The sequence below is a fragment of the Rhamphochromis sp. 'chilingali' genome, assembly GCF_963969265.1.
Source record: "Rhamphochromis sp. 'chilingali' genome assembly, chromosome: 7".
NCBI classification, from domain to species: domain Eukaryota; kingdom Metazoa; phylum Chordata; class Actinopteri; order Cichliformes; family Cichlidae; genus Rhamphochromis; species Rhamphochromis sp. 'chilingali'.
The window spans coordinates 1,429,481-1,688,536 of record NC_137934.1 but is presented as its reverse complement, the minus strand read 5'-3'; the positions used below and the strand labels follow the sequence as shown (position 1 = coordinate 1,688,536).

Here is a 259,056-nt window from a genome sequence, read left to right as displayed (position 1 = left end):
CCGTAATTTAGGAACGTGTTGGGTACCCGAAAGCATAAAATGTTGACAATTTGTCACCTAGCGAAAATTATTACGCTTTGGGAGTGAGAACGTGTCTGACCACTACCGGCACACTTTTGCACCGGAGGTTTTCGGAAAGCTTTTATTTTGGTATTTCCGCTGATCCGTGCAATAAATTTGCATGTTAGCCTAAACATTTAGATTTAACATTTAGATTTAGATTTAAATATAATATTTAGATTTAACATTTAACATTTAGATTTAACATTTAACATTTAGATTTAACATTTAGATTTAACATTTAACATTTAGATTTAACATTTAGATTTAACATTTAGATTTAACATTTAGATTTAACATTTAGATTTAACATTTAGATTTAACATTTAACATTTAGATTTAGATTTAACATTTAGATTTAACATTTAGATTTAACATTTAGATTTAACATTTAACATTTAGATTTAACATTTAACATTTAGATTTAACATTTAGATTTAACATTTAGATTTAACATTTAACATTTAGATTTAACATTTAGATTTAACATTTAACATTTAGATTTAACATTTAACATTTAGATTTAACATTTAGATTTAACATTTAGATTTAACATTTAGATTTAACATTTAACATTTAGATTTAACATTTAGATTTAACATTTAGATTTAACATTTAGATTTAACATTTAACATTTAGATTTAACATTTAACATTTAGATTTAACATTTAGATTTAACATTTAGATTTAAGATTTAGATTTAACATTTAGATTTAAGATTTAGATTTAGATTTAACATTTAACATTTAGATTTAACATTTAACATTTAGATTTAAATCTAAATATTTAGATTTAACATTTAGCATTTAGATTTAACATTTAGATTTAAATATAATATTTATATTTAACATTTAAAATTCTGTTTTAAATATGAAAAGTTACAAATATTTTACTAAATGTTGTAAAAAATGACTTGTTTTGAGCTAAATGTGGAAAAATGTTGCCGTTAATTTCAGCATGTTTCACTTTACAAACGGCGCCCCATACTTTTTAAGCTGTGCTTAAAAGTCACTTTATTATCGGTTATATCACTTCGAAGCATTTATGACTCCGATGATAAAAACAACTTTAGGTTTCCTTCCTGCTATAGCGGCTTTCTCTCCTGTTAAATACGGATATAAATGTCGGTTTACATAAATACATCTTAAGAATTTCCCCCCAAAAAAACATTCATCAGTGTGAAGTTTAAAATCAGTCCCTTTCAAAACGTCCTGTGAGCCAGTTTAGTAAAAGGTGGTGACTCAGGTAATGTTATATATGGGACTAATAAATCATTAGAAACACGATTTTTCATAAGCAGTTTTATATTTAAAGTGCTCAAATAAATGTATTTGCCAAACTACTGAACTAAACTGATGTTGTTGAGTTATCTCTGACTGTGGTCTTGGTATTTTTGGTATTTTTTTCCACTTGAATCTGAAAACATGATGAGGTCAGCTCTAGTCAGATTCCTTCCATGCCTCCCCTTTTCCTTCTGTGCTTCCTGAGTCTCCTCCTTAGCTTTAAAGAAATATCAGGCCTGTGCAAAAACACAAAACATATGGAAAAGTGTTCGCTGCAGGTTGCCAAATATCAAACGCACCCAGAACAGAGCAAATGGAGCTGCATATCTCAGTGGATGCTGGGGCCTGGACTTCCAGGCTGTGCACAATGTGGATCCCCTCCATCACAGACCTCTCTTTGTTCAAGGCAAGAAAGGAAATACCCGAGAGGTTTCAACACCTCTGGCAAAATCAGAAATTTCATCTGAGCTGTCTCTTTCACAGAAACTGGTTCTCATAATAGGTGCCGGGGTATTGTTCTCTTCGATCTTCCACATGGGCACAAAACAGGCTGGCTCAGCCGCACAGGGACGATCACCTGATCTTGACTGCACCGTCACAGGAAGCTGTAGTTCACTCTTGGTTCACTGAGCCACCCTTTTACCAGGTGGAGCTTGATTCTGTGCTTTTGGCTCATTCAGAAAGTTTCTAATAGGAAAATCTCTTGTGATGCCACAACACAGGTGTACACTGACACTGCCAAAGGTGCTGGGTTCAAATGTCTTGACTGTCTTTCTGTGTGGCATCAATTGGTGATAATAAATTGACACTAGGTGTGTATGTGAAATCTGAAATCTCTAATTGTTAGGTTTGTGATGAGCTGGCAGCCTGTCCAAGGCTCGCTCAGCTTGCTGCCCTGTGTTTGATGCTGTGGATGAGTCGGGTCAGCCTCTGAATTCTCACCACCTTCAAATAAAATAGTAGTTCAGTAAATTTAACTTCTAAGTTTAACACACTTGTATAAAAACACCAATGCACCACAGTTTGCGCTGGATGCTATCTCGGAGCATCTACGCCACCAGAGAAAGGTTCAAGGTTCAACTTGAATGCACACAGAAATTAACGCTTTCACATTCAGGCTCATTTCTTCTGTCTGTCGTGTAAGACTCCATGATATTGAGCTCAGGTCCCCACCATCTACTGCAGGGACTCCTTATTCTGGGATAACCAGGTGCGCCTGACCAATAGTGAACTTTTCTCACAGCTGTATCTCAGTTTACCTCACAAGTTCACTCATATTACCAAAACTATGGCCACACAATGAGTTATGTGGGTTTGTTCAGTGTTTTGTGGCAGCTGAGTAATAACTTTTCCTTTTCCGTTCTTAATCTAAAGTTTTGTTGCCATCATAACTTTGCTGATGTGGCTTTGTGTTCTCTTTGGCTTTGAAACCAGTCAGCCAGCTCGCCGGCATCAGTGCCAGCGTTTTCCATTTTCACTCTGAGCTGTATAATAATATTTATTATAATAGCAGAGCCGCCCAGTGTGTACACCACCTCTCTGGGACAGCTGGGGTGGGGCTCCAGCCACCTTTACAAAGATTCACCTGTGCTGTGTTTGACAGTGGGAGGTTCTGTCATTGGAGACAAAGTTACTCAGTGTAACTTTGTTCCAGTTTAACATACTGTCAGTAATATAAATCAAATATCATTGAAAATGGGCAGGAATATGGCAGCTGTATAAAATGTCAAATCAAATCAAATCAAATCACTTTTATTGTCACATCACATGTGCAGGCACACTGGCACAGCACATGCGAGTGAAATTCTTGTGTGCGAGCCCCACAAGCAACAGAGATGTGCAAACACAACAACACAAACGAGCAAAATACAAGAATGGCCAACCTGAAACTAATAAATATATGTACAATATATAATAGTGTATGCATTTCTGGATGTGTATACTAAATATTTTCCTACGTGTGTGTGTGTGTGTGTGTGTGTGTGTGTGTGTGTGTGTGTATACACATTTTTACAAATTAAATAGTAAAAAATAAAAATAATAATAATAATAAAATATATAAAATATACAGAGTTGAATATGTGCAAAACAAGTGGCATTTATATACAGTGTGGAGTGCATAATGTTGAAGTTCCAGTAGTGAAGCTGAGGTGTCTATGACGTGTTCAGCAGTCTGATGGCCTGGTGGAAGAAGCTGTCTCTCAGTCTGCTGGTATGGGACCGGATGCTGCAGAACCTCCTTCCTGATGGAAGCAGTCTGAACAGTTGATGGCTGGGGTGACTGGAGTCCTTGATGATCCTCCCCGCTTTCCTCAGGCAGCGCTTCCTGTAGATGTCTTGGAGGGAGGGAAGCTCACCTCCAATTATCCGTTCAGAGCACCGCACTACTCGCTGGAGAGCTTTGCAGTTGTAGGCGGTGCTGTTGCCGTACCAGGTGGTGATGCATCCAGTGCTCTCAATGGCACAGCGATAGAAGGTCCTGAGGATGCGGGGGCTCATGCCGAATCTTTTCAGTCTCCTGAGAAAGAAGAGGCGCTGCTGCGCCTTCTTCACTGTTTTGTTTGTGTGTACTGACCACGTAAGATCCTCAGCCAGGTGTACACCAAGGAACCGGAAGCTGCTCACTCTCTCCACAGCAGCGCCGTTGATGGTGATGGGGGTGTGTACTTCTCTGCACCTCCAGAAGTCCACTATCAACTCCTTTGTCTTTGCGACGTTGAGGGTGGGATGGTTGTCTTGACACCAGTGGGTCAGGGCGCTGACCTCCTCCCTGTAAGCCGTCTCATCACCGTTGGTGATAAGACCCACCACTGTAGTGTCGTCCACAAACTTCACAATGATGTTGGAGCTGTTAGTGGCTGTGCAGTCGTAGGTGTAGAGTGAGTACAGGAGAGGGCTCAGTACACACCCCTGTGGAGCACCAGTGTTCAGTGTGATGGGGGATGAGGTGATGCTGCCCAGTCTGACCACCTGGCGTCTGTCAGACAGGAAGCTAAGGATCCAGCTGCAGAGGGAGCTGCTCAGTCCTAGATCCTGCAGTTTCCTGTCCAGCTTCGAGGGAACGATGTATTTCTAATAGAGTGATGAAAACACATTCGTTTTGTCACTGTTGCGGCTACTCCAACCAATGGCCGCGGCAGGCTAAACATGAGGACACCTGATGACGCGCAACAATTAACGCACAAACACTTCTGTATCATTTGCTTCTTTATTTCCACATGCAACTGTCCAAACTATAAATCAGCACATGGGATCAACCGTCAAACAAACGCACAGACTGCACAAGCAAATAACTGCAACTTACAAATAAATGCACCAGCTACTATGTCAAAACTCCAAACTGGTCTATGGCAGCAATTAGTGCATAAATATACAAACACCATCAAGTTACAGTCAAATATATCAAATCATTCAAATTGTGCTCAAGTTGCGGTATGTTGCGACATGTTGCGGTCAACAGAAAGTTTTGCCTCGTGCTCACCCTACCTTCTGCTCATCACATCAGGTGCTGTGTACAAGTGAGTGCAACCACATTTATTATCTACCACACCCATGAGACACGCCCAACACCCATACACCAATATAGTGAGTCCATTTAAACCAACCCACTTCAGACGGGAACCACTCATATGGCTCCTACAGTCACATTTAGATTACTGTTCGACAACTTGGTCAAATAACTGGAATAAATTCGTATAAGTTGCAAATTTCTTGTTTAGTTCTACACTTTCCTTTTAGTACAAGTGTTGGCCAAACCAGCCTTGTGTTCATTTCTCTGAGTGTAAAAGGGAAATGATTCCACAGTTAGTTTTATTAGAAAAATCATCCTAGCAAAAGCGCCAAAAATTCTTTACAGCAAACTGTTGTTTTTTTTGTGACATCAATATACTCCACGCGTCAGTCGACAGACGGGCAGCTTTTTTTGTTACCTGCCTTTGAACTAACCCAGTGCAGAGGAGAGCACAGTATAGAGCAATGATGGTGCATGGAATTCACTTCCACAGTTTTTGGTATCAAGAATGAACACAACAACTTGTAAAAAAAATTGCAACAGTATATATTTACACAGGAATAATCCTTAGAATTGGTTATTTGCTGTTAGGTTTTCGACATTTTATGTGATGAGCATGTCGGTCCCTGGGATGGAGTTAATCATTTAAAAAAGGAAATGAGATACTCTGAATCCTATAGATGCTTATTTGTAACAATTAATGTCTGTTTCATGTTGAGCTGTTGGTTTTAATTGTGTTGTTTTGTTGTTTCCGAGCCTGTTTTGTCTTTCATATGTTTTATGTATGAAAAAAGCTTTTTTGTTAAAAAGTTCGTCAGAGCCCTGGAACAGTAGCTCCTGCTATAGCATGAGCTAATGGGGATCCTAATAAACTTAAACTGAACCTCCATAACCCTGAACTGGATAAGCTGTGAAGAAAATGAACAAGTGGATGGATGTGGGTTATTATACCGAGCTGTTCTTGGAGGTTGTGGGTTTTCCAATAGCTGCATTTTGTTTTATCCTGCCCTATATATAATAGGTTTATATACTATATTCCCACATGGGATCACAAATCCATCCACAGTCAGTATATGAAGGCAGTTATATCAGCTGGAGCTGTGGCCTTGTGTCAAATGATTGATTTGAAAGAAAAATTGGCTTGAAATGAAATTGACTTTTTTGTTTGGTTTGTGCCACTTTGGTGTTTATGGACAGTAAGGTGTTTAGGTAAAAGGATTGCTTTGTGGTTTTCCCAAAGGTTGATTCTGTTCACCTGGACGTAGCGTTTTCAGTGGGAGAAACGTTTGGTGACCTCTTCGGTCTTAGTCGAGACTGAGTGAGAGTTTCTGAGCTGTTTTTTAGTAAGTAAGTAAAAAGTAAGTAAAATGTATTTATTAAGCGCTTTTCACAGACAAACAGTCACAAAGCGCTGTACACAAATATTAAAATAAATACAATCAATAGACATTATACACAATGTAAAAGATCAAATGTAAATAATGTAAACAACAGAGGTGGGACCAAGTCATTGTTTTGCAAGTCTCAAGTAAGTCTCAAGTCTTTATCCTCAAGTCTCAAGTCAAGTCTCAAGTCTTTATCCTCAAGTCTCAAGTAATGTCAGGCAAGTCAGAGTCGAGTCTCAAGTCACTGGTGTAAAAGTCCGAGTCAAGTCACAAGTCTGAAACTTTGAATTTCAAGTCCTTTCGAGTCTTTAAAAAAAAAAACGAAAAAATAATGTTGCAGTTATGCTAAATGTAAATATTAGACCATGTAATTTTAAAATCTGTGTTTTTCTCAACACATGACAAAATTGTGAAATTGCACCTCTTTAAAATGCAGCTCAATTAAACCTAGCTCCTAGAATAATTTTCACCGACAGTTCTGAGATAAGCTGCATGTTATTCTTGGATGCGGTTGTAGGACCAGCTTTAAAATCGCATGACAAAAATATCATACACATTAAAAAAAACTGCATCACCAACGTAGCCTGGACAACATTTGCTAGTTGGATGAAGTCAGCTATCTCATCTTAGCATATTTATATGCATATTTATAATTATACGGTTCTTGGAGTGAGTGCATACACTCATGAAGTTTAGTAACTTCCGGTCACTGCAACAAGCCCAGGTACAGTTTACCGACGGATGGGTACAGGACCTTGAAATGCACCGTGTAGAAAGTAAAGACCATCGTACGTATCATAAGTTTACCAGTCTCACAAATCGTCGTCATAAATACACATTCGTTAACCGTTTATTAATAGGACCTTTGAGCTCAACGGTAATTAATTAGTAGTGGAAATAATTTCTGGTACCCATCACAGAAATGTAGCAGTGACAACAATATTGTATGCTGTAATCATACTGGACAATTAGTGATACAAAAAACCTGTTTTATCCTGTGAATAAAAGTATATGTTTTTGTCAATGTACCATAATAACAGAAGCGAAACGCAATATTGTGTCAGGACAATTCACTATTTATGCACAATAAACAAAGGAGCATAGCGCGACCATTTCTGTTCAGCGCCAGACTTGTAACCTATATCACCAATTATGTTAAGAAAAATGACGCATTAACTACAACAGCAGACTGACCTTCGTGTAAATGCTTGGAGCAGACTAACCTGTGAGCTGGAGTGTTCTAGGACGTTATATTTGATCTTTGAATGGCTGCAATCCAGTCGCCTCTTTGTTACTTCGGAAACATGGCTTGAACAATTTCTCTTCAACGACGTAATCCGATAACAACCGATCTCTTTACCCGTCGGCTTCCCGTGGCTGTCATGCGACCGGCTATTGCAGTTAATGATACAACAGCTTCTTGACATTTTTGTGTTTCTTTTTATCGCTGTATAACTGATTTTAATTGAAAGCCTGCGTGCGCTAGTACCGCTTGCCACGAGTTCCCAGAATCCTTTGCGGTTCTACCCGTGAATGACGTCACATTTTCAATCTCTATATAATATGCATGTTAAATTTTATATTTGGGGTAAAATATCAAGTCTTTTCAAGTAAACCGGTTCAAGTCCAATTCAAGTCCCAAGTCATTGGTGTAAAAGTCCAAGTCAAGTCACAAGTCTTAGAACATTTTTTCAAGTCAAGTCTAAAGTCATAAAATTAATGACTCGAGTCTGACTCGAGTCCACACCTCTGGTAAACAATATAAAATATGTAGATCAACAAAAGGCTTGTTTGAACAGAAAGGTTTTTAACTGCTTTTTAAAAGAATCCACAGAGTCAAGCAAACGTAATTGTGGTGTAAACTGTTCCACAGCTTTGGTGCAACAGACAGAAAGGCTCCGCCCCCTTTTGTCTTCAGTCTGTACGGGAACCAACAGACTCTGAGTCTGAGCGGAGACGACGAGCAGCAATGTATTTTATAAGAAGCTTGGATAAATAATCTGGGGCCGTTTAGTGCTCTGTATGTTAAAACAAGATTTTTAAAGCAAATTCTAAACTCTATTGGGAGCCAATGTAAAGAATATAAGACCTGAGTAATGTGAACACGCTTGGTAGGACGAGTTAGTATTTTGTATCGCCTGAAGGCGAGAGAGAGATGATTTATCCAAGCTAGTAAACAGGGAATTACAGTTCAGCTGAACTGGAAAAACTTCAGTGTCTTGCTGTTTCTAAAGGGACTGTAGTAATACTGGCAGCAAAGTGGAGCTTTTGTTTATGGATCAGTGGGTCTAACAGACAAGGTGTCTAATGGTGTTGGGGTCATACTGGTCCAGAGTGTCCCATCTTGCAGATGAGTCCCTCTGTGACTGACACCCAGTGGTTATCTGTGTTTTAAAGTCTTTAATGGACGCTGTCGAGAAAGAAAATATCAACCAGAAAAATACGTCTGATTTCAGGACACACACACACACACACACACACACACACACACACACACACACACACACACACACACACACACACACACACACACACACACACACACACTCTCTCTCTGCTTTTACAGAGTAATTATTTAGTGTCTGTGGCTGAAGCTCAGACTGGGACAGGGGTCCCTTGGACTGCTTTGAGGATGCGAGTACTTGTCAGAAGCAAACTCTTGATATGTTTGTATTTTGGGGAATGAGGTCTTTTTCTTGTTCTCAACATGTGAACATTCCCTACAGTAACAGGTGTGTGCAGGTCTGGCTCCCTGCAGGACTGCTTTGCTTAAACAGACTGGGATGTGTTGGGTTCAAACTCTACAAAACAGTCAGACGTGCTACCTCACACACAGAAAAACACAATTACTGTACAGGGACTAAATAACCTCTGATATGATGGCAGGTTTACATATATGTTGGATTTATGCTGATTTCTCTCAGATTTTCTCTCAGATTTTCTCTCAGATTTGATGAATCTCGCTGATATATGAGTATATTTAGACATAATTTACTGATTGAGATTTAAAAGTAAAATCTGTACAGATAAAGCCAGGTAAGCCAGGCTACCATCAAGCTTATGAATATGTAATGCAATGCCTTACTGGAGGAGTTTAGGCTGCTGAATTCTATAATTATATTAAAATGTAGCTGCGTGACTGAGGATTAAAGTTACAGCTCTATTTACAAATGAAGCAGCCGATTGCAGCTACATGTCGTGGAGGATTTGGACGTGACTTGTGCTGTGCGGCACTAGAAGGGGAAATGTTTAAAAAAGACTGCAATGAAGAGTTTTTATTCCTGATTTAAAAGGAATGAAGTAAAACATTCCTCTCCACGTCTCCATTGTACTCTTAGCTGACCTGGCACTAGCAGTGTTTGTGGCACCGATCCAAGGAGGTGAACCTCTTGAACTTCACTCTTTTTGTGCACGTAAACACGAAAGGTGACACCTTCCCGACTATTACAGTTTGCACCGCTTTGATCTTGTACGCTCTAGGAAACGAATAACCAAAAATCGATTGGTTGTGAGATGAAGTGAAGTAAAAACTGCACGAGACAAAGCGTGATGTGATCTTATTCTTTTAAAAGCAAGTGTTTGCCCCCCCCTCCCCCCAGAAGAAACAGGACATTTTGAATTATGCCATGAATCACAAAGCATTACACTAACATGAATCATGTCTATCACAGTGTTTTTCCCGGAGTGAAATACCAAAGGTTTATTTACAAGAACTCCTTCTTTAATCCTTGTTTATTAAGGTTCGTTGAGGATAACAGTGTAACAGAGCAGCATTAAAGTAAAAATACAGGGAATAAATGAGCAGTATTTGTTTATATGGCACTATCATCTCTATACTACTATCACTATTTTACTCTATCAGCTCGACTTATTAAAAACACCAGTTTTTTTCTCCATTTATTAATTTTATCAAACGGTATTAGAACTGCTGTGAAGTATCAGTGTTATTTAATATGAGTGTTTATGTGACAGTACACTGAACACATGTGTTGGCCCCCAACTGCAAACTTTTATTCTAATTTTATATCTGACTTACTGTATAAACCTGTAAAAACTCCTCCAGCCAAATGAATGAATAAATACATAATTAAAGAGCACGTGCCAAAAATACAGCTTTTATTGAAAACAAATCCTAGCAAAAGTTTTAATTTGTATTTTTTCCCCTCTCGGTGTTATTTTCTAACTAGTGTAAACTTTTTACGGTCCCTCTTAAGCATCTACGCTGAAGCCGGTTTGTTGATGAGCTTTAAGAACTATATCGTCTAGCGGAAGACTATGCCTGCTTCCGTTTTTTTGAGCCCTTTTGTTGCTAAATGTTATTACTATGTGTCTGCTGCGAAAACATTGCTTTCTAATAATGCGTGCGTCTGGTGTGTCGCCGTGCTAAGGCAGAAAGCGCGACCTCTTGCGGTTGAAAGGCGGCGGTGTAGCGCGGCGGGCCTCATCATCGCGGCGGACCAGCGGGACAAAGCACTTGTTCAGAGACCGCTCACTGCGCCTCTGTGCCGGGGACAGACGGCTGCTACAGACGGAGAAACCACTCCAGCGCTGCTTTCAGATAGAGGTTTACTTTAAACGGAGAAACGCATTTTTCTACGGGCGCTTTAGTTTCCCAAACAGCTTCACACTTTTAAAGGAAGGAGAGTTTTGACAGGAAATAAGGGCGGCCACTGGTCAAGTTTCTATCCCCCCCCCCTTCGGCGACCTCAGGTAAGATAACCGTGAGGTGGATAGAGGTAATGCAGACTGTGACTTTTTTGCCTCTAAGAAGTGAGGTAACTTTCTTTAATGTCTCATAAAGTTGTTCATACTTGCCGCTGTTACAGCGAGTGTCGGGTTTACATTCGTTACTTCGACAGGTGGGCTAACGACCCCCGAGTCCTGCTAGCTAGCTTACGCTCGGTACATAAATCTGTTTAAAACTACCAGAATCCCTCTTGTTCGAAAGAGCGCAAAACCCCGCCTGTATTGATATCACGACGAGTATTTAGTTTGACGTAAAATAAATCACGGTTAAATCCAAAGTACTTGAAGCATGTAATCAGTTAGACCGCTGTGTTACCTCAGTGATGTATGTACCCAGGTTAGCGCTTATGAATATAAATACATGCGTGTGTGAAGTTGTGCTTTGGCCATGCAAAATACTGCACACCTTACAGCGCCTTGATCTTATCATCCTTCATATTTAAAGCAGAGCTACTCTAATGGCTGATCCGACTCTTAATGCAACCTTTATTAAGACCGTGTAAGCGTTGTAGACACCGGGGGTCTGTTGCTTACCTCCTGCTTCAGTTTGCCTACTTTTTCCTCAATCAGCTGGTTATTCTGTAAAGTCATTGTTGGAGGTCCGTGTGCCTGTCTTTGTGTCTCGGTCTGGCACGGGGAGGGTTTTAAAACCACCAGGTGAAACGCGTCCCTCAAGCTTTTTTCGTGTTAGAGCATTAAAAGAAAGCTGTGATTATTCCCCACAGATTTTATGGTGCAGCTTTGTCAGTGGGTGTTTTTGAGCAGGAAGTCTTGGCTGACTCCCGTGTGAGTGTGCCAGTGGGTCGCAGCCTACATCGGGCAGGGGTCTAATAGTTTTTGACAGATGTACGGCATGTGACTGTATAACTGGAATTCCTTCATGAGCGACGGATGATAGAGACTCTGTGTTGTAGTGGTGCTCAGACTGTGGCTGGTGGGCGTCTGACGTGACCTGTGACTTCGGTCCAAGCACTGCGCTCTCTGCCCAGCCTCAAAACGAGCCAGGCAACCCAGTGTTAGACAAACACGTACTGATACTGCTGTCGGTGTTGTACTACTCCTGCTACAGTAGTTACACTGTATCCAGGCCAGTACTGGGAGAAAAGGTCCCCAATAAGTAATCCCCATGTTTTTGTGGGCTATAACAATCATTGTGCTGCAGCTACAAACATCTTTCTTGTTCATGTACAAGCTCTCAATCTGAAGTAGTAATAGTAGTAGTAGTTTTATTATTTATTTAAAACAGAGTATTTTAAGTGTGTAGTGGCTTGTTGGCTGATTTCTTCCTGAGATGACCTGAGGTGCTCAGCTTTTGCTTGTGCAATCAAGTGGAAATTTTAGGGAGAAGCAATTAAATGTGAGGTAGAAGTCACGCAGTCAGAGCTGAGTGGTGTGGACATACAGAAATTATTTTACTGCTACAATATAACCTGCATTATTACCATTGCATTAATAATATCCTACAGCACTGATATTGCATTAAAGATGTTTATTAAAGCTATTGCCACCATATTAACCTTTTTATTACATATAGTTATTTTATACACATTGCATGTTTGTGCTCATTCAGAGTTGATGCTCAGTCTATTAAAGAAGGTTTTAAGCTTTGTGAAGCGCTGTGTCTTCACAATCTATTGTGTAGGTGACTTGGAGCACAGAAGGATAAACAGCGTACACGCTTACAAACACATAATCCTGTCAGGCCAAAGGCCCCAAATTCATTTAGCTTCTAACTGCATTTCAGTTTGCTTGGTAACAGATGACAGAAGACCAGTCAAGAAAGGACAAGCCCTCTAGACCATCTAGGCTTTAAATTTATTGCCATGTATGGAAGGTGTTATAGGAAGAGGAACTTCGGTGTCTGTTTTAGCCATCTAACATGTACCATTTACTGTAATCAATGTATTTGATCTGTAATCGACGTGAGAAGGGGCGTTAACCCCGATGTTATAAAAGCATTTTCAAGTGCATTCTTAGGAGGAGACGTGTGCTGATGTGATGCTGCAGACTTCTTCTCCTGTGTTCATTCAAACTCATTGTTTGATTGCATCTTCTGGGCCTCTGTTGGTTTGTTTCATTGCTCAACATTTATTGAGTTGGGGACAGTGGGCTGCTGTAAAAAGCTAAATTACCGATATAAACAAACGCAGTAGCAGGAACTAAACGAGCACCCAGCTGAGAATAAAGGACATGCTCATCCACCTGTACCCCCCTCTTTCTGTTTTTCTGTTTTCTGCCTCCGTCCGTGCAGGAGCAGCACAGAGGAGCCCTTGTTTGATCGTCCCCGGACACTGCCCCAATTTCTTTCTCTCTCTCTCTCTAACTTTGGTTTCATAGCAACACTGCTCCCGTGACGGGCAGCCTTGACTTCTTGCCCTCCTGCTCCTGAAACAAAGACAAGAAGTTATGGAGGGCAGGAGAGAAGCGGGGGAGAGAGTTAAGAGACAGGGCAATTGTATGGGGGTTGAAGGACACGGAGGACCGAGGGAGGGTATAATGGGAAGGTGTCTGAGATGGAGGCTCTGAGGCGAGACCTCTTCTTCCATTGTGTTCACCCGAGTCCCATAAAAGAGAGCAAGAGTTATGACACTGTGGGCAGTGCCAGGGACTGTGTCTCTCTCTGTGTGTCTAAACTTCTGAATGACTCGGCATCTTAGGCTTTTCCTTCTTTTTTTTTTTTTAATTACCAATAACCCCCCCGAAACATCTCAGCACAGAAACTGAGTAAGAAAAATGTCAAACATGCTCTTCCACCGGCTCTGTACGTGTGTCTACATGCTGTTTTAAATGAAACTTGAGATCCGGTTACACTTTATTTGTTGAATGACAATGCTAACTAATGAGTTGCAGGTGTAACGCTTTGTTATACTCGTATTTACACCACACACAGAGAGAGCACAGTTTTCAGTAACATAAAGGTAACGGAGGCCTCGAGGTCTTCTGCAGGAAAGCTGTTTACGTGCCTTTCAGTGAAACGTGTTGGCCTCCCACTCCCTGTACAGCTCGGCGTTAGAAGAATGGGGATTGTTATGTCGTAAACTGCGGCCTTGCAAATCTCTGTGTAGCAGAAAAATGTTTAGCTGGATACTGAGATGTGAAATATTCAAATTGTGGACATCGTGAGGCTAGAGACACTTCCACAGCCTGTAAAGAGGCAGAAAGGAAAGTATTGTTGTTTGGATGCGCTCCCTGTCCTGGTACTGACGTCTCCGTACTGATTCTGACTCGGCTGCTTCACAGACCTCATAACTGCGGCTATTCCTCTCATTTTTTTCTCTGTGTGTCTTTTTCTATGTGATCTGTCCAAGACGTGATTTTCTCAGCCAAACAGGAGAAAACTGGATAAACAAAGCTTAGTTGTGCCATCATAAAACGCACTCCCTTGTAAATGGTAAAACATTTACACTGTCCTCGTTTGCTAGTCACACCTAGTTTTCCCGTATCTGCTCATGTAGCGTTGCTCATATCAGTTCAGCTGAAACGCAGCTCAGGACGGCTCCTCCCGCCTGTGCGCCGTACATGTTGATCTCTCGGTTGCTGACGGACTTTTTGTGTGTTTCTCTTTACACTTTCAGACGTCTTTGAGCGATGTTTGACAAACAGCATTACGAGAGTCCGCCGGTCTACAGTCCCCCTTTCACCCCTCCACCCAACAATGGCTTTGGGCCTGCGGCGAGCTTCCATGGCCCTCAGAGCGACTACAACGTGTACCCACCTCCACCAGGATCCTACTACATGGAGGACAAGCCGCAGCACTTCTACAAATGGCTGTCACCTCCTGGGATCGTCAAAGCCATGATGGTCACAGTCATAGTGCTGTGTTTGGCGATATTCGCCTGTGTGGCTTCCACGCTCATGTGGGATATCCAGTACGGGTACGGCTCGGGAATGGGTTACTACGGTTCTGGGATGGGCTACGGCAGCGGCTACATTGGAGGCAGCTACGGCTCGGGCTACGGTGGTTACGGCGGATACGGAAACTACTACGGCTCCGGCTCCTACATTTCTCCTTACTCGGCCAAAGCTGCTATGATTGCCATGGCAGCCATTAACTTCGTAGGAGCACTGGCCTTCTTCATTGCCAGCTTCTCTAAAACCAACGCAGTCCGCAGCAGAAAGTACTTCCTGGCTGTCTTGATATCCAGCGTTTTGATGGCTGCCCTGCAGGTAAAACTGCTTTTAATTTCCCATGTGCTCTTTTTTTATTAACACACACAGAGAGGAGTGCAAGTACTTTGGTGAGTGATCTTCTGAAAGCATAATATTCATGTGAAAATTATGTTTCTCAACACTTTATTTGTCTCCTCAGTGTTTGCCAGGTTGTGCTATCATAACACTGTAAAATATGGGAGTGGCAAATAATCAGTAAAGCAAAGAAGTCTCGACAAATTCAAACTAGACAAGGTACAAAACTAAATAAAAACACCTTTGCTGGACAGTTTTAAAGCTGTAAATATATTTTTACTAATTTTCTGGAGATAATAGAAGAGAACCTTCATCTGATGGAGCGAACTCTGACTCTGTGCTTCTGCATCACTGAGGAGACTGAAACACAGGAGCCCTGTACTTTAAATAAGTCAATTATTTACAAAAGCTAGCATAACACGGTGAATAATGTACCTGAGCACTCAAAGTGCTTTACACAGCATGCCTCATTCACACAGGTGCTTTCTGTGTAGCGTTCACACACATTTACACTCCGATGGATGCAGAGAGCAACTTGAGGTCAGTATCAAGGATATTTGGCATGCAGACTGCAGCAGCCAGGGATCAAACCACCAACCTTCCAGTTATTCGATGACCCGCTCTGCCTCCTGAGCTACAGCCACCCCAACGTGACCCGAGCTCCCTCATAAACCTCCCATTTAGGACAAAACCTTTTGTAGTCGTTCTCATCAGCTGTTTGACAAAAATCCCCAACTCCCCTGCCGAAAGAGCTCAACTTTATCATCATGCAGCTAAAATAATTTTAGCTCAAGACATATACTTAAACTGTTGTTGCACAGACAGTAAAGCTTAAAGGGAGATTAATTTACAGTCATCACTGAATCTCTCACACACACACACACACACACACACACACACACACACACACACACACACACACACACACACACACACACACACACACACCATGTTTTCATATCTTTGTGGGGACATGTCATTAACACAATGCTTTCCCTAGCCCCTGACCCTGACCCTGACCCTAACCCTGACCCTGACCCTGAGCCTGACCCTGAGCCTGAGCCTAACCTAACTGTAACCCTGACTCGAAAACCACATTTTGAGCCTCAAAAATGTCTTCAGACTCGTGGGGATTTTGGTCCCCACAAAAATATGAATAGAGGGAAACACAAACAGATTGTTTAGCTTCTGAGTTTAAGTTTGTAATATTGGGCCTGTAGACGGTGTCGTTGTCCACTGCAAACAGCTGATAGTCGTTGTGGTACCGAGTTCAGTGATGTAATGATATAATAAGTCACATGCACAGATACGTACATGGACAGCAAGCATGTCTGTGAGAGCTCTGCTCTTTCAGGTTAATTCAGGTGGATAGTAAACTGGAACTCCATTAGGATAATAAAGTGTATTTTTAACATAATCATATCATCATCAGTATTTTCCTGCAAGCTTCCCATCTCACACCTACGCCGACAGTCAAAACTGGGAACGCCTTTCTTTGTTATGAATAGTATTTAAATTTGGATGTTTTCTAAAACCCGAAATACCAGAAACATAATTTGAAGCCGAATACTTCTACTCTTCGCTCTGTTGGACCGCTGCATACAGATGTTAATCCAGCACACCATTACGTTTATTGAGCTCAGTGTACAGAGCACGACTCTGGAGCCAGTGTGAAAAGAGAGAGTCTGACTTTCTGTGCTGACCTGGAAGCTTTCACTGTGATGATTCATTCATTTACTGTTAACATAAATGTTTGTTTTTTAAAAATGATTCCACTTGATTTGACTATTAAATACATACTTATGAAAGCCAGAGAGCCAGTGAACATTTGTTAGTCCAACGTGGAAGGTGTCTGTCTCCTCCTTGTACTGTGGCCTTTGGACTCACAATGTGTTCTCCACACATGTGATAAGATTGCTGCTGACTGTTTGCCATCATGTAATCTGATGCTGCTGCCTCTGAAACGCCTCTTTCACTAATCAGCCCTCAGATGTCACATGTGTCTTTACTCTTACACTAAATATGTCGGTGCACTGTTTCTGTGTCTTTCAGGGCATCATAAACATCGTCTACATCGTGGGGGTAAACCCCATGGCCCAGAGCTCCTCCAGTATGATGTACAATCCAATGCTCATGATGTGCCAGAATCTTTACCAGACCAGTTACTCGCAGATGGGAGGAGTGGGAGGCTTCCCCATGTACAACCAGTACCTGTACCATTACTGCTTTGTGGACCCACAGGAGGTCTGTAGCTATATTAAATGAAGGATTTGTTTCCAGGATTATTTAATGATGACGCTGCCCGATGAACCTGTTTATTCTGAAATGGTAAAAAGTCTGCGAGAGGTTTTCTTGATTGATTTGTTTTTTGATTATTTCTGTGTTTATCAGCCGTTTATTAAAAGTGAAAATGGTAACGACTTCAGTTGTTTTCTGTTATCTGCTTGTTAAAACCTGTTCAAACTGTGGTGTAAGTGAGATTTCCTTCTCACATTAGTTCTGTGCAGCACTGTGACTCGTAATGTTGCCACACATTTGTACTTTTTGTACCGGGATAAACCAACTTTATCTCGGCGCTTATCTCTTTCGTGATGTACTCAGACTCATATTCTTGTCGTTACCAGGGAATTGCAATGGCATGTGGATTCCTGGTTGTCATCGCCTTGAGTGTTGCTGCTTTCTTCGCTCAGAGGACAAGAGGGAAGATCTGGCGCTACGGCAAACCGAATATTTACTGGGAAGAGCCTCTTGTTGGTGGGAAGGCCTCAGAGGGCAGAGATGTAGAGGACTGGGTAAGAGACAACAGGATGGCGGACACAGTTTAATAAGGTTTAAATGGAGGATTTAAAAAACTAAATCACATTTCCTTCCTGCATTCCTGCATTTCCTTTGCCCCAAACTAGCCTAGAGTCTATGCATGCAGAGCTTGGAGTCAAGTGAGCAGGATCACGCAGAGTTTAAATCCAGCCTCAGGTGGAGCACAGTAATCACGACAGATTTGATAAGATGATGAAATGCTCAACCACAGCGGGGTTTGTTTTGTGTCTTTTGCATAAACGATTAAGCCGACTTGCTTTACCTCTCTGTCACAAATAATGTGATTTGTTGCTAAATGGCAGCGAAGTAGGTGAGCAGGCAGCTGCCAGTGAGGTAATCTTCTTGTGTAGATAGTCATCAGTGATAATGACAGGTAGGCGATTGTGGTGACCTGTAAATAGCCAAGCAGAGACTTGCACATACCCTATTTTAGTCTGTTGATTACCCCTGCTGTTTGTAACATATAACTTGCGTCAAGAGACAGTTGATTGGTGTTGATCGCCAGTTTACTTCTCTCATATGCTTTTATTGCCTGGCTTTATGAGTTCACAGTCCGAGAGGAGTTTCATGTGTGATGTTGTGAAAGGTTCAGCAGGGAAACAGTAACGCTAACGCTAACGTTTCCTCTGACCGAGTCACTTTGTTCAGGGTCAGGATGATAGCAATCGGTGATTGTTTGCAAATGGCCTACAACCTGGTTTCAGTCTGAATAATCATTAACCACCCGAGGAGATGGTAAGCAGGCAGGTGGTTTGCCTCTGTGTTTTTCTAAAAGTCAATAGCCTTTCAGTCATGTAGGACCAGGAACTGAAATGTGGGAGCGCTGTGTAAGAGATTTAATTATAGTTCGTAACCAGCCGTAACAGGATAGTCTGATGAATCAAGGATGCAGAGAAACGTGCACTTTTATCTAAGAAATGTTTTCAGTCACGTAATGTACTGCAGGTTTCCGGCACAGCACCTCATCACACTAATGGTCTTTATTTCCTGTTCCCATCTAGTGTTTGTTCAAACATCATCCACTCGAATGTCAGAAACACAGATAAATATACAAACATGGCACATAGCAGATACGTGCCAGCTACAAAAGAAAGAAACCCAGATTAATTATGATTAAACAGGGCACAGTGGTTCACACTGTTGCCTCATAGCGAGAAGGTCCTGGGTTCAATTCCACCATCAGGCCTTTCTGTGTGGCGTTTGCATGTTCTCCGCTGCATCCTCCCTCTCGCCCTAAGACAGCCGACGCAGGCCGCACAACCAAAACTAAGACTGCTACATTCTCGCCTAATATCATTTGATTACACCGGTGTGTCGAAGGACGCTGGGAGTCACAGTGTAGCTCTTGCAAAGATACCTGAAGTTCCACCAAACAGACGTGTTGTACTGGTGAATGATATAGAGCCGTTTGTTGTTGAGAGAGCTCGTCCTTCCCGAGAGTGTAACATAGCGCGCAGAGGTGTACAGGCAGGGCGGAGTGAATGAGAAGAGCCCACAGTGACTAGCACTGCTGCCTAATAATGGAGCACAGTGAAGTCATCAAGCTCGTTGCAGGAGCAGTAATGAAGTCTCTTCACTAGAACAAATTTCTCTGAGAAGTCAAAACACCAAAGTATATTTTTAGTCACAGAAGAGTTTGTACAGTCAGAAAGATGAATCTTAGAGGATTTAATGATCAGTGGGAGCAGATAATTATACGTTTACAACATATATGATCTGTAGTCTGTGCGTCAAACTTCCTGCATGAAGACTGCGCTCTACATGAAGCACATCGGCCAGCGTGTGCCAGTGGCTTTCTCCTGTCCTTACGTTCCTTATATTACTATCATTATGATGATCACAGCCAGTCACATTCACACTGCAGGCTTTTTTTATTACTTTGTTGACACACTACCTGCGTCGCTGCCACAGAATGAGTCATCGGCCTCGTTTGGCTCCTTTAAGCACCAGGCGAGTGACAGTCTAAGGCTGTGGTCGGTCTGAGATTGGACCCGTCTCTGTTGTTGAGCTCAGGGAGGCCTGGCTCGCTCTGATGACCTCACACACAAGCTGCATTCAGCTGGCCCGAGGTGGTGCGCTGCATTGTGTGTGCTGCATGAGGTCATCAGAGTCGGTTCCTGCAGGGCTGTCTGCAGCATCCTGAGCTGCTTCACAGTTAGAAAATGTTCTGTCAGGACATTAAGCAGCGTGAACTCAACATTATAATGAGAAAATATTGGTGAGTTGGAGAGCAAAGAATCGGTTACTCTTCCACATTTTCACCTCGTGTCTGAGTAGTTAAATCTCTGATTAGTCACTGCTCTAACAAGTTTCTGTAAAGACCATCATCTCTACTTAATTACCTCAAATAAAAGGTTTATAAAGTTATGCAAGCCGACCTTTCCCGGCTGACACAGACACATCTCCTGATTTTCTGCTTTTAAACCTTAAGAGTCTCCATCAAGACTCTGTTTCTTTGTCTATGCCCCCTAATTCCTTCCTTTGTTGACATGCACTTATGCCTCATTTATACTGCTGCTCCATGGGTCAGCGCCTCCTCATCAACATCCAACATTGCCTGCGAGCCATTTTTTTAATCTTCCTGTCAATCTTTGCCTCCTGGCTTTGCTTCAGCAGGCCCAGCACTCTCAGACATTCTTACTGTGCTTGCGCTCACAGCCGCTGTGCTTCTCACTGAGAGGACATTGTTGAGATTCTTCCAACAGGATTCTCCTGCAGCTGCACGAAGCCCTGCTCGCCCCCACCCAAGCGCTCCACCCAGTGTGATTATTGTTTTTTAGGGGCAAGGCTGATGTTTAGCTCTCAGGAATTTAGCGATGTACCACCTAGAGAGCGGAAAACCTGGTCGATGTTATCACAGGAGTAGAGCTGTGTACGGTGGTTGGTTAGTAAACCCTCGGTGCGAGGTAGTAGAGATAGTAGAGCGCGTTTCAAGGCCTTTGTTCGCAGGTCTAATCATTGATACACTTAGTGGCTTAAACACTGACCGACCCTGAGGCCTTCACTGTGAGGAAAGCCGTCATGCTGTCACCTGACCTCACAGGAAGGACTTGGAAATACAGGGAAACGTTTCGACTCCTTTTGTTTAACGACAGACAGGAAGGGCAGATCCGTTCCAGGTGTCCGTGAAGACGTGAGAGAGTAGAAAGAAGTGAAGCATTGCTGTGTATGTCATTCACTGCTTTAGGTTTTAAGGATCAGAAACAGGCGTCAGTAAAACAAACAGTATTTTATTGCAGTCTGAAAGAATTGGTTTATTTTTGGTTAGGCTTAGTTTTGATTTATAATTCACCTCCTGTAGCTCTCCTTTGTTTTTGCTCTCCTGAGCTTTTCGTGCACTGCGAGCCGAGCTGCTCAGTGTGGAGTTGGATTGCAAAGTGCAATTTTATGCCTGACTGCTCACTCAGACTTAAAGTACTAATTACTAAACTTTTTCCTTCATCTCGTTCTCTGTGTCTTTAAAAGCCATCATTGAAGCCAACGCTTTCCTTTATCACTTTCTACTTTAGTATATTTCACTGCTTCAAAGCTTTTGCTAAGTAGAACTAGTAAATATTACGAATGGCACAAAACAAATTCCCAGTAGATGGTTTTGGTGCATCCGATGTGTCAGAGGAGAAACGAGGCCGTGTGCTGGTCTGGTCTTTGAGTGCGTCAGCTGTTTGTTTGCATCTGCTGAACCTGCTCTCTCTGCTTTTTCCGTCCTGCTGAAGGTGAACAATGTGGAGGAAAGCCGGAGTGTTCAGGATGCCCCGACCCTGCTGGTGTCAGAGAAGGGAGGCGGGCCGCTTAACGCCTCAGTTAACAGCGTCGTCTCCTACCCCCCACCCAAGGTGGAGAGCAGCTCCTACAATGACGATGCGTACGACAACAATGAGTAGGTGGTTCACTTTTCTTTGAATACTTATCTCAACACCGTGAGCTTGCAGATATTTGTCTGGCGTGTATAGTATATACTCTGTATTATTATTATTGTAGATTGTTATTCTTTTCACACAGTCCCAGAACCACAGAACTGTTTCGTGCTTCCTGATTTGTGTCACTTCAGTCAGCTGTGTGAGATCACTAATAAGAACACACACTTTACCCTGAGCTCAGGACTTATCATTGAACATATTTATTGTATCAGAGGAAGAGAAAAGAAATAGATTGTTACAAAATATCTTTGCCACAGATTCTTTGGCTCAATGATGCAGAATTAATCTGTTTATATTTTCCTCTTCACATACATATATATGTGTATATATATATGTATATGTATGTGTATATATATATGACTGTGCTGTTAACAGCACAAAATACACACACTTTACGCTGAGTCGATGTGGTTCAAAGTGCAGATTTTCCTCACAAGGCAAACAGAACCTGTGTTTGATAAGCAGCAGAGATGCAGTGTGCACAGTTGTTTTTTAGGAGCTTGTAATATCTGTGCCATTGGATTTGGATTCCTCCACAAATCCCCACAAACCCATAAAATTGAATGTGTCTCTCGTTCTCATTATTAAAGAGCTGTAGCTGCTTCCTGGTCACTGAGAGCCTCCATACGGCACAGAGTCAGATTGTAGATATGAGCAGCAATAATCATAAATGGGTTAGTAAAGGTCTACCTTTGCCTTCCTCCATATGGCGTCTGCCCGGGGCATTTAGGAGCACTCTTTTAGTATTGTGATTATAATGTCGTTAGAGCTTTTTAATCTTTGGTTAAATATTTTTAAAATGTTCGACTACACCTTTCTGCACTGTGAAAACTAAAAAAGCTAAAGGAAGCTGAGGGAAAAGGAAACAGGGTGGCAGCACACGCGATCGTCTTTTTTGCAGTAACTCTGGGTCATATTGCACGATGAACAGTCTGCTTTTTTAAATCTTAGCCTCATAATGCAAAGTTCCCTCCCCAAATCTCTTTTACATGTAATTCCAGTCTAGCTGCATAATGTAAGAAAGTAGTATCGATCATTAAATCAGAGATCAACATGGAAAAACTCTGCTGACGTTATCGATTGGTTTTGTCTGTTTCATGTGCTCCTATCTGCAGCGTCAAGCACGTTATGGTTTAAACGCTGCTGATCTTTTCCATGTGTGGGATGATGTTTGCCATTACTGTTTCCCAAACTGATGAAAAACACAAATGCAAAAATCTCCTTGGTGAAAAACAAAAAGCTCCGAGCTCTAAGCTCTTCTAAACTTATAATCATTACCCCCTCGGGGGGGTAAGCCCGTGAAAGAAGAAGCCGCGTTCTCATGTCTTTTTTCTGCAGGTACTCTGAACGGACAAACAGCCGACCATTGGTCACAGCACACCTCACTCAACAGAGCCATGATGTGGACATTTTCTTCCACAGCGGGGGGACCAGCTCGAGCCCCTCAGAAGAGACGGGCGGAGGCCGCAAACCCTCCGCAAACAGGGGCAAGAGGCGCAGACGTAACCCAGAACTGGACGAGTCTCAGTATGACACGGAGTACACCACGGGAGGAGAGACGGGCAATGAACTGGATGCAGAAGAATTGGAGAGGTGAGAAATAATCTTCCACTTTATCTGTGAGCTGCTCACTCACAGTCTGGATTAGAGAAGAAAATGTCATTAGGCAAAAAACTCAGGATGGGGATTGCAGCCGAATGCTGTTGTGCCCTCGGGACCTGACCTATATTCTCTGACACGACTTAATTCCTAAGCTCAGAAGACCATGCACAGTACCTTCATTTAGGGAAAGTGCAGGGAGAACATCTCTTGATTTGAAACATGTACGTTTAAAATGGTAAAGTTACAGACACTCAAAGGACGAGAGGCCACGGCGTTTCCCTCGCTCTGTCCAGGAGAGCAGTTAATCCTCTAAAGCATGCCGCCTCACATGAGCTGTACTCGGCCATAATTAGAGAAGTGGGACAAAGGTACAAGGTCCATTATAGAGACAGGAAATTTACACTGTGCATGGTTACATTTATTCACACTTTCAGTATCCCAGAGGGAGACATTTAAAGTTGAACTCGCCACAGCTGAACTTTCAGTGTTTCTGTGCTGAAGGAATATCAGTCATTCTTTTATGCTGGCTTTGATCACTTGGCCTGGACGCTGAGCAGCAGCTCACCTTTTGCATGAAAGAAAGGGCGTGAGCGCTTTACACCTTTAATGGCCTTAGGGCTGCCACAAACGATTATTTTGATAGTCGACTAGTCACCGATTATTTTTTGCGATTACTCGATTAATCAGATCATCATCCACTGGACATAAAATGTACAGCTTATTGCACCAGCAGCATCTGCTCTTATATAACTATCATTAGCTTACAGCTTTAAGTGTTTAAGGTCTGTGCTAACTAAAAATAAAGACAAGATGATAGTTTATTAAATTTTAATGAAATTTGCAGATTGTTTCGGTGAAGTTTAATAAACTCCTTGCTATCTAAACTATAACAGGACACCGGAGTATATTCTGGAGCATCTCACACTTCTGATAATCAGCTGTCTGCTTGATGTTTATTCAGCTGTGTAAAAACTATACCTTTAATCTCAGCCAAACCGATTTACTCAGGAACAAATAAAATACTGAAAAAAGCCAAACAATAACATTTTGAAGTTATCTAAGTGACTCATATATCATGTTTAACCTGAGTAGCGAAAGACGGCGGTGGGTTTGAAAACGATTTGCCGGGAGTCCGGTGTTCTCACGGCTCTAGTGAGCCTAGCCCCCGGCTAGCTATCGAGCTAGTGGGTAACAGATGTCTCTGAAAACGTCGGAGTGCTTTTGAAAATATGCGGTGTCCTGATAAACTGAGCAGATATTTGAGGTTTACACAGCTACATTCTCGCCTGAAAATATGTTAAACGTTTATTTTGTGACCCAGAAAGAACAATAAGAGTAATATTAAAACTAAGTAGCTGCCGCCATTGTTGGAAACTGAACTGGGCCGCGCTATGAATTCTGGGACACAGCTTCTTCTTCTTCGGGGTTTAACGGCAGCTGGTATCCTTGTACATGCAGTGCTGCCATCTTCTGTTTCAGTCCGTTATTACACTCTTAAATCCTGCTACTGATTCCTGCGTCTTTCAGGATCTTACAAAGCTTCAAACGACGCGTCGACTATTAAATCAGTCGTGGACGATTTTGATAGTCGACTAATCGTGGCAGCCCTAATTGGTCTCCTGATGCTGGCTCTGTTTCAGGATCCAGTTTAAAATGTCAGCACTTGTCTTAATGGTTTGGCGGCACCTTATTAAACTATCACGACACTGAGGTCTGTGAGCCAGCTGCTCTTGGATATTCCTAGATCCAGATTCAGTTCTAGTTGAGCTGGATTTTATTATAGAAAAAGCATTGTTTTACTTAGTTTTATTTAATGATTTTTAGCGTATATTTGCAGTTGATTTAGTGACTGTTATTATGGTGCATATGCTTATAAGCTGGTTGTTTTAAATGTGCTGTAGAAGTAAACGTTTACTTGACTGATGGAGTTGATAACTCTGCATTTTGATTGGTCGAGATTTATTTGCAATGCTGATGTTTGTCTTTCTTTCCTTTGCTGTCTCTCCATCACTCATTCCTCTGCACCACCTGCCTCCCTTCATTCTTTTCCTCCAGCATGTACCCAGAGATAACATCGGATGATCAGCGACACGATTATAAGAGAGAGTTTGACGCCGACCTTCGGGAGTACAAGCGGCTGTGTGCTGAGATGGACGACATTAACGACCAGTTGAACAAGCTCAGCCGGCAGCTGGACACGCTGGACGACACCTCAGCCAAATACCAGGTGAGATGAAACCTCTCCTCAGAAAGTCACGACACGGCTGAGCTGCACGAGCCTGGACACGGAAAGGACACTAAAGCAGGATCATAGAGAAGCTCCCTCTCAGTGGAACTCATTTCACATAATAAATCATCGAATTTCCCAGAGGAACCCACCCGAGGGATTAATAAAGTTCTATCTTATCTTAAATACGATCCTGGATCTGCAAAGACGACAAAACAAACATTTACATTTGTTCTATATTTGACGTATTTATTGTGTTTGTCACTTAAAAAACTGCGATGATAAAGTCCGCCTTGGTACCTACTCAGATCGACTCGCCAAAGTTTTCAGGGTTTTCCATCAGGTCATCGTACCTGCGATCCGAGCAGGTACTAAAATGTGATGTCGTCAGACTGCACGCCACTGATTGGCTGGTCAGTGGCGTTATTTGCAGAGTCACGAGTTGCGTTCCCCGAGCGTGACGAGGAGCCACACAGACTAACCCGGAGTTTATATCGTCGCCTCAACGTTCGTGACGCATACTAATTACGCAGTCGGATGCGTTGCTATAACAACGATCATGCACATTAGCTGGTTTTCAGTTGTAATGGAAAACCAGTCGATCCGAGTAGATACTAATGGAAAAGCGTCTATATTAAGCTCCGAGAGTCACACGCAGGAGCTTTTTCCATCATTGCTCGTTGGCTTTTAGAAGCTGATCGGTCCCCCGCTGTTATAAATATACTAACCTTTCTGAGAATTGTTACAGGGAGTTATGCTAATATCAGAGTTTTCCATTAACTGTCAGTTTTTGTACAGTTCATTTCTCGGATCACAACTCCAACCTGTCTGACTTTGTAGAGTCTCTCGACTTGGCCTTTATCGAGGGTGAAGAGTGACTCAGAGCCACTGTGTTAAAAAAGTCATTGCTTATTAAGCTCTCTGTGCATAAAAGACACAAAATTTGAGCTTTAATGTTTCCTTTGTGTATGACGATCACACCAAACCTTATAACCTCTGTGTTATTCCCCAGATTGTAGCTGAGGAATATAACCAGCTGAAGGACCTGAAGCAGGTGAGGAGACATATCAGGCATTTTTTATTAACTCACCTAAAACAAACATTATTTATTATTATTAAAGACCTTTGACCCAAACCTGTGTGGAGTTTCTGTTTTAACGGGCTTTTCTGTGCTGCGTCTGCAGACGTCCGACTACCAGGCTAAGAAGACAGAGTGCCGCCGGCTGAGACACAAACTGTTCCACATCAAACGCATGGTGAAGGACTATGACAAGAACCACTGAGCACCCACTCTCCCCACAGCACACGATACACTCCAACATGCCACAAAGACTCTGTGACCTGCTGAGACCAAAGTTAAAGGACACACTCACGCTCACACACACTCGGGGAACACGCTGCAAGTTTAATGATCTACTGTAAACAAATAATCGCTGATTTTGGGAGAGAATGAGGGGAGGAGCCTCCGGCCTGTTTGGCCTCAGTGCTTGCAGGGTACGGCTACTCCTGAGGATCAAAGGCTGCGGTTGGAGAGAGGCGGTTTGAAGGTCACCTAATAATTAGTCGCCCGAGGTAACGCTTTGCTCGCTTTTCTGCGTTTGCTCTCCGATAGGCGACTTTTCTTTGTTTTTTCCTCCACAGATAAGAGTCGGTGATGTTGTAGGTGAGCAAACACGCAGCCTCTGTGTGGCCGACGAACATTAGCTGAGGGTTTCTCACGTCGGCGTTCGTAACGACCTTAAATGTGGCTGAACTTAACAGCTTTCTTTTACCGTTTTTTTGCTTTTGTCGACACTGAGATTTTTATATTTTTTTACAGATGTTGTGACACCAAAACTGGCCAACAGGCTGTGTGTGGCAGTGTTGTATTGTGCGTTCTTTTAACGAGTCGTGCTCTTCGTATATATCAGAACAAATTTACAGTTGGTCTCTAAAACCTGGAGATTCATTCGTGCTTGTACATACTGTAGGCTCATAGTTGTGTGTTTAAACTATGCAAATTAGTCAAATTAACCACAGTGTCTGTATGTTTTCATCACACTCCTGAAAAACCCGCCTCGCTGTTTCTGTCGATAAGCTGAACTCATTTGATTCTTTGCCAATGAAAACGAGCTTTAATCCTCAGCGTTTGTGAAAATCTACTGTACACCTTAAATTCATGTAGACTCGCTTGTGATTCGTCTTGCATTTGTATTTTTATGAAGAACATTGTTGTCATTTTAAAAACCATTTGCGAGCCATTTATTTTTGTAAGAATTTATTTTCTTTGACGCTATTATAAAAAGACCATTTTTGTAACTGTGTACCTCCATAAATGATGTTGTCTAAAAAGTATTGAATTTAGTGAATAATAAACATTTCTAATTCTCTATTTGCTCTGGAGTGCATGTGCAGCGAGTTGCCAGCAGGGGGAGCAGGAGCGCTGCTGATGCAGCAGTCAGTGAGACTAATGTGAGCTAATACTGCCCTCTGGTGGTGCGTTTCTGTACTTCCCTGCTTCAGGTTTTAGTCAGATTTTTATTTGTTTCAAACTTTTCTCCACTTCTCTGCCGCCTGCTGGAAATCAGCTTCTGGCCCAATTGATCCTAATCCGTTCCTATCATAAAGATTGGCTGTTGATCCATCAACAATCCTTCAGTTTCAATATTTTTACCTTGTGACACGGCGCTCCAGCATGCTGGAAATTGCTTAGGCTACGTTCACACTGCAGGTCTTAATGCTCAATTCTGATTTTTTTGATCAAATCTGATTTTTTTTGTCTGCTCGTTCACACGATAAATAAAATGCGACAGCAAACGCGCTCTATTGTGAACGCTCAAAGCGCCCGCATGCAGAAAAGAAGACGTCACACACAACGCGCTCTGTTTAGACCCAGACCAAACAGTATTGTGTGACTGATGGCCCTTAATATAAAGACTTGTTTCGGACTTTACGTTTCCCAATTTTGCTTTAAGTTATAAAGTTATTGTGTTATCTACATTTGGCCTAATAATGATCCTTATTGCTGTTTTAGAGGAGCGCTGCTTCAAAGGATAGCTGCAGATTTCTGTCAGAATCTGCAGGTTATACAAAACAAGGAAAATGTTCATGTTTCTCCAACGTTTTCTTCCCAACAGTTTCACTGACATCTACACGGGATGGCCAGGCAGCATTCGCGATGTCGGGCGCTGATAATCAGCGTCTGTCTTGTGTCGGTGATGTAAAAGACGGATTTAATGCGACATGACCATCAAACAGCAGCCGCTTTCTAAAACATCAGATATGTATCGGCTTCAGGACCACATACGAAAGTGACCCAGGTCGGATTTGAAAATATCGGATTTGTGCCGTTCACGTTGTCACACCATGATCGGATAGATGGTCGCACAGGGTCAGAAAAGTCGGATTTGATGCGCTTTCACCTGCAGTGTGAACGTAGCCTTAGACTGTCACCGTTCTAAAGGAGGATGTTTTTAGTCCCTAATAAGCAACTGGCTTGGAGGACTGATAAGACTGGAATAGATCACTTATCACTCGGGCTTTGGCCCACGAGCTGATAAATACCGACTCTTGTCCTGTGACTATGCACACGATCGCAGGAAGATGTAAGACTGAAGCGACAACGGACACAAAGTCTGGTCACGGCTGCACGTTGTAACTTTTGTCACCAGAGCAACTATGTACTCGTCACCAACACTACTAAGGTTTGTGTTGCCACTTCCACTCACATAATTCTGTTTGTGTAGCAGTCAAGTGTGAAACGAGTTAGTCTAAGGGGCTCTTATGAGGTCACCGACACAACCTCTTCAGCTGCATTAGCCCATGCAAATCTGCACATACTCTGCCGCATTCAGGCTGCAGGTATCAGTTATTTCCATCACACATCTGTCTTCAGCAGTTCATTTAAACCTGTCATGAGCAGCTGAATGAGTTTTATTGCTTCCAACAACCAGTCACGACGCACTCGCGACCCACGTCTGACCAGAATCGACTTTTGACCTTTTTGACTGTATTGTTTCACCTTTCTACACGTTGGTGTGAAATGTGGTCCTAATTAGTGCACAAACCAGAGACCGAATGAGGAGTCGCCAAGAATGAGGGACGATCTCATCACTTAGTCCACGTTTGTGCCAAATTTTGAGAAATTCTCATGTTTTCTGAGAGAAACCCCACCTCCTCCACCTCCTCCACCCCTGCATGTAAACGTGCCTGATACACTAGTTCCCGGTGGTCTCTTCAAACATGTTACACATGAAGTTATTCGTCACGTCTGAAAGAAAATGCACCACTCAAAATAACGTATATGTTTATTTCCAATGCAAAAATAACGCGCGGGCGTCTTTTGCATGTTTCAGTTTTGCCGCAGTCACACAAAGATGATTCTTTTAAACGTAAAGCTACACAATCAAATCACTGGAGTTCACATCAAAGCGGAGAAGTCGTCTGACAGCGCGAGGGCTCGTGGCCTCGCTCGCCTTCTTTTAAACGACATAACTGGAAATATAAAAAGAACAGAAATGATCACCTGCTCGTCGTCTTACTTCAGTCAGTTTGGCAAAACAAACATCACAATTCATCGCAATGAGCTGCAGGTCGTCGCGCTAACACACCAATGACAAAGTTCCTCTCACGTCAGAGCGGCGCTCACAATCATCTCGAAGAGGCCGCTGACACAAAATAACAACTCAAACCACACCTAGCCTCACAAAAGCACAGGACACAGAATAATCAGCAAAGCGGGCGTCACCTGATTCAGTGTAGCTTCCACTAAATGATCTCAAACGATTCAAGTCCTCTCACATGACATTTAACATTTTAATCTCTATTTCTGGCTAAGACCTGCCCGCTGGGTCTTGCTGTTTGCTTACAGTGATAGCAGTGCCTTGATCCCTTTGTAAATATCTTTAACACACATAGTTCTCTATACAATCTCCATCTGTCAGCGACGTATAAAACATGAGGTAATGATGTCCGACTGGGATGCGACCGTCCCGAGGAGCCCGGCTGTGTTTAAGTACATTCGCTTGATTTCTAACGGCAGCTTCTGCAGCGCTGTGTAACGTGCTAAAAAGAAACAGTTCAAATGGTCGAGGAGGTCGGCGCCGCTCTCGTGCCCGTTTGAGGCTTCAGCTGCCGGCTTTAAGCTCAGAATATAGACGAGAAAAGAAGATCGTTGTAACCTTCCAGCACCTCGTGAAGGGGCTAAAAAAAGCTTTTTGTGCTGTCTGCTGGATTTGGTACCGTTGCACAGAGCGAGCTGAAGCTGGCACAGCTTCATGTTTCTCATACAGTCCTGAGTGATTTACTTTGATCTGTGTTGAACACGGCGTACAAAACAGGTGTCGTATATACATCTGCAGCCTCCTCTGTGGTGAAGCGCTGCATGAGGCGACGCGTCGCCGTCTTCACAAATGCTTCGTCTGGCAGCAAAGTCTCTTACTTCAGCACAAAGCGTCGCACAGCTTGCGTGCGACCTGCACGCCGCGTCCCGGCCACGGCAGCGTACAGCAAGTGGCGCTGCTATGGCTTCGTTCAGAGCGCACTCTGGTTTCAAGTCACACTGGGGGCGATGGGGGAGGAGGTAGTGCCGGCACGTGGCCTCGCGGTAAGGAGTTTTACCGAAAGCCGAGTTCATCCGGAATGAGGGCGAGAGAGGTCTGCTGCAAACGTTAGAGACGATCAAACTTTCTTTCCCTGAAAGCAGCTTTGGTGTCATATCGGGCAAACTTTGCAGAGCTAACGAGAGGAAAAAGTGACCTCCGCAGCTCTGAGTCATCTCAGTGTGATCTCACTCCGGAGCTGGCTTTACTGTCCTGGTGCGTAGGGCCAGCTGATGGAGCTCCCCGATAGCTGCATGTCTCGGATCAGCGTCTCGATCGGCGTCTTGCCCACCAGCCGCATGAAGAAGAGCTGGGAGATGAGGTTAGCCGGCACGGCGCGCAGCGCAGGGAGGCGCAGCAGCAGGCGGCCGAAGCGCTGAGGCTGGTTGGGGTACTGCAACCTCTCGTACTCCGTCAGGGCGACCTGAGCCTTTTCCTGCAGGGACTCCACGTGAGCCGGGTCTGTCAGACCACAAGCGTCTAAAGGCAGAAAAACAGAGGCTGTGTCATCACCTGATGACCAGTGCAAAAGGTTTTTCTTGCTTTTTGTCTGAAAGTGTGTGCACCAACTTTAAAAATAGACATTTCTGCTGCAGATTGTGAAAAATGATAACATTCACTTCTGTGTTACTTGTTTACATTTTCCAAAGCTTCCGACTGGGCCAGATTGGAATCTTTTGGTGGGCCGATCGTGGTCCCTGGACCTTATGTTTGGCACCCCTGTTTTAAACTCAGAGATCTGAACTTTATTTTGGCCCGTTTGACATTTGTTTGTGTTTATTTATAATTCTTACACTTTACTACTGAGTAACAGGATGTCTGTGGTTTGGGCTACTTGATGATGTCAGAGGTCAAAGAGGCCAAATCAAAGCGCCTCCCTGAGACAGCGGTGATTTTATTTCTGAGAAACGTGTGTGATGCCTCCGACAGCTTTGTTTTGGTTCTCTGTGACCAAACCGTGGGCTCAGTTTACAGTAAAGAGATCGCGCCGCAGTGAGTTACTCACATAACCTCGAAAGAAGAAGATCAGACTTACCAGGAGAAAACAGCGCGATGGCTTTGAGGCAGCTGTACTCGGCCGAGTCCACCTGAAGCCTGTTCAGCTTTTCCACCTGGTCCTGGAAAACCCTGACCTGATCCATGAAGGACACGACGCGCTCGGCGGACATGGGAGACGAGTGAAAGCCGGCTGCCGCCAGCAGAGGAGCCATGTGCAACGGGAGAGCCGACTGAGCTGCGTTAAGGATGAACAGCTCGCTCCAGCTCAGTCTCAGCAGCGCCACCTGTGGAGCGAAAGGGTCACTTTGAGCCACGAGTGTCTGTTGTTCAGTTTGGCGACTGCAAGTCACCGCGCTTTAGACCTGACCTGCTCTGAAACCGGGAGCTCCGGGAAGTACGGGATGTTTCTGGCCCACTCGATGGTGCTGAAGAGGAGACGGGCTGCCAGCTCGCAGATGCTGTCGATGCCCATGACGGAGGCGCCGCTCGCAGATGCCTGCATCTGTGCCTGGCCGTACGGCGCCCCGTAGCGGCTCGGGGGATACGGCTCGGCCCGGAGGAGCTGGGAGATGAGCTCGGACACCGGCTGGCCGTTGAAGTAGTCCGCCCCAATGTGACCTGGACCCACACCCGCGATCCCACCCGCCAGGGAGTTGGGACTGATACCTGAGTGCGATGGAGGGATGCGACCCCGCTGGACGGCTGCAGAGAGAGAAAACCGCTGAAAACCACTCGCTTCAGTCCAGAGAGCGAGTAAATGAATGACACGCTGCATGTATGCAACCTTTATGTTCTTGCCCATAAAGACGCCTCGGTACAGGTCAATAAAAATGTGCTTTGATGACGGTTTGAACAGTTTACAGATGTTTCCGAGGGCAGGCGCAGAACACCAGCTTCTGAGAAAAACCCCACCCTGAACTTCTAGCAGCTGAAACATGACACAAACCAGTTCACAGAAGAGCTTCGAGGGGTCGAGAGTTTACGGAGTATACTTTTATTAAATCAGGTGTTTTGGCTCGACAGTGTCCACGAGTAGAACATGACTAACATAATTAGCTCGGTCCAAAAATCTGTTCTAGTGAAATCTGAAACTCCCGTGGGTCAGGTGGTGCAGCGGGTTATTCAAGACTCCTCCTGTCTGCATGCCAAAATATTGTTTGCCATGATACTCAACCCGCTGTTGCACTTGATTCATCCACTGGAGTGTGTGCAAATGTTAGGAAGCCCTTAGCTATAGCTCGGGAGAATCAAAGATAAGGCCCGGGGCCCAGAATCGGCCCAGCAAAGGCTCCAAATTTGGCCCACTGGACAGATTTAGGAAGGTGAAGCAGGGCAGCAACGTCCCCACAGTCATGCATACGACACCAGAGTTTCTTTCTACTTTATCTCCTACAGAATCTGTTTAAAGCAGATCCACAGTGAGAGAAAAAGCACATTTTCTGTGAACGAGCACAAAGTTTCAGTTTTACTGTTTTGCAGTTTGAGCAACGAGCTACCAGAAGTCCTTCAAAGAGTCACACTGACAGATTTCTTTAATTCGCACAGCAGCTTCTCTTTATTATGTAGAAAAACTAATGTTGCACTTCTCCTAAAATATCTCAGGGATTAAATGTGTAGTTTAATCTTAAACGGCCTAAAGAAGTTTAAAGGCGGCTGTATGTGGCCGACGATGTAAAATGAGTTTGCTGTCCTCGGTGCAGATGAGACTTCTGAGACTGGATAACACAGACTAGCAGCAGAAAGGGCTTTAAATGCTCAGGTGAGTAGAAAGGTGCGATACAACTACACTGCTTTAAAAGAAGGACCATTACAACAATGATCACCTTTTGGTCCTTAGTCTCAGTCACATGGACGTTACGCTCTCTCAGCTCAGGATTAAATGTTTGCTGGGTATATATTTGCTCACCTGGAGGTCACCTCTTACCTATACGTGAAACATTGACTTCTCAGGTGCAGGGAGATTAGCTCTTTACGAGTTATCCATCAGGTCAGTGCCAGACAAAGGCCATCGTTTGCTGTGCTGCTTCTCAGTAAGTGACCTCTGCACTTGTTTGGTTTATTAAGTTGCAAATGAAAACAGAGTGAACCTGTTACAACAGCTCAGTTTCTTTGCAGGTGTTTAAAAACAAACAGAAAAAGTCATCATTAGATAAAAAGTTAGTTATGCTGTCGATCTGTAGGCAGCAGATTAGATTCATCCTCACCGCGGCCGCACCGAGCACCGTTGGTGTTTACTTTGGACCCGTCGTGACCTCTTAATAAACGCTCCCACGCACAGTGTGTGTGACTGCAGCGATCGCCCGTTTGTCAGCACATAACTGCTAAATACAGATTCGCACCGGCACAGGATGAAAGAGCCGGTGTCTGTGCGTCGCCGCCGCTCCGTAACAAGTAAATCAGTAGTGAGATGCTTTTGTAGCTTTTATACATCTGAAATCCTTCGCTCTGCGTGCACCAGATTTCCGTTTTAAATTACACCGAATCAAACGTAGCGCTGGTGTCAAAGTCTCGCTAAAGGCAACCTGAACGGCCGCTTCCCTCACTGGGTCAGAGGTGAGACGCACATTTCCAGGTAATGTGGAAACAGCGCAGCCTGCGTCACGGCCACGCTCGGCATGGTTCACTAATAACCGCAGGCCAAATGTAACCCCTGGCACGCTGCACCGTGCGCACTATGTATGGCACAGCGTCTGGTGTCCACTGACACAGACCGAAATACAAGTGGGGTAAGGTTACAGCCGAGCACAATTACAGCTGAGGTTTCTGTCAAGTCAACTCGACGCCAGCGAGTTGAGGGTGGAAACGCTGAAATGCTCGCACCCACCCAAGACAAAGGTAATGAACCGTTTTCAGCACATGAAGCAGAGTCGGGCTGTCAGTCGGTGGTTTTCCTCGTGTGACATTTAAGCATTGTTGCTTTCTGCTGTTTCCTGAAGCTCAGCTGCTGCATCTGAGTGAAAACAGGCTTCAGCTGACAGATAACTGGATACCTGGACAATGTCCCAGTAGGTGCTTCAGAGCTGTTAAGCAGCAGCAACCAGCATCCTCTCTCGGTGCGAATCAGAGTTCCCAGTTTAAATGTAGCTTTGTCATCATCAAGCCCAACAAAGGCGCCCGCGTGCCTCCACCTCAGTTATCTACAACACTAAAAGCAGCTTACATATTAATGCATCGGTAATAATAATGCAGCGGTAGTTTGCAAGTGGCAAAGCAAGTTGTTCACCTGCTAATGCTTTCAAACGTTTTCCACTCGCTGCTTATCCTGAAACCTGAATTCCTTGTTGCTGAAGGCAACAGAGCAACAAGTTGTAAACACGGCATTTGTGACCTTTCGAGCCGATACGACCGGCTCGTCTGTAAATATTTGTGAAATTTCAGCAGATAAGGAGCCGACGTGAGCGTTTCTGAATAAGGGGTAATTATTACGTGGCTCCCCTCGCTGCGGCGCAGGAGTGTTTCGGTTTTTGTCGTAATCAGACTGTGGATGCAAACATGGTGATGGGTGCACCTTTCAGTGGGATCTTCCACCACGGCAGCAACTCCACCCGTTTATTATTATTAATGACCTTTAGCAGGAGTAGGTTTGACCTTTTGATACCTTCTTTGCGCATCCCGACCCGGAAGCACTTCTTCAGACGGCAGTACTGACACTGGTTCCTGTGGTGCTGGTCGATCTGGCACTCTCGGTTTGATCTGCACAAACAAAGTGCAACACAAACATTTAAAGATGAAAGCCGGAACTGAACTTAAACAAACTTCCTGTATGGGATTGAAATCTCCCTCCTTTCTCTCCCTCTGTCCCCACGGACACCCTCCCTCCCGCCCAGAGTCATGATAAGTGAGCTGGAGTGGCTGAAAGCTATCGAGGCTCGTGACCTTTGTAAATCAGCAGCTCTACACGCCCTTGCGTTGCCTCTTGCAGCAGGTTGAGGTCTGCAAATATTTCACTGGGAGCTCTTTCAGCCCCAGATGTGACAAACCAACAACACAAAGGAAAAAAGGACGTGTTGCACTCAGAGGTCACACTGCAGGAGAAATAAGTTTACTGGGCGGCTGAGAGAGGTCTCAGTAACAGAACTGAGTTGCAACATAATGTTCCTGCGGTGAAGAATAATGGGAATGCTGACCTTCTGAAGCAATCCATCCTCACATGACTGACCTTCAGTGCTTTCATTTCTGGTTTTTTTTCTCTTTTTTTGGCTGTTTGTGAGGCTGGATCGCAAACTTCAGGAGTGAGAAATGGACTAATCTGCCTATCAGAAAGTCATACACTAATGTAATCAGATTACAGAGTGTGCACGGTGTCTTTAGAGATATAAGGGCATATATTGCTGCAGCTGTGCCCGTACACCTGCCTACAGGAGGAGTCACAGATTCTAACAAACACTCGGGTTTGTTTTTAACTGTATCAAAGTGGTTAAAAATATTCTCCACGTGCAAAGCAATGCGTGTTGTGTCCCTACCTGCAGGAGTAGCTGAGGTTTCTCCTGATGCTCCTCTTGAAGAAGCTCTTGCAGCCCTCGCAGGTGAACACGCCGTAGTGCTTCCCGCTGGACTTGTCCCCGCACACCACGCAGTCCACCACGCAGGCCTTGTCGTCGTCGCCGACGTCCACGTCGCTGCTCCCGGCCCGGGGCGACCCCTCCTCGTCCTCCCCCCTCCTCAGGTAAGCCTTTTCCCCGAGTCCGTTAGCGCCCCCGTTGGGATTACCCCATCCTCCGCTCACCATGGCCATATTCTCTGAGACGTGCAGCCCCGTGAGTGGATCATACACACAGACCTCCCGTCCCACCGCCTTCCAACGGGCTCTCAGAGTCTAAAGAGCCGAGTCCGCCTCCAACGGCAGCGATCCGAGGAGAGTCAAAGTGACGGGGGGAAATTCCGCCTCTTGACCTTTCTCGTCTTTGCCGTCCGGTCGAGCTGACCTGTGGGTCTTTCCACGTTCTGTCGTCCCTCTCTTCTTTAATCCCCGGCTCTCTCTGTCCTGTTTTCCGCCCTGACCTCTGATCACGCTGGCTTCCCGAGGTCCGACAAAACTTCAGACGCGCACACGCAAACACGGTGTGCGGTTCAGAGTTCAGGCAGTCGAAAAGGGTGCAGCCTCGCTCTTTTCACAGGAAACAATAAATTACACTTTGACTCCCTCCCTCTCACTTTCTTTCTCCGTCTTCGCCCTTTGAAAGAAAAACTCTCACCTATCCCTAAGCATAGTATGTGTCTGTGTGTGGGTGTGGGGGGGGGGCAAACAGCCTCTGCTGCCCCTCTCTGTTCAGCGCACGACTTTCTCTGGGAAGGACGAGCAGGCGGGAGGCGAGTCGTACACAGCCCTCCTTCATGCAGGGTTAAACTGCCCTGCCCTCTGCTCTGACTTATAAACTCGTCCAACCAGTTCCTGTCGTGCTGAGGTTTTTATCTGTTCATCAGAGCCAGTTCTAGCCTAGACTCACTCTTGACGTGTCGAGGCTGATAGTGATGGAGAGCAGGAAAAGATTTGCCCCGAAAAATAACCCGAGGAGTTTGGGAAACTCTGGTGAATAGACTGCCTATTAATCTAAAAGTATATTTAAGGCTATCTGCACTCGAGTCCAGGCTTGATGTGAAAATAAGTAAAGAATTAGACGCCTTTCACTCTCAGGAGCAGCAAAGTTCACCTCCTGTTTCTGTCGTCCGGGCTGAAGTTGAGTTTCTCTCGTGATCCCTTTCAACTGTTTTAAAGTCAGCGGGGGATCAGATGTCACAGAAGGAAAAAAAAGCAACAACAAGCTGAAACAAAAGCAGAGTTGAGAAATCTCTTCAGCCGCAGCTGCCTCTCCTCTCAGAGCTTTACAAAGTGCTGCCTCTCTCTTCCTCCTCTTGTTTTGTCAGTACTTGTCCATCCAGCAGTAACAACCAGAGGCCAGAATTTCTCTCTGCATTCCCTGTCGGCGAGTCACGGTGTACTGTTGCACTCTTTGCTACTCTGCCTGTCCTTTTCCCCCCTCTCAGCCTTTCCTTCTTTCTGCCGGCCCCAGCAGGAATAAATTAGGCAAACAACAAGCGCAGGAAAAAACACGGTCACAGACCTTTCAGCGAAAGCCCGGCGCTGCTGCTGCTGCAGTGGAGAGCAGCCCGGAGATGGCCTCGTCTCTCTCTCTCTGAATCCCCGCTCTGTGTCTCTGCCTCGCTCCCTCCTTTAGGGAGAGTGAGCGTGTGTCTGTGTGCTGAGGGATTTGACACTGCTATTCAAGCCCTGCTGTTGCCATGGCGCTGCTCGCCTTATAAGGGCAGCGGAGTCAAAGAGCACAGAGTGGGCTGCAGCCACACACAAACACACACATGTACACAGAAAGAATGCCTGACTGGCTGCCGGTTTCTGCCCTGACCCCGGGCCCGCCTGGGAGCAAAGGGGTGGTAGGGGCGGCGGCGGCGGTGGTGGCGGTGGGGGGAGTTAACCTCTATGCTGAAAGAGAACGAAGATGAGGGGGGGGGGCTCAACGAGCACACGGCATTCACACTCGTGCGCTCCACTCCGCTCTAATCCCAAAGACTTCCTCCGACTTTGTTGACCCAATAATAACAGGGAGCGCCTGTTGTTGTTGAGCAACTTGTCAAAAGGTTATATGATACGCCGCCGGCTCCTTTTCACACCTGCTGCGCACACTCACAGGCCTGCGCGAGGCACGGCCGACAATCGGTGCCGCGACCTTTCTTTTCCACATCGAGACGGAGGATTTCGTTTATTTGGATGAGCAAGAGGAGGAAGATGATGTGATTTTATGCAGACATGGTGGTCAGGAAGATGATCAGTGCAGGGACAGGAAGTGATGTGGGAAATAAGGAAGTGGGGCCATGCAGTCAACAGTAAACACGTGTTTTAGTTGTCTAACCTTAATCTTAATGTTATTTGTCCTAAAGGGATTTGCTGGTCGCCCATCTCCAGATGCGAGTTGGTCTCCTGTACACACTCCAGTCTGGTCATGAACATAAATAATCTCTGCCTTCATTCATTTTTGCTTCGGTCATTTTAATTTAAACTCTTCCTCTCTGAAATAACTGGTCTCTAGTCGCCACACTGCTGCCGCTGTATAGCCAAAAGTATTCAGTTGACCATCCAAATCACTGGAATCAGGTGTTCCAGTCACTTCCATGACCACAGGTGTATGAAATCATTCACCTGGGCATGCAGACTGCTTCTACAAACATTTGAGAAAGAACGGGTCGCTCTCAGGAGCTCAGTGATAGGATGCCACCAATTTCCTCACTACTAAATATTCCACAGTCAGCTGTTAGCGGTATCATAACAAAGCAGAAACAACTGGGAATGACAGCAACTCAGCCACAAAGCGCTAGGATGTAAAGTCACAGAGCGGGTAGAGCGCATGCTGAGGCAGGCGGTGTGCCGAGGTCGCCAACTTTCTGCAGAGTCAGTCGCTACAGGCCTCCGAGCTTCATGTGGCCTTCAGATCAGCTCGAGAAGCGTGTTCAGAGAGCTTCGTGTGATGGGTTTACGTGGCCGAGCAGCAGCTTCCGAGCCTTACGTCACCAATCGCGATGAAAAGCACGCTGGACTCTAGAGCAGTACACACGTGTTCTCTGACGTAACAAATCACGATTCCCCAACTGACAATCCGATGGACAAGTTTGGCGGTTGCCAGGGGAACGGTAAGCGTCTGACTGCATTGTGCCAACTATAAAGTTTAGTGGTGTGGGGTCGGGCTCGGCTCCTTAGTTCCAGTGAAAGGAACCCTTCAGCTTCAGCCTACCATGATATTTTGAACAATTTGATGTTCCCAACTTTGTGGATCAGCTTGGGGACGGTCCTGTTCCAACATGACTGTGCACCAGGGCACCAACCAGGTCCGCAAAGACATGGATGAGCGAGCTTTTTGGTGTGGAAGAACTTGACTGGCCTGCACAGAGTCCTAATCTTAACCCAACAGAACATCTGGACCTGAACAGAACATCTGGACCTGAACAGAACATCTGGAAGAACGGCCAAAACTTCCCATAAACTCGTGGAAAGCATTCCCACGAGAGCTGAAGCTGTTATAGCTGCAAAAGGTGGGTCAACATCGTATTAAACCCTGTGGATTAAGACTAGGACGTCACTCACAGTCACATGCGTGTGGAGGCAGATGAGCAAATACAGCGCACTTTTACCTCATTCTTAACCACAGCGCAGGTTACTGGCACAACTGGTCAGCACAGTTAAGGCCATCAGTTTAGTTTCACTGCAGTAAAAAAGCTCATTAAAACATTTTTTAATGATTCAGGTGACTTTCTGTTGGACCGCACCTCATTGCACGTGCACTGAATGAAACCCTGCAGAAATATTCACAACGACACTTTCCTTTACTTGGTGATAAGGCTCTTCAAACCTGACAGGTTTGAAGAGCAAAATAAATAAATAAAAATCAATGTCCTAACTACGATAACCCCGATGCTTATTTCCTTACACTTGAAAGCAGCAGGATGCACTACAGCTTATCTCTAACTCGTCCTCCAAGAAGTTTTGTTTATATATGACTAGTCAGTTTTCCAAACATTGTTTTCATGGAAATCATAACTGCTTCCTGCATTGCGAATGTTGGCCGTATGTCACAAGACTCTGACACCAGAAACCGGGGTACATCCTGAGTCAAGCGTGCAGTCGGAGCAGTGGAAGTTTACAGTTTTGGTAAGATGTTAATCAAGGTTACGTGACACTTTTAGTCATTCTTAAAGTGGACTTTCCCGTATGAAAACAAGTGCGCAAACTTCTAATGTTCACTTTTTCCTTGACATTGCGCAAACCCAACCACAAAAATGTTTTCGTAGATAACAAGAGCACGGTCATTTTAGATAATGCTGGATGATTGGTGCTTTAATTTGGCAGCTAAAAGTACGGCAACGTGTACTTAAGGCTTCTGTCTTACAGCTCTAAATCTAATCCATCCATCGTCTTGGCGGTGGGCAGGACTCCTGTGGAATTCCTGGCCTGCTTTCCCTGCCACACCGGCAGTATTGTCATGTGAGGGTCTCCGTGAAAAGGGGAGGACAGAATAAACAATCGGAGCCTCCAACCACAGTTTCCAATAACAGCCTCCAAATAGAGAGCGAGAGAGAGAAAAAGCAGTGAGGTATTCACTGTTGCTTCCAAGCAGGCACAGCTTAAAGAACCTCTATGTACCAAAAAGCGTTTGCTCATCACATGGTTTTACAGGAATTCCCCCTGAATGACAAAACACGCTGTCCCTGTGGTCTCTGAAAGAACACAATATATAGGTATTTGTTGTGCCTGAAAATGAATAAATAAATGAAATGAAATGAAATGAACACGTTGTCTCTGAAGATTTACCGAAGTCAAAAGAGTTAAAAGCTGATACAAAAAAATTGGCAGCAAAGATTTATTTGTTTTCCAGCTTTGTACATGTGAGCATTTGGTAACTTTAACCTACATCCAGCGCATGGATCAGCCTTTTGTCTGGTTAAGAGGTTATCAGGGTTTAAGCTGCTGGAAGTTGAATTAGTGCTTTCCTGTAAGCCTGAGCGTGTTTGTGTGTTAGCAGAGGTCAGACCTCCATTATATGGAGCTGATTGAGGAGCATGCTTAAAGCTCAGCTCCTAAATATATTAAATCTGTTTGTCATACACAGTGAACACTTTTCTAAGAAGTGTTTGTGCTTAATATTATATAAAATGTGATAAGTGACATGAACAAAGCCAACGTGAGAAAAAAGCAGATCATTAGATCAGTTAGATCTTGTAAATTAAGCCTTTATCAAATAAAGACTAAAGATAAAGTCGACTCGTTTGGGCAGCTCAGAGCTCGTGTGACCAAAAGAGCCCAAATCTTGCACTTTTGCTTATAAACACCTGACAGCTTTGGATGAAAACATTATTCTGTCCTGAAAGCATATAAAATATATATATTCACTAATTAAAGCAGAAAAATATTTGCCACTGACAAAAGTCACATGCTTTACATTAAACTGTGGTGCAACATTTATAAAGAGGAGGTCACGTCGTTGACCTTTCTCTCGTGCTGTGCTCAGACTGTGAGTTTAGCATAGCTCCCCGTGCCCTGCAGCTGCATCTGTTTGGGTGCTGCAGCAGTTCGACAAGCACGGCCGAGTCTTTGAAAGTCGGAGGCAGCGCGCGCACATACCCTTGTGCATAAGTACCGTACATGTGCCTTACTTAACCAGAGGTTAGTGGATGTGTGCGTGTGTTTGTTCTTTGCTCTTTGACCTGCAGGTCAGGAATGCAGCTGCTCTCAGCGTGAAGTCGGCTGTGGCGCATTCTCAACGCTCTCTGGAGCCCAGAGCGATCCGGGACCCACTTTTAGTACGCTCACCTGAACACCACATTACATGGCACACGAGCGTGCACCGACGATGGGTCCAATACCTCCATACCTCCTTGCAGCTGTTTCTTAGATGTACAGTGTACGTATTTTCCCCGCTCTCGTTCATATTATCAGTCTTACTCTGTTCTCCTAAACCTCATTTTTATTTCTTAATCCTTGTTGCACATTTATAGTTTTGTACCATCTGACAGAATAAGGCCCTCACCAGTGCCCTGTCAGCTATGTCGTTTATTTTGCACACTGTTAACTTGTCGGATCAACAAAGTATCTATCTGTAATAATATTTATGCTTTTCAGTTCAAATCAGTTTTATTTCTACAGCGCCAAATCACAACAAGTCGCCTCAAGGCGCTTTATATTGTAAGGTAGACCCTACAATAATACATACAGAGAAAACCCAACAGTCATATGACCCCCTATGAGCAGCACTTTGGCGACAGTGGGAAGGAAAAACTCCCTTTTAACAGGAAGAAACCTCCAGCAGAACCAGGCTCAGGGAGGGGCGGGGCCATCTGCTGTGAGAGAAGGAAGACAGGATGAAGACATGCTGTGGAAGAGAGACGGCGCTTGTACTGACATAAAATATGTTTTATTTTTTTAACATCTGTGTGAAATGACTCGTGTACGTATCAAAGGCTCGTGTGCTAACATGGCTAATGTTACCGGTGATAGTAAAAAGTCCAAAGGAGCACAAGTGAGCGAACATTTACGTGAGCGCCGTCTTTGAATATGTGAAATGCATTAAAAATAACCCACATGACAACCATCAAGCTGCTGACCAGGTCTGTTTAAGTCGTCAGGAAATTAAACGAAAGCGCACATTTTGGCCAATAAAAAGGACCCCTGCATACATGTGGTGCATCATATACTGTTTCCCAGTGAAACAGATGTGCATGCCAGTGTTATGTACATTCAGGATTAGCCAGTTGAACTCTAATCATGTGTTTAGCAAAGGTTCACATTTCTCCCATAACCTTCTTGGCTGAACACAATAGTCTCGTGTCAGAAAGCGTCAGATGACGTTCAAAGTACACCGAAATATTTCCCTGCCTGAACGTCACTGCCGCCCGAGTTCATTTTTAATACGTCGTGTTTAATAACATGAAAACCTTGAAACTAGGGGACGTTTCCACAGCTGCCTGCATGCAGTGCTTATCTTGTACACAGACTGAGGTTGACCCCAGCTTCAGACGGCTCAGGCTTACCTCTGTGAGCGTTGCTCTAATTATTAGTGTGGCAGCGTGTTAACAGCATTGGTTTCAGTGCACAGGAATTTGAAGGCAGGGGTTAAACTTTAACTCTGGAGTAACTCTGAGCGTGCACAGACACATGACTCTCTGCTCCTTCCTTATTAGCCCCAGTGCCCTTTGGCCCAGAGGCCTGAGAAACAAAAAAACACCGTCTCTCTCTCCCCTTCACAACACTCTGTACAACCTCAGGCCTTTGACCTCGAGGGAATGACGAGCAATTTAAAATAAACACAGCAGCACAACCTGCCAAAGAAAAACATCTGCTGCGGTGAATCCAGAGCAACACACGGTGTCTAATCAATATTGGCCCTACTGCCCGCCCGGGACCTGCTGGAAACGGTGGGAAACTTCCCATTTGGTGTGTTTCGTTGTCATTCAAATCAGCCATTTCGTCTTCGGTGCGAACGACGACCTATTGTTTGAAGAAGAGTCGATTGAGCTGTTTGCCACAGCAGCTTTTTCTTTGTCTACTGTAAAAGGTAAGATACAATATTGAATGTAGCCGATGATAAAGACAAATAAGCCTCGGCTTTGGTCTGCTCTGTCCGCTTCAACCCCGACACCAAGAATTTCCCCCACAGTGTTATTAAGTACGATTCACATGTTTATGTCATTTTTAGATGCTCTAATTAATTCCTTCTATGTTATTTTAGCAATAAGAACAACAAATTCTTGCTTTCTTGTGCAGAGCTACATGGGAACATTGTTACCAATCACATGTTTGTGCACGTTAGAGGGAATGAATTCATGATTGCATCTCCTCAGTCTGAACATAAACAGAACAGGACACGATGATGAATCAGTGGGAGTCCACTCTGCTAAGCTTGCATTCGCCAAGAAACAGCTCAAGCAGATGCATTCACATAAATCACAGACATTTGTACCGATTTGTTTATATACGAAGGAAACCGTTGAGCTACACCCTGATAATTCGTCAGCTTCATGGAGAAGTTATGGCTCAGCGATGATGGCGCATTGGCAGTCTGTGGGTAGCTTTGGCCTGCTCGTCTACCTCCAGATGGTGGCAGTGTCAATAATACGTGGCACAAACGGTGTGTGAGCTACTCGGCCAGCCATGGAGAAGAGCACCTTTTTCTGGTGAACTCCATTGTCGCTCCCATCCCTGTCCACTTATCAACCAATCCACATCGAGCAATATGAAGTTGGGATCTTGGAGGACTTGGGAGCAGTGGTTGAAAATCTCTCTCTGAATTAAGCACTGGTTTTGGTGGTGGAAGTATTTTCAAACTTTGGGCAACCCCGAGCCAACCAAATAGCTGAAGTTCAGACTTTAATTCAAGGGGTAGATTGAAGTTTACATGTCATTCTCAGTATCCAAAGCTATCCAGATACAGCCACTCATAAACAATAAATGTGGGCTGATGCCTCGAAAAGTAGGAAAGCTGGATACCAACAGCACAACAGCAGTTCCTGACTTCACAACAAGACTGCAAACGCAGCGAAACTCAACTTTCTTTTGTGTCGTCTACAGAGGAAAATACCATTTCCTCTTTTCTGCATAGAGTTGTTTTCTGTAGCACAAAACTCAACAAAGAACTGCTTCCCAGCCTTTTATTAGCATGAAATTTGGTTGAATGTTAGGTGGTTAACATTTATTTTTTTATCACACAATGGAGCAGAAATGATCAAATCTGTATCACAGCCAACTTCCAAACACGAGATAGTAGCCCTTTCTTACAGTTTAACGTCTCTCCTGGGAGACGCTACGAGACCAGCAGTGATTTATGTTTGTGTAGGCTCTCGGGTTATGGTAGTCTTTAGAAAAAAAGGCAAAGAAGACGGCAAAACTTTAGGATTGTGAAGATGTTTTGTTTTTCATTCAAGAGCATCTTCAGTCCAAAAAACAACTGGCACAGAGTCCCAGGTAATAAACCCCCTTTGGTGGCAGTCCAGAGCGTTGTTAACGCACTATTGATCATGTTTTAGAGCTGAATAAGCATCTTGGATAAGAGGTAAGACGTCTTTGCAAACCTAAAAAAGTCCAGTTTTAGCCTCCAATCCTCCTCATATACATGTTGTTGTCACTGATGGTTTGAATTGTGGTTCTGCAGCCAATAAAAGTTTGTAATGAACAATTTGTCAGGTCAAAGGACGCTGATGTAAACTTTAAAACCCACTTTAAAACTGGTGAGATACCACAGCAAAAACTGGACTGTAGACGGACTGATGTCGTTGTCGTTTCCACATAGAGTTCGGATCAAACAGTCAAGGCCGTCCTCTTAAAAAGTCAGAAATACAGACCAGAATATTTCGAAGAAGGAAGTAAATACTAGTGTCTTTTGTTTTTTAAAGTATAGTTGTGACAGACTTCTCCACATACCTTTCATTTTTAATAAACACTTTTAAGCTATTTATATATTAACACCTCGGATTCTTACGATCATCTCCTTGGACAGGAGCCCAAGATGCTGACATCACAGACTTAGGAATGCTCCGGTCTAACGTTAAGCCAATTAGCGTATTAGGATAAATGGTGGATTTGAAAGTAAGAGGTTACAGGTCTGGGTCACCCTCCAAGCAATGTTTTGTTTTCTTCGATGTCTTGTTTCATTCGCACAGTAGAAAATAATTCCTGAACAAAAACTAAAAGGTCGTTTAGGCCACCTTGGAGACGCAAGCTGAACAGACTTGGTGGTAATGTTTGTAACACTGGCTTGTCAGGTTGACAAGCTGTCGACAAACAGCCCATTTAAAATATTGATAAAAGTTCTGAGCCGCAGAAACCCATGCCATTAAGCTGCCGGTGCACAGTTTTTGTGCCGATTTTAATGACGGGAGGTTTGACATTCATAAAATCTCTAAGAGGGAAATTTCTCAAACTGACTTGTTGCAGTGGTTGCAACCTGTTACTGTACAGTACTTTAGAACGACCTATACTCTTACACGCTCACGGCAATCAGACTGAAAACACCTGAATTCAAAGATGAAGAAGAACAGGCCAAAAGTTTTGACCATGCAGCCTTTGAAGCTGTTTGCTTTTTACCATCAAAAATGTAATTAATCCTAAAGCTCGGCATTGAAAATAAACGGATCACCTTATCAATCGCCAACTTAAATCTCTTGAAAAACTCCATCCAATCTACTGCTCCCCGTGTGTGCAGTCTGATATCAAACAAACATGCCTCCAGGTCAACTAAGGTGCTTAGGATGACAGAAAAGTGAGCTAATCAGCTCACTAGAGAGGGGTCAAATGCTTTAACGGGATTAGGTCGAGGCCCCACCCCTCGCCACCTTTCCCCTTTAATCACCTTAATAATGTAGTTTACCCCCCCCCCCCCCCCCCACACACACACACACACACACACACACACACACACGTTGACGAGCCAATCGACCTCTTTAGCTCTTTGAAAGGTTTTTTCTGCCATTCTGACCTGTTGTGGTTGCACCTCTTCAAGTTGACTTTATTGTCAAAAACCATCACAGGAAGGTGCTCAGCTCCACTAAAGGTGTGCATTCAGTGTTAATGGAGTAAACCAAAGTGTGTGAAGTTTTCAATACTAGTTCAGAAGGGAGGCAAATATTATAACTAGGCTAAAGCTTTATGGTAAAGCAGAAGCAGATGACCGCAGGCTCTTCAGAGCTTGTTTTTAGGAGGAGACTAGCTCTGAGAGCCAGCGGAAAAATGCTAAAGACACACTGACATGTATGGACGTTGTCTGCTACAGGAAACTTCAACAAAAACTGCTGAAACAAAGAGATGAAAGGAGCAAGCAGTGGCTAAAGTCAGGAAGGATGTCGCGGCGGACGAGCATGAAAAGAGGAGGAAACAGGGAAAACATGAAGAAGAACCCCGAGAACGATGTCAGGCCAGTGCAGCAAGCCACTGACACCAAATTAAAGAAGGTTAATGCATTTAAGAAGACACCCTATCCTGGGTGGGGTGTCCTATTAGGAGGGGGCCCCAGGGCAGACCCAGGACACGCTAAAGAGATTATATCTGTCAGCTGGCCTGGGAACGCCTCAGTGTTCCCCCGGACAAGCTGGAGGAGATGACCATGAGAGGAAGGTCTGGGCTTCGCTGCTTAGGGTGTTGCCCCACGATCTGGCCCCGGATAAGTGGAAGAAAATGGAAGAATGGATGGACGCTAACTCAGCAAACTGAAGAAGTTCACTGATCCCATCAGCAAAAGCCCAGATGGGTCAAAGTCCAACATGGAGGAAAGAAAGGCTTCATAGAAAGTAAAATAACCATCAACCCAACAAGGATGCATGGTAAAATAATAAAGGCAGACTTGGATATCACTGAAGCTTCCTGACTGAAAAAATAGCTTATATAGCAAGTTCCCTCAGAAAGAAGACTGAGACAACGGTTCCAACCACAGAAGGGTCCTCCTACCCTCTGATCCAAGCAAAGTGTTCAGCAGAGTATTCGTGAACATAACAAGCAATGCTGTTAACCAACAGCTGAGGTCCAGACTCTGATAAGGTGCTGACCAGGGTTTTAATAGTTTTGCAATTTTCATTAGTTTTTATTTTTATTTAGTTTTGACTTCAGATTTTCAATTTTATATTAGTTTTAATTAGTTTTTACCAGTTGTTTGCTAGTTTAGTTTAGTTTTTATTTTTTTGAAAATCCTTAGTTTCAGTTTAGTTTTGATTAGTTTCAGTTATAGTTTTAGTTGTGTTTGCAATAATTAAGTGTAACAAAATCCCAGTTTCATCATATCAGTCATGCTCTTCTGCTTATCCTCGGGTATGTTGCTATTCCAGCTACCATACCCTGCACAGGTCGCCTGTCTGTCGCAGGGCTAACACGCAGAGACAGACAACTCACATTCCCACCTATGGGTTCTTTAAATAAATAAATAAATAATTAAATAAATAAATAAATAAATAAATAAATTAGGGCAGATGAACAACCATTGATACCAGGCAACTTTAAATTTTATATATTGGCCCCAATGAGACTATTAACTCTTGCAGCACCGGGTGTTCGTAATTTTGGTTCAAGTGATAAACTTTTTGAAGGCAATTGACTCACACAGTTATGTAGATGTCCCCGTCCTGTTGTCTCGGGATGCATCACGCTGCCTTGTCTGGGGTTAGCGTCTGTTTCTGGGGATGAGGGTTGAGTGTGCTCCCTTCTCAAGGTAAGCTAGGTTAGCCTTCTTGTGTGAGCTTTTCAAGTGCACTTTAAGGTTTGTGGGATTTTTTCCCTTTAGAAATGTCCCTCATAATTTGTCTCTTTCCACTACAAGACACTTGCTTTATCCAAAACACAGTCATATTCAAAGTAATCCCAAATTGGACTCTGGCGCTTTCTTCTGACTTTTCCTGACATGATTCTGCGCGAGGACGAAGCAGCAACACAGACGACTCGACTAACGTGCTGCCACCTGCTGGCATAATGAGACACAGCAAGAAAAATCTGGAAACTAAACTTCATTTTCACCCTCGACTATTGTATGACACGCACACATCAATGAAACTAAACACATTTTTGCTATAAATTCAGTTAATTTTAGTTAGTTTTGTGAGCACACATTACAGTTTTAGTTAGTTTTCCTTTTTTTGTTTTTATTTTTATTTCCGTTAACGAAAATGTTTTTTAACTTCTAGTTTTCGTTATTTCGTTAGTTTTCGTTAACGATAATAACCTTGGTGCTGACATCACATCTGACTCAAATATTTGGACAATGACACATTTCCTTCCCTCTGTGCACAGTGGACTTTAAATCAAGTGCATACTTTCAGCTTTAATTCAGGGGATTTAAACCAAATTCATCTTTATACACAGTCAGCCATTGACTGACGAGCAGTTTGACTGTGAAGTGTGGTCTGTTCTCTGGTTATTACAGGGCAAGTTAAGATCTGTGGTTAATTCCAGGTGTTGAACTTCATTTGGTAGCTGTCCACAGGAACTCTCAATATGAAGTCCAAAGAGATGTAGATACAAGTGAGGGAGTGCATCAATAGAAAAAAAAATAAAAATAAAACCTATCAGAAAGACTGAAAGCTCAGCAGAATGAGGGAACCGGCCAGCTAAGCAACACAGAAGGACCTGAAAGACCACAGAAGAAAACTAAGTGTGCTCTGACAGAATTACTTCCATGAGAAAGAAAAACTTCTAAATATCTACTCAAGTCAGAAACGCTTTGAGGAAGCGTTCAAGATACGCCGTCATAAACGTAAATACAACAACAAAGTGCAGCCCGGTGGTTAGACTCAGGAACAAGAACATGAGATTAGACTTTGGAGGAAAACATCTAAAAGAGTCGAAGGCAAAGCAAACAAACAAACTACGGACTCATGAAATCAAGATGGACTTGCACCCGACAGGAAGTGGAAAGACTCATGAACAGAAGCGTACCACACCATCTGTTAGACATGGTGGAGGTAATGTTATGGCATTGGCATTTGTGGCTGCCGGTGAAACCAGGTCATGTGACTGCTGATAGACGTTAAAGCAGCGGTCCCCAACCCCCGGGCCTCGGACCGGTACCGGTCGGTGAGTCGTTTGGTACCGGGCCGCGAGAGTTGAGGCTCAGGTGTGATATGTGTGGTTTTCAGGGTTTTTATCGGTTTTCAGCGTTATTTTGTTATCGTTTTTATCGTTAACTCGGTTTTCCTGGGTCTTTTCACGTGTGTCATGAATAAATCTTCTTTTTTTCGGTACTGGTACTAGTTTTATTTTGTTGTATTTATCCGCGACACCTTAAAGGCCGGTCCATGAAAATATTGTCGGGCATAAACCGGTCCGTGGCGCAAAAAAGGTTGGGGACCGCTGTGTTAAAGGATGAACTGTGACGTGTACACGTCTGCACTCTCTGCTCAAACTCAGTCAAACGCTGCAGAATGACCAGACAACGCTTTGCAGTGCAAACGCTTAATGACGCAACCCAAGAATTTGTGACGGCAAAGAAACAGGATATTATTTGATCCCCAGTCAGTCACTTGTTCATCCAGATATTCAGAACAATCGTTATATTTGAAATTCTGTTGGTTTTTGCTCTGAAACTGAAGGACTGTGTATTAAAATGAGTACTCCTAAACACTTAATACAATACCTGTGTTAAGCCTTGAGTTGCATAAAGATGAGGTTCTTTATTTAAATCACCCAAATAGTTGTGGACTGTCGTTGGGAGTGGGCCTGCTTTAGATTTAGGAGTCTAGGAAGTATGCACTTTGGTTTGAGCGTCCTTTCCTAATCTTTAACATCACCAAGCCTTTCACAGTACATCTATGGATTTCTCACAGCTTCATCATGCCTTCCAATATTCCCACATTAACCCATCAAATGAATCAACCATTTCAGCCATGTCAAGAAAGCTCTTTAGCAATGAATGAACACCCGTGTGCCTGGAGCATGGAAAATTGTCCCTTCCTGTGGAAAGCTGTGCTTCCCTGTTAGTTTAAGAGCATGTCTTTGAACTGCAGCGTCGATGCAAATTTAACTGAGGATTTTCATTGGATGCAATTTCCCAATTCTGTCTCTCAGCTGTTAAAGCATAAAATCTGATTTAAAAAATTTGCAGAAGTCCATAAAAGTGCCAAAACCCAGTTTGTCCATCAAATCACATTTCATCCTGATATCATTACTCAGATGAGTAACAGTTTGCACAAAATGAGTCCTTCAAGTTTTCAGTGCCGCTCTTACTTCACAGTTTCATTGACTTAAGATCGGAAAATGTTGCTTTGGCAAAAGCAAGATTTTCCAAAAGTTATTCCCTTATTTGCTTTTGATGCACTGTTCAACACATCAGTCCACACCCTAAAAGTTCAGCTGCGTCTGCATCTTCTGAAGGTTACAGTTTATGATTCACATCAGCTTGTTTCCATAACATTACATCTGTAAGCTGCAACGCTCAAACACCTTTTAACGAAAAATATTTGGTGGATTTTCCATGTCTTTGTGGAAAATTGTCCCCGCCGTTCAGTGGATCCGTTTAGATCACAAAGAATCTGTTTGTGACTGAAAGAGTGAATAAAAGTCATTAACAATCACATCACTGACTGGGAGGCAGTGATATCTGGGAAAACAGCGCGATAAAGGGGACAGCAACACCGACATTAACAGAAAGCATCAGCAGCATCCGAGTGAACCCAAGCCCATGTTGTGATCCGATTACAGCGGCAGCATTATAATAAGATGCTGACTTCCTGACCCGTCAGTGCTTAAGCCCTTACTTGTGGTGATTACCGAGCCTGAGTGCGGTGTACTCCGGCTCAGTAACAATGGGGCTACACCCACCTTCAACCGACCTTCAGCTGTCTTGACAGTTGTGCTGAAATTGTGAAAGATTGCATGTTACACGGTTATGACATGAACATGTTGACAAAATCAACAGACAGACACACGCGCAAGCACGACAATTTTTCCTTAAGCACTTCAAACTGTCGTTGTGGTACCCTGTGCTGCAATCAGCATCTCCAGAAACGCAATTTTCCATAGTGAGACACACACCTGCGTCGACACTGACAGCAGCTGTGACAGGGCCCACATCACGTGCAGCTGGAGCTTTGTTTCAGGACACCGGCGTGGTGTTCGTGATCATCTGCGTTACTGCGTGTTTCATTTGCGATATCTTTGCCAACGTTGTTCGTCGGCTGTAGACAACAGGCTTTATGACGGGGTTGTGTCTGACTGATTGTACCTATAATCAATCCAGTCCTTTTTGGCCATTTAAAAGATCTTCATAGAACTGTTATGTTCATTTTTAATTTCTCTTTGCTGTTTGGGCTGATTGGGACCTGATGACTGTAAAAACAAAGAATTACTGGATTTTTTTACACTATAATGTCCTCGTAAGTGTATATCAGGCCTTTGTAGAGCAAAATTTTGTATTTTGATCTAGACGAACCAAAATGTGATGTCCACATATGTGGACGCCAGGTCCTAGGAGGTTAATGCTGATCTAGAAGGAAGCCTCCTGTCCCTCTGATACTGAGGAAGTAAAAGCTCCGATGAGCTGACCTGCAGCCCGGCGCTGAGCTCATTAAGCATGTGTGGCTCTCTCACCAGGACTTCAGACTTTTACCTTTGTGGTAAAAGTAAAATACTCCAGAATAATGCAATAATTGTATTGTGTAGGGTCTTCACCTTGTGATATGAATCACTTTGAAATCACTGTTGTTGTGATTCGGTGCCATTTAAATAAAACTAGATTACTTGGTGTGTTTCTTGTCCTGCTTTGTCCAGTCATTCAAAACAGAAAATCCCAGCACTGCTCAGAAGTGGAGACGTGTTAGAACATGCAGGCTTGTGCGCAGTAGTAACTAATTACATTTACTTATTTACAATTACTTGAGTAACTTTTTGGAAAAAAATACTTTTAGGAGTAGTTTTACTACACTGTACTTTTTACTTTCACTTGAGTAATATGAGGAAAATGTGAAAACATTTTGGCTGCTGAGTGTGAGTGACGTCACTGAATGAACAATAAACAGGAGACACAAACCTACAGTTTCTGTCAAAGTGAGACGTTTTGTTTGTGCATGAAGTTTGTTGTTGTGTCATTTGGAGAGCAAAGAAATGAAACTCCAGATATTATTAATATGAACTCTTTTTTTTGCTTTTCAGTGTTTTAAATACCAAAATTTGCTCTAAACTTTATATTTTTGTTTGTCTGATTGTCTCATTTTTAAACATTAAATCAGGTGTGATGATCAGTTACTCAGTACTCAAGTAGCCTTGTTTACTAAATACTTTTTTACTCTTGCTTGAGTAATTTCTTGGACAGCTACTTTTTACTTTTACTTGAGTAAAAGTAGTGCTACTATTACTTGAGTACAATTTCTGGCTACTCTACCCACCTCTGCGTGCGCTACATTTCACTGACCATATCAAGATTTGTTGTTTTTTCCTGGAAATGATCGAATTCCGATATTTTTTCCAGGATTTTCCTGCTATAAAGTCATGGTTCCTGCTACTCTGTGGACAAACGCACAGACAGCAGCTGCAGACATAACAGACTTGAGCTGTAGTCTGCTTAGAGCAGTGGTGTCAACCTCAAATACACAGTGGGCCAAAATTCAAAACTGGAACAAGGTCGCGGGCTAACGCTAATATTTATTGAAAAAAAATCTTCCTCCAGATTTAAGAATGAATCTTTTCTTATGGACTCAAACAAGTTTTGCTGAAAAACTGAATATGGAACAAGCAAAGCTTAATACAAAACATTATATATATTAGCTGTATAATAACAGTAGGCCAGCTCTGATAGTCATTTGGTATGGCTTCGCTGTCAAACTCTGGCCCGCGGGCCAAATTTGGCCCGCAGCCTAATTACATTTGGCCCGCGGGCCAGAGTTTGACAGCTATGGCTTAGAGGTTGTGTGTAGCTAATACTTTGGTGGTTTCTTGTATTCACGCTCTGATGATGCCACTTGTGTCACTCTGACACAATCGGTCGCTCGGTTCGGTCACAGCGACACCATCTGTGTTACATTTGTGAATGAGTAACTTTAGCTTAGACTGAGAAAAGCAACACGAGGCCAAAGTATTAAAAAAGTCCTAAACATCAACAGAAGATGTTGGAAAACTGTGTTATTGGTCTTTTGGAACTTCCATCATCAGCTGTGTGCTGTCGGAAACTGGAGGCACCTTCACTTCCTGCCGGAGTCCTTTCACTGATGTCGCCACAGAGCTGCTGTGGTTTGTTGGTTCCTGTCTCAGTTGCTGTTTGATAAATAACAAAAAAACTTACTTTAGTGGTATTAATATGTATGTAAACAGGTCTGTATGTAGCCCATCTCCTTAACAGTGGGGTGAATCTAAACATTACTCTGCATGAACATCAGATTATTAACATCTTTATGCTTTTCCAAAAACATTTCACCACTAAATACTAAAGACTTAGAAGAGTTTTGTTATTTGAAAGCCCACCGTGCTTTTTCACAATTATTATCATCATTATACCACCGTACAATCGTTACAGATGTCTAACACGTCAAATACAAATCCGTGTGTACTTCAAGGGTACATACATCTACAGATTTTATGCAGTTGTTTCCAGTACAGTTTAAAATTGACTAAAATGCACAAGGTGTGATCAGCTGCACCTAAAAGCTTCTATAAGTGGGTTTCTGATTAGGTCGCTGACCTCTTCCACAGACCAAACAGCAGTCTCGAGCCTGAAGAAAGCAGATGCATGACCAGAAGCATTTCCATCTCTTTTTTTAATCCAACATTGGCAGGTTGTCCACCATTCATCCACTCCCCACAGTCAGTCTGATGTCTGTGGACTTCAGACATGAACTGGAGCACTTGCCGTCTTATAGGCAGGATAAGCATAAAAATAGCAACTTTGCTCTTTTTTCATAGTAAAATATGAGGCAATGGGTCACCAGTTTGAGATGCAGTGTGCTCAGACATGCCCACCATCAAGTCATCAGAGCCGGACCACCTGAGAAAGATCCAAATCTTTCAGGTGGCCTATGAGCCGTGGCTACACAGGTAGATTATCTTTAATGAGATGGGGGCTCAGTTTAAATCAAGTATTTCAGCTTTTACAGGCACAGTCAGAACAAATGTGATATTGGTGACATCGAACATCTGCTGGTGACGTTTCGTTATGAAGCCTTGAGTTGAGTTTGGAGTTTTCTTGATCATCATCTCAGTGTTTTCAGACTGAGCTTGAGGAAGACGAGCAGATCTAACGAAACCTTGGACACATCCTGCTTTCTGACTCTAAAAATGACTCGTTTAGAAAATGAACTAACTCATAAATTCAGTTCCACAGAAGTCGTTTTGAAAACAGGGGCCAATGAAGAGAATGGAGGTTCAAGGCGATTCTGCATTAGCTTCACTTTTCAAACCTGGAAGCTCAATTTTTTATACTGACCTGTAACTTTTTAATTCCACCTTCAAACTAAGCAAGTACAGGCAAACACACACTGATAACACCACAGTTTATAAAATCCCAGCAGCATGAAACAGCAAAGGTACAGACTAAGCTTACCCATCAGGCTTCCACAGCTGGAATAACCAGAGTCTGAAATATGTCATCAAACAGGGACAGTTTAAGCCTTCGGACTGTTCACTGGAGGATAATGAGAAGAACCAGAGAACAAATCATTGTTAATGCTGTAGATGCCCACAGCGTGTTTGCTGAACAATAACTCCAGATAGCTAGCTGTTAGCATATTTCCATGTGGTCCGACACTTACAGGAGATGAAGGTTTGTGAGGTTTGGACTTGCAGGAGGCCTGAAGCAATGACGGCTTGCTGTCATAAATCCCCATTCATATTCATACGTCAGGTAATGAGAAAAGCCTGCAACCTATTCTGGGATACAGCCAAACAGGCTGAAGCTTTGTGCGGTGAACTTAGGCGATGTTGTCAACCACAGGTGATTGGTAACCTACTGTTAGCTCGCTAGTCGTTATTTTAATATAAGTTAAATTATATTTGCATTGTTATGTAAAACATCGTATTTAGGTGTTTGTAAGTTCTTTGTGACTGCTCTGCCTGTTTACACGTTTCAAAAACAATCAAAACGGTTAGCTTGTTTTAAAAAAGCATCAGCAGCTGGTTTATTTTCTTTCTTTCCAGCACAATAGGCTGTGATAATGGTTGTGTTAAATGTATAAAGCAGAAATGATCAAGCATGAACAATATATAGTTAATATTTTCCAGAGGAGGGTTGGGAACGCTTTTAGCTGAGGTCGGCCCCAAAGTTAAATTCTGCTCTGATATCAAGAGCACCAAACCACCTGTCGGTGTGGTGTGTGGACGAGCAGGTGAAAGTGTGAAGGTTATTAAAGTAAGTGAATTTATAATGTGTCCTTCACAGGCAAATAAAGCAGTTAAAAAAGAAATAAAACGGATAAAGGTGAGACAAATATTCCTTAAACTGAGTGTGAAAGCTCTGGGATTTACTGCAGTGGTTATAACAAGATTTTAAAAATGTGTCTATAAAGTTAAAAAACATTTTTTAAAACTGAAGAGATCTCGTTCCCGAATTAGTTAAAAGACGTGCCACTCCGTTTTAAAGAGATGATTTGTTAAGACGGGTAAATAGAGAGTTGCATTGATCCCAACGAGGAAAGATAAAAGTATGAACAATTTCCAGCAGTTCCACTTCAGAATTAAAACGTCTTAACTCAGCAATGTTCCTCTGATGAATGAGGGCTGAGTCAGCTTCCTGCCAGTCTAAAGACAAAAACTGTTCAGGATAACCTCAAAGTCACATAAGCTAGATGTAGCCAACCGATTTAACCAAGACCTGATGGCAGCTTGTTAGGTTGGAAAGAACAGGAGAGATGGATGCATACAAAATTTGGTAAAAAAAAAAAAAGTTAATTAAATGACCGAATTATACAATATACAAGCTAAACAGTATAGATCCCAAAACTGATCCCTTTGGAAAGTAGCCTTTTCCAAAAGACGGAGATTAATGGTGATAAAACAGAAAATTCTGTTTGGTAAAATTGAAACCAGTCTAATGCTGATTTAAACACAATCGTCACCTGATGGCTTTAAGATTGTTGCAGGACATGAAATCAGCACAAGTAGGTGAAGATATGGTGCTGAGGTAGCTGGGATAGGTTCTAGCACCTTACCCTTCTGCTCCCTGATAAGGATACGCAAAAATGGATGGAAATGGTACTGTTAGAGAATATGGGGGATGCCAGAAAAAGATAGAGACACCAGCCTGTTTATTGCATCAAAAAGGACTGAAGGATTTCTCTTCCTGCGTGATATAAGATTAGCAAGAATTTGTAGTTCTGGCTTCCTTTATACCAACATTATAAAAACAGTTGTGCACTCTCTCAGATGAAGTCTGTGCATTTCTAATTTTTACCACATGTACTTGATATACAGTATGTGTTCCATTACAATAAATCACATACTGGTGTTGAATATTGCATTGTACAGAGAAGCACATTAGAATAGGAGCACGCTGTAAAAATGACCTTAAAATCTTGTTTTTGTTCATTTTTCTGATGTGGAAGCTGTTTCCATGAAAGCTTTAGCTCTGATCGAAGCACAATGAAACACTGATCTTAACTGAATTTGTAAATCTAAACAGCTTTCTCAACCTGCTGACAGGCAAGCATGCAATCCTATAAAAGCATGAAAATCCCCTAAGTGGACTTATAATGTGCAACAAGATTGTAGTCTTTATCTGTCGGCCTGTGGTGCGATGGGCTGCTGGCCTGAGCTGTTTGATCTCATTATCTGAGTGTGTGTGAGCACAAAAGCAGATGTGATAGGCCGTTTGATTGAGGTCAAATCTCTTTTGCGCTCCGCCGTGCCAAAAGCCCCCTCCATCATGCTCCCGACCCCTCTGATGGGCCGGCTGGTGTCAGAGAGCTCAGGAGTGACATGTCAGGTCAGCGAGGCAGTGCCCTATGGCACCAAGCAGAGAAGAGAGGCGTAAAGAGAGCAGGAGATGGAGTGGTTGTGGTAGGTGAGCTAATGGCTTTGAGAAAGAAGAGGTACAGGCCTGAAGGTGCAGACTGTGATGTCTTTATACAGCGTACGAAGGGACAAATTATTAAAATGCAGGAACGGATGCAGAGAGTAAATGACTTGACCTGAAACCCATGGGTCAGGACCCCCACCCCTCCACCCCCATCTCCGTATGTGCATGTGTGATTGTGTCCACCCCCACACTGATTGACAGCCGCTGTCTTTGTCTAATAATGCTTTGGGTATTTTTCCCAGGCACTAAAAGAAACGCTGCTGTCCAAAGGCTCGAGTGGAGGCTGCTACACGTGGGGGTAGAAGTGTGTCCAGAAATATGGAGCCTAAATGTTAACAGATGAGACTGTTGGGGCTAATCGCTCGGTTCTCATGCTCTTTGTTTGACTTTCCAATCTCACATCCTTTGGGAGTGCACTGTTGCAAAACTGTATTTCAGCGCATGCTTCAGCACACACGTATCAGCTAGATTAGATTAGACCTTTCTCACTTTCTCACTTTTTAATGGTGGAAAACTACATTAGATCACAGGCGTTTAACATTACATTGAACTATTTTATTTTTGTAATTATGTTGCAAATGAATTCAGTTGAATTAGGATTTTACATGCACACAAAAACGGCCAGAAGAGACAGCTGTAGTCATTATATATCTGTATGTTTGTGGACTGTTAATGAGTCGGAAACAAGTCAGTCTTTTTTATTATTTTATTAAAAATGTTTCAAATGGTCGGCTCCAGTTGTGTTTAAAGAACAAAAACATTTCATGTGGGCTAACGTACTACACACATCTTTAAATAACAAACATGGAATATTAGCAGGGAGCCGGACAACAGCAAATATATATGCATTTATTGAAATCAGACATTTTTTGTTGTATCTACTCGATCTGGAACTTTGTGTGTGCATTTCTCAAAACAGGCAGTAATAATGTATCAAAGTATATTTAATGATTACTGCACTTACACTATGTTAGTATATTTTAAATGAAAATATACATTTTACTCCAGTTTTCCATGGTGGCGAGATATCTGAAAAATAATACGCTGTTTAAAATGAATAAACTGTCACTACTTTTATTTTGATAATTGAAAGACGACTTTTAATAGAGTGCTTTTAGGTACCGAAATAAAACATCTGAACACTTTTTCACCCCTCGAGGATAAACAAAAGAACAAAAATCCATTTCTTTCCAAGAGACATTTTGCTTTATTGCGTTGCCTTTGACACAAGAGTCACACAGAGGTTACAACAATCGTGTCATCGAAAAAACCTTTGATGAACTCAGAAGCTTAACGCAGATCTTAGAGAGCGGCAACACAAAATGGAAAGATAATTGTATCATCTGCTCTAATGGCAGCTATTACAACAATGGCGATGGTGACCTGGAGGCGTGGGGGGAGCGGGAGGACGGGCCCTCTCCGGTGACCTCTGCTCGGGAAAGGGCGAGCTCAGGCAGGAGTCGGAGCGTCAGGGGCTCGCCACCTCGTCTGGCACTGTGAACTCTCCATTCACAGCCTAACACAACAGGCAGGCATCGCTGTGACCCTGTGGGTGTGACACTCAACCTTTGCCTTAACCTCCTGACCGGCAGTCACAGCTGCAGCTAACCGGCTCGGGCAGGTCAGGGCGAGGGGTGAGAGATGAGAGCAGGGAAGATGGAGGGGGAGGAAATAAAGAGTAAAGGCAGAGCGACTGAAATATGAACGAGTGGGTGACAAAGAAGGTGAGAAGCTCAATAAGCCGGGTCTTAAAGGGTCAATCCACTGAATTTAGAAATAATAATTTAAAAAAGCCCAGTGCATCTGGAAGTATGCACATTACCAACAAATAAATAGGTACACTAGAATAAAGAGGTAACAAATAAGGTTTTTACAGGATATAAAGAAATAATTATACTGTAAGTAAATTTAAAGACTGTGTCATTTCCTGGTGATTTAGCAGAAAAACAAACAACATGGGTACTTTTCAGGGTGCAGACTGCATTATGGAAACCTTATGTTTAACCTTGCATAAAATGTTCCTCAGTATAACGGGATTACAGCATAAATGTACAAGGCAGATATTTCCAGACACGATAACTATACACAAGGTAAGTTTAGACATACGAGAGTGAGGCGAGGCTTAGAAAACGAGTAGTTACGCTACTATGTCGACTACTAACCCCGCTGTCACAAAAGGAAGGATGCCTGGCAGCAGCTTCGTGCAGTTGGTGTTTGCAGGAAAATGGACGCGTGCACTGTTGAGGTCAGTCCCGAGGCCTTTAGTGGGCTCAGTCTTTGAGTCCCAGCTGTTTGTCTGATGTGGATCCTTTTAGAGACGCCAAGCTTTAGAGTCCAATTCAGTTTATTGATAAATCTTACACAACCGTTCAGGTAGAAATCACAGTGTTATGTTTTATTTTTTACCCCCCCAAGAGCCAAAGAAAGTGCTGGATGTCATTAATGATTGCTAGATAAATAGATATTCTTTACAGGCCCAGAAAAAGGCTAAAAATATAAGCATGTAATATAAACTAGATAAAAGCAGAAAGCTATACTCGTCATATTTACACATGTAGCTGATGTGATTAAGATACGGATGTCGAGATGGCTTTCAGCGAAGACTTGATGTCTTATAAAACAGTCTCTTCCCTCCTCCACTCCAAGGCTTCCTCTGCAGCTTTTGCAGCTCCGCCCTGGCCGTGTCGACTCTCCATCGAGGCCGCCAATTTCTGCTCCAGCCGCCACACCTGCTCCCGATACTTCCTCCGTATCTGACGGTATGAACTCAAGGCTTTGCTGCGACGAAAAGATCCACATGACTTTTTAACTTTGACTCAAGCTGAGCACAAAGGGCCTGATGAACAGACACCAAAGAAGTATATTCAGCAGCTTTCTTTTTCCATTCACCTGTGAGCTTGTGTGAGGCGAGCTATCTGCTCCGCATTGTCCCTCCTGTGGGAGGAACTGTCTGAGACGGCTGCGTTCAGTGACTCATGGACCAAAGCCAGCCGCTTCTTCAAGGCTTGCTCCCTGGAAAAAGAAATAGTGAGGTCAGTGGGTAAACATGCTGTGAGGTTATTCATTTTGCTGCAAGCACAAAAGATGTTTACTCACAGACTCATATTTAACATGCGTCCTTGGCCTTAGGGCCGCTGTGACGCATTGTGTTAACAGGAGTGCTTTATTTAAAAGTATTCAGCACTCTAGGTCAGAAGAGAAAAGGTGCTCTCTGAAGCACATCGTGGAGAGAAACAGAAATTCTTTATGTGCAAAGTCTGCAGCGTTCCTAAGCAACAGTTCAAAGCGGCCAAGAGATGTCTGACACATTTTCAAACCTGATTATATTCAAGTACGTCCACATATTCAACATCCAGATAATTACTATCATAATTATTATCAGATTTTATTGTTAAAACATGAAACTAGAAGTTGTCAAGAGCTAAAGTGCTTCTATATAGAGGCCATATGACACCGACAGGTATGGAAAAGACAGAATCCAACCCTCACCTCTGCAGGACCGCCTGCAGCTCTTTCAGGATGGGTCTTGTCCTATAACCAGCGATGTCCCCTTCACAACCGAGCTTCGCTGCGTTCTCACAGAGCCTCTGAAACACAACGTTCAGTTAAGATACCGCCCAAAGTCCCAAAGGTGTCTTCACTTCTCCTCTGGCGTATGTGCACTTTAATCTAAAGCTGTGGCTCCAGGCTGTCATCATGCAATGTCTCGTGTTTTTAGCTCTGAAGTGCTTTTACACTTTAAGGCTGATGGGACACTGTTGGCCGTGGACACCGAAGTTTGTGAGTATGATAGCTTGAAAATGAGGTGGATTTGATATCCCAATATTGACCTCAAGGTCAAGGTCAGAGGTCAAGTTTTCTCAAAACCTTGTGAATGTAATTAATTGAGATTTTCTAATTCATACCATACGAGCTACTATGAGGCTGGGGCTGGTGGTCGCCAGTATTTCTTACAGTTCAGTGTCCAACAGACCGAATAAAGGGATCTGCGAGGCCAGTAGTGTTGTGGGGATGGAGCTGGACTCTCAAAGGGGTGTCAGAGAGGTGGACGTTGTCCAGGACAAGGACGACGCTGGACGATACCTCCCATCCACTACATGACGTGTTGGCCAGTGACAGGAGCACGCTCAGTGAGAGACAGAGGAACCATCCCTGCCTGTGATCAGTTACTGCTCTTACTGTCTCAGAGCGATGTGACCACATAATTTCCTCAAACGTATTCTGATTCTAACATCATTTGTTTTTATCATTGACCGTATCAGGAACATAATACTTGGGTCTAATTTCTCCAGCTGAGCAAAATCAGCTGGTTCAGACGCCTGCATGTACACGCAGCATTTATTACACGGCCTGGGCGCTGACTGAGATTTTAGGTGAAGTAGCCAAACAGGACACAGTCTGCAGAAACCAGGCAGCGTGCAGCACAGGAAGTTTGAAAGCTATTCACATTTGTAATCTGGAGGCAAAGAGCCAGTGCAAATTAACATCACGGGGGGAAGGAAAGCTAAAGGAGCTGTTCCACTCTTTGTCATTTGACAATGACAGAGATGCGCAGCATGAATCTGTGCTGCAGTGACAGGACAGCTCAGCAGAAGACCTTGTGGAACCAAAATATCCTTCCTGGCCTGGAGGGATTCTGCTTTTGTAGATGTGTGATTTCCCACGTGGGGCACCCATATTTGAATCGGGTCTGTCACAGTAGACCAGCGTCCTGCTCCCTCTTGCTCGTTTCACCTTGACTTTGTATTATTTTCCAATTTGAAAAAAAGAAAGGATAAAAACCCCGTCTGGATTGCTGCTGCAGGAGTGTATCCTACCTGTTGTTCAGTCCTACGATCCTCCACCTCCTCTTGGAGACTTTCTGGGATGAAGACCCCAGCTGCTCCCTGAGCCTTCTGGCCCATTAAACTCCACTCCAGACACCTCAGCTCTTTCTCCTTGAGGCGGATTAAAGCTCGCAGATCTGACATCTCCTCCTGAACAAAAGCGGTTATTTAAAGAGTGGCAGCTACATGATTGGATAGAGGCACCAAAGCCCAGCTTTGGTGCCTCTATTGATTTGATAAATATTACCTCAGATTGTCAATGCATGAAGATTTCTTTAGAATATCCTGATGTTGTGTCCCCTGATTTTTCTTTTTTGTTTGCATGTAAATTCATGAAACTCTGTCTCGTTTAGCTGGTTTGCACTTTTGTTTGAGTTATTATGAATTTATTATAATCTGTATATTCATGGCGTCTCATCCACTATATCCTGTATATGTATTTAGAGTACTATGCAAACAGTGTTTTAGGAAATTGTGCAAATATTTTACTCCTTTCATAGAATAAATCTGTTTCACTCATAATCTCTTTGCATCCATAGTTTTGCATGCTTTTATTTTTTTTTCCTGGCCATGGTGTGATTGTAATGTACGTCATACCCTGACTGAGATCAGTTCATAAAACAGGGAAGGCTTCTCCTTCTTGTTATCAGGCTTGTCTTTAGTCATGTGACCCCCTCTTTGTCCAGGTGGGCTCAGTTTGGCCTCTGCTCCTGGACCTGGCTTAGGGAGGCAAATGGCTGCCCGGTCCCTCTTCAGGCGCTCAATTTGCTGCCGGAGAGCCGCCTCCCGATCCTCGGGCTCGGGCGTCCTGTGGGGTTACTTGCAGTGAACAAGCTGACAAAAGCGCAGCCCAAGAAATTTGCATATTTGAAGTTCCTACACGGTGATCTCGAACTCTTTCGTCAGCTTTGTTGTGTGTAAGCGTTTTAAAACATCACCTCTGCCCGGTGTGACTCGCTGTTTCCGTCTCCTCTGTGACCCCTGCTGTCGAGAAGGAGGTGGACAGCTCTTCAGTGCCCATTTTCCTCAGCTGAGCTAATGGACTGTCTGGGTCCCGAATGTCACCGACCGGCTCTGATGATGGGAAAAAGAGAGAACACAACTGTGTCTAATGCTTGAAAGCCGTATATTGTACATGTGAGTGTCTGAGTGCTCTTTGGTGCGAGCAGTATTAAAACTCGGTATTCCATCACCTGCTGAGACACTCTGCTGAGGACTGCTTTGCTGCTTCCTGGCGTCATAAAGCGACAGCAGCTCGCCGTAGGCCTCTTCACACTCCTCACTGTCAGTCGCAAAACACAAAACGTGACCTTGCTAATACTGTTAAACCGACCTGTGCGTGCTGATGGTTTCTGACAGGTGATAACGAACTCGTCCAGCGTTGACACAGACAGAAATATTTATTGGTACCAGTATCTGAGAGCCATCTGCAGGGCCGAGCAGTCGGACTCAAGCCTGTTCAGCGTGAGATTGATCTGCTCCGACTCTCCTTTCCTTCGCTCCAGAGCTGCAGTGAGACGTTCGTTTCTGGCCTTCAGCCTCTCGATGCATCTGCGGTAAAGTGAGTGAGGATGAGGGGATTAATTCAATTCAATTTTATTTATATAGCGCCAAATCACAACAAAAGTCGCCTCAAGGCGCTTCAGAGAGAAAAACCCAACAATCATATGACCCCCTATGAGCAGCACTTTGGCGACAGTGGGAAGGAAAAACTCCCTTTTAACAGGAAGAAACCTCCAGCAGAACCAGGCTCAGGGAGGGGCGGGGCCATCTGCTGTGATTGGTTGGGGTTAAGAGTGAAATGGCTTTAATGATCAAAATAACACATGAAGAAGCTGCTTTACTTGATTGGTTGAGTTAAACTTCAGCAATTACATCATCAATCAGACCAGTGAGATTTGAGATTTGACCCTTATAAGCACTTTGAGGCGGTCTTCAGGAGGCAGAGCAGGTCATCTACTAATGGCAAGGTTGGTGGTTCGATCCCTGGCTCCTCCAGCCTGTATGCTAATTATCCTTGGGCATAAAAAACTAATCCCAAGTCGGAGTGTGAATGTTAAATAGAAAGCACTGGTGAATGTGGCCTGTTGTATAAAATGCTTTGAGTACTCTGTTAAAGCAGAAAGGTGATAAGAACCAGTGTTACAGATATCTACCTGAATCTTTAAATGAGCTGTGGGAGGTTATAAGAACATGTAGTCATAAGTCTAGTAAGTGAAACTGTATCTGTGTCTTTCTTTACATACATGTAAATACAGGGACAGCGTGTGTCAACAATGTGGTAGTCGAGTTTTTATTTTTATTTATAACTCCTAAACCTTCTAAGCTGCTAATCACTCCCACCTGTTGAGCCGCTCTGTCTCAGACTCCAGGCTAAGGGAGCTGGGACAGAGACTGCCCGAGTTAACTGATCCCAGTGGAGATCCATCCCCACCCACAGTCAGAGGCGTCACAGCTCTGTTGGCTCTCCTGTGGAGTAAAGGTGAACCGGGATAGGGGGGCGAGGCCCAGTCTGGACTTAGGGCCCCAGCAGTGGGCCGGTAGGAAGGAATGTGGCCGCCAGACCTCCAGGCTTTATGGAGACCAACCAGCTGAAACACAGGAGAAAGGCAGCTGCACTGATTCTTGTCAGTCTTTTGTAGTGTTTATTGGATCTTTGTCCACTGAACGAGATTCATTCTGGCTAATAAAGTACGAGACATCTTCTCCCACCTTGTTCTTCTCCTCTTCCACCTGGCTGATGCTGCTCTGTGGGGGGCTTCTGAGAGCAGACTCCTGTTTGTCCCCATCCAGCATGTCTTCCTGGTACTGGTCTCTTGGGAAGCTCGACCGGCACGAAATCCCAAACTCTCTTTCCATCTCTTCCAATATCTGTTGGAAATGAAGCAGGATCATGAAAGGGACTGATGGGAGTCTAAAGACAGTCTGAACAATGACATTTTTTTCTCATAAACTGATCCTTGCTGAATTTTCTTTTTTTATGAAAGAAGAAGAGCCAGTATATGGACCTGAAGCTCTTTTTCTTGGGCTTTGCAGCTTTAAATTACTTAATAGATGTTTTAATTGTGATTATTCTTATTTGTTTTTAACATATACCTGGCTGGCTTTAACCCAGTTCTCTTGAGCTGCTCTCAGATGCTCTCTGTGCTTTTCCTGGTCAGAAGCTGTGATGGGGGCCGCCCAGGTCCTTCTGAAGCTGATGGAGTCCTCCACTGATGATAAAACCTCCTGCAGTTTGCTCCAGACAACACCACTGCCTCCTAGTGGATAGAAAGCAAAGGTGCAGGGATATATGCAGTATATGATGCTCAAACAAACATAAAATATGCAATAAAGGACATAAACATAAAATATTAATCGGTGGAAGCTTCTGGATTGGATGAAAGTGCATGGCATCCAAACTGATAAGCTCTGCTGATGAACGAGTGATGCTATGGTAACGCCAACCTTGCTCATTCAGTGGAGGTTTAGATGTTGGGCTGTTTCTTTCTGGGCTGCTTCTAACGAGCCGGTGAGACAGAAGATCTGGAACCAGAGGCCTGGATGGAGCCGGCGGTCTCGTGTCATCTGGTTCACTGCAAGAGTAGTGCGTTTACACGAGCTATAGGTTGAATATCAAACTCCCTATTAATGTGAAAATATGTGTGGTATTGCCCACAAGGATGAATACAAATCCACAGATTTCAGGTGTCTTGTAAGGATGGCATTAGTATTCAAGTCAAAGTGGAGCCAAAGGTGATGCTGCAGTAAATCCAGCCGTCGCGCCGGGCGCCTCGCTTACCTTGGAGCTTTTAGTGACCCCATCTTCTTGTTCAGTTCAGCAATGATGTTGAGCAGCGTGCCCACTTCAGCCTCACACTGAGCCAGCTCTGCTGGTGTAGGCTCGAGGATGACTGCAGGGTCACAGCCCTCGTGGTAGAGGGAGATATAGTCACTCGGGCTCATCGCCTCCTTGTCACACCTTGACCCTGCATCCAGACTGTCACATCTGCCTCGCCTGAAATCCTACAGAAACATGGAGTCGTGTTTGGACTGAAAGAAAAAATAACTTGGAGGACCCATTCATTTAGTTTTTTGCTGTATTTTTTTTTATATTTCTGCAATCTGTCACGTCTGCGTGCACCAATAATAACACACATCACACCCGATGTATGCAGCCTTCTTCCGTCCTGTGAACAAGCACCTTTCAGTGAGTACAGCAAAATAATTTAATTATATAATGTATCAGCATTAAAAATCTGTTACGCTATTGAGCCAAACATGTTTGGCAGCTATTGTTCTGAGCAACGGAAAAGGAGGAAACTAAAACATCCTGACATCCAACTTCCTGCCAAGCAAATATTTGTGAACCGAACCATCTATTGTTTTCATGAAGAACGCTGAACAAATCTCTCAGACACAAAATGTTGAATCAGAACAAAATGTTACTCTTTAATTATGGAATTAACTACAGTCAGATGTAGAATGAAAATGTACTTTTTAAACAATTAAACACATACATCTTTTTAATAACACACGTATATATGGTGCAGGCCAGAGTTGGCAACATACTTGAAATTCCTTATCCTCATTACCAAACTATTCCCAGTCAGTGTCAGAGAAAAGTCATTTAGGCATGAAAAGGGGGAATAAAGACTTTACGCATGCTGTCAGACCAACTCTCTGATTTCAGATTTGTGGATTTTATTACTTATGTGCAAAGTGCATGTTTTCAAACAGTAAAAAGTCTTACCCTGCCTTATCGATGGGGCAGATTAAATCATTTAAAAGTCTCTATTATGAGGCGGCAGCAGTTCTGCAAACAACAGTTCTTCTCTTATGGGGAATATTGGAGCAACATGCGACATCTGCATTAGGCATTTACCAGTGACAGCTTTGAACTGCATTACAAACTCATATACTGTGTCACATATCATAAGCTCAACTGGATTTATGTTGCTCCCAATCTCACTAAACCTTCAAAACAATCCCTCAAACATTTCATCATAACTTACCTCCATGCTCGCTGATCTGTGTGACTGCAGAAGTGACTCAGTTTACCACGTGTGTAAAAAAAAAACAACAAATTGACAAAATGAGGGTCTGTTTTCTTCCGTCCTACTATTTTGTGTAATTATATTTTCCAAGAGTCAGTCAGTCTCTGTAATAAGTCTGCTCTCTCCATGTCTGCCTAACACTGTTTTGTGTGATGGGTGAAGTAAGTGGAAAAGTCATCCCCACCCATTCCCTTTCACTCTGAGTCCTTTCCTGTTTTGTCCGTAGTGTGCTTCTATGTCTGATTATGACCAAAGGGGGTGTGAATTATCCTATCTGGTTAAAATGTGATATATACGCAGGAAAATGCTACCTGTTTATTTTTTGGATACAATCTGCAGACCGGTGTTGGCAAAAAATATAGTAAAAGACTCACTTTGGTAGAATAAATTCAATACATCAATAAATCAATCGATTACTTATGCATGACAGTATCTGTGGACTCAAACAAAGCTTTTTATGATACTACTACTACTGCTACTGCAGTAAAAACTATATTATTAGGTCAGCAAAACTGTTTTTGAGCACCACAATCCATAAACTTCATTACCCACAATTCCATTGTACCCGTTCCAGTTTCTGGTTATATCATTTCCGTTCAGGAAGTGTCCGTTCAAAACAAATGTTAGCTCGCTGTTGGAATATTTCTCAGTCCTCAATGAGTTGTTACCGTATATAAATACAAGACCTGTCGTAATAATTAAGTAAGTGTCTGTTCTTCTTCTTCCAAATGTAAAAGTTATACTTCAGTTCACAGAGTGACTGATTTGACGTATTTGTTTTAGTTAAAGCTAACTAATGCTAACGGCTAATGTTGCTACAGCCGTGGAGCATCAGCTGCTCTGTCTGCTGTGGTTTTTAGCACTTTGTCAGGTTTTCTGGTCGCATTGACTCAAGCTTTTGCCAATTAATAATATTTCCTGTAAATATACAGCACTGCGTTTATCTACACATAACACTCGAGCTAACACGTGGAGAAGCAGTCCTTGTGTGTAAAATGAACTTTACACTGGACTGAGTTTGTACTGAAAGTAGAAATATGATTTTAAAGTTGATGAGAATGGTTGTGTGGTGGTCTGGTGTAAATGTGCCCTCTGTAAGATAGGGACAAGCGGTGTCGTTTATGAGAAGCCCGTGTTTAGGATTTTAGGTGGATTTGCACTTGTTGGTCTTTGTGAAGGATGGACAGCAAGCAAAGTTACAAATATTATACCAGCCTTTTAATGTCAAGTGAGTCCATCACCTGTTAAATGCTAGAAATCTTTGAGAGCCAGAATAACTAACTTCACCTCACCACCTCCACTTCTGTAGCTTCCTCCTTTATCAATGGACACACCAGAGCCCGGCCAGGCAGATGGAGAGGAGCGTCTTGTAGAGCTCCGACCTCGAACGCGCTCCAACCCAGAGGGTGCTGAGGACCGACGCAGCAGCACTGGCAGCCTCGGAGGCAATGGGAACCCCAGCATATCTCAGCCTGCCGTGGGAAGTCGTGTGGAGGGAGAAGGTGAGGCCTCGACCAGCGACAGCCCTCCAAGTTCCACCACCGCAACCATCTCAGTGTCTACGGCTCAGGCTGTGGCTCCTACTGCCGTCACAGGTGCGACTGCTGCGGCCAGTGCTGCGGTACCACTGTCCACTACGGCCGTGTCAACCAAAGACTGGCCAAAGTCCACACAGCAGCACCCCACACTCACCACGTCCGTCCCTTCACCGGCAGAGTATCAGCTCAGAGTGCCCCGTGTAAACTGCCCAGAGAAAGTGGTGGGTCCACTTAGCATTTCTGATTTTTGAAGAGTCACAAGAAAAAAAAAAGTCATTTTCACTGTCAGTTCTTCTCTTTTATGACAGATTATCTGCTTAGATCTTTCTGAAGAGATGTCTTTGCCAAAGCTGGAGTCCTTTAACGGGTAGGCGGCTGCATGTTAAACTTCATTGTGTGTCGTCAAAGTTTCACCGCCTAATTTGACTGTTTTTCAACCTAGGTCTAAAACTAATGCTCTGAATATATCCCAGAAGATGATTGAGATGTTTGTCAGAACAAAACACAAGATTGACAAACGGCACGAGTTTGCTCTGGTGGTCGTCAACGATGACGCCCTGTGGGTGAGTACGAGAGCTGTTAGGATGCTTTTTCTTATGTGTGACTTCTAAAAAATGTAGAAGACTCAACACACTCTTAGCCGTTTGTTTGGGCATGATCATGTAGTTCCTTTTTGTTGTTGTTGTCTATGGCGGTTGAATGCACTTCCCTAATGTAACGTCATTTAATCCATCTGTGGACATATCTCAGCTGTCAGGCTTTACCTCTGATCCCAGGGAGCTGTGTAGCTGCTTGTATGACCTGGAGACCAACGTGTGCGAGTCCTTCAGTATCCTTAAACTGAAACTGACAAAAAAATGCTAGTAACTTCTAGATGTTTGGTTTTGACCCTTAACTCCCCTTTTATAGACCTGGAAGATCTCCTTAATGTCATGTAAGTAACAGATCTGCTGTAAATTTGATTAAAAATGCGATTTTTTTAGCTTCTAAACACATAAGTGTTTCAACTGTTTGCTCATTTTTTGCCTTTGCAGACATCAGAAAATCGAGCTGCCGTTGATGGAGAATATTCAGACTATCCCGCCTCCGTATGTGGTGCGGACTGTGCTTATCTACAGCCGTCATGCTGGGCAGCTGCAGTTCAACCCATCTGAGGCTGTTAGTGTAAGTACAGCACAGTCTCTCTTTGTGTCTGTATTTTAGTTTTTACACGTGGGACCTGTTCCTGACTGTGCACTTTGTGTTTCTCTGTCCTGTCACAGAAAATGCTGCAGTCGCCATATTTTTTCTTCGACGTGGTCTATTTGCACAACGGGGTGGAAGAGCAGGGGGATGAGACCAGCTGGAGGGTGAGTGCAGAAGCTGGTGATGGAGGGTTATTGGTTCAAACTGTGTGCAGCAGCTCCATGTACCAGGTTTGACGCCCTTTTACCTTCAGAAGTGCCTTAAATCTGTATGGCACAGGTTCAACAAGGTGCTGGAAACATTCATCAGAGGTCTCGGTCCATAAACCATCGCATCAAATAGTATCCAGTCTCAAACTGACCGCAGCCTTAGACTGTCACTGACCGGGTGGTTAAAGGAGTCAAACAAGCTTCATGCTGTGCCACAGCGATGCAGTTACTGTCCTACCAAAGGGGGGGACGTGTGGATGATTATTAACATGAGGAATAAGAAAACAGAGGAACATAAAATACCTCGTGATCAAGATCAAATCTGTTAAAATAAGTTAGTTCAGTGGATAAGACGACACAATAATGGCACACAGTGCGTGAGTGCTTTACTGACAACAAATTTTTCAGCTAGCAAGTATTACACAAACCACACTATACACTCATTGGTTACTTTCTTAGGTGCACGCGATCAGTTGCTTGTTAATGCAAATATCCAATCGGCCAATCACATGTCAGCATAGCAGGTGATTTAAGTCACTTTAAACGTGACGTGTTTTGGTGCCTTAATGTTGAAGCAGACGGGCTACAACAGCAGGAGAGCGCCCTGGCTGCCACTCCTGTCAGTTACAAACAGGAAACTGAGGCTACGCTCTGCACAGGTTCAACAAAATTAGAAGATTGGAGTGTGGCAAATATTTCCTTGGCACACTTTGGTCCTTTTAGTACCAGCTGAGAATCGTTTAAAGCAGGGGTGTCCAACTCCAGGCCTCGAGGGTGTCCTGCAGGTTTTAGATCTCACCCTGGGACATCACGCCTGAATCAAACGATGAGTTCATTGCCAGGCCTCTGGAGAACTTCAAGATATTTAAACCAGCTGTGTTGGATCAAGGACACATTTGAAACCTGCAGGACACCTTGAGGCCTGGAGTTGGACACCCCTGAGTATTGTTGCTGACCACAGTGATGCGATCTCCTGATGGCTGCTCCCAGCAGCGTGACGCACCATCTCATAAAGCTTAAATCATCTCAAGCTGGTTTCTTGAATGTGACGATGAGATCACTGCACTTAGATGACCTCTGCCGTTAGAGCGCGTTGGCCTTTCGGATGTGGTGGAACGGGAGATTTCCACGATGACTGTGCAGCAACTGCGTGATGCTATCACGTCAAGAAGAACCAAAAACTCTGAGAAATGTTTCCAGCGTTCTGTTGAATCAGTGACCCAAAGGATTGAGACAGCTGAGACAAGCGGTACCAACAAGGTCCAGTGAGTGCATGTTGTAACCTTTGAATAAATCCAAACCTTTACTTGTCTAAACATAAAGTACGTCCTTGTTTCTCGTCAGTGTTCAGCATGTTTGAAAAGCCTCTGTGGCATGTTAAATGTGAACCAGGGCACCGCTGTAGTTACTGGTTTGAGCGTTAAAGCTCTGCTCTGAGGCAATTCGCTGCATGTCGTCCCCTGCATCGTCTCCCAGCTTTCATGTCTTCTCTCCACTGTCCCATCTCATTAAAGGCTAAAACCCCCCCAAAATATATATTTGAAAAAATGAACCATCTATGCCTCCAAGCTTATCTTTTAAGATATTTTCTGCACATTGTAAGACAGCGATGCCAAACTCTGGGCTGTGGAGCTTTTGCACGCCCGACTCACCTTCAAAGCCTTTGCTGCTCTCGTGTTCACACCCAGTGATGATAAAACTGCAGTACTGACACTAAAAACCAGCACCGGCCTTTTGATTCTGTATGTAAAAAGCTGTTTTACACTGTCTCACCTGATATTCTCTTGCATACTCTTAAACTGAGTATTTGCTTTTTCTCCAGGACAACTACACCTCTTTCAGTAACCTGGACTCTAAGGGCATGTGTTACCGCTTTGAGGTTTCCTTAGGCGGACCCGCCATTGAGCTGCACAATTGCATGGCCAAACTTCTGGCTCACCCTTTACAAAGGCCTTTCCAGAGTCATGCATCTTACAGCCTGCTGGAGGGGGACGACCCCCAGGACATTGAGGCAACAGTTTAAAATGGGACACTGGCTTCTCTGTGAAATCCACACGCACGCGTTTCGGTTTTTCCTCCACATTATGACCATTTTTTCTCTTAGCTGCTGTAATTCATGTATTATTTGGGATGTAGGTGTAGATCTAAGGATAACCAAGGGGTTTGGTAAGTTGCCAACTGCACAGACATTGTATGTCCATACTAAAATAGACGAGTGATTTTTTTTTTCTTCATCTTAGCTGCAGAACTCATGCAGCTGTTAGCTGCAGGTGTCGTGAGAATGATTAAAAGTCCCAGAATCCAAGAAAAAGATAAAAGAGCAGCTAAACGGTGTAAAGGCATCATTCATCCCTCGTTGCTTTCTAACACACCACACTGCTCCGAAGCAGGCGATCGGGAAACTAATGAACCTTAATTTGAAGTAATGAATCACAGAGACACGTGATCCTGCCTGTACGTCTGTTTTAATCTACTTTGTTTTATAAGGGCTTGTTTTCTTTCTTAGCTGTCACACTTACGTTATGTTACATAAGCAATGAAAAAATAAAGGGTATGATTGTAAAAACGGCCCTTTGCACTGCCCGTAGATGCACTCGAAACACGTTGTGTACAGATGACGTTTGTAAAACTGTTTCTGCGGATTAAAAACGTTCGTTTAATGACACTTGTCGTGTTCGTGTGTTTGATGTCATTTTTTTAATGTCTAGCTTTTGTCAGGAGATGGCAGCAAAGCCTCTGCTGGGATCCTTCAGCTGTAACTGTGATTTCACTGCAGCTCAGATGTCTTTATATTCGTGTTTATGGCGGTGATTGAGCAGTCGAGCAGCAGACACCGTTGTAAACAGGAAGTCTTCTCCAGTTGTAGCATGAAGATTAATTCAGTGTGGAGGTTCTCAGTCTTGTTCTGATGCTTCACGTGCTGTTTGAATGTAAGTGAAGCACTGACGGCATCAGTCATGTCTCTATCATATTCAGTTTGGTTCCGCTCCATATTTTCCCCTCGTTGAGCTGCAGCGCTCTGTCCCCCAGGTTGAGAATCACCGCTTTAGCTGTAAAATATGTTTTCCCGTCACCTCAAAGATGTCTAGTCTGTTCTCTTAAAAGGTGTCTTATCACGGTCTTCAGCCATTTGGTTTCCTGCTTTTGTTCACGTTATCTAACACCTCTTTCCCGACTCGTTGTCTTCTGTCACTCTTAACATGCCTCATAAATAAGTTTTTCCACCTGAGGACAGGTTGTCAGGGAGACAATAGGGAGCAGGAAAGCTTCAGGCTCAGAGGCCCTTTCCCCTTTCACACCCTTCCCCGGCTGACCCGACTGCGCCTGACGTCACCGGCTCTGCCGTGGATGCCGTGGGTGGGACGGGGGGTGAAGGGTGTCTGCGCTCTGCAGGGAGAATTTGTTATTCCCCATCCCCACAGAATGACAGGTCCCTATTGTTTTCACTCCTTCACTCCTCCACTACCACGACTCCTTTCCGTGCTCGTTCAAGACAGGATATGCTGGAAAAAAATTTTGTTTGGCATTTTCTGCTTTTACTCCTTAAATGGTTCATATTGTTCATCAAGCACCAGGGGAATACATCAGTCTGCAGCAGCTATAATTAAATAGGAATATTTCCTGTTGTTTCTTCATTATTTTTATATCTCATGGAGTCATGGGTAAAAAAAAAACATAAGCAGTCTTACTAAAGTACTGAACGTCTGTGCTTCTGGTGGACATGAGTCCTGACTGATTGGATATTTATCTGAGAAAATATGATGTATGTAGTTTATGAATGTGGCGTGGTTGTTGATGCAGCTGAGCTGCTTGGAGTATTTGAGAAACTGTTGATCTGCTGGGATTTTACTGCACATCCATCTCTAGTGTTAAAAAAGAGGTTTTATTTATGTAGTGGCAAATTACAACTGTTACTTTATACTGTAAGGTCAAGACTGTACAGTAATACAAAGAGAAACCAGAGCGCTTCAACCAACGTTTGTAGAAGAGCATCTATGAACGACTGTGGCAGATGGGCCCCAGCAGCAGGAGGCCTCACCTGCCAACAGGAACCTGAGGATTGAAACTGGACCACAGAAGATTAGAAAAATGTTGCCCGGTCTGTTGAGTTTTGCTGCAAATAGCATGAAATCAAATCATCGACCCATCCCGCTGCAGCCCAGCCTGGGTGTTGCAAAAGTGGGTCCGACCCGTTACCACCGAGGCACAATGAAGTGATTGCTCGCTTATTTTAAACCCTAATTTAAGGTCATTTAATAGAGTTCGTAGATTCCACTACAGGAGAGCATGCAGCCTCTGCAAAGGCGACTTCTTTAGGCAGCGTGAGCACATTTTGTTAGAACTGACGGTTTTCTTACAGTTTTTGTTGAAAAGCTTTAAATGTATTTATGTCTTGAAGATCTTTAAATCTAATTCCCATCACACCAACTTATTTTTGTTTCAAACGTTCCATGGAAAGTTTCTGATAACTTGGGCAGCTTTGCAGCAGGAGGCTGTCCTGCGACACAGGCTGATTAGGGACGGGAGGGGAAGAGGCAGGAGAGGTTGGGCTGGGATGGGCAGGAAGTGTGCCTCTAGCACCAATTATAAACATGACCCTTCTGGACACCTAAGGGTCATTGTTTACGTCCATCATTGCCTGCCACTTGTGCCTGTCTGCTTCTTCACGTCGGCAGGGCTGCAGAGCTGTAAAAGGTGAGCAGAAGTCCGGGAAACCATCACCTCACTGCACGCTCGACTTCTTCCATCTTCCAGGGGGAATACTTGCGGATTTTCTTTATGGACAAATAATTTCTCTGTAGTCAGTCATGTACAGCTCCAGCTACTCTCGGGCCAAACTGAGCCCAGGGGTAAGGCACCTGAACAAGTCCAAAGCGAAGAGCTGCGGCTACTACATGAGGATCGTCTTCCTCTTTTCTTCTCTCATCCAGTCGCTCATCATCGTCAGCTTGGTGCTTTTTGTCATCTACGGACAGCCGGAGAAGACTGCAGCAGATAAAAGGGTCAAGGTCAGTGAGCTGGTCTAAGTTTGGTTTATTAAACTGAAGCATTCAAATATTTTAAAGACATTTGAATGTCCCGGCCCACCTTGAATAACAATACAACAGCTTATTAGTAGGATTATTTTCTGAGAGGTTTTCTTAGATTTCAGTGATGTCATGTTCAGAAACCATTAATGTGTTTTTTTTCACTGTAAATATTTTAATTCTAATTATTTTAGTATTTTACGTGATTTCCCAGTTGTTCTACCATCATGTGTAGAGCTGTAAGAAGCATGGCTTTGATGCTGAGTGCTGTTATCCTGCAGGAGCTGGAGCTGGGCTTCAATAAACTGAGTGACAACAACATCGAGCTGAGGAAGGAGAAAAGTAAGCTGGAAGCTCAGCTGAAGGCTCGCGCTGAGGAGAGAGCAGCTCTGGAGAAAGAGATGGCGAAGCAGCAGATTGATGCCAACAAGACGGAGCAGGATCTGAAGAAAAAGTCTGTAAGTTCACTTCCCCGTTGGTCACCAGTGCAAGAAAATATAATCGTGAATCAAATGTCTTTGTGTGTGTTTTCTTCACAGGAGGACTGCAACAGGTTACTGAACCTAGCACGGCGCCCCCTCCCTCCGATACAGCCCCATATCACTAGAAGCAGCACGAGCAGTATGTACCTCAGTGCCATCTTCTTCTTCTCAGGCATTTATCGTCTCATCAAACATGAAACACAAACAGTGTCTGCAGACGTCACTCTGAAGTTGAACAGTTAAAAGAGTCTTGATGCTGCGGAGGTGGATCTCGATCTGCCCAAACAGTTAAACATGTTGCAAACCATCTGGAAACTCGTTATCTAATAACTCTGAAGCATTAATAAATGATGCGTTAAGCCTTAATTAGCATTATTGCAGTTGGCCTTAATAAGAGTGAAATCGTCGCTTTCTGACAGTTTCTGTCTGAATCCTCCAGGCGAGCTGAGTAATCTGAAGAGACTCTACGATCAGCAGGAGGCCAAGCTGGACGTCGTCAACTCAAACTTCACCCAGACGGTGCAGAATCTGCGGGATGAGTTAGACACAGCCGTCAAAGACCGAACGCGCCTCAACGACGAGGTGGTGGAGCTGCGGCGCGACAACACCTTTCTCAGGGAGCAGCACGCCTTGTACACCAGGTAGGTGTGTGTGGCGTGTGCGACTGAAACAACCTGAAAAATAAGCAAAGTTAAAGCGTTTTATTTTATTCTTTCTGCCTCCACCAGCAAGTGCAAAGAGGACTTTGCAAATTCTCTAGAAGGCATCACGATGGTGACCAGAGAATTCTTGGACCGGATTAACAAACTGTTTCCTCACCAGCTCACCTTTCACCTCACCTGCAGCAGCCAGCGGGAGCACATGGACAAGATCAAAAACAGCTGCACGAACCTGTCCAGAGACGTGGAGAACAAGTTCCAGGTTTATCTCGACAATGTGGGGAAAATGGTAATTTAACATTTTTAATGCCATTTTTAATACTTTCAAATCACTCTTTGGTGCAGCTGCTGCCAACTCAGAGATGCATCAGATCAGACAATCAACCAGATCTGTTTTTGTTTTTAAAGAAGGGGTGATAGGCAATCGGGATTTCAGTTCTCATTTTATTCTGAAAGGTCAGATAAATATAGTGAGATATAACGTGGCAGAGAGATGCCTGCATAAAAGAGGTTTGCTTCAGTAAATTAACTACTTGAGGGAGAGGACGTGTTTATTTTCAGGTCAGACTTTCAGCCTTTAAACTTTTGAACTCTCCCTGAAGGAGTTAATTCTGTGGAACATCCCAGAGTACAATCTGAGTGGGAAATCGCTTTCTCAAGGGAGGAAGTCTCTGCATTGTATCATTGCTGATAAATGCAGCTAAAGAGACAGATGTCCTGTGAGGCAGTGCCAGGGTAAAGCAGACGTGAAGTATGTGTCTCTGCTGATGCAGCACTTTAAAATGAGCCTCGGACGCCTTCAAAGTGTCGGGTCAAAGTTCTCAAAACAGCTTAAAAACGTTCGAAACGTCATAAATATTTTGATATTTTTCATGTTTTTACTCAAAATTGCAGCAGGGAAAGCAAAACAAAATTCTATCTACTCATATGTTGTCCAAGATTAAAATAAAATTGTGTTGTTTTGCTCTCAGGTGTCTGAAATTCAAGAAAAGTCCAGTCAGCTGGAAGTGAAAAACAAACACTTAATCTCCGACTTCGAGGAGTGTCAACGCAATCACTCAGAGTTTGTTGAAAAAACGTCCAAACAGTCGCAGATCGCACAAAAAGCTCATGATGATAAGGTAAATCAGATCTGGGTGGACGGGAAGCGGGAGCCACTGTGTCGTTACAAAGCAAATGCAAATGTTCATCTACTCCTGTTTTATCTGCTTTTCTAAGAGTGCAAATCCTGCAGTTTCATATTCGACACAAACACTGTTTGACTTACACCGTGTGTACTTTCCACAGGTTGAGAAATTACTGCAGGAGAAGGAAGAACTGAGACAACAACTGTCCAATATGAAGGTAAAAGACACGAACAAATAAACAAACTAATACTCTGTCACAGAACGAGAGCTTGATTAGGACTCGGGACAGATGTTCACTTATTGTATTTACATTTGACTCAGTCTTGAATCTCAGCTGATGAAGATTCGATTTCCCTCCAATCGGAATTATTATTTATCCCCAAAAGCAGAGATGTAATCATGTCACATCCTTCTCGGAGTGTCATCCACCTCTGAGCTGTGAAATCACAGCAGATCTGGTGATTACATAGACGTCAGTGCAGAGGTGAGGTGGTGAGGGGGAATTGGACAGGAATCTGAGAATCTGCAGCAGCTGCAGGGCGGATGGAGAAGCGAGATGACAAAAGAAAGCTGCACTAATGTTCTGACTGTGTCTAACGTTAAATGACCTTTGTTTTGCAGCCCGGCGCTAAACCTGCAGGCTTTCAGGCGTCCTCGCTGCAGGGCAGACACACTCCAACTAACTGGACTTCTGTAGGAATAACCGGCATCTTCAAAGCTCCAACGGTAAGCCTTCAGATTGCTGTTGACTGCGAGCTCGAAGCTTCATCAGCCTGCAGATATCATCCCTGTGACAATGATAAAATACTGATGCTGAGCAGGGATGAGACCTTTACACGTCCAGCTTACTTTGCTTACAATTTTTTGATGTTTTATCTTCCAGGTGAAATGAAATAATGCGTCCTGGTGGTCAGAGAGAGGAGAGAGGCAAATCCAGCCCACAGCGCTCAGGACGTTGTTTTTTAAAGCCTGTGTATATACTAGAGTGTGCAGATGCTTTGCCTCCATATAGTAACTGCATCGTGTGTTTTTGAACTTCTGCTCTGAAGCATTGTACCCAGGTAAATGTAAGAAGTAGGTGTGCATGTGTCCTTTTGTGTGTCTCTCTGTGCAGGTAGAAAAACTGACTCTGGAAAAATACTTTTGTTTGCTGACGATGAAATTTCGTCCCGCTGACATTAAAAATGTAACAAAGACTCAGACAACAGCTGCTCACTGGGCTGTGAGAAACAGACTAGTCTTAAAATAGCAACTGTTAAGTGTCCCAGTGGCGAGATGCTAACGTAGCCTGGATGACAGTACAGACGTCCATTAAGTCATAAACACATGGTCACGTCAGCCGAGTCGCTCGAAGTCGTAAACACTGGATGTCAAAAAGAGGAATCATGAATTTGACTGAAAACACTTTGTTTTGATGATCAGCTTAAAGAAAAGAAAGAAAAACAGCTGAGTCTTCATGAACTGTCCCAGTTTCGGTGCTGTTTTCAGGCTTTACTGCTTCCTTTTCTCGTCATAAGCAGGCTGAGCACGTCCGGTCTGTGGCAGGAAACAGAAGCCTGCTTTTATGATTATTGTGGATCCGTTTGGACATGAAAAAGATGTCAGGAAAACAACAGAAACACAGTGAAAAGTCGTGTTATTTGCAGTGTTTTCAACTTCTGACTGAAGACTGTTTCATGGCTACTATTCATGTAAATACTGTATATTTAATAAAAGAATAAACAACCATTTGATGTTAACAGTTATGCAGTTTTGTTTTTATTTTACCAGACGTTCAGCTTTACAGGGTTAAACAAAAGTTACATCGTTATACAAACATCCTCAGAAACTCAAAGCTGCAGGTGACTGACAACCAGTTTCACACACGTGTTCTTTCATTTCAGAGGTGAAGCTTGTGTCGCGGTAATAATTCTTTGAGGTCCAAATGCACGTCACAGCCTGAACTCACAAAAACACGCTTTTTAAATGCAAAAACCAAACGCTGAGAGACCCACAAACAAGCAGCAGCTGAGGCGGCTGCAGCGACGGCCTGGCACAGCACGTTAACGAAGGACACGCAGCACTGGTGTCCGTGGGTTCTAGGCCAGACTCGTGTCCTATGAAGCCTATGAAGGGATTTTGTGCGTGAGCATTAACACTGAGACGGTCACCGCCTCCTCGTTGATTAGTGAACACGGTGTTTAAGTTCAGACACAAAAGCGTTTTTGCAGAACATCTTTGCCTATTTGTGTAGATAATAGCATCACTTCTTTTATCCTGTTAGACACCAGTGCACGTTTTCTATCATTTGCACGATTATCTAACAGGTTGTGTCCTCATTTAAGTTTGTGTGAAGTCACAGAAGATGTTTAACCTTTGACCAACAAATTCTACTCAGTTTATTCCCGAATCTGATGCAATAATTGTGCTAAATTTAAAGATATTTCCTCCAGGTGTTCTGCATTCACAAGAACGGGATCATGGTGACCTTTGACCGGCTCCATCTCAACAAAGTTTTTCTGTTCTGTCTTATAAATCCCGAGGATTTGTTTTAGTTTCATTTTGTGACAAACTTGCGTCAGAAGTGGAAGAAATAAGGCCAGACAGAACAAATATTTGAGTTTGTTTCCATATTACATAAGAAACAAACCAGGATTATCTCCCAGACTCGCTGTACACAAGGATGTGTGTGTTACAGGTGAGCTGGTCTGCCTCCTGTTTTCAGGAAATCCTTTGTTTCGCATCAAGTGTTTCCAGTGCCGTGTATAGCTACGAATGCACTCACACTGGTTTAAGTAAAATGCGTGCAGGGTGGACCTGGCTGCAGCGGAGCAGACAGTCATTAATCAAACCTACAGGAAGCTAAAAGTACCCATCATCAGTCACATATGGACCAAACTGTGACGATGAGGTTAAGCTTATGCGTCATCTCTTTTTCCCATTCGTGTGCAGACTGATGATTATGAGGACATGTTATCATGTTGAATTTGTTTAACTACATTGTTATAACTCAGGGCACTGAATCGTGATGATTCAGCTAAAATAAAACACCTCAGGTTTAGTCAACACGAGGCACTGATGGACGAGAATATCCAGAGCTGCGCTTTTACTGTCACAGATCTCTGTCATATACCCTCCATATAAAAAGAATTAAAATTACATTTTTTGGTTCTTACGAAGCATGAATGCAGATCCAAGCCATCAGCACTACAGTGGTGCAGGACGTCAGCGCAATTATTCTTCTGGGAATCATGAATTTGTAGATAAAATATCAACAGGACACATAAAATTGACAACAACCACTGAGCTTTCACAGAGCGGCACCATTAGCGTTGTGAGGTCCCAAAGAAGTACACCTTTCCTACTGATATACAAAACATCCGACTTTCACAGCTGTAGTAAACACAGTGACCCGGAGGCCATCGCACACGGGCAGGGCTTCAAAGACAAAGCTCCAGAATTTACTACCACTAATTTGTCTGACAACAAGCCCAACTTTTAGTTTACACTTCCCTTGTTTTGCAATTAATCAACGCAGAACATGAAAGTCAACAAAAAGGGTGACAGAGCAGCACAGGAAGAGGAAAGGTCAGATAGCACAGCCAGACGCCAGAGACGCAGAAAAGGCAGAAAGGCAGCGGTGGTGCTGGGTAACAGAGGTGCAAATGTCGTCAGAGACGGGGCAAGAAGACACCAACTGGGGAAGAAGGGTGAGGAGTTCAGCGTGGAAACATAAATATTTGATCAAGGCTAAACTGACAGGGAAACAAAGGGCACAGAAAGCAGTGCCAACAAGAATGTGTCTAACAAAGGGAACGCTGGCTTTAGACAACACTAAGCCAGTCTCTGTAGGAACAGACAGGAATATATGTAATGCATAATGAAGAAGGTTAAAGCATGCGATTCGTGCAATCTGTTCTTCGCCTTTACTTCTCTACTGTAACACGTCCGTGCACCTTTAAATTTGTGTAATAAAGATTAATTCAAATCATCGCTGAGCGACACATTCCTGTTTCACCAGTGATGCAATGGAGTGTGGAAGTCATCCCAGTACAATGAACTCACCGTCATGTTCAAGAAACCAGTCCAGGATGATCCGAGCTTTGTGACATGCCACCCCTGCAGACCTGTGGTCATAAAGGGACGGACGGTGCTCAGGTAGGCTGTGGTGTTTGGACAATGCTCATCTGATACTAAGGGGCACAAAGTGCGTTAAGACAATTTTGTGGATGTGGTCTGTAATAGTTCAGCAGCCCATTTAGCACCAACGATCACACCATGGTCAAAGTCACTTAAATCGCTTTTCTACACAAATCAATTTTATTTATACAGCCGTGCTTTATATTGTAAGATAGACCCTACAATAATACATACAGAGAAAAGCCCAACAATCATATGACCCCCTATGAGCAAGTACTTTGGCGACAGTGGGAAGGAAAAACTCCCTTTTAACAGGAAAAAACCTCCAGCAGAACCAGGCTCAGGGAGGGGCGGGGCCATCTGCTGTGATTGGTTGGGGTGAGAGAAGGAAGACAGGATAAAGACATGCTGTGGAAGAGAGACAGAGGTTAATAACAGATATTATTCAATGCAGAGAGGTCTGTTAACACATAGTGAGTGAAGAAGAAACACCCAGTGCATCATGGGAATCCCCCGGCAGCCTACGTCTGCTGCAGCATAACTAAGGGAGGATTCAGGGTCACCTGGTCCAGCCCTAACTATATGCTTTAGCAAAAAGGAAAGTTTGAAGCCTAATCTTGAAAGTAGAGATAGTGTCTGTCTCCTGAATCCAAACTGGAAGCTGGTTCCACAGAAGAGGGGCCTGAAAACTGAAGGCTCTGCCTCCCATTCTACTTTTAAATACTCTAGGAACAACAAGTAGGCCTGCAGAGCGAGAGCGAAGTGCTCTAATAGGGTGATATGGTACTACAAGGTCATTAAGATAAGATGGGGCCTGATTATTTAAGACCTTGTATGTGAGGAGCAGGATTTGAATTCTGGATTTAACAGGAAGCCAAAACAGCAGAAAGTTAGAGGCCATCCAGGTCTTTATATCTTTAAGACATTCCTGCAGTCTAACTCATTGGTGTGTGTTATATTTGTTTATTATGTAATATGTAGTAATATGTTTTGAAAAGCTGTAAAAATCCCTTGATGTTTAATAGCATGAGGGAGGCTAATTTTGTACTGTTAACGAGTAGCTGATGGGTTTATATTATTCCATCCATCCATCCATTCACTTCCGCTTATCCTTTTCAGGGTCGTGGGGGGCGCTGGAGCCTATCCCAGCTGTCATAGGGCGAGAGGCGGGGTACACCCTGGACAGGTCGCCAGTCTGTCGCAAGGCCAACACACAGGGACAGACAACCATTCACACTCACATTCTCTCGCACATTCACACCTAGTGACAATTTGGGTTATCCAATTAACCTATCCCCACAAGCTGCATGTCTTTGGACGGTGGGAGGAAGCCGGAGTACCCGGAGGGAACCCACGCAAACACGGGGAGAACATGCAAACTCCACACAGAAAGACCCCGGCCTGATGTTGGAATTGAACTCAGGACCTTCTTGCTGTGCGGCAACAGTGCTAACCACCGTGCACCGTGGTTTATATTATTATTTTTATTATTAGTGACTCAAAGAGGGCACCGAGTATTTTTAGTTCACTGTTTTATCTTCAGCAAAAAAACAAGAACGTAGCTTCTGTGTATCTTTAAAGAGAATTTTTATTTGTTACAAAAATACACACGATCTCATTTATTTAAGGGTCCAAAGTAACGTAACACAGCAACATGTAACAAAGCGACACAATCATTCTGATTAGTATTAGTTCTTTTTTGGAAAATAAATAAATGTAATAAAGGCGCAAAGTAAAAAAAATAAGTCATGTTCCTGCGGTACAAGTAAACACCCAAACCTTCAGTCCATGACCTTGCAGGTTATATTTGAAAGATCTGGGCTGTTGTGTTGCAGCCCAGGAGGCCGATCTTCAAAGGATTTCGACATCTATTTTCAAATTACGACTCAAGGCTTGCCAAACACTTGTTCGGTATATTGGGCCTTTGAGGCACCTGTCATCATGCTCAAACTATTTTGGCTGATAAAAAGCATCAACAGAAAACATTTTAGCGTCCTGGGAGCGCACGCGTTCAGCGGCCAAGAACACAGAGTTTTTTCTTTCAGCTGTGTGTCGACGCCTGGCTCAGCGCCCAGCGGTGTCCTTTCAGTCCTGTTTTCTGACACCGTGAGACTGCAGGAATGCGATTTTCCTCTCAGAGCAGCCGGCGATCGCATATCTGTCAGTTTTTCACTCTTTTATTTTCCAATGCAGAAGTCTTTGAAGATGATGTCCAGGATCTCCTCTGCGCCGACCCGTCCAGTGATCCGGCCCAGGCTGGTGACAGCTAAACGGACACCTTCGGCTGCCAGAGCGAGGTCAGTGTCACGGTACCGCTGATACTGAGCCAGAGCCGCCGCGCACCGCTGCAGGTGGGCCCGGTGGCGAGCCTGTGTCAGGGTGGGGGCACCGAACAGAGGGTCGCCACACCTACAGAGGAAGTTAATCAGCGAATGTGAAGAGCCTCTGGAGGAGAACTACAAAGATAAAGATGCACTGGGAAGACTGCCTTAACAAATAAACAGTTAAGATTGATCCCTGCCATCAGTTCAGTTTGTACAGCCATCTCACACATCCTGCAAGAGGACATTCAAATGAGACTTGGCCTTCGCACTGGGGCAACAAAACAAAACTCAAACTCACAGAGTCTGGACACTGCTGTGCAGCACTGTGAGGAAGGCCTTCAGTCCCTCGTTAGTCTGGCAGGAGATCAGACGGACAGCAGGGAGACCAGAGACACCCCTCAGCTCCGTGTCCAGCTTTTGTCTCTGCTTCTCAGGCAGCAGATCGGCCTTATTCAACACCAGGAGACACCTGTCTGCAGGACATGATGTGGTAAGTTAACTTGACTGATCCTCATTTGTCTCTGCCTGGGGTTACCTCATGCACGTGTTTAAGACTCTAACTAACTAACTGCAGACAGCTACAGGCACCAAGGCTTTCTGTGAAAGTCAAACGTCTTTAAAATGCAGTCGGTGCATCAGTAGACAAACGCATGGCACGGTACCTGTGTCAGGCAGCACACTCCTCAGGTGCTCCCGCAGGAACGCCGCGGCTCGGTCTACCTCAGAGGGGAGATGAGCAGAGTCCACGACCACCAGCGTCAGATCTGCCTGCTCCACCCTGGAGAAACAGAGCAGCCTCCACTTTAGTCACAAACCCTCTGCTGACACTCGACCTGTAATGATGGCGTGGCAGGTATTTCTCATCACCGTGTGTGTTTCCATGGCTGAATGTGTTCTGGTAACCACAACAAGGACAGTCGTGAGTATTTCAGACGTGGATCCTGAAATGTGTTTATTTGAGGCAACTTTTCCACAACAGCGTGAAAATCGTAAGATGCAGTCAGGACACTTTATGGGCGATAGCTGAGGTCAAAAGGAAGGTGAAGGGCGAAAGTAGTTGTAGTCCAAACCAGGAGTACTGAGTAAAAATAATCTGGGGCCTCTTACTTCTTACTTTGACGATTTATGGTTCAGACCCCACCGACCATGACCTTCACATCTGTATCTTGCACTGTACACAGACGAACAAACACCGGCACTCAAAACTGCTTTTGTGGTGGTTTTTGTGCTACAGGTGGTTCCTCTAGGATAAAGTATAGCTCCTTTATGCTCTACAATCTATGGCAGTACTGTTGGGAAATACATCAAGCCCAAACACGTTTCCCACCACCTGTGCCCGCTCTTGGCTGCGCACCAAGATATCTCAGAGCAGAGACTGTTGTTCTGTTTCACAAACGAACTATAAGCTATAGCCCGGAAAAGCTGGCAGGGACATCCCATCACTCTAAATGGTATTCACGTGAAATACTGGTTCCTTGCATCCGTCTCACTGCGAGGTAGCAGCAGGAGTGGAGGCGGATGCTTGTACTTACCACGTCCTTCCTGTAGTGACCCAGGTCACGAGCCTTTCTCCTGCTCCCTGCAAAAGCAGTTTCCCACAGAACACAAACTGCCTGCCCTTCCTATAGAGCCACCAGGTCAGGCACATAACTTAAACAAGGAGTGAAGGGATGAGACTGCATTTGCACTGGAAATGGCATTCCTCTGGACACACCTGGATTTATACCAGCAGTGACAGCAAAGCTGATACTGTGCTCATTTTGGGAGTCGGGAGGTGACGAATAAGAAAAATACAGCGTAGTACTGTGAAGGCTGACACATGTATGAGGTTCAGTATTCACTTTACTCTATACCAGTGAGTACAGCCTGCAAGTATGAGGGTCCTTCTTTCACTGCAGGCCCCTTCATGTCCCACTGACTCACATACTAGCCACCCACCCATCCATCCATCCATCCATCTGTTTATCCGTGCATCTGTACTTCATTCCATCCTTCCACCCATTCATCTGTCACTCCATCAGTCCCTCCACCCGTCCATCTGTCCTTCCATTCATCCATCTTAACTTCATATTCAGTTTAGGACAGCAGGGGGACCGAAGCCCACCTTTGCCCATCACAGGGCTCAGCTGTCTTTATGTGGTGTAGAAACATACACTGTTTATGTAAAGTTAATGTGAAAGCTTTAAGGTTTTAGCCCTTTCATTAGCTCGCACACTGAACTGACATTGAAACCTTGTTAGAATCAGCTACCTGAAGCCATCTGCCCGACTAGTTTACACAAGTTTGATCTGGTCTAATATATTTAAAAACCTGCTGTAGTCTAAATAAGCCTACTTCCTGCCGTCCTACCACCTCACCTCCCTAAAGAGGCACAAATGAGTCATAGATAATACCGTTCAGGATGTGTCCTTCATTTTTGGTTTAAGTACGCTGTGGCGCAGCCTGTGCTTGAGACCTTGATAACCTTGATCTCTTCTATGATTTCAGGTTTGTTTCCAATATTTCTAAAACTAATATTAGGGAGAAAGTCTGTCTTTAAATCAAACACACTCGGTGTGCAGATATTTTATTAACACTTGGCACTAACGACTCGGCTTTAGCTTCCGTTAACACTGTAGAGCCCAGCGCTATCTCGTTTGGCGGGCATACATGCACTGCAACCAGCTTTAAGTTATAATTGTCAAACAGAAGATTTTCTGTGTGCCTCACCTGCTTCCTCGGGGCTCCTACCAGCCTCTACTCTTGACCTGTTTCTTTATTCTCTGTGCCGTTTGCATGTTTCCTCTGTTTGCTATTTATTCCTCATGTCTTTACTAGTTTACCATTTCTATGTGGAACTTCTAAACTTGTTTTAAAGCCTTCGCGGCTCCATCACGGCGGATACTGTTTTCTATTTTTGAGTCCGACTGCAGAGATGTATGTGTTGTCATGCTGAATGGCCTGATACTGTATGTTCATCTCTCCTACACACGAAACTTCTCGACGGTACAACGAGGAAAGGGGACTCTTCGTTATGCAACCTCCTGAGAGTGTTTGCACTGTGTATTTATAACTAGCATCAATATAAACTCTGGGGTAGGACAGACATTACAGAAATGACTTATTTCTTCCTTTCTTTGTTTCCAGGGTCACTTCGCATTGGTCTGCAGGCCAATATGTTCTGTTAAATCATACATAATGCAGTACTTTGCAATAAATACTCACTTGCATTCCTGTCCTGTGCAAGTATTCGAACATCAGTCTTCATTTCTTTCTATTAACATGAAAGCAAAACAATGCAACAGAAGTCCAACTTTAAGAGGTTTCCATGCGCTACCTTTCCCGAGCGCGGCGGACGCCCTCTCTCTCCACCAGGTCCGAGCTGTCTCTGAGGCCAGCTGTGTCACTCAGGAGGACGGGGAACCCACCGAGGTCCAGAGCCGTCTCCACCACATCTCTGGTGGTGCCAGCAATGGGAGACACAATGGCTGCAGGTCTCTGACCTGGAATACAAAATGTTTTTAAATGTTAATGAATAAACTTGCCTGTCACAAAAAAACAAGCATTGTGTGCATTTCTCAAAGTAATAATTTGGTCATTTCATCACCTGCAATACAGCAGATCATTTATAACCAGAGAAATCTCCCGGGTCTAATAACGCTGACATATCTGTGCTTCTGGGTGTGAGCTCGAGCCACCGGAGCACGAATCATAGCAGGAAGGACTTTATCTGACATCTGTCAAATACACCGATCGCTCTGATACGAAGACATCCGAGCTTCAAGACCGGAGAGCTTACATTAAAAGGTTCGACATTATGTCAGGAAACATGTCCTCATATTACAAAACACCAAACATATACATAATTAGAGAGAAGCGGCACATTTAAACTCTACAGAAACGTATCTAACAAATGTGAAAATATTACTTAAATCTTAAATGTTTTTATTCTTTTAAGTGTTTATTCTACAGATTAGGGCTGCCACGATTACGTCGACTATCAAAATCGTCGACGACTGATTTAATAGTCGACGCGTCGTTTGAAGCTTTGTAAGATCACAAAAGACGCAGGAATCAGTAGCAGGATTTAAGAGTGTAATAACGGACTGAAACAGAAGATGGCAGCACTGCATGTACAAGGATGCCAGCTGCCGTTAAACCCCGAAGAAGAAGAAGCTGTGTCCCAGAATTCATAGCGCGGCCCAGCTCAGCTTCCAACAATGGCGGCAGCTAGTTAGTTTTAATATTACGCTTATTATTCTTTCTGGGTCACAAAATAAACGTTTAACATATTTTCAGGCGAGAATGTAGCTGTGTAAACCTCAAATATCGGCTCAGTTTATCAAGACACCGCATATTTTCAAAAGCGCTCCGACGTTTTCGGAGACGTCTGTTACCCACTAGCTCGATAGTTAGCCGGGGGCAAGGCTAACTAGAGCCGTGAGAACACCGGACTCCTGGCAAATCGTTTTCAAACCCACCGCAGTCTTTCGCTACTCAGGTTAAACATGATATATGAGTCACTTAGATAACTTAAAAATGTTATTGTTTGGCTTTTTTCAGTATTTTATTTGTTCCTGAGTAAATCGGTTTGGCTGAGATTAAAGTTATAGTTTTTACACAGCTGAATAAACATCAAGCAGACAGCTGATTATCAGAAGTGTGAGATGCTCCAGAATTTACTCCGGTGTCCTGTTATATTTTAGAAAGCAAGGAGTTTATTAAACTTCACCGAAACAATCTGCAAATTTCATTAAAAATTAATAAACTATCATCTTGTCTTTATTTTTAGTTAGCACAAACACTTCAAGCTGTAAGCTAATGATAGTTATATAAGACCAGATGCTGCTGGTGCAATAAGCTGTAGTTTTACGTCCAGTGGATGATGATCTGATTAGTCGACTAATCGCAAAAATAATCGCTGACTAGTCGACTATCAAAATAATCGTCTGTGGCAGCCCTACTACAGATTGACTCCACTGTCACCTGAAGCACCAGCACAAGCGTAAAACAGAGATAAAGGTTCCCGTCTTTCATACAAAAATCTGGGATGAAAAACAGAAGTTAAAAACTTTCACCTTTTGATTAGACGAAAGGTGAAAGTTTTGTCTAATCAAAAACTAGAACAAACTCTTTGACTTAAGCTGCAGCGTAAAGGTGTGAAAGCTCTCAGGTGCATTTATGTTTCCATCCAGACTCCTTTCATTATTATTCTTTCACATTTAGTGAAGAATATGAAGGATTGAACTGAAGGAACTGGGCACAAAGGTAAGTCACCAACTCTTTATCCAACCAAATATGAAACATGGTCACAATCTCCTCTTTGGTTCTGAATCAGGGCTGAGCATCGACTTCTATGTATAAAAACAAAGCTGACACTTCATCAGAGCTGTAACTTTGTGTGACTGAGGATAAAACACAGGCCTGGCTTTTTATAGCAGATGGCCTTAAAAATATTCTGCAGTAAATCAAAAACTGAAGAAAACCATGAATCAACATGTGAACGTTACCTGATGCTGCTGAGGTGAAGCAAAGTTACAGAGGCAGAATTTTAAAAAGTTTACATTTCCTCTGGATTGAACAGCAGAAATGAGGCCGACAGCTCTGAACACAACAGCCGACTTGTGCGTAATAATCAGTGAATAATGCAGAAAGCAGAGATTTTGATGGTAAACTGGTCTCCGAGTACACTGAGAGAGAGAGCTGTGCAGGAAGTGAGACTTTTATCGTGGTGGAAACAAAACAGCCAAAGTCAGAGAGATTAATGACGAGAAGTTTTCATCTTCTTTTGCTGCTTCAGTCAGTTTTGGTCAGAGTGACGAAACCTGCAGCTTCAGAATCTGAGACGTCGACTTTCAGCCCCGACGGCGTGTCCGTGCTGTCGGGTGAACGGTCCACACTCGTGTTTGCATCCTTGTGTGGATCCGTGTAGCTGCCCTCATTTGCTGTTTTAAATCGTTTTGTGAGCTTTAACCTGAGATTCTGGCGTTTCTGGTAAAATACATTTAATGAATCGATATCGCTTCATTCAAACTAAAAATGATTTGAATCAGGAAATCGATATTTAAACCCAGCCCAAGTCTGAATTATGGTTTTAAATATATCACCATGCTGATGTCACAGTGAAGCTGAATGTTGACTTCTGGATATAAAATGTAACCAAGCTGTCCACGTTTTCATTCACAAACATGTTCACTGTGGTCTCAGTGACGCTGGGCCGTGATCGGCTCGTCTCTGACTCCACGTTGGTGTTTGCACCAAATGTGCTGCGATTCCCTAAAGTCGTTCCTGATGCTGCACTGGATGAGCCGGATCGATCCATCAGAAACTTTTGCACTTTTCAAACAGATGCTAAAAACTTCTGATGAGAAGGAAAAACCAGGTTTCTTGTGCTTGATGGGACGCAGCACAGACTTCCTCTGACTTCTGAGATGACAGATATCTTTTTCCCTGATTCGCCATCAAAATATATATTAAAAATATTCTTTGTACATTATAATTTGATCCTTTGGCTGTATGTGAGGGTGTGTCCGACTCCGGCTCTCTTACAGAGTTTGTTAAGAAGGCTACTTTTTCCTGCATTCGTAGCTCCCGCGATCACCACCTGGACCCCGCTGCGAAGCCGCTCGCCCCGTCTCTCGTCCTTCAGGTGTCGCTCAATCTCCGCTTGCAGATCACTTACTGACACGTCCACTATGAGGGGATCAGCACAGACACAGAGGCATTATAAAATACATTGCTGTCCTCTTTTTCCTTAAAACTCTTCGAACTCTTCGATGGACAAAGTACTTCACTCAAATTTTGGCCACTTTGAAGGTAAAAATGAACACGATGTCAGATAAATCTTTGCAGGTGGAAAAGCAAAGTATTTATACCACCTTTCCTATTTTTGAAAGTCTATTATTAAGTCTATTATTATTTTCCGCTCTGTGGCATGAGCCAACATTAGTCACCACCAAAACAAACACCCGTTCCCAGGCTTTGTGCTCAAATCTCAAAACATTTGAGACTTATGAAAGAATCTGGCAGTGCCAGACGACCGGCGACACTCACAGGGGAGGTCGCTCCCTCTCAGGTCTGCTGAGAGGATAGGAAACCCAGTCGGGCCGCTGACGGCACTCTTCCTGGGAGTAGGCTTGTTTTTGAAATGCCTCAACTCCCCTTCTGGCCGTCCTCTCAACACATCCTAAGAAAATGACCCTCGGAAAAATTGCCACTTAGAGCTCATAACAGGAAGAACAGTCGGACTCCTCTCTCCCTTTAACCCCTTTAAACCCCAAAGCATGACTGCCCTGTTGCTGTTTCGCAAAGGTCAAAGTGCACAGGTACCTCGGTTCAAGACCCCGTCCTCAATGAGCTCATCCTCGCTGAAGTCTATGAAGGCCTCGACGTGGGCCAAACACTGTGAAGACACAGGGAGGGGAGGGGTGAAATCAGGGAGCTAAAGCTCAGCTCCTTCAATGACTTAAGCATAACATTTCTGGAGGAGTCTTACAAAAATGAAGCTACTTTTTCTATTTTTACTGCAAAGCTTATTTACATGAAATGTGACACCAGGCCAGAAAAATACACGACAGATATGAACATAAATCCCTTTTGCTGAGTCTTTCTGTAGGTTTGCTTCACTGCCAGATTTAAGCTCAGGAATAGCTCTGTATAGAGAAAAGCTTCAGCATTTCCACCAAGATCAGTATCTTCACTGACACTGTGGAACATAAACACAATAGCGGTATAGCTCCAGAAAAACAGGAAGCATCAGATTCCCATAGTTGAATCAATTTCTAAATGTGGGAAACCTATGGTTAAAAAAGCCGCATTGTTTAGTGTCAAATGCAGGTTTGACCTCCACCAACATGAACATATAGGATACTTTTTTATTAGCAATCTTCTCAGAAATGCGCGTCCAAAATAAAGCCGTGTTTTAAAAGCTTCTGGGAACCGAGCTCAGCAGCTGCCAACAAGCAAATTAAGAAGGTTTTCTCAGGGGAGAACACCTGGACCGGCTGGTCAGGTCTGGTGCCAAAGTATTGAAAGACCAACGTTTTATGCTTTTCAAAACAGGTCAGAGTACAAAAGGGCTTGGCCCACATCCAGCGAGTTCAAGTGTTCATCCGCAGTCAGCGACCTTCTCCTGTGAGCTGCCTCCGCAAAACACCAACAAAAACCACGATCAGGTCAGGATTACACAAACGCACAGCAACGCACGGCAACACGTCAGCGTCCTTTAACTTTGGGCCTGACTCACAATGACTTCTTTATCATTTTGGACTGCATGCATCAACTCAACCACAAATGAACATCGTTGCTTTTTAAATCTTTAGAAATAATAAAGCAAAATAAGGCACCGAGCTACAGTATCGGAGCAAAAACGGTCTAACCTGGGATTTAAATTTGCGTTCATTTCTCCCAACCTGAGCTACACCTACTGATTTATGACACACACAGGATACTTCACACAGATAAGAAGAACAATACCGCTGCACGTACTGTATCATGCTTTTATTCGACCGTGGTCATTTTCAGATAAACGTTAGCCATGCTTCAGACGTTCAGTAAACACTGCAGCAGGTTTTAACCACTTTTCTAAAACGACAGTTGTCAGAAACAGATGTGCCGCTTTGTCTGCTCACTAATATCACACTTTTCCTCAGGAAATAAAAATCTTAACACAGGTCTGATGCCACGAATGCTAAAAATTACAGTTTTTTTATTTTTCTCTGGAAAGTGAATCACATCACTGATCCGAGGAAACGCTGCCGTTACTCACTCGACCGCTGCTGACTCTCCTGTCTGAGCATTTTATCCATATCTGTGAGAAAAGTTCAATCATTTAAAAAAGTTATTAAGACTTTAGAAACCTTCTGTTTAACTGTTACGCTGGCTGATTGGATTCATATGATTTTCTTTTAATTCCATGTCTGCGAGGTCAAACTGAACTGACTTTAATATTTTAAAAGTACTTTGTGTACATGTGCCCTGGAAAGACTATCACTTTGAATCCAAGCATTGAACAGAAACACACGGACTGCAGCAACTTGAAAACAGGAAGCCTCAGACTCCCATAGGTTGCTGCATCAACACTGCAGTCTTGGAGGTACAAAAATGCATTGTGTTGGTACGAAGCAAGTGAATCCCGACCTACAGCACAGTCCGGACAGGTTCTTTCCTGAGTTTCTTCTGGGAAAACTCCAGAAGTTCCCCTCGTTTCAGGTGCCAAGCTAACTCGGAATGAGTTAAAACAGATGCTTTCTGTTTGTGCAGAGACGCGAGGAGGAGAGACCGGGTGTCAAAGCTGCTGCGTCCAGTCCAGCTGAAGACCGGAGCAAGTTTAGGATTTTCTTGTAGGCGGCAGAATTCCTGGTTTCAGCTCCAGACCATCACACGACCACCACCAGGTTTGACTGAATCGCCGCGTCAGTTTTTCAATTCAATGCAATTCAGCTTTATTTATACAGGCGCCTCAACGTGCTTTATATTGTAAGGTAGACCCTACAATAATACACACAGAGGAAAACCCAACAACATCAGAGCAAGCACTTTGGCGACAGTGGGAAGGAAAAACTCCCTTTTAACAGGAAGAAACCTCCAGCAGAACCAGGCTCAGGGAGGGGCGGAGCCATCTGCTGTGATTGGCTGGGGCGACGTGGATGACCTCAAATACTCCAAAAAGTCCAGCTTTTGACTCATCAGGATAGGTCCTCAATTTATTTTCCCACATGAGCCCCGCAGCTCTCTAGATGTTCTTCCTCCTGGATGAGTCGTCGATGTGAGTAATTTTGGTCGGCCGGTCACTCCTGGGTTGTTCCCCGCAGCTGAAAGACGATGCTCTGCGACTCTTTCCAAGCTGACTTTGTTTCTCAGCAGTTTCTCTTTCAGATCTTTTATACTACTTCATTTTCTCTCGATTCAGCAGGTCCGGCAGGTGTAAATGAATTAAATATGTATGTGTGACACAGAAATAACTAAAACATCATGAAAACGGGCAAATACTTCTTCAGACCAGCTGCTTTTCTACCAGAGGACGTACCCGTTTCAGTCTGTCGCTCCAGTCCTGATACAGGCGTCCCAGTTCGCCTGACATCTGTCTAAGAGCCTGCCTCCTCTGGGCCTCTGTCTCTGCGTGGATCAGATCCCCAAGCCCCTCCACCTATGAATCACACACCATATGTTACATATATCCTTATACTGGAATGTTTAATGTGTACACATCCTTTCTGTCTCCTGTCATAACAAACGTTTCTCCCAAAAAGTTTAAAATAAAGTGAAAAATTCAATAATTTCCAAATCATTCAAAGAGTATTTAAACACAACATATCAAATGTTAAAAGTTAGAAATGTCATTGTTATTATTTTTTAACATAACACAACATAACTAATAATTTTTTGGTTTTGATGAAGCCGACATCTTTCACAAACTGCAGGAGTTTTAGGGTATAAAATACTGGGAACACCCAGCGCTTCCCCTCAGCCTCCCAGCAGACATCCCTGTGCTAGCAACAGTTTCACAATCCTACATTGACCTGTTTTCAAGTTATCGCAGTCACTGGATTTTCAGGAAACTTGCCCTCTGACCTTTGACCTTTTGGTCGAAGACACTGAACTCGTCTGACCCCCCCCCCCCACTCAGCCCTTTCTGGTTGAGGCGTATATAAATATATGTAATGCAGCCCATTGAATACGCAGATGTGGGTCTTCAGGCCTGTTCAGCACCCAGAGTCTGGCTGCTGGGATACGTGCAGAACCCATTTTGGCGCCCACGATTTCCAAAGAACATATCTGCAAACTTTAACGTGTCCCATCATCTTTTCCAACACGAATTTTAAAATGAATTGTGTTCACTGACAACAGTTTTCAGAAGTGGTGCGGGCTGTTTCATCAAGTGTTTTTCCCTTATTATGTCCATTAGGTGTTATCTACAGGAAAGTGCATCCTGCTGCTGTTTAGAGAGGGATGTCGCTGCCTCAGCTTAGACACTGATGCCAAATTCCTTTCAGCACCAATAAGACTCATCTTATCTGAAAGTCCTGCGAGCGTTTGGCTCATCTGCTATTTTACTTTTCCTCTCAAAACAGTCCGTTAAAAACTTTATTAAATTGTTCGTACGTGTTATTCATATCCAATGTCCTGTGTGAGGTTAATATATTAGTTTTTATGCTTCACAGAAAATCCAAACAGACTTTTATTAATGCTTCAGGCTGTATATTAAAAAAAAACATCTACAGAGGCCCAGTTGTTGCATTAATGTGGGAATATCAGACAACTCAATGAAATAAAATCGCCAAAGGGCAAAATACGCAAAAGGAGAAGTTGTCCCTGTTTACATTTCATGCATATGAAATCCCCGAACAGCCGCTATAATAACTCTAGATGCACAACAATGTGTTTTACACATTCCTCTCCACTCGCCTCCGTTAAACCGAGTTTCCCTGCTTGAAAAGCTCTCCGCGTGAACTCCCCCGCTTCGGCCGGCCTCAAGCCAGGCACGCTTCCTGAAAAACACACGTAAACACAAATATGAAGAAATGTATGAGACGTGTGCGCACACAATGCACACACTGAGGACAAAACATAAGGTCAATGACTCACGCAGAGAGCAAAAACAGGCACAACTACAGGTTAAGTAGGTTCATTGTTTTCTCAGACACTTTGCAAATCTCATCAGGAGAGACAATAGTGAGTGCAAAACCAAACGTGGGTCACCGTCTCCTGATTACAGACATTTTACTCGACTGATCTCACCGACACGCTCGGTGTTTTTGGTTTCCAAATGAAGGCAACAATTTTATGTGAATGAACCTTGAAAACAAAGGTAATGTAATATTAAATATTCCTCCCTGCTTAGAAAAAAACACCTTACAGCACATAAACTCTCTGCTTTGTACAATGCTGCCCCCTGGGAGGTCAACAGGAGAACTGCAGTAAAAACATCAAGCACAGGAGGACTGTCACGCTTGCCACAGCACATATTAAAAGTATCTCAGACGCGGCGATGCATGCGTCAGTTCTCTGTTTTAAGTCGCAGTGATGGATGGCCGCCTGACTCCAACAGATATCGTACTTACGGAGGCTTAGAGCTCAGGAAGCTACAAAGACTCAAACTTCAAAACGCTCTTCAAAGGGACGGCTGCATCTCAAGTCTGGATATGTTTGCTTGTCACATTGAATTATATCAAGTTTTTTAAAACATTATACTGAGAATCACATCTTACCAAGAGCCTGTAAGACAGCAGTAACGACAGCGGGACCTCCGTGGATATGGAACTCCACGCTATCTTCTCCGGAGAAACTACGAGGAGCTGATGAAACAAACAAAGGAATAACAACACTCTGTGCATCCTTTAGTTATTTAAATATGTAAAGAGAACTGAAGTGAATAACGGGCAGGACGTGAGATGCTGGAAAGATTTATTACTGGTTTTAGATCAAACACAGCAGCTATGGTTGTGGGTTAGTGAGAAATGACGTGGTTTTACCAAACTCTGTCATGTTGTTTAGAGAATGTGTCCCACCGTTAAAGCAGCCACCGCTCTATTTCCACCGTTTAGCCTCTACACGCTATTTCCAAACAATGCAGTGAAAAACCTTATTTCACGAGTGGAAAACATTCGAGGCAGATGCTCCACTTCTCAGGCGTAGACCTTCCACCAAAGTCAGTCCAAGCTCAGGTCGTGTTCAGAGAAATGGGGGAAAAAACTAAACAAAGAACTACGTCTCAGACTCAGTTAGCATGTTTTGTTTGCATGGCTGCATCTGCCAAACACAAGCCTTCTGCGACAATGTGCTTTAGGCAGATGAGACCAACAGCATCTTAGCACAAATACTTCAGCACAGTGATGGAGTGATGAAGGTTTGGGCTTGTTTTACAGCCTTGTGGCTTAATAAATAGCCACAAACAATCAGTGAACTGAAGCACATTTGAAAAGAAGAGTGAGCCTATAATCCTCCACAACAATACTTCAAGCTATTGCTGCTAAATGGGGTTCTACCAGTTCCTGAATCATGGAGCGTAGTTAGTTTTTCACACACTGCTTCTATATTTTGGCTTAGCATCCCAACCCCACCCACCCTCTCCTCTTGTTGGTACCCAGGACTTAGAAGAAACTGCTGATCCTCTTTGAGGCCTTTCCCAAACCGCAGCATCAATCAAGATCTTTGCTCGCTCCATCCATCATCCTGTTTCAATAAGCACTGTTTAATCAGAACTAAGGTGTGGTCCCTGCCTGAGGAATAACAACACTGTGTAATACATCATAAGGCATTATTCATCTCAGGTTGTATTTACCTACTTTTATTGCCTGGCAAACACTACATCGTTTTTATATTGTGTGCTGATATGTAAAACAATAACACTGGCTGAGGGAATACTTCCTTGTTATCATAATTAAGTACGAGTCTGTCTACATATCTGGGACATGCTGATAAACCTTTGGACATGGATGTAACTTATGTGCTTCTAAACAAAAACATATCCACATCCTCATATTCTCAGACAAAAACAGAGAAGAACAAAATGTTAGAACGGTCCAGTGGAACTGACCTGGAAACCACAGGACGAGCCCACGGTCCAGCACTTCTGTGGAGCGGGGGTCTGTGATGCTGCGTAACAGGGCGGTGCGTGGAGGGGGCAGACGCTGCGTGAACCCAGCCATACACCTCAGGGCTGTAGCTGAGGCGGGACCGCTGACACGTACCACTGCCACCCCGCACCTGCCGTGCCCGGACGACAGCGCAAAGATGGTGTCAGCATCAGCCAGTGCAGCTGGGGCTCCACCACAGGTAGAGGAGAAGAGCCTGTAGGGTGGAGCTCCACGGCTGGAAATAAGAAAATGACTGATTCATACTATAACATATTCTACATCTTGTTTTCAGTTATTATATCTCTATTATATTATTTAAACTCAAAATCAAAGTTATAAATGAGCACTTAAATAAACAACACTGAAAGTTAAGTCAGTGTAACAACAAGCATTAAACTTGAGTGGGTAAATAATGAAAAGTGCCCAAAGAAATCTATATTTTAATAGCACTATTTTGCTTCTGTGAATGCAGCCATAAAAATAAAGACATGAATTTGACATAGAGGCCGGGAAACAGAACGAACCTCATCCTGACTGTGTGCACAGCAGCTCTCCATATCCCACCACACACGGGCCGCAGCGGCAGCATCAGTATGAGACACCAAACGTTTCATTTATTTGCCGCTTCTCCTACAGACCAACACCCAACACATTATTTCCACTTTGCTTCTTTTCAGTTAACGTCGGAGTGTCTGTGAAGCTAATGTTAGCTGCCAAATCCGGACATTCACTCTTTTGCGTCTTATCTTATGTTATATTAAAGTATAATTTACACACTCATCCCACTCGTGACTTTTCCTTCCCATCTTTCAGTCACATTTATGTAGCTCCTCCCACTCTTGATTTCGATTGGTTAGCGTTTCTCACAACGACAGCAGATTAAGCACTCCCGTTTGTTCGACGCTTGTCAATCCATCTCAAGCCACGCCCATCGTACGCTGAAAATTCGGTCCGTGTGACTATTTCAAATATGATCGTTCCGGGATCAAAGGTCTGATTTTCAGCCTTTTTTGTTGTTTTATATCACGTTAAACAAATACATCCATTTAAACATTAAAATATAAAATGTTGGTTATTTTGTGGAAGGAATCTGTTTGACAGTAATCTTTTGTCCCCCCACAAAAGTAGCTTTGCATGAAATAAAGCATGAAAATAACTCTTGTTGTCTTGTTTAACTTGAAATTGTGTTGTGATATTTACAAATCTTCCTCTAATATGAAGGGATTTTATGTGATTTAGGCCACAAAAAGGTTCATTAACACTGTCATTGGTGTACATCGATCATTGCTGCAAATTCCAATGTTTTACTTTTTGTGTATGTAGCTAATATCGTTCTTATTGCGGCTATAAACGTTTCACTTTTTATCACTACTGTTTTTTTTAAACTTATGTTTACATGAACTCAAATGATTAACTCAGTGATGCACCTGCTATCAAAGGATCTACTGTTTGTGTGATGTACGTGCCAACATGTCTGTCACCTTTGTTTTGTGGTTAGTATATGAAAAAGGAGGATGTAAAATTCAGTTCAGGACAGACCACAGTTTGTTTTACTGCCAATTTACTTACCAAATCATCAAAGACTGGGGGAAACACCTCTGGCACATTATGCAGAATGCACATGTTAACCAGGAAACAAATCAGCAGTCAAGTTTTGCTTTTTTCAGCACAAGGTGGAAAGTATTCCTTAGTGTGTGAGAATCAACAGCAGTGCAAACAGGGTTATTCTTACAGCACTACTATTTTTAATTTATTTCAAATGATAAGTTTTACAGTATTTGTTTAGATTGTGTTCTGTCTATTAAAACTAACAGTGCTTTGATCTGTGGTTCTTCATAGACTACATAAATGCGTGCATGTAACAGAATATAAACAGAGACTGTGTGCATCAGTGTGTGTGCGCGTGCGTGCCCCACTGCAGCGTCTTGCAGCTGTCATCCCAGAGAGTGGTGAGTAAGCAGAATTTGTGCTCACAGATGAGATGCTTCTGAGCCATACGAGGGGGCGGGCTGCCAGCCTGCCTCTGTAGCCGCACAGTGAACCACGGCCTCCAGGAGGGACGACGAAGATGATAGATTGTGTACACGGTGAAGAGGCATGGCCCAAGGCCTGGGAGCAATCTTTAACCTGGGATCTAAATAATTTATAGACTGCTCAGTGTGTGCACAGAGCATGACAGCTGCCACCTCACAGCTGCTGAATACAGTCCAAACAGAGACAGTTACCTCTCAGCCCCGATTATGATTCCAGGTTATGAAATGATCTTTGTCTACAACGATAGCTGTGTTCACCTTCCTTGCACACACAAGCACTCCTAACATATGCTTTAGCAACTCCCCCACAGGTTGAAAAGGGGCAGACACAGTAATTTAAGACAAAGCACATATTTTACCTGCAGAGGATCATCTGACTCGCTCTGCTGTAACAACATTTATTTTGAGGGCCGTGTGTCTCTTTAGGGTGGAGGACTGCTCTTTGCTCTCTTTTCAAGACAGTGTGACCATGTAAACTGGCCTTAGCGATACAGTGATGGAATGACCAAGCTTATTAAGCAGCAAAGCAAACATTACACAGCCCCACGCCGTGTTTACTGTAGAGTGTTTGACTGAGAAGCGATATTACCGGTAGCCACACCCAAGTGTCACTAAAAATTTAATCCATGAAGATATTTTTTGCACAGCTTCTTCAGTTTTCCCATCATAGTCAAAGAAGAGTGATAGTCTATGAAAGGATTATCAAAGGCGTGCACATTAAAAGCACCAGATCATCTGATTGGGCATCTTGCCTGTGAAGTAATGTCATCACTGTGAAAACCATGCATTTTGAATGAGTTTTCCTTTAATGTAGCCATTTGGATTCTATTTTTGGCCTCGATCTGCAGCCTGCGAGGTGATAAAAATACACTTCTCTCAGAGATGGAGGAACCGCTATTACATGCATGCATAAAATGATCCTAACAGACAGATTCTTTTAATTCCTACAGCGTGCGTAGTGCGGGTTTGTTACATTTAACATTTTTGGTAATGTAATCTGAGACAACAATCAGTCAGCGACCGTGAAGGTGCATGTGTGTCACACAGCCCCCTCCATCCACCCCTCCCTCCCTCTCTTTGTCCCTCCTCCTGTAGTGGTTGGAGGAGCGCTCTCCATCTAACCGCGCATCCTGCTCCAGAGTACCACCAGGATGATCCGCCGCTGCGCCAACGCCAACAACCTTCACTTCACTTTCATTCTCATTTAACCCCCACTCTGACCCCCACGCTACACCCATGCTTTGCCTTCCTCTTGAGATGCGACACCGCTGCACGATTTCCCGGAGAATACCTTTATCCTCAGTCGCTCCTCGCTGATAGAGAGCATGCCCGACACGGGGACGGCAGCGGCGGGCGCTGCTGCAGCCGGGGCGGCCGCCGGTAGCGCGACCACCTCCGGGGACGGCCCCGAGAGTTCCCGGCACCGACACCGAGCGCCGCAAGGAGACGCAGAGAGGCCGGATCCAGGCTCGGCTCCGCCACAGACCTCCTCCGGCGTGCTGGGTGAGTGAGAGGAGGCGGAGGGGAAGGACAGGTGAAGGCGACGCTGTTGGAAAACGAGACAAGAGGCGCACTGCCGTCGCGCACCTCGCGGTGGCACGGTTCTTTTGTCTCCACGAGGGCGTCCCAAAATCAACACCTGGTCAGGCAGCAGGCCTGTAAACGATGGCTCTGACTGGCATTTCGTGCTGTTTCCAAAATTCACTGCTGTGATAATAGGTGTTCAGGAAAAATGGCCACTTTGGCACATCCGAGTTATGACCTTCTGGTCGGTTATTGTCTGTTTAGCCCATTAGCCTGCCTCCTGTTATGAGCCCATTTGTTCCCTCTGGGCAGCTGTTGTTGTCCATACTATCCTCACACGCAGCTCACGGGCCTTGATTGGCTGATAGTTAGCCTATTTTTATTGAAGGGGGTTCTCTCTTGTCAGTCATCTCCTCTGGTTTAAGGTTGTTTACCTTCGAGATCACTTTCCTCGGGATTTCCGAACTATTGCAGGTGGACTGCACTATTGCACACCGCGTCGTGCACCTCAGTGTCAGTTTCCATGCTATTGGACAGACTCGAGGACAGGTGCATGTTTAATCTGCTTTGAGCTCGCAGTGTTTGCCTTTTCTCGGTTCACACCTCCTCACATTTCATTGTATTTTGGTCTCCGGTGCTGTTCTTGTATTGGAGGCTGCAAGAAAAAAGTACATCATAAAATCGACTTTTCCCTCCTTCTTCTTTACAAAGGATAATCAGAACCAGCCTGCTTCATGTTAATACTCCGTGCCTCTGACAGTGGATTTGAACAGCCCATATCTTAGTTGTCTCTTTGCAAGATTTACAAGTGAGGCTATTTTTGGATCAGACCACAATATTAGCTGGGACAGGGAGCCTCAGCTGCCAAGGCAGGATTGTTTTCCTGCATGCGGGGTGCAGAGACAGCCTGTGCCTCCTGAGTGCTGCTGCAGAGTGATGCAGTGGAGCAGTGGGCTGTCAGCAGATGAGACCTTCTTTCCACTCTTGGTCGAGGTAACCTGAGCAGGCAGCTGCCGAATGGAAGAGCAGCCTGTCATCCAGTTGAGAGGGTGGCACCCAGTGGTCCTTGAATGGGTTACAGGCTGTTGGAGGGCCAGTGAAATGGAGATGAGTTCAACTTTACGGTGGCTCGACTAGCTAGAGGCAGCGCCGGGGCAAAGAGAAGAAACCAGGGCTTTAAGGCTGGCTAGACACACATGTGTAGGACAAATCTAAATAGTGTCAAGTATGCAGAGCTGTGCAGAAAGCATTGAATGCTTGATCAGACATCTAACACTGTGTTTTTAATCGTCAGATCAGAGGAATCCCAGTTTTATTCAGATGTTGGCTTTGTTTGACTCGATATGTTTATTAAGTTTAATGAAAGAAGAGATGAGTTTATAGAAAGTCCCCGTGCTTCCCACAGTGCAGGGACAGTAACTTAACAGCAGACATAATAGCCCAATGCTTCCAAAGGTTTCTGTGACATGAACTAGGCTGTGAGATGTTTATTGTTCCCATCTGTGCTCGAGAATATTATGTGTAGAAATAAACATCAACATGCGTGGCAGGTGGTGTGGTGGTTAGCACTGTTGCCTCACAGTAAGGAGGTGCTGGGTTTGAATCCAGGTTTGTCCTGTTTTGTTTGCACATTCTGTCAGCGTGGGTTCAGCCTGGTGAATCTCAGGACGCGAGCGAGCGATTGGTGACCTGTCCAGCGAGCTCGCATTGCCTGAATTAAATAAGCATAAGATCATAAATGGATGGTTAAACTTCAAAACCATCTACAGTGTGGGAATCTACATGAAAACAGATGCTTTTGTGTAATAGTTTCGCCCAGCATTACAGAAACACGCATGTAGAGATGCAAATAGTGGGAAAGGATTTTCAGCACATCTGGCTCTACTATTACACCTGCAGTCGTTCAGTGAATCAAGACTGTTTCACCGATAGCAGCGATGATGAAATGATGCAGTGACGTTTCCATGAAGCAGTTCTTAAAGGGGTAGTTCACCACGAAATCCAGGGTTTTTCCTCTGAGCTGTGCTGCTGTTTATCGACACTGTTTCTGCTGTGAGCTCCCAGTGTTGGAGTTATCAGAGATGTCTGCTTTCCCTTAAACATGATGGAGCTATCTTCGAGAATGTGAACTGTACCGCTGTGCAGAAGCAAGGGTGCTTTCAACTGTGAGGAGGGGCTCGCGCTCATGGCAGTGTGACACGATGTAAACATTAATGCTGCTGCCCTAAGCTGAGCTTAAATTTCAGCTTGCTGCCAGCTTCCATCAGCTGTTAGGTGAGAGAAACTCGTTCCTACGTGAAGGTTTGTGTATTTTCTTTGAGTAACTGGTTCAGGATTTCTGAAAAGAGACACTGCTGCAGAGTTTTATGTATTTTTCTGCAGATTTGCAATTTTGTTCTCCTATTTTTATATAAAAGCTGAAATAACTATAAGATTTTGGAGTGACCTGCCCCATTTACTTATAATAAATACTTGTTAATTATATACACAAAGGGAAAAGCCTTGAGGCCAATAGCTCAGGGGTGTCCAACTGTCCTGCAGGTTTTACATGTGTCCTTGATCCATCACAGCTGATTTAAATGACCTCCTCAACATGTCTTGAAGTTCTCCAGAGGCCTGGTAATGAACTAATCATGTGATTCAGGTGTGCTGACCCAGGGTGAGATCTAAACCCTGCAGGACACCGGCCCTCGAGGCCTGGAGTTCGACACCCCTGCAGTAGCCACTGTGTTTTTAGGGAACCAGCTACATTTTTTGTCCTAACGTTCTCCTTTAGTTTGGTGCATAAACAACATGCATGCTTACGAAACTCATAATCACTCACATCTGTCACAAACTACGAAATCAAAACAACAACCCGCTGTCAGTAGTTACTGCAGCAGTAACTCCTTCCTGTGTCTGTTCTCCTGCATGGGTTACGAAAAAGAGGCTCTGGGACTTCAGTGGGATTACTACGATATCACATAACGCCCTCGCACGTGTCAGTGTCAGTCAGCGAGCAAAGCACAAGGGCAGGGTGACTTCTTCGTGCAGCCGGGGTCTTGGTTGTGCTCTGGAACCGAAAGGCTCGGATGCTCGATTGTCTCCGTGCCTCCACCGTATTTTGCTAATCTCTCCCACTGCAGCAGACTGGAATGACTTTGATCCTCGCAGCCATCCTCCTTTGTAGCCTCAAAACTCAAAAGCCCGCGTCTCAAGGATTAATTAGACACCCAACGTTAACGCCTCAGCAATTAGTTTGTGTTCCCTCTGAGGCCAGTGTTGATAAGATTTGTCATGGAAATTAGGCCATGCAATTTGTGGTTTAGGATTAAGGACACGTATGTGCTGAGGTTATTCCTGCACTGATAACGGTTCACTTTTTTCACGGTGCTGTTAAAAGCTTCTTTTGACCCAAAACACCAGTTAGTGGATTGTAGATGTGGATGTTCTTCATAAGTTAGCCCAAAACTTGGGAATAAAAATAAATGTAACTTTGTGATCACAGGAAAACCTGTGTGATCCTTTCTCTGATGTAAAATCTAAATAAATTTGACAATAAGTTCACAGGTGATAGTCCGAAACCATCCTTGGACCACTGCTTCTTTCTGCAACTCATTTCTATCCCTGTAAACTTGTCTGACCTCGTCCTCATGAGAACAACATTAAGCAGTCACCCGTGCACTCTTTGCCAGAGCGCCGCTCTCTCTGTATCTCCGGCTCTCTCGCCTCTTCAGCGAGTTGAATGCCTCAGCTTTGCCTCAGACAGATTTAGTCAGGTTGAGTGTCACACAGGCTGCTTTAAATACAGCAGCGTGAGGGGAAAGCATCCCACTGAACTTCCTAAAAGAAGAGCTGCTTTTCACAGCAGCGGCAGACGAGCCTCTGCTTTTGTGCCCTCCCACGGCTTCGTAATGAAAGGGCTGATGAATGTCGTGCAGTATGATATAATGACACATGTGTTGTGCCTAATGACTCTGAACTTAATGTCTCTCTTGCATCTGCCTCCTCGCCTGTGTCCCCCGATATTCATCGCACGCTCCGCAGAGATGTATTTCCTGTTCCTCCCTCTCTCCTCGCCTTCTGGTGTAAGCGCTGAGCTGCACATTAGCTGCATTAGCAGTCAAGGAAAAATGCCTCTGTGTGGGGTGACCTTGCTGCTGTAGCTTTATCAGCCTTTCCCCGACACGTCACACGCACAGCTGACTGATCGCTTTGGCGACTATAAAATGAAACGGCCCGCTCTTTAGACGAGCAGCTTGCCTTCAAATTGTGAAGTCAAGCTGCCGACCAGATGATATTAAACACTGCAGTTAATGCTGCAATGATTTTCTGTCGATGGTGACAGCGGTGGTGTGTTTGTGGGGACAGTGGATCTTTGTGTGTGCCAGAAAAATGTCAGACTACAAAGCATCCCTGTGAGTTCCAACAAAGGGAGCTTCCCCAGATTGTTAAAGGAGCTGAGCTGAGCACAGGTCTTAAATTTGGCATCAGGAGATGAACCGAGTTATCCATGCTGACTGTTCACTGAACAGATCTGTTTTCTCAATTTATTCTGATCATGCAAACCTGCGGTGTCCAACTCCAGGCCTCGAGGGCCGGTGTCCTGCAGGTTTTAGGGTCAACGCACCTGAATCAGATGATTAGTTCATCACCAGGCCTCTGGAGAACTTCAGGACACTTTGAGGAGGTCATTTAGGTAAAGATCAAGGACACGTCTAAACCCTGCAGCACACCGGCCCTCGAGGCCTGAAGTTGGACACCCCTGATGTAAACAATATACAGAAAGTCATTTAGCAAAAAAACTATACAAGATAAAGCAAAATACCCTCTAACTATCCTCAGTTTACATATCCAAAAGCATTGGGAAGAAGTGCACACTTATTTAATTCCATCCTCGTCCATAATCTGTCAGCAATAGACATATTTCTAATAACACTGACTATTAAACTGCTTAAAATACAAATTATTATCATATTATTTAATTTTAACAACTCATAACTCCACACATTAAAGCCAATGACCTCCAGTTGTGGAGCATTCACTGTAAAATCTGAATAAGAACGAAGCAGCAACTTACTGAACCGAGACATTTACTTTTCCTCTTCTGTGGATTTCCTCTTTTTGAAGTGCTTTATGTTTGGACATTGTTTTAACTCCACACTCAAACTGTTCCACACACAGAAACACAAAAACGTTCCCTGATAGCCGCACGTTCACAGCTAAAGTCGGAAAAACGACTTAAAAGCACCTTAAATGATAAGTTGCTATAACTCTTTAGTGCACTGGCCTGATGACGCAGCCGCCTTTGCTCTGATTCTGCACTGCATGAAAGGAACAGCATCATTATTGGACCTTCGTGACAGGATGAGTTTATGATGGACCTGAGAAAACAGATTGTTTCTGTTTCTTTTTTCTAACGCAGGCTTTCGGAGGTGTCCTTTAAATATGTGTGCTGGTTTTACTGGCCCAGCCCCCTGTAGGTCATACTGGGACCAGCCCATGAGCTAAAGTCAGTAATATGAACTGAAACATGAACTAAAGAAAATCTAAAACAAACTGAGAGCGATCTGCTGTGATGAATGTGGTCAGTGTAGCCCCGCCCTTGGTCAGTGTAGCCCGCCCTTGGTCAGTGTGGCCCCGCCCTTGGTCAGTGTGACCCCGCCCTTGGTCAGTGTAGCCCCGCCCTTGGTCAGTGTGGCCCCGCCCCCACCTTCTTGTTACCTGCTTGTTGGTTGCTTTTTCTAAACTGCAGAGATGCTCCAGAACACACAAACTTGTGTTATCAGGCTTCCTGCTGCGTAGGTGTTTGTGTGTATCCAGCAACATTAGATGATATGTTTTAGGAAGTTACAGATAATTTCCCAGAGCTGCGATAAACCGTCTGTCTTGCCAGCAGTGATTCACTTGCCCTACATTCTCAAGTTTTTAATGGCTTAATCATATCCTCCATAATGCCTCTTTGCTTCTAGCCAATCGACTTCGAAAAACTCCATTCATGGCCTCTGGAAGTTTACGCTCCTCCATTTATAGCCATGAAGATTATCGTTCCTGCACGCAGAAAACGATAATGCACACTCCAGAGCTTAATGCGCGTGAGGCGCGCAGAGCTGCTGGTGTTGCCCGTCCGCCTGTTTGTGTGGAAGCAGTGACACAATGCAGAAACCTTATCAGCGGGTTTAGGCTCCACTCTGTGATCAAAGCACGGTCCTGTGCAGGCTGATAGCTCGTTCCTGAAAGGAAAAAACAGAAATACGAGGACTGAGAGGAGTTGGGTCAGCGCACCCTTTATCCTGTGTGACTGCACTGACTAGGCCTGGATTTGATTCCCTTCTTTTTTCATCAGTTGCTAAGCAAAGCCAGGAGAAATCCAGTGACCATGGTGAAGAATGCTGTTTCCTGTCGCAGTCGTAGGAAACCGCTCTACATTAGCTGCTCCGCAGTGTCCACAAAGACCAAAGGTTCGTCAGAGCGTCGTGTACGACTCACCAGGGAGGGATGCTCTTTCTCCTGAAGCTCATAACCGGACATATCCGTGTCAGTGTTAGCACGGAGACAGTTTTAAAGCACAGTAACGTTGGTTCTTGTCCTATTTATCACTCACGGTTCTCAGTAAATACCCTCCTGTGACTCGTTTTGTTTCAGCCACTAAGTTAGATTTTTTTGTGGGTAGCGAGGTGCAATCAGTCCTCGCGCTCGTGTCCTTCACCCCTCTGAAGCAGCCTGAATGCAGACAGCGTCTGTCTGACGCACTGTCAGAAATGTTACAGCTCCCTGTGATTGCTTGTCTGGTTTTTCTTCGAGGTGCTTGTCACCCTGGTTGTCTGACGCGGCTCCGTGTGCATGTATATGATTTGGTTTCGTGTAAGGGAGACACGGAGCTAGTTTAGTGCAAATGAGGATCAGAATCAGGGTTTGTTGTTCCAAACTGAAGCAGCTGCATGTGTGAGTGTAAAAAACAATGTTTTTTTGCTTTGATATGAGCACAAAGCTCAGAGCTGTAGATGACAGATTACAGCGTCGCTCTGGGCTTTTCTTTGAATGTCCTCTTAAAATGCTCCACTTTTGTTCTTGGCAGAGAACTGCTGCTCATTGGATAGTTCGTCTTTCTCCTCCATTGTGGCGGAGTCACCAGGTTGGACTTCGGCAGGCCGTCTTGGTCATGTTTACATCCCTGAATGTCCCAAATTCCTGCAACGTGACTCGCTCATTAGATATTTGATGATATGAGCCTTTGAACAGATGTACCTAACAAACTGGCTGGTGATTCCAACCAGCAATGAAACCATTATATGTCTTTTAAGCCTCCATACGCTCACAGCTGTATTCTTCAACAGGATGGAAATATTCTTTATTTATGTGTTACTGTTTGTTTCCTGCGATACAAGTTGATATATTTGAAGTCTTTAAAGGTTTCTGACCTCCACCCGTGTTTGAAACGATGTTCTGTGAGATGTGATGAAGCTCGGCCGTGTAGCGTGAGTCTGTACAGCCTGATGGGCTTGTGGGGTTGAAGAGTGTGTAACGAGGTCATTTTCATTCCTCGTTCTTTGTTTGCGTCCTTTGTTCCTTATCTGAAAAACGTGAGTCAGATCTTGGCCGGGGCCTTTAATGTGAACTTGAATGTGGTGAAAGTCCACAGCTGAACAGGAACACACAGTTCCAGGTGTGATGCAGCAGAGGTTTCTTCCTCCTCCGTTTTCTTCTTTCTCCTTGCTTATCTTTACTCTTGAGTCTACATCATCACGATATATATATATATAAAAGGACACAAACTCAGCGTGTCCTCTGCGGCTACGCGCCCTTTGTCTTCCTGGTAGCTTTTACTCCAGCTCGTTCGATGTGGAAAAGCGCGCTGAGGGACAGGATCTGCATTGCCACTGCTATAACACCCGTATGTGGCTGTGAGAGAGGGTGATCTCCCGTTTCCACGTTTCTCCTGATCACTGTTTATTCAGGCAAAGCAGCTGAGCGCCTAACGTTTGCTTTAAGGTCTTTGAGTGCGACTGTGTGGCCTCCTTCTAACAGAAGAGGATTCGCCAGCTCAAAGATGCTGCGACTTTGAATTAGGCCTCACGCCGACCATTTCCATGAGTTCAGCTACATCTGTTTAAACTGTGTTAGCTTCTTGTAGCGTGCACGGTGGCGTAACCGACCATCCCAACATCTCTCTCTCTCTGCGCGCGCTGCCAGGCTAAATGAATTATGATGATTTGCTGCATTTCCTCCTTTTGAAAAAGCTGAAGAAATCAAAGCTGACTAAGTCATTAATGATATCCTCATGGGAGGAATGGTGTCGTTATGTCCAATAATCACTGGTTCCTCCGGGGTATTGATCCGACTCGGAGCCTCCTTTCCGGCTTTCCTGTCCAGGAATAGAGTATGGTACCATCGTACAGACAGAGCTCCATCAGACTGACTGACTGTAGTACCTTTTCTCCAAATTATTTAATTATCCTCCCCTTATGCTTTCTGACATGAATAAAAGCGCCCAGTTTGCCCAGTGTTTACTGGGACCTCTCACTGCACCACAGTATCTGATTATCAAATGATTAATAGTGTTTTCTGATCTCCCAGGATGCTGGTAGGAGCTGGATCCTCTGAGTCATTGCAAATACGACGTCAGAGGATCTGACAACAATTCAATCAACCTTCCCAAATAGCTCGGTCCAACCGCAGTCCCACTGAAACGACTGCTAAACTCTAAGCTTAGTAAAGTCAGTCCCTTTCACAATAACAGAGCTTGTGTACTTTGGACACTAATGCACTAAAAGCTTTTTAAAAATGCATGAGTCTGTTTTCTCTCCGTGCCTCAGCTGTTCAGTTGTCCACACTCTGCACGATCTCTGAATAAAAGGTCGTGTTGTTGATTCTCCGTGAAACTAGGGCTGCTCGATTATGGCAAAAATGATAATCACGATTATTTTCACTGAAATTGAGATCACGATTATTTGACGATATTTATTTAACCCTTTAAGACCTACCATAGAACCAAGTCCACCAGAGCTTATATATATATATATATTTTACATGCTGTAGTGCCATTTGTGGGAGCATTTCAAGTTGCTATACATCAATACAACTGTTATAGCCCATATTTTAATAATATGTCTGCATTAAGTCCATAGTAATTACAAAAATTGCAAAAAAGTGCAATAAACTACAAAAAAAATTGAAAATCGCTTTTGTTTTGTTTACATATATTTCTACTTGGAGAAATTTAAGAGGTTTATCCCTCAAAACTTTAAATACAATAAAATTGCAAAAAATAGTTTCCCACCACAGGAAATTTATTTTGAGTGTCTTCATAGTTTTATTTTGGAGATACAGCAATTTTTATATACTGCAGGAAAAACAAAAAACAATCCTATGATGCAAATTTGCAAAGAAAACAGCATGTGCATCATTTCACTGTGGGAAGTGTTACGAACAGCTGATCGGATCGGCAAAGCGTGTTTCTGGAATATTATGTTTTTGTTCCTGCAAGCGCTTTTTATGCAGTTTTTGCAAAGCTATATGTGGAACGAAACCGTGACCGAGGACAAGCTGATGGCATCAGATGTAAGTACAACTCCTCCGGTTTCATATGCAAAACAAATTATTGCGCTAGCTTACGCGGTTCAGGTTCTACAGGGATTTAAAAATAGTTACGCAAAACGGAGCGTGCTGCTCTGACCGGCTTTAAAGGGTTAACAATGACTTTAAAAAAATAATATAAAATAGTGTGCAACACCACTGAAGTTTTTTTTTTTTAAACTCTCTTTTCAACCAACGGCAGTCACTCTCCAAATAACTTCTGCTTAGCTTTCCGAGCTTCCCTCGGGTCCTCTTAATCAGCGGTCTCCAACCTTTTTTGCGCCACGGACCGGTTTATGCCCGACAATATTTTCACGGACTGGCCTTTAAGGTGTCGCGGATAAATGAGGGAGGGGCTAATAATCGGCTCAGTCATTTTTAATGATCGTTGAAAGCCCAGATCGTAATCGTGATTAAAATTCGATTAATTGAGCAGCCCTACGTGAAACCATCACCAGCAGGACTTTGTCCAGATTTCACTTTGCACCTCATTTAGATAAGCTGATGGCTTTTACTAGAGGTGCAACGATACACAAAATTCACGGTTTGGTTCGGTTCTTTGGTGTCACGGTTCGATATTTTTTCGATACAAAAAAATGTTCATTCCTTTTTAATTTGTCATTTATTAAAATTATAAATATATATTTTAACTCAAAAGTACAGTTTTTAAATTTAATGTTGCTGAAACCACAAAGTAATAAAAAAAAAATCTGATTGAGGAATCCCTCATCTTTGGAAAAGAGAGCTTATTACAGAGAAATGGCTCTTTCAAAATAAAAGCTCTACTATACGCTTCTTCTGGGCTATATTCTCAGCAGCACATTAAACATATCAGGTCCCCATAAGGAGAATCCTGTGCTAACGGCTGTCTAAATGACTCGGGTAAAGTTTGTAGCATGCTGCTTGTTGTTTTTGTCTGCTTCCACTTGTTTTTGCACTAGGATGATGTCGGAGTAAATGTGCAGTCATACTCGTTGTGTTCCCACTAGTGCTGTCAGCGTTAATTTGAAATGACGTTAACGCCACAACACGGCAAATCTCCGTTAACGAGCTACCGCGGATCGCCCCGTGCGTGGGGCTGGACGGTGTCAACAAGCTAACTGCGCTAACGCGCTAGTTCCCAACAATGTAATTGAGCATTGCGTGGCACATCCGACATGATGTTTTATTTTTGTCCATGACACGCTTACCTTCAGGGTCATACTTCACCTGAAGACCAAAATAGTTCCAAAGGCCAGATCTGAATGAGGGTGGGGGAGGTTCAATTTGCCATGTTGCAACGAGCTTAGCTTCTGTCTTGCTAGCTTGCGCTGCGCTCAGTGGATCTGCGCTCGACAGTGCAGCCTAGGCGGAGTAGTCGAACGCAGATCCACTGAGCGCTCAACACAGACAGCATCGTCAGAAGAAAAGTTGATAAAATTAATTAAAAAATGTTGTATTGTTCGATACATATGCGTACCGAACCGAAAGCACTGTATCCAACGGTTGCACCCCTAGCTTTTACACACCAAGAACTCGTATCCGTGACGTTTGTGACGTGTCCAAACGAAGCGAATCGATGTGTTTTCTCAAATAACATCTCTGAATATTTTTCTTCCACGTCAAGCTCTTCGCCAGAAACTAACAACGTTGTCAGTTCTTAGCAAGTTTATTGTTTATTTTGTGATCAAATGTAGCCAGAACTACATCTAATCTGTCACTGAAGTGAAAACGTTGCTGCTCAGAAAGGCCCGCTTGCCCGCGTTGCCTTTTTGCCCCCCAGAAAAGCCTTCCTCCACACTGGCAGTTGTCCACTGCTCAACAAGGAGGTTTGTTTGCTTCACAAAGGCTGCTATTCAGTCCACTATATTCATCATCACCACTCACTTATTCATGATTCGTAATCCTTGCTTGACAATGTTCAGTTCATGCAGTTAGATAACCAGTCTGTGGTTGTCTGAAGGCGTGCTCTGCACCGACTGGGCACAAGAGGGATTCTGTTTATGATTATTACCTGATGAATGCACACAGCCCCTAGTTTTATATTGTAAACAACAGCCGAGGCCCTGCTTCTCTGCTTTTTCGCTGCGGTTGCTCATTTAAATTAACCAGCTAACCTGAAATGAACCAGCGATCAGCCCACTTGGCAGAAGAAAGAGAGTTGGAAATAAAGGCGTCACATTTAGAGAGACTAGGTTTGAAGTGCAGGGAAAAAAGTGATGTAAAGGGTAGAAAGACGCTGGGATGGGAGACGCCATGCTTTGATTATTCTGCCATGTGAGCGGTGGGGCTCTTTTCTTGCCTCGTCCTCTTGGCTCTCAGCCACAGGCGGCTCCAGTGTCATAAGCAATCATTGTCATTTTGAAGCCAAGGATGAGTCTCTGTTATCCTCCCTGCGTCTGTTAATGAGGAAACCAGAGTTCTGACATCCACGGGCATTCGCGTCTTTATCCCATTTGTCACAAACGTGTAACAAACACAGAAATCTTAATCCGAGCGACGTCATAGATACGTGCTTTTATCTCAGGACAGCTCTCTGCACTTCTGTCTCTGTTGGAACCAATTTGTCACGAGTTTCAACAACATTTTATGGAAATTGCTTTCAATAAAACAACAGTATTGCAAATAAACACTGAGGGTTTTTTTTCCTGAATATTCTCACTCTAAATATTTCATACTTGTAGTTTTGAATTAGATGTCCTAATAACTGTAATTCAGCATTAAATATGAATGTCCTTGGTGTCAGTGAAACACAGTCATTCTAATTTTAATCCAGCATCAGGAGACTGTGTCACTGGGTCAAGATAACATTAGATATTTTATTTATCCCATATTTGGAAAATGCTTTGGTGCAAAAACACGCTGCTAACACTAGCACGTTATCACTGTCACTACGAGTAGAAACGAATGAAGCTGCCTTTCCACAGTCAGTAGCTCTGCTCTCTGTTTGATGTGTCTGTGGCTGGAATTGAACCAACAACCTTTTACTTGTGCAGGTGTTGGAGATACATAAACTGGCTGATATATTGCTATCAGCATTAAGAACCGATGGGAGAGACACCATTCAACTATGTTATGAGCATTGATGTTGCAAGGTTTATCCACCAGAGGGCGCTCTACAGACCTCCGATGGCAACAACCAGGGACTGTTTAAAATATAGTGATAATTTAGCTAAGCACCATGTTTTAACAGGTATGCTGATATTAATTAAAAAAACCTCTTTACTCTTTACTTAATGACGACATGTTAAGATGTGGGAATTTCAAAGTATGAATCTTAGCTGTTGTAATTATTGTGTCTTAATGCAGCGGTCTCCAACCTTTTTTGCGCCACGGACCGGTTTATGCCCGACAATATTTTCATGGACCGGCCTTTAACGTGTCGCGGATAAATACAACAAAATAAAACTAGTACCGGTACCGAAAAAAAGAACATTTATTCATAACACACGTGAAAAGACCCAGGAAAACCGAGTTAACAATAAAAACGATAACAAAATAACGCTGAAAACCGATAAAAACCCTGAAAACCAGACATTTCACACCTGAGCCTCAACTCTTGCGGCCCGGTACCAAACGACTCACGGACCGGCACCGGCCTACCGCTGTCTTAATGGGTCTTTTTCCTGCTGGTTGTAGTGCAACCAGCAGGAAAATGTCCAGGCTACGTAAAAGTTAAGAGGGGGTTGTACTGACGAATGTCTGTGGGTGGGAGTTTCATACCACGGCTCCACCCGTGGTTACTACTGCGCAGATCCTGGCTTCAAATTCAAGAAGGCGTCTCCCAGATCCGGGATATTTTAGCTTCATTTATACAAAATGGGAGGAGGTGGAGCCGCGTCATCCATGTTCCTTACAGTCATTGGCAACAACCAGCAGAGCGTAAAGGAATTAATCCACGACTTGTTTGAATTAAAACAGATTTAGTTTTAAACTGCATTGTTGTGCTAGCTAGGGACGGACTCACAAATAGCTACACGTAAAACAATGTCAGAAAAATCTGTTTGTGGGCGGAGCTCAGGGGGCCACGTTCAAGTCTGACCTGGAGCCCGTTAGCTTTCACTGCTCCTCTATCCAAGGAAGCCGAAAATGTAAAAAAACGTCTTAAAAAGAAAGAGATGTGTCTGAAAGAAAAAAATCTATCAGCTGATTTTAAATGATTAAATATGGGTGCTGAAAATGCTACATCAGCTCTAACTGTGAGCATGGTAGGACTTATCCCAAAGTAACATCCTGTGGTAACGGCTGTAAAAAGACGATGGCTCGTTGTCATTGGGCCTGGCTGTTTGACACCTTAGCTGGTGCGTTTGTGTGTTTTAAATAAAACGGCGTGATCTTCCTCGCGTACCTTCAGTGATGAAGAAGGTTTAGGGTGAGGGTAATTTCGAAGGCAAGCTCTCTCGTAGTATTGGCTCCTGGAGTAGAGCACACTGCCTGTGTGAAGGCATCAGCCCTAAGAGCTCTGTGTACACAATGATGACAAATATCTCTTGAGACGACTGAGAGAGGAGGCAGGAGAGCTGAAGGAGAGAAACGGATAAAACGGAAGCATGGCGGGAAGGAGGGATTGATAGATTCTGCCTTGAGGGGCTGGAAAGAGAAGATTTAGATGGAGGAAAAGAGACGGTGGTGCCAAAAAGATATGAAGAGGAGAGAGAGCAGACTGAGGGGAAAGAAAGTGAGAGACTGCAGGAAGGCTGTGCTGCTTTGGGATGAGGGCCTTTCATATCCTCTAAACACATCTGTGTATGCAGCTGCCAGAAGGACGTGGTGTACGAGAGTCGATGTCGGTGTCTGTACGTGTACCTTGCGGTACAGAGAGGTGGCCGCTGCCACAGCGATGGAGTGAGTCAGTGTTTGGGAGCAGGAGGAAGCAGGACGGATCTGGTTTCTATCCCTTTCCTCGAGACGCGCAGGATCATTTTGTGCTCGGGCGAAATGATCGAATGTTTTATTTATTCCAAACGTCTCGGCGCCACGATTTGATTTGACGACTCGGTGTAAAAATGCTGTCAGTCTTTGTGTTGGGGTTACAGATCAGCTCTGGGTCCTCTGTGGCTGTTTGTGGACTCGTCTACACAGGATGGCAACAAGTCAGGAACATAAATGAAACTGTTGGGTGTTTGAACCCGATTAGGCTCGCTGTCCCACTTACTGATGTAATCGTTGTAACAGGGTCATTTGCACACTAGATGTGACAGTACAAGTATTTTCTGCCTGTTTTATATTTTGCCGTCCTTCCTCTGTCTGCTGGGAGCTGTGTCTGTCTCTCTGCCTTTATTACTTTATGTCTGTCTCAGGCTCTCTGTTGAATAGACGAAAACATCCAGTCTTCAGAAGCTCAATGCAGACTTTCATTAAGCTGATTTTACAGATTTCATCACCTGCAGCGAATCACCAAACCTGCTGTTTTCTCAGGATGTGATTTTTGAGGAAAATAATTCAGATTCACGGTGACAGAATCTCTCACGTGTAAAATCTTTGATAAAGACTACATAATATTGTTACAGATAGTTTATTATGATGATGAAGGCTGATTGTGTGTGCTTTCTTTTGATGCTTTCTGTTTAAATGAAACCTGTTTATAAGTCGACGCTTCACCGAACTTCCTCCTGTGTGAAGCACAGAAGCTATTACTGCTAAACCATAAATGTGTTCCTGGTTGTTACTTAAAGCGACACATTTTATTTCTGTTCGGGACGTCTGTGACCATATTTTCAGGAATGTGGTTTGAAGCGATGAGCTGAAAGTTCGTGAAGAGAAATGTGCGGTCATCAAATGTCCTGTGGTTCATCATAGGACCTGAAAGCTGCAGTAAAAGTTTAATGAGATTTCTAAGGATGCTCATTAAGGACCTCTGTAGTTCTGCCACTCAAAGCTTTGCACCACAAGGTAAAAGCATCTTCGTTTAGGTTCATATTCCCACATTAATCAGCTTTATCAGTCGTAGGCTCCCAGCAGCTCTGGATGTTGGGGTCACATGACACCGTGTGCATACTGGTCAAGAGTTGTCTGCCATATTGGAAATTATACAACCTCCAGTTGCTAGGTAAAGATGTGTTGGTTGGGTGTGGTTCCTGGAGGTTGCGCCGGTTGCACAGAAGGTGCTGCAACAATAATCTGTGATTTCTTTAGTTTGGAGCCAATTTTCCGTGTCTCTCTGTAAATACTCATGAAATATCCCAGCAGTAGTGAAACTTGGAAACGTGCATTTTTAGAGTAACTGTTTGTAAAGTCCGGCTCTTCCATTCAAACCGATGCAGCAAAACAGTCACTGGGAGGTTTTGGCCAACTGGTTGGGGAAGGCAGGTGGTTGCCAGGGGTTACTGTAGGCCTCTGTGACGAGCCTCACCAAACATTTTCACTACAACTGCCATCAACTTCCAGCAACCGCTGGCCAGCGCTTGGGGACCCATTCAGTCATTTTTCACTCATGATCAGAAATTGCCAGCCGAGCCGTCTGCAGGCTGTGTGGGCCCTTATTCACTTATTCGTTGTCACTTGTATATTTGACATTGAAATGAGGTTTTCAAGGACTTCAAACTGAAATCTGCTTATTCAGACAGTTTAATGAGGCTTATTTTTCCTGAATGCACATCTTTTGGCAGAGAACAAAAATACCTCATGTCTAACCGGACTGAGTGAGAAACGAAAGAACATTAATTATTTGTGCACAAACTCAATAACACATAAAAACATATTATTATCAGTTTGCTGGCTTATGGAGTTTGAAGGCTTAACTTGTGCTGTGACCATGTTTGGTACCTGATGGAGTCACTGTTGCCGGCTTCATTTCTCAGGCTCGCAGGTTGCTGCTTGCTTTCAGTCCCAGCTTTTATCCCATTTGGAAGAAATAAGTTCATAAAACTTTAAAAACAAACGTGCTTTTACCTGGCAAAGCAAAATCTTTAAAGGAGGCTCAAGGTTACATAAATGGCAATCAGTTATCAAACTGCTCACAGAGAAGACACATCAGGTCTGTGACCTTCATTTAAAAGCTTTGCTTGACTTTCATGACTGAATTACACCCCATTAATCTCATACTTTATATCTCATGTTCACACACACACACACACACACACACACACACACACACACACACACACACACACACGCAGACGTCCCAGAGAAACACTTCAGCGAGCGTCTCAGATCACAGAACGACGCCCTGCTTGTTATGTCTGCCTGGCTGCTGTCTGATAAGCCCCACAGCAGCCGCCTGACTCTGAAGGCCGTGAGTGATGCAGGATTCATCTGTACGACTGCGAGTCCTGGACCAGCCGAGTCCACACTGACCTGGTTTCTGTTACGAGGCCAAAGGGGCTTTCAAGCTCAGACTCACCGACCAAAATGACATCCGGGATCTTTTGTTTTTCTGTGTAGCTGCTCCACAGTCTTTACCGAGATGTTGTTTAAAGATAAATATGGATCAAAAGAGTAAACAAACACACGACCCTCACTGCACAGGTCCTGTTTAATACCGTTATTATTTGCTGCTGTTTTACAAACCGTTACCTCAAAACACTACAAAAATAGCTGCTTATCTGGCCGTGCTCTCATTTGTGCTGCTTGATGAAAATACATTTCTATGAAACTGACAACAACTTATTCCCAGAACATGAGAGGCGGGTTATTTCTATAGCAAAGGGGGGACGTGCAAACACAAAGCTGCAGCACGAGCCCGTCTGTGCATTCAAGCCTTGACGGGCGACGTATGAATCAAACATCGGGACACATGAAGTGAAGCTTTGTTGAAACCAATCTGTTAGCTGCTCCAAGTGTGTGTGTGTGTGTGTGTGTGTGTGTGTGTGTGTGTGTGTGTGTGTGTGTGTGTGTGTGTGTGTGTGTGTGTGTGTGTGTGTGTGTGTGTGTGTTGCCTTCAGCGATGAATACAGGACTCATTAGAATTGCTGTCATGTTGCAGCGCTGCCTGCAGCATCTCCTCTAAAGCACAGTGGAACAACCAGTCACATTTCAGTATCCAGGAGAAGCACTGAAGAATAAAAAGACAAACACCTCCGTCTCCTGTTTGGCCTGTTGAGATGTTTAAAAATGTTCTTCAGAGGAAAATCAGCGTGGAACCAGATAAAGCGGTTGCAGCCTCTTCGTAAGTACTCGAGGGACTCTTTAAATACTGATGTTGGTACTGAAATCATTATTCTCGACAAAAGACACCAGATAGGAGGCAGACAAATCTTTAGATTTCCTGGATATATTTGATAAATAATAATAATAATGGCCTTAATTAATAAAAACAGTAAAAAAGTAGGTGTTGTTCCTACAGCGTAACCTTAATGCTGTTATTTATATTTCATAATATCCAACTATGGTGGATCCATCCATTCTTAATAATACCAAAGAATGTTTCCTGCTTGCAGTGAAACGTGCTGCTCGTTATCGTCTTCGTCCGCGACGTTACTTGTTGCTTTCTGTTCAATTTGCACAAACTGAACTTGACAAAAGAGCTTTTGTCCATTTAGCATCCTCAGCTTGGAACGAGCTGCCGAACGACCGGAAAACGTCAGAATTCATTTCATTAAGTGCTTTTAAATCAAAACTCTGAATCCTGGAGGATTTTTGTAACTGCGAGATACTCGCTGCTGCCATCTTGGCCAGTTTTTAATCTCAGTGGGATTTTCCTGGTTAAATAAATTTTTAAAAATCACCCAAAGCTTCCTGTTCATACGTCTTACACATGTGCAGTGTTGTAGTGTATTTGTTGTAGTTAGCCCAGCACAGTGTGCTGCGTGCATGATGTGTGACTTACAGAGGGTTTTATCGGTGATCTGTCCGACATGAACAAACAGCTCGAGTGCCTGTAACACCTGCGTGGTGCACCTGGTAATTTGCTCTTTTTGTTTAAAAAAATAAATCTGCATTAATAGAGCTTTAAACACTGAGGGACTGTACCAGCAGATCTCATGACCTTTCATGAATACAGAGATGACTTCATAGTGCACGTTGATCCAGTGCTGATGCGCATACATAATGTGAAGGTGAAAAACAAATCTAGATGTGCAAATACACTCTGTGGCTTTTTCCCCGAAGCCCCACCGGGCGTCCCTCTGTTCACAGTTCCAGGAAGCAGGATGACACGCTGACTGGCAGCAGCGCAGAGATGCATTAATGTGACAGTTTGAGTTAAAGCACCGTAATAAAATTAGCAGCCACTTCCCTGTTTGCCACATTTTAAAAGCATTTAAGTGATATCTGAACTGATAAGACTGACGAGCTTTTACATTTGTAAGATTCATTTTACTGCTTCAAACATACAAAAATAAACTTTTCATGACTGCGATTCCACCTTTCTTGACTTTGCTCTTCATTAAGGGGGGGATGCTGTGGGATGGCCTCTCCACGCTGCTGTCGTTGTTATTTAGGACTCGTAAACAGTTTACACAGACGGTCCTGTGACAGCTGAGCAGGATGTGAGCTTACGCCCATCGCAGTTCACTCGGCTTTCTTTTGACTCTTTGCACTGGCTCCGATTTTTCAGCGAGGTTGTTGAAAGATGAGCGAGGTGTCAGGGACAGCAAAGATTGCAGCGATGTTACAGGATCCAGGGAGGAAAATTTATTGTGTTGGTCTTCCTTCAGCCCGCCTGGAGTTGGCAGCGTTTTGAATGTCACATTACTGTGACAGTCGAGCTATTTCCAGTTTGCTCTGGACTTCAGGGACCAGAGATGAAGTAGATGTACACAGACCGAGTTCATGCATGTGTGTGTGTGTACAGAGCATTGCATTGTCTCTGAGACTCATTACATATCACAGCACTCAGAAATAACCGCTTTAAGTGTGTGTGTGTGTGTGTGTGTGTGTGTGTGTGTGTGTGTGTGTGTGTGTGTGTGTGTGTGTGTGTGTGTGTGTGTGTGTGTGTGTGTGTGTGTGTGTGATAAATCATAGCAGAGGGTGGTGAACAATGTGTGGCCTCTGGTCTTGGCAGGGCAGGATTATTTCAGTCAGTGTCGTGTTGTGAGTCAGAGCGGTGTGACATTTAAATCTGTCCTGTCAAGAAAGACAGTTGTGTGTGTGTGTGTGTGTGTGTGTGTGTGTGTGTGTGTGTGTGTGTGTGTGTGTGTGTGTGTGTGTGTGTGTGTGTGTCTTTGTGTTGTGGCAGCAGGGGTAAGGGTTTGGAGAAAGTGGGGTCAGGTGGCGGGGGTGTGTGAAAATGTTAAAAATGCCATTTCTGCTTACACCCTGTCTCTTTGAAAAGGTGACTGTCCCCCTCTCCGTGGGTCCGTCTGACTGTCCGTCTGTCTCTCCGTCTTTCAGATAAGCTGTTCGGGAAGCGGCTGCTGCAGGCTGGAAGACACATCATGTCTCATAAGTCTTGGATGAAAACGGTGCCCACAGAGAACTGCGACGTCCTCATGACATTTGCAGGTCAATCAAACACACACATTCCTGCTGCTTTCATATGTGTGAGAATCCTGACTGACAGCTTTCATATCACAAACACAGAACTATGTCTGCAGTTAACCCTCAGTGTGGAGCTGCTGCTCATCATCACTTTTTAATTTGCTTTTCATGTAGGAAAAGAGGGTAATCCCCGTGTTTGAAACGCTGGAACAATTTTCTGTTCTATCACAGAGGATCTGTGTCCTTTTTGTATTGTTCGGCCCATTGTGATGTCCTGGGAATGTCTTGAGGAAACAGTTTTGGCAGAAACAATCACATGGACCCAAAAACTGAAATAATTCATGTTCAGGGGACAGACACTGTCTCTGTTTTTAAGATGAGGCTTACAGCGCTCCTTTTCAATAAAGCTTAAAGTTAAACCTGGATCAGATCTAACTTAGACTGCTGAGGGCTGCACTGTTTCTTCTTCTACTCTCTGTATGTTTAAACACAATTTGGCATTTAATCATTAGTTATTATTCCTCTCTGGCTCTCTTCCACGGGCGTCTTTAGTCTTGCCTTGCTCCCCTCACTCCCAACCGGTCCCAGCAGAGGGCCGCCCATCCCCGAATCTGATTCTGCTTTAGGTTTCTTCCTGTTACAAGGCAGTTTTTCCTTCCCACTGTCACCAAGTTCCGCCTCACAGAGGATCATGTGATTGTCGGGGTTTCTCCCCATGACTGCAGGGTCTTTACTTACCATGATGACTTTTGGGAGCTGATTGGCAGTGGCATACAATATGACTTATGTTACATGTTAACTTTGCAATAACTGCAGTGAACACGAGCTTTTACTGTGACGCTCAGTCAGTCACTGTAGTGTCGGTGGAAAAATGTTAGATGCGCTCTTATTTCCTAGTTTCACCTTCAGCTGTAAGCTTAGGCTGGCGCCCTGCAGGCCGAGAAGAACGTGATGATTCAGTAGTATGACCTCACACCTCCAGCTGCTGCTCAGAGATAAAAGCAAAGACTGTGGGAGTACTCGGCAGATCCTACGGGGGCGTCAACACGAACTCTTTGTTTTTCCACTTCCTGTTACAGATACTACAGATGATCACACGTTACTATGGCTACTGAACCACATCCGACTGGGAATCCCAGAGCTCATCATCCAGATCCGACATCATAAACACACGCGAGTCTACGCATTCTTCATCACCGCTACGTATGAAAAGTAAGAAATCAACCAATCAAATCAGAAAGGAGCCTCTGGTTCGTGCTTCTGTTCATTTTGCCTCTGTCAGGGCGCCCCAGGGTGGCTGTGGCTGCAATGTAGCTGCCATCACCAGTGTGTGACTGGATGTGTAAAGCGCTTTGGGGTCCTTAGGGACGAGTAAAGCGCTATAAAAATACAGGCCATGTGTTGGCTGATGCTGCTGACAGTAGGACCGCAGCACTGATTATCAAACTGTTCTTTTAGTTAATCAGTTAGTTCAATGTTTCACTCTCTCCTTTAAAATGATTAGAATATTCCAGATTTATGATCGAACTTGCTTGTTCTCACCTTCACTGCTTCTTCAGACATATCATAGTTCGGGATGTTGGTGCTGTTTTAACTGTGATCAATAATTAACAAACGACCCATCGCAGATATTACTTAATATCGCCTCTTCCTCCACTGGCTCGAGGGGTAGTTATTTTTGAACGTTACTACGGGAGTCGGGATGTAAAAGGCGAGAATAACCCTGCTGTGCTGTGTCGGTGTGAAGCAGCGCCTCCGTTTATCATAGTTTTAAATGTAGTTGCAGCTTATAGTAGGCGCAGCAGTTTAGCTCGTACACTGTGAATCACGAGTGAAGCTGATGCCTGGTGAATCAGCATTGCTCCTCTGCTGCTGGTCTTTCAAGTTTTCCAGAGGCTTTAGCATCATGCTAACCTCTGTGTAGTGGATTTGCTGTGATTTCACTCCCACTGTCACAGACAGTCACAGGTGAGTGCAGGGTCACTTTAATATCAGTGCTGACTTTGACGTATAAATACAGAGAAATACAATCTGGGGATCAGGGCGGCAGCTGCTCCCGTGCTGCATTTCACCACAAATGTTGAATCCTCTGTGCTGACTGCGCTTTTAGACGACGGGCTTATCTAACATAAACCTTTTACCTGTGAATGCAGTAAGAGCGGACAGATTGTGGGAAAGAAGAGAGAGAGACAAGCGGGCGTGACAGAGAGAGAGAGAGAGAGATAAAAGCAGAAAGGATGCAAGGTAAAGAAACGCAAAGAGGAAGCAGTGAGGAAAGGTGGTGAGGAAGGATGGACTGAGTGCTCTTCTTAAAAGTGTGCCAGTGGGTTTTGGATGAAAAGCTCAAAGAAAGTGCTGCTTGACCACACACACACACACACACACACACACACACACACACACACACACACACACACACACACACACACACACACACACACACACACGTGTTTTCATATTGTTGTGGGGACATCTCATTGGGATAATGCTTTCCCTAGCCCCTACCGTAACCATGAAAAATCAATGCCTAATCCTAACCATAACCCTGACACTAAAACCACATTTTGAGTCTCAAACTCATTTGGTCCTGACAAAGATATGTAAACACACACACTCACACCTGCTGTGGGGTCGGTTGACCTACATTTTATGTGGTAGAAATCATAACCCAGAAAGTGCTCCACGTCCTCTTGAATTCCCCTCGGATACTGATTCCCGGTCCACCATGAAGCAGCGTGAAAAATCCTTTCCTGTTTTAGTTTTGTTGGATATGTTCAGCTGTGCCATTTGTTCAGTATGTTTTCATATCGTCACATGATTTATAGTTGTGTTGTTATCATCGCTGAAAGAGTCAGGATGGAGCTGTACGTGTGGGAGTGTTTTGTGCGTTTTTTCAGAAAGGCTTCATTCATTTAACTGAAAGCAGCAAATTCAGCTGTAACAGAACATTTTCTTACCTGACATGTCATCAGTTACTCATTCTGCTGCTCTGACGGGCAGTTTACGGTTTGCCATTTGGATCTGCTGAGTTTCTGCATTACCTACATTAGCATAAACACGCAGAGCTCTCCATCAGCAGTGTTACTTTACAAGGTTAGCTTTGTCCACGCTTTGCGTACAGCCTCACTGTCAGACTTTCTCTCTTTGTGTTTTTGTATTTTCTTGTTAAAAAGCTGAACACTTTTTGATGAAATAAGAAAAGAGAGAATCTCATTAAGATTCCTGGCAGCAGCTGCTCACCTCTAAAAGGCCTCCTGGTTTTGGCTTCGATTACTAAACAGTTGGTTTAAACAGATAAAGCCTCGTGTTTTTCTTCCTCACACAAGCACCTTTATTGTGACGGTTCTGCGCTGTAAGCAGTATTCAGGCGTGAAACACAAGCTTACACCTCAGATTTCTGCTGTAATCCATCAGGTGCCGTCCGTGCTTCTTTGTGCTGCCCCTGCGAGTACATGGAGCTGCATGATGGATGGCTGTTACACATCGGCCGTACGTCTTTGTGCGTGCGTGTAAAGACTATATATACATGTGAGGGCGAGGTGAGCTCTTAGCCTGCGGGGAACAGAGAGGGAGCTGCATTATTATTGAGATTTCAGCACAAGGCCGGCGGGAAGGACAGACGGAGATGGAAAAAAGGATGATGGGATAGAAGGAGGGGAGGAGAGCGATGGATGAAGAGGGGAGGCTGAGAGAAGACAGCGTGGGCATGAAAGAGGACGAGAGCATGGGGATAGAAGATGTGCAGGAAGGCATGATGGGAAATGAGATGAGGTTCAGACATTACAGCTGAAGGACAAACCACTGTTTTTTTTAGTAATGTGGAAAAGTGGCCAAACAGAAGTGCTGCAGTGTTGTGAATTAAGATAAATCAGGTGATTATTGGGATTATTTTTAGTGTCAATCATCAGTTTAACCAACATGTTAGAAGAAAAAAGGACCATCCCAGCATGCAGGCATACATGTTTATAGCTCATAGCTGTAAAAAGAGAGACAACACCGCGTGTTGCTGTTACTATGCAATTACTCCCATTATTCCTCTCGCCGCCTCCATAATGTGCGGTGTTACCACCAGCAGAGTGAGAGCCCGGGCGTCGCCGCGTAGGCAATTAGAAACAAAAGATTTAATTAGACGAGATTAATGCACTGCAGATGACACAGATTACACGTGTAGCGTGGGCGTCTGAGGCCGGCTTAAAAAAACCTGCCCGATGTTGTCGTGCAGTTTGCTGCGAGGCGCCGAGGAAATGGGACTGAGGAAAGCAGTGAAGCCCGAGTTTGGCGGAGGAACACGGAGCTTCTCCTGCGAGGAGGACTACATCTACGAGAACATCGAGAGCGAGCTGTGCTTCTTCACCTCGCAGGTCAGTGCGACTCCAGTTATTCCCAGGTACCTACACTGGGAAAAGTTTTTCTCACGTTGCTTCCTCCTCCTCCTCTTCCCGGTGGCTGCAGGAGAGGCAGAGCATCATTAAATACTGGCTGGACAACCTACGTGCCAAACAAGGGGAGGTGCTTCATAACATCAGCTTCCTGGAAGGCCAGCCAATCAGTAAGTGATCAGAGCTAAAAGCTCCGTTGTCTTCAGCAGGCCGCGGCGTGTGTGATTGATGGTTTCCTCTCCTCGAGTGCTTCTCTCTCTAACTAAATAAAGTAAATCATCTGCTTAAATATGTTTTGCTGCTCGCTTTACTCTCTGCAGTCCCGGAGCTGAGTGCGAGAGGTGTGATCCAGCAGGTGTTCCCTCTGCATGAGCAGAGGATCCTCAGCCAGCTGATGAAGTCTTGGGTCCAGGCTGTTTGTGAGAAGCAGCCGTTAGGTTAATAAATCAAAGCTCGCTTTTACGCTGTTTCCATCTCTGACTTTGCTGTTTGCCTCACTGTTATCTTATCGATCTCACAAACAGATGATATCTGTGACTACTTCGGGGTGAAGATTGCCATGTATTTTGCCTGGCTGGGTTTCTACACCACCTCCATGTTATATCCCGCCGTGATCGGTTTCGTGCTTTGGATGCTCACCGAGTCCGATCAGGTGAGCAGAGATGAGCCGTGTGCTTGTGTAGGAAAAGGAAACAATGACACCGCCCAGTCAAACCGATAAATGTCTGCATGCTTGCCTCAGACGAGCCGGGACATCTGCTGCGTGGTGTTTGCCCTCTTCAATGTGGTGTGGGCCACTCTGTTTCTGGAGCGGTGGAAGCGGAGGGGGGCGGAGCTGGCGTATAAGTGGGGAACGCTGGACGCGCCTGCGGAGTCCCTGGAGGAACCACGGCCTCAGTTCCGGGTGAGAGAAATTAAACTCTGATTCAGTCAAGGTGCTTTACAGCGTCAGATAAAGACAATGCAGCAGAGTAACACTGAACAAAGCTTTGCAACAGGAATTAAAGGCGAACGATGTGGATTCAGTTCAGTTATAGCTGATGAGAAACAGGAGGACAGATTTAAAGCAGAGCATGGAGCAACAAATAGTCCAACGTGTAAGGAAGCTGAGTGATATTTGCTCTATAGTGGGCAAATATCCAGATAATATTTAAAAATGAAGAAGCTCCCAGTATAACACACTGGAGAAACTGGTTACATGCTGTCCTTGTTATGGGAAAACATCCCTGCAGGACTACAGCTGAAAATAGACGACCTGTTGTTAAATGCTCACCAATGATAGCGAGCGAATCAGAATGATGCTGACAGCTGCACAGTTTCCTTTTTTCTTCTGCTTTATTCACAAAAACTTTAATTATGTACTTTGGGAACAGCTTTAGTTACTCTTCCACTACAAGGAGATGTCAGAAGTGGAACTGAGGATTGATTGATTGATTGATTGATTGATTGATTGGGGTGGCTGTAGCTCAGGAGTCGAGCAGGTCGTCCACTAATCGCAGGGTCGGTGGTTTGATCGCTGGCTGCTCCAGCCTGCAGCCGAATCCTCGGGAAAGAAAATAATGAAGTATGACTGTTAGATAGAAAGCACTTCAGTACAAAAAGCATAAACAGTGTTTGTGAGAATTTCACTTCAAAAACAACATCACAGCTGATCAACGTGCTGTACCAAACTAAGAGAACAAAAGAATAAATGGGTACACAGGGCAAAAACAAAGACGACAACTCACACGGGCCGAGGAGGACAGGTGTGTTTTTAAATGAGCTTTAAAAGCAGCGAGGGATGGAGCCTGCCTGAGCTCCAGAGGAAGCTCATTCCACATTTTGGGAGACAAAGCTGCAAAGACTCGGTCTCCTCGGGGTTTCTAAAATGTTTCTGGGACAGCTAGCTGATCTAAGAGCACGAGACGGCACGTAAGGGTGAAGCAGCTCAGACAAATAATAAGAAGCGAGACCATTAAGACTTAAAAACAAATACAAGAATTTTAAAATGGGTTCAAAACTTAATGGAAGCCAATGAATTGCAGTAAATGCTCAGATCAGAGTGTCAACAGGACGGGTTTAATGTTTGACGGCTGCCTCAGCTGAAAGAAGGAGAACTTCACCACAGTGTCGATGTGAGTCAATGAGGCGAGTTGTTTAAAGTGCTTTGAGCAGTGAGAGTAGAAAACAGTCCGTTTATGTGAAACGTGCTTCTTCATGTGCAAATGCAAAGAGGAGAAAAAGCACAAAACAAATATGTTACTGTGATTATCTAACAGCGTCACTAATGTGGGGTCCAGGGTCTCCTGACCCACCCCTAAAATATTGTCTTTATCAAAAAGGAGCATTTAAAGCCAACAACAAAGGCAGCGAGTCTCCTGTGTGACGGCTGGCTGAAGGCTCCGCTTCACATTTTACCTTTGAGAACTCAAATGAGTGCTTTGTGCGTTTTCCCTCCAGCCTCTCCTCTTTACGCTGTTTCATATCCTCTGTCTGCAGGGAATCAAGCGCTGCAGTCCTATAACGGGATGCGAGGAGTTCTACTATCCTCCGTGGCGGAGGCGTCTATTCAGGTGGCTGGTCAGCCTGCCCATCTGTATCCTCTGTCTCTGTTTTGTCTTCCTGGTCATGCTCATCTGCTTTGAGCTGCAGGTCAGTCCAGCTGTCAGCATCTGTTCTCTTTGTTGTGTCCCGCTTTGATGAATACAGCAGCAAATTTAACGCAAGAAAATCATCTTCTTTTGTCAGATTTCTTTTAGAGTTTGACGTAATGAAGCATTTTAAAGAAGCTACGAAACCAAAAACCACAGACAGTAACTAATAATAAACAAATAGACTCCACGCTTCATAGAATGGGAGTGTTTATTGCCTTTGGGGGCTGAGAAGTTGTATTTGTGTCTCTGCAGGAGTTTGTGATGGGGATCAAGGAAATGCCTCGGCTGGCTCGCTTCATCCCCAAAATCATGCTCGCTATCACTGTGACTGCGTGTGATGAGGTGTACAGGAAGATCGCCTGCTGGCTCAATGACATGGGTGAGCGCCGAGCTTCTAGGCCGGCAAAACGTAACCGCAGATTCAGAGCAGAGCGTCTCTTACTCAAGATGATCTCCTGAAAGTCGCGTCCTTAATATTAGTTATTAATATTAGTTATGGATCGCTGGCAATTCCTTTTGAGCGCTGAGCTGGCTGTGGCTCGAGAGGTCGAGCAGGCCGCACGAATCAGAAGGTTCCTGCGGTCTGGACACGATGTGTCCATCAGTGTGTGTGTGAGTGTGTGAGTGTGTGTGTGAGTGTGTGTGTGAGTGTGTGAGTGTGTGTGTGTGTGTGTGTGAGTGAGTGTGTGAGTGTGTGTGTGTGTGTGTGAGTGTGTGTGTGTGAGTGTGTGTGAGTGTGAGTGTGTGTGTGAGTGTGCGAGTGTGTGAGTGTGCGAGTGTGTGTGTGTGCGAGTGTGTGTGTGTGAGTGAGTGTGTGTGTGTGTGTGAGTGTGTGTGTGTGTGTGAGTGTGTGTGTGAGTGTGCGAGTGTGTGTGTGTGAGTGTGTGTGTGTGTGTGAGTGTGTGTGTGAGTGTGTGAGTGTGTGTGTGTGTGTGTGTGAGTGTGTGTGTGTGAGTGAGTGTGTGTGTGTGTGTGCGAGTGTGTGTGTGTGAGTGTGTGTGAGTGTGTGTGTGTGAGTGTGTGTGTGAGTGTGTGAGTGTGTGTGTGAGTGTGAGTGTGTGTGTGAGTGTGAGTGTGTGTGTTTGTGTGTGAGTGTGTGTGTGTGTGAGTGTGAGTGTGTGTGAGTGTGTGTGTGTGTGAGTGTGTGAGTGTGTGTGTGTGAGTGTGTGTAGAAGTGCTTTGAGCGCTCAAATAAAGGGGTGAAGCTCTACGGTTCATTAGTTACTAATTAAGCAGTCAATGATTGAAGCTTTTACTGTGCTGCATGTTTTTAATGGCTCGCCAGGTGTGTTACGCTGATGTTGTGTTTCCACAGAAAACTATAGACTCCAGAGTGCCTATGAGAAAAATCTCATCATCAAAATGGTTCTTGTAAGTGTCGTCCTTTGCTGTGGGATTGGGTGGAGCTAATTCCTCTTCCTGTTTAATCACACCTGGCCTTTCTGTCTCTTGCAGTTTCAGTTTGTAAATTCCTATCTCAGCCTTTTTTACATCGGATTCTACCTCAAAGACATGGAGCGCCTGAAAGAGGTGAGACGTTTCCGCCGCTCAGACACTCGCACTCACTCGCCGACGTCGTCATTAATCCGCACATCCGTGCGTTTGTCCGTTTGTGGAAGATGCTGCTGGTGTTGTCTCTGATCAGGAGTCTGCAGCGGCAGGTCCGGGTCAATGTGCTGCCTCACGTCTCCCTGAAGATCAAGATGCTGGTGGTCTCTGTTCCCTGGTTCTTCAGGGCTTTGCTCGGGAACAAAGTACGATCCCTGTTACGCATAGGGAAGGTCAGAGGTCTGTTTCTGACCACCTCCGTTATGCCTTTGCATGCCAGCTTGGTGCCAATCGGTGAGCAGGTGTGCTTGGAAAGAACGTGTGCTGGAGCTCCAAACCTCCACGCTGTTAAATGGCTGCAGGGCTGTTTTCATTACATCTCTGTATTTGGGAGACTTGGGACTTTGTAGCTGTCAGCAGATACTGTCTGATTATCTAAAACCAACTTTATATTCAATGACATCAACTCTCAAAACGCGCCTCTTCTTACTTCTTCTATTGGGTCCTTTCATCTGAAGATCGGTCTTCCTGGTATTCCTTGTGATGGGAATTGTGGATTTCTTTCTTGGGCTTTTTTCCCTCTGTGAGTCATCTTGTCCCTCAGCTTCTCACCATCTGCTCCACCTTTCGGACTCTCGATGTCAGCTGACTTCCCAGTTTTCCCAGTTTACACCAGCACAGCTCAGGCTCTCCACATGTCGGTAAAGCTTTCTGATTTACTGGAAGTACCATGAAAGGCTAAAAGCATTTAAAACACGTGAGACTTTTCTTGTTTCCAGTTGATGAGAGAGACGTCAGCTGTTACGTGACTGAGATGTTAGCAATCAGAGAGCAGCGTCTCCGCCTCTCAGTCCCTGTGCTGTCCATTATTGATTATGTCCTGTATGCTCTCTGTTTCTGTGCTGTAGCATCTTCTGCGCAGCGTGTTGTGCATCAGCGTTTGACCTGAAGGAGCTGCTTTCAGATTAAAGGCAACAATGGATCGTGAGCTTTGTGGTGATGCAGTCGCTGTCTAACCTCTGCGTGTGTGTATTATATGATTGAAGACATATTAAACTCTTGGCTTTGACTGTTAAAGCTCAGTTATGGTTTGATGCAACTCGGTTTCTTTTTCTGTGCTTATTGACAAGATCAGAGAAACAAAGAAACATTTTTTGTTGTAGAAACCAGGAGATCACTGAGTTTGACCAGATTAAACTCTTAAGAAACTTTATTTTGTAAAGCTAAATAAATACTTTGTGCACAGAGACACGTTCACATGAAGGTTTATTAAAAAATGGTAATGAATCCCAAAATGATAAGAGTATAGTTGTGTTCAGTTACCCGTTTAATCTTAATCTCTGTACTTATTGTCACGCATAATGTATATGTCTTCTTCCAGATGACTTTTTCAGAAACAAAGAACTGTGTCTGTGTTGGACTCAGCATGAGATTTTATTTGTAGCCGTTCTGCTTCCCGTCAGTTCCTGTTCTGGACGCCTCCCGTTCGCCCACAGGTCAAAGTATTTGGACGAGGGACCGGGCCGTGGGTGCCGCAGCGTCTCCTGTTGCATGAAGCGTCCGTGACAGAGCCGGGAAAACATGACAACTTTGAAGTTTCTAGTCAGCTGTCCACAAATAAGCCCGTCGCACGTCTTGACTGCTGCGTCTAAAGAAACTTTAGTTTCAAGACTGATGAACTTTTCACTCGAGCCTGTCACAGGGCGGAGGTGTAATTATTGTGCGTCGCTTTGTGTCTCGGCTTGGTGGAGCAGTTTAGTTGGTTCGTTCGTGTCTGCCGTGTGCAGCGAGGTCTGTAGGTGAGAGGCTGCTGTGCTTTTTAGAGTTCGAATGTGACACAGCGATTGCTGCCTAACACCTCAGGACCCCCGATTACAGGGTCCCTCCTACTGCTTGGAATAGGGAACCATTCAGGCGGAGCTTGCCTTGAGCACACAGTCTGCATACATGTCTCTTTATTTTAAATGTTTTCACCTTATTTTATTAAGTCCTCTCTCGCTGCTCCTCCTGCGCTCTGTCCACTGTCATCTATCCTGTCTTGTTTCTTTTAAATGCTCCAATCAGTGCGCTGTGATCTGTGGGTGCTGCAGCTGTTTCTCTGCCTTGTGTTTGTCAGATGCTGGCCACTCTACTCATCATACGCCAGTTCCTTCAAAACGTTAAGGAGGTGCTGCAGCCTTACCTGTATGAGCGTCACAAGCTGGGAGAGCTTACGCTGCGAGCCGTGTGGGACCTGCTGCTCTCAGTGCTGCTGAAATACGCCCGGCTGGCAGCTGGAAAAGCCATGGCGTCTCCCACTGACCAGACCATGCCAGGACCCGGACTGAGGGGCACCAGGCCTGGAGTGGGGCAGCCAGAAAGAAGGTGGTGCTCTGAGCCGTTCAGTAAAGATGATGCAGTAAAGAAAGCGTGTGCTGAAAGATCCGTGACGTTCATGTGTTTAGCTGTCATTCACACCAACACTTACTGCGTTAGTCACTACAAGCAGAGCCGCTCGGCTGCAGACAGAACGACACTTTATCGTCCTCCGCTATTGTTCACGCACCGCATGCAGTTATGATTCATAGCTATCAGACACCGAGTGCACAGACCGCCAGAACAGGTTGGCACACAGTTACTCTGACGTTTATCTGTCTCTTCACCTGCTCTCAGGGAAAAGAAGTGTCTGAACGGAGGATGTGGAGTGCCTGATGAGGAGGAGGGAGCTGAGAAGGACGAGGCTGACAGCGGGAGGTTCAGCGAAGGAGAGACGGAGGAGGAAAGTTTGATCGACTGCGGCTTGAAGCTGAGGAAAGTGAGCTTCATAGAGAAGGTACAGTGCCGCGTGACCAGCGTTAGCACGTTCACGCTTTAGAGGTTGAATCATGTAACTGATCAGCGATGTCGTGGTTAAGGTGGACAGAAAGGCGGCGTGCAGTGGGCCCCCTGTGGACAGCAGCTTTCTGGAGGAGGGAAGCCCCACCATGGTGGAAAAGGGAATGGACCCGGCCTCGATGTTCGAAATGTGCGACGACGACGACGACAACGGAATTCATGATGTGAAGGACTCGAGCGGGGGCAGGGCTGAGGCCGCTGATGCTGCCGCCGCCGCCAGCCCGCTGCCTTCTGGATCTGAGAGCAGCGCGTCGCTGCGTCACAGAAGAAGAGGCCGGAGCGCCGAGAGGGTCGAGCCGAAAACGAAAAGGGAATCGTGGATGGATCCCCCCGAGGAGAGAGAGAGCACCACGCTCACTCAGGCGGAGATGGAGAGCTGCATGCAGACGTACTCCGTAAGTGCACATATGTACTCACCCTGCACGTACGGCTCAACTGACACCTTGGCTGATTGTGATTGGGTAGAGGATCAATAGGGGGTCCATGGCACTCTTTGGGACACTCCCACAGGGCTTAAATCTGAGATTCTCCACCAGTCGCATTTAGAACTGAAGAAGCTTCTCAGATGAGAGGTCTTTCCAAGCTCCTTAGACTACTGACAGAAGGGAAATGCAAGTGAGGTCAGAGGTCAAATGTGACATATTTGGACCCAAACTGTAGTGTGATATTTAGTATCGTTTTAAAGATCAGAGATTTTCTTGAAAGTTTGACCTCATTTGAAGACGTGATCAGAGGTGACTGAGTAACGTGATATTTACAATCACTATATGCCTGCATAGTTTTACATGCTCAGTGCAGCATTATTATCACTGAGGTTCAGATCAATCAAGTCAAATGTGATGTGATATTTTGAACCTTATAAAATCGGTACTTTATAAGTACCAGATGTTGACTGTGTGATAATCATCCCCGCAGACCTCGGTGGATGTAAGCCAAAGTTTCCTGGGTCGTTAACAGTTTACTCTTCGGCCGCCCCTCATCTGTTGTTTTTTTTCGGCAAAATTATCCACACCCACCGCCGTGCTATGCATTCTGGGATATGTTGGGCCACGAAGTCTTCACCGCCACGTCCTTAAAATTCAGGGAAATGAAGGACGCATTTGAGGGCCGCATTTCGAGCAGCCTTTGAATTGGGACAGCCTTCGTTGCGTCAATGTGACGTAATCGGCCTTACAATGCGGCCTTTAAGGCTGCAGACCCTGAATCGGGATACAGCCTCTGTGTTTCATTCAGTCTGTGTCATGTCGTCTGTGTTCCCACCTCCATGTTTTCATGGTCAGTCTTTGCAGTTATCACCATAGTCTCTGAGTCTTCTTAGTTTGTCACAGTACTAGTTTTCCCAGTTTAGTTATAGTCTAGTTTAGTCACGCTATCCCTGCTTTGTTTGTTCACTTTGTCTTCAGCCATAATAAAGGCTCGCTTTCTGTTAAGTTCACTCCCGTGTACGCACCTGGGTCCATCACACACACCACCACATTAGGGGTGCAACGATATTGAACCGTTCGATACAGTGCTTTCGGTTCGGTACGCATATGTATCGAACAATACAAAATTTGTAATTTATTTTATCAACTTTCCTTCTGACGATGCTGTCTGTGTTGAGCGCTCAGTGGATCTGCGTTCGACTACTCCGCCTAGGCTGCACTGTCGAGCGCAGATCCACTGAGCATTCAACACAGACAGCATCGTCAGAAGGAAGAGCGCAGGGCAAGCTAGCAGACAGAAGTTAAGCTCTCCTTGTAACATGGCAAATTGAACCTCCCCCACCCTCATTCAGATCTGGCCTTTGGAACTATTTTGGTTTTCATGTGACGTATGACCCTGAAGGTAAGCGCTTCATGGACTAAAGTAAAACAGTATGTTGGATGTGCCACGCAATGCTCAATTACATGGGTGGGAACTAGTGTGTTAGCGCAGTTAGCTCGTTAACTTGTTAGCCGTCTAGCCCCACGCGGGGTGATCAGGGGTAGCTCGTTAACGGATATTTGCCGTGTTGTGGCGTTAACGTCATTTCAACGAGATTAACGCTGACAGCACTAGTGGGAACACAACGAATATGACTGCACATTTACGCTGACATCATCCTAGTGCAAAGACAAGTGGAAGCAGACAAAAACAACAAGCATGCTACAAACTTTACCCGAGTCATTTAGACAGCCGTTAGCACAGGATTCTCCTTATGGGGACCTGATATGTTTAATATTGTGGCGAGCTCAGACAAGGAGGAGACGGAGGTGTCGTTTGGTCTTGCTTCCCGTGAGCTAACCGGGGAGCACAGCCGTTTATTGACATCTGCAGAAGAACACTGCCGCTAGCTAACTGCTCAGCGCGGCAACCGCACAGCAACAACAACAACACACAGGGCGCCCTCTGACCCCGGAAGGACACACCGTCGCAGCGAGAGGGCGTCACCCGTCACTATGGCAACATAAACAAAACATAACTGTACAAACAGAACCCCGAACAGCCCTGACCCGCTACAATGTGCTGCTGAGAATATAGCCCAGAAGAAGCGTATAGTATAGCTTTTATTTTGGAAAGAGCCATTTCTCTGTAATAAACTCTCTTTTCCAAAGATGAGTGATTCCTCAATCAGATACAGGGCTCGCAAAATCGCCTGCCCAACGTCCCGGGGCTAGCGATTTTTTCAGTGGGGCTACCAAAATCTATCTCTTCCCTGCCCGTCGGGCTATTGTACGAAAAATATATGTCAATGCTTTTGCATTCTTTCGGAAATGTAGCTGGGTAATTATGTCATTGGCATCGGTGAGCCACTGTCAATATGTGACATATTGAAATCGCGTTTGAATTTGCGCTTGTTTTTTTGCTTTCACTTTGCAATGCACGAACTGTGTATAGAGAGCGACAGCACTGATCTGTGAGTGATGATAATTTGCGCACCAATTCCTCTGACATCGTCTTATTAATCGTTAGCTTACTATGCAAACATGACAAGTGAAATCTCCCGCAGCTTAAACATGTGAGAGGTTGATCGCGCAGAGAATCGCTGAGCGGTGTGTGTGTGTGTGTGTGTGTGTGTGTGTGTGTGTGTGTGTGTGTGTGTGTGTGTGTGTGTGTGTGTGTGTAAAAGCAGCAGGATATATATTTTAGTTCTGCTCAGCCAAATAAGACAGGTCAGGGTGAAGAAGTGACAGCCAAAGAAAAGCTTACCACAAAACGGAGAAGTTATGACAAATCAGACTATAAGGCAAAAAGAAAGTGCAGCTTTATGGTTTCATGGACAAAAGAATTTCTGTGGCTGCAATATGACGAGCTAAATAACCAGGGCTGCACATTAGTGGTCCGCAGGTGCGCATTCGCTGTCAAAAAAAAAAAAAAACGCGCACAAGATATGAAGTTGCAACGCGTGTTTGCATACATAAGATTTTCTGGAGGAGGACAGACATTTGTTTAGAACTCTTAAAGATGTCGAAGAAGCTCCTTTAAGCAATTACTTTGGTGTTCCTCCACCTCCAAACAAATGTCAGAAGGAGTCCGAACCACAAAAGAAGCGCGTATTCTCGGAAAAGTGGTTGCAGGAGGTGAGCTGGCTTCAAACAAATGATGAACGCACAGAGATGTGGTGCAGAATGTGCCGTGAAAATCCCACTCTAGTGGACAAAAACAGCTTTTTATATGGACGCAAACGCGCGCTGCAATTTCTTATCTGGTGCGTCTTTTATTTTGACAGCGAATGCGCACATGTGGACCACTTATGTGCACCCGTGTAAATAACATAATGTTCTGCCGGGTGTGTTGTTGGATTTCTCTCGATTTCTGAGTCGACAAGTGCCTTTGTTACTGGGACCAGTCATTTTAAGAAAGGCCCCCATTAGAACCCATGAGAAATGCAAGAAATGCATTATTGCTCAGTCTGCAATATCTTTCCCAGAACAAACACCAATTGCAAATAACATACTAAAAATAAACCTGAAAAATCTGTTTAGAACAGCTACTATGTTGCAAAGAGTGAACTACCACTGGCACAATTTAGCAGTCTTTGCAAACTTCAAAAAGCAAACGGCCTCGATCTTGGTTCCACTTGTCTCTTACCCGTGACTTCAGTGGAAATTTCAAATTCAGGCTCTGACACAGACTGATTCATGTCCTACACAGTTCTTACAAGTTCATAGAAATTTCTGTTCAATTAGAACCAAGTATTTGAGTTGATGATTGTCATTTTTATACAATGTTGTAATTTGTTTTTCAACAATTTTTTGATTAATGTTTTGTTTCCTTTACAATATTATACTTTAATGTATAATATTGTAAAGGAGACAAAACATCAATCAAAAAAATTGCTCTCTTTTTTATTCGGGCTGCTTAAATTTATTTTGGGCTACCAAAAACTGAAGAGTCCCTGCCCGAAGGGCTACCAGGGATTTTGAAATTTTGCGAGCCCTGAGATATATTTATTTTTTTAATTACTTTTGTTTCAGCAACATTAAATTTAAAAGCTGTACTTTTGAGTTAAAATATATATTTATAATTTTAATAAATGACAAATTAAAAAGGCATGAACATTTGTTTTGTATCGAAAAAATATCGAACCGAACCGTGAATTTTGTGTATCGTTGCACCCCTACACCACATGGCCTGTCTCCGCAGACCGTGACAAGTTCATTCTAAACATCTGGTGTTTACAGGCAGAACGACTCGTTCTCTGTTATTCTCTTTAAAAACTGGTCACTCTTTGAATCCTAGAACTACAACATGAATCCTACAGACCTTATAAATGCTTGTATGACTGCCATATCTTATTATATCTTATATATCTCATCTACAAATGAGTTTAGTCCACAGAAAATGCAGCGTCGTCCGCAGCAGCCATGTAGTCACGTACTGTACAGACTGCATTTGGCTTATTGCTCCACTTTGTCCTTCTTAGGACACTTTCCAAGACTACCAGGAGATGTTTGTCCAGTTTGGCTACGTGGTGCTCTTCTCCTCTGCCTTTCCTCTGGCTGCCATGTGCGCTCTCATCAACAACATCATTGAGATCCGCAGTGATGCCTTTAAGCTCTGCACCGGCCTGCAGAGGCCCTTTGGAGTCCGTGTGGAGAGCATCGGCCAGTGGCAGGTAAGAAATGCACTGTGTGAACATGGGGAGCTGACTAACACACAAACGGCATTACTGTTAACAAACCAATCAAGTTCATCAGTAATCAGAGTCTGGCTGAACTTGATTTAAGAGCAAAGCACAAAGTCAGAAAAAAATGGAAAGCTTTTATTTTCCCGTTCACAGACTGCGATGGAAGCCATGGGCCTGATTGCCATCATAGTGAACTGCTACCTGATTGGTCAGTGTGGTCAGCTACAGCGTCTCTTTCCATGGCTCAGCCCTGAGATGGCCATCATCTCCATCGTCATCCTCGAGGTACCGCAGCTACTTCCTGCTCAGTCTGAAACACAGCGGCGCTCTTTCAGTCTTTTCCCGTCACACAGTTGTCCTACCTGTAAAGACTGGGACGGACATTTAACAGAACATTTACTCAAACCACTTCATCAGTCGGTAAACTGTTTAACACAGATTTCACTTTCATGACACGTAATGAAGTAGAAGCCCAGGAAATAGTTTACTAATAGGAAGATGAGATTGGCGGCCAGTCATGACATCAAACCAGTTTTAACTCTCCAAACGCGTGAACAAAGGAACTGAAAGATAAGATAAGATAAGATAGAACTTTATTAATCCCTCGGGTGGGTTCCTCTGGGAAATTCGACTTCCAAAAAAAGCACAGCAACGACCGAAGTTACAGTTACAGAACTGTTATATATATATATATATACACACACACACACACACACACACACACACACACACACACACACACACACACACACACACACACACACACACACACACACACACACACACATATATAAATACAGAGACAAATATAAATAAAATATACAAAGGGGATAAATAGAATAAATAGGAATAAAAAATAAAAATACAAGTGAATTGCACATTTCAAGTATTGAGTCTATTGCACTGTTGACTATTTACAAAAAGTATTGCACAAGGTATTGTACAGTGAGGTGCAGAGGCACTACACATTAGTTGTTCCCCCCTCCTTTGTCCTCCTGTCTCCCCTCCCTCTCCCCTCCAGAGAGGAGTTAAACAGTCTGATGGCGTGTGGGACAAAGGAGTTTTTAAGTCTGTTAGTTCTTGTCTTGGGGAGAAGCAACCTGTCACTGAACAGACTCTTCTGATTGTTTATGGCCGTGTGCAGAGGATGCCCAGCATTGTTCATAATGTCCAGCAGTTTCTTTAATGTCCTTTTCTCTGCCACTGTCACCAGAGTGTCCAGCTTCATGCCGACCACAGAGCTAGCCCTCCTGATCAGTTTCTCCAGCCTGAAACCGTCTGTGCACAACGCTGCTGCTACAGCTTGTCACATATTTAGAAACAGGCTGTGCTTCACTGTGCCGGCCGTCTGCATCCAGAGGGGTCAACAGCCTGCAGCTCTGTGCTGGCCTGATAAAGAAGTTTGAGCCCAAATGTTGCAAGAATGACCTCAAGTGACAAGTTGCTTAAAGAGGGCGTTTGAGGCACCGTGTCCTATTTACTGTATGTGAATTACTTTATAATTGTTTGACTTCACCTTCCTTGTTTTCCACCTCTCTGTCTGTTTGCAGCACTTTGCCATCCTGTTGAAATACATCATCCATGTGGCTATTCCCGACATTCCTACATGGGTCAAAGAGGAGATGGCTAAGCTGGATTACCAGCGCAGGGAGGCCTTTAAGGTGACTTCAGGGAGTTCGAAGAAGCCCTTTAAAGTCTCCCTCATTAACCTTATGATGCTACAGCACTGCAGTTGTTTCTTTTTGGAAATAAATGACTAAAGTTGCTTTGATATTGTAGCAAAATGACTGTTACTGTAAAGGTTGTCAGCTGTGCTGCACAACACAGGAAAAGAGATTAGCTTGTAGCTGCCCCGGGAGCACTAATGCAAGATTCTGACTGCAGTAAGGGCTTTTAGACAAGTCGCGCTGCGGTAGTGTAGTAGTTGACTACTGCTGATTCTTTATGAATGCATTGTGAGAACGTTTCCCTTCCTCTGCAGAAGCACGAGCGGCAGGCGCAGCAGCATTACCAGCAGCTGCAGAGGAGGAAGAGGGAGGAGGAGGAGAGGCAAAGGCAGGCAGAGCACATGGCTCGCAGGGAGAGGGAGCGGGACGACAGCAAAGGCGACGTTTCGGGGGATCACCACCACGACAAAGGTCACGGCAGCAAATCACGTTCTGGGGGTGGAGGCGGAGGAGGGAGCGGCGGGTCGGACAAGCCCAAGAGGCCCAGCTCCCTGTTGGCCAATAATAATGTGATGAAGCTGAAGCAGATCATCCCGCTGCAGAGCAAGTTCTCCTCGGGTGGCGCCCGCTCCCCACAGTCACCCACGGGCAGCGAGCCAAAACTGCCCGGCTTCTTGAGCTTCAAATTCCTCAAGTCGCCTGAGAATAAGAGGGAAGGTGCTGCGGCTTCTGCGGCCGCCGGCACCACATCTGCCAGCGCCATGGCGACAGCGGCGCCGTCATCATCGTCATTATCAGGTAGCAGCTCTCAGGAGCGTTCTCAGTCACCCAATAAAGCCTTCAACCCCGGGAAATTGTTTAACTTTGGGAAATCCGAGGGAGGGACTTCCACGAACGGAGCTCCGCTGCCCAGGTCAGGAGAGGGGTCATCATCGCTGACGACAGAAAGACAGCCTTCCCGGTCTGACTTGAATGGCGTTCCGGACGAGATCCCCTCACCCGGAGGGGAAGGCGCAGAGAACGGACATTCATCAGACTTGGACGCGGCTGGTTTTAAAATCTAGAAAACGACGACAAAAAAAGCGCAACTTGTCTTTGGTTCCATCTCACCTGAACAGGTGACGTGTTTACTGTGAGGAAGGCCTGACCTGCCCTCTGTGCTGTCACAGGCCGGTGCAGGAGAGCAGAAGCTGATGAGGCGAGACTTGTTCTGGTTTGCTTTTTCTGCTGCGAGACAAAAAAAATAAAATAGAGAAAGAAACAAAAAAAACAGGCTTTGTAAGAAAGACGAAAGCCCTTCTATCATGACCGAACACACACACACACACACACACACACACACACACACACACACACACACACACACACACACACACAAATATTCAAATTCTTCCTTGTCTGCAATACATAAAGAAATGCATGAGCTGCGTTTCTAATATTTTTACGCCTTTAAAGCAGAGCTTTGTTTCCTGATTTCTTCTTGTCAGAAATTGTAAACATCTCGGTGGCTTCACACCAACAGTCTGTCGTGGAGGGGAGGAGTTTAAGGGAAAAAAAAGCTTACATGGCGGTACGAACGGATTAGAGATTGTACATCAGATAATTCCTGAGTGTTTTTTAGCTGTCACCACACAAGCGATCGTTAGAAATCGGTCTCATTTTTAAACTGCGACGAGTTGTTGGGCCCTTCGCTTTCGTGCTGAAGCTGAAGAGTGGAAAAGCAATATGAGTCAGTGTTTTTGTTTTTTTATTAAGTGTCAATCATCGCATAAGCCCCTCCTTAACAGTCGCCCCTGATGTATCACCAGCTTTATTTTCAAAGCAGAGGTGAGGTCTGAGCTTTGCAGAACCCGGTTTGCTCCAATAGAAAGCGGCGAGCTTAGTAAGTCGTAAAAATCACAGTATTTTGGAAGAGCGAGCGGTTTTCGAGGAAAAGGAGCAGAGATGCCCGTTGCATGCTGTTCTCCATCCGAGTCCGTAGAGCGCCTTGTAAACACAGATGGTGCCTCATGCCACAAACTCCAGCTAGACTTGGCAAACGAGCACAGAGTTAAAGAAGTAACATTTGCACTAAAGCCTGACGCCCTGCATAGAAACCACCTCGGCACAGAGGGCCCACACCAGCCTGCCTCATCATTATGCAAAAAATGCATTTCTGTTCATTTCCCCCTTTCACATGGTGCATGCAGTCGGCAGCAACGAGCTTTCAAAATATTCACGTTTTCTTTTCTTCTTGAACAGCTGTTTTTATTGGCAGAAGATGGAAATTCCCTTTTTTTTAACCAGTGCAGAACTTTTCAGATTATGCTGTTAACCCAAGACGTACAGTACTCTATAAAGGTTTTAGGCACTAAAATATGTGAGAATACTTTGAAAGATGTCAGTTTACCTGACAGGAGTTCGGTAAATAGAAAAACCCTACATTAGTGGGAGCTTCATTTGACTACACAGTCGCTCAGTCATTATGAGATCTTACCCAGAATCCTTCTCTGGAGTCGGGCTGTGTCTCTCTTCATGCATTTACTGGCTCACTTGATGATGTCACCACAGAGCTTCTGCAGGGACCAATGCATGCGTTGCAGGACTCCCTTTTCCCACTGAAGATACATTTTAGGTCATCGTCATTTTTCAAAAAGCAGGATGGCATCATGTGATTTACAAAAACATACAAACATCTTAGAGTACCTAAAACTTTTTCACAGTACTGTACTTTGCATATTGTTTGCATGATCCATGTATTTTCAATGAGCCCAGCATCTACCCTTAGCTGGTATTTCACTTCTGCGGGGTCTCCAGAAGGTGGCGCTGGTTATTTAGTCACCACAGGCAGCAAAATTAAAGCAGTCTGACAAGTTTATGATGATATGAGACACAGAGAGGATTCAGAAGCCGCCGCACTGCCGAGATACGGAAACATTAACTATGCATTTCCACACGTTCACCTCCGGCGAGGATTTGGGCAATAACACAGCGTTGAAGTTGACGTGTAGTACTAAAGCTCGACACTAACCCAACCTCAAACCCCAACTCCAGCGCATCATCCTCATCCACTCTATGCATTTTCTTTCCCTTTATGTTTTAGTGTCAGCTCTCTCAGACCGCCTGTTTCCTATTTAATGTTAAGAACCTGCCCCGACCTGCATCGGCTTAACAGGTTTTTGTATTCTGTTACAGCTTTAATGTGTTAGTTTTAGAAGTCTGGTCCATTTTTCGCTCACACGCCTGCAGAAGAGACGAAAAATGTTCTTTCCGGGAGGCAAAAAGTTCTTACTGACATCAAATGCAATACCGAAATAGTCTGTGCAGTCATGTTATCATTTTTAGGAATATTTGGAAGGTACTGTTCATTATAAATGTAAATGGAGAAGGCCGAGGCTAAGAGAAACGTGACATCATCAGGGTGTGATCTTAAGAGCAGCAGAGCGAGACGGTGACGACGTAGCTGAGCACAGTCTCATTAAAAACCCTTGATATTCTTGCAGCATCAGGATTTCTGGGATAAGTGGCTTCATGGTGCGTAAGAGTCCATCGTTTGAAAAAGTCCCATAGAGAAGCAGAACTGGTGCGCTGAATAGCTCCGCCGATGCCGAGCGAGGTCACTTCCATGTGTGCATTCCCACCTTATTCAGGTAAAGCTGAAGAGCATCACAACAGACATCGGCTTGTTACTTTTTTCGTTTTTGCAGTGAAACATGTTCTGCGACGGAGATCTGTAACGTTTGGAGGAACGGCAGCGTCACGGCGCAGGCATCGCCTGCATCAGGACACAAGCTCGGACTCGTTATCAGAACAGCTTCTTTGAAAAGTTCGGACATCGTCTGTCTCATTCGGAATAAGCAGGAAAGGACTGAATGGACGTATTAATGTTTGTGTTTCAGAGTGGATGTGAACAGGCGAGACTCACCGCAGCTACATTACAGCCCGACCCGAGCCTCAAAGACGAGACATTTTCATGGAAGCCTCACTTACACAACATCATACGCTCTTCCAATGTACCACTGTACAAAAAAGATCTTTTAAAGAAAAATACTGGGGAATGGGATTATTTATTTCTTTTAATTTATTTTGTCATATTTTTGTAAGACCTGACAAATAGTTAATAAAACTATTTCAAATGCATCCCATGTGTTGTGAACTGCTTCTTTACATTTTTGAAGTACCACAAACCAAAAGTGTTTTAATCCAGTTTTATTTCAGCAAAGCTAAAAAGAACATCTGATCTAACACATGTGGGGCAAGGCTTCGGGTGGTGTAGAACAGTCTGAGCAGAAGCATAATGAGGTTTTTATACTTGAAATAACAAGACGGGGTATTTACAGTGTAGATATGAAGATGACTGACCGCACCGTCGACCCACAAAACAGGAAAGAGAGGAGGTTACGTCGTGACTCAGCCGGGGAGTGATAAGAACGATTTTTTTAAAGGACAGAAAAAGAAAAGCTTTTTTTTGGGTGCATGGACACCAATACAAACTGAATCTCATACAAGGAACAAGGCAGGATGGCAGCTGCACTTTGCTGTGCATGCTTATTGTGCATTCTATGGCTGAAAGTATAATACTCTAAACGCTCACAGCAGCCAGCTCTCCATCGAGAAGGGAGAAAAATAAAATAAAAACCATCTGGAGCTGTCACAAAGATGAGACGAGCAGTAACGCTGACCCGGGCCCTGAGCTGGATCCGAGTCTTAAGGCCTCTCGGCTAATACCTTCCACACAAAAATCCCCCCCCAAACACTTTATTTCTGGTCCAGGATTATAACATCCAGCCACTGAAACAGTAACATGCAAGGCAAGATAACATCCACTGGACACTGGGGCTCTTCTCTACTTTATTCTGTAGTCTTTTACAAAAAGGCAGACACACAGATACTAAATCGGATAAGCTACTGTAACTATTTACACACGTTATGCATTCTTTTCCCTTTCCCACACGTTACTATAGACATTTCTCTTTAGTGTCTGTGCTGTTGCCAAAGTTGCGCGACTAAAAATGAAATCTCACATTTCTGTATTTTCCTATTAAGACGTAACAGCTCTTTCTTTTTCTTCACATCTTTCGGTGAAAGATCTGCTAAAACTTAAAGAGAGAGAATCCCCTTCTTACTCGCCTCGATCAGCCAGAGGGAGGTGCTAGACGTGACGCTGCTTCTCAGCCACGCCGACACAACATTAATCCTACAAGCACGAGTCCCAGGATAGAACACAGATATTAATATATTCACCATAAAACAAACAAAAGAAGCCACACGTTTAAAAAGGTGGGGGTCCGGAAGAGTCGCTTCTACTTTGTGCTGTTCTTCACAGTGCATTCTTGGTTCTGTCGATTCAAACAGTGTGGAAAAGAAGTCGCAATGCCCCCGTGTGGTTGCAGAGTGGGCAGTGAAACTGAGATGGTGGGCACTGTGGCTGGCAGGAAGCTCATTGCCATTTACAAACAACAACAAAAACATCATAAAATAAAATTAAAACAGTAACAAAATACTCACAAATCAGAACAGACTGTCCGGACGACAGAGAGGCTACACGAGTCTTGTACCAGTTACATTTTTAAGAGTAGTGTCTGACATTTTCTGTCCAGTCCGTCTCATCTTAATCCTACCATCCACTCGCAGTCCGCACTCACAGCTCAGCATGCACACAAACATATACATGTGTACTGGCCCACATGGGGAAGAGCCAACACAATCAAAACACCAGTAATGATTTCGCCTCCACGACTTGAGATCATTTCTACCAACGTTATTTTCATACACTGTAAATGGCGGCTTTGTGAGTGGGAATTTCCTGCAATTCTCTCTGGAGTGACTTAACTTCATGCCAGGAAAGACATCCTGCTCTAGTCCAGGAAAAACCAGGAAGTCTGCATGCAGGAGGGATTATCCTATGGTTTTGCTTATATTGGCTATACCCTATTGATGCAAACACACATGTATACCCACCCACACACACACACACACACACACACACGACGCGCACTTATGAGTCCTCGTTCATCTCTTGGCTATCTGTCCTGGCGATCTTCCTCGGGGGCGCCGGGCTGTCACCCTCAGCTTGTTCCTGTTCCCTTTTCTTTGCTGCATTCTGTTTGACACAGGATTACACAGGAATCAGCAAAATCACAGCCTCGCTCTCTTTCAACACGTCAGTGACAGAAGCACAGATGAACAGTTGCTTCATAGCACGTGATTATTTGAGACATAATAAAGACTCCTTACAAAGACTTTTGAATTTCAGGAGTGGGACCGCAGCTCATACTCGGCCCTGCCAATTCCATCAATATATTTCCCTTCCTACATTATACACAGCATTTATTGAGGTTCTTGCATTAGTACCTGTTGCCACTCTTTACTGAGGCCTTCCCCAAACTGCAGTTTAAAATCTAAATCTTTATTTCATCTGCCATTCTCTTTCAAGAAATACTGTCAACTCTTAGCCCTAACCCTAGTTGAGGATGTGGTCTCTGCCAAATGAGAGAAATGAAAGAACTGCACACGCTCACCTTTTTGTCCCACTGCTGGTGGAGGTAACGCAGGAGAATGTTGGTTTTTTCTGTAACAATGACTGTAAACAAACACAGGCAAGATGTTTTACATACAAAACACATTACACAGGGTGCTAGTTTAGCCACAGTTAGTAAGCATTTGAAAACATCACCACAGCAGTTTTACAGTTTCAACTGTACTTACTCTGTTCAGAGGGGTATTCGCGTGTTGGTAGGTACACGGAGGGCCTGCGGTTCTATACGAGAGATCAGAAAGAGGCTGTGAATTAGAGCTGTGCCTTCTAGACATGAACAAACCTTTAAAGAACTGCATCAAGTGATTTTAAAGGCTACTTACAGATGCTTTACAAACTGAATCTGCATGAAACCTGCTGAAGTTGCTCTTGTTGTAGACAGGAAGTCCTTTCAAGAAATCAGCCTGTGGAAAGAAGGTGAGGTGACCGTTAGACTCTGCAGCTCTCATTTAATTTGTCTTTCATCTTCAACTTCATACATCCAAAGATCGCAAGTCTGAAATCATCTGACTTTCAGCAGTCAGACTGCTGTAGTTTACTCGTGTCGGCTGACAGCAACAGTGTAAATCATCACCACCGACATGAGCGTAGGTGTGCTCCTCTTAATGCAGATGCTGCTGAGCAGGTGACAGGTCCCTGCAGATGACTGGATACAGCATTCAGGGCGTTACCTCATCTTTCACGACAACAAACCTGCCGCCCTTCGACGTCGCCATTAACCTTCAAAGTGGATGCAATATCGCACAGTGTCCATCAAGAGGTTTCAAATGGGCAGGATAGAGCTGAGCAGCTCAGAGCACAAATCGATGCCGGCTTGGCCTTGAATACCAACAGGAGGAGCAGGTGTGGCTAGCAGCTAGCCGGTAGAATCAGTTAGCTGGCTTACAATTACTGTATGCCTTATAACACCAGCTATACAGCTTAAACCACAGTAATAAACATGGGGTATGCGAACTACCTTCTCCATGATGGTGGCAGAAACGTCCAACTGCCAAACGCCGACTTGTGGACTTGGTGTGTGTTGTTCTGGTCGTGATGGCCGCGCTAGCTTACAGGCTAGGAAACCGAGACCGCTGTCCTACGTCCTTTTCGAAAGCAAAAATCACCGTCCTCAAACACAAGTTGCTGTTTCCATTTTACTTCCCAGTGACTGTGGAAAAAATGACACTACGCGCATAAAAAAGCCAAGACACCAAAACGCTCAGTACACGAGTTCGCAAAGCTACTTACACAGGACTTCTTCAGCTAGCATGATGGCACCGACGCTTTTCTAGGCCACGCCCCAAGTAGCGCCTATTGGCTTATTCTTACCCCCACCTGGTAGTAGCTTGACCGGACAACCAATTGTTAAAAACAACACAATTTAGCCCCTCCCTAAACCATTGACCAGGCAATCTGCTCTCACTCATTGAGTTTCATTATGAAAACCATCAGCCACTATTGATCCGAGCTAGAGTCCAAGATTGATGTCATCATGTGGGCGCACGTATCTCCTGCACGCGCCAATGTTTATTAGTGTCTGCAGTAAAGGCTTCAGGAAACTGAAGGACTATTTAATTCTTTTGACTTTTGTTGTAAGTTTACACCAAGTTGAAAACTTCAGATTGAAAGGTGAGAAATTGAAAACTAGGGATAAAAAAGGGTTTTCATAACACAAAGTCATTCAGGTGTTTTTGGTATTTTAAATCCTTTCAGATCTGAGTGTAGCGGAAAATGTATCTTTGTATCATAAGAAATATCTAATTTATGATGGGTGCACAGCAATCACTGAAATCAAAGATCCACAATATCTTTATTCTTGTCATACAAAATCACACAACAGTCAAGCAAATGCAATAAACAGATAATAAATATACAGGACTGAGCAACATTAACATTAAGAATATAATGAATTATTTTAAAGACTGCATGTCAGTATACTGTGTCTACACCCAGACTCTTCTAATAAGGTGTTGTTAGGATCAGCCAGAATAAACTGGGCCCTCTAGCCTTATACAGGTGACGAAGGCCATTTTGCTGCACACTCTGACTATACACGCAGTCTCTTAGTCTGCTTCTTAGGTTCACTGACTTGTACCTGCACACAAAAGAGAAAGTCAGAATGGATTCAATCAAACAGGAATCCATATGAGTAAAGAGGGCAGGAGTATTTACTTTGTCCAGGAGATGAGATTTAAATCACATGATGGTAAGGGCTTAAGAAGCACAGTTGAAGAGTCACAGTACTGTGCTCTTTATTTTAAACAGTGCTCTTGCGTAACATCATAGACTTTAAAGGAGGAAACCTGGTCTTGTTAGGAGAGACGGCATCCATCCCACTTTGGATGGAGCAGCTCTCATTTCTAGAAATATGGACAAATTTATTAAACCCCCCAAAATATGACTATCCAGAGTTGGGACCAGGAAGCAGAGTTGCAGTCTTACACACCTCTCTGCAGCTTCTCTCCTCCTGCTACCCCCCCCCCCAAAAAACCCATCTCCATAGAGACTGTGTCAGCTCCCAAACAGACAAAAAACAAACTAAAAACCATCAACAAACAACTTAAACATAAACAATTACAAAGAAAGAACAATACAGTATCCACATCTGAACCAAAGAGTAAAACAGTGAAATGTGGATTATTAAATATTAGGTCTCTCTCCTCCAAGTCTCTGTTAGTACATGACTTAATAATTGATCAACAAATCGATTTACTCTGCCTTACAGAAACCTGGTTGCAGCAGGATGATTATGTTAGTTTAAATGAATCAACACCCCCGAGTCATTCTAACTACCAGAAATCTCGAAGCACAGGCCGAGGGGGCGGTGTGGCAGCAATTTTTCACACCAGCCTATTAATCAACCAAAGACCCAGACAGACTTTTAATTCATTTGAAAGCCTGATGCTTAGCCTCGTCCACCCCAGCTGTAAAACTCAGAAACCAGTCTTACTTGTTATCATCTATCGTCCACCTGGGCCTTACACAGAGTTTCTGTCTGATTTCTCAGACTTTATATCTAATTTAGTTCTGAGCTCAGATAAAATAATTATTGTGGGTGATTTTAACATCCATGTAGATGCTAAGAATGACAGCCTCAACATGGCATTTAATCTGTTATTAGACTCAATTGGTTTCTGTCAAAATGTAAAAGAACCCACCCACCACTTTAATCACACTCTAGATCTTGTTTTAACATATGGCATAGAAACTGAACATTTAACAGTGTTTCCTGAAAACCCTCTCCTGTCTGATCATTTCCTGATAACATTTACATTTACAATAATTGATTACACCGCGGTGGAGAGTAGACTTTATCACAGTAGATGTCTTTCTGAAAGCGCTGTAACTAAGTTTAAGAATATAATCCACCCACTGTTATCATCTTCAATGCCCTGTACCAACACAGAGCAGAGCAGCTACCTGAACGCTACTCCAACAGAGGTCGATCATCTTGTTAATAATTTTACCTCCTCACTACGTACGACTCTGGATACTGTAGCTCCTGTGAAAACTAAGGTCTCTAATCAGAAGTACCTGACTCCGTGGTATAATTCTCAAACACGTAGCCTAAAGCAGATGACTCGTAATCTGGAGAGGAAATGGCGTGTCACAAATTTAGAGGATCATCATTTAGCCTGGAGAAATAGTTTGTTGCTTTATAAGAAAGCCCTCCGCAAAGCCAGAACATCTTACTATTCATCACTGATTGAAGAAAATAAGAACAACCCCAGGTTTCTCTTCAGCTCTGTAGCCAGGCTGACAAACAGTCAGAGCTCTGTTGAGCCAACCATCCCTTTAACGTTAACTAGTAATGACTTCATGAACTTCTTCACAAATAAAATTTTTATCATTATAGAAAAAATGACCAATAATCATCCCACAGATGTAATATCATCTACAGCTACTCTTAGTACCATTGATGTTAAGTTAGACTCTTTTTCTCTAATTGATCTTTCTGAGTTAACTTCAATAATTACTTCCTCCAAACCATCAACGTGTCTTTTAGACCCCATTCCTACAAAATGCTCAAAGAAGTCCTGCCATTAATTAATGCTTCGATCTTAAATACGATCAACCTATCTCTAATGATCGGCTATGTACCACAGGCCTTCAAGCTGGCTGTAGTTAAACCTTTACTCAAAAAGCATCTCTAGACCCAGCAGTCTTAGCTAATTATAGGCCAATCTCCAACCTTCCTTTTGTAGCGAGTAAAAGCCACCGAATAACCGCTAAGGGCCTCTATACTACTTGTGCAAACTTTCAGGCCCAAAGCTCTCACAGGAACGAGCCCAGAATAAACGGGACAAGAGGGTCAATATCAGTCAGATATGTTAAAATTTATTATTTTAAAAGAACACAAAGGGTTTGCAAAAGGCCTAAAACATCGAAATGGGAAAGGTCACTAACGACCACAAGATAGTCTTGGTGCAACCTGCCAGCAATGCAGCCATCACCTGAGGGCTTGCGTTACCCCGGTGGTCCCAGATGCTCGTTGCTTTAAAAGAAACAAATCCACCCCAAATAAATACGAGCCCAACAGAACACTTATCGCATGCACTAAGTGTTTTAGTTCAGGCAATAATCGGTGGCACTAAAATCACTCTTAATAAAACTTATTCACTGCAAATCCACACGGAGCACCTCTAAAAAGACCTACTTCCCCTAAGGTAAGAGCCCAGCTCAGGGATTGCACATTGCCCAACTAATATTGCACCAGCCCAGTAGAAATAAAAACAAACCCGGCATAAAAAACAGTTTTAAAAGGTGACCCTACCAAAACCAAAAACGCAACAAAAAGGAGGAAAAAACAGTGACAAATTCACATGTGCAGCCTGCCCTGCAGCAGACAACTGTGTTTGCTGCACACCTGGCTTATCTTGGCTTATCTTCTAAAATCACTTCTCGAACCTCTGCTGTAGAGGTTTAAAACAACAGTTTGTGTAGCAGACAATTAAAACTTCTCAGGCTCTTCACCTACTCACACAACCATTGTTCACAGCCGCTTGTCAGTGGAAATCAAGAACACCTGCTGCTACTTCCTCTTTTATACCCTCCATTGGGTCCCCTGGGTCCTAAAGCCTTCCCCATTACACTTTCATATCAGAATCAGAATCAGAATACTTTATTAATCCCGTGGGAAATTAGGTTATCAAACATCCTTGAAAGAGTAGTTGTCAAACAGCTAACAGATCATCTGCAGAGGTTTATTTGAAGAGTTTCAGTCAGGTTTCAGAGCTCATCACAGCACAGAAACAGCTTTAGTGAAGGTTACAAATGATCTTCTTATGGCCTCTGACAGTGGACTCATCTCTGTGCTTGTCCTGCTAGACCTCAGTGCAGCGTTCGATACTGTCGACCATAATATCCTATTAGAGCGATTAGAACATGCTGTAGGTATTACAGGTACTGTGCTGCAGTGGTTTGTATCATATCTATCTAATAGACTCCAGTTTGTGCATGTAAATGGAGAGTCCTCTTCACACACTGAGGTTAATTATGGAGTTCCACAGGGTTCAGTGCTAGGACCAATTCTGTTTACATTATACATGCTTCCCTTAGGCAGCATCATTAGAAGACATAGCATACATTTACACTGCTATGCAGATGACACCCAGCTCTATCTGTCCATGAAGCCAGATAACACACACCAATGAGTTAAACTGCAGGAATGTCTTAAAGACATAAAGACCTGGATGGCCGCTAACTTTCTGCTTCTTAATTCAGATCAAACTGAGGTTATTGTACTCGGCCCTGAAAAGCCTAGAAATATGGTATCTAAGCAGATTCTTACTCTGGATGGCATTACCTTGGCCTCCAGTAACACTGTGAGGAACCTTGGAGTCATGTTTGACCAGGACATGTCCTTCAACGCACATATTAAACAAATATGTAAGACTGCTTTCTTCCATGTGTGCAACATCTCTAAAGTTAGAAATATCCTGTCTCAGAGTGACGCTGAAAAACTAGTTCATGCATTTATTACTTCCAGGCTGGACGACTGTAATTCATTATTATCAGGAAGTCCTAAAAACTCCCTGAAAAGTCTTCAGCTAATCCAAAATGCTGCAGCAAGAGTCCTGACAGGGACTAGAAAGAGAGAGCAGATTTCTCCTGTTTTGGCTTCCCTTCATTGGCTTCCTGTTAAATGCAGAATTGAATTCAAAATCCTGCTCCTCACATACAAGGTCTTAAATAATCAGGCCCCATCTTATCTTAATGACCTTGTAGTACCATATCACCCTATTAGAGCACTTCGCTCTCGCTCTGCAGGCCTACTTGTTGTTCCTAGAGTATTTAAAAGTAGAATGGGAGGCAGAGCCTTCAGTTTTCAGGCCCCTCTTCTGTGGAACCAGCTTCCAGTTTGGATTCAGGAGACAGACACTATCTCTACTTTCAAGATTAGGCTTCAAACTTTCCTTTTTGCTAAAGCATATAGTTAGGGCTGGACCAGGTGACCCTGAATCCTCCCTTAGTTATGCTGCAATAGGCATAGGCTGCCGGGGGATTCCCATGATGCATTGAGTTTTTCCTTTCCAGTCACCTTTCTCACTCACTATGTGTTAACAGACCTCTCTGCATTGAATCATATCTGTTATTAATCTCTGTCTCTCTTCCACAGCATGTCTTTTATCCTGTCTTCCTTCTCTCACCCCAACCGGTCGCAGCAGATGGCCCCGCCCCTCCCTGAGCCTGGTTCTGCCGGAGGTTTCTTCCTGTTAAAAGGGAGTTTTTCCTTCCCACTGTTGCCAAAGTGCTTGCTCATAGGGGGTCATATGATTGTTGGGTTTTTCTCTGAATCTATGAAGCGCCTTGAGGCGACTTTTGTTGTGATTTGGCGCTACATAAATAAAATTGAATTGAATTGAATTGAATTGAATTGAATTGAATTGACTTGAATTGAAAAGGAGATGTAAATTATAACCGTGCATGAGTGGATTTGCCAGTCCTTCCGGTTTCTCGTGGATTGCTGGGTTTTGGTTTCTGTATGTTCTCCCACCTCGCTGTCACCTGCCTCCTTGGACTCCTTACAAGTAGTTACATAGCAACAACAGCCATGGCAACTTACACAGCAGCTCTGTATGATGTAAAAGGACAATAAAATAAAATAAATTAAAAATAAAATCAAACATAAAAAAATGCTAAGATGGGGAGAATATTATTTGTGTATGACATCTGTTTTCACTGTAACTTAAGAAGATTTGTGCAAAAAACAAACAAACAAAAAAGCAAAATATCTGGATTTAAATGGGGCTTCTGGATAACAGGGACACTTAAATTATAACTGGCTGAGTGGCTTAGTTACATAGCAACAGCAGCCACGGGGCCTTATGATGCTGGAGGATAAATGCTAAGTAGATGGAGAGAGTATTCAGATTCACAAACTAACGTATTTAAGCTCTTTTAGATTACTGTTGTCTTGAAGGATGACTGTATAAATGAGTCTGAATTGAATTTAACTGAACTGAATGTTCTGTGCTTATGACTTCTCATTAACTGGAGGGGTCATCTGAAATGGTAAAATGCCCTGTATTTGTATTAGGGCTGCCACAAACGACTACCGATTAATCAGATCATCATCCATTGGACGTAAAAAGTACAGCTTATTGCACCGGCAGCATCTGCTCTTATATAACTATCATTAGCTTACAGCTTTAAGTGTTTAAGGTCTGTGCTAACTAAAAATAAAGACAAGATGATAGTTTATTAAAGTTTAATGAAATTTGCAGATTGTTTCGGTGAAGTTTAATAAACTCCTTGCTATCTAAAATATAACAGGACACAGGAGTAAATTCTCGAGCATCTCACACTTCTGATAATCAGCTGTCTGCTTGACGTTTATTCAGCTGTGTAAAAACTATAACTTTAATCTCAGCCAAACCGATTTACTCAGGAACAAATAAAACACTGAAAAAAGCCAAACAATAACATTTTAAGTTATCTAAGTGACTCATATATCATGTTTAACCTGAGTAGCGAAAGACGGCGGTGGGTTTGAAAACGATTTGCCGGGAGTCCGGTGTTCTCACCGGCTCTAGTGAGCCTAGCCCCCGGCTAACTATCGAGCTAGTGGGTAACAGACGTCTCCGAAAACGTCGGAGCGCTTTTGAAAATATGCGGTGTCTTGATAAACTGAGCAGATATTTGAGGTTTACACAGCTACATTCTCGCCTGAAAATATGTTAAACGTTTATTTTGTGACCCAGAAAGAACAATAAGAGTAATATTAAAACTAAGTAGCTGCCGCCATTGTTGGAATGGCGGCATTCATAGCTGGGCCGCGCTATGAATTCTGGGACAGAGCTACTTCTTCTTTGGTGTTTAACTGGCATCCTTGTACATGCAGTGCTGCCATCTTCTGTTTCAGTCCGTTATTACACTCTTAAATCCTGCTACTTATTCCTGCGTCTTTGGGGATCTTACAAAGCTTCAAACGACGCGTCGACTATTAAATCAGTCGTCGACGATTTTGATAGTCGACTAATCGTGGCAGCCCTAATTTGTATAGTGCTTTACTTTGTCCCTAAGGACCCCAAAGCGCTTTACACTACATTCAGTCATTCAGTCATCCACACATTCACACACTGGTGATGGCAGCTACATTGTAGCCACAGCCACCCTGGGGCGCACTGACAGAGGCGAGGCTGCCGGACACTGGCGCCCCCGGGCCCTCTGACCACCACCAGTAGGTTGCCTACAGGTGGTGGTCAGAGGGCACCGTTGCGGGTGAAGCGTCTTGCCCAAGGACACAACGACCGAGACTGCCCGGGGCTCGAACCGGCAGCCTTCCGATTACAAGACAAACTGCCAACTCTTGAGCCACGATCGCCCCTGTCATTGATATTCAAACCAAGACACTTTCAGAATTTGACCTTTCAAGTTAACCAGTGTAAAATCTAGCTTGCAAAATGCTTGGTGAGAATAGAATAGAATAGAATAGCCTTTATTGTCATTGTACAGAGTACAACGAAATTGGAGTGCCACTCCCTTGGTGCAAGTTTCAATAATAAATATAAATGTAAAATATAAAAAGTACAAAAAAAACAATCGTAAGTACTCAAACAATAGTATGTACAATATATACAGGATAGCAGCATTAATATGATGACAGTATGAATAGCAGCATAATATAATGACAGTGACGGTATGGTATAGGTTCAGTTGTTTTTGTGCTTATTTACTACGGTGATAGCTCTGGGAAAGAAGCTATCCCTGAATCTGTTTGTCCTGGTTTTATGTGACCTGTACCGTCGGCCTGACGGTAATAGTTCAAACAGTTGGTTGCTGGGGTGAGAGTGGTCCTTGATGATATTGCCAGCTCTGCTGAGGTACCGAGAGTTTGCAGTGACTTCCAGGCTGGGCAGAGAGCAGCCAGTGATCTTCTGGGCTGTGTTGATGACCCTCTGCAGTACTTTCCTGTCTGCAGCTGAGCACCCTGCATACCATGTTGTTATGCCGTACGTTAGGATGCTCTCTATGGTGGCTCTGTAAAATGTCACCAGCAGCCTCTCCTCCAGGTTGTTCCTCCTGAGCACTCTCAGAAAGTGGAGACGCTGCTGGGCCTTTTTTTTTTTTTTACCACCGCCGTGGTATTTGTAGTCCAGGAGAGGTCATCAGAGATCTGCACGCCCAGAAACCTCATGGAGTGTACCCTCTCCACACAGCTCCTGTGAATGTAAAGTGGGGCCGGGTCTGCTCTGCCCTTCCTGAAGTCCAAGATAAGTTCTTTAGTTTTCGTGGTGTTCAGTTGGAGGTTGTTAACTGAACACCACTCAGTCAGTCTGTTGACCTCATCTCTGTAGTCCGACTCATCCCCCCTTGAGATGAGTCCAACCACTGTGGTGTCATCCACGAAAAGTGAGTAAAGAGAGTTATTTAAAAGTGAGGTGAAGGAAGTATTATTAGAAGTGAGTGAAAGAATTCATGGTTTTGTTAAGCAAGGCTGTCTAAGAAATTGACCACATTTAAAGGGAAACTGTGGCTCAGCTAATTTGCTTTCCTGATCAACAAAAGAAGAGAGAGAGAGACAAAGGGGTGTGGCAGAGAGAGAGAGAGAGAGAAGCAGACAAGATGCAAGAAAAACAAAGAGGAAGCGGTGAGGAAAGGTGGCAAGGAAGAATGGACTGAGTGCTTTCTAAAAGTGTGCCAGTGGGTTTCGGATGAAAAGCCACCCCCCCTCCCCTCTCTCTCTCACACACACACACGCACGCACGCACGCACGCACGCACGCACACACACACACACACACACACACACACACACACACACACACACACACACACACACAGGCAGGAACACTTCATGCCCTTAAATGTATGTCGACCAACAAGATTTTTATTGTCAATTGTTCAAACATTTATGCTTATATTAACTTTTTATTTTATTTTAGAAAAGCCGCAGGTATTGTTGTTCCCCCCCCCCGACACACACCCTTCTTTACGTTTCTTTTTCTTTGCTTTTTTAATTGATTTAAATGTTAATCGGTTTTACTTCACTGGCACCTTTCCCGCCGGACAAACAGGTTTCTCTCCAATTGTCTGGTCTCCCCTTACATAGCAGCGGGGGACAAGTGTTCACTCCCACTAACAGAACAGGGAGCCAACGGTGTTTGTAAGACGATCAGCTATCGATGGATTAAAAACATCCGCGGAGCTCCGGTGGGTTTCTGAGCGCACGCGCAGATATTTCAGCGTGGACGTGGAGTTTCTGGAGCGCGCAGATATGTGGATCTACCTGTGACCCACAAAGAGATGCGCTGTCAGTCGGTCGATACTGGCCGCCATGTGGACAGGGCAACAAAATCCAGATAAATTAGATTACTGGATTGACCGCAACAGATTATAGTTCTCCTACTTCCCCGATGCTTGACGAGAAAACAATCTGAAAAATTAGACGGAATTTGAAGGGAAACAGGGAAAGGTAAGCCTTCTGATTTAATTAGTGTGTTTATCCCATTTTTTTCTGCGGACTGTAAATATTCAGATTATAAAGTAGTTTAAGGATTTCTGCAGGAGGCAAGACGAAGGTCGCTATGTAAAGGTGAGCTCCGTCATTGAAGACGCACGGGTCATTCGTGTAAATAACGAAAAGGATTTTTATTTGACGTTACATTCTAGTGTACACTGAAAAGAGAAACCTTCTGGCACTTGCTTCACCTGATGCATCAGACAGTGAGTCTATTCAAAGAGCTTTGATTGTGTTTAGTGAATGGATGGGCCCAGCAGCTTTAAATACCAGGTACAAGACTCCTATTATTATTATTAGTAGTAGTAGTAGAAGAAGAAGACCACCACCCAAACCATTAGAGATGGATTTTCGTTGTTGTTTTGCTTAAATTATTTCTTAATGGTCACTTTGATGAATTTGTAGTTACAACAAACTGGTTATAAAAATGTATAACTTACTAACATATCACATTTCAAAGCTTCAGTCCACACCTGATATGTGATTCTAGTTGTGTCAAACATGTCAGCAAATGCAATGGATCTTTAATGGTGCAGCACAACTAATACACTGATTAAATAAACAAGTGCGAGACTATAGCAACAGTGAAGCTAATGCAGTTGTTTTTAATCCGAATTACAGTCTCTACTCGTTTTTCTGCGCATCAGTCCCACTGTGATTGTGTCTAACCTGCATGCAATGTTATATAACAGCCAGTCACAGTCTCTGACCGCAGGGCCCGAGCAGGAACTTTAGCAAGAAGCAAACTCACTAATAGGGACGACTTTAATCAGGTGATATTTAAATGGACGGCACAGCCACAGGGAGGATGTTGTGAATATCTGCCTGTGAACATAAGCTCATCATGGTTCAATCAATAGATAGTAACACCCTGGCTGTACTTTGCATAAAAAATATAGTGTTAGATGAATGTAGGTACTTTCATGTGTGACTTTGTGTTACAATATGTTAAAAAAAAAGAGTCCTTCCCACTCTGCATCTATGTGAATGTGTCCTGATTGTGTTAAGACCTTCTTTGTGTTCAGTTCATTTACATCAGGGGTGTCAAATTCGTGGCTCGGGGGCCACTTGCGGCCCACGTCACTTGCGGCCCGTATATTGACGTGAAGAAACATAATGCAATTTGAAGGGACTTCTTATGTTTGGGAGGATTTGTTTGTTGTTGAGTGCGATGCTAAAATAAGTTCTTTAAAAAGCCAAAAATGATTCAATATGAAGGCAACATGAGCAGAGAGCACAAACATGCTGAGGGATCGGCTGTCTGCTGTCACAGACTCATGTGTGCACTTAATACAAACAAAACAATAGCAGAAGTGATGCCACGTGTGAAAGAGAGAACGAGTGTCATTATTTGGTATTTCAATCAAAGGCTTCAGTTAGTTATGAGTTTGCAGTTTTGTCTTGTTATACAATATTTGAAATGTAAATTCTGGTGAGGGGGATGAGGGGGGATCGGACTATGTGACAGGGGGCGTGGTAGATGGATAAATGTTTATCTTTTATGCTTGTAAGCTGGTTCAGGTTATGATCCAGCCTCGCCAGTATTTTATACAAATGGAACAGGAAATAAAATGCGTCACTCCTTCTGCCTGATCAAAATGATGCCTTTTGTTGTGAGATGAATGGGCGACCCTCACTTATGTGAAAATGCCGCTCTCAGCCTCTTCCTGTCAGTACAGGCAGCACCGCACTGTTATTTGGAGAGTGGATGTGCCAGTATAAGCAGAAAGGACTAAAAGGGCCAAGCAGGAATATTGTTTTACGTTGTGCTTATAATCCCCACATGAAAACAGGAGCTGATGTAAAGTTGAGAGAAAAACGCAACAGTATAAAACTGTCTCTGCACAGTGCCATAGTTTCCTGTTTTTATCCAGAGACAGATTGTGCTCTGTGGACTTAAACAGAGAGACTGAGAGTATAATCCTTTCTAGTAGGGAGGAAGGTAGGATAATGCAGCCAGCAGAGACGCTTGCAGACCCTGCATGGCTGCTGTTGCCATAGCAGATAATCAACCAACAACTGATACTGCAGGAGGACCTGTGTAATGCACAGCGACACCTTTTGGGGGCTGTTTAGTTACAAAATTGTTGCAGAAGTTTCAAAAGAAGCAAGGAAGTAGAAAGGTGGTTGTATTGGAATTGAAGAATATGATATACAGTAGAAGAAGAAGAGCGTGCTGTCTATATGAGCTTAATTTACACCAAAGTAACACTGGCTTTTCTTTATTCATGAATATCCTTCAATAATCACTGAGCAACGCTTCAAAAAAAGCACCTTTAATCACCGATGGGTTGTTGTGTGGTTTTAACCAGTAGTGCTGCTGCGTGTTGCTCCTGCAGAGCGATCACATGGTGGACAGCTTTAACTCAGGGAGCTATTACCATCCGTTCATGTCTATTAATACCACGAAAGGCCGTGCTGAGTAAAGATGGTGATCAGTTACATCTGACAGAAAGCAGCAAGGCTTTAAGTTGTAAACAGATGCCGGGTTGTAAAGGCACCTGAACTTGTTTATTTCTCTGAATGGTACATTTAAGCTTCCCAGATAGTCAGTTGATGTAGAGAAGTCTTAAATGACATGCAGCATATATTTACTTAATATTTGCCATTTAACTCTGCTGTTTCTCCAAATGCATGTGCTTGATGCATGTATGCATGTGTACTGTGCCTTCATCTCCTCATATTCATCTTCCTGAGCGAATTTCTAATGACATGAGCAGAGAATCATTTTGCCATAGTTTTGTGTTCTTATTCTGGCTTAACTAGAGAGCTTGCTTGTATGATAAAGGTTCACATTGCTGCCTGTCTGCATCTCTTCAATGACCCTCTTCGCTCGTGTTTCTTATGTGTGTTTTTATGTGACTATATTCCCTGCAGACTGGCAGCCATGCTGACCAGCTTTCTGGAAGGTCTGCTCTGCTGCTTCACCTCAAAGCCGACCAATATTGTGGTTCCTGTAGAAACCTCAGAACCTGCTGATGGCTACGAGTTTGTGGAGGTAAAACCGGGCCGCATTCTGCGAGTTCGGCATATCATCCCCGACAGGCCGGTGGTGGAGGAGCCCACCGGGCTTGGTGGGAGTGTGAGCTGCAAACGAAAAATCACAGTTTACCGTAACGGACAGCTGTTCATTGAGAACTTGGGTGACAGGGCGAGTGCAGAGCTGAAAAGCTGCCAGAATGGAGAGACAGAACCCAACAGCACCATGGAGGTAGAACTGACGGACTGTGGTAATTCGTCGCCGCCCGTCAGCATTCCTGAGGCGAGATCAGACTCTCTCACGGCTGGAAACAACGGCGCATCCGACACAGCAGCAGCAGTGGGTGAGGCTTCTGCTGCTGGACAGACTGACCAATCTCAGCAACCCAGGAAGCGCAGGCGGAAGCCCAAGCGCACTGTGGTGATTGACTGTGAAAGGAAGATATCAGCCTGTAAAGGGACACATCCAGATGTGACGTTGTTCTTCATTCACGGAGTCGGAGGTTCGCTGGATATCTGGGGAAGCCAGCTGGACTTCTTTTCTCGGCTGGGCTACGAAGTGATTGCCCCGGACCTGGCAGGACACGGAGCCAGCTCAGCACCGCAGATTCCTGCAGCGTATACGTTCTATGCGCTGGCTGAGGATATGAGAATCATCTTCAAGAGATACGCTCGGAAGAGGAATATCCTCATAGGACACTCTTACGGGTGAGTCCCAGATCACAGCGTTCAAACAGAACACGGTCCGGAGGTCATCCAGAAGTGTTCAGGAAACCTCAGCGCCTCTTTGTTTCAGTCATTTGTCAGGCAAAGATCTGAGATCTTACTGGAGGTTCTGAAATATAAGAATTTACTCTGCAGTTTCATTAAAATTCAACATATTTAGATTTCATGAAGATAAAACAAGAATTTTACCAAACCAACTTCAAGCACTTTAACAGTCACAGCAGTTATAAAGTGATACACAAAAATGATTAAATACATTAAAAACAATCAAAAGTACAAAAATAACACCAATTAAGCTACAATAAAAACAAATACACTGGTTCAAAGACCACAAGGGATGAATAATTAAAAATGTTCAAAACTAATTCTAAAAATAGTTTTTTTAGACACATCATAATAAGCTATGGAAAATAAAGTTGCCAGTAAACAAAAGGTGTAGCAACATACAGTGGGACATGCTATACAGTAACAAAAGATATGTTAAGAAGAACTGTTAAACTTCTATAATTAGAGCTATAATTAAAACCACAAATGTAAATTATACAGCACAGACATTTAGTATGTGAATAACATATATATTTAATTTCAAAGGGACTTTCTAGTCTAACTAAATAAATGATTCTTTGCCCTCATAAGCATGAAACAATAACTTTGAGTAAAATACAACAGAATAAATGGTAAACAGACTGGTTCTTATAAAGTGCTTTTCTACTCTACTCAGCACTCAGGTAGCTTTATACAACTTGCATGATTCATCCAAGCACTTTTTTCTATGCATATGTGCTTTCTGACTAACATTTACACTGATGGATGCATCAGAGAGCAACTTTAATTCATTTTTATTTAAATAGCACCAAATCACAACAACAGTCGCCTCAAGGTGCTTCATATTGTAAGGTAGATCGTACAATAATAGATACAGAGAAAAACCCAACAATCATATGACCCCTATGAGCAGCACTTTGGTGACAGTGGGAAGGAAAAACTCCCTTTTAACAGGAAGAAACCTCCGACAGAACCAGGCTCAGGGAGGGGCGGGGCCATCTGCTGTGATTGGTTGGGGTTGGGGACTAACTTGGGTTTAGAATCTTTCCCAAGGATATTTGGCACCACCCACAAACCGCCAGCCTTCAGTTAGTATGTATGCTCTGCCTCCTGAATAAACCTGTAAACTGAATCTATGCCCATCCAGTGAACTCCTTTTGACCAGATTCTAATAAGTGTGTTTTGCATTGTATGTAACAAAAATTACATGGAAAGTTTACACGTAATCAAATTCCTGTAATTTCCTGCAAACAAATGACTTGAAGTCGGCATTTTGTGCATAAATACTTTTTCGAGTGTAGTGAATATAAATAATGCTAAATTTTATTCTGTCTGTTATTTAGCTGGGTCTTATGCTACACTAACTTCCTTTTACTTCCTGTATAGCCATTAAAATCAGTGTTATTGCTGTTAACTGTGATAATTATTGCTCAGTTTCTTACACACTATATTTAATCCAGACTTTAAAGACGTGCTGACTTGTGAAAATGTGAGCAAGTGAAAAAGTGAGGCACAATATTTGGACTCACACATAAAAAAAGGCCAATTCTGAACAGTAGATTTCAAAGATGACTACCACAGCATGATTACCTGGTTTTTTCAGTCTGTCCTGTAACCGGCCTGTTGTTCTTTTTGTCTAGTGTGTCGTTCTGCACCTTCCTGGCTCATGAATATCCAGAACAAATTCACAAGATGGTGATGATCAACGGCGGCGGTCCCACAGCTCTGGAGCCCAGCCTCTGCTCCATCTTCAACCTGCCCACCTGTGTGCTTCACTGCCTCTCCCCGCTGCTCGCCTGGTGCTTTCTCAAGTAAGACAGCGAAATTGAAAGATCCTCCAAGGAAGGAGGCACGACTCAGTTTGTTTTCTGTTTCTCTAAACAGTTGAAGTTCAGGTTTGTAGCCTCCTAAACATAAACGCAATGAGTCCAGTCAGATGAAATGTGCACACAGTTGGGTATTTTGCAGTGTTATACATTGCTTTTTCAATATTACATCATAGTGCCAATATTTATTTAAGACCAATCGTATTTACACATTTTGCAGAAAGAGTGTGAGTAAGAGAGTTTGACAAAGAAATAAAAGTCGTGCAGACAGTAAAACTGTCTGTAGTAGCAAATCCTGTTTATTGTATGTGTAATATCATGTATGTAGGATAATTCTTCTTATGTTTAATCTGCTGTTAAATTAATGTTTAAAATAATAATTTTTTCTTTGGTATAAATGTCGTCTACTCTGCAGGGCGGGCTTTGCTCGGCAGGGCGCCAGGGAGAAGCAGTTGCTGAAAGAGAACAATGCCTTCAATGTGTCGTCTTTTGTGTTGCGTGCCATGATGAGCGGGCAGTACTGGCCTGAGGGGGACGAGGTCTACCACGCTGAGCTGACAGTGCCCGTCCTGCTGGTGCATGGCATGCATGACAAATTTGTCCCTGTTGAAGAGGACCAACGAATGGCAGAAGTAAGTGGGGGGTCTCACACTTCCTAATGAAGCTATTATTATTATAAATAACAGATTGTGGACTGAAAACATCATTCTGTGGTGAAAAGGATAAGAAATGTGTCCCAGTTTGGAAAGAAGAAAATCCAGTTAAAAAACTTCATTAAAACAGACGTTCAGCTTTATTTATACAGCAACAAAGCACAACAACAGGTGCCTCAATGTGCTTTATATTGTAAGGTAGCGAAAACCACAACAATCAGAAGATCCCCAATGAGCAAGTGCTATGGTGACAGTAGGAAGGAAAAACTCCTTTTTAACAGGAAGAAACCTCAGAACCAGCTCAGGGAGGGGCGGGGCCATCTGCTGCAACCAGCTGGGGTGATTGGAGGAAGACGGGACAAAGACGTGGAAGAGCGTCATAATTTCAAAGCTATGTAATATAAGATAAGAATCATCACCTTGCTTTGTGTTTCAAGTTGAACTCTCTGGTGAACATTTGATAATCTTTCAGCCTGGTTCTTCTCTCTGATGAAAATAGCTGCTCTGCACGCAGCGATGAAATTAGCTTAGGAAACAGATCGTTCCCTCAGGGGTCGGTAATCAAAGCAAAGATAGAAATATAATTCTCAGGTGGCCAGAAAAACAACTGAATCAGTGCTTTGCTAAACGAGCAGCAGTTTGCAAACAAATTCACCGTAACAAGCTGAAATATGAAATCAGGTCAGTTTACAGCATCCAGTGAATGTTTAAAAAAATCAGCTGCTTTAACAAATTCTCAGGTAAACAGCAGCTAAAACGATGATGCAGCGGCTGAACTTTAGTGGCTGATTCATGAGAAGAGACACAGAAATTCATGTAAATGCCAAATCGTGTCCTTCTGTCAACTTACACACATAATGTGCTTGTTTTCCGCCCACTAAAAAGGACCAAAAGGTTTTGTTTGGATTCACACTTTGACTCTGATTCATTCATTTGAACTGTAGTTTGTTATTTGCAGAAATATTTGACAATATCATTCAGAAAGTGTTGAGCTGGTGATGAGTCTAACCTTTATTCTTATCCTTATTTTTATCAGATACTTCTAATGGCGTTCCTGAAGGTCTTGGAGGACGGCAGTCACATGGTCATGATGGAGTGTCCGGATCCTGTTAATACGCTCCTGCACGAGTTCTTCCTCTGGGAACCGCTGACCCTCCCAGCGCCAAAGAAAGAGTCCAAAACCCGTCCAGAGACCGCTAAAGCTCGAACTGATAACACTCAGGCGATAGCTGAGCCCAGCAAGGCCCGGCCTGCGACTGCTAAACCAGCCCAATGAAGCGGCAGCAGGTTCACATCAGAGCTGAAACACTGGTTGTTACGGTGAATCGTGGTCGGCCAGTCGGTGCATCACAAGCATCCCAGTGCATCTGGTGCAAGCTGTTAAACCTGATGATGAGCCAGTTAACTGGTCCTGCTGGAGGCGGGACACTCTGCAGAGGTCACTGATTCCAAATAAACTCCAACCACGTAACACACAGCAGCGAGGACGCGTTTGTGCCTTGAACTGATGCGTTACAGTGACGGTACCTGGATCGGGGAAGCACAAATGGAAACAGCCACGAAGGCAACGATGAAAACAGCTGCCAAGTGGGAAAGATGATAAACTGGGACAAGAACATGTGGCTCCTGGTTGAGCACAAGCTGTAATTAACAGCTGAGACTCAACCTTATGAAGTGTAGCTGGATAGTCAGTCATTGTTTTTATTCCTCATAAGTATTGTAAACCTTACCTGTTGTAAAGGTAAGCATGCGAAAATAACACAATGCCATACGCAAAATAACTAATTGAGAAGATGTTTTTTGATGAAAAACAAAACCTCCATCCATTGGCCTTTTTCTTCTCTCTTCTCTTCTTCTCACTGATGCATGAAGCTCAGTGTAGCTATGAAAGCAGCTGCTTCTGGTATTTAATAGAAATGCATTAATGGGGGTTTGGGGGGGATCCAGAAAGAAGTGAAAGTAAGTTTGCTGCTTCTGAGACATCAAGAAAATGATGTTCAATCGAGTGTGCACGGCTAAACTTAGCAATGACTGCAGGTCATCACTGAGTCCTACATTTACAGGAACAGCACGATCGCATGTATGCAGCGAGGTGTAACTGCAGCAGGAAACGAAGCATGTCGAGCACTGCAACAGAGAACATGTCCAAGCTGAACACCACAAAGTATTTGCAGACACTATTGATTGTGTAGTGCTGCTACGTGTCGGTGCTGTAGCACCTCTGAGATTTCATTCCTCACTAAAACTGACTGAGAGTCGCTGACAAACAGCTTCTACGTGTCCTTTATTACACTGTGTTGTGTTATTGTGTCTGCTGAATGCACACAAAAGAGTTTAGCTTGGAAACATGTTACTGTCCAGTGCACCGACTGTAACGTTTGAGTCCTTCGTAGTTTAACGTGGACGTCTGTGACGCCACAGCGTAAACAATCAACACTACGAAGCTGTTAAATCCTCTGTGACTGTAAAGGTTTAGTTCGTTAGAGGATTTAAATTCTGGCATTTGCTGTGTTCACAAACCCTCACAGGGCCTCAGTCAGCTGTACAGGGCACAGATCTCACCCTTTTCTTTCTTTTCAAACATATTTGATTTTTTAAATTCGTAGGACAGACTTTTTATACTTTTGACTTCAGGTTAGGATGAATGTTTCTGAGATTCAAAGCAAGAAATGTTGCTTTTGATTCAAATGGAAGGAAACTGTCTGCTTTGTGTCTTGTGTGTCTTAAATTTTGTAACTGTTGGCCTTTGTCAAAGAAAAACATGATAAATTATTTACATGATCACAGTAAATGTGAATTTTCAAAAAAATAAAAGATAAATCTTCTGTTTTTTCTACATTTGGAGCAGCTGCCATTTTAATTTTCTTAAAATCAGAAACAACCTTCTTTACAGTTATATTGTTGCACACAAACAAACAGAAGCTGTCCAACCACAGCGAATTAGCACTGGGAGTCACAACGTCCCCCCCACACGTGCTCGAGGATTAAAGTGCTGACATCTGTGCGAGTATTCACAAAGCTTCCAAAGGTACAAACAATAATCGAAACTGTAAAATCTTGATATTTCTCACATGGTCCCGTCAAAGTTGAGACTAAATCTCGATAAAACAAAAGTAAAGACATAAAAACTGCTTCTAAGGTGAGACTGAAAGAAGGACTTAAGAGAATTTTAAGCAGAGAGGAAACAGAATATTCATAGTTCATATTATTCACTTAAATCATATTTATCCATTTAAGCAAAGGAAGATCCAAAGCACAGGTTATGCAACACAGCCAATAAAAACAAGCCCAGCGGTTCTCACACATTAAATAAATGTAAGCAAACTATAAATGTCAACAGTGAGCAAAGTTTCTACATTTTTAAGGCAGAATGAATAAATGGTAAATGGCCTGTATTTGTATAGCGCTGTACACATTCACACACTGGTGTGAATGAATAACATCCTATTTATTGAAATGAGATATTTCTATTTATGCGTTTTAAAGAGATTTAATTATATGACTGAGTCTATTTTTTGCACTGTCAGTTTTCTATTTTGTTTTCCCATCTTTTGAAACAATCACACACTTAGCAACGACTTTTGATGAAGCTCGAGGTTTTGGTTTCTGGCTCAGAGCCGCCCTGAGACGAGCTGAGACGTGTTATTAGTGTGTTCTCTCTGATCGGCCGCTCAGCCCTGAAACTAATATGTAGAAACAAAGACACGTGTATGATTTTAACCTCCTGAAGATTTGAGCTCGTTTTCACATTTTTCTATTCAAGGAAAGATCCAGAGTAAAATGTCATCAGGTAAATTTATTGCAAACGAAAAAGAAAACTGTTGACCCAGTCTGCTCCACGAGTACGTTACTGGTGTGACTCAAAGAAACTCAGCACAACCAAAAAATGTTGATTCAAATGTTGCTCCAACTTCATTAGTGGGAGAAATATACAACAGATACTTCAAACCTTTCAGTGTTCCTGTAGTAAGAAGCTGAGTGAGGAACATATTTATCTTTTAAAGATATGCTTAACAAAGCCGATGACAGTGAGCAAATACAACGCATAAATACAACTGTAATAAAAAAACGCAGTGTGCCATAAAACACTGACTTTAACTAAATGTTCAAAAAATGCTTGTTACTATGTATAAATGAGGAAACAGAAGATGAACTAAATAACAGCGTAGAGGACAAAACAACTCGTCTGCTGTATATTTCAGATTTAGTTGTTAGACCCCTTTAAATATCCAGTAAAGGGTCCAGTTTGATGACAGCTGTGCTGGTAAACTTTGTGAAAAGAGAGAAATTACATTTGCATTCAGAAACATTTATAACTTAATTTAAATCAAACACTTTGGAAACTGACGTGAGATATTTGGTCAAATTCTTCCACAAATCTAAAAGTTTTACAACGTTTATACATTCATAAGGTAATTTAAAAAAGCATAAAACTGAAGCGCTTATTTCCATCAGTGGACACAGTCACGGCCGGCACCCTCACACCTCCACCGTGACAGTGGGACCGTTGCTGGTGTCGTCCAGCGGCGTGGTCTCCGTGGGTGGGGCCTCTTTCTCCGCCTCCTCTTTCTTCTCTTCTTTGTCAGGCACCAGAGGAGTGCTCTCTGCTGCCGCCTGCTGCTCGTTGCTGGTAGTGCTGGCTGGCTCCTCAGCCTTGCCTTCGTCTTTCTGCTCGGCCGCTTTCGTCTCGTTGACGATCTGCACCGAGTCGGCTGCAGAGGCCTGCACCGGTTTCACTTCCCCGTTTTGAACGGGGAACACGGCCTCCACGGCGTCATATATAAACTGGTATTGCTCCTGTTAGAAACACAGGAAACAAATATTGTTTCAGTGTGTTTCTTGTTAGAGTGAATCTTGCTTTCTTTGCTGTCTTACACACTTCCCTAAATAACCAGCAGGAAGAATCCCACGAACACAACACAAACACTGAACCGATACTACTAAACTCTGTGTGGACAAGCACGGATATCACAGTGCTTCATATCAGACTTCTACTGTCGCCACAAACTAGTCATTACAGTTTCCAGCTGCTGTAAAAGTTCACATAAGCCTGAACACACTGCTGAAAACAGGCAAAATGCAACAATGACTCAAGTTTACATCAGCAGCAGGGAGAAAACAAATGGGCGTGGCTTTTTCATAGATTTGTTATCAAATAGAAGGCAGAAATGATCTTTATACTTGAGCTTACTTTTGTTTTTAAAACAGTAATATAAAATATACATTTCATAGTGAGCTAGAACAGGGAACTGGTGATGTGCAACGCTGATCTCTGGTTATAAGCAGAGTGTGAACGATTGTGTTCCTCTTTCTCACCAGGCTGGAGACCATGCGCTGTCTCTCTTTGCGCAGCGTTTTGACCACTTGGAAAACATCCACCAGCTTCTCGCTCTCAGCGTTGTCCAGCACGTTCCACAGGGCGCAGAAAACCCCCGAGCGGGACGAGCCGTCGCTGAGGAGCACACAAGTTACAAACAGGAGTTTATTAATTTATACATATCCATTTATGTATTAGACAGCTGTGGGCCTGTGAAGGACATCACATGAAAAGTGGATCTGTTGTCATAGGAAATAAAAATATAACTAATTAAACATCAAACAAAGGATTTCCTTAAAAGAATAATTGATGTTGGGTTAAATTCATGGGAATACTCAACTATTCCTGATCAGCTGACCTTTACTGTCTTTCACACTAACATAGATGCATTTTACTGTGTACACTCGGTAATCACACTTTGTGTGAGGTGTCTTTAGAGAGTGCTGTTGGGAGTGTTCACACTATTTTTATAACATATTCATGCCTGAAAGGAAATCAAATGCATGGTTTCCTTGAAATGAGGTGAGGCTGCAAAGCAGGGTGAGCTCATTTTCATCAAGATCTTTATCTAAAATTTGCAACGTAAATGATTGCTGCATTCATGCATGCTCTGTCAACTGTAGGGCTTGCACCAAAACATGTGGCAGCATCTGTATATGCGCAGAAATGCAGCTACGTAGCTGATTTCTCTGTTTAAAAGACATCCTGCTGCTTAGATTTTACCGAGCTCTTTATTTAAAAACACTGATCAAAGGGACACTAGTGTCCGCCCTGAAACCCAGCGAGATGGAGAAGTCGGCTGTTGCGACACATTTTACTGATCTGAACGCTGAGAACGATGACTCGTCCTCGCTGCGTGCTGCCCCGTTCTCATCTCGTCACTGAACTGTTCCCCGTGTGTTCTTACTCGCAGTGGACCACTATGGGGTTGTTCCTCTGTGATCTGCTGGTGCCGCAGTTTTGCTTGATGTCCTTGATCATGTCTGTGAGGTCTTGAGGTTTCTCCGGCACCTCCTCTTTGCTCGTCCACTTCAGGAACTGGAAATGGTTTATCTCCCGTCTGTCTTTCCTCTGTGGATAGAAGAGGACGAGAAGAGCACAGCTGGCTTACAAATGTCCGGTCTCATCAGTGGGCGAGGCTCGCTTACAGAGGCAGAGTAGGTGGCGGCTGTGTTACCTTGACGTGGCGGATCTGCATGGTGCGTCTGATGAAATTTGGCGAGTTGTCTGTGCTCGTCACCTCCACCTCAATCTCCCCAAAGCTCTTCTTCTCTTTGTCCCAGTAAATACAGTCCTGTTGAGCAGAAGAAAACAAGCATATTTACCACATGTACATTTAATGTGTATCACTATAAGTATGTTATCAGAATCAGAATCAGAATACTTTATTGATCCCTGGGGGAAATTATTTATATTGTATGTACCGCGTCTCCTTCACTGCTGTCTGAAAGCATGACGACAGTATAAACTTTCTTCTGGTAAATCATCGACCAGAAGTCCCCCGTGGTGTCTGCCAGTGGGGTCTGCGCCACTATGAAGACACGGCAGCCCCAGTATCCCTGTGTGGGAGACAAACACATCGAGTCCAAACATAGAAGATGAGACATTTCGTTATCTGGTGCAACAGGAAAGAAGGTGACAGGAAGCAGTTTGTCACAGTTTGACATCGGCTGGTATTTTTAGTAGTTTACATAGAAACGGGTTCATAAATAGGCTGAACGTTACCGTGATGTGCGAGGCGTTGATGTATTGAGTGGAGTCTTCATCCTCTTCATCTGAAGAATCTTCCTCCTCATCGTCTTCGTCAGGGTCACTGTCCTGACTTCGTCCTTCATCCAGCTTCAGGAGCACGCGGTTGAAGTCATCTGCAGGTTTGATATGAAAGAAGTGGAACTGAGCAGATGTAATCTTACATGCGAGCACACGCGTGCATGCAAAGCAAACTCACAGGGGATGACCGACGAAGAACGATTCTTCTTCTTGTTTTCTTCGGTCACTCCTGTGTTGAGCGTCCTCCAGTTTTTAAAGGTGGGGAGTCTCTGCAAGATCATTTTGTCTATTAAAACTTTGCTTCCATCCAATCCATCGTGCAGGATGTGATGGAGAAGAGGACGACAGGCACACTTGATGATATTTTTAGATTTCAGACGTTTGTGCTACATCAATGTTTTAGGGTCATTTACATTATTCTGTCAGAGCTCTGTCAGACACTCTTTACGTGAGTTCTCTGTGACTCACTCAGCGACTTAAACACGATCAAAGCTGCATTTTCGGTCCCTCGCACTGCTTTTCTGTAGTTTACAGCTATAAAAGTGATAAGATACGGCGTACCTCAAACTCCTCCTCCATGAGCGTGGGCTCGTCGTCCAAGTTTTTCTCTTTGAGCGTGTTCATTGTGCTGTGCAGCTCAGACAGGCTGATCTCTGTCTCTCCAAACTGGTTGTGCTCCAGCAGGGCCTGGTGAATCAGGATGTACTGGGCCTGTGTGCACACAAATGCACTCATGTTAATGCACGAGAGACAAACCTCGAATGTGCCGCAGCATTTATATCTCATTTACCCTCATTTATTTAATACAGGATTTTAAAAAATGAAGCTTTGTTTATGTGCAGTGTAGTCAGTGTATGTACATCTAACACGCGGTGTTCCTCACATACATTTCTTTACACAGTAGGTGAAATATAAAGGTGAATGAGTCTATAATACGAACATGCAGACTAAAGAACAGGACCACATGTACACACAGAGGGCTGACTGACACAGAGCTGCAGATGTAGGTGAAGAAAAAGAGGGCGGGGCCAAACACAAAGAGGAGAAACAAAAAAAAAAAAAAAACAGGAAGCAAAACCGGAACAAGACAGGAGATAATAACACCGAGGAAGACAGGAAATGACAGAAAGAGTACGGTGTACATGTTTAAAATACAACTTTTTATAAACATAACATTTTTAAAAATATATTAAAAAATATACATAATATATACAACTGTACATATTTAAGTTTAGCTGATTTAACTAATTGTTAATCTTTGTCATATATCCTTCCATCTGTTGTTCTGTCTGTCTGTAGATGCAGATAAGGTGATTCACTTTCCTGAGAATTGGCATCAAATTCGTTGTATTTACAAGTATTCTTCTGTTTTACACACACACACACACACACACACACACACACACACACACACACACACACACACACACACACACACACACACACACACACACTTTACCTCGACTTGGACCATGAGGCATCTCTGTCTGCGGAGTCTGACCACGTAACCGTAGATGTCCACTCTGCCCTCTGACTCCAGACCTTCCATCATGGCATCGATGCCAATGTAGGTTCCTGTCCTGCCGACCCCCGCGCTGCACGAGAAAGAAGTATCACCTATGAGTGCCGTTGTCTTATTTAACCTGATGTACAATGACGCACTTTAGATCTCAATTAACAGCTCGTGTTTTAATCTGAATTAAACTAAGAGGCGGTGATCTGAAGAAGTAGGTGTGGCTACAAATAGACGTCCATCCAGTCAGACTTTGCCTAATATCAGCCTACAGATGTACTGACATGGCTGATGGAACAAAGTGAAACAAACATGTTAACCTGAGCCGAGCGTAGAGTGTGACCTCTTCATACCTGCAGTGAACAACGATCGGCCCACTGAAGAAATTCTTGAAGGCGTTGACGCGCCGCCTCAGTTTCAGGAGGAGGTGTGGCTCTCCAGGGACTCCGTGGTCGGGCCAACTCATGAACTGGATGTGGGTCACCTCCCTCTCTGAGTTCTTCTCTCTCTTCTGCAGGTGCAGTTATTGAGATAAATGTGCATGCTGAGCAACACTTCTACACAGATATGATTACAGACATTAAACACTTTTACAGTTTTGTCGGTTCAACATGTGACGGAGGCTTACGTTTGTCAGGCTGAGACGGCGGATGGTGTAATCTGGGTAGTGGTCCTCTGAGTTCAGCTTCACAATAAACTCCTCATAAAGCTCAGTCTCTCGGTCAGGAGACGGCCAGTACTGAGCACATTTGACCTGTGAAACGATGTGAGAGGAGAGAGGCTGACTGTCGCTCAGTGAGGAAGGAGAACGGAGCAAACAATACGAAGGTCTAAGATTTAAGCAAATCAGATAAGAAGCTTCTCAAAGAAAGGATATTTCTCTGTGACTCATTTTAAAAACTTTAAACACGATCTTACCCTGTTTCCCTCCTCACATCGTGTTACCATGACGATAATTGAGGACTGCTGTTCCCAGATCATCCTCCAGAAGTCATTTATAGTTTCTTCCTTTGGTCCTGCAGCGAGAACACCGTAGATAAGCATCATACATCACAGTCATTCAGTGCAGCTGTGTGAAGGACGGCAGCGTGACTTTACCTTGAGCTGCGATGTACTTTTTGGACTCTTTGAATCCCTGCAGGAAGAACAGGAGTGATGTTTGACTGTTTTATCGAACAGATGTCATGAACTTTATGTTGAACAAGCTGAACATTTTTACATACGTCAACGAAGCTGGCGTTGATGTAGTCGCATCCTGGCTCTCCATTTCCTGTGGTTAGCTGGACACGGTTATAATCATCTAGTTCAAGACAAAAAATAAAATAAAATAAATGATGACAGTCTTCACAGTGACTCTCAGTGATTTTAATAACATTGATCAGCTCACAGGGCAGAATGTCCACGTAGCGGTTCTTGATAGAATTGCAGGACTTCTTGGCCTCTTTCACCGTGTATCTTGAGAAAATTCTTGGGATGCTCTGCAAGCAAATATAAACTGTGTTATTTACAGACAAGACCCAGCACCCATTCACACTCTTTCATCTCTGTACTAGGCCAAGAACAACAAGCCTTTGTGTTTTTATATTGACTCCCTCACAGCCTGTTGTAAGCGAGGGAATAAAAAATGGTAATAATAATAATTAAAATAAAACCCGAGAAAAAGCTGATGAATGAATTTACCTGAAACTCAGCCAGGAAAAGTCTCCCCTCATCAGCGAGCTTCCTCTTGTAGGTTTCCAGCAGGACCTCTGCTGCGATCGGCTCAACAAGCAACAGGTTTTCTTCATCATCTACAACAAGCAGTCAGAAAAGCAGAGATTATTACAAATAAACATAATTATATCCAACCACTGATTGTTATCCATATGTGTTTCATACAATATTAGCAAGCAAATATCAAGGAAAAGGCTTTAGTTATTTCATGTTGTGATCATGGATCTTACACATGAGTGACTTTAGGCATTTTCTTACTATGGCTGTGCCTGGCCTACGCAACAACCATGTGTTGATCTTTACCTCTTGGCATTGTTCATGTGCACTGTATGGTCAGCATCATTCAAAATCACAGTGAATCTCATTACTAAGAAAAGGAAGGTATTTTACATGCTATGCTTCTGTCTCTGTTATCATCTTCATCCTAAATGTAACATCTTTCCTTTTACTCAGCAGACATGGTTGAGATACAGGCTCCTAAAGGTTTTATTGAGTCCTGCTGCTGTATATAAACGTACTTTATAAACAGTGTGGAATATCAGCACATTTAATATCCTTTAATTATTATCAGTATGTGAACAGAGGGAAAAAATAAAATGACAATAAAAAAGCTCAACTCACTTGTTGTTGAAATAAGATGAATATTTTCACCCAGGTCACTGTGAAGAAGTTAGAAAAGACAAAGATTTTGAGTCGTATTCAGCATCTACATAAATAGTGCGATAACATTATAAAATCGAAATGAAAAGGCAACATGAATTTGCAATTTGCAATAAATTTTGCAATTTATATATAAAGATGTGTAAACAATACAAAAAAGAGGGCTGATTTCAGAAAAAGTAAATGATCAAAAGCAAAAGTTTCCTTACTGGGACTGTCTGCGTTTTAAAATGTAGATCTTATAGATGACAAAAAGCAGAGCCACAGACGTGAGGATGATGAGGAAGACCAGAAACCCAATAACAGCTTTGTCGTTGTCTGTGAAATAATATTAAAAATTACATTTACGTGAAAGACAACATTTGTAGAAACATGTGTGCTTAAAATGAGACGAAGCATTTATGTCAGTAAACTGTATCATTAATGAAAACAGGACGTACACAAAGTGCTGATTTCACTTATTTGAGGGATGCTCTCATAGTGTCCGTTGTGAGCCGTCACCTTTAAAGACAGAATGTCAGTTCACTGTGAATTACAACATTCAGGAGTCTAAAATAATATTTATAAGCATAATATCTTCTTTATTAAACCAAAAATGTTGGATTTAACAAACCTTCACTTTGTAGCTCGTAGAGTAGCTCAGATCTTTGAATTCGACTTCATATTTTGTACCTTCTAGCTCCTTCTTTGTCACTTCCTTATCATCAGCTGTATTTAGACGTATTATATATTTTCCCTCAGGTCCGTTGAATGTAGAGGGTCTGTGCCAGCTCACTTTGATCGTATTATGTTCGTGAACGTGTAATTTCAGCTCAGTGACTGTAGCAGGTGCTGTAAGAGAAATTTAAAGGAAGCCATATTTAAAGTAAAAAACTGACAGACCTGCGACCCTTTGCTGCGTTTCCTTCCTGTTTATCTTCACTGCTCAAATATCCAGTGACAAATCAATTCTAACATTATGTAATAAAAAGTTTGATTACTTACTTCCAACCTTAGTTTGCAGTTTAACTTCACCCCCAGTGGAAACTTGAATCTCGTTGTATTTGGCTCGGACTCGACAGGTATAACCAGTAAATGGATTTAATCCAGTAATAACACACGTTCTTCCATCAGGACTTGTGGCTGTAACATAATTTCCATGAACCATGTGAAGTGTTATAGATTTAAATCAACATCATCATGTTAAGAAACTGTAAATGACAAATGTCAGGTTAAAGTTTCACAAACACATCAGCTGGTAGTTCTGTCAGCTGATCCATAAACTGGCACAAACCTGTTTCACTTACAGTCTGTTCCTGCTGACATGAAGCACTGATGCTACAAGCTTCTCATAGAAACTACGTACATGTCAGAAAACCAACAGACTGACAAACTGTTTGTTGCTTTTTATAAAGACAATTACATTTCAAACATCAGATGTTACCTTCAAACAGCTCAAAGCTTCTCATCATTTCTTCTGTGTGAAAAAGTGAACTCGACTCTGATGTTTCAGCGTTTATTCTGTTTTATATTTGCTATTTATTTTAATAACTGTATTTATTCACACCCAGTCAGAGGTTTGGTTTTTCACCTGCAGTCAAAGCATCATGAACATAAACACATAACAGGAGAAGCCGTCTCACTCACCTTTACCTGTCTGACCATCACAACTGCAGTCATAAGAAAGCTTATGAAGGCGGGGAAGGACCTGTTGACAGTTCTTACTGGTTGTTTTCCAGCTGAGCTCAATGGAAGTACTGGTTAAATCCTTCTTTATGTTGGTTATTGTAAGATCTGTTGGAACAAAGTAAACATCAGTAACAGTGAACAGCGTTTCCTTTGCTTCAAACTGTGTGAGAATAAAAGCTTTTATTTTGATGAGCTAAAGGAAATATAAACTCACCACAATCAACCCTGACGTGGACAGATGGAGTCGTCTTATTTATGCTGATGCTGTTCTGTAAGATCAGACCAGCACAGCTGTAGTCTGTGAACGGCTCCAGCTCAGACAGTTTCACATCAGCTTTGTTATTTTCTGAGGAGACACAAAGATGACGTCATTGTTGGTCCTCAGTGTGTGAACATTCATCCTTTGGGTTTAGATTCAAACGTGAACACATTCAAAGAAATAAATCTGAACAGATTCACAGAGAGCACAGAGCTCGTGTCTCTAACTCGTAAAGTTTCCTTTTACCTGAACAGGTGTAACTAACTGAGAGGTTTTTACACTTTGGTAAATCAGGTAACGTTGTGGTAATTTCTGCAGGAAGTCCAGTGGGTTTAATCTGCTGTATTTCACTGGAATTTAAGAAATCTGTGGAAAAAATGAATGAAGACAAACATGATTAAATGAGGTGTAAATGTTTGAATCTCAGAGCAGACGTGGACTCGTTCGTACGTACCAACACTGATGCTTTTGGTGAAGCTAAAGGAAGAGCCTCTGCACTCTCCTGGAGTAAAGGTTACAGTCAAATCTGAGCAAATGTCCTCGTTAGCAGGTCTGACACAGAAAGTCTTCTCATCATTTCTACATCGTACAACTGAACGGTTATTTGGTGTTGATATTGAAGAGCTGATGTTCCAGTCACTTCCATAACAAACATATCCGGGGATGCAGCTGGTTTCATTAACGTCTCTTTCACCTGAATTAAACAAGTGATGCACAAATGTGTCAGTTTATAAAAGATTCATTTGTTAAGTTAAAAGAAGATGGATGTAAAACACAAATATATGAATTAATTGAACTCACTCATTGGATCTGTTCTAAATTTATTTTCCGTAGAGCGACAGAATATTTCTTTTCCAGTATCATTAATAAATGAAACATTAAGACTGTAATCAGTGCACGGCTTCAGGTGTCCAGTTTTCCCCACTGGGATTTGATTCAACTGATCAGCTTGGATTATCTTTCCAGTCTGTGGTCGGCCTTCTTCAGAAACAGTCAGTGTGTAGTTACCACGGGGGTTTATTTTAATCTGCAAGCCAGACGTGTTGTTGTTTGTGACATTGTAAGAACCTGCAAAATGTTTGTCAGTAAGAATCAGTCAGTTACACTTTTTATCTCAGAAAGTTTCTTCATTCTGATGTTGACCGTGATCAACATCATGGTGAAGATGAAAATACATTTTCTATAATCAGTGTAAAAATACTTTCATTGTGATTCAGAGTAAATTTAGAGAGAAATGCTGAGCAGCAACAACAGTGTTTGAAAACATTCAATAAAACTGATCTTTTAAACTGATACTCACACTGTGGAGAGGCTGAGAGGACACATTTCAATGAGATCAGAAAAGAAGAAAACAAATCATTAGTATATGATTATAATTATACAATGAAAGTACCAGAAACACCTCAGAGCACCTTACAGCTGCTGGTACCTCAGAGGTGTTGTTGATCTCTGTCTGTACACTATATGTGAATTCAACAATCGTATCACAGTCCTGCATGATAAAAACAGAAACGTCCAACCTTTGGTCGTAGCTGCCACTGTGGTGGAGGGTGGAGTGACTGGAGGTGAGGTCTGGGTGTGAGAGCTGTTTGCCTGAGAGGCTGGTTTGATGCTGGATGTATTGGATGTGGGTGAGGTCTCTTTCGAGGTGATTGGAGGAGCAGTGACTGCTGTTGGAGAGCATGCTTGGAGTCAGCTTTAGGCAGAAAAACCTAATGACAGCAGTCTTACCTGATATGCTGTTTAACATTTTAGGACTTTGACTTGTAAAAATAATAACTAATGCAAAACCTGAGCTGAGGCTGAATACATTACCAGATATAGTAGTTGAACTGGATTCTTGAACTGAAGACTTTGATTGGGTGGAGGTGTTATTTGGCAAACTAACTGAAGAGCTGGAGGTGGTTGGGATGACTGTGATTGTGGAAGCAGGTGCTGTGGAAGTAGGTGCTGTGACCGTGGAAGGATTCACAGTGAGTGGAGGTGAGGTGGCGACTGACTGGTTTATTACAGGATCTGCACCCGTGCTTGGAGGTGAGGAGGCGACCAACATGTGTGTTACAGGATTTGTGGTCGTGCTTGGAGGTGAGGAGGCTGAAACATTTTCAATCCCAGAAAAAGAAGTAAGTATGACATCATGATGGTATTTTCATCAGCTGTGAAACGTGCTTCATGTACAGTTTTCCCTCCTCTCAGTATCAATATGCTACTTTTATATCTTTCCCCTCATTTACACCTACATATCTTTTCATGTTTGGGTAAAGGTGGATTTAATGTCACTGTGAATGTTATCCTATCAATAACTTAATGCTTTAGATAAACATAGTATTATCTTCTGTTGTACAGGTTAGACAATCATTGACTTACAAGTTACAATGATGGATAGACTTGCGTGTGCACGACTCTAACACTTGGAAAATCTAAATCTCATCAGTACTTTGGACTCTATGAGACACAATAAACCCCAAACATGACAGTGTACGACTAGAGCTACACACCAGCGGTCCCCAACCTTTTTTGCGCCACGGTCTGGTTTAATGTCAGACAATATTTTCACAGACCGGCCTTTAAGGTGTCACTGATAAATACAACAAAATAAAATGATATGACCGAGACAAAACCTGTGGCATTTTGTAAATATAATAATAAACGTGTAGTTGTGTAACTTTATTAGCAGCGTCCTCCTGAAATGTGCCAACAACATTGAGAGCAACATCCTCCTCACTGCCCCTTAATGCTCCCTGGTTGCTATGGTAACACGTAAATATTTCTTACTACAACATGGGAAAGACCCCGGGAAACTGAGTTAATGATAAAAACCCTGAAAACCATGAATTTCACACCCGAGCCTCAAATCACGCAGCCCGGTACCAAACGACCCGGACCACAGAGCGACTGGAGACCGCTGGTATACAGCATGTTAATTTACTTTCATTCAGCTTCACAGAGGGTAAAAAATGATTTGGAAAATACTTGATCACATATATGTGATTACCCATTCATGGAAAATTATCTGTGCAAAACAGCTGCTATATGAAAACAAGGATTTCACCTTTTTCACAGTAAACCTATGATTAAATGAAGACAAAGAACAATACATTTTACACATTTTGCAAAAACATAACTGTTTTTTGTTTTTGGTGTTTGCGTTTAAATTCTGTCTGACACAGATGACCCAGATCGAAGCTTCTGTTCATCAGTTTAAGTAAGAAGACACATGTCTGTCATTTCATAGTAAGTGTTTGAGGACTGTGTACATTTACACATGAGGCTGAGGGAGATGCATGCTACATCAGGAAGCACAGCAGGGGGACAACTGGAATTAAACAAGTCTGAAAACAACATAATAAGAAGTAAATGTTATAAACTGAATAACATCATAAATATATTGGAACTCACGTTTGTTGTCATCTGGAATTACTAGAGACAAGAATGTCAGAATTAGTGTTTTGGTCATGAAAACATTCACTGTGTATGCAGGAAAACACAAACAAACAAAAACACAAACAATGAGTGATTACTAAATATTTGTCATGATGACTACGAGAAGTGAACGACTATAGAGATTCAATAACATGATAAAGTATAATGGTACTCACTTGTGGTGGTTTGAGCTGTAATTAAAAGAGAAAAAAAGTGTAAATCAGTTTGATTGTGATTAAATAATTTATTGTATTTGCAGGAAAAAGAAAACAAAACATAAACAACCAGTGATTACTAAATAGTTTTACACATCCCTCTGTTGAACACAGCAGGGTGAACTTTGTTACCCAGCATCGTGTGGATGAGGTATCGCTGCTGTGTAACCTGGTTGCTATGACACTGTGACAAAGAGCCACAGTTGCTATATCAGAAAGCAAACCGCAGCTTCCTGCCTGCACTCCAACCTAGAACCGCCCCATACTTACAACACTGGTGTCGGTTTGGCCGCGTCACTGAACCAGACACAACCAAAAATACATTTTTAACCAAAGTGTTTCAATAAATACGGTTTCAGATAATATTTGTCAGGTATGAAGTTCTCTTTTGTTCTTTGTTTCAATTTCTCTTCTCCTAAAATCTGTATTTTCGATATTACAAAGAATAAAAAACAAATAAACACATTTGGATCATATTCACAAGTACATGAGTTAGTTTACTTTAAATGGGTTTGTTGATGTTGTCCATTTGTTCTTTATAACAATAGAAATGAGAACTGAATGACTGGGTGATTGGGGACAGTCAAACAATGAGACTCAGGATGTGGTTTTGGCGCGTTGTTGTTTCACTCAGTCGTGCAGAGATGCAACATGTTTGCAGCGACATTTCAGCGCCTCGCACAAACGCAGCTCATCGATTATTCGTTTGGAGATGACTGCAACAGGTTTAGTGAAGGTTTATTTATATCATAACTATGTCGTTATGATGTGTTTGAAGCCCAGGAACGTAAACATAAAGAAAACCTTTTCTTCACTATTTAAAGTCGTTATTTAAACTGGTTTTAAGTGTTTTCAGGAGAGTAGGTTTGTGATTTGCATGACAGTGTTGTAGTATTATGACAATCACAAATACAATAATGTGATTATCCCTGAATGCAGTAAAGACACGGACACAGTAACCAGCTCTGTCTCTAATTCATTGATTTTCTCTGTTTTACTGTTTTTCCTCCGTCTCATGTTTTGCGTTCACCACAGAGTCCTGCTCTGTGACACTCTCCTCCTCCCAGAAACGTTTTAAAGTCATGCTTAACATTTCTGACCTCATTTCTTCATTTTACACCCTGTGCTTCCCTTTTTTTTCCGCAAGTCATTTGCTGCGCGGTGCCTCGGCCTGCTCGGCCCGCGCTGCGCTGCCAGGAAATGAAGACGACTCAGAATGGCACACGGAAGTGGTCAAACTTTTTGATCACACTACTGCTGCTGCTAATGCAGGCGGCCTGTTAAACAGGGCCCAGCTTCTCTCGCCCAGTTTAAGCAGAAGACGCGTGAACTTTGGTATTTACTACTGAGCTGACACACGCGTGTAGTAATTCTTTAAAAGTAGTGAAAAAAGCAGGAAAATATAGAAAAAGATGAAGAAGTCGAGCAGAGTTTTAAACTATTTTTAAATGCGTTTAATATTAAAACACAATCATACACTGAGAGACATCTTTTTGGGAGATGTCTTTGAACTTTTTAAGGGACTTTCATCTCAAAGAGACATTAGATTAATAATGGCACAATCAAATTTAACTTTACTGATTAAAAACGTGGCTGTTTAGCGGTGTTCCTAATATTTTGTCTGTAACGATTACACGTATAGCTCGCTAAAGATAAATAATAAAGGATAAAATCAAATGTTATTAAAGTGAATTCAGATTCTTTAAACGTAATTAAGTTCATGTAACTAAATAAAAGTATATCTGCATTTATTAAAGTAAATATTTAAACAGTTCACAGTGTTACGATGAACTGATACAATTTAATGTAAAAATCTGTTAAACTGTAAAACAATGTTAGTTTAATAATAATAACAGTGAGTTAGAATAATAATATTTCAACATGAGTGCATGATGAGTATATAGTACAATAATTAAAATGAGATACATCACTAAACAGAAAATTTTGACATTTTGGTTTTGGACACTTTTATGTATTTAATTTTTTTAAATAACGGCTGATCAGTTAATTAATTAATGTGACTGAAAGGAAAACAACAATCATGTTTTGGGTGGATGATGACACACCTTCACACTGGCTGAGAAATTCTGTATGTTAGAAACGAACGAGCCAGACTGAGGGCAAAGACGATAAATGACAGATTTTATTTCAGCTCATCAGCACAGACTGGCTGAAAACAGCTGAGTTATAGATGAATTATGAGTGATGATGGAGGCAGTGAGGTCAGTGTAACTCAGCGTGCACACGTGCACACGCACGTGTGCACGCACACACACACTGAAATGTTTATCACACACAGCACCCACAGTCACTGAGGTGAAGAAGCAGCTTGCAGGGACACACCCCAGAAAATGTCTCTGCTTTCAGACAGACACAGCCCCCCCACCCCCACAGCTACACATATACAGTACACAATCACACATTCATACGTGCACGGTATCAAAGCAGAACAGAAACACGATTGCAAAAATTCCCAAAGCACCAAATAAAAGCATATGTTTTAAAGAGCGTCTTCTTCCTATTAACAGCCGCCTTTGATTGAACACGAGTGTTCGTTCTTTTGCCAAAGGGCTCAGAAACCTGTCATTTTTAAGCTTTCACATCACAGGCGTGTGCAGTTCCTGTCTGCTGTTCTTGGGGTTGGAAAGTTTAAGAAACGTGAAGTAGCTCAAACGCGGATGCATCTCCAAAGCGTGCCTCGGTTTTTATTTAAAAGGTCACATTTTGCTTGATGATGTTTTACAGTTTTCAAAAAGTAAAAAAGCTTTTCAGCTGACAGATTCACGTCTCCATCTCACACAGGGATAATAATCCTCATACACAATCACAAGCTCAACATCCGACTTCAAACACAGCGAGTTTAGGGGGGAGACTTCATCACCTACATGATTTGCATTTGCAGACGTTTTTCTGTTATTTCTCCTCAGTTTACAGACACAGAGAGAAACTTCAAAGTCTTTCTACAATCCTTAAAGAAAGCAGCACCGAGAACACTGCAGATGGTCACTTACAGTAGGTCAAACCGATGATCCCGGCCCAGAACAGCATCTTCAGACCCCAAAGACCTGCCATGTCCAGGAGTCAGGGTGTGTACAGCCACACACCGTACAGTGAAAGCAGCCGGCAGGTCGTCGCACGCCAAAACCTATTTCCAAATCTTACCTCAATTCTAACCTAACATAGAAAAAGCTGTCTGTGTTAAAGCGACATAAGTTCTCTGTCTTATCGGTTGACACAGCTTCCTGGACTTGTTCCCCAAACTCTAAACCTCGCCTTTGGTTTCGAGTCGAGCAAGTGGCAGTGACGTCACACTGAAGAGACTGCCTTTACCTTAACGTCTGCTGACAGGAAGCATCATTTCAACTACGCCACTAAGAACAGGAAGCCTTCGCTCGTCTAATGTTCACTTGAATTTGATGAAGGGTGAAATCGCTCTGACCTTTGAAAAAGGAGGCTGATAGCTGCCAATACGGTCAAGATTTCAGTTTTAGGGTCGCGTCTGACATATTAGGCTCAAATAACACGAGGCACACAAATGGATGATGAGACTGATGAGAGCACGGCGAAGCCTCCAGGTTAAAGTTTCAGGCCCGAGTAATTTCTGTTTTATTCTTGTTAAACTTCAGCAACTTTGCTTGTGAGACGCGAGACAGAGAGTTGTGAAACTTCTTAGAGCACCTCGTCTTTTTCACTGACTCCTCCCCTGCAGGCCCACGACGGCTCGTCCGTGCAGTCAAAGCTAACAAGAACATATCACTGCAACGTGCAAGAAACCAGAGGCAGTCTTTCCTTTGTTAAACTCTGTTCTCTTTTTTCTTCTTCTCTCCTTCTAAAGACAGAAAACACACGGCCATTGGCTCCAGAAATGAATTTCTTCATTGCTGCAGTTCATCTCGCGTGAACGACATTTATAAGAGGCGTTAGATCTCTTCAAAGTCATTGATCGAGGATGGTGTTTGATCACCACGCTTTGCCTCGGAGCCCTAAAATGCTTTACTTCTGTTTACATACACAAGAAAATAGGGGATAAAAGAGGAAGGAGGGGAGTCGAAAACTCTCCGGGGAGACTCACACACTGGGGGGGGGGGGGGGAGCTGATGTAAAAATGGATGAAACACAGTCAGCTTTTCATGCTCTTATATGAAATAATGCAGGGAACTAAGCAGAGCCTTCTTTGTGCTGAGACGGTCGTACTGAGCTGATAAAACCTTTTACTTAAACTTACACAGCACACTTTGCATGGCGTGACAAGCTGATATGAATCACACAGTTATATATAGTCTATTTAAAAAAGAGCAGCAGTCATCGTCACATGATCTCCTTAATGTTTTCAGTCATTTTGAAGAAGAGAAAGTTTCTTCTTTCTTTCACTCTGAAACATTCGGTGGAAATTAGTTTGACTTCACAAACCCGGCAGAAACATTGTTTCCGACAAAGACATCAGCTTTTTTGTAAAAAATCTAAATATGGATTTCCTCCTAGACAAATGAAACACATGCATTTGGCTGTTTCCACTTCTCACAGTGCAGATTCTTGTAATCAGGAAGTGACTCTTAAGCAAACAGCCCAATGTTCATGTAATCAAATTGAAGCTGTTGTTACAAATAAAATGTGTCACTGCAAGACTGCATGAGGAGCGCAGTGTTGCTGTTAGTAGCTACACAGAAATGTAACCAGCGTAACCGCATGTCATTCATTAGATAGACACTGTATTTAGAAATGAAGAACATAATGTACCACGATGAAACCTGTGAATGTTGCTCGTGTTCACGTGTACGCCCTCCCCCCTCCCTCGCCAGACAGAAAAATACTTTTAATCACATTTAACTGCTTAAAATGCTGTCAGCACTCGAGCCTTTCAGAGCGAAACGATCGCAAAATCGGATTAAATTATTTTATCACAAGATATAATTTAAATATGATCTTTAAAGTATGTGCAGTCTGTTAAATTTAGTAAGAAACTACAAAGTTTTGTTGTTTAAAAAGTGAACAGCTCCTCCTGAGAAACCACTGAAAACTTGGGTTTCTTAAATATTGTATCAAAGTTAGATTGTTATCATTATGAAAAGAGAAAGAAGAAGTCGTCTGGCTACCTTTACCATCTATTGACCAACTAGTGACATGGTTACATGTAACATGGTTTTCTTGCAACAGTGGTTTTAATAATAGGACAGCGGAACAGTCCAAAGAATTACAGCCTCCTGACCGTCAGTATCCACGACAGGAAGGCCCGAAGCATTTTGTAATGTGACATAAATGTTACATAACAAACTTGTGTTTTAGTCAGGGTTAACAAGTCGGCAACAGCTGCCACTGAGGCAGGTGGAAAAGAGCCTGGAAGGCTGGAGGTATGCATTGGAGAGAGGAGGAGGAGGAAGGCTGAAGATGTTAATATTTTCATTGGGAGTGAAAACGATGGACAAGTTCAGACATTAGTATGTCAGAGGGACAGCTCAGCAGCAGAGTGTAACGAGGCAGCAGCTGCAGCTGGAGTCCAGAGACACGAGCTTCTCGAGATGTAGCTGAGCATTGGGGAAAGGAGCCACACTGACAGGAACTTCCACCAGGCAATGCAAATAAAGACAAAGATGTTTTTTCTGCAAGTTAAAATATTTCAAATAAAAAAAACCCGCTGGCTTCACACTGCACTGTGAAAACCATAAAACCATTAACTCGTCATCAGAAATAAAATAGACAGAAAGAAAACAGGGCCTGTGGAGAAACGAACAAAATCACAGGACTTCATTGTAAATTCTTAAAATAAGTTCCTGTAGCTTGATTTCACCTCTCAGTTCTTGGTCCCGTCAGCTCTAACAGGTGAAAGTGCATTCATGCACTCACATTTAGGTTTGGTGTGAGAGCTGTCTGACACCAAGTAGCAAAATCTGGCAGTTAAAAAAAACGAAGCAAAGCCAAAGTCACTCTAACGGTCACTCGTGACACACACAGCATTGAAGCACGTTTACGGTCCTCGCGGTCCTTTTTTCACTTTAAATTTTCAGGGTGTCGTTACATCAAATCATTCCACACACATCCACATCAGAATATGTACCCAGCAGGATTTTTATTTCCCATTGAAGTCTGATGTGTTTTCAAAGTGCTCCTTTTATTTTTTGATCACACAATCATATTTAAAATTTCCCCACGTGCCCGTGTGCTTACAGGTCTTTATCCTCCAAGCTCAGGTCCTCTAACAGCAGCTCGGAGGTGCTGCGCAGGATCTTTGCTGTTCTGGACAGAGATCTTGGGTTTCGTTCCTGGGATCTGCTAAAGCTACTCGCTCAGCTTGGGGGTCAGTGCCCCACACGAAACTGTTGCCTTCATTCGCCGCATCATCCTGATCTCGTCTCTCACCCTTTGTACTTCGAACTTCTCTTGTTCCTTTTACCTGATGGTGCTTTTGCTCATATAGCTACATCTATCAGTACGAAGCTCTGCCTCTGCTTGTCCACCACGACTGTGTCTGGTTGGTTAGCCTGTTTGTCCTTCTGTATGTGGAAATCTAACATACAGACAGACAAGATCTAAGTTCAGTCATTCTCAACCACCATAGGGGGCGTGTCCTATTTTGACCTCAGGACTTACAGGCCATACAGATGTTGCCTGCTAGCATCTTGTACCCTGCTGTTATGTGCTGAATAGTCTCAGATTGTCTCACATCCCCACTGAATTTCTGATGGAAGCTCATAGTTGATCTTGTACAGTTGTAGGCATTCTAGGATCCATGTGTGGGGCATCAAGTCATAGTGCCATGGTCCGTGGCCCTATGTCTGAGGAGTGTGTGGGATGCCCTGGTGGCCACACCCCCGAGCTGGGCCATCACCTGCACACCTGCTTTCCATTCTGGGCAATTACCTGGAGGACTCTGTAACCCTGCGCTGACGGATGCTCCACACCAGTCTGTTAGTCACCCCTCAGTGGTAACTAGGCTTCCCACAAAAGCTTTGTACATATGTGTCACTTGAACTACGTTAATTCTGCCTTCGTGTGCCTAGGTTACGATCCGGCGTTTGTGTCTGCCACCTGCCTGCTCGGATCACTCAGTCTGTCCTCATCCCTGCCTCCTCGGATTCGCTTACCACGGACACACCTCCCCCCCTTCCGAGTCCCACTGTCCCGCTCTGATCGTAAGCCAATTAGTAAAGCCCTGTCTTGTTGTGTCTTTCTATTTCCCGGCTCACTAGTATTTTCTCCCCTTTCTGTTGCATCTCCCACGGTCCCGATTATGGCTTCCCTGTGTCGTTTATCTTCCCGGTTTTTCTTCAGTTCCTCGTTTTGCTTCCTTGGTTGTTCCGGGTCACCTTTTGTTAAAGCAATAAACTGTTTCTTGCTCGCATTTGACATATTGAGGCTGCTGTTGGATCCCGCTTGTGTGCGTGCACTGCGGTGCATGACACATAGGCTTTCTTATAGTCATTCCAGGTGGTCCACAGGTTGGTGAGCCTGGTCTTGCAGTCTTGGGTGACTGCTCTATTAACCAGTAGCTGGTGTTCCTGCCAATCCCTTTCTGTATTGAGCCATGTGCCCCATCATCTTAGCCCCTATGATGCCTGACAGGAGCTTCCATGTGGTGCTGAGGCAGGTTATTAGTAGTTGGATGGGACCGGACTGATTTTGCCTGATTTTAGGCATTTTGGGTGTCTCTCATCATTTAGCATTGGGTTCATTTGTGCTGCCAGATGCTCGTGGAGTGCAGTCAGCTTCTTCAGCCAGTAGGCGTGAACCATGTCGGGGTCTGGTGCTGTCCAACTCTTCATACTGAGACCCTTTCTTGGGTATCTGCCACTGTGATGGTTACTGGAGATTGCTGTGGTCTGCTGTTAGAGCTGCTAGCCTCTGAGGTTTGTTCTTTCCCTTCCTTCATCCCACCTGTCTGCAGCTCCTATATTTGCTACCTTCCCTCTGCACTGCCTTGATCTTCGCCTCTAGTCTTCTTCTCCATGGAGGGTATTGCTCCTTGTGGCTGTTGACCTTGTAGCATCTCAGTGATCATAGCTGCCGTGGTGTAGATCAGCTGATTAGTCTCGGTGATGTACCAGTAGGGATTTTTTTTAATGCTGCATCCACATCTTCTAGTAGCCCCTCAGAGGGTACTTCTTGGTAATAAGCCATGAATTTCTAGCTTGATCATGATCTCTGAGGTCAGCTGCTCTTGCATTCGCACTTTCAGTTGTACTGATCACAGACGAGTGCAAGGAGCACACTGATGAACAGGCCTGACGTACCACCGTTTAAAGTGCTGGAACAGCTTTGCAGAAAGTTAAACTGATAACCAGGTCTTTACACACTGCAGTTAAACGGTTAATGAGGAACAAACGTGTCAGCTAGGAATCCAATAGGAAATGGAACTGGGCCCACCTTCAGGAGGATTTTTTAACCACAAGCTCAGCAGATAGAAGGTGAAATTAAAAGAGAGAGGCAAAGGAGTAGAAGAAAGAGGAAGCGAAAGAAAGTAGCAGCGAGCATGAAAGACATTTAAATAGAGATGTTGGCACTTGTATGTGCAAAATTGCTGTTTATGGTTTAATGCTCATGCCTGTTTAACAGCGTATTCAATACTGTAAACCTTTACAGTATTGGGACCCCTGAGAACAGGGGACCCAAATGCAGGATCCAAAGAATAACTCAATCTAACACAACATGGTATCAGAAACCAGACACAAAGAGCTTAAATGACACAGGACAAACGTGAGAGGAGGCCCAAAACGTGGCATAGTGCAGCACACTTTACTGGACATGTAGGTAAGTGATGGGGACGAGCTGGGTAGAGACGGTGTTAAGGAGAGAAAAATGAGAGAAAATACAGACGTACAGATGGTTTAGCAAAAAAAGATTGGAAATGGCTGCAGTGAACACGAACTTTAGCATCTGTCAGCCCTTTGTCTCCTTGTACTCCACCCTATTCTTAAAGATACGTTGGAGGAATATGATCCATTGTCCAACCTCCTAAAGGGAGCATCCAAAAGAAGAAGAACTGAAGGTGTGGGTACTACGAACGTAAGTTTATGGCCTGAACTGACCTTTTAAAAAAGGAATTAAATACAATTACTTCTTTATTTAAAGTAACTAATCATCCTGTCTCACACAAACGTAACAGAGATCTGTGTAAAAGTTTTATCCTCATTCTGGGTGAGAAGAGAACAGAAGCCGTACCACACTGTTGTGTGCTATGAACCTTTGTATGAAATATATAACAACACACATGACTGCAGTAAGACTTCAAGGTAGAACTGCTTTACTTCTTTTTATCCATCACACACGTTGGCATACTAAATGAAAGCTTTTCTTTGAAGTGAGTCACACCATAAAAATGACACACTGCTACGCTGCCCACTTGGGTTTCTCACTGCTATTTCTAAAAAAAAAAACAACTAACCACAAATTGAAAACAGAAGTCACATGGTCTGAGAAACGTCTCAGTCAGTGGAGTCAGCAAACAGCCATGTCCGCTTGTGAAAGCCTCAGACCTCCTTTTGGTACGAGGCTGATTAAAACCACGAGTATTTTACTTTGGAATCAACTGGAACCTTTCACACACTGATGGACTTTATTAAGTCCCCTCATCAGCCAAACCTGACCAAAACCTACAGTGTATGTGCTTTCATGACACCTCGACGAAAGAAAGAAACAAAGACCTCTGCCTCATCTTTGCACTGCACAAAGCATTTTATCAGAAGCATCAAAAAATAACACCAACTTCCACAATTTCCTGCTTTCTCACGAATTACTTCAACAATCTGAAAGCATTTATTCTAAATGACCAACTTCTTTTCGATTAGTGCAGTGCTTTCTGATGCTTATATACATATTTAGAGATTGGTATCCAATCATTTGACTCGTGGCTTTATTTTGCATCTTAATGCAGACTATTAATCATTTTTGACATTTTCATTATTCAGCACTAATCGCTCTTGCACGCGCAGGACAAAGTTGTGGTTTTGGGATGATTGTTTCTAAATGTCGACAAGCTCAGCTGTCATTGAAACTATAGTTAAAGGAAGAAGCACACTATACTACAGTAAAGAAAATTAACCCTCAGTTTATGTACAACGGAACTTCAGGTTTTATATCACAATATCACAGTCGCCTCAAAATGCTTTATATTGTAAGATAGACCCTACAATAATACATACAGAGAAAACCCAACAATCATATGACTCCATATGAGCAGCACTTTGGCGACAGTGGGAAGGAAAAACTCCCTTTTAACAGGAAGAAACCTCCAGCAGAACCAGGCTCAGGGAGGGGCGGGGCCATCTGCTGTGATTGGTTGGAGTGAGAGAAGTAAGACAGGATAAAGACATGCTGTGGAAGAGAGACAGAGGTTAATAACAGATATGATTCATGCAGAGAGGTCTGTTAACACATAGTGAGTGATGATGAAACACCCAGTGCATCATGGGAATCCCCGGCAGCCTACGTCTATTGCAGCATAACTAAGGGAGGATTCAGGGTCACCTGGTCCAGCCCTAACTATATGCTTTAGCAAAAAGGAAAGTTTGAAGCCTAATCTTGAAAGTAGAGATAGTGTCTGTCTCCTGAATCCAAACTGGAAGCTGGTTCCACAGAAGAGGGGCCTGAAAACATACTTTAGGCAAGCGAGGCCAACAGTTATTTAGATGTTGTTCTTCGTTCTTTTATGACCTCCTGGAAGAGTCAGATGGTTCATCAGTGTTCTGAGTTTTCTCCAGTTGTGGATGACGGTTCTCACCGTGGTTCAATGCAGTCAAAGCCTCAAACGTGGCTTTTTAACCCAGCTTAGACTGTAATGTCCCTACTTTACTTTGTCAGGCTCTAGTTAAGTGAGTTGGTCCTGGTGACGCCGGATCACTGTGTCCCTGTATTCTTCATGAAACTTCAAACCGTCTCCATCATTATTCATTTCCTGCTGTTAATATTAATGCAATTTCCTTCTGCCTCTGTGGGCTCAAACATACGTGAGTAGAACTGGATGTGGTGCTTTGTCACATCAGTGATGCTGCTGTCCCTCAGGGTCTGATGTCACTTTAAAAATGCCACATGCCTGCCAGGATCATTGTACCGAGATTAGTGAACAAAAATGAAAACAAGCCTTCAATGAATTTGTTACAGTGAAAGAGAATTTTTAAGCAGAATGTACAGTAAGCATTTTGCAAAAGACTCAAAAATATTTTATCATCTCATGGGGCATCTGGTGTGTGTGTGTGTGTGTGTGTGTGTGTGTGTGTGTGTGTGTGAGTGAGTGTGAGTGTGTGCTGGATTAAAGCACTAGAATGGCAGTAAAACCTGTCCCGTCCTGTGTGCTTTGGTGCTGTATAAATAACATTGAATTGTTAAACTGTGGAGACAATTCGAAGCTCTAACATAAATATGCTTTAGGATGTGGTTACTGTGTGACTGACAGTCACTGGCATATTAGAGCACAGTGTCCCTGCGTTCTCACTCCTGTCAGTACGTGTAGTTTCAAATAACCAAGAAACCCAAAATGCAAAGACTGAGGCTTAAAGTCCACAAACCAAAAAATCACAGACAGACATTTTCTTACAGTCAGCACAAACTTCCCATTAAAATACTTTTATACTGCACCGTAAGTTTACCAGCACCTCATCTTAGAGCTCTCATTGTGCTTTTAATTGGTGACGAACTTTCCTCTTTTCAGGAGGTGAATGGATGAACAACAGTCACATGTGGCCTTTGATAAGGTGCATGATAATAAGGTTTACCATACATAGTAACACTTATTATTATTTGCACTACACTTTGTTCATAATACTCCAAAAACTATCACACACCATTTTCTTTCTTTCTTTGGTGAAAAGCTGTGGAATCAGTTCAGTTTTCAAACTAACATCCAAAGGTTAAACTAAACCACGTTTATTAAGATCTTACTCAAACTGTGATTTCCTCTAAACTTTACCAACCCCTGGTTTACTTTTATTTAGTGGCTCCCTGTTTCACATCCATCAGTCAGAAACTTGTGAGGCTGAAAGGTGAAGGGAAACAATATGTCGTCTTTCCTCCCACTCGACAGAACTTCCTTTGTTTGGTAAGATTTCAGGGGGAAATACTGATCTCACCTCAGACGGGGTACATTCCTGACGTGAAGCACGTTAAAAAAAGAGAGAAGATCTGTTTTATTGTACAACTGTTATCAGTCAGCAAATGTAAAAGTCATAGGAAGACTGAGGTCAGATAGATTTTAGTGCGACCGTGGCTCAGGGGGTTAGGGAATCGCATCTGTAACCGGAAGGTCGCCGGTTCGATCCCTGGGCTCTCTGTCCTGGTTGTTGTGTCCTTGGGCAAGACACTTTACCCTACTTGCCTACTGGTGTTGGCCACAGTCTGCCCCAGGGCAGCTGTGGCTACAACTGTAGCTGCCTCCACCAGTGTATGAATGTGAGAGTGAATGAATAGTGGTATTGTAAAGCGCTTTGGGTGCCTTGAAAAGCGCTATATAAATCCAATCCATTATTATTATTTCCAGCTACTACACAGCAGGAATTAACATAATTCACAGCGTTAACAGTAAAACTATCTCAGGCCTCTATTTTAAGGTCTGAATGTTTAAGTAGGGGACGAGGAAGAGGGGGCGGGGTTTGAATGAGAAGCCGTGCCACAGCTTCCCCAATTTCTTCTGCAATTTTGGGTTGTTGCATCAAAGTTTCATCTTCCTTATTCTCCTCTCCTCCCTCTGCTCTCTAAAGGTCTGAGGGGCGAGACGATGGCAGTGAACATATTATAGCGGTGCTAGGACACAAACTATCTACTGAAATGTGCGCCGTTAGTTCCTCTGTGCAGTCACAGCTGTGACCACAGGGAGGTGAGATAAAAATGGATTGCTAGCGATGCGTGTGCATGCCTGTGCATGTGCTACACCCAGATAGATGCATGCAGCTTCTTCTCTACTCTTTGCACCCTGCACCTACACTTTGTGGGTTAAGGGTTTCAGATGATGCATTTTTTTTTTAATTTGGGCTTTTGAACATCTTCCTGTTGTTTTGAAGACTTTATTATTTTTAGATGGTTGACAAAGATTCCAGCCACAATGGAAACAACACAATGGAAGCAAGCAAACTAATAAAAATATATCTATTGGCAGTCTTGGTTTCTTTTCATAAAGATACAAGTTTTCAGGAAACCTGATTAAATAGATTTATTTTTTGTTTCACCGTCAGATTCTGAGCAAGTACAAATAAGAAAAGCAGTTGAGTTGAGGGAAGAAGATTGACTCTGTCTTTATTACAAAAGGTCTAAACTTATTATAAAACACTTGCGGTAAACTTGGCGTGCTGTGCTATTTGCATTGATAGGTGTGCTCTTAAAAGCATCTAGCGCTAAAAGCTGCGCACCATGTAGGTGGTTACTACAGCCCAGAGCTCTGGATATCCGGCTTTGGACTTAAAATACACACTGACACCATTTCACGTTAGCATGAGCCATTAGAGCACAACAAGACCTGCTCACACATCAACACGTGAACTTAGAAACTTGTACTCTCAGTTCTCATCAGTGTTTCACCGGATCCAAAAGAAACAAACGTCCTTTGTTTCTTTTCACATATTTTCCCACGTAAGACACTGAAATGGAGACACGCTTGTTTGAAGGACTGTGCTGAACGATCGCTGTCAGAACCTCTTTTTACACTTCCCCTTTCTCCTTCCTGTCTCGGCTCTCTGCTGCGCTCTGTGCGCACTGTAGCACTACGACATTTATTTATGCAAACACCGAGTACTTCCACTTGTAACGATACGTTCACTTTCAAGAAAAGTATTTTGCATTTCGTCTAGTTTTCGAATCTCTACAGTAAATTGGTAGCAGGCTTAGTGTTTTGTCACTCGAGCCTCCACAGTTTCACAGCACGCTGGTTTTCTGTGGTGAAGCAACAGAAAACCACTGGAGGGCAGTGTGGCTTCACGTTGCGGCACAGCCGTTCCCTTTCACACATATCTCTCTTCTGACTTGTTTTTGGGAATAGCCAAGTGGCTGAATGCATTTTATACACACACAAACATGTGTACGCACACATACACACCCGCTCAGTGTTGCGATTTGGACTCCTTTTGGTTCCTCTCTGCCGATGACTGACAGGTTCTTAACGAGAGCAGCCTAGAGCGTTTGCCCTCCAGGCCTGTACATCAACTATCAACATACAACACACGCACACACACTCCCATATTTATACTCGCACACACCCACAAACACATCTACTCTCTCTTTCTGCACGCATTCTCCATCCCACTTCTGAGCCTCAATCAGTTCGTCCATTGCTGAAGGAACGTTTGACCGTCTCCGGGAGACATGGCAGGTTTAGCAGCATTATTTTGTCTCTATGAAGCGGCCTTATCCAACACAGAAGGAATGTCAGCTGCACCATTGTTCGATACGGTTCAATACAAACACGTTACGGCAGCAAACAATACGGGCTGGTGGAGGTGCAGGTGCACGAACGAGTGTGTCTGTGCTGTGAGGGCCTCGGTGATGAGATGGCATAGCTGGCGAGGTGAAGATGGAAACCCGGAGAAGCACATTTTCTCCCCCTCCACGCCTTCATGATTCATCCCTCCTCTCACCTCTGTTACCTCCTTTCTTTCTGTGAGGGAGCGAAAACCCAATTAAAATACTATGTGGATGGATACGTTGAAGAAAGACATACCTCCTCCATGACATTCTCTCTACCCCCCGTGCGGTGACAGATCTGGTGCATTGAAAAGGAGGTGGAAAAATGTGCAGGCTCCCACCCTTCTGCTGCCATTAAATGTTGATGTATAGTATCAAAAATATATGTACGATATGTGTATAAATCAAAATCTGCTGCAGATTCCCTCACACGCATGCATAGGCTATTATCCTATAGGTTTGTGCAGGAGATTCCCATATGCCGAACAAATAGCCGAAACAGAAGGAGGTGGAGGATGCATCCATTTTTTACATTTTGCACACGCGTGTGCGTGCACGCAGGAACACACCAATGGAGTCATGTCTTCCATGTCTCCTACCCCTCTTCCCTTCCTCCATTCTTGTTTTCCTCTTTTCCCGACCCAACACGCGGCCATCCCAGGAGATCCTGCTTCCTGCTGCTGGTCTGGGCCTCTGCAGCACACACACCTACACTACTGTACACACTGCCTGCATCTCTCTGCACGCACATACGAACTGCCAGTCAATCAGGCAGCAGCGCAGTGCAGACCTCACTGCCTCTCTGTTGTGGGGGTCAGGAGCTGGATGTCTGTGTTTGTGTGAATGTGAGCATGTACACAGACAGACACAGGGTCAAGGGGCTGGATGAGACCCCCTAAATACTATATGCGGCTGATACTTACCCGCCTTAATATTGCAACAAAGCCCCTCAGGATGGTGTGTGTGTGCATATCCCCAGCTCAACAACTCTAATCTCAAATCAGCAACAGTGCAGGAATACAAACATCCCTATTAAACACTTCTCCCCTGTGAAGACATCCTGAAGGGACTCGGCTAACTGCAGTAAACACAGCACCCTTCAGTGAGAAAGTCCAGGGAGTCGGCAGTAACATCGTTCTCACGCACACACATCCGTACAAATCCAGTTCTCGGCTTTGAGTGGCCATTTAGAAATCTGGACGGCAGTTCACTGACCCAGCACTAACGAGGCAGCTAGCCCGGCCTTTAAGGATCCGTGTCTCTTATCTAGTGACCACACAGAGACGGCTATCTCCTGACCGCGTTTGACCACCGGCTCGACTGATTAGCCCGTCATCCAGTCAAGATACAGTAAGCAGAGGCACAGTCATGACCACGCGGCACATAATTGCTTTTCCGTGTAGGATTTATTTTTTTCTTGAACAAACTGCGTAATTTTCTAGAACTTTAACGTGAACGTTTTACAGTGTAATACAACAGCAGTGTGAAATCCCAGTCTAGCATCCTGAGAGGCAAACAATCCAGGGATCTCTCCACTATCTGTCCAGTTGGATTGGACAAATGGTCAGTAGTGGTAAGATGGCAGAGTGGACATGTGATGGCCCAAGTGTCAGGGACTGGGGATTCACCCGTTTAATGAGGATCTATGGCCTGGACTGATAAATTGCCCTGACTGAAAGGCTGTGACAAGTCCTAATGCTCACATGTATAAATGATGTGGGTGGGTGGGTTGTTGAAGGGGGTGTAGGATGTGTGGCTGAGTGGACACAATCCTCAGAGAGCGTGGGTGGGAGGAACAGGCCAGAAGCTGACAAATGGTGGAGGACAGAAAACCGCAAAGTGCTCCCAGAGCACAGAGAAGAGCAAAGATATGCAAAGAATGGCCAAGGAGGCCTTAGAAGTAAATGCGTGTGTCATTGCATTGTAGAAATACACCGTAGAAGCACTATGACTATTTTACTCTGGAAATTTAGCCACTGCTAACTAACCATACAATCATACAATCTCATATTTCCCTGTATGCAGAGAGGACAGCTTGTGGTTATAGTTACTGTCGATTTCTTAGGCTGCATCCACACGTACACGGGTTTTTGAAAACGCAGATTTTTCTATGCTTTTGGGCCCAAATCTCAACGTCAGTTTTGAATAAATTTAATTAAAAAATATTAATTTATGTATGCTGTATGCATTTTGTTCATTCCTAAGTTGTGAGTCTACACAACAACAAAATGCTGTCTTTTGTTATTAACATGTGAAATGATGAAGGCACTTGAAAAATAACACAAATTATCTGCCTTTCCAGAAAAACAAAAACGTTTCAGAAGTACTTAATGTTTTGTGAGGGGACAAAAACCCTGTTTCCCTCCCAGGCTTCTAGACTTCTGATTGGCCAACATTTCATTTTAGCGATGACAAAACTGCACGTGTGGACGGGATTTCAAAAAAACGCGAAACGGAAAATCTCTGTTTTCAAAAATACCCGAGTACGCGAGGAGGTAGCCTTAGAGAGCAGTTAGCAGGGAACCAACAGAAACTTGAGGATGTTCTTGTCTCCATCCCTCTCGGTGGTTTTATTCTTTGTAAGTTAGTTAGTACTCAATGCCGTTTTCTTTCTGCTGAACAGTCGAGTTAGCTGTTTTCGCTTAGGCTAACTGGATGCTCTAATTTTCCACATTTAAAGGACATATTCAGCAGTGACATCCATCCTCTCACTGAGCCAGCTCTATCAGAAATCATATTTCCCAAAGCATCAATTTGTCACATTAAAAACTGATTTCAGGGCAAAAATGAAGTAAAAAAGTGCATGCAAACATAAATCATTGTTTTATTTTGATTTGCATTGATGGAAGTGGCATTTGTACTCCCCTGTGTGGTGATTATTCAAAAGGCTACACATCTGAAACAGCAATGCAAAAAGCACACTCACACTCACACACACACACACACACACACACAAAGCCTTTGTTATGTTGAGAGCATTTGTCTCTGTACGGCAGAGAGGGGTTAAAATCCGACTGAGTCGATATCACTGGAGAATAACAGATTCAACTCGCAGTCTGAGTGTGTGTATGGGTGTGTGCTTGTGCACGCGTGTGTGTGTTTGTATGTGAGCAACACGGCGCCTTGGGACTTCCTCCCTCTTCGTCTGCAGCCCTCAGTTGAAATAGAATTGAATAGTCTGAATCCTCAGTGGTATATGTTCACAAAGTCAATACCAACTGTTAAGTCTCCCCTGCATTGGGGTTAAGGGCATTACCATTTCTGAGGAAAACACACACACACACACACACACACACACACACACACACACACACACACACACACACACACACACCAGATGCCCCATGAGATGATAAAATATTTTTGAGTCTTTTGCAAAATGCTTACTGTACATTCTGCTTAAAAATTCTCTTTCACTGTAACAAATTCATTGAAGGCTTGTTTTCATTTTTGTTCACTAATCTCGGTACAATGATCCTGGCAGGCATGTGGCATTTTTAAAGTGACATCAGACCCTGAGGGACAGCAGCATCACTGATGTGACGAAGCACCACATCCAGTTCTACTCACGTATGTTTGAGCCCACAGAGGCAGAAGGAAATTGCATTAATATTAACAGCAGGAAATGAATAATGATGGAGACGGTTTGAAGTTTCATGAAGAATACAGGGACACAGTGATCCGGCGTCACCAGGACCAACTCACTTAACTAGAGCCTGACAAAGTAAAGTAGGGACATTACAGTCTAAGCTGGGTTAAAAAGCCACGTTTGAGGCTTTGACTGCATTGAACCACGGTGAGAACCGTCATCCACAACTGGAGAAAACTCAGAACACTGATGAACCATCTGACTCTTCCAGGAGGTCATAAAAGAACGAAGAACAACATCTAAATAACTGTTGGCCTCGCTTGCCTAAAGTCAGAGTTCATGGTTCAACAATTGGAAAGCGACAATAAGAACAACAATAAGAAAATGGCATCCATGGAGAGCTCATGGTGAAAGTGACTGCTGACTGAATGAAACAACAAGGCTTATCTCACATTTCTCCCCAAGATGTTTGGGAAAATATAATAGTGTGACGGTCTGGGACTGTTTTACTGCTTCAGGACGACTGGACTGGACGACTTGCTGTTATTGATGGAACCACGGATTTGGCTCTCTGCTGGCAAAATCCTGAAGGAGAACATCTTCCAGTCAGGTGGGACCTCGAAGCTCAGGCACACTTGAGTTATACATCAGTGTATAAAGCAATGCCCTGAATACTGGAGTGATTGACAGAATCTAGCTATTAATGCGCTGCTATTAATAACTAGTGCATTAACAATATTCACCAGAAACTCAAAGGGACCGCTAAAGACAGGACACATCAACTCACTGATCTACCCGACTAAGGACTATAACAGGAAACTGGGATGCTAGTTGGATACATGTGGCAAAGAGAGGGAAGATGATCCGGACTAAAGTAGTGGAACTGCCTGAAGGTAGAGTAGCAGACATACAGGATACAACAATTACCTGGGTATCCAACGGACCAATGGGAACTATGATAAAGGTGCACAAAGATCAGCCACAGCCAAATAGCTATTGCAGGTACAACAGACGCTGACAATCCAGCTCAACAGTAGGAATAAGATCCACGCCACCAATACATACGCCCTACTGGCCTTACCAAGCTGGAATAATAAGATGAATGTAGGAAGAGATAGATATCACTGATGTCAAGACATGAAAACACCTCCCAGTGCACGGGGGTCTCCACCTGAAGTCCAACACCCCGAGGCTCTATGAGCAACAGAAAGAGGGAGGGCGAGGATTAATGAGTGTCAGAGCCACAGTTCAGACTGCTCATGGAAGACCAAGCCGCTGCATGGGATGCACCATCAACAGAGGAAGAGGCTCACATTAAGAAATCCTATCAGTGGCTAGAAAAGGCCGCCTTAAGGGACAGTAGAGGCACTGATCATGGCAGCACAAGAACAGGCCCTGAGCACCAAATCCACTGAAGCTTCAGTTTGCAGTTACAAACTGTGCAAAGGTGCTCCAGAGACACTAACAAGAACAACCAAGTGGATGGGATAGTGCCACATATGGATTAGAAGTCCCCAGGTCCCGATGGTAGACACCACCAGAGGTGGCAAGATTATGTACTTAAGTAGAAGTTTATATACTTATGTTAAAAATACTCTGTTAAATCTGAAGTTCTGATTTAACTTTTTTACTCAATTAAAGCAAAAAAAGGTACACTTGAGGACCTTTGTGCAAAAAAACCTTGTGCTATGTTAATGCAATAAAATTGTATTAGTGCACGTGAATGCAAACTTAATTTCAGTCTAGATTTTGATTCTAATGAACTCTAATGTACTCAGCTTGAATCAGTTATGCAGAATATGAACATGGAATAAGAAGGACTTTACAATTTTTTTCAATTACATTTTTTAAATTTAATTAAAACAAATTTAATTAATTTTATTAAAATCTATTTTCTGTTGCCGACATATTAGAAGGTGAATTTCTCTCCACACCTAAACAGGAAAAAGAACTACAGCCCAGCCCATGCAGCAGTATATTAATGACTAACCTCGTACTGTGGATGGATTATCTCAGTTGTTCTCCTGACTGATGTTTGGTCCGTTTACAGCATCCTGCCATGCGACTGCATTTGTCCCTAACCATCAGGAACCTTCACGTTAACTTTTATCGAGGGGAAAAAAGTTAGCGTTCATCCTCCAGCTTGTTTTCAAACTCCATTGCGGTTTATTTCACACCTGAAACCTTTAGTAAACAATTAAACAAATAAAAGAAAACTGCAGTAAATTACAGGTAATAAAATAAACTACTAACTCTTTTATGCTGCGTCCGCACCTACACGGGTATTTTTGAAAACGCAGCTGTTTCGTCCACACGTAAACGGCGTTTCGAATCACCGAAAACTGAGATTTTTTAAAATCTCATTTTTTTGCGTTAAAGTGAAGACGAGGAATACAGAGTTCGTAACGCAACGTCAAAGGTATGTGCCTTTTTCACGTCACGCTGTGCACCACGTTATTGTTTATATGGGATGAATTGCAGAACGGCAGATAGAGACGAAATACTGTTAATCTGACTTTCTGCAGGTTTTACACGCAGTTACTGTCCCTCCATTTACAAAGGCAGAGGCGTCACGCTGTGATTATTTTACATGTAGTTGTTTTTTCCTGTGTAATAATGTTCAACATTGCTGTCAATACATTTTTCAAAAATGCCTCTCTGTGCAAAATGGGTTCAAAAACATAAACAGCTGTGGGATCCTGTTTGTCCGTGATTTGGAGAGCCCAGCGCTGCTCCTGACACAGGGGAAACTAATTCTGTCGCAGAGACCTACCTCGGCACTTGTGCAGGTGAAGCCAAAGGGAAGATTTGCTTCACCATATTTTCTAGTCTTTGGCTTGGAAGGAAGTTGGTTTGGAAACATCAGCGATGCTTCATCTCCTGCTTTGCGTTTGTGTGGGCACCCCGTCAAAAACCTGTCCATGATGCAAGCATTCTTTTTTTTTCTTTTCATACCACACCCCCCCTGCAATGGCTCTCTTTGGCCTCTTTATGTTGTTCGATGCACTAACCCTGGTGACTGATACACTTTTCATGTGTTAGGCAGAAACAGGTTCGATGTTTGAAGGCCTGCAGTGACTCCCCTTAAAATGTCTTAAACCAAAGGTAAAGAGCCCGTTTTGAAGATGTAAATGTAAAAAGTTTGTAAAAAGTACAGACACCTGAAAACTACAGTAGCAAAGTAATTGTACTTCATTACTTCCCACCTTTGGACACCACCAGAGGTCGCTGAGAACAACAGGGCTAAGGCCTCATGGGACCAATGATACATAGTGATGCTTTATGAGGAGCAGAAGGCCACAGTTGTAACAGGAACATGAGGAGCTGTAATACTGAAACTGGAAGAGTGGCTCCAGCAGATTTCTGGCTCAGCATCGAAGCCCAGGTAAGGAGCCTCAATCTAGATCTTGTATTAGTATATCTATTTTTATTATGTTTTTACTATTAAATCCCACAAATGTCACTTTGTTTCCCAGCAGCACTCTAACCCCCAACACTGAACCCATTAATCCAATGTATGCCTTTATTGTTCTGACCTTGTGAGCTATATGATGTTTACAGGTGCATTAAATATTTTTGCGTTTTATCTTATATCGTGTTGAAATCCTTTAAAGCTTCTGTGACAGTCTTTGTACCTCAGACACATATATATTCAGGTTAGCCGAACAGTTTGCCAAGCACCGTACATTCAGGGCTCTCCGGGTCTATGCAAACCTACATAAAGCATCGAGCTGCTCTGTAGCTCAGGTGTAGGTTAGTTCAGTATGCACAGTGTTCACACAGCGCTTCCGTGTAGATCCACAATAAGTTAATTTGGGCTCATTTGCTGCTCAGTGTGGTAGCTAGCATTTATGAGTGGTGCTTCCTCTAATACGTCCTGCTGGTCATTAACGCAGACCTTCTACCATGAGCGCAGTGTCTCATATGAACAGTCAGCCATAAAACCCCAGGCTCTGTCACTCAGTGTCATTTAAACCAGGGCTGATTGGAACTATCTCTGGCCTTTGCGTTCTCATCCTCCTCCCCGCTTGTGTTCTTTCCTGGTTGGTTCATGAATAATGAATGAGGATATATGCAGGCTGGAGCTCAGATATTAATGGAGCTAAAAAAACAGAAGGAGAACCATCCTTTGTGCTGCCAGCCCTTCCTTCTCTGAGCTGCAGCGAGCTGCCCCTGCCCGGTTGCCCCTTCTCCTTACCTTGCCTTTTCCTTCCTTAGTTTTTCTTTCCTTCTGCTGCCGGTGGGCCGAGATGAGACATCGCTCAGCCTCTGTTTCTCTCTTTAATAGAGTTATTCCCGTCTTTTTTGGCTGTCACTGTGGGGGCAAAAGGTGGACAGTGACTATGAAATGAGACAGGATAACTTTCAAAATGTAAAAAAAAGAAAGTAGACAAAACTGTGGGAGATAAATGAAAAGTTGACTTGGCTTGAAAGTGCAAGGTGGCTATTGTCTGTTAGACCATCTCTCATTTGTTCAAGGGCACAGCACTGAGCTTCCTCCTTTGTTTGCCCTCATCCTGTCTTTATTCCAGCCTTTCCATGATCTGTTGACTCTGGCCAGAGAGGCCCCTGGCCAAACTGTGGCATGCGAGGGCTCGAGGTTCAGTGCTGTCATGTGGAGGTCAACTGAGTGAACGCTGGTCTCACTGTTATCACCCTGCTCCAGAATTTTACAGCTTTTCTGTAAATAAATTGATCGAAATAAAATGTGATTTATTTTCCAGCAAATCTAAATCGGTTTGTAAAAAGCAAAAAAGCAAATTCAAAAAAGAACCAGCTTGCTGAAGCAGTCCATGTGGCACGAGTAGGCTGGCAGTCAGCAAAGTCTGGCCCCAGGCTGGCAGAGTCGCTGCCCATCCTTGGATGACTTGCCCAATAAGGCCAGAGGGCACAGATAATGGGCAGAGTCTTCTAACCCTTTATTTGTGCCAGAATGTCTCCACGTTCAACAATGGCAAATCCACACCTTATAAGGTCACACAGAGTCACAATTCTGTGGTCCAGAAAGCTGTGAATTGGCTGTGGATGGAGGGGCGTGGTATTCAGGCCAGACCGAGTGTCCTTGACCTCTGCATCGCAGTCAGAACCTGGTTTATTTAAAAAAATGAACTTTTGGCACCCGAGAGAAACAATCAGACAGTTTAAACATGAATGCAGCTCATTCGGTAGAATCAAAACAGCTTTAAAAGCACAACTTTTTGGGATCAGACCTTTAAAAACAGCGGTCAGTGGATTCAGTCACTCATCACTATAATCGCGTTTTCTCACAGGCACTACTTTTTTGCACAGTTTTAACTTTGCACAACTTGTTAATAGGACTTGCAAGTTGGCAGCACTGTTTTGCTGTCCACATACTCCAAAGACTCATATAAAATATATTTCTACCACGCAGCAAGGTTTTGATCTCGGAAGGGAAGCAGAGTGTCAGTGAAATACCGCTGAAAAGAAGTATAGTTCAAAAAGTTTAAAATTTAACTTTCTGTGCTCGCTCGGGTGAGCGTTTCAGCTAATTACGCACAAATCCCTCACGCTCACAGCTCCAATCCACCGGCACCGCTGTCTCGGCAGAGGACAAAGAAAACAAAGGAGACTGACAAACAAACAGTGAGTGAAAAAAATATAAAAGAGAGGAAGCTTTCTTTCCATATAGCAGCTGAGCTGAGGCGACAGTGGCGTTTAATCAGTTGGTATTTGCAGCGCCGTCAGCGCGAGCAGCCTCGGCGGTGCAGCCCTCTGATCAGTGCTGGGAGAGGAGCTCCCCACCGAGCCGCCGCCGCCCCTGAACCACAGGTCAGTCCTTGGTGAGTAGGTTTCATTCGGCTGTCGCCTTCACAGTACCATCTCCTTCTCTCATTAAGATACGGTGCGTGTCTGTGTGTACATGTGCACATGCATGTATTTATGGGCTCGTGTTTGTTTCTGTGTGTGGAGTGAATGCACCCCAGGACTAGCCTAAAGGGGATGTGAATTCCTGGCCTCCGCTGAGATACGGCAGTGCAGCTAGGATTTCTACCAGTGGGGGGGTTGTGTGGGTGTGTGTGTGCGTGCGCAAGTGTAAATGTGAGTTAGAGAGAGATGCAAGACGCATCAAGTGACTCGGTGCCTCGGGGTCAGACACACATACATGCAGAGAAGGAGCTGGTGCTGCGGCGGGGTAAACAAGAGCAGGCTGTTAGATCTCATCAGCCTCATCACACGCTTTATTATGCTGATTTGGGAGTATACTGTAAGCTAATCAGGAATCCGGGCGTCACGGGGGGCGCTCAGCTTAAAGGTTAGGCATATATGGAGAGAGGAAAACTAAACTCCAACTTTATCTGCTTACTTCCACCTTTCTTTTTCTTGTTTTGAAATCGCAAAACTGGAGTATCGTGGCACAGGAAAAAGTTGGAGCTGGAAGGTTGGCACCTTTCACCCGGGTTTAAAGGGTGCGCTTCATGTTTCACAGGTGTGGGGTGATTGGCACCAGAGAGTTGATGTGGACCGGGGATTTCGACTTGAAGTCAGGACTCTGCCTGCCTGTCGCTATATGCTAATATTGGCCTTTAGACAAATTCACAAAACAGCCTCCCAGGCTCATGTTTGTTCACTTGCATAAATGCATATGATTCTTATTCTGCACTGATTTACACCCCAACACGACATTGCAATGTTACAAAGTTCAGACGTCTATTAATTCTGACGCATCTGAAAAATATTTCCGCATTTATTCGATTTTAAAACATTAAAAAGTGACCCCTGGCTTTGAAGATGCGACTTTTTAATTATTTTCGTTAATGAATTTTTATGACAAGTCATCACTCATTTTAACCTTTTCCAAAAGGTGGATGTGAAAGAAAATACCGTTTTAATTTGGCTCTCTCTCGGTGACAGCCCATTAAACAAGCATGGAAGAGGAACACACGCTCACATGGAAATGTGGCAGATTAGCAAGTTAGAAAACAAGCGGCAAATGAGCAGGAATGCTGGTGAGAAGCGGGAGCGCTTCTTCCTCTGGTGACACATCAGAAACAAGAGTATTAATTAAGAGTTAAATGCAAAGATGGACTGGAACAGGCAAACAGCCACAGGCAGGGCTGTCACCACCGTCACCCAGTGTGAGCGTTAAAAATATAGGAACATTAAATAATAGAAAAACAGTGAGAGAGGTACGAGTATTGGATACGTCGACATTAAAAACAAGTCTAACTGAACATCAGACATGTAAACAATCACATCACTGCTGCACAGTAAGGCAGGAACAGTCGCTGCTGCTGTCTGAGAAAATTCATTAGCCCTGAAACTCAAACAGCTACACTCACACTAAATAAAATACATGCTGCGTTTTTTCATTACTGTGTCACCCTCTGCCAATTATAAATCCACTGACCTTCAAAAACCTTTTCCCTCTGGATCGGAGCTGCTTCACCAAAAAAGGTTCCACTTATATCTGGTTACTGTGCATCCAGGAAGTCTTCACAGCATTTCATCACACAGCCTTGCTCTAAAATGCTGCATACAATATCCCATAATAACAAATTTAGTAATAAATATACCATGTGCAAAGTGGCCAGGAGGCCAGTACATGGGATTGGACCCAAAGCAGACTTAACGACAGGAAGATTTTAACAAAGCTTTACTGAACACAGTGATATGAGATGGGAGACATGGGGAACGCTGGGAGGTCCTCTGACGTGGAGACACTGAAACAGACGGAGAGGGTGGATAAATCCAGAGAGGAGCCGAGGTTGACCGAAGGTGAGAATGAGTTTAATAGTTAAGGGATTACTCGCAGGTTGAAGGCAAGAGGTTTTCGAGGAGGGTAGCCGAGCGAACGTCTGGCTAAAGAGCAGGGCTTGTGAGGTTCTGACTTTATCGTTCCAGTGATCCAGAGGTGACAGCGAGCAGGTGGGACTGGTGAGTAGTTACGCTTCCAAGGAATGAGTTTGCAGGCTGGCTCTGTGAGTTCTAACAGGAGCGAGCAGCATCCGGTTGATTGCACTGCAGGTGAGTTGAAGCCGAGTCTTAGCAAGAAAAATGGAGGCACAAAGAGAAGAAGGTAAAGTAGAAGGAAAAACACCAGACACTCATTAGGATAATGACAATAAGTATTCATAGCTTACGCCCAGCCTGTTTCCACTGATCATCTGTCAGATGTTTCTACAACTTGATTGGAGTCTACCTGTGGTAAGTTCAGTTGATTGGGCATGATTTGGAAACGCACACACCTGTCTGACACCCGTCTATATCCACAGCTGACAGAGCATGTCAGAGCACAAACCAAACCATGTCCAAGGAATTGTTTGTAGACCTCTGAGACTGGATTGTGTTGAGGCACAGGTCTTGGGAAGGTTACAGAAAGATTCCTGGACCACTGAACGTGCCAATGACCAATGGCTTCATCCCTGCCTCTGATTCTGCATTTGGTTCCAGGTTAGACAATGATAACAGTTCACACCTTATTATCAAGCTCTAATGTTCAGGTTCAGTAAGTTCATTGAGATGCAGTGAAAAGGTCGTTAGTCACTGAATGAAATCTCATATTATAATAAGGGTAACTTGAATAAAGTAATTGGTTTTTAACAAATTTGTTTGCCTCCTGTAGCAAAACTCAAAAACTCAAAATGTCCTTTTGGGTTTTCTTTTGGTTTTTGCAGAAACCTGTAAATCCAGCACTTTGGACCAGACTTAGACATTAATGCAACCTGCTGTTGTTGCATTAATGCTCAGGTAACTGACTGGAGCTAGCTCTGAAGATCTGAAAGGATGAGTGATAACGTCGTATCAGCTGAGTCATCAGTCACACGATACTTGAATACGAGAAGTTCGTGTTCAGCTCATGGTGTGATAGGTAAGGACATTAAGTTACATTAGCTGTTGCCTTGCTCAGTTTATGATGAATGTGTGTATTTGCTATAATGCTGCAAACAGATGCAATGATTAAAACTAATTTTATCTGATTTAATATGTACAACAACCTTATGATGAGATTATTGTTACTTAGTTATCAACCTAACTAAGTAAGATAAATGTAACTAGGAATACAAAAAAGGTATGAAAGAAGAAACAGCCGCCCCGTGCGTCCGTTCATATGATCTATTTTGAAGTTTGGGCAGAACCTGAATAAATCATGTTAAACTTAAGAGTAACAAAGTCACTAAAGCAGCAAGTGGAAACATTACGATTCAAAATGAAACACTGAACAAAGTGATTAGGAACAACAACCCAACAAACGTCAGGACGCTTTGCTGATTCAAAACACAGAATAAAACAACAATCAGACCACACACGGTGCTCCAAAACTATATACGTATAAATATGGAATAATATTAAAATAATATCCAAAATCATTAAACAAAACACTAATAACTAAATAACTAATAAAAAATAAAATCAGTAGGGGGCATCAAAACACAACAGGAACACAATGACAAAAAGAAAATGCAAAAGAAGAACACAGGACAGCAAAAACCTGAATGTAGGTAATGAAACGACAGGACAGGATAAGAAAGAAAAAATACAAACAAGACAGAAAAGAAAATATAGAAGAAGGTCAGAGAGGAAACGATAAAAAACTAACATTAGGACAAAAAAGAAAGTGACAAAGAGGAAGAACCAAAAACAGGGAAGACGACGTGTTAGGACAGCAAAAATATGTTTGATACAGAAGAAATTCATGAAATACATAAGACATTACTTAAAGGGCCTTAACATGGAAAAATACGGGAAATAATTAAGACAAGCTGAGGAGGAAGAGACGGGATCAGAGAGAGCAATCATGATGATGGGAAACAACCAAAGAGGAAACACTGAATTAAAACGAAGAAGACACACGAGCAACAGAGAGAGGACAAAACAGGAGAAATTATGGAGACGCACAGCAAAGCAAACCCCAACAGTTAAACACGTTTAATGCAGTGGCCAGAAACCCGTGTGATGACCTGCCAGCTGACAGCATGACCTCGCTGTGGAGCTCCTCTCTGCCAATCCTATAAAAGGTACTATTTTATTTTTGTTCGTGTGCTCATGTATGCGCACAAAAAACAAAAGAGAAAGCATTTTGGAAAGCTTGCACACACACACACACTGCTCACCTGGAGGTGGTGGGTGGGAGTGGGAGGATGGGGTCTGTGTTTAGCTGTGGGCCCTGCAGACAGGCCGATCAAAGGCTCCTCAGTCTTTGTCTGCTAACGTTGAATAGACAATAGTAAAGAGGGCTCGCTTTGATTTCAGCTCACTTTTATTGATCACAGAAGAGCAGGGATTGAAATATGAGAGACAACCCTGAACTGGATTCTTCTTTAGCTATTGATTATATCCAGAACAGACGGCATTTCACGGTGATCCAAGTTTTTATTTTATCCCCTTTTTCTTTCTTTCTTTTGAACCATGAAAACGTGTGTCTGGCTCCTTGCCTGTCTTTCAGGTGCAGCTTGTGATACATTTTTTTTTTACCAGACAATGCCTTGTCTTAAGTCTCATTTTCTAACTACTTCTCAAAGTTGACATTCAAACCTTAACTAGGATGTGCTGACAGAGCCTCAGACTCCCTGTGTGCTCTCTCATCCATCCTAACTGCCTTCTTAGCAACCTTTAAACTGCAGTTTTAGGCAGAAGCTTTGTTTCCATAACTTCAGAGGCGGTACAGTCGGTGTACACAGGAGGCAGGGAACCAAGCACAGGGGGTGGAAGAGCTGGCTGCTGCACAGAAAGGACCGTGGGAACATGGAAACACAGCATGGCCAGGTACATCAACCCCTCCCTTTTTCCTTTTAACAGCACACAGTCATGTGGAGCTCTTGTCCCTTGCGTGTAGGACCTAAACACATCTTAGCTTTGTCAAAAACACTCCTGAGAAGCAGACTGCGTGCCCTAAATCTGAGACCACCAATCATTTTACTGTCCCAGTCGTTACTGTTATGAGGCGAGATACAGAAATGTCTGTAAGCTCAAGTTGTGTGCACGTGCGTGTTGGCTTTAATTTTGCTTTGTTGTTAATAAAAGCAGTTCACTACCACAGTAATGAGAGGGGAAGTGCAGTATTATAAAATGCTGCATGAGTTATAGGTCTGAACAGTTATAATGTGACAGATGACTTTACAGAGAGCAACTCAACTTTGATCTTTTGTTCAGAAACAGATTTAAGCAACCACCTGTTTTTAAGTAAAGTGCTTAAAGGTCTTATGATAAGATAAGATATTAGTCTTTATTATTAAGCAGCAAAACTTTCCTTTTTCAAACAGACTCTTCAGGGCTGTCTAAGTTGAGCTGACAGATTTGATTATTGGAGGACAGCTAATATTTTGGCTAGAGTAGTTATTTTATCGGGGCTGAGCACATGTGCATGTGGCCACTATTTGGAAGAATGGCATACAATTAAATATTGTAGACGTAGGAAAACATAAAGCCTGTGAGCTGATCACTGCAGGCCCTGACATGATTCAGACCTACTGGCTAAAGAAGCTAACTGTAGAGTCCCAAGAGGCCAAAGGCCTGTACCAAAACTGGGCTCAGGTGCTGAACCAAGTGTGGAGACGGCTGTTAGCTTCACACAAGCTTTCTTCATTTTTGCACCGAAACATAAATGGCGTGGGAAACGTGACAGCGTGGACACAAAACACAGCAATGAGACAGACGTGAGATTCATGTTTAAGGAATCTAGCATGGAGGTCTAAGGCAAGCACAAGGCGAGGCTGGTGACCAGCTCCGCCTCATGACATCAAATTGTATGCAAGGACTGACCACTGATCCACCAGGACAGCAATGACATTGGACTCTCATTTGGACTGCAGACGTGTAGTCAGATGACACATAATGTCCTCCTTGTATATACTCGTTTACTGTATATAAAGTTCTGTCTGTCTCTCTTTTTTTTCTTTGCACAGTCGAGGAGCGTATCAGGTCACATTTCACTGCGTGTTACACCTGTATAACTATGCATGTGACAAATAAAGAATCTTGAATCTTTAGATGGTAAGAAGAAAGAAGAAGAAAGACGAAGAAACTAACTCAGATCATCACACTGCCAGAAAGCAACATTGCAGTCATTGAGAACAGCTACAAGTACCTGGGAATCCCACAGGCAAGAGCAGCAACCACCAAATACAGAGAGTTAGGCAAGTCCAGAAGAGTCACCAAGGGTCCATCACACCAGGCAAGACCCCAGGTGCAGGCTGTGTAAAGATGCCCCAGAGACAATCCAGCACATAACAGCAGGGTGCAAGATGCTAGCAGGCAAGGCATACATGGAACGCCATAACCAAGTGGCCGGCATAGTGTACAGGAACATCTGTGCCGAGTATAACCTGGAAGTCCCGAGGTCACAATGGGAGATGCCCCCAAGGGTGGTGGAGAATGACCGAGCTAAGATCCTGTGGGACTTCCAGATACAGACGGACAAAATGGTGGTGGCTAACCAACCGGACATAGTGGTGGTAGACAAACAGAAGAAGACGGCCGTAGTGATCGATGTAGCGGTTCCCAATGACAGCAATATCAGGAAGAAGGAACACGAGAAGCTGGAGAAATACCAAGGGCTCAGAGAAGAGCTCGAGAGGATGTGGAGGGTGAAGGTAACGGTGGTCCCCGTGGTAATCGGAGCACTAGGTGCGGTGACTCCCAAGCTAGGCGAGTGGCTCCAGCAGATCCCGGGAATAACATCGGAGATCTCTGTCCAGAAGAGCGCAGTCCTGGGAACAGCTAAGATACTGCGCAGGACCCTCAAGCTCCCAGGCCTCTGGTAGAGGACCCGAGCTGGAAGATTGAAGACCGCCTGCAGGGGCGAGTGGGGATTAAAAATAAGGATATCTATCTACTTAAATATCTACTTAAAAAATATTTTACATATTCTTGATTTCTCTCATGTTTACATTTGCTTTGAGTATTTAGTGTCTTAGGTCTCATTCTTAGTTCACAGTTGGTTTCGTTTTATTGATCATTGTTTCTTCCTCCTCCATCAAATTCTCTCTGTTTAGTTTATTCGTGTGTTTGTAGTATTCATGTTTAGTTTTTGCACTTCTGCTTAATTTGTTTGTTTGTTGTTTGCTTTTAGCTTTGCTTCATGATCTTCACGTCTCCCCTTGTGGCAGTTCATCATCTCCATGTGTTGCCCAGCTCCAGTGCGCTCTAGTGTGTGTCTGTCCCTCATGTACATATCAGGCTACATTAGCAGTTCTGTATTTCCTCATTAGGTCCCCTCCTCCACACAAACATGCAGAGCGTGATTTCTACTTCCTATTTGACACCAATAAGTAACCATAGAGGAAGTAAGTCTTTAAAAATCGATAGCCGTGTGTGTGTGTGTGTGTGTGTGTGTGTATGTGTGTGTGTGTGTGTGTGTGTGCGCGTGCGCGAGCGAGTTTGTGTGCATTTTCTACATCTTACACACCCCTTACCACCTATAAATTGTCCCTCTGGTTTCTTTTGACCATGTTTAGAATTTTTGAGTTTAAGTTAAGCTTCTGAGTTTTGCTCAGTGGTTTTTTATAACCCTCCTGTAGAGCAGCTGGATGGGCGATAGAGATGCAATGCATGCCTTTCAGGACCCCCCGTTGAGTTTAGTGGGTCACTTGGCTTATTATTTTGGCTCAGCTAACTCCAGGCTGCCTGGGCCTCCTCTGTGCTGGCTTGATGGATGCATGTTTACAGACGTGCAAAAGTCGTTCTAAATATGAATGAAACCTGTGTAAAGTTACTGAAGTTCAAACGTATTTTTAAAATGAGGAACATGACTGTGCTGCTGTTGCTGCCTGTGAGACCATCTTGTGATTTTTCTCTTCTTAAAAGTCGCCAAACATGCACAAAAAATATTGATAATCCAGACTTTAAAAAAACTATTTGGGCTGCGTTCAGCCCAAATCAGTGCCCACCAAACAGCAACATATTTCTGCAAACAGGGCTCACTTGCAAACAATGTAAGATTATTATATTTTTATAACTACTTTCTATAATAAACATGATGCATACAAACCTGAATATAAAATACTATGAAAACATGATGTGTTATATGTTTTAGTTAATGTGTGTAATCCTTCCTGTTTTTCTGAATCTTATAATAAACAAGGTCATGATCTGCACGCTCACAGGAACCGAAGCCTTTTAGAGCAGGTTTGACAGCAGTACTTCCTCTGTCATCTCTGCAGTAATATTTCATTATAGAAATTCTGAAAAACAAGTCGTCAGATGAATGTAAAGGTTTGAGTTTGTGTTTTACTAATTAATGTTCTAATAATCTAATGGTAGATTAAATACATTTCCTGCAGGTGTTATCATTGTGTTTTCTTGCAGGACTCTTTGATGACTCGTTGGTTTCTCTAAGGCCTTTTGGTCTTTTAGGCCCACTCATATGTTTCTAAATGAGTCACTAGTTGAAGTGTAGTAAGAACTTTTCACCACAAGATGGACTTAAGGATGCATGGATTTGGGATGTATGGCAAACAGCTAGGATACAAACTGAATACTTTTCCAGTCACTACACCTGAACTGCAGAGCCACGTTCTATCAACCCATATATTTTGAAGCAAAAGTCTCCTTGAGGCTGGAATCACAGGTGAAAAAGAAATAACCAAATAACTTGCAGGTTGTGCAAAGTGCTGCAGCGAGGCTTTTGACAAAATCCTCCAAGTACTCACATGTCACACCGTTGTTATCTCAGTTACACTGGCTTCCTGTTAAATTTAGAGTCAATTTTAAGATCCTGGTCTTGACCTACAGAGCTGTGCACGGTCTGGCACCAGCCTACATCTCTGATCTGCTACAGCCTGATGTCCCCAGCAGGTCTTTGAGGTCATCTGATCAGGGCTTACTTGCTATAAAAAATACTAAGAGGAGGACTAAGGGTGATAGAGTTTTTGCCACTGTGGCCCCGAGACTGTGGAACTCTCTCCCCCAAACATTAAGAACTGTGGACTCAGCAGCTGTTTTTAAAAAACAACTCAAAACTCACCTTTTTAAAACTGCTTTTGGTTAAAGTTTTGCCTGTTTTATTTTCTTTTTAAATCTTTTTATGACTTGTAATCTTATGTACAGCACTTTGTGATTCTGTCTTGAAAGGTGCTATAGAAATAAAAAATTATTTATTTATTTATATTAATTCCATATATTTACTTTTGTGTGTTTTTACTGTGTTCAGGGCTCCATGGGAGAAATCTCTGGAGTTTATTACACGGAGAAGGCCAGTGCCCATCCCCACTGCTCCCTGGCCAGTCCTGTACATCCCAGTTTGATGGGTGGAATAGAGGGAACCTATATAACCTATGAGGGGTGGGAGGGAGGTAGAAATGGGATGCAAGGAGGAAAGAGACCATAAACACTCTGCTAAGCTAATAAGCTCAAGCACAGCAAACATTAACATAGTGGCAGAAAAGAAGAAAGTGGCCTCTGGAACAAGTGACACAATATTTTACCTGTGAGGAAAAAAGAGAACGTGTAATTTGTAAATGGTGACCAGGCCGTGCTTTGGGAGTTTTTGTAAAGCTAAAGTTCGGTGCAAAATATCATGAAAGGACACAAAACCTGCCATCTACAATCTAGTTTTGAGATCCTCCCCAGACGCCTTAACACCCACTCACATCCTGGGCCATCTGACCTCAGGAAATCACATGATAAGGTGGGGCCAGGTTTCACAATGAGCTCACCTGAAACTCTGGCTGATTGGGACCCACGCCCAGTTTCACACCTTGGCTCATGTGATTAGAGGATCATCAGGGGTCCTTTTGCCCCTCTGTGGGGGGAAACTCCCACTGGGTTTAAATCTGGGACTCTCCACCATTTGACCTTAGAACTGAAGAAGCTTCTAGGATGAGAGGTGAAACGTCTTCAAGTAACTTAAAGAAGTCCAGACGCTTTTCTTTGCAAGCTCCTTAGACTACGATGACCTGGATGACTGAGAACCTTCACATAGACACAAACCCTTTGTTAACTGCTACTACTTACTGGCATTTGTTTCAAAGCCTAATATGGCAAAATAGTGGTTTTGTTTTTTCACCCTCCATACTAAGAGGAAATAAAGCATCTTTGTGGTGTGTGAATAATTTTCAGTGGTTTCCACACATTTGTACATCAACTGCTGAACATGACAGACCTCTGCAGCCCCACGACCCTGCTGTTCTGGGCTGGGATCATTGCTTTGACCAGCTGTAAGTAAATTTTCATTATTTCAAATTCAGACCTGATGCAGAATGTTGTAGAGGAAGAAAAGAGATGCTTTTCATAATGTTTTAACAGTTAATGTTGAGTAGTTGCCTTATTCTTCATTCGTCAACATTCGCCATCCTTCCCATTTGCATAGTTTATCTAAAAAAATATTTTACAGTATAATATGGCTAAAACACACACACACACCGTTATATATATAACTGTAATCATCTGCAAGCCTCGGAGAAAACATGAATACCTAAATATTTTATATTTCCAGCACTGGGGTAGAGGAAGAATTATAGAAGCAGCAATTCATCAGAAAACTGTGGATTTTAACAGTTTATCAAATAATCTGAAACTTGAGAAAGCTTCTTCAGTGAGGGTGGTTTGTGAATGCTGGAGAAAAAGTAACATGTTATCCGCATAAATGGGAAATAGCCTGTATTTGTAAAGCACTTTACTTGGTCCCTATGGACCCCAAAGCGCTTTACACTACATTCAGTCATCCACACATTCACAGCCACCCTGGGGCGCACTGACAGAGGCGAAGCTGCCGGACACTGGCGCCACCGGGCCCTCTGACCACCACCAGTAGGCAACGGGTGAAGTGTCTTGCCCAAGGACACAACGACCGAGACTGTCCAAGCCGGGTTTGAACCGGTAACCTTCCGATTACAAGACGAACTGCCAACCCTTGAGCCACGATCGCCCCATGAAGATGATTTCATGTTCCACATTGTTCCATTTTACGCCCTTACAGGGACGGATCTCGGGAAATTTTCTTAGGGTGGCAAAGGAATCAAATGGGGGGGCAAAATCAAAGCGTATTTTTCCAAACATATGCAGGTGGTTACATATGGTTAAAATGTTTCAAATGCAGTAAGTACACACGTTTTTCATATAAATATAGTCTGTAACTTAATTATTTTCTGTAGCCCACATAGTTAAACACTTTACTTACATAAAACAGTTTTGATGTTATGTACTGTACAGCCTGTATAATAAATAAATATGCAGCCCAATAAGTATAAAATCCAGAAAACTACACAACATGGGGCGCTTCATTTACAAACACAGATCTAACTTAAGTTTCACACTTTTTGTTAGAAAATAATCAAATTGTTAAATGTTTAAATTACACAAAATGTCAGAAATCTGCACCGTCATGAACAAAAACTGAAACCTAATTTTTCACGATTTGTTAGATTAACCCTCTGAGGTCCAAAATATAACCGGTCATCTTTGACTCCTTTTGATTTTAAGTTTGTATTTCACCCTCAAGTTGTTTCATTTTATTTTTTCCTGCCTTGTTTGGCATCATTCCTTTCAGCTCAACCTCACGTGTCTGAGTTCAGTTGATTTTTCATTGACATATTGTATTAATATTACTGATCTGAAATCACACAAAAAACTTAAAATCCTAGTAGTAGTTTTCTTACTGTAAAAAAAAAAAACACAGACATGTTGAGTAATTTTTTTTTATACCTGCAAATATAGTTGTACATTTTGAAAACTTATGCACGCATTTTGTAAATATATACAACTATTTATCTAAAAATGCAGCCAATACACCTGCTGTCCTTTATTTTGTGCAACCATTTAAAAATATTACTAAAACTAAAATGAGAGAACAATCAGGTGTCCAATAAGATGCCGCACAAATGATGTGTGTCAGTAAGAAAAGAAAAGTTTGTCCACCAGAAGACAGAGGAGAAGAGGCAGGGATAAACCTGCAGGCCTGACAGCAGGTGTATCACTCCGCTGGGTTTCTACCTGGTGACAGTGTTTACAATGCAATGTGCCTTTGTGACATTCATTAGCAGATGGGCAGTAACGCATCACAAGTAACGTGTTACTGTAATCCGATTACTTTTTTCAAGTAACGAGTAAAGTAAGGGATTACTATTGCAAAAAAGGTACTTAGATTACCGTTACTTTCCCGTAAGCATGCTGCGTTACTAAAACCGCGACGTTGGTGACAACAGCTGTGTGCAGATCAACAGTGGATCATATATCAAGTGCAGAGAGAGTATGAGCGTGCAGCATTTAAAGCGTGGAAGCACTGACCTTACTTTGAGTTTGATTCCATAAAAAGTGACAAAAACATTAGTGTCCGCTGTGCGTGGGAAGAAAACTTCTTTTTACAGCGAAAAAACCCCTAAACTTCCAACAAGCACCGAGTAGCTACGACGTAATGGGAAACTCACAGAGAAACTCACGGATTCTTCCACTGACCGCGGCACACCTGCACCAGGGTAACCCTCCGCCTACCCCACTCCTGCTTTACAGGTGAAAATAGAGCAACAGGACCGCTGAGTCTTTGACTTTATTTATTTTCTGCTGTGTTTTACTTGCATCTATTTGAAAGACTGAGTGTAAACACAAAAAATATTTTATTTTATGAGCTGGAATGTGCAGAAAATAGGTTTAAATGTTAAACTAATTTATTCAAGTCAGAGAATGATGCAGATAATTACATTTTTGCTTGATGCATAAAGTTAAAAGATTAAAACTAATAAAACAAGTTTTAAAAAGAGACTTTTTTTCATTTGATTACATTTTATATAATGTGTAGCGGCAACCTTTGGTCCGTTTTTGCCGCTTGTGCAGGACGTAAAGTTTCTGACTCGTGCTTTTCTTGAATCGCTTATTTGCCTTTCAGTAGCAAAAATGAGGCGAAGGTAAAAAGGGCAAAACATTTATTCTCCATACAAACTGAAAAATACAAACAAATGCTTCTGATGGGAGCTCTGTCTACATTCCCTTTATGTTCCAACGAAAACAACATTAAACGGCGACGGTCAGAAAACTGTTGCTCCACGTCCTGCCTAACCTTTCCTCCCCCCCCACATGTGGGCAAAATACACACCCCCTTTACGACATCTATCAACACTTTACAACAACACAAAAGACTAACAAAGCAGGATTACTTTATGGAGCGCAGCATATTACATTATAACATAAAATGATCAAGATCATAACTAGAAACTCAAAGATCATAACAAATACTTAAATATGGCCTGAACTGTTTAAGCTCCAACATAATGGATGAGGCAGAAAGTAGAATTGGGCTGACAGATCTATCACTTCATCACCTATTCAGGTTGTAAATCATCTTTTTAAAAGGAACTAAGTAACTAATTACTTTTGAAAATAAGTAATCAGTAATTAGTTACTGATTACTTTTTCCAAGTAACTTGACCAACACTGTTCATTAGTGCCCTCACTGACACACAAAACAAAAATCCACGACTACACGACAGACTGTACACTCCACGCTAAACGTCACAAATCTCCCACTTCTAAAAACTCGCTCGCTCGTTCTGTCTCGCCGCCATTACCGTCACTCCCAAAACTTTCCCGCCTTCCTAAACAACCAAATCCCACGTGGTGACTTTTTAAAAAATTGGTCGATGTGGTGCATTTTGCCACGCATAGGAAAGAGGTGGCTTCCCCCCCCCCCCCCCCCTTTCATTACTGTTTTCACGCTGTCCTTAGAAAATGCTTAAAAAAACCAACAAAAAACATGATGACAGCATTTAGAAAAAAGCATGGCTTATATATTTTTTTTATCATAACTCTCGATTTACTGGCCTGTAATTAAAATTTTAAAACTTTGAAGTCCGAACTTTCAACAGACTGAAAGACTCAGCGTGGCTGCAGCTTGTTGCTGTGTCAGCTTAAATCAGTCATGTGATTTGGAGGTGCAGCGTGTCCGTGGACCACAGAGGGCTGATAACACTCACTTTCATTCCATTTCCAGAGCGCAACAACCAACCACCTGTATGAAATCTGAAATTTCCATGGTGTTGTTCAAAATGTGGTCTGGCACAATCCGCCCCTGCGCCCTTAATCACTACATCCTGTCTAATTGCTGCTTCTAGTGGTTCTATAAAAATTGCAAACAGTGGGGAGGAGAGTGGGCATCCCTGCCCGGTGCCCCTCTGGAGACAGAAGATGTTTGGTCATTTGTCTTGACACATCCTTCCAGTTCGGGTCGTCTATCGGAGGCCTCGGAGCTTGAGGGTCCTGTGCAGCATCTTTGCTGCCTGCTTGGGTGTTGTTCCTGGGATCTGCTGGAGACACTCGCCCAGATTGAGGGTCACTGCACCGAGCCCTCTGATAACCACTGGGACCATTGTTGCTGCTCCAGCTCCTCTCTTACATAGTGGTATTTCTTCAGCTTCTCATGTTCCCTCTTCCTGACTTTGCTGTCATTCAGTATCACTGCAGACGTTTCCTCTGCTTGACCACCACTATTATGTTTGTCTGTATGTCGAACAGGATCTTAGCTCCCTCTTGACCACTGTAGGGGGCGTATTGCATCTTGACCTCATGACTTCCATAGACCATACTTCTTAGGTAAGGTAAATATTTTGTAAGGTAACCAGAAATTAACGTTCTTAGCTAAGACAAGCAGTTGGCTCTCAGGGAAAGCCATGTTCGCTACTTATTCTGTGCACATTAATGAATTTACCCAGACTAAAGAAATCACCCTGAGCTTGAATGTAGATTAAAGTCATTGCTGTAGTTCAGACATTAGCTCTCCTGCTCTGACTGAACTAAACTGAGGGATGTTCAGAGCTTCAACTGAAGATGAGGAACTGAAGCAACTTATATGAGAAACAGAAAAGTCACGGCTGCTCAGTCACTTACTAACGTTACAGTTACTTTTAAGGCTGGACTCTCCTTCAGGTCCTGTGCACAACTAATTGTTAAATATGTGCAAACAGCAGCATGTTTTAATCTTCACATCTGACAGTGGACAGTAACACCTTTTCCTTTTTTTTTTAAAGTTGCACTTCAATATCTCGCCATGACAGATTTAAGCTGATTCACTGAGGATTAAAAATAACTCTCGCGGTATTCCTGCCTGTGCAATCACTTTGTTTCTAGCTGATATCTCAGTTTGTTACTAACACAGTTGATGTCTACAAAATAAAAGAAACAGGGTTAAATTTGCAAAGACTAATATTTATGTACTGGAACCAAGTCAAAATGTATGTTTAATCTTTCACTGATGTTAGTGTGTATGCGTTTAATTATTTAATTATTTATTCCATTTAAAAAGCACCAACGACTCAAAAACACTTTTTAAAGGTCATAAAAAGACTTAAATTCAGTGTTTAAAACAGAGGCTTCATGACGAGGGCGTGACATTTTCTAGACCAGTGGTTCTCAAACTGCGGTACGCGTACCACTAGTGTTACTTGGGCTCTCTCTGGTGGTATCCAGGAAATCTCCAAAATTGTCACTAGGTGTGAATGTGAGTGTGAATGGTTGTCTGTCCCTGTGTGTTAGCCCTGCGACAGACTGGCGACCTGTCCAGGGTGTACCCTGCCTTTCGCCCTATGACAGCTGGGATAGGCTCCAGCGCCCCCCGCGACCCTGAAAAGGATAAGCAGAAGCGAATGGATGGATGGATGGATAATACACCATTGTGGAGGTATGCAAAGGAGACATGAGAGTTCCCGAGGTTCTTCTGGGAGCCGAAGTCGACCGCAAAACATGTCCCCAAGCGTGAGTCCTCTATGAAGGGCAGCCTTTCCTTATCGCCAGCAGTCGCGGCCGCTACAGAGCACTGGCGGGCCCGTTTCCCTGGGCCTTAAAACTGCAAAGGTGGCAGGGTGCTGTCACGCTGATGGTAAAAACACAGCTCTTTTCCACCGTGCCACGATCCCAGCCACCATCGATGAGTCGGAGGCTCAGGGGAGAATAGGTGGGGGCACGGGAGATGCCGTCGGTGAGTCGGGAACTATCGCCTGGATGCCGAAGCTCCTGGTAGCCAGCAGAATGCGATCCGCTTCTTCGGTGAGTGGTAATCCTTCGCGGCCAGCAGCGAGGAGGGAAGATGTAAGAGAAGAAGAATCCGCCGTCATCCGGTCCTAGCAAGGACCGCGTGCTCTCCGTGAGCCCAAGAGCAACACCATCAACCAGGCCCGAGAGAGAGAGGAGTTTCTCGGCCCGCTCTGCGTCAGAGAGGGAGTAGCGCCGCAGCAGCAGCGCCCTGAGAGCGGGGCATTTCCCTTGGGTGGAGGGATCCTGGAGGAGGGTCATCACATGGCGGGTGGACAGCGGATCCAACACATGATGGTATTTCATGTCGTCGGATGAAATGCACCTGTTTGCGTACGTGCCGTCAGGTTTAATCATTGGCTGTTTGGTGAATCGGGGAAGTCGATTTCAATTTTTTAAACCCAGGCCTACTAATCTCAGTCTCTCGCTGGACCTGCTCCTGTGGTGGCCAGCACATGATGGAGTGAGTAGGAGCTGTTGTCCAGCATCGTCCTTGTCAATTGTCTTGGACATCTGCCTCTCCAACACCACCTTAAGGGAGTTCAGCTCCATCCCCACAATGTTATTGACCTTGCAGGTCAGTTTATTGAGTCTGTTGGCATCTGCAACCCTCATCCTCATAGAGTGCAGTGGTGTTTTTAACCCAGTCCAGTTCATTATCAGAGTGTACTCTGTGGTATTTTTGGTTCTCCACCATGTCCACATAGACCCCCTGGATTCAAACAGGGGTCACTGGTTTCCTGCTCCTCCTAAAGTCTGCAATTCTTTGATCTTTGTCACACTGACAAAGGAGTCGACCACAGCCCGGTGCTCTGTCTCATCACCATCAGTGATGCATCCAACCACGGCTCATGACTACAGGTACACGACTGATCACTGTTACAGTGACTGTAATAAGAGGAGTCTCCCTGGTTTTAGTTCAGACTCTCAGCCAATGAGCTGAATAGATTTTATTTGAGATTTAATGATAATTAAAATTTTAGAAACACATTTGATTTCTTAAAAGAGAGCACCTCACGGGGATTTATTATTGTGTATTGTTTAATTCACTGTAAATAAATGCACTGCATTATTCGCACAAAGTTTCGCATTTTGGGTCCTCCTTCCCCACACACCCACGGTCTGCCACGCAGACCATGACAAAAATAAAACTCAATCTGTCTCTGGCCATGGTGTATAGGTTTAGCCTACTCTTATGCTTGTGTCTCTACGCAGCTGTCCAGGAAATGTATCAATATGATGTGCGCACGTTATGTATTTCGTTGCCACAAATGCCTAATTCGTTGCCACGTTATACCCAATTTGTGCCCACTAATTAGCATTTCGTGCGCACGTTATACCTATTTCGTGCCCTTGAAATAATATTTTGTGGCCACAATTTATTTATTTTTTGGAGCATGTCATCAGAGGGGCTCCGTAGGTTCCAGAGGTATGGAGAAAAAAATCAATTATTTCTCTATTTGCTAAGACCACAAAACCTACTGTCGCTCTAACATCCTTAGTGATGAAGTCCTTTGAAAAACGTATCAGGAAGGAGATCCTGCAGCAAGTAGAGAAGCTTATCGACCCTCTACAATTTGCAAACAGGCCTTGTAGAGGTGTTGATGATGCAGTGGTCACTCTGTTGAATTTCCTTTATCGTCATCTTGATGGCGCCAAAGCTCATGCTCGGCTCTTATTTATTGATTTTTCTTCAGCTTTTAATTCTATCCAGCCACATCTTTTAGTTGATAAGCTTCTTAACCAGTTTAAACTTGATTTTAATCTCGTTGGTTGGATTTTAGACTTTTTACCTGACAGATCTCAGTGTGTGAGAGGAAACGGCTGTTTTTCCAAACAGCTGAACTCTTCTACTGGCTCACCACAAGGTTGTTGTCTCTCTCCTCTACGGTATATTTTGTACACTAATGACTGTCGCAGCACACAGGCCAACAGGCCAACAGGCATTTCATTAAATACGCAGATGACACAGTCAATGTAAGCTTCCTTCATGGTGAAGAGGATTCCCATGGGCCTGTTGGGGATGAGTTTGTTTCGTGGAGTGATCAGTCCTTCTTAATGATCAACACCTTGAAAACCAAGGACATGGTTATTGACTTCAGGAAGTCATCCCCCCATCCTGCACTAACAGTGGTAAATGTGCAGCCATTGAACTGGTGGACAGTTATAAGTATTTGGGGGTTGTTCTTGATTAGACTCTGTCCTTTGAGTCACATCTTGCTACAGTGAAAAAGGTTCAGCAAAAACTGTTTAAGGAGGTTGAGAGGTTTTAATGTTTCATCTGAAATGATGACTCCTTTTTATAAAAGTTTCATTGAATCTGTTTTAACCTTCTGTATTATTGCCTGGTACGGTAATATGTCCTTGAATAATAAGACCAGACTTAACAACCTGGTGGCTGGTCAGATTTCAGGGAGGTCTCGGGTCCAGCTTGTGGACTTTTATAACAGGCAGGTGCTGAGGAAGGCAACCTCTGTCCTGTTGTGTGCAGATCATCGTCTCTTTAATGATTTTCAACTGCTTCCATCAGGTCGTTGTTATAAGTGCCTGCAGTGAAGACAAAGAGACATAGACTGTCTTTGGCACCTGCTGCTATTATCATGGTTAATAACACTAAACCACAAGTGTTGCTGCCATTGCACACGGCACCTTTTTAATGATAAAATGTAGGTTGTTTTCTCGGGGCTTATATTCTTTTTTGTGTGTATGTGATGTGTTTGTTTGTTTGTGTTTTTTTACATTTCTGTATGGACATACTGCAAATCTATTTCCCGTTAGAGACAATAAAGTTACCGTTGACCACTGTCAGTAGGGTGGTGAGCACGCCCTGCAGTGTCAGATTTGTTAAAAACAAAACAATTCAACTCATTGACTCTGTCCTCACCGCCCCCACCTCTGTGGTGTTGGATGGCATGGCTGTCTTCATGCAGCTCCACACCTCTCGTGCTGTAGTTGTCCTTAGCCGCTCTGATCTTGCCCTTTTATAATGCCGGATGCATCCATGATTCGATGAAACACATCAAGCTACACTCTCGATATTCCCTCTGACACCATGCTAGCGCTGTTAGCTCCTCCATCTTTCTTGCTAGCAACCGAATGTTTTCTTTTATATTAGATGGGAGACACAGTTTGTACCTCCTTCTTTCTTTAAACCTCCCCTGTCTCGTCGTCTCCCTCTACATCCACGCTGTGCTTCTCCAGATTTCATCTGGTAGGTCCGTGAGACTGGCCGACAAGCTGGCGGACATCAGGCAATCAGCTGACCTCTGGAGTAAACAGTGCGTGTGGTGTGTAGCTCCTGAGCCGCCATCCCAAGTAACAGCTCTGTGGCAACAAGGAGAACCAAAACTCTCTCGATCCACATGTTTGAAAAGAAAGAATTATTGTTTTTGCAAAATGTATAAAATTTCTTGTTGCTTGTGTTCATTTCATCATAACATGAAATCCTTATTTTCATATAGTGGCTGTTTTGCACGGCTGATTTTCCATCAGGAAAGTGTAATCACATTTTATATGTGATCAAGCATTTTCCAAATCATTTTTACCCTCTATGAAGCTGAATGAAAAAAGATTAACATGCTGTATAAGTCTAATTATATCTGTGAAGGTTCTCAGTCATCCAGGTCATCGTAGTCAAAGGAGACGCAGACGCTTTTCTTTGCAAGCTCCTTTGACCAAGTCGAATTATAATTAGAGTGGTTCATCTTATTCACTAATCTACGGAGCCCCGCAGGGGACATGGGAGAAAAAAAAATTGGGGAGAAAAAAAAAATTAGGGAGAAAAAAAAAATTAAGACGGACTTTTGCGAGATCTCGCAAAACTCCAACAATGGCGGCAGCTACTTAGTTGTAATATTATTCTTTCTGGGTCACAAAATACACTTTTAAGATATTTTGAGGCGTGAATGTAGTTGTGTAAACGTCAGATACCTGCTCGGTTTACAAGACATCACATATTTGCAAAAGTGCTCCGACGTTTTTGGAGATCTGACACCCACTAGCTCGAAGCTAACGGGAGGTCGAGACCTACTACAGCCGGGAGGAACACCGCTTTCCCGGCACATCGTGCCTCGACCTCCCGCTCGGCTTCGAGCTGGCGGCCTCCGAAGAATGCGGCTAAAACTTTTGCGAGATCTCGCAAAAGTCCGTCTTAATTTTTTTTTTTCTCCCATGTCCCCTGCGGGGCTCCGTACTAATCTCATCTTATACAATAAACTGTCAAAGTTTATCCTCACATAGATGTTTTTAAGCTGCGGTTTGCTTTCTGATATAGCAACTGTGGCTCTTTGTCACAGTGTCATAGCAACCAGGTTACACAGCAGCGATACCTCATCCACACGATGCTGGGTAACAAAGTTCACCCTGCTGTGTTCAACAGAGGGATGTGTAAAACTATTTAGTAATCACTGGTTGTTTATGTGTTTTGTTTTCTTTTTCCTGCAAATACAATAAATTATTTAATCACAATCAAACTGATTTACACTTTTTTTCTCTTTTAATTACAGCTCAAAACACCACAAGTGAGTACCATTATACTTTATCATGTTATTGAATCTCTATAGTCGTTCACTTCTCGTAGTCATCATGACAAATATTTAGTAATCACTCATTGTTTGTGTTTTTGTTTGTTTGTGTTTTCCTGCATACACAGTGAATGTTTTCATGACCAAAACACTAATTCTGACATTCTTGTCTCTAGTAATTCCAGATGACAACAAACGTGAGTTCCAATATATTTATGATGTTATTCAGTTTATAACATTTACTTCTTATTATGTTGTTTTCAGACTTGTTTAATTCCAGTTGTCCCCCTGCTGTGCTTCCTGATGTAGCATGCATCTCCCTCAGCCTCATGTGTAAATGTACACAGTCCTCAAACACTTACTATGAAATGACAGACATGTGTCTTCTTACTTAAACTGATGAACAGAAGCTTCGATCTGGGTCATCTGTGTCAGACAGAATTTAAACGCAAACACCAAAAACAAAAAACAGTTATGTTTTTGCAAAATGTGTAAAATGTATTGTTCTTTGTCTTCATTTAATCATAGGTTTACTGTGAAAAAGGTGAAATCCTTGTTTTCATATAGCAGCTGTTTTGCACAGATAATTTTCCATGAATGGGTAATCACATATATGTGATCAAGTATTTTCCAAATCATTTTTTACCCTCTGTGAAGCTGAATGAAAGCAAATTAACATGCTGTATACCAGCGGTCTCCAGTCGCTCTGTGGTCCGGGTCGTTTGGTACCGGGCTGCGTGATTTGAGGCTCTTGGGCAGGCTCTGTTTGCTCATATTATAATGAACTATATTTATGTGTAATAATTCATAGCTTTGCACATAATGTATCTGTTCCATACTTTCTTTTGCCCGAAGTCCCTGTACGTTAAATTTGACTTTAGATTCCTTGTAATTTAATTTAGATGCATTTGAGTTCAAGTTCAGTGAGTCTGGACAAATCAGAGCAGCAGCTCTCTGTTGTTAGGATTTAGATCCAATTTGCATGAAAGTAACATGTAACATGAAGTCACTGATTATCCAACACAACAGTTAGTCTTTTATTGTCTATAAAAACTTATCATTGATCCATCTTACTCTTATCCTTAGATCATTTTGTTTGTGTTTTGTAAACAATAATTAGTATTAATAGGACTATATTTAATTTGCTAGCATAGGGAATGGGATAGCAGTGACAAGTAGCACAGCATCTTTCTAACAACATGAAACACGACTGTTAGAGTGAAAATGTTACAGTGAGAACATTTTACATTTGCTACAGTTACAGCAAACATCTTTACGTCATGCTGATTTCTTTTTCTTGGAATGAAAATTGTTTCAGCCTCCTCACCTCCACGCACGGCTACAAATGCTACAGTAGCCACTTCAACAGCCTCCTCCTCACCTCCACGCATTTCCACCAGTCCTACAGTAGCCACGTCGTCTGACGTCTCACCTCCACGCATTTCCACCAGTCCTACAGTAGCCACGTCGTCTGACGTCTCACCTCCACGCACGGCTACAAATGCTACAGTAGCCACTTCAACAGCCTCCTCCTCACCTCCACGCACTTCCAGCTCTTCAGTTAGTTTCTCCTCCCAATCAAAGTCTTCAGTTCAAGAATCCAGTTCAACTACTATATCTGGTAATGTATTCAGCCTCAGCTTGAGTTTTGCATTAGTTATTATTTTTACAAGTCAAAGTCCTAAAATGTTAAACAGCATATCAGGTAAGACTGCTGTCATTAGGTTTTTCTGCCTAAAGCTGACTCCAACCATGCTCTCCAACAGCAGTCACTGCTCCTCCAATCACCTCGAAAGAGACCTCACCCACATCCAATACATCCAGCATCCAACCAGCCTCTCAGGCAAACAGCTCTCACACCCAGACCTCACCTCCAGGCAGGGATGGGTATCGTTTAGGTTTTATCCGATACCGGTACCAAACCGGTACTTTTGAAACGGTGCCGGTGCTTAAACGGTGCTCGAACCGGTGCTTAAAGAATGGAGAACACAAAATTGGTCCAAAAACCTCTCATGTTCAGCTGTTTTTTGTAAAAAGATAACAATGTTAGCCTTTTCTGCAGCTATGGGGCATATATGGCATCACTCTTGGCTGGAAGCAGTGCTTAAACAATGGAAAAAACACAAACTTTGTCCAAAAACCTCTCATGTTTAACTGTTTTCCACTTTTTCTTTGGTCATTTTAGCCTTTTTGGCCAGGGTGAAGGGAGTATCTGCCATCAAACAAGAGGACAGCCGCATGTAGCTATGATGATGTTTGCTAGTTCACCTTACATGCATTAATGTAATAACGTGGTTAGCCTACTCAACGTAAATTACACACGAACAACATTAAGCTACTCACGCAGAGAAGAACGGCTGCTGCTGCATCATCATCCTCATCATTTCTGCTACACTGGCAGGGCTAGGGGCCAGGACTCTCCTCTTCGGGTTTTTGGGGGATGTTGCTAACTCCGGGTCCGATAACAGGCACCACACCCGCAGTAGATGTGCTCGGTGTGAGGTCTCGCAGCAAGCTATCAAATACGGCGCATTTCTCGGCTTTTAAAAAAAACGCTATGCGTCTCCAGGTGTTTCATCGGATTCGAGGTGTTACCTCCTTTGACAGTATCACAGTATCAGCTTAAAGCACTTGTTGCTGCTGAGTTTACATCTTTTGCTGTGAAGTACAGCCAGACTTTTCGCCTTGGACATTTTTAATCTGTAGCTCTGCTCTAAAAGAACGTACGTACCTGGGCCCGCCTACTATCCTCGGAAACGTAAAATGATTGGCTAGAAGTGTATCACAGCTCAGGAAAAAAAAGCACCGAAATAAAGCACCGAAATGTGCGCTGCTTTTCAGTCTGGTTACTACCGTTTATGTCAGATACCAGTACCCATCCCTACCTCCAGTCACTCCGCCCTCCACCACAGTGGCAGCTACGACCAAAGGTTGGACGTTTCTGTTTTTATCGTACAGGACTGTGATAAGATTGTTGAATTCACATATAGTGTACAGTGTCACAACCCGGCTCATAGGAAGTGACAAGCAAGTGGGAGACCACACACAGGTTTTTAAAGGCTGTAAGACATATTTAATGAAAATAAGGTAAAGCAACTTAAACACAATTTAAAAACCATAACAGCCATAACTGAAACTTCCAAATGAACAAGACGGGTGCCAGACAGAGAGCGCAAGAGCGTCAGCTGGTTCAGTCAAGGTGTCTTTATATACACTGGGACTGGCCTTCTCAGGTGTGCTGCATCTATAATTGGGTCAGCTCCACCTACCTGCAAGAAACAGGTAACAGAAAAAGCAGAGATCACCAACACCTCTGAGGTACCAGCAGCTGTAAGGTGCTCTGAGGTGTTTCTGGTACTTTCATTGCATAATTATAATCATATACTAATGATTTGTTTTCTTCTTTTCTGATCTCATTGAAATGTGTCCTCTCAGCCTCTCCACAGTGTGAGTATCAGTTTAAAAGATCAGTTTTATTGAATGTTTTCAAACACTGTTGTTGCTGCTCAGCATTTCTCTCTAAATTTACTCTGAATCACAATGAAAGTATTTTTACACTGATTATAGAAAATGTATTTTCATCTTCACCATGATGTTGATCACGGTCAACATCAGAATGAAGAAACTATCTGAGATAAAAAGTGTAACTGACTGATTCTTACTGACAAACATTTTGCAGGTTCTTACAATGTCACAAACAACAACACGTCTGGCTTGCAGATTGAAATAAACCCCCGTGGTAACTACACACTGACTGTTTCTGAAGAAGGCCGACCACAGACTGGAAAGATAATCCAAGCTGATCAGTTGAATCAAATCCCAGTGGGGAAAACTGGACACCTGAAGCCGTGCACTGATTACAGTCTTAATGTTTCATTTACTGAAACACTTTCATTAAATGATGCTGGAAAAGAAATATTCTGTCGCTCTACGGAAAATAAATTTAGAACAGATCCAATGAGTGAGTTCAATTAATTCATATATTTGTGTTTTACATCCATCTTCTTTTAACTTAACAAATGAATCTTTTATAAACTGACACATTTGTGCATCACTTGTTTAATTCAGGTGAAAGAGACGTTACTGAAACCAGCTGCATCCCCGGATATGTTTGTTATGGAAGTGACTGGGACATCAGCTCTTCAATATCAACACCAAATAACCGTTCAGTTGTACGATGTAGAAATGATGAGAAGACTTTCTGTGTCAGACCTGCTAACGAGGACATTTGCTCAGATTTGACTGTAACCTTTACTCCAGGAGAGTGCAGAGGCTCTTCCTTTAGCTTCACCAAAAGCATCAGTGTTGGTACGTACGAACGAGTCCACGTCTGCTCTGAGATTCAAACATTTACACCTCATTTAATCATGTTTGTCTTCATTCATTTTTTCCACAGATTTCTTAAATTCCAGTGAAATACAGCAGATTAAACCCACTGGACTTCCTGCAGAAATTACCACAACGTTACCTGATTTACCAAAGTGTAAAAACCTCTCAGTTAGTTACACCTGTTCAGGTAAAAGGAAACTTTACGAGTTAGAGACACGAGCTCTGTGCTCTCTGTGAATCTGTTCAGATTTATTTCTTTGAATGTGTTCACGTTTGAATCTAAACCCAAAGGATGAATGTTCACACACTGAGGACCAACAATGACGTCATCTTTGTGTCTCCTCAGAAAATAACAAAGCTGATGTGAAACTGTCTGAGCTGGAGCCGTTCACAGACTACAGCTGTGCTGGTCTGATCTTACAGAACAGCATCAGCATAAATAAGACGACTCCATCTGTCCACGTCAGGGTTGATTGTGGTGAGTTTATATTTCCTTTAGCTCATCAAAATAAAAGCTTTTATTCTCACACAGTTTGAAGCAAAGGAAACGCTGTTCACTGTTACTGATGTTTACTTTGTTCCAACAGATCTTACAATAACCAACATAAAGAAGGATTTAACCAGTACTTCCATTGAGCTCAGCTGGAAAACAACCAGTAAGAACTGTCAACAGGTCCTTCCCCTCCTTCATAAGCTTTCTTATGACTGCAGTTGTGATGGTCAGACAGGTAAAGGTGAGTGAGACGGCTTCTCCTCTTATGTGTTTATGTTCATGATGCTTTGACTGCAGGTGAAAAACCAAACCTCTGACTGGGTGTGAATAAATACAGTTATTAAAATAAATAGCAAATATAAAACAGAATAAACGCTGAAACATCAGAGTCGAGTTCACTTTTTCACACAGAAGAAATGATGAGAAGCTTTGAGCTGTTTGAAGGTAACATCTGATGTTTGAAATGTAATTGTCTTTATAAAAAGCAACAAACAGTTTGTCAGTCTGTTGGTTTTCTGACATGTACGTAGTTTCTATGAGAAGCTTGTAGCATCAGTGCTTCATGTCAGCAGGAACAGACTGTAAGTGAAACAGGTTTGTGCCAGTTTATGGATCAGCTGACAGAACTACCAGCTGATGTGTTTGTGAAACTTTAACCTGACATTTGTCATTTACAGTTTCTTAACATGATGATGTTGATTTAAATCTATAACACTTCACATGGTTCATGGAAATTATGTTACAGCCACAAGTCCTGATGGAAGAACGTGTGTTATTACTGGATTAAATCCATTTACTGGTTATACCTGTCGAGTCCGAGCCAAATACAACGAGATTAAAGTTTCCACTGGGGGTGAAGTTAAACTGCAAACTAAGGTTGGAAGTAAGTAATCAAACTTTTTATTACATAATGTTAGAATTTATTTCTCACTGGATATTTGAGCAGTGAAGATAAACAGGAAGGAAACGCAGCAAAGGGTCGCAGGTCTGTCAGTTTTTTACTTTAAATATGGCTTCCTTTAAATTTCTCTTACAGCACCTGCTGCAGTCACTGAGCTGAAATTACACGTTCACGAACATAATACGATCAAAGTGAGCTGGCACAGACCCTCTACATTCAACGGACCTGAGGGAAAATATATAATACGTCTAAATACAGCTGATGATAAGGAAGTGACAAAGAAGGAGCTAGAAGGTACAAAATATGAAGTCGAATTCAAAGATCTGAGCTACTCTACGAGCTACAAAGTGAAGGTTTGTTAAATCCAACATTTTTGGTTTAATAAATAAATTATTATGCTTATAAATATTATTTTAGACTCCTGAATGTTGTAATTCACAGTGAACTGACATTCTGTCTTTAAAGGTGACGGCTCACAACGGACACTATGAGAGCATCCCTCAAATAAGTGAAATCAGCACTTTGTGTACGTCCTGTTTTCATTAATGATACAGTTTACTGACATAAATGCTTCGTCTCATTTTAAGCACACATGTTTCTACAAATGTTGTCTTTCACGTAAATGTAATTTTTAATATTATTTCACAGACAACGACAAAGCTGTTATTGGGTTTCGTGTCTTCCTCTTCATCGTCATTGTTCTGGCTTTTCTTTTTATCACCTACAAGTTCTACATTCAGAAGTTCAGAACGTCCACAAAGTAAAGTCCACGAGTGCTTTTTCTACACGTCTGACTTTCACTTTGTTCCACTTTATTTTTCATTTCTAGTAAAGGCTAATGTCATCATTAATTTATGTTTACTGTAGAGCAGAGGCACAGTGATGCATCTATTATAAACATAATCCTTATCTTTCCTCCACAGTGACGTGAATGACGACATGGAACTTGAAGCAAGTGAGTAAAGCAAACATTTAGTGGCTGTTACCATTCAGTTAGATTTTATTCACAAAGTGCTGAGAACAGTTACCTCCAGGACCTTTAATGTGAGGAGAGGACGACAGGACAAAGACACACTGTGGAAGAGAGCCAGAGGTTAATAATGACTAATGATTACATGCAGAGTGATATTTAGTGAGTGAAGAAGAAACACTCAGTATAAACATATTGCAGCATAACTAAGGGAGGATTCAGGGTCACCTGGTCCAGCCCTAACTATATGCTTTAGCAAAAAGGAAAGTTTGAAGCCTGATCTTGAAAGTAGAGATAGTGTCTGTCTCCTGAATCCAAACTGGAAGCTGGTTCCACAGAAGAGGGGCCTGAAAACTGAAGGCTCTGCCTCCCATTCTACTTTTAAATACTCTAGGAACAACAAGTAAAGGGAAAACAGCACTGTGAGGCCTTTAAGGTAAAATGGGGCCTGGTTGTTCCTTACACCTTATAAGAAGGACTTTAAATTTAATTGTGGATTTCACAGGGAGCCGATGAAAGAAGCCAATTCGGGGGAGAAATGCTCTCTCTTTCAAATCCCTGTCAGTATTTTGGATCAACCAACGGCTTTTATGAGTTTTTAAGGCATCCTGATAATAATGAATTACACGGGTATTTACAAGGACCGAGATGAATAAAAATCTGAATAATTATTACAATAAAAACACTGAACACAATTGACCCACAGCCTGTAGGTGTGAGTGCGTGAACGCCTTAATGCACACTCACATCTCGGGTCATTTGACTTCAGTAAGTCACATGATCGGTGGGCAAGGTCTCACAATGGGTTCACCTGAAACCTTGGGCGATGATGAGCCACACCCATTTTCACACCTTGGCTCATGTGATTGGGCAGATGATCAATAGTGGGTCAACGACCCTCTTAAGGACACTTCCAACAGAGCTAAAGAAGCTTCTCAGCTGAGGGTGAGATGTTATCAAGACTCTTAAAGAGGTTTAGTCGCCTTTCTTTCCAAGCGCCTCAGATTATTGTGCTATAACAGTGTTCGCAGCCCTTTATTGTTATTTCCTGTTTCTTGTCATAGTTTATGAGAACCGACAACCTCCTGGATGGCGTCACAAAGAAGCTCACTGATCAAAAAAGACATTATGGAGCAGCACAGTCAGTCACCATTAACTCTTTATTGTTTGGTATGTTTTTTGTTTCTATTCCAGCAGTAAAAGAAAAAAAGTATTTTGCTGCATTAACTTAAGAGCTCCAATTTAATCTTACTGTTCATTTTCCTAATTGTTCACATAGCATGGCACTCTGAAAAATATATTTAAAAAATTAAAAACACAAATTAGCAGCTGTAACGTTCCCAGTTACAGCTGATCGATACGTATCCATCAGCATGTGAATTGATGCTTTTATTTTTTTTTTCATGTGTCTTTCACACATTTGTATGCCTGCAGAAAATTTGATTTAAATACTGTTAAATGTATCAAGAATATTAACAAATTGACCAAAAAATAAATAAAAGAAAAGTGTGGTTTACATAGTAGCAGGTCTCCTGTTGCCAGCAGATCAGTGGAAATGAAGCTCAAAGATTTTGCATGTGAAAATTAGCAAGCCTCTTCTTTTTTTAGCCAATACAAAAATTATTATTCTTACATTTAAAACAAACATCTGTTTAAAAAACAGGACATGGCTGTGCATAATTTAATGTTATCATCTCCACATGTTTAGATTTACCGAAGTCCCACACCCAGCTAACTAATCCACAGTCTGGATCCACAGTTATATGTGGAGTAATAATAATAATGGATTTATATAGTGCTTTTCAAGGCACCCAAAGCGCTTTATAATGCCACTATTCATTCACACACTGGTGGAGGCAGCTACAGTTGTAGCCACAGCTGCCCTGGGGCAGACTGACAGAAGCCAGGCTGCCATATCGCGCCATCGGCCCCTCACCAGTAGGCAAGTAGGGTAAAGTGTCTTGCCCAAGGACACAACGACCAGGACAGAGAGCCCAGGGATCGAACCGGCGACCTTCCGGTTACAGATGCGATTCCCAACCCCCTGAGCCACGGTCGCCCGGAGTTTGCATGTTCTCCACTGTGGCTTCTCTGTGGGTTCCTGCTAACAACATGCAGTGAGTCGGGTTGACAATTGTCTCTCTCTGTTGTGTTATGACAAACTATTCTCCCCTACATAACTTTATAAGATAAAAGCATAGGTATCACACAGCACTGCTAATTGGGTCCCTCCATCGATTTTCTTACTATGTGAGGAAGAGACAGAGGAAGGTGGAATACCTTCCTCTGTCTCTTCCTCACTTCCCCACAGCTGGTGCTAGCAGCAGTGACTGTGAGGCCTGGTTACTAGGTGTTGCTTTTGTTACTGTTCACAGTGCTGCAGCCCGGCAGTTATGTCGGTTAACTTGGCTCATTATTAGTTTCTTTTTATTGTTTTCTTTCAGCTTTCCGGCTCCACCTTTTCACTCCTTCTTCCACAATAAAGTTTTTCTACAAGCTGCGTGAGCAAAGGCAGGGGAGGGGCCAGCGGCGTTAAGAGATTTGATTGGGCAATCCAGTTACTCAAAAGTGAGTCGGACGACCAGGAAAACAGCCAGTATGCCAGATTACTGGTCCAGCCCTGATCCTACCTCATTCTGCAAAGATGTTAATGATCAGCTGTAAATGGTTTCCACAACAGTTACCTCTGATTTAGACAGATTAGGCAAGGCAAGGCGAGTTTATTTGTATAGCACAATTCAACAACAAGGTGATTCAAAGTGCTTTACAGAGACATTAGAAACAAAAACAAATAAAAAGCATGTCACTGGTCACTTAGTCACTGGTTTGTCTGGTTCCAGGATTCCTCCTTATGACCCAATTTTGTTGTCACTATATAATAATATATTTAAAGATATACAAATAAATACATTCAAAATATATCCATCTTGTACATAGTTGTTACGTTTCATCCAATCTGGTGATCTCTGTTTGCCACTGCCTTCCCTGCTCTGTTCCACTTGTCAGCCAATCAGCTTTTAGCATATGCACAGTTGATCTATGCACTTTGGCATGGGCGGGTTGAAAACCCCTTTCTGTAAATGTAATTAATTAACCTGCTAAGCATATAGCATATGATATGAATACCACTGGACTTTCAAAATAAAGAAAGTGATTTGTAGAGTGAAAAGCAAAATTTACTCTTTTGAACTCTGACAAATTAAAAAAAAAAAAGACTAGTTTGTTTGTTTTTTAAAGTACAAGTTTACTGGTCAGAGCTAAAGTCCAACACAAAACCTTTTGCTTTGTCTTAATTGGAGGCTAAAAGCTGATTATCTGAGCACCAAAGATTTGTTTCTAAACTTTAAAGTAGATGTAACGAGTCGTCAAGGTTAAAGAGTTTTAGGAAAAAAACTATTAGAACCACAACGCAGAGTGAATTTCCTTTTATTAAGTGGTTTTCTTTTTTTAAACACTCATATTAAGAGGAAATGCAGCTTCTGTTGCGACGTGTGAACATCTTTCTGTGCATGCCTGTGCAGTTTAACCTCTCCACTAGTGCAGACCTGTGCAGTCTTGCAGCGCTGCTCTTCTGGGCACAAATCCTTGTTTCTGCGAGCTGTGAGTACATTTATTATTTCTTTCACGCTCATATCAGATCTGATGCTGAATGGTGCAGTAATGAAAGAGATGAATATGATAACATTTTAAGGTGTTTGTCTGCATATTTAGATTTATGGTATGTAATGAGTACATTTATATTTTATTTCTTTAAGTTTTCTTTAAGTTGTTGCAAATTCATTATTTTAATAAAATGCAATCATTTGAAACAAAGTGATGTTTGAATGTTTGAAGGTAAAAATAAAAGACAACTTTTTTTAAACACCTAATTTATTTGTTTTAAAGTACATAAATAAATTGACTCACTCACTTTCTGTATTCTGAGTTAGAGAACTTTTCTTCCTGCACAAACCTCAGATATGAACCACAAAAGCAGTGACTTTTACTCTCCTTTAATAAAACATCATAATAGTTCTTTTCTTAAATATTGTTCACGGTGAAAGTCGTGAAGGTGAAGTTAATTTCTCTTGTTCTGAGACATCTGATGACGCTGTCCTAGATTGAAAACAGAGTTATCGCACATTTCTGGCTCTGCTGCTTTTTAAATTTGCAGCTGTTGTTGCATTATTGAGTCGTTCGTCTCTGAGAGGATTTTAGCCGCGGGTGGCGGGCTTTAAGGTTAAAGCTTTAAATTCAGTCACCTTAGCCTGTGTTTGATGACACTGTGGTGCAGAGAGGTGTACATTAGTTCCTGTATCGCCTACCCAACAAATCGCTTCTTATCTCCCACGTAGTTGTCTGTGGTTTCTCTCAGTCTTCTTCAGCTCATCACATTTTTAGTTTTACAATTTTTATACCTTATAAGCACAAAAGCGCATCTTTTTAATTTGAATCGTTTCATTTTGTCTTGTGAATTCCTGCTTTATGTCCTTTTTTGTTGTTGTGATCTTCTGTTTGTTAAAAGTTTAGTGCTGACCACAGAAACAGGCTTACTGTGACAGTATCGTCATTTGTGGAAAACCTCTGTGTGCAAATGTGGTTAAAATAAATAATGCAATTAATTATGATTTTTTTGTGTTCAGAGTAGAAAACAAATATTGAATGGCTGAGTTGAATGAGTATACCAGTGTAATTTTAGGCACTACATGGTTGCAAATAACATTTCTTTGTTGGTTAAGGACACTACAGGGGTCAGTCGCAAGGACCGACTCCATCAATTGCATCAAAGGATGTGAATGCTCTGTAACTGACTCCAACTTGTTCTGTTTCCTTTCATTGATTGTCTTTCTTTGTTGCAGCTAGAATTATTTTTACTAGATACATGTCCTCCTCCTGTTGCACCAGTTCCTGTATGTTTCCACGGTACATCACTTGGGGGTGTTTGGCAGTGCATAACCCAGAATATTATCCATGGTCATTTTAAGGTCTTCCCAATACTTTTTATTTTTATGCACTTCCAAAATACATGTGAGTGATCAGCTTCTGTTTCTCCACAGTCTCCAACATTTCTGTGGACTTGAGATCTGTTTACTTTTAATTTTGGGTGTGATGAAAAAACGCGTCACATTCTTCCAGCAAAATTCCCTCCACAACGGCGAATTCGTTGTGCTGTGTTGTATTTCACAGATACTAACGCATCCCTTCTCTGTTATAGTTATGGTCAGTTCAGCTTCCCATTTCTTTTTAAGGTAAAATGTTGTATCCTGTGTATCTTCTTCTAATGATCTGTAGAAGGTGGAAATTGCTTTGAATCGTTTTTGTTCATAGCAGTTATTTACTAGTCCAATTACACCCAATGGTTTTCAAAACCAGTCGGTCTCTATTTGCTTTGCACAATAGTCCCTTACTTGCAAGTATCTAAAAAAATCTCTATTTTCCAATTTGTATTTATTTTTTAGTTGTTGGAAACTCATTAATGTTCCATTTTACATTAGAGTACAAACTGCTGTAATGTTTCAATGTTTGGTCCAATTGTCCCGGCTTAAATTTTTTATCGTGTCTGAACCATCTCAGCAAAAATATTTGTTCTTTTAACTGAGGTTTTTCTCTTACTGTGTGCCATATGTCTAATGTGAATTCCACAATTTGATTCATTCTACTTTTATAAGAGGTCATTAGTTGTATGTCAAAGATAAAAATTAGAATTTATTTTCCCTCAATTTCTTTCTCAGTTTCCTTCCACCGTGCCTCATATTCTGGTCTACACCAACAAACAAGAGGTCTAAACTGAGCTGCGTAAAAGTTTTCCCAAAGCCATCCCTCCCTTACACTTCGGGAGTTGCAACGTTGTTAACCTTCTTCTTGGCTTCTTCCCATCCCATATAAACCTTGAGATCATTTTGTCCCATATTTCAAATTTACTTTGAGGTCTAGGACGTGGGAGTGATTGAAACATGTACAGCAATCTTGGGAGAACGTTTATCTTTATTATTTGGATTCTAGAGTAGAAATTTGTAGGTACTGTTGACCACCGTTCTAGGTCTTTTTTTATGTTACCCTCCACCTGATTGTAGTTTGTCTCAAACATAGCGGATAATGATTCTGTCAAGGTTACGCCCAAGAATATTTCATGGTGTTCAAGTGCCACTTTAGTTTATATTCATCTCTAATCTTTTGAGAAGGTGTGTATTTGAATGATAGAATTTGTGTTTTGGATACATTCATTTTATAGCCTGATAAGTGTTCGAAGGTATGGAGTAGTTGCATCAGAATTGGAAAAGTTGATTTGGATGTTGCTGCACTGCTGTGGCTCGGCATGTGTAGCAAAAAGAATTGGTGACAGGACACAGCCCTGTTTTGTACCTCTATGTAGCTGAATTCTGTCCGTCAGGCTACCATTCACCTTGATTCTGGCTGTAGGTTGATCATTAAAACCAATTTTTTTCAATACTTCAAATCAACTAACACTATCAAATTACTTTTCTTGATCTAAACTTATTAACACAGTACTGATATTAGTCTTTTCGGCATTGTCGATGATGTGAAGTAGGGATGCACCGATACCGATAGTGGTATCGGTGCATCCCTAATGTGAAGGACTCCTTGTATTTCCTGTGCCTGACGTCCCTTAATGAATCCGGTTTGGTCCACTTCTATCAAGTCCGGTACAAAGGTTTCAAGTCTTTTACTAATAATCGAGGCGTACAGTTTGTAATCGTTATTAAGGAAGGAAATGGGTCTATAGTTCTTGCAATACTCTTTATTCTTGCCTTCTTTAGGTAAAATTGTGATGATGGCTTCTCCCCATGATGGTGGGGCTATTCCCTGTTTCAGAGTCCAGTTAAAGCAGGATAAAAGATGTGGCTTGAGTTCTTCTTTAAACACTTTATCAAATTAAGACTGAAAGCCGTCACTCCCTGAAGCTTTGTTTGTTTTCAGCTTGCCAATGTCTGCATCTAATTCCTTATCAGTAATTTGTGAGATCAATAATTTGTTTTGATTGTCCCCTATGGAGGGCAGGTCGAGTGGGTCAAGGAAATTTTTAATTGTTTCATGATCTGCAGCAGCCGGTTGTGAGTACAGTCACGTGTAGTATTTTTTAAACTCATTTTCTATCTCATTATGCATATAATGTAGTTTGTTACTGTGCAGGTTTCTAACTTTATTAATAGTCATCGATGCCTGCTTTTTACGCAGTCTTCTTGCAAGCATTTTAGTTGCTTTGGGCCCTGATTCCTAATAAGTTTGCTGTGTAAACCTAGCCTTTTTTCTGCTTCTTTTAATAATTCATCAATTTGATTTCTAATATCTGATATTTCTTCGAGAATTAGTGAATTTTTAGATTGTTTGTGCTCCATCTCAAGACATTTACGTTTTTCTGTTAAGTTTTTATATAAAGCCAATCGCGCCCTCTTTGTGCTGCTGTTAGAGATATTCATTTTCCCCATAAAATTGCTTTTAGTGCATCCCAAAGTATGATTGGGCTCACATCTCCAGTATCATTGTCTTCTATATACATTTTAATGTCCTCTTTGATTTTCCTAACATTTTCATCCCTATTTAGAATACCCAAATTAAGTCTCCATGCTGTACTTATTTTCCTATTGTTAAGGCTGAGGTCTAGACCAGGGCTGGACAAAACATCTGCCCGGGCATTTTGACTAGAGACCGGCCCCCCAGGTATTAAAGCCATAAAGCCTTTGAATGAACAGTGATGTACAGTCTTGTTGGTATATGTATGATTTCTATACATTTTACATCAGATAAAAACTGTGGTTGTAAAATTCAGATAATTATTTATTAAAAGCAAGAAATTTTAAATCAGAATAAGAAAGTATTTCTTTGTGCCCCCCTCTCCCTGTTAATGCCCTACCTGCCCCCCTGGCAACACTTTGCTAGACCCGCCCCTGCACAGTTACCAGCTGTCAGCTGCTTAGAAAAGGATCCTGGTGTTATTTGTCTCTCAGAAACAGTTCATAACTTCAACTCATTCATGTCACCTAAAAGGTAAACCTGTTTCTCCATCAGCTGTTCAGCTCTGATGATCCAGTAAGGACATCTCCTGGTTTCATCTTCATGTTTCCCTCTCACCACATTGTTAGGATGCCTGGGTCGTCGACCCAGGGTTTTTGAGTTTACGATATTATTTATACTGTCTAGTTTTTGGTTTCTTTGAGTTCTGTCTTATGGCTTAGGTCTGTCTTCTTTAGTTGCTCTGTCTCCCCTATCACCTGCATCCCCTTGTCTAGTTCGCGTCTATGTGTATCTTAAGTTCCTATATCCCCGTGTTCAGTCAGTGTTTTGTGTCTGCCCTGTTCCCACGTCTCTGTTCCCTTTGTAGTGCCTGCTTATGAGCCTGTGTCTTTGTTCAGTCTGTGTTATGCGTTTCCTGTTTTACTTTGAAGGTCTGTGTCTTTTCTCAGTGTGTTCAGTTTACGCTTCTTTGGTCTCGTCAGTCCTGATTTGTCCCAGCTGTGTTTCCCTCCTGTTACCCATTCCCTGATTGCTCCCTCTGTGTATTTAAGCCCAGTGTTCCTCTGTGTCCGTGTCGCGATCTACCGTTTTCCTAGCTGTGTGTTCTGTCATTCCTCCGGTGTACGTTTATTTTGATTTTTCCAGTTATGTTATATTTGAGTTTAACATTAAAGTTGTTTTGAGTTCACATCTGTCTCCGGAGTCTGCACCTTGGGTCCTATTCCTGCCTGCACACAGCCTCACCTAACACACATATCCAAACCAACATCATGACCAGCAGCTTTACAGCTGTGGCTCCAGCAAACATCAGCTGATATTAGAAATTAATATTAAATAAATCCTAAAAACAGCTGATCAAGCTTAAACGTGCTGCTGTTGTTTAGTACGATATCAGGCGGTTTCCGCTTTCTGGCGCAAAGTGGGCGATAAACAAACAAGAGAGACGATCAGCTGATCATTGATCAGTTTCATGATTGACGTAGCAACAGGAGAGGGAGGGGAGAGAATGAGAGAAGAGGCAGCTGTGCAGCAAAGACTGAATAAATCCAGCTTTGTGTGTTTTCTATCCTAGCTGAAGTCCTGGACAAACTGTGTTCCTTCTCAGCTCAACACGAAACGCGCAATATTTTCTCTGAATGTGGAACGATTCCGTTTTTTAGGGGACGGTTGGCAACTTTACTAACTAACCTTATGAATAAAATAAAGTTCACCATCAGTAACATCATAGCACCCACCCAGCTGTATAGAAACTCCATCATGATAGCTAGCACGCAGTACGAGTTATTGTAACTGACTGTAAAAAGTTAGCAATACATCCTGAAAGGACCTCGAAGCTTTCTGAGGTTAAACGAGCGGTGGCCTGAGCTTTGTTTCAAAACCTTAAATGGAAGATGTTTCTGATCAAAGTTGAGTCAGAGTTTTATAATAAGACTGTAAAAACTGTGGTGACTGTAAAGCTACCAGATACTAACTTCCTCATGTTGCATTTATTATTGAACCTTCCTTCCTATTTTATCAGATGTGCAGATGTGAAAAACTTCCTGTTACAATGTTTGAGGTTAAAGCTAAGAGGAAATAACGTCTTTGTCATATTTGATTATCTTTCTTTGGTCTCCACACATTTGTGCCTCGACTGCTGAAGATGGCAGAGCTGTGCAGTCTCAGCACTCTGCTGTTCTGGGCTGGGATCATCGCTTCGGCCAGCTGTAAGTAAATTTACATTTGTTCTAAAATCAGGTCTGATGCAGACTGTAAGGAAACACATTTGGCATTTTAGTAGTTGCATTATTTTTTATTTGGCTGTTTTTTGTTTTTTTTTAATTCCCATTTGCAGTCAAACTAAAAATTGAATGTGAAATATTTTATCAGTTTTAATGTATTTGTTTATTATTTAAAAAAAACGTACTTTTAGAAAATTAAAGATGTGTAAGGCACATATTAAATTAAGACATAAGATGCACATGTACGACAAATTTACTTGTAAGTATTTTAATGATATTAATTAAATTGTTTCAAAATGCAAAAACATAAAATAATAAAAATTTCTGTATGGATATTCAGGACGTTTGTTCTTTAATAAACTTTAGATCTCTGCTCATCAGTTTGTTTTTAATAGCAGATATTACTCATGCTTTTGGTTTCCTGTGACTTTTAGTTTGCATATAATTTTACTTACTGTGAAAACTCACCGTTTACCTCTAAGTAACAGGTTTGTTTGCTATTAAAAGAGGATTTAATAGCAGAAATGATATAAAACACATGATTAAATGAATGTGAAAATACAAAAGGACTTCATTGTTCATTTCCTTAGTAACACACAGTAATAATACATTAATTACATTTTTGCTACACATAATGTCCTCACTGTTCCCGCACAGGACACACGAGATTTCTCTTATTTCTAATCTTTTAGTTTCCTTTAATAACATGTAAATTTTCAAGTACAATGTAAAACATTAAATTTAGTTAAATTAAATTTACTTGACTGATATATATTTTGTGCATACTGTATTTTCAAATGAAAGTAGGATTTATACAGATATACAGGCTCGGTCAAACAGGGGAGGTATTTTTTTTTATTTCTAGATATTTTTTTAAAGGATTTTTTTTAATTATTTCAAATAATAACATAAATGCATGGAGTCCTTTCCAACTAATAATTAATTAACAGTTAAATTAAAAAAATAGCTGCGTGCGACAGTCATGAGATATAACAGAAATTATTTTTAATCATGAAAAATCAAATAAATTTGCACACTGAGTTTGAGTTTAGACTAAAATCCAATGATTTCTTCCCTCAGACTGTGGTTTAGATCATTTTAGGCTCTCATAGGCAATCCAGAGAAATTATAGAATAAGATTTAAATTAGAGCAGCAGTTCTGTGGACTGTTAATAAGATTTAAATACATTTGCAAAGGTTACACTTATTTCCCACCAAAGTCAGATGATGGCAGGTTTCACTGCTGTCATCAGTGAGGGGAAAAAATGTTGAACCTGCTTTTGTCTCGAAAACAAGTTTCCTGAAAACATTTTAATCTTATCCTGGGTTTTTTTGTTTTTTGCATATACAATAAATGCTTTAATTAAACTGACTTTTTTTCTCTTGTAATTTCAGTTCAAGAAAATACAAGTCAGTGCCAATGTATTTTTTCGTGTTATTTAGTTTATCTCGTTTCATTGTCTTCATGCAACATCATTAATAATGCTTTTATATGTTTGTTTTTTCTGCATATAAAATGCTTTCATGACCAAAATATACTAGTTACTTCCATCAAAAGTAACTCAGTTACTTCAAGTTACTCGTTACTTTCAAAGTAACTAGCTACTAGGGAAAGTAACTTTGGTTTTATTCAGACTTCTCTTGTTAATGTGTTGCTTCCATAACTTTGCCAGTCTTCTACCTTGCTTACTTGCCACGGTGCACTGTGCCACCTACCAACAGAAAGGAAAAGATAACGTGCATATTTCCATGAGAGAAATCCCACGCCTGGACCGTCGTTGACCGCCGCCATGATTCTAGCCTACGTCACAGCGTCATGTGCGCCTTTTACATCCAACACAAAAACTGCAGTCGTGGTGCTTTCGATTGTACTCAGAACTCGGAAATTCTGCCTTCTGAATAGGAAGATGTAGGTAACACCAGACTGCAGATGAGCTGCATACATGGCTGGACTGGGACAGAAAATCATGGGGATTTTGACTAGAGACCGGCCACCATTATACGAAAACTCATAAAGCCTTTGAATGAAAATAAACGCTGTTGTGACAGTGATGTACACTGTTCTGATGGTATATATGCATCAACCTATCAATCGTTTGTTGTAAAATTCAGATAATTTATTAAAAGCTAGACATTTGAAATGAGAATAACAAAATATTTCTTTGTGCCCCCCTCTCCCTGTTAATGCCCTACATGCCCCCCTGGCAACACTTTGCTAGACCCGCCCCTGCACAGTTACCAGCTGTCAGCTACTTAGAAAAGGATCCTGGTGTTATTTGTCTCTCAGAAACAGTTCATAACTTCAACTCATCTATGTCACCTAAAAGGTAAACCTGTTTCTCCATCACAGCTCTGATGATTCAGTAAGGACATCTCCTGGTTTCATCTTCATGTTTCCCTCTCACCACATAAATGGTAAATGGCCTGTATTTATATAGCGCTTTTCTAGTCCCTAAGGACCCCAAAGCGCTTTACATATCTAGTCATCCACCCATTCACACACACATCCACACACTGGTGATGAAGCTACATTGTAGCCACAGCCACCCTGGGGCGCACTGACAGAGGCGAGGCTGCCGGACACTGGCGCCACCGGGCCCTCTGACCACCACCAGTAGGCAACGGGTGAAGTGTCTTGCCCAAGGACACAACGACCGAGACTGTCCAAGCCGGGGCTCGAACCAGCAACCTTCCAATTACAAGGCGAACTCCCAACTCTTGAGCCACGATCGCCACCAAACCAACATCATGACCAGCAGCTTTACAGCTGTGGCTCCAGCAAACATCAGCTGATACTAGAAATTAATATTAAATAAATTCTAACAACAGCTGATCAAGCTTAAACGTGCTGCTGTTGTTTAGCGCGACATCTGCTGGTTTCCTCTTTCTGGCGCAAAGTGAGCGATAAACAAACAAGAGAGACGATCAGCTGATCACTGATCAGTTTCATGATTGAAGTAGCAACAGGAGAGAGAGGGAGAATGAGAGAAGAGGCAGCTGTGCAGCAAAGACAGAATAAATCCAGCTTTGTGTGTTTTCTATCCTAGCTGAAGTCCTGGACAAACTGTGTTCCTTCTCAGCTCAACACGAAACGCGTAATATTTTCTCTGAATATGAGACGATTCTGTTTTTTTAGGGGACGGTTGGAAACTCTACTAACTAACCTTGTGAATAAAATAAAGTTCAACATCAGTAACATCATAGCACCCACCCAGCTGTATAGAAACTCCATCATGCTAGCTAATACGCAGTACGAGTTATTGTAACTGACTGTAAAAAGTCAACGAAAATAAACTCCACCTACACTTGGTTTATATCTGACCCAGATAGACTGCAGGTCATAACTTCTTACCTGAAGTTCAGTTCACCTGATACTCGGACCGGCGGCCGCCTCGGGTCTCTCCTCCTCCTGCCTCCGCTTTCCCTCATCCACCTGCTGGCTTCCACCACTTGCTAATGTTACTGAATCTGTGGAAGCTCCGCGATGCCACCACACGAAGTAACGAATAACGAGTCTATCTAAATCCCAGTAACAAGCAGTGTTGGGAAGGTTACTTTTAAAATGTATTCCATTACAGAATACAGAATACATGCCCTAAAATGTATTCTGTAACGTATTCCGTTACGTTACTCAATGACAGTAACGTATTCTGAATACTTTGGATTACTTAACATATTATCATTCATTTTACAACTACATGAATGTACTATTGCTGTGTGATTTATAACTATTACTGAAGGTCCACGGCTCCGAACCTTAGTAAAGGGACCTCTGACTAATACGGGTTCCGTGTCGGGCTCATAGCCGAAAAATATCTTTACTTTGTTGTGTGGGTCAACTCTGCTTGCAAGAGACAGAGAGAGGTGTTGAAAGACTGCTCCAACGGAACTTTAGAACTTAAGTAAGTTTCGGAGGAAAACAGGAACACGGTGTACAGTCGAGTCTTAACAGCTTACTTACAACTGGGCTCGTCAGGCACTCTTCTTGGCTGCAGTGGTTATTATTATATTTACATGCTTCCAGCTCCCGTTTCTGCTCGATGATAATTCGTACTTTTCGACTCTCCTTTTCCTCCCTCCTCGCTCACAGACACATAACGAATATGGCAGTCCATTCTCCCTGCAACACGACTACACTGCCCATGATGCTACATTCTTTAGAGCTATACCTGTAGCATTCTGCCTATTAGCTTAGCACAACAACAACAACAACAAAAGGCGCTCTCTCACCCAGGAAACACACAGTCGCAGAGAGAGAGAGAGAGCGTCGCCCTGTAACCATGGCAACCGTAACGCTGCCGCCTGGAACAACAGATCGTAGCTGTCAAACAAAAACCAAACAGTCCTGACCCGCGACAAAATGAAACAGGAAAGTAACGCAGTGTAATCCATTTATTTCAACAAAGTAACTGTATTCTGAATACCACCTTTTTAAACGGTAACTGTAACGGAATACAGTTACTCATATTTTGTATTTTAAATACGTAACCGCGGTACATGTATTCCGTTACTCCCCAACACTGGTAACAAGTAACGCGTTCCTGGTTTTGGCATAATAACTAGTTACCGTGCTCGTTACCACAATAATAACGTAGTTACTGTAACGCGTTACTTAATAATACCTTAGTCCCTACACTGCTCCTACGTGAGTGCCAATGTATTTTATGTTATACAATTTATGTACTTATATATATATGAGCTGACTGACAGAAATCACACACACAATGAGGGGCAACACGACTCAAACAGAGGCAAACAGACATTATACACACAGGAGGACGATTAAGGGACGTGGAGACACGTGGGAACGCAGCTGCACTGAATCATAAGTATAAAGACAGAGGAAGGAAAACATCACACATGAGACTATCAAAACAAAACAGGAAGTAACACAATGATCCTCAGATTAAGACAGCGGTCCCCAGCCCCCGGGCCACGGACTGGAGTCGTTTGGTACCGGGCCGCGAGAGTTGAGGCTCAGGTGTGAAATTGCTGGTTTTCAGGGTTTTTATCGTTAACTCGGTTTCCCGTGTTGTAGTTGTGCGTCTTATTTTGAAAGAAATATTTATGTGTTACCATAGCGACCAGAGAGCATTAAGGAGCAGAGAGGAGGATGTTGCTCTCAGTGTTGTTGGTACATTTCAAGAGGACGCTGCTAAGTTACAGAATTACACAGTGAATTTGCGTTTATGATCATATTTACAAAAGTTTTTGTCTTGGTCGTATCATTTCGTTGTATTTATCCGCGACACCTTAAAGGCCGTGAAAATATTGTCTGACATTAAACTGGTCCGTGGTGCAAAGAAAGGTTGGGGAGCGCTGGATTAAGACATGTGAAGTTGACATTGAGACTGGGGATAAATACACGTGGCGATATGTCAGATTGGAGAGACAACACAGAGAGATGGATGCAGGAACATGTAGGGAGAAAACAGAGGGACTGGACTACAAATGTATTAACTTGACAAGACAGAGAATACAAGACCAGCCATGGAGAGGAAACGCAGCGAGACCAGACAGATACGGAGACGTGACTCATATCAAACACGGGGACACTGACAAGAGACTGACTGAGACTGGGAACATACTGGACACAAAAAGGGAACTATGCAAGAAAGATCCAAGGACTGGAAATATAAATAATTAAAACTCAGAGACACAAAGAAGTACTAACAAATACAGGACTTCAACCTGAAAACAAAATAAACTACAAGAGCAACACAAAATTCAAAATACTGGGACAAAGACAGCCTGTTTGTAAGCGGCACTAAAGCAGACTAACACGCTGGTGCAACTCTAGCTACATGCCATGAATCTGGGTATAGACCCTTAATGTGGGCAGGCTCTCTTTGCTCATATTATAATTAAATACAATTACATGTAATAACTCATAGCTTTGCACATAATGTATCTTTTCCATACTTTCTTTTGCCTGAAGTCCCTGCACATTGAATTTGACTTTAGACCAGTTTCCTTGTAATTTAATTTTGATGCGTTTGAGTTCAAGCGCGTGAGTCTGGAAAAATTAGAGCATAACAATTAAATCAGAGCAGCAGCTCTCTGTTGTTGGGATTTAGATCAAATTTGCATGTAAGTAACGTGTAACACAAAGTCTCTGATTATCCAACACGTGAATCATAAACTCTGCTGTCATCAGTGAAAGTAAAAAACAACAGTTAGTCTTGTCTGTGAAAGTTCGCAGTCATCCAGGTCATCGCAGTCTGAGGAGCTTGGAAAGAAAATTGTCTGGACTTCTTGCTACCATCCTGGCACCTCTCGTGGGGAACACCCCACACCACATCAAGAACTCCACCGACTTCACCGACAAGGTCCAGAAACTTACCCTGGATCCAGATGAAACCATGGTGTCCTTTGATGTAGTCTCTCTCTTCACCTGCAAACCCACCACGGAGGCCGTGGAGACTGTCAGAAAACGACTACAAGAAGACAGCTCCTTGGAGGACAGGACCAACTTCACACCCAATCAGATCTGCACACTGTTAGACCTCTGCCTCACCACTACATACTTCAAATACAACGAGGGTTTCTACAGATAAAAACATGGCTGCGCCATGGGCTCCCCCGTGTCACCTATTGTAGCAACCTTTACATGGAGGAAGTGGAAAGGAAGGCTCTTGGCTCTTTCAAAGGAAGAGTACCCAGCCACTGGTACAGATATGTGGACGACACCTGGGTCAAAATCAAAACACAAGAAGTGGAATCCTTCACTGTGCACATTAACGCTGTGGTGTATGCTGTACAGTGCAGCGAGGAATGCTCAGACCTCTACATCGGAGAGACCAAACAGCCACTTCACAAGCGCATGGCACAACACAGAAGAGCCACCTCCACAGGACAAGACTCAGCAGTTCATCTGCATCTTAAGGATAAAGGACACTCTTTCAAGGATGCCAATGTTCACATTTTGGACAGAGAGGACAGATGGTTTGAAAGAGGAGTGAAAGAAGCATCTATGTCCACTGTGAGCGACCATCTTTGAACAGAGGCGGGGGTTTACGACACCAACTCTCTGCCATCTATAATCCAGTTTTGAGATCCTCCCCAGACGCCTTAACGCCACTCACATCCTGGGCCATCTGACCTCAGGAAATCACATGATAGGGTGGGGCCAGGTTTCACAACTAGCTCACCCGAAACCCTGGATGATTGTGACCCACACCCAGTTTCACACCTCGGCTCATGTGATTCGAGGATCATCAGGGGGTCCTTTTGTCCCTCTGTGGGGAGAAACTCCCACTGGGTTTAAATCTGGGACTCTCCACCAGTCGCTCTTAGAACTGAGGAACTGGACTTAAAGAAGTCCAGATGCTTTTCTTTCCAAGCTCCTTAGAGCTCTGTAAAACATGTTTCTGGAAACATTTTTAATATTACTCATTGATCCATCGTTTACACTAAGTTGTGACTTCTTATCCTTGGATCATCTTGTTTGTTTTTTAAAACAATCATTTGTTTTCTAGCATAGGAAATGGGATAGCAGTGACAAGTAGCACAGCATCTTTCTAACAACATGAAACACGACTGTTAGAGTGAAAATGTTACAGTGAGAACATTTTACATTTGCTACAGTTACAGCAAACATCTTTACGTCATGCTGATTTCTTTTTCTTGGAATGAAAATTGTTTCAGCCTCCTCACCTCCACGCACGGCTACAAATGCTACAGTAGCCACGTTGTCTGACTCCTCACCTTTATCCATGGCCCCAAATGCTACAGTAGTTAGTCCATCAGTGAATTCAACTGCCATGTCTGGTAATGTATTCAGAGTTTATAGTTTCATGGATTATTGGCACAGCTGTGTGATAAAATGCTACATTTGTAGTTTAGCATCGTTTCAGGTACAACCAGTCTGCTAGCTGTTAGGTATTTCTGCCTGAAGTTGACCTCCAGCCTGCTCTCACACAGCAACCAGAGCTCCTCCTGCAAGCACCTCAAATGAGACCTCACTCACACCCACTCCACCCAGCAACTCATCTGACTCTCAGGCCTCACCTACAGGCACCACAGTGACAGCTACCACTGAAGGTTGGCCGTTTCTTTATTATACAGGCCTGTGATGACATTGATGTGAATATAAGCAAAGAACACGGCGCTGCTGAGTTACAAGTACCTGTAAGGTGCTCTGAGCTGTTGTACATTCATGCTGCATAATCACAAACTAATAATTTTGTTCTTTTCTGATCTCATTTGAATGCATCGTTTCAGCCACCGAGACGACTCCTGAGCCTCCAAAGTGTGAGTGTCAGTTTAAAGATAATATGTCGTCTGCTTTCAAACACTAGTGATGCTGTCGAGCGTTTCTTACTTAGTGAAAGTTTATTTTTCTATCGAGTGTAAAGATTGTGTTTTAGTTTTAGCCAACGCTGGACTGTGGTCAACATCTGCATGAACAAACTGACTGAGATGAAACATTTCAGCAGCTGATTGATGTTCATGAACAAAATGTAACAATCGATTTGATTTCGTGCTCAGGTTCCTACACTGTCACACCCATCGAGTTTGGACTGCAGATTAATGTGATGAACTCCCCCCCTGGTGACTACAACATCAGTATTACTGAAGGAGGTCGACGAGTGATTGAAGAGAGGGTCGACTTTACTCACTCTACTCAACACAAGAGCCAACGCCTGAAGCCCTGTACTGAATATGAGCATCAAGTTGTATTTATTCACAGTGATGGCAGTAAAACACTCCAGTGTACCTCCACTGGAAATAAAACTAAAACAAAAGAAATGAGTGAGTACAAATAATTCATGATTTTTTGTGTTTCACCTTCTTGTAGTTTAACAAACTTGATATCAAATATATTTGTGCATCACTTGTGTGTTTCAGGTAAAACAGACATTACAGGGCAAAGCAGCATAAATGGATGTGTTTGTTACCAGAGTAACTGGGACATCAGCTCTTCAATATCAGCACCAAATGTAACTTCAGCTGATCAGTGCAGCAGTGGCAGTAAAAGCTTCTGTGTCAAACACAGAGACATTTGCTCTGATTTTGAAACAACCTTCACTTCAGGAAACTGTTCTTCATTTAACATCACCACAAACATCATTGTTGGTTCGTACAAAACATTATGCCTTGAATTGAAATTCATATTCTTTAGAACTGATTTAATGTTTAATGCTTTTCTCTTTTTAATTTTTTCCTCAGATTTATATAATTCAAGTGAAATTGAACTGAGTGGTTCCACTGGACTTCCTGCAGTGATACAGCCAACGTTACCAAAGATCAAAGAGTGTAAACATATCACAGTTAATTACACTTGTTCAGGTAAGTGAAACATCCGCTTCATGGATCAATTTTTATTTTGAATATAAAACCAAAGATGAACTGCTACATGCACCGAGTTATAAAAATGATGTCGTCTTTGTTTCTCCTCAGAAAAAGACAAACCTGGTCCAGTGAACAAACCGCTGTCCGAGCTGGAGCCCTTCACCGAATACAGCTGTACTGGTCTGATCTCAAAAAACAATATCAGCACGGATAAGACAACTCCACCCGTCCACCTTAACACTGACTGTGGTGTGTTGATATTTAACTTACCTCAGAGGGATGAAGCTTTTCCTCCTCAGATAGTTTGAAGCGACACAAACTAACAGCTGCTGCACTGTTACTGTTTGTTTCAACAGATCTTAAATTTAACATTAAGAACAAAACAGCCATGAAATCTATTGAGTTGAGCTGGAAAACAACCAGTGATAACTGCAAGGACATCCTTCACACCCTTCGCAATCTTTCATATGACTGCAGTTGTTCTTCCAATGAGAAAACAGGTAAGTCCAATAATAATAATTTAAATTCACTTAAATTTTTATAACTATTTTAGATTAAAATTTATTTGTTTCGTGTTTTTGGTTTGTTTATTTTTTAAAAACATCAACTTAATTGATAATTTACATATACAGAATATTTATTTTGTTCTTAAGGTAACTACTTGGCAATATAACATCGATTTAATTTTTGTACATAATTATAACTAAACACATGAAGTATGATCCAAAATAACGATATGTCACTGCATTCTTATCTTATACTCAGATCTCCAACCTGTTATGTTCAGTCTGCTGCTCATGTCGTTGTCATGTTTACTAAAGCCAGCAGGTCAAAGTCACCTGAAGTCTCTTTAGCTGGACCTGCTGATTTAAACCACAAAGAGTTCATGAACATTATGTTACAGGAATCACAGGAATCCCAAAGCCTCAGTCTGACGGAGGAACGTGTGATTTTACTGGACTCGAAGCATTCACTGATTATACCTGTGGAGTCCAACCCAAATACAACAGCAAGACGGTTTCCAATAAAAGGAAAGTTACACTGAGAACTGCCCCTGGAGGTAAGTTACCAAACTAAATATTCAGAATTACACTTCATAACAAAGCTGAACCTTTAATTTATCAAAATCAAACTTTGTTTAGCTTTATTTTTTATATCCTTCTAAAACACAACATGAAGACTTTGGTGGTGAACAGCAGAAAATAAAGTTACAAAATGATGTTTTCATGAAGAAGAATAAACTCGAGCTCATTTATTTTAGTGAAAGATTGGAAACAAATGTGTTTTTCAGTGTGACAGTCCTGATTATAATTAATGTGATTTAGATATATTTTAAGATAAATGCCATGAAACAGAGAGCATCCCTCATATCAACTAAATCCGACTCTCTGAAACTTTACAGTGAACATTAAAACATGCTGAGTCATCAGTGAAGAAACGTGACAGTAATTATGACGTTCAGTCGTTTAAGCAGCGCTGACTCAGACTCTTGTTCTCTGGGACTTATAGAAATGTGTTTGTTAATTTTCTTTACTCGTTCATATTATTCTGGAGGGAAAATGTGTTTAATGATAAGAGATAACTGAAGTTCATTCACATGTTTTCTGTTTTTTAAAGTTACATATCTGTACATTAAATGTAAGCTGGGCTCCATAAAAACAAAATGATAAATTAATTCTTCAATAATTAATAATTAATTTCTATTATGAATCGTTTTAACATTGCAAACATAAACATGTTTACTTTCACATGTTTTGTCTCGTTGCTGATGGACATAAAAATGAATCTTAAAACTATGATCCCTGTTTTCATTTCCTTACAGTACCCGACGGGCCGTCTACAGTGACTGTAACTGTGCCGGAGAATAATGTGATTAAAGTAGAGTGTCACCATGAAGGCAAGATTAGAGGACCAATAGAAAAAAGAAGATTCATAGCACGTCTTCATCCTGGTGGTGAAAACAAACCACAGAATGAAACAGTTTGTAAGTTTGAATTCAAGGATCTGAGCTACTCTACAGCATACAGAGTGGAGGTTTGTATCATCCTACTTTTAAGTATATGATTATTTTATGGCTGCTTTATTTTAATGGTGTCATTTCTTATGAATGAACATCTGAAACATCTGTATTTATAGGTGACTGTTTTCAACGGATACTTTGAAAGCCAACCGGGCAGAGGAACAGCTGATACTCGCTGTAAGTATGGATTCAATGACACAGTTTGTTGGATAAATCAGTTTATACACACACACACACACACACACACACACACACACACACACACACACACACACACACACACACACACAGGTGTCTGTTTTTAACAGACAAGTTGAAAGTGAAGCCAAAGCCAGCACTCGCTGTACTGTTCACACAATGAAATAAAGTATAAATATCTTTACTCTGCTGGGTAACATGACTTCTTTGTATCTTGAATATTAAAGCCACTGTTTGATATTGTTTGAACCTGTTTTCAGACAATGACAAAGCTGTCATTGGTTTTTTGATCTTCCTCATATCCGCCGCTCTGCTTCTGGCGGCCTGCGTGTGCTACAGGAAGCTCAGAAAGCGTAGGAGGTAAAGGCCACGCATCCAACATCGTTAGTTTATATTCATCTGTTATCAGTGATAAAACTGTTTGTTGTAAATGAATTTCAATTTATTATAGATGACATTTATCTATGGTGATAATTATGTTCTGTTTTCACACAGTAGGATGTTAACTGTTAAGTAAATCTTCTCTCCACAGTGACGAGGATGAAAATGTGGCCTCAGAAGCAAGTATGTAGACATTCAGCTGCTGTTACCATGAACTATGTAAATGTTAATACTTTGCTACATTGTTACTATTTGTAGTTGTAAAGAGTCTTATATTGGTTTAGAATTTTTTAATTATTTTGTATTTATTTTATAATTTTGTCCTTCTGTTTTAAATCCTCTTTACCTTCATTTAGTTTCAGGAGTTGTTTTGCTTTCAGTCTCGTTTTTATTGATTAAAATATTTAGTTTGAATTTAGTTTTTAGTTTTTAGTTGTTATTTTTCTCTTTTTAATTATTACACAGATTTAGGAAATATAGGCTAAATAATTTGATATTTCCATAAAAACACAACCCTTTGTGAAAGCACGTCACTCACATAAATCTAGATGTCACAAGTCTTAAAGCATCTGTACCAAAGCCTCGTCAGGTTTGTTGTGTTTCGCCAAAACTACAAAGACTCAAACTGAGACCATTTCCTGTAAACCAAAGGATTCCAACTCGTCCTCGAGAGCTGCTGTCCTGCAGCTTTTAGATGCATCCTTGTTCCAACACATCTGCATCCAATGAATGGTTTGTTATCAGGCTTTTGCCAAACTTGATGACATGCTGAACAGATAATCCATCCATCTGATTGAGCTGTGTTGGAGCAGGGATGCATCTGAAAGCTGCAGGACAGCAGCTCCCGAGTTGGACATCCCTGCTGTACGCATTCACTTTATTTTAAATGGTTTCAACAGGTCACAACATTATTTTGTTGGTTTAATTTTGCAGATATTTTTTTAACTGGCTAACTAAAATGTTTCATCATACCTAGTAATTTTATTAGTTTAGTTTTAGTTACTGTAAGTATAATAAAACTGGTTGCAGCAGAAGTTATGTTTCATAATCGTGCTGTGGTTTGATGCTTTGTCATGTTTATTGTTGTTTCCTTTGTCTTATCACAGTTTACATGAACACACGACCTCCTGGGTGGCGTCAGAAAGAAGCTCAGTAACCAAGAACATCTCGGAGCATCAAACTAAATCTCCATAAATTCTTTATCTTTAGTATTTACGTTGTTCAGTCTTCATTTGGTCATTTTTCCATTTTAGCAATAAAAAAATATTTTGTTTACATTAGACCCAAATCTCCATGTTTTTTTTTCTTAAATAAACGATTAATTACTGAAATAAACATTAAAAATGCACTATAAAAAATTATGTGTACAACGTTAATTAATATAATTATTTGGGTGTTTTTTTTTTTTTGTTTTCAATCAGCGTTAGATTACGGGTAAATAAATGTAAAGATAATTACACATAATAATGTGTGAAGGTGTTGTTGATTATTTAACATTGTTCAGATTTACCTTGAAATCACCAGAAACTCCAGCTGCAGCTTCACTACACACGAGCAAACTTTTTTATGACAAAATATCAGCTCTGACTCATAATATTTTACACCAGCCTAAAATAGGCTTTTTATTTTTTACATTAATAAACTTGATAAGATGAAGTTTCAGTTCTTGATCTGAAATATAGAAATCACAAAAAGGCTAATTCTCTATAAAAACAAGCAGCTGTAACTGTTCTGTCTAAAAGTTATGATAATCACTTGTGTCATAAGTTGTAATAATAACATAATAATAACATGAGCTGAGAGAATATATGTGACAGTGATGGACACTATCATGAACTGTATGATACAGTGAATGCATTTAAAAGCCACTGAAAGCACTAAACTCAGCTGGCTGTGTCTTTATTATTAACATCGAGGCTGACATTAACATCGACTAATAGAAAGTTAAAAGAAAACTTTGTGGTTTAGATCGAAGTTTCCTGTTCGAGGTAGCAAAGCGGAAATGTGACTTTCTGTAAACAAAGTTTCAGTTTGTGAAAACTGACAGTCAAGTATTAAGTATCTGCCCTTCCCGATTTCTTGGTTTTTGCATATTTATAATGATAATAATAATTCATGGTATTTAAAAGTGCCTTTAAAACACCCAGGGACACTGCACAGAGCAAATAAGACAAGCGTCAAACCAGGAAATAAACACAGTAATAAAAGAAAGTTTAAGATGGAGACGTTAGAGTAGACTGTCTGGAAGAGGTCGGTTTTGAGGGGGGACTTAAAAAGGGGGGAAATTTATCACACTTACATGTTTAAGATCATCAAACAAATTTTAATATTCAACAAATATGAAATTCACTTTTTAAATGATGATTTTATTTATTAAGGGAAAAAAGGCATCCAGACCTACCAATCAAACCTATGTGCCCCCCAATAATGATTTAGTTAGTTCAGGTTCACTAGCCCCGCCCACATCTGGTTATTGCCAGACCAGCTGAATCACTTAAAAGAATCGACCTGAGAAAATGGAGCACACTAAAAGATTTCAACAAGCCTTCGTGAGCCTGTCTGTCAGTCATTTCCTTTATTCACAAATGGAGAAAACCCACAACAGTAACAGTAACAGCCTCCTCAGAAGTGACCTAAACATCTGAACAGCTGCAGTGTTCATAGTTCAACAATGCAGGGCATCTATCCTGATAACCACCAAGACCTGCTGGAAAATATTCTAAATAAGTGTATAAAGCACATCAACTTAATCATCCTTTGTCAAGTATTTTTCACTGTCTTAATTATGGAGCTAATATTTATTTATATAGTAAAAAATACATTTTTGCTTATTTGTTTAATAAAATACTTTTTTAAATCCGATACTTTATTGATTCTGTGTTACATCAGCAGTATAAGTCATAAAAATAAAAACAGTATATAATAAAATAACATGAAGCACAGGCCCATACTGAAGGCCTTTTTGTGTGAGGCAGTGCAAAATTTGATATACAACAGTAATAAAATAAAAATAAAAATTAAGTGAAAGAAAAAGAAAAGAAAAGACTGAGACAGGGCAAAAAGGAATTCTAGTAAAATTGTTGCATTTTTAAATGAAGTTTTATAAAATTCATTTGGAAACAAGGTTTTATTATTCCGTTTGTTTCAAACAGGAATAAACAGGAAGCTGAAGTCGTTTAACTTCACATTTAAGTTCCAGGTTCATCGTTCTAGCTGTGTTCAACAGCCGTGTGCAAACCATGATTTCCTCCATCCAACCTCCAGAAATGTAATGTTGCTTTGTGGCAGAGCCATGAGTATTTTATTCTTTTTTTCCTTTCGTTGGTGACATGAGTGCAGACAGGTTTGTAAAATCGAAACATCTTTTTGTAGTGAGACAAATAAAGTAGTTGCGTACCCAGGGCCATTCAGCAGCATTTCAGTGTTGGAAGTTTGTGTGGTAATAAAATGGGACGTGATCAGTAACAGTAAGGAGGCCTGCGTTACTCCTGCTGTCTAACAGAGGTACATGTAAGTGTTTCACTCTTTGATGGATCCTCTGGCCACCAAATCAGCCTCCATCTGTACTGTACATCATGATCTGTTCTTATACTTCACCTTATCTTTATTTATCTCTTAATTATATATAAATAGCACTAACTGAAGATTTTCTCATTCTGCTCCACATCTGTCACCTCCTCACCACAGCAGCAGCTACTGCTTCAACAGCAGTCCCACACCCACACCCACAGCCATCTCAACTGCCATCTACCCACAATCAAACAGCTCATTTCAAACGGCCACTTAACATCACATTCAGCCATTTATATGACACTGATGATTCAGCCCCTGGTGACTAAGAACTGGTGAAGAAGGCCGACCATTATTCGGTACGTCAGTGACAGCAAGGAAATCCAACAAGATAACAGAAGGAGTAACTATGAGCATAATGCTGCATTTATTGGCGCTGAAAATAAAACTAACAACTGTGATGAGTACAATTGTTCCTGTTTTTGTGTTTTACTCTATTTTAATTCAGATTTTTATTTTTTAAATAAAAGTAATATTTGTGCATTTCAGATAAGAATGACATAGAAAGCACAGATTAGTTGGATCCTTGGATATGTTTGATATCAGCTCAAACCCAGCATCTCTGTCACACCTGCTTATGAGGACATTTGCTCAGTTTTGACCAAAACCTTCACTACAGGAAGCTGCCTGTGTTCTTCCTTTAGTCTCACCAAAAACATCAATGTTGGTGCCAGTCTGCACTTTAAATCCACCTGCTTTAAATGTAATGAGGTTTTATCAGGTTTGCTTCGTTTTAAAGTATGTTGTGCAGAGTTCTTAAATCCAAGTGAAATACATCAGATTCTTCCTGCAGAAATAACACTGGTGTTTCCGTCTCAGTGTAAAAGTTTTGGCAGGTGGTAAGTTTACATCTTAGCTACATTATAAGACGATCTGATCCGAATGGTCTTTTGCCGTAAGACGAGTGAATGCCCTGCGGTCTCTGAGAAGCTCAAATCTTTTGAATGTGTCCACATTTGAGTCAAAACCCAAAAGATATTGGTTATGTCTTCTTAGAAAGCTGTAAACAGAGGGAGGTTAATCTAACTGACCTGGAGCCTGTTGCAGCTAAACTGGTCTGACTGTAGAGCACAACATCGTCACAAATAAGATAACTCCAGCTCTCCACATTAACATTGACTGTGGTGTGTTTCATTTCATTTACCTCAGAGGAGTGAAAGCGTTCCTCCCGAGATGATGTCATGCAAACTGACAGATAAAGTCACTGTTTGTATTTTAACAGATCTTACAGTAAAGATGGAGGAAAAAACAGAAGAAACTGATACTTTTATTAAGCTGAGCTGGAAAACAACCAGTGAGATGTAAACTTGTGCTAACACTTACTTTATTATGACTGCAGGTGTCGTGCCCAATCTATCAGTGACAGAAAAACTAGAAGTAAGTTAAGTTTTGAGATACTGTGATCTGCAACCTGTTATGCTTTCTAAAGAGTTGCATGAGAAGGATCTGCATTCATGTCATGCATGCTGTACAGGAAAGCTCACAAAGAGAGCATCTCTGATTGCTATAACTGATGTTTTCATCTTCAGCTCCTGAGAACCAGTCGTCTGAAGTTTAAACAGATTTCAAATCAGACACTACTAATGAAAATTCTGTTACAGGCATCATAAAGCTACAGCCTGATGTGGGGACCTGTGATATTACTGGATTACAACCATACACTGTCTGTACCTGTGAAGCTGACCCTAAATACAACAGCAGGCTAGTTTCTGGCAAAAGAAAAGTAACAAGGAAAACATTTACTGGAAGTAACAACAACAAATATTCAAAACTGCATCACTTAGCTACATAATACAAAATCTGTGCATTTTATTTATTAAAAGAAAACAGTGTTTAGTTGTGTTTTGACAGGGACTAGAAAGAGAGAGCAGATTTCTCCTGTTTTGGCTTCCTGTTAAATCCAGAATTCAAAATCCTGCTCCTCCTTAAATAATCAGACCCCATCTTATCTGACCTTCTCTCTCCTGTCATCCTTCTCTCTCCCCAACCAATCACAGCAGATGGCCCCGCCCCTCCCTGAGCCTGGTTCTGCTGGAGGTTTCTTCCTGTTAAAAGGGAGTTTTTCCTTCCCACTGTCGCCAAAGTGCTGCTCATAGGGGTCATATGATTGTTGGGTTTTCCTCTGTATCTATGAAGCGCCTTGAGGCGACTTTTGTTGTGATTTGGACTATATAAAAAAAAACTTGAATTGAATTTTTGTTCATATCTTTCTAAAACACAAGACTGACAAGTTGTTGGTGAGAAAACATTCTTACAAAAATATACCACGGGGACCACCGTTACCTTCACCCTCCACATCCTCTCGAGCTCTTCTCTGAGCCCTTGGTATTTCTCCAGCTTCTCGTGTTCCTTCTTCCTGATATTGCTGTCATTGGGAACCGCTACATCGATCACTACGGCCGTCTTCTTCTGTTTGTCTACCACCACTATGTCCGGTTGGTTAGCCACCACCATTTTGTCCGTCTGTATCTGGAAGTCCCACAGGATCTTAGCTCGGTCATTCTCCACCACCTTTGGGGGCATCTCCCATTTTGACCTCGGGACTTCCAGGTTATACTCGGCACAGATGTTCCTGTACACTATGCC

At 42.8% G+C, this 259,056-nt stretch overlaps 12 protein-coding genes and 1 long non-coding RNA gene across 16 annotated transcripts in view; 8 read left to right on the top strand and 5 right to left on the bottom strand.

Moving 5' to 3' along the window:
* The first annotated feature begins 10,669 nt into the window (after positions 1 to 10,669).
* On the top strand, positions 10,670 to 28,385 carry LOC308399405 (occludin). Its single transcript, XM_080886664.1, has 9 exons — positions 10,670 to 10,949; positions 14,561 to 15,152; positions 17,223 to 17,414; positions 17,795 to 17,962; positions 21,701 to 21,864; positions 23,243 to 23,497; positions 25,562 to 25,733; positions 26,746 to 26,787; positions 26,918 to 28,385. The coding sequence occupies exons 2-9, from the start codon at positions 14,574 to 14,576 to the stop codon at positions 27,014 to 27,016; spliced, it is 1,671 nt and encodes a 556-aa protein (XP_080742790.1). The 5' UTR covers positions 10,670 to 10,949; positions 14,561 to 14,573; the 3' UTR covers positions 27,017 to 28,385.
* Positions 28,386 to 30,001: 1,616 nt separating this feature from the next.
* Positions 30,002 to 38,656, bottom strand: LOC308399381 (nuclear receptor subfamily 2 group F member 6-like). Its single transcript, XM_080886616.1, has 5 exons — positions 36,775 to 38,656; positions 35,910 to 36,004; positions 32,679 to 33,013; positions 32,349 to 32,595; positions 30,002 to 31,792 (listed from the first exon to the last, which is right to left on the bottom strand). The coding sequence occupies exons 1-5, from the start codon at positions 37,044 to 37,046 to the stop codon at positions 31,518 to 31,520; spliced, it is 1,224 nt and encodes a 407-aa protein (XP_080742742.1). The 5' UTR covers positions 37,047 to 38,656; the 3' UTR covers positions 30,002 to 31,517.
* Positions 38,657 to 59,047: 20,391 nt separating this feature from the next.
* On the bottom strand, positions 59,048 to 68,341 carry ushbp1 (Usher syndrome 1C binding protein 1). The gene is made up of 14 exons (XM_080886086.1): positions 68,102 to 68,341; positions 66,889 to 67,112; positions 66,555 to 66,682; positions 66,204 to 66,367; positions 65,820 to 65,978; positions 65,451 to 65,698; positions 64,518 to 64,658; positions 64,301 to 64,389; positions 64,046 to 64,181; positions 63,705 to 63,915; positions 63,099 to 63,257; positions 61,771 to 61,868; positions 61,171 to 61,293; positions 59,048 to 61,059 (listed from the first exon to the last, which is right to left on the bottom strand). Exons 1-14 carry the CDS (start codon positions 68,105 to 68,107, stop codon positions 60,894 to 60,896), a joined length of 2,052 nt encoding a protein of 683 aa, XP_080742212.1. The 5' UTR covers positions 68,108 to 68,341; the 3' UTR covers positions 59,048 to 60,893.
* A 390-nt stretch (positions 68,342 to 68,731) lies between these two features.
* babam1 (BRISC and BRCA1 A complex member 1) lies at positions 68,732 to 73,756 on the top strand. Its single transcript, XM_080887528.1, has 9 exons — positions 68,732 to 68,845; positions 69,453 to 69,902; positions 69,990 to 70,048; positions 70,124 to 70,244; positions 70,432 to 70,510; positions 70,591 to 70,615; positions 70,716 to 70,845; positions 70,944 to 71,030; positions 72,898 to 73,756. The coding sequence occupies exons 2-9, from the start codon at positions 69,468 to 69,470 to the stop codon at positions 73,096 to 73,098; spliced, it is 1,137 nt and encodes a 378-aa protein (XP_080743654.1). The 5' UTR covers positions 68,732 to 68,845; positions 69,453 to 69,467; the 3' UTR covers positions 73,099 to 73,756.
* A 1,316-nt stretch (positions 73,757 to 75,072) lies between these two features.
* Positions 75,073 to 80,109, top strand: plvapb (plasmalemma vesicle associated protein b). Of its 2 annotated transcripts, none has more exons than XM_080887527.1 (9): positions 75,073 to 76,084; positions 76,384 to 76,560; positions 76,642 to 76,723; positions 77,024 to 77,225; positions 77,430 to 77,532; positions 78,215 to 78,364; positions 78,531 to 78,587; positions 78,992 to 79,096; positions 79,254 to 80,109. In XM_080887527.1, the coding sequence occupies exons 1-9, from the start codon at positions 75,884 to 75,886 to the stop codon at positions 79,260 to 79,262; spliced, it is 1,086 nt and encodes a 361-aa protein (XP_080743653.1). In that variant the 5' UTR covers positions 75,073 to 75,883; the 3' UTR covers positions 79,263 to 80,109. The 2 variants fall into 2 exon arrangements, with proteins under 2 accessions (XP_080743653.1, XP_080743652.1); XM_080887526.1 differs by having other exon boundaries at positions 75,108 to 76,084; positions 77,313 to 77,532.
* A 2,978-nt stretch (positions 80,110 to 83,087) lies between these two features.
* Positions 83,088 to 99,281, bottom strand: gtpbp3 (GTP binding protein 3, mitochondrial). Its single transcript, XM_080887525.1, has 11 exons — positions 98,894 to 99,281; positions 98,330 to 98,604; positions 97,002 to 97,088; positions 96,199 to 96,281; positions 94,820 to 94,939; positions 92,122 to 92,194; positions 91,342 to 91,485; positions 88,130 to 88,295; positions 85,476 to 85,591; positions 85,112 to 85,286; positions 83,088 to 84,898 (listed from the first exon to the last, which is right to left on the bottom strand). Exons 1-11 carry the CDS (start codon positions 98,956 to 98,958, stop codon positions 84,667 to 84,669), a joined length of 1,536 nt encoding a protein of 511 aa, XP_080743651.1. The 5' UTR covers positions 98,959 to 99,281; the 3' UTR covers positions 83,088 to 84,666.
* A 2,226-nt stretch (positions 99,282 to 101,507) lies between these two features.
* ano8b (anoctamin 8b) lies at positions 101,508 to 141,399 on the top strand. 2 transcript variants are annotated; one of them, XM_080886743.1, is made up of 20 exons: positions 101,508 to 101,905; positions 121,733 to 121,843; positions 122,899 to 123,031; positions 126,042 to 126,180; positions 126,272 to 126,368; positions 126,519 to 126,635; positions 126,723 to 126,850; positions 126,941 to 127,102; positions 128,677 to 128,829; positions 129,084 to 129,210; positions 130,147 to 130,202; positions 130,287 to 130,361; positions 130,451 to 130,585; positions 132,496 to 132,743; positions 133,032 to 133,191; positions 133,274 to 133,648; positions 138,142 to 138,333; positions 138,499 to 138,630; positions 139,896 to 140,006; positions 140,327 to 141,399. In XM_080886743.1, the coding sequence occupies exons 1-20, from the start codon at positions 101,728 to 101,730 to the stop codon at positions 141,074 to 141,076; spliced, it is 3,579 nt and encodes a 1,192-aa protein (XP_080742869.1). In that variant the 5' UTR covers positions 101,508 to 101,727; the 3' UTR covers positions 141,077 to 141,399. The 2 variants fall into 2 exon arrangements, with proteins under 2 accessions (XP_080742869.1, XP_080742870.1); XM_080886744.1 differs by lacking the exon at positions 130,451 to 130,585.
* A 2,827-nt stretch (positions 141,400 to 144,226) lies between these two features.
* Positions 144,227 to 147,805, bottom strand: dda1 (DET1 and DDB1 associated 1). 2 transcript variants are annotated; one of them, XM_080886746.1, is made up of 6 exons: positions 147,760 to 147,805; positions 147,488 to 147,679; positions 146,853 to 146,933; positions 146,700 to 146,751; positions 146,513 to 146,574; positions 144,227 to 146,094 (listed from the first exon to the last, which is right to left on the bottom strand). In XM_080886746.1, the coding sequence occupies exons 2-6, from the start codon at positions 147,494 to 147,496 to the stop codon at positions 145,990 to 145,992; spliced, it is 309 nt and encodes a 102-aa protein (XP_080742872.1). In that variant the 5' UTR covers positions 147,497 to 147,679; positions 147,760 to 147,805; the 3' UTR covers positions 144,227 to 145,989. The 2 variants fall into 2 exon arrangements, with proteins under 2 accessions (XP_080742872.1, XP_080742871.1); XM_080886745.1 differs by having other exon boundaries at positions 147,488 to 147,803.
* A 9,307-nt stretch (positions 147,806 to 157,112) lies between these two features.
* On the top strand, positions 157,113 to 166,437 carry abhd8b (abhydrolase domain containing 8b). Its single transcript, XM_080887633.1, has 5 exons — positions 157,113 to 157,166; positions 160,351 to 161,160; positions 162,864 to 163,034; positions 163,465 to 163,681; positions 164,739 to 166,437. Exons 2-5 carry the CDS (start codon positions 160,361 to 160,363, stop codon positions 164,976 to 164,978), a joined length of 1,428 nt encoding a protein of 475 aa, XP_080743759.1. The 5' UTR covers positions 157,113 to 157,166; positions 160,351 to 160,360; the 3' UTR covers positions 164,979 to 166,437.
* A 154-nt stretch (positions 166,438 to 166,591) lies between these two features.
* On the bottom strand, positions 166,592 to 203,062 carry ptprc (protein tyrosine phosphatase receptor type C; the record flags this gene model as incomplete). Its single annotated transcript, XM_080887219.1, has 32 exons — positions 166,592 to 168,499; positions 169,019 to 169,154; positions 169,927 to 170,090; positions 170,197 to 170,313; positions 170,444 to 170,578; positions 170,745 to 170,884; positions 170,968 to 171,058; positions 171,351 to 171,500; positions 172,249 to 172,384; positions 172,656 to 172,813; positions 172,931 to 173,056; positions 173,221 to 173,318; positions 173,401 to 173,437; positions 173,526 to 173,602; positions 173,690 to 173,780; positions 173,983 to 174,092; positions 174,637 to 174,674; positions 174,885 to 174,993; positions 175,116 to 175,176; positions 175,289 to 175,506; positions 175,660 to 175,797; positions 176,302 to 176,448; positions 176,558 to 176,689; positions 176,849 to 176,968; positions 177,057 to 177,296; positions 177,404 to 177,670; positions 177,903 to 177,914; positions 178,123 to 178,272; positions 180,002 to 180,022; positions 180,202 to 180,216; positions 200,196 to 200,216; positions 203,008 to 203,062. The coding sequence occupies 32 exons, from the start codon at positions 203,060 to 203,062 to the stop codon at positions 168,182 to 168,184; spliced, it is 3,828 nt and encodes a 1,275-aa protein (XP_080743345.1). The 3' UTR covers positions 166,592 to 168,181.
* Positions 203,063 to 228,552: 25,490 nt separating this feature from the next.
* Positions 228,553 to 229,779, top strand: LOC308399784 (uncharacterized protein; the record flags this gene model as incomplete). Its single annotated transcript, XM_080887218.1, has 6 exons — positions 228,553 to 228,601; positions 228,709 to 228,948; positions 229,037 to 229,156; positions 229,316 to 229,447; positions 229,557 to 229,703; positions 229,760 to 229,779. Exons 1-6 carry the CDS (start codon positions 228,598 to 228,600, stop codon positions 229,777 to 229,779), a joined length of 663 nt encoding a protein of 220 aa, XP_080743344.1. The 5' UTR covers positions 228,553 to 228,597.
* A 480-nt stretch (positions 229,780 to 230,259) lies between these two features.
* Positions 230,260 to 231,080, top strand: LOC308400160. The gene is made up of 4 exons (XR_013972328.1): positions 230,260 to 230,345; positions 230,499 to 230,716; positions 230,829 to 230,889; positions 231,012 to 231,080. It is a non-coding gene; the product is annotated as an uncharacterized lncRNA (long non-coding RNA).
* Positions 231,081 to 231,302: 222 nt separating this feature from the next.
* LOC308399783 (receptor-type tyrosine-protein phosphatase C-like) overlaps positions 231,303 to 259,056 on the top strand; it is a gene marked incomplete at its 5' end in the record, with an annotated part of 42,809 nt that continues 15,055 nt past the window's right edge. The window contains 4 exons of the mRNA XM_080887217.1: positions 231,303 to 231,318; positions 249,498 to 249,662; positions 250,179 to 250,298; positions 250,410 to 250,481. Coding sequence (XP_080743343.1) covers positions 231,303 to 231,318; positions 249,498 to 249,662; positions 250,179 to 250,298; positions 250,410 to 250,481 — 373 coding nt within the window. The remainder of the gene's footprint in view (positions 231,319 to 249,497; positions 249,663 to 250,178; positions 250,299 to 250,409; positions 250,482 to 259,056) is intronic.

Bases quoted from the DNA above. Each gene is read 5' to 3' on its own strand.
- LOC308399405 (XM_080886664.1), top strand. From the start codon at position 14,574: ATGTTTGACAAACAGCATTACGAGAGTCCGCCGGTCTACAGTCCCCCT. The intron at 17,415-17,794 runs GTCTGTAGCTAT...TGTCGTTACCAG, and splicing joins GCTTTGTGGACCCACAGGAG to GGAATTGCAATGGCATGTGG. The intron at 25,734-26,745 runs GTGAGATGAAAC...GTTATTCCCCAG, and splicing joins ACACCTCAGCCAAATACCAG to ATTGTAGCTGAGGAATATAA.
- LOC308399381 (XM_080886616.1), bottom strand. From the start codon at position 37,046: ATGGCCATGGTGAGCGGAGGATGGGGTAATCCCAACGGGGGCGCTAAC. The intron at 36,005-36,774 runs GTAGGGACACAA...TTGTTTGTGCAG, and splicing joins AACCTCAGCTACTCCTGCAG to ATCAAACCGAGAGTGCCAGA. The intron at 33,014-35,909 runs GTATCAAAAGGT...CTCTCTCTGCAG, and splicing joins GGTCGGGATGCGCAAAGAAG to CCGTCCAGCGGGGTCGCATC.
- ushbp1 (XM_080886086.1), bottom strand. The intron at 66,683-66,888 runs GTAAGCGAGGCG...CTACTCTTGCAG, and splicing joins GGGTCACTAAAAGCTCCAAG to TGAACCAGATGACACGAGAC. The intron at 64,390-64,517 runs GTACCAATAAAT...TGCGACTGACAG, and splicing joins CAGATGGCTCTCAGATACTG to TGAGGAGTGTGAAGAGGCCT.
- babam1 (XM_080887528.1), top strand. From the start codon at position 69,468: ATGGACACACCAGAGCCCGGCCAGGCAGATGGAGAGGAGCGTCTTGTA. The intron at 70,049-70,123 runs GTAGGCGGCTGC...TTTTCAACCTAG, and splicing joins AAGCTGGAGTCCTTTAACGG to GTCTAAAACTAATGCTCTGA. The intron at 70,511-70,590 runs GTATCCTTAAAC...CCCCTTTTATAG, and splicing joins CAACGTGTGCGAGTCCTTCA to ACCTGGAAGATCTCCTTAAT.
- plvapb (XM_080887526.1), top strand. From the start codon at position 75,884: ATGTACAGCTCCAGCTACTCTCGGGCCAAACTGAGCCCAGGGGTAAGG. The intron at 76,561-76,641 runs GTAAGTTCACTT...TTTTCTTCACAG, and splicing joins AGGATCTGAAGAAAAAGTCT to GAGGACTGCAACAGGTTACT. The intron at 77,226-77,312 runs GTAGGTGTGTGT...TGCCTCCACCAG, and splicing joins CAGCACGCCTTGTACACCAG to CAAGTGCAAAGAGGACTTTG.
- gtpbp3 (XM_080887525.1), bottom strand. From the start codon at position 98,958: ATGCTGCCGCTGCGGCCCGTGTGTGGTGGGATATGGAGAGCTGCTGTG. The intron at 96,282-97,001 runs GTAAGATGTGAT...TGTGTTTTTCAG, and splicing joins TGCTGTCTTACAGGCTCTTG to GAAGCGTGCCTGGCTTGAGG. The intron at 94,940-96,198 runs GCGAGTGGAGAG...TGTGATTCATAG, and splicing joins GGAAACTCGGTTTAACGGAG to GTGGAGGGGCTTGGGGATCT.
- ano8b (XM_080886743.1), top strand. From the start codon at position 101,728: ATGCCCGACACGGGGACGGCAGCGGCGGGCGCTGCTGCAGCCGGGGCG. The intron at 128,830-129,083 runs GTCAGTCCAGCT...GTGTCTCTGCAG, and splicing joins TCATCTGCTTTGAGCTGCAG to GAGTTTGTGATGGGGATCAA. The intron at 138,334-138,498 runs GTAAGAAATGCA...TCCCGTTCACAG, and splicing joins AGAGCATCGGCCAGTGGCAG to ACTGCGATGGAAGCCATGGG.
- dda1 (XM_080886746.1), bottom strand. The intron at 146,575-146,699 runs GTAAGTACAGTT...GTTTGTTTACAG, and splicing joins CGAATACCCCTCTGAACAGA to TCATTGTTACAGAAAAAACC. The intron at 146,095-146,512 runs GTGAGCGTGTGC...TGTGTCAAACAG, and splicing joins ACCAGCAGTGGGACAAAAAG to AATGCAGCAAAGAAAAGGGA.
- abhd8b (XM_080887633.1), top strand. From the start codon at position 160,361: ATGCTGACCAGCTTTCTGGAAGGTCTGCTCTGCTGCTTCACCTCAAAG. The intron at 163,035-163,464 runs GTAAGACAGCGA...TCTACTCTGCAG, and splicing joins CTCGCCTGGTGCTTTCTCAA to GGCGGGCTTTGCTCGGCAGG. The intron at 163,682-164,738 runs GTAAGTGGGGGG...TATTTTTATCAG, and splicing joins AGGACCAACGAATGGCAGAA to ATACTTCTAATGGCGTTCCT.